General features: G+C 33.8%; 3 protein-coding genes, 1 long non-coding RNA gene and 2 pseudogenes across 10 annotated transcripts; 3 read left to right on the top strand and 3 right to left on the bottom strand.

Moving 5' to 3' along the window:
* The first annotated feature begins 1,318 nt into the window (after positions 1-1,318).
* On the top strand, positions 1,319-5,714 carry LOC127564057 (14-3-3 protein zeta/delta-like; annotated as a pseudogene).
* A 473-nt stretch (positions 5,715-6,187) lies between these two features.
* On the bottom strand, positions 6,188-55,117 carry LOC127544045 (uncharacterized). Its single transcript, XR_007949363.1, has 4 exons — positions 54,994-55,117; positions 35,478-35,584; positions 30,351-30,441; positions 6,188-7,587 (listed from the first exon to the last, which is right to left on the bottom strand). It is a non-coding gene; the product is annotated as an uncharacterized LOC127544045 (long non-coding RNA).
* A 31-nt stretch (positions 55,118-55,148) lies between these two features.
* Positions 55,149-150,113, top strand: PTPN2 (protein tyrosine phosphatase non-receptor type 2). Of its 3 annotated transcripts, XM_051970497.1 has the most exons (11): positions 55,151-55,408; positions 79,210-79,300; positions 88,592-88,692; positions 95,714-95,812; positions 97,905-98,042; positions 124,178-124,387; positions 127,715-127,876; positions 136,650-136,837; positions 140,912-141,013; positions 145,957-145,991; positions 149,741-150,113. In XM_051970497.1, exons 1-11 carry the CDS (start codon positions 55,340-55,342, stop codon positions 149,749-149,751), a joined length of 1,206 nt encoding a protein of 401 aa, XP_051826457.1. In that variant the 5' UTR covers positions 55,151-55,339; the 3' UTR covers positions 149,752-150,113. The 3 variants fall into 3 exon arrangements, with proteins under 3 accessions (XP_051826456.1, XP_051826457.1, XP_051826458.1); XM_051970498.1 differs by lacking the exon at positions 145,957-145,991 and having other exon boundaries at positions 55,153-55,408; XM_051970496.1 differs by lacking the exons at positions 145,957-145,991; positions 149,741-150,113 and having other exon boundaries at positions 55,149-55,408; positions 140,912-142,602.
* On the bottom strand, positions 99,509-99,937 carry LOC127544044 (60S ribosomal protein L26-like; annotated as a pseudogene).
* Positions 150,114-188,099: 37,986 nt separating the features above from the next.
* PSMG2 (proteasome assembly chaperone 2) lies at positions 188,100-213,190 on the bottom strand. 2 transcript variants are annotated; one of them, XM_051970495.1, is made up of 7 exons: positions 213,035-213,190; positions 201,084-201,255; positions 199,329-199,387; positions 196,514-196,632; positions 193,857-194,030; positions 190,672-190,792; positions 188,100-188,602 (listed from the first exon to the last, which is right to left on the bottom strand). In XM_051970495.1, exons 1-7 carry the CDS (start codon positions 213,089-213,091, stop codon positions 188,507-188,509), a joined length of 798 nt encoding a protein of 265 aa, XP_051826455.1. In that variant the 5' UTR covers positions 213,092-213,190; the 3' UTR covers positions 188,100-188,506. The 2 variants fall into 2 exon arrangements, with proteins under 2 accessions (XP_051826455.1, XP_051826454.1); XM_051970494.1 differs by lacking the exon at positions 213,035-213,190 and adding an exon at positions 208,488-208,609.
* Positions 208,661-239,059, top strand: CEP76 (centrosomal protein 76). 4 transcript variants are annotated; one of them, XM_051970493.1, is made up of 12 exons: positions 208,661-209,218; positions 215,134-215,286; positions 216,562-216,640; positions 217,210-217,434; positions 218,393-218,578; positions 221,804-221,901; positions 223,318-223,446; positions 227,726-227,914; positions 229,798-229,964; positions 231,480-231,813; positions 233,600-233,817; positions 236,411-239,059. In XM_051970493.1, exons 1-12 carry the CDS (start codon positions 209,156-209,158, stop codon positions 236,547-236,549), a joined length of 1,980 nt encoding a protein of 659 aa, XP_051826453.1. In that variant the 5' UTR covers positions 208,661-209,155; the 3' UTR covers positions 236,550-239,059. The 4 variants fall into 4 exon arrangements, with proteins under 4 accessions (XP_051826453.1, XP_051826452.1, XP_051826451.1 ...); XM_051970492.1 differs by lacking the exon at positions 215,134-215,286 and adding an exon at positions 210,588-210,740; XM_051970491.1 differs by lacking the exons at positions 215,134-215,286; positions 216,562-216,640 and adding exons at positions 210,588-210,740; positions 212,010-212,088.
* The last annotated feature ends 317 nt before the right edge of the window (positions 239,060-239,376 follow it).

Here is a 239,376-nt window from a genome sequence, read left to right as displayed (position 1 = left end):
TGTTAGAGGAAAGGCAAAGAGCCATGATACTCCATATTAGGTGATCTGAAAATATTCTAAAGTCCTTATTACATTCCTTTCCCCTTTTCTCATTGATATAAGCATTCAGCATCACTAATTTGCTTCTGTATACTCGGCAGCATCCTACAGAAAATGATAGATATAGCATTCTTATTTTTGATGTAATCAGTTAGTATTTTTAACTATTTTTTTTCTCCCAGGTACTAGTTAATAACTCTTGACCTATGCCATTTGCCCTTATCACTATTATCACTATTATAGTTTTATTGTCATATATAAATTTAAATTTGTTGTTCAGTCATTCAGTCAGGGTTAAATGACTTGCCTAGCATCACAGAGCTAATAAGTATCTGAGGTCAGATTTGAACTCACCAAGATAAATCTTCCTAATGCCAGACCTGGAACTAAATCCACTGTGCTATTTAGCTGTCCAGGATCATGAATACAAGATCTTAAAAGATCGAGATCAATTTTTATAAAAGTTCCTATTTCTGGGCATATAATATATGAAGGTTAAAGACAGAAAGAACGATCCCATAAACTCCAAAATTATCTTAGCAGCACTTTTTGTGGCAACAAAGAATTGGGGGGGAAATAGGTACATTTTGAATGGCTACATGAATTGTGGCATAGGCTTGTAATAGAATATTACTGTTTCATAAGAAAATATTATTATGAAGAATTCAGAGAAGTGTGGGGAAAACATAAAAACTGATGTTGAATGAAATTAGAAAAAACAGGCTAATGTTTTTACACAATGACTACAACAATGTAAATAAAAAGGACAACCATAAAAAACCTTAAATGCAGTACAATTATAATGATCAAGCTAAGTCCTAGAGAAAATTAAGAAAAATGCATTTTCTTTAATTCTTTGCAGAAATGAAGGACTTATATGTTTAGAAAACAGTTAAAGTTTCAATTAGTTGTAATTCAAATAATGAATCCCTGAGTAATCTCATTATTCAGGTCTTACTATCTCAAATTATAATTATATATAAAATGTGGTGACTGGTTCCACATTTACAATTACATTTTTAATAAGTTTTTTTTAATCTGCTAATTAACATAACAGAAGGATAAGAAAAATGTATTTTTGATTCAAGTTGATTATGAAGTAATAGGCTAGAATCTTTTTTTCTTTTTCTTTTTAAAAATGCTTTTAATTTTCAAAACATATACACAGATAAATTTTCAATATTGACCTTGCATAGCCTTGTGTTTCAGATTTTCCCCTTCTTCCCCCCTCCTCCTCCCCTAGATGGCAAGAAATAGGATAGAATCTTTTTTTAATTTTTGAAGCTTTTTATTTTCAAAACATATGCATGGATAATTTGACAAAATTGACTCTTGTATAGCTTTGTGTTCTAAATTTTCCACTCCTTCCTCCTATCAGCTCCCCTAGATGACAAGCAATCCAATATATGTTACATGTTAAAATATATGTTAAACCCAATATGTATAAACATATTTATATAATTTTCTTGTTGCACAAGAGAAATCAAATTTAAAAAAAGAAAGTAAATGAGTAAGAAAACAAAATGCAAGCAAACAACAACAAAAAGAGCAAGAATGTTATGTTGTGATTCACATTTGGTTCCCACAATCCTCTCTCTGGGTGTAGATGGTTCTCTTCATCACAAGATCATTGGAACTGGCATCAGTTATCTCATTGTTGGAAAGAGTCACATCCATCAGAATTGTTCGTCATCTAGTCTTGTTGTTGCAGTGTACAATGATCTCCTGGTTCTGCTCATTTCACTCAGCATCAGTTCATGTAAGTCTCTCCAAGCCTCTCTAAAATCATCTTGTTGATCATTTCTTACAGAATAATAACATTTCATAACATTCATATACCATGATTTATTCAGCCATTCTCCAATTGATGAGCATCCACTCAGTTTCCAGTTTCTTGCCACTATAAAAAAGGGCTGCTACAATTTTGCATATATGGGTTCCCTTCCCTCCTTTAAGATCTCTTTTGAGCTATAAGCCCAGTAGAAACACTGCTGGGTCAAAGAGTACGCACAGTTTGATACCCCTTTGGGCATAGTTCCAAACTACTGTCCAGAATGGTTGAATCAGATCACAATTTCACTAACAATGTGTACTAGTGTCCCAATTTTCCCACATCCCCCTCCAATATTCATCATTGTCCTTTCGTGTCATCTTAGTCAATCTGAGATGTGTGTGGTACTTGACTTGTCTTAATTTGCATTTCTCTGATCAATAGTGATTTGGAACACCTTTTCATATGACTAGATATAGTTTCAATTTCTTCATCTGAAAATTATCTGTTCATATCCTTTGACCATTTATCAGTTGTAGAATGGCTTGAATTCTTTTTTTAAGTTATTTATTTATTTACAAAGCATATGCATGAGTAATTTCCAACACTGACCCTTGCAAAATGTTTTGTTCCAAAATTTCCCCTCCTTCCCAGAACCCTGTCCCCTAGCTGGCAGGTAGTCCAATACATGTTAACTATGTTGAAATATATGTTAGATCCAATATATGTATACATATTTATACAGTTATCTTGTTGTACAAGAAAAGTCAGATCAAGAAAGAAGGAAAAGAAAAACTGACAAAGAAAACAAAATGCAGGCAAATAACAACAGAGAGAGAGAGAATGCTATGTTGTGTTTCCATGGTTCTCTCTCTCTGGGTATAGATGGCTTTCTTCAACATTGCGCATTTGGAACTGGTTGAATCATCTTATTCTTGAAGAGAGCCATGTCCATCAGAATTGATCATCATATAGTCTTTTTGTTGCTGTGTATAATGATCTCCTGGTTCTGCTCATTCCACTTAGCATCAGTTCATGTAAGTCTCTCCAGGGAATGGTTTGAATTCTTAAAAATTGAGCCTCTCTATGTTTTAGAAACGAGGCCTTAACAGAACCCTTGAATGTAAAAATGTTTTCCTAATTTATTGCTTCCCTTCTAATCTTGTCTGCATCAGTTTTGTTTGTACAAAAACTTTTTAACTTAATATAATCAAAATTATCTATTTTGTGTTTAATAATGAGTGCCAGTTCTTTTTTGGTCACAAATTCCTTTCTTCTCCACAGATCTGAGAGGTGAACTCTCCTATGTTTTACTAATTTGCTTATAATATCGTTCTTAATGTCTAAATCATGAACCCATTTTGACATTATCTTGGTATATGGTGTTAGGTATAGGTCAACGCCTAGTTTTTACCATACTAGTTTCCAATTTTCTCAGTAGTTTTTGTCAAATAAAGAGTTTTTATACCAAAAGCTTTGGTTTTGGCATTTGTCAAACACTGATTACTACAATTATTGACTATTTTGTCCTGTAAACCTAACCTATTCCACTGATTGACTACTCTATTTCTTAACCAGTATCAACTGGTTTTGATGCGTGCTACTTTATAATATAGTTTTAGGTCTGGCACAGCTAGGCCACCTTCATTTGCATTTTTTCATTAATTCCTTTGAAATTTGACCTTTTGTTCTTCCAGATGAACTTTGTTATTTTTTCTAGCTCTGTAAAATAATTTATTGGAAGTTTAATTAGTATTGCACTGAATAAGTAGATTAATTTAGGTAGTATTGTCATTTTTATATTACCTCAGCCTACCCATGAGCACTTGACATTTTTCCAATTGATTAGATCTGACTTTATTTGTGTGGAAAGTGTTTTGTAGTTGTGTTCATACAGTACCTGACTTTGCCTTGACAGTAGACTCCCAAATATTTTATATTATCAGCAGTTATTTTAAATGGAATTTCTTCTTGTATCTCTTGTTGTTGGACTTTGTTGGTAATATATTAAAATGCTAATGATTTAGTTGGATTTATTTTGTATCCTATTCATAGAGTTCTGTCGTATTTTTTTCTTTACAATGTTCATTATTCTTTAAATCTTTCTCTGAATTCTGCTTCCTTTCCTCTGCATCACTTCATGTAAATCTTCCCAAATTTCTCTGAAATTGTCACTTCTGAATTTCCTGTAGTACAAGAAATTATATTTATATACCATAACTTGTTCTGCCATTCTTCAATTGATTAACACCTCTTTAGTTTGCAATTCTTTTGTATAACAAAAAAAAATGCTCCTAGAAGTATTCTTGTACATATGACTACTTTTCCTCTTTCTTTGACCTCTTTTGAGAATGTGCTTAAAAGCAGTATCTATCATGGGTCAAAAAATATGCCCATTTTAATGATTTTTTGGTATGGTTTCAAATTGCTATCTAGATTGGGTAGGCTAGTTCATTAAGTCTAAACAACAGACATTTTCTGTGAGGTAAGCATAGTACTTTTAATAGAAACAAGTACATGGGGATTTTGGAAATATCTGAACTTCATGTTCCCTCAACTTTGATTTTTTAATTAGGAATGCTTGAAAATTTTCTACTCTACTAAAGGTTCATTCTTTCTCCTTTCTTCACTCCCATGATATTAAATTCACTTTTTTCCAGATAAATTATTCTTGGTTGTAAATCTATATTTTGCCTTTACAGATAACATGCCAAATTCCTCCTCCCCTCCCTGTCCCCAACTTTATAATGTAACTGCCAAATCATATGTTGGGAGGGAAGAGAAAGAGGACCTCTTTGGGATATAAGCCCAGTGGAACCACTGCTGAGTCAAAGAGTATGCACAGTTTTATAGCCCTTTGGGCATAGTTCCAAATTGCTTTCCAAAATAGGGGAATCAGTTCACAACTCCATCAACAATGTATTAGTATTCTAATTTTCCCACATCCCCTCTGATATTTGATAGGATAGAATCTTGATCTAACTACTGTCCCTACCTACTGACCTCCACCATCACTCATTATGCATACAGAATCCTCAGTTATGGAAGAAAAATGATCTGGTGCAAAAGACCAAATTTGCTGAGCAGACTTAGAGATATGATGACATGGCAGCCTACATGAAGTCTTTCCCCAAGCAAGGAGATGTATTATCTAGTAAGGAAAAGAATCTTTGTGTTTCTTGCAAAAATCCTGTAGGAACCTGAAGGTCATCTTGGAGAGTTGTTTCAAGTATTGAGCAAAAGATGGAAGATGAGAGAAAAAAAACAGCAGATAGTCCAAGAATATAGAAAGAAATTTGAGGCCAAAGTAGAAGATCTTTACAATGATATAATGCCTCTTTTGGAAAAGTTTCTGATTCCTAATGCTTGACAAGTAGAAGGCAAAGTTTTCTATTTGAAAATGAAAATATGTTACTACCATTATTTGCTTGAATTTGCTGCTGTTGATGACTGGACAGAAATATTGACTTAATCACAACAAGCATATAATAAAGCACTTGAAATTAGAAAAAAAGAAGCAATTAACATATCCTACAAGATTGCCTCTGGACCTGAATTTCTCTGTGTTCCATTATAAGATCTAGAACTCTCAGAGAAAGCTTGCTTTTTTAGAAACACTTCAGCTAAAGCCCTTGCTAAACTTGATGCATTTAGGTAAAAATTATATAAAATTTAAAAGTGCAATTACTGGGAGACCACTAGAAATCTTGGACAAAGGATATCAAAGGAAATGAAGCTGAAGAAGAAGAATTGGGGAATTAGTCATCCTTCCAACTTTTTTGTTTCATTCTAAAATTTATACAGTATACTATTTATCATCTACGCTATTGGACAAAGAGTTTTTGTTTACAACTTATGATAAGCTTATGTAACTTTTCTTTGGATTTCTATATTTTCCATGGGGGTTTAAGATATTTAAAGAGTAGACTCATTTAACATTCAAGGAATTATCTATTGTCATTTGGGGTTTATTAGTATAGACTAAATGATTTTTTTCTATAAATTTTTATACGTATGCTGGCAAGTACTGAGAGCTTTATGCATATCTTAGTGGATTTGCAAGCTCATATTCTCATGTAGTGAACCAAATATAGTTGGATGACCTAGCGCATTATCTAAAATTAGTAATGCTTTAAACTTGATATTGTTGTTTTTGCAATAATATTCAACTAAATTGGGCTAAAATAATTTGAAAATCAGTCTTCAAAAACAACTTTACTCAACCATACTTTTTTTTTTTTACCTGACTACCAAAGAACACAATGGTTTTAGCCTTTCAGAGTTCAAGGATTTCAAGATTGATAAACAATAATTGATTTAAATTTTAAAATCCCTTTTCCTATCATATCCCAGTGAAATTTTCTGGTTATCTTTGTTCTTTCTTAGAAAAGTAAGTTCTGGAAAATACTGTTTTCCAGAATAAGCCTGTTTCATTTAACTTTTTAAAAAATGTTGACCAATGTATTCACTTTCTTTGATAATTTTCAAAACATTAGGATACTTAACCAATACAGTCTCATCTTCACTAGTTGCCTCAGCTAATTCTTACATTATGTTATTGATTTTAGTTTTTATTACCAATTAATACTTGCACCAAAAATTTCTTCTCTATCCATTTAATTTTCATTTCACATTGCCATAAATAAACTTAAAACATTTATCTGACTGATTGTTTTGCTAATTGGGCTGCCTTTTTTTAAACTGCAATCTTAATCCCATACAGCTAAAAGATACTTGCATTTCTATCAACACAATATTTTTATTTCCTTGTTTTTGTTGTTGGCAAACCACAAAAAATACATGCAATTTTATCTTTTTCTTTTATTTCACCAGTGGGTTTTTTTAAAAGTAATATTCCATACCATATTATTTCCTATTTACAAGGTATATTGACATCTCAATCTATTTTATAGTTATTATGACCACATTTATAATGTTCAGTTACATAAAATTTTTGTTTTAATGTAATAAAAAGTCTCAGGAGAGGGAGCCATTGGTAGTGTTTCCACCTAAAGTGTTCTTCTTTTTGTCTATTTTATTAAGGGCTCTTTGAAAAAAATTAACACAACAGTTGGTAATTTGGTATGCAGCATCATACATATTTGCATGTAATAATAGGCAAGTATCAGACTGTCGATGGGGCAGCTTATTAAAATCCTCAAATAGTTCATACTTGTCACAATTTTGGCTTACGTTAAACAAGACCACATACCACTTTATAATTTGCACTAAATAGTGCTTTGCATTATTTGAACTTACATTATGTCCTAGCTGTACAGTATAAATATCACATACACATGTGTGTGTGTGTGTGTGTGTGTATACACATAATGTCAGACATAGTAGTTATGCTATTTGGTTTTACTAAACTTTTATTTTTTACTCTTTTATAAATGTTTTAAAAAGTGAGAACTTGTTGGGCAGAGTATAGGAAAGGAATACATTTAGAAATAAAAGTGATATAAAAAGCTGTAAATAAAAATTTTTAAGATTTTATATATTATACATAATACACACACCAAGTATTTCTCTTGTGTAGCCTTTACAGGACTCTCAAGATTTTCATACCAGCTTCTACTTTTACAGAGAAGTTGAGTCTCCCAGAGCAAGTGTGGCACTTAAAAAAGTTTGAGAGACATAATTTCTGGTAATTTAATCATTTTATCAATAATTCTACCATTTCAATAAAGAGTGATCATTTGGTCTTCTCTGTCTTAGAGCAAAGATCTTCACAGGGCAGGCTCACAATTTACATTCATCTTGAAGAGTAGGTGTTCCTGTAGATGACAATTAATTCTGGTTAACAAGTAATGAAAGAATGAATATTACAATGAGGGGGTGGACCTGAACTTTGATTATGTCATTTTCTTAAATTATTCCTAATCTTGGGCAATCTATTCAAAGGATTTATCCTCACTCAAACCTGAGTGGAACACAATGGCTGCCCCACCTTTTTGGAATCTAAATGAAAGAGAATTTTAGCTCAACCTTCAGAGACAGAGAAAAGTGAGAAAAAAATCTGTATCTCCCCCAAATCACTGGTTATTAATAATCATTTCTCTCACAAGGTTGAAGGGCTGTGGGTGACTTTCTTTAATGATATTGCTTTGAAGCCCCATTTCTGAGTGTGTTCCCTAATATCAATCAAGTGACTAGTATTCTAGTATTACTCAATCAACATCTGGTTGGTTGGTTGGACGTTGTCCTTCGTTCTCAAAATGACATCACTATGTTAGAGTTGAATTACTGTGTGTCCGACTGTGGCTGATCAGATCACTCCGAGCTCGGAATGCTCTGCCCCAGGTCGGACACAAATAGTCCCCATGAACATCTGGGATGGACTCCCTCACTCTGCCCGTCTCACATTTCTTATGAGCTAATTCAACTCTGCTTTGCTCACACACAGCCCGGCACCTTCTCTGATGAGAATGCTTTGGATAGGGTCTTTTAATTTGGCAGTATGCCTGATTGACACACTCATTGCCAGAGCTAGCCCAGGGTTTGGGAGACTGAAGGAAAGTGTGGGAGAGGACCACCCAACTGAAGGTCTACAGAGCCGCTGTGCTCATTGTTATATGTAATGGGCTGAGGCTTGAGTGGATGCACTGAGGTCCCAAGCACATGAGGCTAAATAGTAATTGGACCATACTCTATTAATATATATGCTTGGAGAAACAATAGCCCCCGCCCACTCTTTGTGCAAGTCCTGATGTGTTATATAGCAAATGACGTTTTTGGTGGGTGGAGGCAGGGGAGCGGGAAGGGAAGCAGAAGGAGAGACTGCTGGCTGGCATCTTGTCACAGCTGCTCACATTGCTGTCGTGATGGCTCTTCATCTCCGATCCCCCTCTGCTAGCTGGCTTCCTGTCTGCCCATATTGCTATTGCAATCCTTCTTCACCTCTCCTGAGAATAAAGATTGAAGATTTTTCCCTTAACCTGAATTCCTGACTCTGGCTGATTTTAAATATGCGGTCATCACAGTTGTATGCCTGGGAAACCTGGACAGTTTACCAGTGCCATGCCAGGAAACTGAATCCCTTCCTTTTGAATTGTCTCAGGAAGATTCTGAAGATCACCTGGCAGGATAAGATATCAAACTCTGAGGTCCTTTCTCAAACTAAGCTGCCAAGCATTTAACTTTACTGCAAAGAGCACAATTTTGTTAGGCTGGTCACATTGTTTGAATGCCAAATGTATACTTGCCAAAAAGATTATTTTATGAAGAACTTACATACATTAAGGGCTCACAGGATGATCAGAAAAAGCAATACAAAGACACTCTCAAGGTCTCTCTTAAGAACTTTAGAACTTTAAATATTCCGTGCATATGTTTGTTTTGTTTTTCCCTGAGGCAATTGGGGTTAAGTGACTGGCCCAGGATCACACAGCCAGGAAGTGTTAAGATCTCAGGTCCTCCTGACTTCAGGGCTTGGTGCTCTATCCACTGTGCTACCTAGCTGCCCCATGTGCATAGGTTTTGAAAATAAAAAGCTTAAAAAAAACCTTTAAAACTGATGTCCTGGGAGACACTGCAACAGGACTACCCAGCATAGTGTGCCTTCCTCAAAGAATCAAGATCTATTAGCTGTATTTCAAGTTCTTAAAATGTAATTAATGAACACATATAGGGTCTCATAACTGAATGTGGGACACAGGGAGAAGTCACAAAATTATTATTATTATTGATTTGTATACCTACTTAATAAGCCTCTAGATCTGGGATCATATAAAAATTTCTTAGGTGGAAAGGGGTCCCAAGTGGAAAAAGTTTAAAGCCCTGGTCTATATTACCTCAGTCCCTAGGGAGAGTGGGCTCCAGCATTTTCTACAAAGCATTGGCCTTCACCAAGTTTACTTTCAAATGTGGCATAGGTTAGTCCTAATCTCAGTTCACACTGAACTGTCAAACAGGTCACTCTTCAGGGACTATGCTACTTCAACTGTGCTCATTTATCTGCAAAATCTGGCACAGAATCTAGCTCCCAAACTTGGGTTGCTTGCTATTCCAGTCTTTTGAAGCTCTTAGTCAGAACTGCCAGGGTCCATAGCAGGGCAATGTGTTCATGGCTTCTTCATGTATTTTCTGTTTTGGAGACAAACCTCCCTCATTGCCCAAGAAGCTTAAAGTTTTAGTTTCTACAGTTTTCTTTTTTTTTTTTTTAAATCTCTTAATGCTTTCTGGTTTGAGTTTAAGATTATCAAATACTGTTGTATCTTTAGATTTTCTTAATGTACAATGGTACATGATAAATTTTTATACAGTATTTTAATTTAAATTTTTTTGCATTAAATGTACTGCCTAAAAACATGTTTATGTTTTTAATCCATTTTATATCCCTTTATATTTCTATAAGAATTTTAACTGATTTTATTTGTTATAAGTATGAAATTTGAACAGTCAATAGTTGATAAAAATTTATTAAATACCTACTATGTTCCAGGCAATGTGTTAAGTGTTAGGAATACAAATACAAATTAAAAAACAAACACTCCCTGCCCTCCACACAAGACTACAATTGAAACAACACACAAAAAGAGAGTAAAAACCAGAAGGGCTGGTGAAGAAGTCAGTCAAAAGTCTCAAAAGAGTGTAGCCCAGTGAGAAAAGAAAAGCTGTCTGGTCTAAGATCTCTCCTTAAGGAATATTTGCAGCTCAAAGAGTAACAAGGAGTACCAAGGCTGAGGAGATCTTACAGAATGATGAGGTTATCTGAGTAATGAGCTTTCTGGGGAGTCAGAGAAGTCAGACAAGTTCCAAAGTAATGTAACCTGGTGAAAAATTAAATATTTTCTATAGTTCTTTAATAAATGGATTATTAACTCTCAATTCAAGCAAAGTCACTTGCTCATTTCTAATGCAAAACAACGTAATAATAGTAAATAAAAATCCTATAATTTTGCTATTACATTTTAAATGTTATTACATTCCTGTAACCCAATTTCTCACTTCTTTCCCTTTTATTCTCTATTCCCATTACCCTCCTTTTTGCCCCCAAAATGCTACTGGTCAAAGATAAAACCTTTGAATTAGGATTACTATGATCTCCTCCTCATTCATACTCTGTCTCTTGACTTTTTTTTTAAACCATAATACTTTTTTATTCTATTTTCCTTATTTGGGATTTTATAGTTTTATACATATAATGTTATATGTATTTAGCTTAGTGTTTCTGTATGGAGTGTTAAATTCATCACAGAAAAATATTCTATAAAACTAAATACTATATATTTCTCCTGTATCTAAGTATCTCCCCAATCATAAAAAACTTTTCTTTGACCATAAACTTAAACGTTACAAGAAGATGAACTTATTTCCCTTCGTATGATTTCACTTTTCCTTATTAGAAGGGCAAGTTTAGAAATCTTTGGAAGTTTTAGAAAATCTAAAAACTATGGTGCATATAAAGGTTTCTAAGATTTTCATAAGATCATAGATTTAAAACTGGAGGAGACTGTAAAGACCATTTAGTCCAATACTCTCATTATATAGATGAGGATATTGAGGCTCAAAAAGATTATGTGACTTGCCCAATGTCAAACAGACATTTTATGTCAGAAGCAGAATTTGAATCCAGTCTGTCTGAGTTGCAGTCTGGTACCTCAAGCACTATTCAACACCACCACTTAACTTAGTATCATGGTTTTAGGAAAAGGAAAAAAAATTAATAAACTGCTGGATCCTTTACTAATCTTTCTCAATAACCATTTCAACTTCATTTTGTCAATTTGCTTTAGTTTGTAGCATCTTCCTATTGCCTATTATTCCAAATCACACAGCCTAATCTTCACTAATTGTCATCTATTCCAACATTTCTTTAATTCCTTATTTTTTTTAAATTTCCCCCTCAGCTTGGCTCCCCTACTCCAATCAAATTAAATTACTTATCATATTTTTTATGAAATCTTACACACCCCGTGCATGCCATTCCCACCCATTTAGAATTTTTCTCTACTAATTTATGTTCATCATTTACCTTGGCATGAAATGCCTTTCAGTAGAATTACACTAATCATCCTCTATGGGGACTGAATCAATGACCCTGACCTAATTATCACTGTTTTCTAACCAAATAGCATAAAGAGTCATACACAAATGCATACTAAATGTTTATTAACTAGGAGGAAATATGTGCCCCAGTAGAGAGTATAATAGGATTTGGAATTAGAGGATCTAGATGTGAATCCTAAGGACGTTGTTCACTACCCTGTATGAACCTGGTTAAGACACAATTTCTCTGGACTTTAGTTTCTTCCTCTGTAAAACTGAAGGTGGGAACTCTGAAATACTGAAGAATTTTGATCAATTCAGCAACCAACTATGACTCCAGAAGACCAATGATGAAGTATATTACCTATTTCCTAACAGAACAATAATAGATTTATGACACAAATACATTTTCAGACATGACCAATATGGGAATTTATTTTGCTTAACTATGCTTATTTGTACAAAAAATTTCATTTTTATTTTTTCAATAGAGAGTAAGATGAAGAGATAGGATAATGATAGAATTGCTTAAAAAAAAAAAAGAAAGAAAGAAAGAAAAGAGGGCTCATGGAAGCATTTTTAAATTGCACAGAAGAGAACTATGGGAAGGGAAACAGATAATCAAGACAGCTTTTATATATTTAATTTTTTTTAATAACTAAAAGGAAAAGCAACCTATATAGAACTAGGATTCACAGTTTTTCATATATAATCCCCTTTTTCTAATATACTTTATATATACAAATGCTCATTTTATTTGGTATTAAATTCAGAATTTTTTAAAAAATGAGATGTTTATGACCTTTAAGCTCCCAACTCCAAAACTATTAGCTTCTAAAACTATTAACTAAAAGATGTTATTGAAAATAATAATAGCCTGCCTGTCATCACTAAACTTTTATTATGATTTGTGATCATTCAGATTCCCAATATGAGGATATATTTTCTAGTTCTTTTCAATGGTCTTTTAACGAAGAAAGTTTAGCTTGAATTTCTGAAGGAATAATGAGTGATATTTTCAAAATTTCATTTCCTAGGATGTGTGTTTTTCTCAAGTTTTTTTTTTCCTAAGACAAATACCATACCACTTTACATTTGGGTAGAATTTCTTTTAAAGAAATTTCCTATATATGAAGTAATTTTCCTGGTTTGGGGTTCAAGCAAATCTTACTGAGTTATGCATTGATGTATGAGAAACAAAGAAAGCAAAAAAGAATAATATACTTATTTTTTTATTTAATTGACTTTTTAAAGATACCAATAGAGGTATAAATCTTCATGCCCAGTACAACTTTGAGGGAGATACTTATTGGCATTTTAAAATTAAACTAAGTTTAAATAAATCTAATAGTCAATATGGGATGGCATATTTACCCAAGTAGAGTACTTTAGTTCCTGTTTTCAAAGCAGTGAATAACTCCCAGAAATTATAACATAGAGTTATACACATACTGTTTAAATATTAGTTAAGAATGATTGCCTGAGAACTTTCTTTGGATATTTTCCTTCTTGGGAATGAAACTATGATTATGAATAAGGCCACTCTCTGGGCTCCAATGCAAATGGAGTTGTTAGGATAGACAGTGTCAAACCATCTGCACACATCACCTCATCTTTTTAAAGTATGTGTTATACTAGATTTAGGTAGTCATACAGATGCCTTGGACACCTATAATGGTAGCTATTGCTTGGGCAATATACCCACATGCCCACAACAGCCTGAAAGGATGTTGATATTGAGACCACAGAGGAAAAAATGTACTTCCCTTCAGTCTGTGGTCCATGCTGGCTTCATGGAGCCTTAGGCTTGTTTGATTTTGTTTTTGTTTGGCTTTACTGCTTTAGCTACTTGGCACTTTCAGTGCATGGTTTGTGGTTTGGCAGGGACTTTTTTATAGTCTTTGTTAACATTTGGTTTGGCACTATGTTTGCATATGGGCAATGGTAAGACAGGATACTTCTTGAAATTAGGGTAAGTAGGGGAAATCTTAGGAGATTTTTTTTTAAATCAAGATATATTAAATTCTATTAAATTCTATTTGTTTTAATATATTACAAAATCCTAAGTTATGGAATCTCTATTAAAGAATTAATTGTAGATTTCACAATTATATAACATAAAGTCACTGAATTCAATTATCTAATGCTAAAACTCTAAAATCATAGAAGATCAAATGAAATAGAGTGACTTTAAAGAATTCTTATGGAGCAGCTAGGTGTTGTAGTGGATTGAGCACTAGCCCTGAAGTCAGGAGGACCTGAGTTCAAATCCAGCCTCAGACATTTTATATTTCCTAGCTGTATGACCCTGGGCAAGTCACTTAACCCCAATTGCCTCAACCAAAAAAAATAAAATAAAATAATTCTTATAATAATCTACGTAAGACAGCTGATCAGAAGACGCCTGATAGGTTGGCTCCTCCCAAGCCCCACTGATGAAGTCTTGGAATATGAAGGGGCAGGTAAAATAGACAAACAAAGTGTTTAAATGAAGTGTAAAAAAAAGTCAAGTTTGATGGAATCAGAGAACAGCTAGCCACTGACCCCAAAGGATTTGACCACACCCTGGTGATGTAAAAGGTGAAATGGACTCCTTAAGTAACCAGTCAGCAGCAGAGAGTTCTGAGAAGTATGACACACACACATGAGAAGTGTATCCACCCCACCCAAATCAGAAGAGAGAGCCAGCTATGCATTCAAAGGAAAATTATCACTGGCAGTTGGGAGTCAAGATACAAAGAGGAACACTCAAGTTTATGCAGGGAATGTTTTCTGTTATTTCTACAAAATCTGAGTCTTTGCTTTGAGCTAAGAGCATCTGAGTGACAAAAAAAAAAAAAGAAGCATACTGATGGTCTCTCATGGGCACATGACCCACAAAATACTCTGAACTTGGATACCTCTGAAACTTATAGTGTGAATTATGGTATAACTTAGTGGGAATGATACAATGGGTCCGTGAGAAATAATGCTGCTGGGACTAGGAGTGAAAGGGTTAAAAATAGTTGAAAATTGTCCCTGAAAGGGACATATCTCAAAAGATGGAATTGCAGATGGGGGAATCAGATGTGAGCAGGGGAAATGGTTTGAGCAAAGGCATAGGAGGCAGAGAAGGATCAAAATAGGAGACTGATAGCAGTCAGTTTGGATGGAGCAAAAATATGGATGAAAGGAATAGCACAAAATAAAGCTAGGAAGATAGAGTAGAGCTGCATTTGGGAAGAAGGCCTTGAATGAATAAAATTTTTAATTTTAAATTTTTATTACTGTTTTTTTAAAGGAAAAATGACACATCCAGAATAAATTTGAGGGTTTGTTATAGGAATCTAAAAGGCGGATTTACAGGAGGATCAGATTGGACAGTCTTGGAAATAAGAAGCCTTTTTATTGGGCATCTTTAAAAGGAAGGTCCCATGATTTAACTGGAAAGGGGGGTTTATATTCTAATAAGGGATACAAATATATATATAGGTAGATAAGTAAATATAAGATATTTGCAAAATAAATAAGCAGAAAAGGTTTCTTGAAGGAAGTAGTCCATAAACTGAAGGGAATTAGGGATCTTGAGAGGTAAAGATAGGAGGGAGAATATTTCGAGAATGGATTGAAAAATGGAAAGACAAGTAGGCTAGTTTGACAGGTATATAGGATGCATGAAGAGAAAGAATGTGTTATCAGGCTGGAAAGATATAATGGAGTCAAACTATCACAAGTTTCAAATGCCAAAGAAAAGATTTTGTATTTTCTTCAAAGGCAATAGGGAGCCAATGGAAGTTCTTGAAAAAGAGAGTGATTATGTCTTTAGACCTGTTTTTTGAATGTTCATTTGACAATAGTATCAAAAATACTTTGGAAAGAACAGGGGTGGGAATATGTAGATAAAGACTTGAGGCTAATTGGAAGGCTGTTATATTAATCCAAGTGAAAGCAAATAAAGTTCTGAATTAGGCTTCTGTTATGTATATAAAGAAAAAGAGGTGAATTCGAGAAGTACTATAGAGGTAGAATCAAGAAAACTTGGCAACTGATCAATTGACTACTACAGACTACAAAAATATGTAGCTAGATACCATTTTTCATGAATACTTAAGAGGTCTTGGATGTCTACAAACTTAATATGAATCGAGAGAGTAATATAATTATCAACAAAGAAAATGCTGTGTGAAGCTGCATCTACAAAAGCATAGTATCTAGAAGAAAATAGATATTTGGCACTGTTCATGCTATTACTAAAGAATTGTGTTTGGTCCTGGGCATCAAATTTTATTTTTTTTCTTGGGCATTACATTGTAAAAGACACAAAATGATAACTAATATAGCAGAGTGACCAGGATGATGAGGATATTTAAAATTGTTTTTTAAAAATAATGGTAAAAAAGAATTGCTTGGTTTATTCAAGCTATTAAATAGCTGGATTTAGGAAAACTAGAAGCAGTTAGGAAGCTATTATAATTGTATAAAGAGATTTTGCAGAGAGAATATAAAGGGATGTTACAAGAGATATCATGGAGATAAACTCCCCATGTGACCACTGATAGGATACATAAAAGTTAAAAATCGTGACGACTTGGCTGCTAGGATCAACAGAAATAGAAGTTATTTTATTGGTAGACTTTGAAGGAAAAGATGGGGTCTTTTAAACATGTTATTGAAATTTCAGCTATCCAGGAATCAGTCATAAATCAGTTTAACTAAATTAAACAACCTTTTCATGAAATTTCTATATAAATGAGATTGGTTTAGTTAATATGTTCCATTCTTACTGAAGTTTCTGAATTATACTGGCATATTTCTGCTCATACCCAGTCCAAACTTTTGGGGTGTAAACTCCTGTTATTCTGATAACAGTCTTGTTATGAATGCCTCAGGGATGCTGTTGTAGAAAATATTCCTCATCAACAACTCACATTTTTCACTTACACACTGAGGTATAGAAAACATAAGAATTCATTCTGTCCATCTGTTGTTTGTTCACTTAGAACAATTTACTCTAAAAACCAAAACAACATACCAGTATATTTATTATATTATATCTATGTTTGTTCTTTTAGGGGAAAAAACCCTTCACTAGGCATTTTCCATATCTTATTTATTATGGTAGGTGTTCAGTAATGTCCAGTTTTTTGTGACCCTCTTGGACCATAGTACCACCAGGTCTTTCTATCCTATCATCTCTCAAAATCAGTCCAAATTCATATTTGTTGATTGTACAACATTATCTTCCTATCTCATACTCCGTTATCCTCTTCTTCTTTGGCTTTCACATCAGAATCTTTGTCAATGAGTCCTATTTTCTTATTATGTGACCAAAATATTTAAATTTTGGCTTCAATTATTGTCCTTCCATTAGTCTGAATTAATTTTTTAAAGTACTGACTGCTTTAATTTCTTTCTGTGCAAAGGACTCTCAAAAGTCTTCTCTAGCATCACAATTTGAAAGCATTGATTCTACATCATTCAGCTTTTCTTATTTAGGCCAACTATAATTCAGGGTTCAGACTTGATACATTAGTACGTCTTCCCTTTCTGGTGAAGAAAATGACTACTTGAAAATATTTGCCTGCATTAAAGGTAGGGCATTTAAAAATTTGGAAAGGAAAATATTTATTTTTCTGGACTACAGATACAAAAAACACTTATTTCTAGCATCTCTTCAGGGAAAGGGAGAAGAAAAAAGGGGGTGGGAACAGAAGAGACAGAGAAAGAGAAAGAAAGAGACAGAGACAAAGAAGAGACTAAAACTTAAGGAAGAAGCAAAGATGCAGAGAAGCTAGTCCTCTGACATGTCCCTGATGTTTAGCTAGCCATACCAATAACTTTGGGGATGGTCCCCCCGGGTGAGACTGGGAATTCTCTCTCAGAATTGAGATGTCTCTCTGAGCTCATTCACGTCATGGATGGCTCAGTATATTCTAATCTATAAAATTTCTCTGATTTCTATTACCTTGGAAAAATGGGCTTATTCTTTATTCACTATTGTGATGGCCTTTTGTAATTATCCTTAGCATTTGATGAGATATAGATGGATATTTCTTGGGACACTTCTTCCTGGTCAAATATTAGCAACTAGGAAATAGACTTGAATCTAAGCATAATTTCCCCTAGTTTAGCAATATTTAGGGAGCAGAAAAAATTATTTTCTAGTATGAGCAGAGTGATCCAGTTTTGTAACCCCAATCTCTTAAAATAAAAAAAAAGACAAGAAATCATTCAGATGGCTACTGTTATCAATAGAATCAAAGTGCATCTGCAGAATTAGGTCAAGATTATGAGATTAATAAATATATCATTAGCACAATTCCCAACACCTGCTGGGACTGACTGAAGAAATGAAGATTTAGCCTGGGGAAGAGAAAGTTTAGGGAGAATATGATGGTGGTTTTTCAAATATTCAAACAATTACCATGTTGAAGAGGGAATATACTTGTTTTGATTGCCTCAGAGGATAGGCTTAAGAGCAATGAGTAGAAGTTGAAAAAAAAGACAAATTTAGGCTCAGTATAAGGAAAAATTAATTGTAATTGTAATTGAGGTAAAAAAAAAACTTTTAAATCCTCACTATGTGCTAGGTACTGAGCTAAAATCCTGAAATAACTAAATACCAACAAAAACTTATTTAATAATAAAATATTTTACTTAAATTATAAAGCAGCCATAATTATATCAAAAAGGAAGTAGAAATCATTACTTCCCCAAATCAAAATTATTTTCCTTTGCCCCACTCTACCTACAAATGGCTAGAATGTCTCAAGTTAAGTTATTATCTCAGAACAACTTTCCTTATACAGGTAGAGATTCTTAATCTTTTTTGTGTTACATGGACCTCTTTGGCAGTCTGGTGAAATTGATGAATTCCTCAGAAGAAGGTTTTTAAATGTATAAAATAAAATGCAAAGAATTACAAAGAAAGTCAATTATGTTGTTTTATATTCATCCAATATATATATTTTACATCAAGTTTACAAGGATATGCAAAAAACAGTAGTGAAGAGAAACCAAGTCTGCCTATTTATATATCTAGATAATATATATCACTCATAGATAGAAGTAGTTTTTAAGAAATTTGTAATCTGTCAAAATATTTCACTTATGAAAAAGATAGCCAGTCAAATCACATTTACATATGAAATAGGAAAATGTCCTTATTTTCAAGGGTAGACTTGGAAGAATAAACAAGGCCTGATATGAATCATATTGCCATGTAAATTACTAGTTGATTTCCTTACTTTTTATCATACACTGTGTACGGAAAGAAGCTATCTGAAAGATTTAAATTAAAAAGTTAAGCTAAAAAACTACAAAACTAAAATTAAATTTCTTGGAATTTGTGATCCACAGAAACATCTTATTATTGAAGATCCATGTTACAGAAATAATTCCAATTTTGAGACTATGTACGTATTGCTAATGGCCAACAATGACTGATATTGACTTCAAAATGATGTATTTATTGTTTCTTCAATTTACTTAATGTTCAAACTAAATTTTAATTAAACTAATTCAATATTAAAAGATAATGAAAATTAGTCATTATTTCTAAAGCAAAAAATTTTGTCAATTATAATTATCAAACTAGGTAGATCTACCAATCTCTGCCTCAAATTTTAAAAATGAGTTAAATAATAGTACTAAACTTTGCACATGAAACCTAAGAAAACTTAATAGCATACTCATTCCTTTTAGCGCCTAACACCCTATACTAAGACAAGATCAAAATGGGTTCATGATTTAGGTATAAAAGGTGATACCATAAGCAAATTAGGAGAATAAGAGATAGCCTACCTCTCAGATCTGTAGAGAAGGAAGGAATTTATAGCCAAAAAAGAACTGGACAACATTATAAAATGCAAAATTGATGATTTGGATTATATTAAATTTAAAAGTTTTTGTACAAATAAAACCAATTCAGCCAAGATTGGAAAGGAAGCAGAAAACTGGAGGAAAAACTTTATATCCAAGGTTTTTTATAAAGACCTTACTTCTAAAATATATAAGAATTGACTCAAATTTATAAGAATATAAACCATTCTCCTTGATAAATGGTCAAAGGATATGAACCAATGTTTTCTGATGAAGAAATTAAGATCATTTCTAGTCATGAAAAAATGCTCTAAATCACTACTGATTAAAGAAACACAAATTAAGACTACTCTGAAGTAACACTACACACTTCTCAGATTAGCTAAGATGACAAGGTAATGATAAATATTTGAGGGGATGTGGGAAAACTAGGACACTAATACATTGTTGGTGGAGTTGTGAAGTGATCCAACCATTCTGGAAAACAATTTGGAACTATGCCCAAAGGGCTATCAAACTGTGTATACCCTTTGATCCATCCAGCAATCTCTACTGGGCCTGTGTCCCAAGATCATAAAAATAGGGAAAAGACCCACATGTGCAAAAATATTTGTGGCAGCCCTTTTTGTGGAGGCAAAAAACTGGAAACTGAGTGGATACCCAATAGAATAGCTGAACAATTAATGGTATATGAATGTTATTGAATATTATTATTCTATAAGAAATGACCAGCAGGATGATATCAGAGAGCCCTGGAGAGACTTACATGAACTGATGCTGAGTGAAATGAGCACAACCAAGAGATCATTGTACATGGCAACAACAAGACTATACGATGATCAATTCTGATGGCTCTCTTCAACAAGGAGGTGATTCAGGCTAGTTCCACCAGACTTGTTATACAGAGAGCCATCTACATCTAGAAAGAATACTGTGGGAACTGAATGTAGATCACAATATAGTATTTTCACTTTTTTGCCGTTTACTTATTTTGGTTTTTCTTTCTCATTTTTCCCCTTTTAATCTTATTTTTCTTGTATAGCATGATAAATATGGAAATATGTTTAGAAGAGTTGCACGTGTTTAACCGATATTGGATTATTTGCTTTATAGGAAAGGGAGGGAGAAAAACTTGGAACACAAGGTTTTGCAAAGGTGAATGTTGAAAAATACATTTGCATGTATTTTGAAAATAATATGCTAATATTTAAATTTTTTTAAGTTTGGTAGAGACTGATTCATTTGTGTTTAACTGGGATATTTAATAGGTAACAATTATTAACAATTAATCTTTAGAATTTCTTAATCACTTGATCTTTAAATAGGGTGTCCCAAAAGTTTAACTCCATTTTAAATCACTAAAACTTTTGGAACTTTTGTATTTAAGAACTTTGTTTAAAGTTAACTTATTAATTATTAAACTAAACTAAATTAAAATATATAATTAAACTTTGCTTAAAAGTCAATCTATTTGTCCTTGGAATTAAATTTTAAGTTTATCACCAAAGAAGGGCAACATGTTGCCACACTATTTTATGTCATAATCAATTTTAGATGAAGAGATTACCTGAATATTAGAATATATAGTTATAGAAAATGAAATATACTGAACATTTGGTCTCAAAAAGAGCAACAATTTTTTAAAAATATATTTTTCCATTTATTTAATATTTCATTTTTCCAAGTTACATGTAAAACATTTGTTTTTAAAATGCTGAATTCTAAATTTTCTCCCTTCCTCTCTCCTCACACCTTCCTCATTAAAAAAGTACAAGTGAAATGATGAAAAACATTTCCATAAAACTCATGTTGTTAAAAAAAAAAAAACAACCCATAGATCTTCCCCCCAAAAAAAACCCTCACACACAAATCCAAACAAAATAAATCTTCAAGAAAAATAAAATTAAAAAAAAGAAAAGAAAAGAAGTATACTTCAATCTGTATTCAGAGACAATCAGTTCTTTCTCTGGATATAGATAGCATTTTTCATTATATATCCTTCATATGCTTGTAATACCAAAGTCATTCACAGCTGATCATTCCACAATATTGCTATTATTTTGTACACAGTACATTTCACAGTACATTAGATCATGGAGGACTTTCCTGATTGTTCTGAGAGTATCCTGTTCATCATTTCTTATACAACAATAATATTCCATCAAAAGCATGTACCACAATTTATTCAGCCATTCTCAGATTGATGGGCATCTCTTCAGTTTCCAATTCTTTTGTTTTGCATAACTTAAGATATGCCTTCTCAATGGGAGAGAGGGAAAAGAAAGAAGGGAGGAAGAAAAAGAATCTGGAACTCAAAGTTTTAAAAACAAATGTAAAATATTGTTTTATAAATGACTGGAGAAAATAAAAAATATTAAATCAAATTTCTAATTCTTTGCCCTAAGGGCAAATTTTTGTAATTATTATTACAATATTTATAAATTTTTTATAAAAAATTTTGTAATGTAGGACCTTTTCCTTTTTTTAAATATCTTTTGAGATATATATTTAGTAGTGGTACTGTCAGGTCAAAGAATATGCATGATTTTATAGCCCTTTGAGATTAGTTCGAAACTGCTCTATAAAACAATTGAATCCATTCCACCAACATTTCCACCAACAATGCATTAATGTCTCATTTTCCCCACATTGCCTCCAACATTTGTCATTTTTCTTTTCTGGCCCATTACTCAGTCTAATAGTTATGGCAGAATATTTCAGGATTGTTTTAATTTTAGTAAGAGTATTTTTTTTCATATATGGCTATATGTAGCTTGATTAGTTCATCTGGAAATTGTTCACATCTTTTAATCATTTATTAATTGAGGAATGGCTCTTTTTTATAAATTTAACTGAACAATCTAGACATTTGAGAAATGAGATCTTCATCAGAGAAATTTACTTCAAAATTCTTTTCAGAATGACTATTGCTAACTGTTTTTTTCTCCTGTTTATTCTATCCTCTCTCTCCTTTAATCCTAACCCTCCTCAAAAGTGTTTTGCTTCTAACTATCCCCTCCCTCAATATGCCTTCTCTTCTGTCACCCTTTCCCCCTTCTCATATTCCTTCTTCTACTTTCCTGCAGGGTGAGATTTTTCTATACTGCATTGAATATATATGTTATTCCCTCTTTGAGCCAATTCTGATGAAAGTAAGGAATGAGTGAATCTTCCCCCTCACTTCCTCCTCTTCCCCTACATTGAAAAAACTTTTTCTTGCCTCTTTTTTTATAGTCAATAATGTATATCATTCCATTTCTTTCTTTTCCTTTTTCCCCTCTCTCACCCCTTAGTTTTATAATTTTTTAAAGATGTTATCCCTTCATATTCGATTTACACTTGTGCCTTCTGTCTCTATATACTCCTTTTAATTGCCCTAATAATGAGAAACAAGGATAATAATGAGCTACAAGGATCGTCCTTCCACATAGGAATATAATCAGATTAACTGTCAGTTCCTTATGATTTCTCATTTCTGATTGCTCCCCTTATGCTTCTACTGAGTTCTATATTTAAAAGTCAAATTTTCTAATCAGCTCTGGTCTTTTCATCATGAATGCTTGAAAGCCTCTATTTCATTGAATATCCACCTTTTCCCCTGAAGGATCATACTCAGTTTTGTTGGGTAGGTGATTCTTTTTTGTAATCCTAGCTCCATTACACTCTGGAATAAGACATTACAAGCCCTCCTCCGATCCTTCACTTTAGAAGCTGCTAAATCTTGTGTTACCCTGAGTATGGCTCCACTATACATGGATTGTTTCTTTCTTTATGCTTCCAACATTTTCTCTTTGATTGGGAGTTCTGGAATTTGGCTATAATATTCCCGGAAGTTTTCAGGAGGTGATCAGTGAATTCTTTCAATTTCTTTTTGTCCTTTGGTTCTAGAATAAAAGGGCTGTTTTCCTTGATAATTTCTTGAAAGATGATTTCTAGGCTCTTTTTTTTAATCATGGTTTTCAGGTAGACCAATAATTGTTGAATTCTTTCTCCTAGATCTATTTTCCAGTTTAGTTGTTTTTCTACTGAGATATTTCACATTGTTTTCTATTTTTCCACTCTTTTGGTTTTGTTTTATTGTATCTTCATTTCTCATAAAGTTATCAACTTCCCTTTACTTAATTCTAATTTTCAAAGAATTATTTTCCTCAGTGAGCTTTTGTACCTCCTTTCTCATTTGACCAGTTTTACTTTTTAAGACATTCTGCTCATTAGCTTTTTGCATTTCCTTTTGCACCACTCATTTATCTTTCCAGTTTTTTCTCTGCCTCTTTTACTTGATTTTCAAAATCCCTCTTGAACTTTTTCCATGGCCTAAGACCAATCCTTATTTTTCTCAGAGGCTTTGGATATGGGAGCTTTGATTTTTTTTAATCTTCTTCTGAGTGTGTGTTTTTATCTTCCTTGTCTATAGTATCTTCCTTGTTCCACAGTAACTTTCTATGGTCAGAATCTTTTTCTGTTGTTTGCTCATTTCCCCAGCCTATTACTCTGCTTTTAACTCTGTTAAAGTAGGTCTCTGTTTACAGGGTGAAAGGTGCAAGCCTCAAGCTTCAGGGATTTTGTGCATCTGTTTTCAGAGATCCTTCTAGGCACCTATGAGTTTTCAGTTCTTCCAAAGTGGTTTGATTCAAGGAAAAGTATATTTACTACTCTTCTGGACTATGCTTTGGTCTGTGACCACAAACATTTTTTTTTTCTGCCTGGAATTATGAGGGTCCTTTAACCACTCTGCCTGTAAGCTCTAATGGGCTACATTCTTCCTTGACCTGGGACTGTGAGCCAGAACTGTAGCCTGTCTGAGTATTAAGTCTGAGAATGTTCAAAGCAACAGAGTCTTGCCTCAGAACTAGCAAAGAGATCCACAATCTCTTTCTGACCAGCTGTTCGACCTCCTTACTGTCTGTGGGCTGACACTTCCAGAAGCCACTCCCCCTGCTGCTGCGGCTACCTCTGCATGCTCTGTGACTCCCAAGGCCCACTCCTAGTTTGCTGGGGCTCCCCTCTCATCCTAGTGTGAGGAAAGTGTGAGGAAAGTCCTGCTGACTTTCTAAGTTGTCTTTGGTATCTGTGAGCTGAGAGGTCTGGAAAAATGCCTCTACTGCCACTGATTCAGAGGACCTAGGGCCTCTGTTTATTGGGACTGAGGCTATGTTGCATTCCCTCCCTGATGCAAGACACCTTTCTCATTAACCTTACAAGTTGTGTTTGGCTGGAAAATTGTTTGACTCCCATCTTTGTATGGGTTCTGACACTCTAAAAATTATTTAGTGTCATTATTTAAAGATATTTGGAAGGATTTGGGGGTAAGCTCTGGCAAGTCCTTGCCTGTACTGTCATCTTGGCTCCACCTCAGAAATAACAATTGTAATAAAATACATTATGACTAAAATATAAAACCAGAAGAAATTTGGAGTATGCTAGTAGTTTTTTGCCGATTTGTGTTTAACAAATCTGTAGGATGTTAATCATGAGAATGAACTCCCAAATCTAAAATGGTTTTATAAAGAAATTTTTTTGATCATTTGCTAGGGAAAGAGCTGGAAACATGGTGTGGCTCCCTTTCCAATCTCTGGAAATGTGTTTATTACTATTATCATTATTACCTAGGAGGTTAAATTATTAGTAGTTCTGATAAGGTCCTAAGAACATTTGCCTAATATCTTCAGAGAACTAGTTCTTGAGAACTCTATCAACACATAAGTTAATTTAAATGGGGAACCTAAAATACAAGCTTTGAGTGGATCTAAAACAAGATCCGAGCAAACCCAAAATAAGCACTGGGTAGTATTTAAGCATTCCTTAGAGCTATTCGGCTTCCTTGGAGTATCTGTGAAGTCATCCTGACCTCCCTAGTAAGTTTTTGGGTTAGACAAATTTTCCAGCCACATAAAGCTAAGTTCAGACAGTATTAATAAATAATAAAGTAGTTTTTCATAGTATAATATTCACATTAAAGGAACTGTACTTATTAATTGTTTTAAAAATCGAGAAATATGTAAAAACAAACAAGTTCAAGAACCTCAGAATAAGAATCTCTTATTTATGGGGAAATAGACAAGATTGTCTAGGACTTGCTCAAACTCTGCCCACAGGCAAGGTTTCTCAACTCATGTCCTGAGTGTTCTTGAAGACACTGTGTTCTATGGGAATGAATGAGGTATCAGGAAATTAGGAGTCATCCAAATTCTCTAGTCCCGCAAATTAAAATAGGAGTGTTTTTTTTAATTTGGCTTCTCTGATATGTCATGGGAAAAGAAGTCATTATTACATGTATTTCAGATGGGGCTTGAAGGAGAACAGCTTTCACTGTTGAATGGCTGAAGTTTTTTTTTTTTTTTTTTGCCGCATTTCAAATACTCTTAATCTCCTTTTTTCCTCTTTCCTTTATCCTGTTTTTCATTTTCCAACTGAACAATCCATTTTCTGTCCTTTGGATGTTACACATACTTGGAGAAAAGGGCAAGTTAAACTGTACAAAAATATGAAGTTATTTTAAGGTACCAGAATGTCCATTCTTTATATTACATGAAAATATCACTTATTTCAGTTCAACAAACATTAAGTTCCTACTTATAAAAAGATTATATAAGTTAAATATAATAATATAAAAAGATTAAAAAACTGTTCCTAAAAATCTTATGTTCTGATACATCAGATATGCTGTATTACACAAATAAATACAAAATTTACATAAAGTAAGAGAAACTAAATTTAGGTAGGAAAAACAACTAGAGGGAATCAGAAAAGGCTTTGTATAGGACAAAGTATGCTTTGAAAGATATTAAGGAATCTTCCAGGCAGAAGTGAAGAATAAATGCATTTCAGACCTGGGGATATCATCTTTTATAAGAACAGGGAAGAGATAATGCAATATAGATATATAGAAACAGATAGAGAGAAAACAGTCAGTTTTACTATAACAAAGAATGTTTATCTATGAAGGAAAGTAATATGAATAAAACTGGAAACCTACAAGTTGCCAAGGGCTTTAAATTCCTAAGTGAGTTTTTATTTTATTCTAGAGGCAAGAAAGTCTCTGACATGAAAGAAAATAATATGTGTCATATATACAGGACAGTCACAAGAATGAGTATGCTCTAGGGAACAAAGATCATAAACAAATGCAGAAAACCTGACATTCTAAATATTTTAATTTTAATTTTGGTTTTTTTTTTTCAACTAAAAAATCCATTTTCCCACTCTTGAGGATTCCATTTCTTCCCATTGAAAAAGAGTGCCCAAAGGAAATGGAATATTATTGTTCTATAAGAAACAATCAGAAGGATGATTTCAGAGAGGCCTAGAGAGACCTACATGAACTGATGCTAAGTGAAATGAGCAGAATCAAGAGAACACTGTACATAGCAACAACAGGATTATGTGACGATCAACTCTGATGAACTTGGCTCTTTTCTTCTTCTTTTTTTGCTGAAGCAATTAGGGTTAAGTGACTTGCTCAGGGTCACACAGCTAGTAACTGTTAAGTGTCTGAGATCAGATTTGAACTCAGATCTTACTGACTTCAGGACTGGTGCTCTATACACTGCACCATGTAGGCTCTTTTCTACAATGAGGTGATTCAGGACAATTCCCACAGACTTGTAAGGAAGAGAGCCATCTGCACCCAGAAGGATGACTATGGGGACTGAATGTGAAGTACAACATATTTTTTTCACCTTTTTTGTTTGCTTGCTTTTTTTTTCTCATTTTTTTCCTTCTTGATCTGATTTTTCTTGTGCAGTGTGATAAATGTGGAAATATGTTTAGAAGAATTGAACATGTTTAATTTATATTAGATTATTTGCTTTATAGGGAAGGGAAGGAGAAAAATGTGGAACACACAATTTTGTAAAGGTGAATGATGAAAACTATCTTTGCATGTATTGTGAACATAAAAAGTTAGTATTAAATTTTTTTTAAAAGAAAAGAGTTCCCAGTTACATTTGATGAATTCAGGTAACTTGGCCAAGATTAACTAAATTTTCAGGAATTGAAAAAAACTGGTAGATTGCTAAATCAGTGTCAGTAATATCTGAAAAGTCATGGAGAATGGGAAAAAAAGTATAGCAGGATTGGAAATATCCCAATTTAAAAAAAAGTAGATTTTACAACAATAGCCCTGTGAAGTTCATTCTAATTCCTAGGAAAATCCTAGAATGACTTATTAAAGAGATGGTTAGTGACCATCTAGTGAAGAACAAAGTGATTACAAAAAAGCCAGTATGACTTTAGCAAAAAAAGAAAAGAAAAGAAAAAAGCCGTGCCAGATTAATACTATAAGATTTTTACAAAGAATTTTAAAAAGTATTTTATTTTGCACATATGGTGGGTAGTGTAGGCACAAGTCTTTTCCTCTCTCTAAGCATTCCCTTTCTAAGTTAACTCACTCATTACAATCTGCATTCTTGTTAGCACTTCAGAAGATCTAAAGTAGGAGCGATATACTACTGCAACTTACTCTCAGGGTGTTAATAGTAATGCTGGTGACTGGGAGTTATATGTTTTTTACTCATCACTTTAGCTCTTTAGCTCCAATTAGTATGCTTCCCATTTAACAAATTAATCAACATGAAACCAATAATTCTTAATCAAAAACATTTACCAAATAGAAAGCAAAACAAGAATAATCATAATGTAACAATCTATCCATAATTCTGGGTCACATTCTTCCACCAACCTCGTACAAAATGTCCCTGGGGAAGAATGAGTTTAAATTTACAGAAACCAAGGCAGAAAATAGGGAAAACCACAAGCCCAGGGCAAATCTGGACTACAGGCTTTGAGAGTCATGGTCTCCTTACTGACCAAAAAGTCACCTGTTAGGACCAGAAGTCACCCTTTGGACAAGTTTGGGGTTTGCAGAGCTATTCAGATCTGTTTTTTTTTGATGGGGCTTAGAGGCCTCTCAAGCTGTAAGTGGTAGTAAAATTAAAGGCAAGCTTCTGAGGAGTTTCCCTCTCTCAAGCCATAGGTATCAGTAAAAGAGAAGATAAAGTTTTAGCCTCTGCTTTCTCTAGTTATCTCTATTAAGCAGCAAGTGATTCTTCTTCCAATTAGCTTCCAGTCATAAAGATGATGATAACTAACATTTATATAGTACATTAAGTTTTCAAGCACTTTACATGTTATTTCATTTTATCCTCACAACAACTCAGTGAAATGGATACTATTATTTTCTCACTTTTGCAGAAGAAACTGAAAGAGAGTAAATGACCCACCAGAGTTATCCAACTATCAAATGTCTGAGTTAGAATTATGAACTCAACTCTTCCTGACTCCTGACTTGACTCCTGACTCTATCCACTGTGCCATTAAGCTGCCTCTGTGAAACCTTTCTTTAATCAATTTAGTTCTCAGATGCAAGAAAGATATGTCTTCCTTCAGTCAGCTAAGCAAGTGGACTCTGCAGGAGTCAGCTTGAACTATTTTTCTGTGAGTCATCAACTTATTTGGGTTTGCCTGGGCTCAGCTCCTTTCATGCAGCAGAAAAAAGTCTTAATTCCTATTGCTCCATTTTATAGTCTCAGTGTATATATTCTTTGCATTGTGTGGTCTTTGATTTCTACCTCAAAGTAGGGTTTTCTTAGGGTGAGGCCTAAATTCATATCTCTGTCACACATGTCACAAACTGGCAACATACAACTGTTGTATATTCACTAATGAAGTTCTAGCTATCAGGGTTTCTCAGCTATCAATCCTCAAAATCCTCTCTCATATAGTCATAAGAAAATTAGGTGCTAAGAAATGAGACATTGGGGTGGAGCCAATATGGCCAAAGAGGACACACACTTCTTTTTGATCTTCTCCTTGGACCCTCAACTAATTACCAAATTCAGTTTTTGAATTAATTCTAGACAGGCAGAATTCACAAATATTAGGAGTGCAGCAAGTTAATAGCAGAAGATAATTTCAAAGATCATCAGAAAAGGTCTGTTTTGGTCGGGCACAGAGGGAGGCAAGGTATAGGACACCAGCACACGCTGTGCAGACCTGGGGTGGGTCATGTCTCCACTGGATGGTACAGACTCTGTGCAGTGGAGAATCTATGGGGAGCACTCTACCACAGTGTTGGCTACTCTGCCCTGGTAGTAAGCCAGTAGATCAGCAGAGAAGTTATAAAACATCCAACAAAAAGTAAAGAGTGAACCCCAAAATGCCAGAATCTCAGGGGACCTGGCCACACCCACCCAGCATTGGGAGTGAGTCAGCATTGACCCAGCACAGGCACTGCACTTCTTGCTGCCTGTAGAGGAGGCTTGGAAAACCTCCCTTGCCCTAAAAGCAGATCCCAACTTTAAAAAAAAAAAATGAGTAAAAAGGCAAAGAGAACTCTAACTATAGACAGTTTCTATGGTGAAAGAGAAGAACAGATTTCAAACCCTGAGGAGACTAAAAGCAGATTGTTTCCAGATGAAGCCCCAAAGGGTGATATAACCTGATCCCCAACACATAAGGCTCTCCTAGAAGAAATTAAAAGAATCTTAAAAGAGAACTAGAAGAAAAATGGGAAAAGGAAAACAAATGAGACATTTTGGCCATTTTTGCCTTTAATATGTGCTTTTTCTCTGAGAGAATATTTTCTTTAAAAAAAATTCTGAATTTAAACACCCTCTGAGAAGAATATTTCCTCACACATACAGAAAGCAGAACACAAAAAAAGCCCAATTAAAAATTCAATAAATTCTACAAGTTTTTTTCTCTTTATGAACAATAATCTATTTTCTTTGCCCTCCACACCACCTCATACCTTGAAAAAGGAAGCCAAAATCCCTGTAACAAAAGGAATTCACTCAGTGGCCATATCCAAAGATGTTTTTTCAGTACCTTGTTTCTATCACCTGTGAAGAGTAAATTTCAATTAATATTAAGAGGTTTTCAAATGGTAAAAATAATTGTTATCTAGCTAACAACTTAGAGGGAGAGGAAATGCTTGTGATTACTGAGCTGTGTTTAAGATGAACTGTTTCTGCCCCCTTAATTTCAATCTTTTGAGATTAGTTTTGAAATACAGTCTGAGCACATCATTAGAACTCAATAAGAAAACCAGGTTCATACTGTGATGAGAGTTCCAATATAGTTCTGTAGAGAACAATGTGATAAATAGTTTAATGATGACAGCTAATTCTTTCTTTTTTGCCAGTGCACAACTTCTATACTTAGTAAGTTTAATTTTCCTACATTTAAAAAAATGTAGAAATGAAGATAGATTGTATGTGTCAAAGGTGTCATAATCACTTTGCTATGGACCTGATGTCCCTGCTTATTACATAGTTCCTGTAAAACAAAATAATTAGGTTTGAAGATGCATCCATAGATGGATGTTTCAATTATGTTCAAAATTCTTCAACTGAACAAAAGAAGAATCGCTAAAGCCATATACTTAAAAAAAAAAAAGTAAGGATTTAATAGAATTGCCTATATACTGTAAAAACTAATTATAGGGAATATTATCATAGTTCCTTGTTATAAATCATAGTTGACTTTAATGATGTCTCTACGTAATATGTAAAAGTTGCTACCACAAATTATTTTTCGTTTTGAAATGTCTCCCTATAAAATATGGAAACGACTCTTCTAATTGACACATTTGAAGGTGACTTAGTCATGCTTTTGGACTAGGTCTTTAAAAGTCATTGCTTAGATGGAAATGGAGAGAACAAGAGCTGAAAGATAAGAGAGGAAACTACATGCTGATATTTGAACTCATCTCTTTGGAAAAGCCTAAGTATCTGTGAATCATCTCCAGAAAATTACAGGTTCTAGAAAAGCAGGAATCACTGAGCCTCAGACATGGTAGTAAATGGAAGCAAAATCAGGGCATTCCTAGACTAAACCAGAAACTATAGGAATACAAGTTAGCAGCAGTGGAATGGCCATGGTAAGACTGTGGATTTCTTGGATATTTAGAGAAATTCTAGGACCCTAATCCAAAAGGAAAAGATTCAAAATCTAGCAGGAACTGGAATCAAACTCTTAAGACAGAATTAAATTGAGGGAAAACAATTCCAGACTTCTTTTATAAGTACTATAAGTTATCCAGACTATAAAGTTTGGGGCAGGGGTATGCTAGAGTTAGCTTCAACCCCCTAGAGAGCCATTGTAAGTATTTTTGCACATCAAAATCAGCAAATGCTACAAATTAGGGCTTGATCTATTATTTTGTCAATTTCTTAAGTGATGAAGAAAATTTTAATAATGAAACTAAATTTTAAAATATATTATGCCTACCTACACTTTCATTTTGGAAATAGTAATTAAAAACAATTCCCAGTACTCTCCTGAGTCTAGGAATGAAAAGAATCAGCTCTAGCAACTTGTTTTTTTCTTTAGAGGCCTCAAATGCAGAGTAATTTATAAAACTAGATAACTATTTGAATCTCTAGGAATATGAGGAGTTTCTCAAAGGAATAAGTGAATTTATTTTTAAATTTTTAAAAAGTTTTAACAGTATTTTTACCTTTGCAAAATCTTTTGTTTCATATTTTTTTCTTATCTTCTCTTCCCTCCCCAAGACAGCAAGCAATCTAATATAGGTTAAACATGTGTAATCCTTGACATATTCCCTTATTCATCAGGCTGCACAAGAAAAATCAGGTCAAAAGGGGAAAAAAAACAAAAACAAGCAAACAAATAACAAAAAAAGTGAAAATACTATGCTTTGATCCATTCTCAATCTCCATAATTCTCTCTCTGGTTATGGATGGCACTTTCCATATCAAGTCTATTAGAATTATTTCATTGTTGAAAAGAGCCAAATCCATCACAGTTGATCATCACACAATTTTCTTGTTATTGTGCATATTATTCTGCTGGTTCTGCTCATTTCACTTAGCATTAGTTCATGTAAATCTTTACAGGACTTTTCTGAAATCATCAAGCTCATCGTTTCTTATAGAACAATAATATTCCATAACATTCATAATATTCAGCCATTCTCCAACTGATGGGCATCCCCTCAGTTTCCAATTTCTGGCCACCAAAAAAAAGGCTGCCACAAAGCTTTTTCATATGGGGCCACAGATCTCTGTGGGATATAGGCCCAGTAGGAACACTGCTGGGTCAAAGAGTATGCACAGATTTATAGCCCTTTGGGCACAATTCCAAATTGCTCCCCAGAATTGTTGGATTAGTTCACGACTCCAGGTGAATTGATTTTGATTAAATTGATGAGTTTTCTCTGAGAGAGAGAGAGAGAGAGAGAGAGAGAGAGAGAGAGAGTGAGTGTGAGTGTGTGTGTGTGTGTGTGTGTGTGTGTGTGTGTGTGTGTGACAAACCCTTATGAAGTGTTATGGAAACTGGAGTCACTGTGGACTTATAAAGAGGCTTACCAGAGAGACGGAGACGGAGAGTTTTAGCTGTTTATGATTTCGTGTGAGGGCACTTTGTGTTTTGTATTTTCTGCTTGAATCAAACGAATTTTCTCTTTTGTTTGCTATAGAGTTAGCTTGAGGGCCATTTTGCCTCTTCTTTAGAGTTCTGAACACAAATTACTTGTTCTGCTACTACCAAGGGAGATCTCATAGAGAAAAAAAAAAGAAATATATTCTGTGTAAAGAACAGACCTCTGAATACAGAGTTAAAAAGACTTTAGTTCAAATGTTACCTTAGACATTAGTTTTGTGATCCCACTTAACCTCTGACTTCCTCAGTTTCCTCATCTGTAAAATGGGGATTATCACATCTACTCACAGAAATGTTATGGAGATCAAATGAGATAATATTTGTAAAGGACTAAGCATTGTGCCTGGTACAGATTAGCTGCTTATTTTAAAAACATTTTTGTAATATTTTCAGGGGAAATCCAAGGTAGGATCATGAGTTTAAAAGAGTGTTTTTACTAGAAGTTTTCAAGATTGAATCTAATCAACAAAAACAACAACAAAAACCAGGGCATCAATTCTGGACCATGAGTTATACAATAATAGTGAAAAAAGGGAATTGGTTTGTGTCAAAGTTTTAAAATGCAACAGATTTTCAGCAGTTCTTTTGGGAGCCAGGCTGTTGACGTCACAGCAGTGTTTAACTGGGGGATTAAATAGCTTAGCAGTGCGGGAATTACTCTTGTGATATCATCTGTGTTCTACTGCCAGTAAATGTGCTGAAAATACCCTGCTCCGGAAAAGCTATGTCTGTAAGAGACAGATCAGTTTTCCAAAAGAAAAACTAAGCCTCCCTTTGCCCCCTCAAAGAACCAAAACAAAACATACCCACATCCAATCCATGAGAGCCAAAAATCAATACACAAACAAATGCTGTGTTCATGTAAACAAGAATCCAGATCAAAAGTGCTATTTCATACATTATGTTCACTTGGTACATTAATGGAAATGTATCAGATTAGATATGACTTCCAGTATCATTCTGAATTGAGAAGGATTTATTTCTTTTTAAATTAAAAAGACTTGGGAATATAAAATTTATTTTTTAAGTACTGCTTCTTGGGATTGAACTACTCAATAAAGTATAAATTTAAACTTTGTCAAATTTAAAACTGTGTACTGAAAAATCATTTACTACTTTAGAAAGTAAAAGTAGCATAGTGTAATAGAAAGTATGTTGGCTTCATAGTTGGGAGGCTGAATTCAAATTCCCATTTTGACATAAAAACTAGGCCTTTTACTTACTAGTTGTAGGACTAAGAGTAGTGCCTTGAGTTCTCAGAGATATTATGAATTCATTTGTTAAGGGGTGATAATGATACTTGCAGTACCTACTTAAGAGGCTGTTGTGAAGCTCTCTATAAATGTTAAAAGGCTCTCAAGTGAGTTAGTTATTAATATTTTCTAATACATTTGTTTTTAATCTCTGTGAGACAACTAAACCAATTTTCTAAAAATCTAAAAATCTTCCAAAAAGTATAATTCCCATTTTTGATGAAAGAGCTACTCATTTTGTTTTTAAAACATTCCAAACAATATTAAAGGGAAATCTATGAAATATTTTTTCCCTTGAAATCTCAATTCTGAATATTTTGGTTAACAAGATTGTTGCACAATTCCTGGAACCCCTGAAAAGCACTTGTTGGTGTCTTGTTATGATCATAATTTACAAAGCATAAATCTTTTTGCACATGCTTTCACAGTCCTAATATATAATATAATATACAGTAAAAACAAGATTATATGATGATCAATTCTGATGGACATGGCTCTTTTCAACAATGAGATGATCCAGGCCAATTCCAATGATCTTGTGATGAAGAGAGCCATCTACACGCAGAGAGAGGACTGTGGGAACTGAGTATGGATTGCAATATAGCATTCTCACTGTTTTTGTGGTTGTTTGTTTGCATTTTATTTTGCTTCTTTTTTTTTAAATTGGTTTGATTGGATTTTTCTTGTACAGCACAATAATTGTATAAATATGTATCTATATATTGGATTTAACATATATTTCTACCATGCTTAACATGTATTGGACTATTTGCCATCTGGGGAGGGTGTGGGGGAAAGGGGAGGTAGTGGAATTGGAACACAAGGTTTTGCAAGTGCTAATGTTGAAGAATTGTCCACACATATGTTTTGAAAAATGAAAAGCTTTAATTTTAAAAAAATCTGATCAGTCATTATCAGAAACAGGCAAGGAAAGAACCTAAGACATCTAAGACACCTAAGGAAAGATATAACAAAAAATGCTTTTTAAAAGATAACTTTCAAATAGTTTGTGACAGAAAATTCTACTCTTTGTAAAACACATATATTTATTTTGGGATATCAATTAACATGAAATAAGTGACAGCTCAGTGTCTTTGATAGAAATAACAGGGTATCTGATTTCCAAATCTTGTTGAGGGAGGTCATCCAAATTTCTCATTTGTCCCAGCTCTCATTCTTTGATCTTCCTTCTTCCTTCTATAATATTACTGAATACTTACCAACAATTTTTTAACTAAGCACAACCTTGAGGTACCCAGTGAAAACAAGTGAAAGAATAACATTAGTTATTCCTGATGACTTTGCAGAATTCCTGATGGCATTTTGTCTACAACAAAGAGAGAATGAAAGAAAAATCATTACTCTAGAAGACTACATTGCAATAGTTATTTCAATTATTTGTGAGAGAATGGCATATATAATGGCAAATTTTTAATTCAAGGCTACTTTCTCCCTGTTATCCAATATAAAGCTGAGCCATTTTATGACAGTTAACATTTATGTAGCACTTTGTAGTTTACAAATTGTTTTCCTCATATCAACCTTGTGAGGTAAGTAGTGTATCATTTTTGCCTCCATTTTATAGAATTAAAGTTGAGAGATTACACTGAGAATTTAAGAAATAGCCAGTAAGTGTCAGACCCTAGACTCATTCCCATGTCTTTTATGAAGCTAGCAATTTTCCTACCATATATTTCCTTTCCCCTCCCCTCCACTCATCAATGAGTATGAATTTAGGAAATATAAATTAACTGAAATTACTAAGTGAAAAATAGTAATTGAGATATTTGTTAAATTCAAATATAAAATTGTTTCTTGATGAAAAGTAAATAATATATTAATGGGACAAATGTTCTAGCCACTTTTCACAAAGCATCATAAACATGAATACTTATATATTTATATATAGTATCTTTTCTCAATAGAATATAAGTTCTTTGAAGGCAGGGACTGTTTTATATTTTGTCTTTGTAGATCTGGTCAAGTGCCTTGAACATAGTAGATGCTTTTAAATTGCTTATTGGTTTGAATTGGATTGTATTGCTTGGCTCATGATGTAGGTCTATACCAAAGGCAACATAATTTGGCAGAGTTGATAACAGAACTGGACCTAAAGTTAGGAAGACCTGAGTTCAAAAATGGCTTCAGACTTTTACTGGCTATGTGATACTAGGTAAGTCACTTAACGTCTATAGTCCTCAGGTCCCTTACTATAAAATGGGGACAATAATGATAATGATAATAGCATCTAAGTTTCAAGCATAAAATGAGATGATATTTGTGAGTGCAAACCTTAAAGTACCACATAAATCCTACCTATATAAATATGTCACAGAACACCAAAATCATCTAGATTTCTTAGGTAGCTATGATTTTGCTCGGCATAGAATTGATCCAAAGATTAGGCTCTATGGATATGGAACATTGCATATAATGTCATTTTTTCTATGTGTTGGTTAGTTTTGCTGAATCTTTTTCTATTCTTTCTCTATTTCTCATTTTAGAAAATTATTTGTCTTAAGAAATAGCTCTCTGGAAGAGAGAGAAATAAACATAGAGGGAAAAATGTAGGTGATGGAAAAACAATCAATACAAATCTATTTTTAAAAAGAAAAAAATCCTCAAGAATGCCTCTGGGTTATAAACACAACTTTTATATCAATCCATCTCTGTCATCTCCATCTCCATCATCAACTTCTCTCCTGAGATCCAAACCCACATCTTAAATAAGATAATGCATGTAAAGTGATTTGTAAGCTTTATAGTGCTACTTGTCAGGATTTGGTTTGCTTATTATTGGATATATGTAGGGAACTCCCAAGAAGAAAACTCTCACTACAAATGCAAGTCAGCAATTGTTAAGCAATTTAGAGTTCTAGAAAGTTGTCAGTCAAATGACTTTCCTACTCACTACGAAAATAAGTCAGAGACAACTTGAACCCAGGTTCTCTTGACTCAGACTATCCACAACACAGGCTGCTTCTCAAGTCAGTTGTATTATTTTCATCATTATCATCGTCATTATCATAATCATTATCACTTTCTTCATGATGTGTACTCACAGGATATTTTCTTTTAGATATCTGACTGGTACTTCAAATTCAAAATATCTGCAACTAAGTTCATTACCTTTCTTTCAAAACTTTGTCCTTTTTTTGACTTCACTACTTCCATCAATGATACTGCCATTTACCTTGTGGCCTGTATTCAAGATCTTGGCAATACCTTTGACTCTTTTCTTTCTCATCTTATATTTAATCAGTTAGCAAATCCTATTGATTCTAACTTTATAATATCTTTCACAACAATTTTCTTCTATTGTTATTGCCACAGTTCTAAGTGAGTATTTCATTGCCGTCTACCTGGACCATCACTATCCTCCTAATAGATTTCTCCATTGCCATTCTCTCCTCTCAAATCCATTTTTATGCCATTGGTAGACCAATCTCAAGCAACCCAAAGTTAAGGAGTTTTGTTGTTGATTTCATATCCATAATAAAAGCTGTGGCCATGAACCAGAAGCTTTTTTAAGTTTAACTTTTATACTTCCACAAATTCATTTGCATGGCAAGATCTGCAGTTATTCTATCTCACATTCACACACTCCTGTGTGTTTTGTTGGAAGCAAGCTGTGAAATAGTTTGAAAGGCTTGTATACTGGCAATCTGAAATAAATTGAAATTAAAAGAATTTTCTAATCTTCTATCAGATGGAGGCTTGTGATAGAGATGTCTTCCTCCTCTTTGTACAAAGAGGTTGAATAAAAAGAATGGGTAATCTTTAAGAAAAGTGTTCAGCTATTGCTCTGGGTCCTTGCTTGAGGTAGGGTGCCTCTGCCATGACTAAACAACCGGGAATCCACTCTCACCAAGCTAAGGCTTTTTAGTTACTGCAGCCTAGCAGATGCAAACTGAAATGCTCAATTGGCTGCCTGAGGTTCAAAAGTTAGTTAGCAGTTCAGTTCATCTATATTGAGAACAGTTTCTACATGCAATCATCATGGAGACTTCATCCAATGGAAAGCAACCGTAATACATTGTCAGTGGGGAAACAGGCTCAATAGAGTATCATCAGAAAACATTGATAAGCCTTGAGTTCTTGCCATCTCTTCTGGAATGCTTCCTAGATACATGTTTATTTGATGTGTTCCCTTTCAAGTGGGTATCCCTTTCTGTGGATGTCCCTCTATCATGTGTGCTCTATAAGTCCATTCTTTTTAATGAGGTATGTGTATTTATTGGAGATTATGATGTAAGATTATGAAGGAGAAGTCAAGGTGTAAGTGATCTGTTAAGTTTTTTAATTTGTTCTTTTATTAAATGTTTTTGCTTTGAATTAACTTTACCCTCTTAATGAAAAGTTAAATGTAATGTTGGAGGCTCTTAAGTTATGATTTTGAGTGAATAGGGATATAGTTTCCTTGGCTCTCTGAAGTGCCTCACAGGAGAGAAGAGTTTGCACTATTTCTTTATAAAATCATCTTTCCTCATGTTATTGCAATGTTTTTCTGAAAATTAATCTTACTATCCTAATCGAATATATTCATTAAGGTTATGAATTCTCAAATGGTACCAAGACTGACTACTATTATGTTAAATATTTAATAGGCAACATCAGATCCAATTCTTTTTATACATTGATTTAAATTGTCCATTGTTTCAGATAAATGATGCTGATAAACTCCAGAACAGTGTGCTATAGCTTTATTGTCTATATTACCATTATTCATGATCAACAATTCTCTATTGTGACATACATCTTACTACTTAAATGCCAACACTGAAAGCTGGCATGAAAATTCTTTAGTATGCAGAAGGGGAAGGGATTTAAGACCAAAGTTAGAACAATTAGCCTTAGCAAGAAGTAGGTAGGTCATTTTCTCTGAGCCAAAAAAAAAAAAGAAAAAAAAAGAAAAAGAAAAAGAAAAGAAAAGAAATGCAGTGCTATTTTTGAATGGTAGAAGAGAGATACGGATAACATTCCAGTTGGATGGCTTCAGTCTCACCAAAGTAGGCTGTCATTTGCTGAAAATATAGGGAGTGAAGGTACTACTAGTACCTAGGGCTTGACAAGACAAATTTAAAGAAAGAATCAATAACAGTATTGCAAAGGATTGATAAGCAGCAATAAGGGACTAATTAGGCCATTTAACATTAAATTTAAAGTGGATAAAATCAAATTGATTTTGAGACTTCCTCAACCAATTCTCAGAAAATTGGAATTAGATGTAAGAAAAGAGGAATTAGATGGTGATGATTATCCTGGACTGAGGACAGATCAAAGAGCAAGAGTTAGTGAGTCATTAAAATGACAGCTCATGAAGTCAAGGCTTTGTTTGAAGGTAAAGTGAAGAGTGAACTAAGAGAATTGGGATAGCTTCAGAATGAAGTGGATTTATTTTCTCCTGTCAAGAAGAAGCCCATCTAGCTATTATCAGATATGGCCATTTTCCATACTATCCTGTTTGTATAGAATGATTGTGAGGCTGGAACGCTTTATTAACCTCCACTGATTATCCCCCATCCTCTGTGCATCTTTAAACAACCTTTAATATATTGATCAGCATATCTTTAGACATGTCTGAGACCTGGTCTGCCAATTGCATTCCATCTGGCTCCTTGATCCCTCCTTCTGAGCTCTGCCTTTAATTCCCTGAGAAATCCCCAGGCTGTATTTTCCCTATAAAAATATCTGCTCATGAAGATCTTTGCTAAGTCCTTTTTAGGACAAAGCCCACTATGAGGTTATTCTATCCCTCCTCATAGTGACTTCCCTTTCTTCTTACTATAGTTAATTGTGGTTTGTCTGCTAAATTCCAGTTAATAGAGTAATAAGAAGTTTTTCCTTTCTCTTGGTTAATTGTGAGTTCCCCTTAGGAACTTGTCTTTTCCTTTTCCAACTCTATTTCATATTTGCCACTTCTGGAGTACTCCTGGTGCCTATTTTACCTCTTATTTTGTCTGTAACCGCTTCCCCTAAATAAATCTATCTTTTGCCAAAGAGAATGGCTATTGTGTATTTGTCACATATTTATTTCAAACCAGGAATTGCAACCCTGACCTTATCAAGAGCACCCCAGGAAAGATCATGATTTTTGAGCTAAAAGTCAGTTTGTGAATGAAACAGGAAAGGTTTATTTTTTTAATATAATTTTATTCACTTTAAAGAACAACTTCAACTTCTCTGACCAGAAATACAAATGATTACTATATTTTTTTTTGCTTTTTTATTGAAGCTTTTTATTTTCAAAATATACAAGGATAATTTTTTACCATTGACCCGTGTAAAACCTTGTGTTCCAATTTCCCCCCATTACTCCCACTCCCTCTCCTGGATGGCAAGTAATCCAATTATGTTAAACATGGTAATGTATGTAAATCCAATATATGCATATATTTATACAATTATCTTGTTGCACAAGAAGAATCAGATCAAAAAGGGAAAAAAAAGAAAGAAAATAAAATTCAAGCAAACAACAAAAGAAGTGAAAATGCTATGCTATGATCCACATTCAATTCCTACAATCCTCTCTCTAAATTTAGATGTTATTATCACAAGATCACAAATGACTGCTTTGAAAGGTGATTATTAGAGGGCTTGACAGTAAATCCAGTCATAGGAGAATATATTGTTTTTTTTTATTATTAAAGTTTTTTATTTTCAAAGCACATGCATAGATAATTCTCAACATTCACAAATCTTATATTCCAAATTTTTTTTTCCTTCCTTTCCTCTCACCGCCTCTCATAGACAGCAAATAATCCAATATATGTTATATGTGTGCAATTCTTCTATACATATTAAAGAAAGGTTTATTAATGTGAATGGGAATTGTCTAGTTTCTGTGTAACCCTTGCCTCTTAGGCCAGCGTGCTGTAAGCACTGGTATAAAGATATCAAGTCAAGAAGCATTAATTAACTACTATATTTCGAGGCACTGTGCTAAACACTAGGAACACAAATACAGTAAAGAGAGAGAGTCTCTACCTTTGGGGAGCATCACAGAAAGTCTCATTGAGAAAGATCAACAGCACAACCAGGTGGAGAAATAAAGATATGGTTGTCCTGAGCCTAAAATGAAGGTTCTTGGAACCGGCTCTTATCAGAGGGAAAAGTTGATGTGGTAGGAGAGTACTTCCAATGAGAGAAATTATCTTGGGATGGAATGAACTTCCAGGAAGAAAAGGTTACTATGGCATTATTGAGATGACTCTATTGAAAAACTGTATAGACTTCAACCCAAAATTTACCAATTTAGTGATGCAGAAGTTGTGGTGAGATACTACTGTGAAAAAATCAGTTATGTTGTATATTACTTAATAAGGCCAGTCAAGGAATCCTAACATGGATTCCTGTTGCACAGGATGACAGCTGGGAACTGAGGAGTAACTCATTCTAAGAACTCTTTCCATATGACAAGGTATGCTGGGTGAGACTTCAAAACTTTCGGTGGAGAACCACTTCCAGCAACACCCTCCCCTTTGGGGCTAGCTAAGGGTATAGACAGACAGACACAGAGAAAGGCAAAGAGGCCGAGAAACAGAGAGAGACATGGAGAAACAGACAGAAGAGCTAAAGAGATGCCATCTTTCCTTCCAAGGTTTAGTCAAAAGGGAATTGTACTCGAACTTTCTACCTTGCTTAAAATCCTTTTAAATTTCTATGCTCTCATTTATTCTAAATTTGAAAAAAGAAAAGAAGAGAGACAAATTTGTGTGATTAATAATGGAAAACAAGATATTGGGAGAAAGGGGGAAAAGTACTTTTCTTTTTTCCTCTTTGCATGGCCCTTACAAAAGGAAGACTATAAATGTAAATGTAGTAAGTATGCTCTGCCTCATTATCTCTCAAGTCAGGATGTTACATTTCCCTTCAGGATCCTAAGGACTAACTAAAAGTTTGAAATAGGTCTTTTTATAATATCAAGTTCAAGCTCAGCTAAGAGAAACACAGAAAATCTCTAAAATTTTGCTCAAATCTATTTCCAAAACTCGAGAGAGAGAGAGAGAGAGAGAGAGAGAGAGAGAGAGAGAGAGAGAGAGAGAGAGAGAGAGAGAAAGAAAGAGAGAGAGAAAGAGTTTCTATGTGCATAAAATGCCATTTGTTGCTACCAGGAATTACGGAATTGTGAAGGGGAAACTTGCTAATCTTATATGAATAAACATTATAAGGATGTTATTTTTCATCTGTTTATACTGAATCAATCTAAACATTGTGGTATTTTAAACAACGATATAAGATACAATATATGCCAATGCTAATTCTGTACAAGTATTTTTAATTTATCAAATTTAATTTAATTTTCACTTGAAAAGCACTTAATGGCATCTTACCTGTTAATAAATTTCTGATGCGGTATTAACAGGGTGCACATTGATGACATTTGTTTAATAGAGCTTTTAAAATTCATGACCAATGTACTGTTATTTGTGTCTGGGCAACTAATTGACTGCCTTTCTCTTAGCTAGCCTACTTCACAAATAGGTAGTGTATCACTTAAACAATTGTCTATAATGATGGAACCCTCCCACCTACAACATAGAGAAGCTTCACCTAAAAGGAGGCAAAGCTGTCCCAGGACCTGATTGATCCCGGGTTCCTTCCCTCCACCTTTCTTCCAGATAATATAGGGTAGGTCCAAGACCAAACTGATTAGCTTCCCATTCTTTTAAAGGCATAAAAAAATCTCAGCTATGTGGAATTAGACTTGATGGGTACTCAGCTCACTTGCTTAAAAGCTTTAAGAAGTGAGGGAAGCCAAGTCTATATCCTTTTAACAAGTAAACCTCTTTTTGGTCAACAGGTCAATGACTTAGAAGTGCCTCATTTTGTCCTTTGAATAAAAAGTAAACTAAAAAAGTATGACCATTAGAGTCTCAACCCCTACATTTAACCTTTTTTAAACAAACAAACAAAAAAAAGCCATAAGGATGAGTATTAGCAAATCTAGGGACTCCCTTGTCTGTAAGTCACTTTACCTTCAACTCAAGGCTGCCAGTTACATTTTTTAATTGTTCTAATTCTTATAAGTTTTTTCTATACATCAAGCCTTATTGCTGCTTCACAGAATTCACTTTTTTTGACTTAGTTCAAATACCATCTTCACCTGAAATCTTTTCTGATCCCTTGAACCATTCATATTTTTCCTCCCTATCTTATATTTAATCACAATGTATTTGTTTAATTATTATATATTTTGTATTTATATTCTATAAATATGTATTTACATGTCTCCCATTCCATTTTTTCTCAGTTCTATTTCCAATATTTAGCATGGTATCCAGTATTTAGCATTCACTTTTAAACAAGTACTTAACAAATTTATATTAATTGATTTTTCTTTGCCTTAGTTTATAAAATGAGGAAGCTTACAAATAACCTCTGAGTCCCTCTGCTGAAGACTCTATTATAACTGCAAAATTTCTTCTACTATCCTAGTAGAAAAGTAGAACTCAAATGGGATTTATTTAAAAGGGAACAGTAAAGAGTTCTGCTGGTAGTAGTATCTACAATCTAGGTATCTTCTTAAAAACAGAAGGATAGGAGTAGCTAAGTGGTGCAATGGATAGAGCACCAGCCCTGAAGTCAGGAGGACTGAGTTCAAATGTGACCTCAGATACTTAATCCTAGCTGTGTGACCCTGGGCAAGTCATTTAACCCCAATTGCCTTAGCAAACAACAACAACAAAAACAGAAGGATGCCCAGGATAAATGTCACAAAATGCTGCTTGGCTAAATAGGAAGAATATGTCTTCAAATCAACTTTTTAAAACAAAGTTAGTGGGGAAAGTAGGAGGTGAGATTCTTCAATTGGCCAAAAGCTACCAATGAGGAGGCTGCAAAGAGCTGAACCAAGGAGGCAGAGAAATACTGGTAATAATCTCTCATTTTATGTATGGTCATTTTCCACAGAAAAGTTTGGAGTGGGAAAAAGACAGGATTTCTGGTAGGTTGATAAAACATTAGAGATGAAGAAAAAGGGAAAGCAAAGAGAAGTTTAAAAGTGGGGGTAAAAACTACTTCCTTTGGTTCTGGCATTTTGACTAGGTATGAACACTTTTCGATTAAATCAGAGGGTTAAAACTGACTATGAAGTGGGCCTGTCTGAATTAATCAAAAAGTATTTGTAACTAGTCAAGTCACCAGAGCCAAGTAGGGTGGTTTCTCTCCTACCCTTACAAAGACACAGACTTTGAATGAATGAGTGGATGGGAATTCCCCAGAGCCAGAGGCACGGAGGGAGGAGCCAACACCACCCTACTTTCCCAGCATCTGCATCCCCAGAGAATTCTAGAAGTGGACTCTTCAGTTGAGATCATTCTCTCCCCAGTGAAACTGAGATTTCTTTTTGCTTCTGGGACACAGAATCCCTGCCCCTCTATTATATAGTTTCTCTAAGCCACATAATCCCAGCAAAACTTTACTGTTTGACTTGGTAAATATATTTCTCAATATTGCATGATTGTCTTTTGAATAATAAGCATGTGTTGAGAAAGGGAGGCTAACGTGCTACATATTAAGCTTATTACCTTCTAGAGATGAGACAGAACTGCTCCCCTACCACCTATTCTGAGACACCAGGAAAAGTGACTTTTCTCTTGAATTCTCCCCCAAAGAAGCATATCCTTATACTGTAACTCCAAGGCCCACACTCCTCCTTGAAGTCAGAGGACCAAAGATAGGATCTCTCAGTTAGGGCTATTTTCTTAATTTCCAGGAAGATGAAACTCTTAGTAGAATCTAGCATGGCAGAACCTCTCTACATAACCCCATTCCTCAGAGCCACAGAGTCTTTAACAGAAGAAATTATTTTTACTAAGTGGGTATTAACTTTATTTTTTTTTTTAAAGCTACTGAAGTGGTGGGGGGGTGGGGGGGGAGCGGGGAGAGAGGATTCTACTCCTTTACTCTGATGTATCTGAAATTACTGAAGGAAGTGTGAAATGCTCCAGTTTGCTGCTTTCTTCTATGTTCTACTGAACAGAACCCTGGACCTAAAGCTGGGAAGATCTAATTATATATCCTGCCACTTCCCTCTTTTCAGACTCAGTTTCCTTCCCTGTAAAATTATGAAAAGAACACCTACTTTACTAGGTTATCATGAGGACCAAATGTAATAATGTATGGACAACACTCTGCAAGATCTGAAGCTGTGTATATATTTTTTTCCAATCATTAAGATTTCCTTTACAAATTTTAAACTCTATTCCTCACCAATTTCAAGATATCCTTAACTCCCTCCAGCTGTTACTAGTAATCTCTACAAAGAATTTTTCTCATTCCTTTCTTACACATGCTACTCTGTCATGAAATCCTTTCAGAATAGAGACAAAAATCAACAAAATACATGACAATATTATAGGAACAAAAAAGTTTATAAGGCAAGGAACAAATGAGAATTTCTTCAAAAAGAAATATAAAATAGTAATCTAACTGCTTCTGTATTGCTTGAAGTGTTGGGGGGAAGGCCAAATATTTTAGTAATATTCATGCATCCCCCAAATCCAATACCTGAAACTATTTTCTTTTTTTTTTAAATAACTTTTTATTGATAGAACTCATGCAGGGTAATTTTTTACAGCATTATCCCTTGCATTCACTTCTGTTCCGATTTTTCCCCTCCCTTCCTCCACCCCCTTCCCCAGATGGCAAACAATCCTTTACATGTTGTATAGGTTACAGTATATCCTGGATACAATATACATGTGCAGAACCAAACAGTTTTCTTGTTGCACAGGGAGAATTGAATTCAGACGGTATAAATAATCCAGGAAGAAAAACAAAAATGCAAGCAGTTTATATTCATCTCCCAGTGTTCTTTCTTTGGGTGTAGCTGCTTCTGCCCATCTTTGATCATTTGAAACTGAATTAGCTCTCTTTATGGAAGAGATCCACTTCCATCAGAATACATCCTCAAACAGTATCGTTGTTGAGATATATAATGATCTCCTGGTTCTGCTCATTTCACTTAGCATCAGTTCATGTAAGTCTCGCCAGTCCTCTCTGTATTCATCCTGCTGGTCATTCCTTACAGAACAATAATACTGAAACTATTTTCTTCTTTAAAAGCCAAAAAAGTGTCCAAAAAAAAAAAATCTTACTACCTATAAGAAGCATTTCAGTCACCCAGGGTATTTGAAAATGAACCTGACAAAAGTATTGTTAACAACCATAGCCCCAAACCCCCAGGAAAACTGGGTTTGAGAACTTAAAGTGACCCAAAAATCCCAAAATCCCTTTTGTACACTTTAAAAGACCTTTGTCTCCTTTCCTCCTGCCTAATATTAGGAGCAGAAATCTCATGCCCCTATCTTTGATATATCCCTTAACAAACAGTTGCAAATAGATAAGGAAGCAGGCTAACCTGTTTACTGGTTTCTTTAGAGCCTATAAAAGGCCCTGTGTCCTTTTGTTCGGGGCCACACACTTTGGATGCGAATTCTGTGTGACCAAAGTCGACTAATAAATTCTCCAATTGAAAATTAGTATTTCTCAACTCGTCTCTATATCTTGGCACAACAGTATAATTTCTACATTTATCTGTCACTATTAAGATCGCAATGAACTTTGCATTTATGATCTTCTTGAGGTAAATATTATCATCCTCATTTTTCAGATGAGAACTGAAGGGATTTGTTTATTGTCACAGTAAGTGTTAAGGTTAGTGAGATGAGAGTTTAGGTATTACTGATTCAGAGGCTAGCATTTTAAGTACCACTGCAAATAGATGCTACTATTTCAGAAGTGGAATGATTGGTTATTTACCAAAAATTAACAATTGGTTGGTACATTCTTAAATTTAGATTTTCAAGAAAACTATAATCTAGAAAGTTAAAATGTTTGAAAATGTGACATAAGAATCAAATTACAGATATCCTAAAAGCTGGAGGAAAATAATGTATTATAATTAATTGGAGTTTCAAAATGAAGAAAATTTCTCCATAACATATTGTATACTAACATCTACTAGTGATATGTGGTACTGCAATTAAATCGTAATATATAATGAAAATTTCTAAGACAAAAGAAATATGGAGTTGTTTTCATAAATTCACAGAACAGGGAGGGAAGTTATCTAATTCAATCCTTTCATTTTATAAAAGAGAAAACTCAGGCTCAGAATGGGAAAGCAACTGACCAAGTGTCATACATATAAGAAGTGGCCAAATAATGATTATGAATTCAAATTCCTTGACTGTAAATCAGTCCTTATGCCTCTGCACCATGTATGGGTAGAGAAAACTCTAGTTGAACTCAACCATGATGGTTAATTCCACTCATAAATTAATCAAATACAAAGAAAACTATTCAGGATTATTATAGCCTACGTCAAATAGAAATAAGAACTGGTGTCTTCTCTATCTTTATGATTCTATAGGTTATTTTGACAGACTCAAATCAACTTCCTTTTACAAATGGTTATTAGAATTCAATAGTGGGGCCAAAAGCCATTATAAAATTTAGAGAATGAAGATCATAAAGAGTATAATATTCTGAAAAAGTTCTAAAGTTGAGAATAGAAACAAAATATGAAAATATGAACATTTAGGAGTTGATTTAACAAAAATAACAAAAGCAATGTATCACTTTGTCAACTTAACTCCTGAATCTTTAAAAGAAAAAAAGGAAGAAAGCAGAAAAGAGAGAGAAAAAAATTTTCATTTTAATTTTTGAAATAGCCAGCATTAAAATTGTAATTTTTAAAATTAAAGAGAAAGTTAGTAATTTGCCTTTTCTAGAATTGTTTTTGAATACATATACTTATCAGAACTATCCTGTTAAATGTCTGTCATGGTTCTAGATAGAGAGTATAAAATAAAAAAAAAAAACAACAGATGTAATCCTGCTCTACCCAAGCATGGGATAGTTTCCTGAGGAAATGCCCGGTAGCACTTAGAAGGTAGCCCAGGGACATTGGACTGCCCCACAGGAATGGCCCCAGGCTTGGAAGGGAGTAGGACAACTTTTAACCCAAGAAAAGATCTAAGACGACATTTAATAAGTGTTTACTTTGAGAAAGATGCCAGGGATACAAAGATGAAAACAATAGTGAGTTCCTGCCCTGTGCCACCCAATAGTTTAAAAATGCTCAAGAACTTATCTACTATATTAGATACCATCTTTAATCACAGCAGTGGATGGGAATAGCCTAAAAGCAGTTAGCTAATATCTTTTACAATTAAAAACAAAACAAAACCAAACCACAACCTCTCCCAAATAGCTAAAGATATGGGTATGCTAGCAATAAATTAAAACTAGTCAGATCTAGCTTGAATTCTGTGTGTTCTTTTTTATTTGCTAGTACAGAAGAAAGCAAACTTCTCTGACACTGCTATCTTTGCTATGTTCTCATTTAGATCTCTTCTTTTTCCTGAAGCATACCCAGGACATTATATTCTCATTTCTAGCCTTCCTAATTCAGAAAGTCTGTTTATACTTTATAACTGCAAAAAAAAATATGTCCATTTTTAAGCAGCAAAGAAAATACACAAAGTAAAAATAATCCCCATCCAAATTTCCATTTAATTTCCTGGGAGATTAATTTGCATACAATGGCTATTGCTTAAAATGCAAATTTTCTGACATTAATTATCTTATAATATGTTCCTCAATTGTGTTGTACTGATACTCATAATATTTTTTAGTTGCTTTTAAAAAGATTTGCTTTCCAGATTGACACTTAAGTATTAGATGCGGTCTGCCTAATTTTAACAAATGAACCAGTCAATCTCTAATTTATCACTTTGTAATTTATCATAAGAGTTTACTACAGAAGAATTGTGCAATTACTGCTATGCCCTTGATATTTCCCGTAGTGTTGATGTCTTGGCATTTAATATTTAACCCTTGGCTGTGTTGAAATTCCTCTTTTGTGTCACTGATTTTGATGATTATAAAACATTTTAAAACATAAACCTCGTTTTTTGAACTGTGATTTTGAATTTATGTTGAATTGCTCCTTTCTCATATTTATACTCTTTAGGTACCCTTACATGAAAGATTGTTATTAATAATACAGTCATATTGAAATTATCATTTATATTTGCAAGTAATGATACATATTACTTATTCATGTATATTTCCTTTATCAATATAATAAAATATTTCTGAATATTGTATTTCAAAGATCACTCATATAGCTAACCTTAAGACAAAATTTGTCTTTGGGACCTTCCCCCTCCCTTAATTCACTATTTTTCTGACTTCTAGAGTTTTCTCTCTGACCTGGCTTATTCTCCTCTTCACTGAATGACTCATACTTCTGAATGCAATAGGGGTTTGTAAAACACATGCACAGATTATTTTCTGTCTGCCTTCAGTCCACCCAGTTTAGGGAAGGGGGAGGGGGTGCTACTTCTGATCCTGAATATGGTTTGAAAAGAATCTCCTAATGGACTGCTAAGACAGAAACCAGCACCAAAAAAAAGTGACATGTCCCTCTATCCCACTCCTTTCCTTTTTGGCTTCAAAGCATGAGCACTATTTTGAAATACATCCAGAGAATCTAGTAGAGGAAGGACAGCTGCCCTACCGCCCATCTGGCCCCATCTAACAGCACACACATGTCTGCCTAGGCAAGCCTATGTCTGGGATAGGGTGGAACTAAGAAGGTAACCTTGTGAATTTCAAAAAGGTTGAAAAATATCAGTTGCAGTTGTAGTGCTCTTCCTCTAGTATGATAATGGCAGCAATAGCCACAGACATAATAGCAACCATAGAATCCACCGGAATGGTACTACTGACTGACCCAAGGGGAAATAATCTGCTTTTTCAGCAGCTTTTCATCAGTCGTATATTAGGATAGTTCAAGGGAAAAGTGAAATATAAAAACATTTTATTAGCAGTCCTGAATACTGTATTATCTCCCAAGGAAGCTTGAATATTAACCTCCTAGGAGGAGATTAATTGCTGAATTCTAGCCTGGGAATGGTGGCTCAAACCAGCCCCTGCTGCTGGGAAGGCTAAGACTAATAAGTCTCTTGGGCTCAGAGACTATGTTGCAGGAAAGTAAGCAAATTGGAGATCTATTCAAATTTAACATTACCATGGGACTCTCTGAGAGCAGGTAAGGAGAGGATGGTTGTGCAGATCAGAAGTAAAGCAAATAAGATCTTCCTTGCACATCAGAGTGGCAATCTTTTAAAATAACAAAAGCTACTGATTTCTATAAAATGGTTCTATTATGGTATGATACATGATTCTTTTTATGGTTATCATTTCTTTCTAGGTAGGAATAAAATTTTTTGCCTAATTCTTATTACATACTAAAGCACCTCTTTTCTTTTTGTGCAGTCTCTGGACATGAACCAAATAAATAAATAAATACCATGGGGCAGCTATGTGGCACAGTGGATAGAGCACCAGCCTTGAAGTCAGGAGGACCCAAGTTCAAATCGGACCTCAGACACTTAATACTTCCTAGCAGTGTGATCCTGGACAAGTCACTTAACCCCAGTGGCCTCAGCCAAAATAAAAATAAAAATACCCAGTCCAGTTTCCTGAATGCTGGGATGGGGCTTTATTCAATCAATGATTATAAGAATAGAAAGCTGAATCCCCATAACTAAAGGTAAAATTTCACCAAAACTGAATCCCAGCAAACATTAGTGACTAGATGCAAAACATGGAGTAGTGCAGATCACCAGTCCCTGTTCTCCCAGCAACAATAATTTCTCCATGCTAGATTAGTTTTCCAGGTTTCTGCCTACCGACTGCTTTTGTGTGTGTGTGTTCCAAAATTATGCTTTCTCTTACCCAACCCATCAAAACTTTATTCAATCAGTGGTTAGCAGGGAAGCATGTGCAAAACTTAATTCACATTAAAGAATTACAGCACTTTAGATTGTAAAAAGGGCACTTTATTATCCTAAAGAAATAATATTCTAATGCTGGATTCAGGAGAGACATTTTAGAACATCAGAGGCCTTCCTGAAGGCTGTCAATATCAGGCCAGCTTTCTCACTCACAATGATGCCAAAGTCAAAGAAAAAAGTGGTTGTCCCTCCAAGACAGAAGCCACATGTCAAAGGCCTCGAAGACCAAGAAGGCAGCATTTTAGGATGTCCAAAGCCTCAATAAAAGAAAAATCTATCTTCTGCTATTCTGGCTTAAAAGATAGTCCAAAAAGCTTCATCACTATGAAATTTATCTTGATCACTAAAATCTTCAATAGAGAAGAGTGAGAACAATAATATTCTAATATTCATTGTGGATATGAAGGTCAATAAATATCGGATCAAGGAGCCTGTCAAGGAGCTGAATATCAATGTAGCCAAGATCAAGAGACTGACCAGTTTGACAGAGAAATGAAGGTTCTCATTGCCTATTTAAGGTGCTTTGGACATTGCCAATAAAACTGGATTCGTCGCAACTATACCCAATTAAACTATTTTATATTCAATAAAGATTTCCATTATATGTATAAAAATAAATAAACCCTTATTTCAATGACAATATTTATAAAATGATTATAATTACTCTCCTCCTTGTACTGGATTAAAGAGGTACTGGATAGGAAAGTACTTTATAAACTGAAATGCACTATACAAATTTGAGGCATTATTTTGAATATTACTGATTTTCAAGCTATCTCATTTGTGCGTACTAATTCAAACCCCAAGGTAGCTAGGTGGCTCAGTAGATAGAACACAAGGCCTAGAGTCAGGAAGACTGAGTTCAAATCCTGTCTTAGATACTTGCTAGCTGTGTGATCCTGGGCAAGCCCCTTAAACCTGTTTGCCTCTGTTTCCTCATCTGTAAAATGAGCTGGAGAAGAAAAAGGCAAACTACTCTAATATTTTTCCAAGAAAATTTCAAATTCAGTCATAAAGAATTAGATACAATTGAAACAATCCAAAATATAGGCTATGTTAAAGTTCCCGTTTTTATGTTATGTTGCTTTACATTTTTATTTTAAGTGCATATAGTTCTTCAATAATTTTTTAGAATGAATGGAAACATACATTGAAGCACAAAGAACAGATGTTCCAAGTCATACCCCCTTTTGGGCATTTAACACATATCATCTGATGCTTACAGTTCTAATGCTCAAATGCTTCAGCCATTGGCAGTTTTTCTGTTGTGCTAAGTCTTCTGATTGGATTTTGCAGTGCTCCTTCCTACTTAATTCTCTTCACTAGGGTCCTCTTAGTTTATTCTCCACTGTGTGATGTAATGGCTGCTTATTGTCCTGCTCCAGATATGTCTCATTTCTCACTGAGCTCTTTGGGCCTTCACTCCTGGGCCAATAAAATACCAATAACAGCAATGTCAAGTAGCGTCTGGGCTCTAATTCTTCGTTGTACCATTTTGTCTATTAACCTTCACTAAAGTTAGGACCTGTTGAGTCCCTGTCATTTTCTTGGCATTTCTCTATTTAGACAACTATCCCATTGGCCCCATTTCTCACTCATTACCTGCCTCAATTTTGGCATTTATGAAAATATAGGTAACCCACAGTCATACTTGATATATTTGCACAAAAGTCTTGTCATCTGTAGAGAGAACCATTAGTACTCCATACCTATGTGAATGGTGAAGCTGTCAGAGCTTAGAAATTTCTTTTTGTTTAAAAAAAAATTATCTTTTGTTATATCAACTAAATGTCTTCCAGTATCCTTCCCCTTCACTCCCCTTTCAGAGAACCACCCAATATAAAAATATTTTTAAAGAGACATGAAGCTGAAGCCTCAACATGTCCCTGATTTACAATTTGCTAATTTAGAGATTTTAGAGAATTGCCTCTAGTGAAGTTGATAAGAATTTGTTACTCCCAAAATGAGAGCACACTTTCTATATATTGTCTATTATGTTCTAATCTTCATAACTTCTGTGACTTATGTGCTATCACCTTGAATAAAGAAGTTTATTTGATAATCACTAGCTGTGATGGTCTTTATGTAACTGCATTTGATGAAAAGGGAATCAGATAGTTAAATATACTTTGGAGCACTATTTTCACATGAAGGGCTGGTAATTAGGAAAATGGCTTGAAGCTAAAAATTATTTCCTGTACAAATATTGAGGAGTGAGAGGAAGCAGAGCATTTTATATATATATATGATATGCATAAGATGTAATTGTATAACATATAACAATGACATAATTACATATGTGCACGATGAATATATAAGAAGTTTAATATATAAACATATGTATAATTCTAGTCTGATTTCTCTTCTTTCAGTAAAGAAGAAAATAAGCACTAAGAGCTTACAATGTACCAGGCATTGTAGTATGTGCTTTACAAATATCATTTCATTCACTACCCACAACAAACCTATGAGATGGACGCTATTATTATCCCTATTTGCAATTGAGAAAAATGAGGTAGAAGTGAAATGACTTGTCTACGATCACACAGTTAATAAGTGTAAGATGTTAAATTTGAATTCAGGTTCCAAGCTATCTATAAGTAATTAATCTATAACAATGGCATTTAACACACCAGAATAGATTTGTGAGACATTTGGGATAATAATAGATAGCATTTACATAATACTTTAAAGTTTGCCATTTCACTTTACAAATATTAACTCATTTTATTTTCCAACAAACCCGAGAGGTAGGTGCTATTTTTGTCTTTATTTTACAAGCTTGGAAACTAAGGCAAACATAAAATGCCTTAGTCGAAATCACATAGCTATGAAGTGTCTGAAGCTTGGTTTGAACTCAGACCTGACTCCAGATTCGGCATTTATTAACTATGCCGACCAGCTGCCTCGAATTTAGGGTTAGAAGCATTTCCGGTGACCCTCATATCACACACATCATAAATTTAGATCTGGAAGAGGTCCTAAGATCTAAGATCACACTAGTAAAAAATATATTTAGAGGCCACCTGGTTCAAAGCCCTCATTATACAGATTAAATACATTTTCCCAAAGACCTCCCTGTTATTTGTTCGATGTCACATAGGTTGTTAAGTGGCAGAGAAGATTTCAACCCCACAGCTTCTGGCTCCAAATCCAGAACTCTTTCTTCATGTTAGCTTCAGTTCAGATGCCATTTTTGCCTGGAAGACTTGATTCTGCCACCCGCCACCGAGTTAAATATAAATTGCTTTAGGGGAAAAGTTGTTTAATTTTGTCTGCCAATATCAACCACCTGCATACACCGTGCTTTTGGCTTAAGGAACGCTTCTTCAAAGAAAAATAACGGCTAGCTTCCATAAAGCACTTGCAAAGTCTGGCAAAGCACTTTACACCTCGCACTGTTCACAATTCTCCTCCACACCCCGCCCCCCCAAAAAAAACAGAAGCTAAGCATGAGAATTGGCTTTCTTTTGAGGGCTTAAGAAATGTGCTCTCTAGGCACATCAGTATGGAAAAAGATCTCTATGTTGCCACATATAAAGTGAATCAGGGCCATTCTCCCAAAACTGAGAAGTCCCAGTCCCAGTCTGGATCAATTGCAAGGGTAGAGGACATTTCCTCACCTAGAAGCTTCTAACGAAAAGAAATCCCAGGTTCTGCCCTTATCCTTATAGACAACGACTTAGAGAGGGAAAAAAAAAAAAAAAATAGTGAAAGAACACCCAACGCGAAGCTCCCATCAGTTACTTTCCCCAGAATTTCTGCCCCTAGCTCTCCTCCACCCGGGAGCGCTTAGCAGCCTAGACCCACGGCACCGGTCAAGGGGGCGGGGCCGACGAACGCTTAGCCCCGCCCTTCTCCCGCCCCCTTGGGATTCCGAGGCCGGGCTGGGTGGTCTCTCGCAGCCCCGCCCCCTCTCTACCTGGGCGCCGATTCCCCGAGGCGGGGTCCACTCCCTCAGCTCTCCCCCTACAGTAGAATCGGCGCCCCCGCCTTCTCCTCCCGTCTTCCGCGCCAACTCAGCGTGCTGACGTTCTACGCTTCAGGTACTTTCCCGGCCGCGAGCAGCTGGTGTTCGGCGTCGTCGCAGGGGGTTGGAAGAGGGGGAGCGGGAAGGAGGAGAAAGCAAGGAAAGCGGAGCGCGCATGCGTTAGGCAGCCGCCGCCGGGGAGACGAGTGCGGCTCGCACTCGGCTGTTAACAGCGAGGACGGGGCATGTGCCACTTCGGCCGCGGCGGCTTTTCTCGCGCCCGGTCTCGCCCGCCACCATGTCCATCACCATCGAACGAGAGTTTGAGGAAGTGGATGCTGAGAACCGGTGGCAGCCCATGTACTTGGTGAGTCTTAGGGGTTAATGTGGCGGCCGACGCCGCCTATTCTGAAGGGTCAGGGTTTGGACTGTCCCTCAAACCTCCCGTTACCTCCCTCTTTTCTCCCTTCGCTAGACGGAAGTGACCAAGCCGAGGCGCGCGGGCCGTCCGGGGACTGGCGTTCAGGTGCGCGCTCCGAGTGCGGGGCGACGGCGAAGCGCGCCTGCGCCCAGATTTTTCCAATAAATAAATAAATTAATTTAAAGTAGTGTACTCTTGTGCGCAGGCGCAGATGGTTGCTGAGGCCAAGAAGGGACCCTTTAGCGGCCTCTGGTGGTAGGTTAGTTTGGTTGGGCCTGGCACTAAACCCCAGGGGGCGCTTTACGGCGGGGAGGATGGCATTGCCCGTGTCAGAGCTGCGCTGCATGCACATGGCTCAGAACTCCAAACGAGGTAGCTTCTCGCTCTCGCTGCCGCTTATAGACAAGCTCTCCTCCTCTCTCCAAGACTATTAAATTACATCTCTCCACACCCTCCCTTCTGAGTGGGAGCAGCAAAGAGGGCCTGTGGAATCCGTTTTTGGTCCATATTCCCATCTTCCCCGTCGGAGCCAGAGCATATTGTTGTGTAGGCAACCCATTTAAATAAGTCTGGAAAGGAGTTTGGGTGGGTTTTTTGTTTTTGTTTTTAAATTGCATCTCTTGTGGGTATCAGACAGGGAGATGGGGCTTCCATATGGCATCTGAAGAGGCTAGGAAAAGCCAGATCAGTCTCAGTGCTTCCTTCACTTGTGAGAGGAACTTCAGTGATTCCCGGAGAGGATATTTCACCCTTAGGCTGTAAACACGGTAGCCATTTCTAAAGTGAGCTCTGGTCTAAATGGACTAGATTAAATTTATATTTGTTTTGCATTAACTATAGTGCATTTACATGTTTAAACTATATTGGAATTGTATTTGCTATCTAGGGGAGGGGGAAGGTAGGGAAGGAGAGAAAAATTTGGAACAGAGTTTTGCAAGAGAAAAGGTTGAAAACTATTTTTGTATGTATTTTGAAAAATAAAAAGCTATTATTATTTTTTAAAAAAACTATAGTGCACTTAAACAGTTTTCCAAACCTGGATTGATTGGTAGATATTGAAGGAAAGAAACAAACTTTTTTTTTTTTTTAATGAAATGAATGAAGCAGCATTCTTCATTCAGTAAGTACTTGCTATGTACAAAGTATTTTGCTAAGGGATTGGGATACCAATAGAAAAAAGCTCACATTCTAATGTGAGAGAGGACATATAGAAAGTTGAAGCTACAAGTAGTAAGATAGAAAGGTACCATATGCTTTAGGACTCAGAGGCAAAATAGATAATTCTTCATTTTTAAGATCATTTTCACTAACAAAATTATATCAGCTTATGATATTGATAGTAGTAAAAGCTGCCTTTTGGGGATCTATAGTAGCTGTGGCTGCAGTGCCAAGCAAAGCCGTTGACAGATCACAACTTTGGGGAGTGTGGATGGAGTGGGAATTGCTTCACCCGAAAATGTCTTAAGGCTGGAGCTGGAAGCAGAATATATGATCTAAAAGATATTTTTGAGGTATTCTGTACGTATGGGGGGGTTAACTTAAATAAATAATGCACAGTACCTTTTAAGTCAAGTAAAACTAAAATTGTTTATCCAAATTTCTATTCTCAACTGAACAAAGATTTATAAAATACTTACTATATGTTACTCACTGCCCTCAAGATATATGTTGGTTAATGAGGGCTGCACACAAATCATACACATTAGAAAATAATTAAATACCTTGGAAAGGGTGAACAATGGCCAACAGATTAAAGGTAAAGAGAAGGGATCTTTAAAAATGACTTTGTTTTAACCCAAGTTATGGCTTATTAAACCAAAACAAGAGATGTGAGATGTTAACCTGTAGAGGAGAATTCGATTTAAAAAAATTTTTATGTAACTAGTTGATTTTACTTTGTGATTTCACAGTTTCTAGTTGTGGGACCCTGGGCAAGTCACTTACTGAATACTGTTTGTCTGTTTCCTCATCTGTAAAATGAGCTGGAAAAGGAAATAGCAAACTACTCCAGTATCTTTACCAAGAAATGCAGTCATGTAGAGTCAGACATGATAGGAAAAATGACTGAACTTAGTAGTAAGAGTACTGTTTGAAGTCAAAGGACTTGGGTGAATTCAAATCCTGTCTCTGTTACATACTACCTTATGTAACCTAAGGCAAATCGCTTTACCCTGGGTCTCATTTTCTTATTTATAAAATGAGGAGGTTGGACTAGATAACTTCTGAGAGGTCCCTTTCAGACTAAATCTATAAATCTAAGTGAAATCAAGACTCAAGGATAACTTGCCAGTAGTCAGGTCAGAACGAAAATTTGAATAAAGGCCCTCTGTTGTCTTTTTATTATATGATGTAGGGTTTTTAATGCCCTAATTCATATAAGTGTAGTGTGTTTGGTTGGAAATAATGTCTTGTCATTTTTTTTAAAAAAATGCTTTCTGATAATAAGGAATTTTTAAATCATGCAAAGTCTTAAGTAAACTCAAGTGAATTCCAATGAGAATTCTGGTATGAGGAGCCTGGCAACTATGGCTTCTATTAGTTAAGTTTGTTCAGCAGAGACAACTGTTTCCAATATGCTTCTGACATCAGCCTGCAAATTTAAGATAGTATTTATGGGTAATGCTCAAGAATTTATCTAAATTGAGAATTAACTTAGTCAATCCGAAATAGCAGATAGTCCTTTAGATAATTTTGTGAACTTCCTCTCTGCTGAAATGTGTCATTATCATAGATCTATAAAAAGAACATCTTGTATTAGTGTCAGGAAGATGGGAAGTTAACGTAACAGTATAAGAAGGGGGAAATTAGAAATGAAGAAAGTCAAATACAGTCACAAAGTCTTAAGAGTGTCAAGAAACAGACTTATTCTAGGAGGCAGAATACTTAGATTGTTGTTCTAGTTTCACTAATAGGGAGCAAGTCATTTAATTGACATCCCCCCTCAAAAAAAAAAAAAAGATTTTTTAATCAGTTTATATCTAAGACATTGTATTAGATCCTAGGAGTAAGATTTTCCTGTGCTCATAGAACTTAGAATTTAGTAGGGAAAGATCAAACACGTTCAAGGGTTATAGTCCAAATTGTAATATGTTAATTCACGAGAGAGGTCCATGACCACAGAGTGTCTTGAGAATTTAATGATTAAGGACTGTTTTCTAGCTGAGGTGAGAGCAGAGTTCATGGAAGAACTGGTTCTTGAAGGAGGAAAAAAATTTCAAAGTAAGTGGCTTATATTGCAGGAATGTAAAAGGTGGTGGTGAGATTAAATTTTCTAAATCTATCCTTGAAAGGTACTCACTTGACTTTTGGGGAGCTCTTAAGGATAAAAATACTTTCGGAATTAAGGGAGCTAGAAAAAATTTGAAACTCAATAGAGGAACCTTGGTCTACTGTCATTTTGAACACTTGTAATTTTTTGGACACTATTTCACATTTTTTAAGGAATCAAGTAGCACTGAATCCATACCATTGAAATTTCTTTCCCAGTAACTGTTGGCATAATTTGGATTATTAGCATTATAAGGTGTACATTTTGAAAACACTAGACATGATCTTTTAAGGCCTCTTTCAAGTCTAATTATGACTGTTCTAAATCAGAGTTTTTTAATCTTTTTTTATGTGTCATAGGCCTTTGTCAGTCTAGTCAACATGTTGATCTTTTTCTCAGTGATGTTTTTAAAGAATTGAAGGAAATGGTAAATTTTAGTTACAGATTAATGAAAATAAAGGATTTTTTTTTTTTTTTTTTGGTTTGGTTGTTTGTTTTTTTACCCTTAGTTCATGGACCCCTTAGGCTAATAACTTTTTTTTTTTTTAATCATCAATCCCATTTCAATTTCTTTTCTTCTTTTTCATATTAGGCAACAGTAAAATAGTTGGTGAATCCAATTTAGTTGGCTTGACAAAATTTGTTTGGCAGTACTACTGTTAATCTTTTGAAGGCATCAGAAGAGTACTTTGGAACAATGTTCAGAGTCACTTCCTTTTTTTACCCTTCCCAGACACAGCTAACTGTATTATATTAGGTTGGGATATTAGAAGGAATGAGAATACATATGAGGTTTTGGGAGACTGAAGAGAAGAAAAGGGAAATGGGAAAAATTCAGTGGTCTAAGGTATAGAAAAATGGGTAGCTATATCTAAAATAATGAATTACAGTAATTGAGTTGTCACAAGCATTAAGGGTTTACCATATTCAAAGCATGGGAATATAAAGGTCAAAAACAATTCCTATTCTCAAGGAGGACATATTCTAGTGGGGAAGAAAACATGTAAATAATTATGCACACATAGGATATAAACAGTGTAAATTGGAGATAAGCTCCATCACTCAAGGAGAACAGAGGTTTGTTGTAGAAAATAGCATTTTAGCTTAAATTTGAGGGAAGCTTGGGAAACCAAAAGGCAGCGATTAGAAAGGAGTCCCTACTTGGGGAAAAGGTCAGTGAAAGTGCCCATAATTAGGAGATAGAATGTTATGTGAAAGGAACAACAAAGAAGCTAGTGTAATTGTATGGAAAAGTAGGTAAAAATGAGCAGTGCAGGGAACAGATATGAAGGTTTAATAACATATGAAGATATATTCTATCCTGGAAGTAACAGGGAGCAAGTGAAATTGAATGACTTGGGGGAGAGGGGGGGCGAAGAATATGTGCTGTGAGTGAGAGAGAGAAATAAAAGTCAGACTTGTACTTTATTTAGAAAGATGAATTGGAGAGACTTGAGGGCTGGGAGACTATAGACCATTGCAGTAGTAAAAGTGAAGTAACTGGGGCCTGTTTGAATATCTCAACGTAGAATTGCTAGGACTTGGGAACAGATTGATAAATGTGGTTAGGAAGAGTGACCAGGAAGGTGGTAGTGTCCTCTACAGTAACTGGGAAGTTAGGGATTTGGAAGGGAAAAAGATGAGTTAAGTAAATGCACATTTTTAATCCAATAGTGTATCTTACTGTGTGTCCCCATGAGTCCATAAAGATTGGTTGGTTGAATGAATATGAAAAAATTGATAAGTCCTCCCATCCTTACCCAAAGCATCTCCTGTGTACTTTTTGACTATTAGACATACATTTGTGTTTAAATATACCATTGTCTTCCCCTGCCCCCATTTCCCTCCCTCACATAAGCCTATTAATTCTCAATTTAGAGTCAATTACTTTTATAAGATTGCTTTCTTTCTATAAATAAGTAGTCATTGAGGTCAGTAGCACTGAAGGGTTGGGAATTTTGATTGGGAGGTATAGATTTGAAGTTTGGGATGCCTTAGTCAGAGATTTGCCTTTGCCGTGTATTTTTTAGATTGCTGTGCCCAGATAAAAACTTAGTTATAGTGTAAGGAAGCATATGGGAGTGCAGGTGACATGATTTGGAGATAATTTGAAAGTGATTCTTTTCTATTAGACACTTCAGTTACACTTCATTAGTTCCTCCTATGTCCATATAATTTTTCTCTCACCCCACATACAATGGAATGTTTCGTGCAGCTCTAACAGTAATAATGATAGACATTTATATAGTGTTTTAAAGTTTGCAAAGTATGTTGCATAATTTTAAAAATTAAGTATTTGTTGTGACTACTATGTGCCAGGTTCTGTGTTAGCCACAAGGATACAGTTACAAGGAATGAAATGTTCCTCACTTATAATAAACTTATATCTAATAAGAGGGGGAAAGTATACATAAATGCACGTTTAACATATATTGGATTAATTGTTGTCTAGAGGAGGGAATGGGGGAAAAAGGTGAATGTTGAAAACTATCTTTCCATGTATTTTGAAAATAAAAAAGCCATTGTTTAAAAAATATATAAAATATATACAGCAGATATAAAGTTAATAAAAGGAAGGGAGGACATTGACATTTGGAGGCAGTAGGAGTAGCTTTATGCAGAAGGTAAATAACTGAGCTTCATCTTAAAGAAAAGAGTCTCTGAGGTGAAGATAAGAAAGAGTGCATTCCCAGCTTGTGAATTGCATAGTGCAAAGTCATGGAGACTGATGATGGAGTGAGAGAAACAGGTCAGATCAGTGAGATTGCAAAGTGTGGGAAGATAAAATAATGTTGAGTGAGGTTGGAAACATAGGTTTGGGCCAGGTTGTAAAAGGTTTTAAAAGCTAAATTGGAAAGTTCTTATTTTATCTTAGAGGCAACAGAAAGCCTGGGGAGTTAGATGACTTATCTGAGTCACATATCAGATTTTCACTTAATGAATCATCTTGGCTATCTTTGGAGGAGATAAAGACTTGAAGCATGTAGTCCAATTAGGAGACTGTTGTTGGTGAGAGATAATGAAGGCTTCAGTAGAGGTGATAGCTATGTGAGTGAAGAGAAGGGACTGGACACTAGAAATCTAATTTAAACCTTACCAATAACCTACTGAAATAAATAATGCAGGTAGGGTTTAATCACATAGCAAGTGTCAACATCAGGATTCAAGCTTAAGTCTTATTGTTCTAGACCCACACTGATCATTAGATACTACCACCTTTATTAATCTAACTTCTTTTTATTCCTTCATTAAGTCCTCATTTTTCTTTGAATTAAATGGAGCCGTAGCTAAAATGTCAGAGTATAATGTACTTTCAGGGTCAAAAGAATCTAGCCTTCAGATTTATAGATTCAGAAACTTATTTTCCAAATAACTCTGGACCTCAGGAAATTTTTTATTAATTTTAGTACTTCAAAGTTTTGAGTTGTGTAGACTTTTCATTGATATAAATTTAAACCCTTCTATAATTTAGATGGCCTTGTTACATCTCTGAACAAAAACAAAAACAAAAAACCACCTTGTATGCATCCTTGTCCTAAGACTTGTGATTTATTATGAAAAACACTGCAAAGTAGACCAGACAATTGTGAAGAATGAACTAGCAGGATCCTTTTTCTTTGTAGGGAACTTTAATTGATGAACTAAATCAATATCATGAGACTCGGTCAAATATATAATCAGAGCAAAGGAAATTGAAAGATGGAAAAATGTAGCTGTATTGAAGGGTTGTCTTAAAGGGATACCTGACATCCTTCTTAATATAAATTGGACAGGACACTTCTGGGGAAGTGCTGACTTATGTACCCCAACTTTTTTTCTTTTTTTACAGTGTATCAGAATTATTATCTTTGTTTTACTTGTCATTGCAACATCTTTTTACTTTTCATTTGAGCATGCAGATAACATTACTTCCAAAATTAATAGGTAATTTTTTTTTTACTGGTTACATTGTAATTTAGTTGATTCTTGGTGTCACATAGCTATTGGCTACATTTTATCATCTCCAAATTTTGAGAGACATTTGGGGATATTTGAGATTCCAAATCATTTATATGGCTTCTTATATATTTCCTGAAAATAGCTAGGCTTCTTGAATTTTTGACTGAAATTTGGGAAGATGTGAGCTTGAATCCTGCCTTTGGCACTTGTTATGTGACAAGTTAATGAACTTCTAGGAAGACTAATTTTCTCCTCAATAAAATTAAGAAGATGAGAACCTGTTAGATCCTGCCTCAAGGCTGTAAATTTCAAAAATGTATATAAAGCTATTAGCAAACTTTCAAGTGCCATATAAATATCACCTGCTATTATTGTTGTTCAATCATTCATTTCATGTTTGATCTTTTGTAACTCCATATAGAGTTTTCTTGACAAAGTAAATTATTTTTATTGCCATAGTAAATTATAATTATTAGAAGTTGAACTTCTGGAAGCATTGATTAAGTGTGTATGCAAGGCACCATTCAGTGTGCTAAGTGAAATGAACAGAACCAAGAGATCATTATATACCTCAACAACGATACTGTATGAGGATATATTCTGATGGAAGTGGATTTCTTTGACAGAGCTCTAACTCAGTTCCAACTGATCAATGATGGACAGAAGCAGCTACACCCAAAGAAAGAAATGAATGCAAACTGTTTGCATTTTGGTTTTTCTTCCCGGGTTATTTCTACCTTCTGAATCCAATTCTTTCTGTGCAACAAGAGAACTGGTTCTGCACACAAATATTGTATCTAGGAAATACTGGGACATATTTAACATATATAGGACTGCTTGCCATCTAGGGAAGGAGGTGGAGGGAGGGAGGAGAAAAATCGGAACAGAAGTGAGTGCAAGGAATAATGTTGTAAAAAAAATTACCCTGGCATGAATTCTGTCAATAAAAAGTTATTATAAAAAATTTAAAAAAAGGACACCACTCAGGACATTGAAATAGATAAAAGATTAAATTAGAAATGGTCTTTATAAAGCAACTGGTAATTCTTTAGATGAATATTTTTGTCCTTTTGTTAAACTTAAACCCTGATTGTAGAGACCATTTTATGAACTTGTAACTCTCTGCCTTTTTGATTGCCTGAAGAATGGAAAACTTTGCTACTTAATGCAGAAATTGCCTGAATAATGAAATTATGCATGACCAACAGCCTGAAAGACTTGAGAAATTTTTGTTCATGAGAAGAAAAAGCATGTCAAAGAGAAGACAGTAGAAACTAGAAGAGTATATAGCTTTCTAGGAGAGGTATCAAAGGCATGACTTTTTTTAAGTCTCCCAGGTTTGTAACCTTAACATTTTCCTTGACTCCTCACTCCAACTCACTCCATATTTCTATTCAATTCAAATCTTGACATTTTTACCTTTATGAGATCTCATATATAACTCTTTTTTTTTTTTACTTATTTGGCGGCGACTTTAGTTTAGATCTTCTTCAGTTCTTGCCTAATCTGTGGTAGCAGTATCCAGATGGCTATGGCTGCCTCAAGTCTCTGCACTCCAATCCATCTTCCACAGTTGCTGCCAAAGTGATTTTCCTTAAGTACAGTTTTGATAAAAGTCCCTTCTCTATTCAGTACACTAAATTACAAAATCCACATTCAAAATCATTCAAAAATTGTGTGGTGATTGTCAGTACAGTGGAGTAGAAAAAATATTGGATATAAAGTTAAGGGACCTATATTTAAACACTTGCTCTATCACTATCAATTTGATTGAGCACATCACTTCCCACCCTCCACCCCCCCAGTTTCCTTTTTCTGCTATTTGAAGGATTGGATTAGATTAACATTTTTTTCATCTTTCTTTAGGTGGTAAGATTTTTAGCTGGGATTTGAATTAAAGTCAGGGAAACCAGAAGGTAGAGTTCCAGGAATGGGGAGGAACCCAGTGTCCCAAGATTGCAAAGTATGTGTTAGGATATAAGGTATAAGGAAGATCAATATAACAGCCAAATGCAATATTACTGGAGTGGGGAAGAAACTTGTTGCAGGCAGACTATAATCAGCAGGTTTCTACAATAGTCCAAGCATGAGGTGATGAAAACCTGCATCAGGGTGATGAAAATATCAGAGGAGAGAAAGGGAGCATATTTGAGAAATGTCATTTAAGTAAAATTGACAGGCCTGGTTAAAAGATAAGATATGGGCCTGTCAGAATGGCTAGAATGACAGAAAAGATAATGCAGAATGTTGAAGGGGATGTGAGAAAACAGGGACACTAATATATTGTTGGTGGAATTGTGAACACATCCAGCCATTCTGGAGAGCAATTTGGAACTATGCTCAAAAAGTTATCAAACTGTGCATACCTTTTGATCCAGCAGTGTTACTACTGGGCTTATATCCCAAAGAGATCTTAAAGAAGGGAAAGGGACCTGCATGTGCAAGAATGTTTGTGCCAGTCCTGTTTGTAGTGGCCAGAAACTGGAAACTGAGTGAATGCCCATCAATTGGAGAATGGCTGAATAAATTGTGGTATATGAATATTATGGAATATTATTGTTCGGTAAGAAATGACCAAGAAGATGATTTCAGAAAGGCCTGGAGAGACTTACATGAACTGATGCTGAGTGAAATGAGCAGGACCAGGAGATCATTATATACTTCAACAACAATACTATATGATGATCAATTCTGATGGACTTGGCCATCTTCAGCAATGAGATGAATCAAATCAGTTCCAATGGAGCAGTAATGAATTGAACCAGCTACACCCAGCGAAAGAACTTTGGGAGATGACTAAGAACCATTACATGGAATTCCCAATCCATCTATTTTCGTCCGCCTGCATTTTTGATTTCCTTCACAGGCTAATTGTCCACTATTTCCAGGTCCAATTCTTTTTGTACAGCAAAATAATTGTTTGGACATGTATACTTATTTTGTATTTAATTTATACTTTAACATATTTAACATGTATTGGTCAACCTGCCATCTAGGGGAGGGGGTGGGGGGAGAAGGGGAAAAAAGGTTTGGCAATTGTAAGTGCTGTAAAATTAACCATGCATATAACTTGTAAATAAAAAGCAATTAAAAAAAAAAAGATAAGATGTGGGGAGAGACAGACAAGAACTGAAGATGGGCACCTCTGAATCCAGGAGACTGGTGGTACTCTCAACAGTGATGGAAACTTTGAAGTGGAGAGGCTTGAAAGTAAAAATACTAAATTCAGTTTTGGATATGATAGGTCTAAAAAGTATGGGACCACCTGTTTACAATGTTTAATAGGCAGCTGGAAATGTGAAACTAGAGGAGAGCAAAAAGGGTAAGGTTGGAGAAATAGGTTTGGGAAACATACTATAGGGATGATAACTGAATATTTGGCTGATGAAATGACTAAATAAAACAGTACAGAAGAGAAATTAATCTTTTTGCGATTTAATTTTTATCAATAAATCATTTATTAGGTACCTACTATTACTACCACCACCTTTAAGATACATTATATACAGTTTGGTAAAGTGATAGGAATAAGTCTTAAGAGACCTTTGAAAAAAGGAAATTGTAGAGCGCTAATATGTTAATCTTTGAATGTAGGGCTGTTTAATTTTTTTCTTTTATTTTTTTCATGAGGCAATTGGGGTTAAAGTACCTTGACCAATGTCACACTGCTAGGAAGTGTTAAGTGTCTGAGGGCAATTTAGAACTCAGACCTTGCCGACTTCAAGGATCAAGCTCTACCCATTGCATTACCTAGGTGCCCCAGGGCTGGTAAATTCTTGAAAAAATGCTGTTAAGTTGAAAAATGATTTATACAATAGGAAATTTTATTCCTATTTTTGGGTGTGATCAACTATTAGTAGAAATAATTGTAAATATATTTGATCAGTATTAAATTATAGTATTGCATCATATAAAAACTCTTTAAGTGCACACATTTTTTAGGGCAGCAATGACCAATTACCAAAAAAGTCAAATGTATTATGATTCAGTACAATTAACAGTATATTCTATAGTAGTGTAATATACTATAGAGTAAGATATTATTTTGATTTCTGCCTTTTTTTAACAACTCATCAAATTTAGATAAGTGAATAAGGTAAGCATTAAAGGCAATCAATATAGGAAGCTTTTTTTTTTTTCTTCGTAAGATTTTCCAAATTCTATACTTAATGCAGCATGATATGGTGGGAAAAAACAACACTGGACTAGTAGTTAGAAGACCTGGAGTCATAGCCTGGATACTTAGTAAGTTTGTGACTTGGCCATTGTTTGCTTATTTGTAAAATGGGATTTGAAAATGGGTTGATGATATTTTCATTACCTACCTTACTAAATGGTGGTAAGGATAGAATTACATACACACACACACACACACACACACACACACACACACACACACACTGTAAAGCTTTTAATATATATAAAAGCTTTATGAAGCTTTTATAAAATATTATACTAAATACAAGTTGGCATTGACAGAATAATGGAATTCAGAAATACTTTCTCTGAAGCTTTTCATGGGCATCTTTGAAGGTAGATTGGCAGATAGTTTTTTGAGAAATGGATGAGCCAATCAACAAACATTTATTAAATATTTTCTGGATGGCAGGCACTGTGTTAGGCCTTAAGAATACAAATATTGAAGAAAAAAAAAGTACTCCCTCTTCTACCAGGGAAGAAATATATATGTATACATCTTTATATGTGAAAATATGTAAATAACATGTAAATAAACCCAAATAATTGGGAACCAAAATTCTAGGAACTGAGGGGATTAGGAAAACATGTAGGCCTAAGCTTTGATTTGTTTTTTGTTTTTTCCTCTTTTCTCAAGAATTAGAGTTGGAGAGGGAATGCATTGCAGGCATGGGGGAAAATTTGGAAAGAGCAAAGGGAAATTAAATGTCATAACAGCACAAAGGCCATTTTTTTCTTTTTGAGTCAAAACAATTCAGCAGTATTTTTTTAAGCTACTATGTGCCAGGCACTGTGCTGGATGTTGGGCATAAATAATCAAAAAAGGAAACATTTTCTGCTCTTGAGCTTAGACTCCTTTAGATGAAACAACATGTACACAGATAAGTAAATTGAAAATATGTCCAGATTGACTATTTATTATTGCCTGATTTGTTTCTTTCTATGCAGTGGTGGGATACTAAAAATGCTTGGTCATAGTTAGGTTTGGCTAAAGCTGAGGCTTTAGTTGTAATATGACTCCCAAGAGTAGAAGTTCCTGAAGGATACAATAAAAGAAAAGTTCTAGCAGGGATCATATTTTAATTAAAATTGTCTCCCTCAGTACCTGGCACAGTAGATAGAATGTTGGGTCTGGACTACATTTCAGACACTAGTTGTGTGGCATTGGGCAAATCACTCAACCTCTGTCTTCCTTAGTTTCCTCATCTGGAAAATAGGAAAAATAATAGCACCTCCATTTCATGATTGATATGAAATGAAATTTGTAACAAGCATTGCCAATATTAAAGTATTATAGTATTACAACTAGTACTGAATAAATATTTGCTCAATTGTTGAAATATACAATCTTTATTTCTGTACAAAATTATCCTATTATTCTGTACACATTATCCTAGAGAAATGACTTAATCTAGAAGAAAATATGATACTCTACTCTTCTTCTTTGGAGCCTAGAATGAGCCCTATACAGTTTTATTCTTGCCTCTTCAATCCTAAGTGCTCAAGCAAAACTCAACAAGCTTACAAGAGCTTGTCCTTGAAGTCGGGAGGATCTGAGTTTTAATTTGACCTCAGACACTTAACACTTCCTAGCAGTGTGACAGGGTAAAATAGGATTTTACCCTGTTCCTCTTCCCCTTCTTATTCCACTGGCTCTTGCTTGTTCATTGTTCGACCTTTTTACCCTCAAATCTCACTCCAGCTACTCTTTTCTTGATTTATTTCTTTTATGTACTAATATTTATTTTTTCCAATTACATGTAAGATAGTTTTCAGTATTCATTTTTGTAAGATTTTTGAGTTCCAATTTTTTTCTCCCTTCCCTCCCCTCTCTCCAAGACCATAAAAAATCTGATAGAGATTTTACATGTACAGTCTTTTCTTAATTTTATAGTCTCTTCATTCTTCCTAACAAAGTCCCAATCGTAGGACTTGTTCTTCCTTGCTTTTCCTAAAGGACCAGTGACTTGACAACATGCTGTCTTAACTTGCATGTGCATTGGTTTTAAGTGAGGGAGAATTGAACCAAGGCCAATATCTTCTTGCTGTCTTCTAGAGTCCTTGAAATCCTGTGACAAGACAAATTCAGGATTACTGGTAATAGCCTAAGATACAGTAGGTGACCTTGTTGTCTTCTTTGGTGCCTAAGTTCTAAATGTTCCACAGGATCTGCTTCATCTGTCTTCTTGGCTATTAGAAACAAATTGTTCTCATATGTCCATTCCACCTGAGGAATTCTTCACATGCTTGTGAATATGAGGCCTGGCAGTTGGTTACCCTCAATTTGGTTTGGCTGCTGTGCATGCTATAGAAGGCAGACATTTAAGGCAGATGAGCAGCCCTGAAAAAGGCTTGGCAAGCCATCACACCAGATGTGCTAGTTATATGTGTGTGTGTCTGTGTAAAAATAAACCTTGCGTGGGGTTGGTATAGATTCATGACTACTGAAGGGGGAAGAAATAAAGGTTTCTTTCCATGAGCTTTTTTTCCCTTAATGGGCTATTAATTGGCCAGTTTTCATTCTGATTGAATTTCTGTGGTTTCTTTTAGTTATTCAGCAAACATTAGGATTTACTTGTAACTTCTTGCCTCAAGACAGGGACAATAATTATGGTAGTTTACATTTACAAAGCTTACATTTAGAGATGCTTAGCTCATACTAACTCCAAGTTAGGTAGTACAAGTATTATGTTCCTTTTAGAGAGGAGGGAACTGAGGCTCTATAAATTTAGTTAAGTTTGCAATTTACTTAAAATTTATAAGTTACAAAGCTGGGACTTAAGTCAATTAGACATCTGCTTAATACCAACAGCTGTGATAGGTGATAGGAATACAAATATGTAAGTGAGACATCTCCTGACCTCAAACAGCTTAAATTATACTATCAGGGGATTATAGCCAGGGAAAAGGACCTTGATATAAGCAATTGTGAGTGGAGCTGTAGGACAGTAAATTGTCAATCTTTTTAATAGCTTTGAAAATATTTTTTTATTATTGTCCTTGAGCAAAAAAAGAGGACAAGGCTATATGGACATGGTGGTAGAGCTTGTTCTGGGTAGGTTCTGGTGGATAACTGGAAGGAATAAAGCATGGCCTTCAGGTCTGGGGCTGGTTGTAAATATAAGAATGAGGTGAATATTGACTCAATGACTATATCATCTAGACAATTCAATTTTAAAGCTGTTCAGACTGAGTAATATAACTTTCCTGGTATAGAGGTTAGAAGACAAGGTCTTTGGAGGCTCAGAATTTTTTTTTTTAAATTTTTATTTAATGATTACTTTATATTGACATTATCCCTTGCACTCGTTTCTTTTCCAATTTTTTTCCCCTCCCTCCCTCCACCCCCTCCCCTAGATGGCAAGCAGTCCTTTATATGTTGGATATGTTGCAGTATATCCTAGATACAATATATGTTTGCAGAACCGAACAGTTCTCTTGTTGCATAGGGAGAATTGGATTCAGAAGGTATAAATAACCCGGGAAGAAAAACAAAAATGCAGATAGTTCACATTCGTTTCCCAGTGTTCTTTCTTTGGGTGTAGCTGCTTTTGTCCGTCATTTATCAATTGAAACTCAGTTAGGTCTCTTTGTCAAAGAAATCCACTTCCATCAAAATATGTCCTCATACAATATTGTTGTCGAAGTGTATAATGATCTCCTGGTTCTGCTCATTTCACTTAGCATCAGTTCATGTAAGTCTCGCCAGTCCTCTCTGTATTCATCCTGCTGGTCATTTCTTACAGAACAATAATATTCCATAACATTCATATACCACAATTTACCCAGCCATTCTCCAATTGATGGGCATCCATTCATTTTCCAGTTTCTAGCCATTACAAATAGGGCTGCTACAAACATTTTGGCACATACAGGTCCCTTTCCCTTCTTTAGTATTTCTTTGGGATATAAGCCCAATAGAAACACTGCTGTATCAAAGGATATGCACAATTTGATAATTTTTTGGGCATAATTCCAGATTGCTCTCCAGAATGGTTGGATTCGTTCACAACTCCACCAACAATGCATTAGTGTCCCAGTTTTCCCACATCCCCTCCAACATTCATCATTATTTTTTCCTGTCATCTTAGCCAATCTGACAGGTGTGTAGTGGTATCTCAGAGTTGTCTTAATTTGCATTTCTCTGATCAATAATGATTTGGGAGGCTCAGAATTTAAACCTGTATTTCTGACTCTTAAATCCAGGATCCTTTTCAAAACTCTGCTAGGTTGCTTAATCTCAAGTGACATTAATGTTTAACCAACAATCAGCTAGTGAGAATTTATTAGGAGATATGCAAAATGTCTGAATATATGTTACTGGAATAATAAGTTCTGCAAAGAAAAACAGATTTAAATAATGCAAAATATTTGTGTTCTTTTGTAATGGGCTGAGACTCGAGCTGATGCACTGAGGTCCCAAGCACATGAGGGTCCAATTACTATTTAGCCTCATGTGCTTGGGACCTCAGTGCATCAGCTCGAGCCTCAGCCCATTACATTCTTTAAAAAAAATAAACAAATACTTGATACTTGCTTAGTATCAAGTAAAGAACACTGTATTTGAAATCAAAGGATGTGAGTTCTATACCAGCATTGCCAGTTACTGCTTGTGTGATTTTTGGGCAAGTAAACTCACTGGTGAAGTTTTTTTTTTTTTTTTAAACCACTCTTTTACCTGAATTTGTAGCCCCAGTCTGGATACCTAACTATTTTCAAGCCTCAGCTAAAGTCACTTTTTCTGCAAGAAATCTTTCCCAGTCCTCCTTAAAATCTTAGTGCCTTTCCTCTATAACTGTTCCTACTTTATCACATAGATAGATAATCATATAAATGTAGATAGATATGTGCATCTTGTTTCTACAAAGTTTACATACTGTCTCTCCAATTAGACCATGACCATGAGATCCTTGAGAGTGAAGATTACTTTTTCCTTTTCTTTATATATCCCAAACTTACTATAATACCTGTCATATAGTTGGTACTTAAGAAATACTTATTGATTGCCACTATGTAGCCTTCCATGAAGCCTCTACCTCTGGACTCTCCACTCTACCACTTCCCTAGCCTCCCTTGGATTTCATATACCACTAAGCAGAAGGGAAAATGCAGTCATTCCGGAAATGATAAGTAGTCTACTGTAGTTGGAATATAGAGTATGGGAATAAGGAAGTAGTATGAAATTAGAAATGTAGGTTGATTCCATATTGTTAGTGCTACTTCCTTTCTAAAATGAACTTTCATTGGAGGGTCACTAATGTCAAACTGAGGAGTTAATGATTTAAGATTTTATCCTGTAGACAGTAGCTCCTTTGAAGATTTTAATACTCTTAGGATTATGGTTGGTCATTCACGAGAATTCTTAGGTTTTTTAATAGAATACTGATATGTTCTTTATAGTTCTGCTTACTTTACATTAAATACACACAAGTTACTACAAGCCTTCCCAGGTTTCCCTGGAATAGTCCTTTTCTACAAATAGTAGAATTACGGACTAATAGTCCAATTATCTTATCCATAATTTGTCTAGGTCATTGATTTCAAAAGCAAATAGAAACAGGGGCCACAATCCATACATAAAGGATCCCTGAAGGCTGCATATTGATTTATTTTTAAAAATGTAATATTGTCTAAGTTTTTTATTTAGTTTTCTTAAATATTTCCCAATTACGTTTTAATCTGCCTTGGGTCACACTTAAGTATTGTGGATCATGTGTCCTGCAGGCATCAATCTAGCTTAGTTTCTAGTTCTTTGTTTTAACTGAAAGAGCTGACAAGAACATCTTTGTACCTATGACTCTTCCCTTTTTCTTTTATCTCTTTGGGAGTATTCATTTTGCCTGATTTATGTCCATGTTTTTCTAAAGATTCTCCACAGAGGAACCACCCAAGCTGCTGGAGATCTTCCGCTAATTCTTTTTGTATCACACCTGCAAGTGGAACATCCAGGGTGTCCATGTATTAATCCTTTTTTTTGTCACCTGATTAGCCTGTCTTCTCTTTTTTAAACCATATTTCTTCCATAATATTCCTCATACCACTTCTTGCATTTAGGTCATCATTGAAAAATGGCACTGCAATTTGGAACTATGTCCAAAGAGTTTCATAACCTTTGATCCAGCAGTGTTTCTACTGAGCTTTGTATCCTAAGGAGATCTTAAAGGAGGAAAAGGGACCCACATGTGCAAAAAATGTTTGTGGCAGCTCTTTTTGTAGTGGCAAAAAACTGGAAGCTGAGTGGATGGCCATCAGTTGGAGAATGGCTGAATAAATTATGGTACATGAATATTATGGAATATTATTGTTCTATAAGAAACAATCAGCAAGATGATTTTAGAGAGTCCTGAAGAGACTGATGCTAAGTGAAGTGAGCAGAATCAGGAAATCACTGTACACGGCAAGAGTAGAAAAATTATACAATGATCAATTCTGATGGATGTGGCTCTTTTCAACAATGAAATGATTCAGACTAGTTCCAATGATCTTGTGTTGAAGAGCACCATTTACACCCAGAAAGAAGACTGTGGGAACTGAGTATGGTTCACAACATAGCATTTTCGTTCTTTTTGTTGTTGTTTGCTTGCTATTTTTTCTCATTTTTTTCTAGTTGGATTTGATTTTTCTTGTGGAGTGAGATAATTATATAAATATGTATTCATATATTGGATTTAATAGTGGGGGGGGAGAAGAAGGGAGAAATTGGAACAGAAGGTTTTGTGTCGAAGAATATCCATGCATATGTTTTGAAATATAAAAAGCTTTAATATAAAAAAAGAAGGGAAGGAAGAAAAAAAGAAAGAAAATGGCTCTCGCTAATTTCTACTTATCTTGCATTTCCACATTATCCTTTGAGTCACCTTCATCTTTGATTTCTTATATTTTATGGTGCTGCAGGATTTACAGTCATAAAGAATCACCAGGGATGATTTTTAAAGTTCAGCCATTGTCCTAGGAAGCAGTTTTATTAAAAGTCCTGTATCATTTCATAAATGCAATCTAGCCTTCTCTCTTCTCACATTCAATTCTGGGATCGATTTAATGATCTACTACTAATTTAAAGGACTAACCATCCATCTGTGTATAAAGAGTCCAGATCAGTGGTCTTCAAACTTTTTGATCTTATGCCTCATCAGTTGAAAAAATATCATTCAGTATGTAACCCAGTATGAATTAGGTATGGGGCTTGGACCTGTACTTTTATTAGGTACGAAGAACTTTTTGTTAGGAAACTCCCTTTTGGCACCTCTGCAGTTTAAGTCTTCGAATTTCTTGAGATTGAGCACTCCTAGGTTAAGTGACTTTCCCAAGGTCACTTAGCCAGTGTGTATTAAAAGCAGGTTTGAACCCAAGTGTCTTTCCAACTCTGAGGCCAACATTCTATCTACTGTGTCTTGCTTCCTTTTGTACCCAATAAATATGTATATATATGAATAAGTAAATAAATAAAATATGTGCATAAGTTCTAACGTGTGTTAAAAAACATAAGATATGCAAACGGAGAAAATACAGATGAAATCAATAATATAAACATTTTATTTTTATGTTAATGGCATAAAACTTTTTTGTTCTTGGTAAAAATCATAATATTTTTAGTGAAAGAAATTAAATCTTTTGTGTGTCAACTAGGAGTTAAGATTTATACATGTTTGTTAGTAATTAATTATTCTGTTAATTTGATTAGTATATTAAGCCTGATAGGTGAATTTCTTTATATGCTTTTTATTGAAAGACATAATGTATAGTAATTAAATAATAGATCAGAGTAGTCAGAACAAGACAGTTTTTCAGCAAGTTTTACTTTACAAAAGTGAATTGTTTCTAATTTCAGCTTAACAGGAAGGAAGTTTATTTACACTATTAATTCTTCATTTTTTTATATGGTTTTGCTTATTTGTTTGAATTTTTTGCTGTTTTATATGATGTGAGAAGCCCAGTAATAAAGAACATTATGTCTGAACCTCATGTCAATAGGAAACTGCTGAAGTTTATTGATATGAGTATGTCATGGTCAGATTTCCTAAAAAGAAAAATCATTTTAGATACTCTCTGGAAGAATAAGTGGATTGGGCAGAGATTTGAAATAGGTATGAGAGGCAGTGAAGACCTGTGTTATGCAAAGGCTTATATGAGTAGAAAGAGTGGTCCTAAATCCAAAGCCTCTAAGAAAAATAAAAGTTGGTGTGAAGGCAGAAATGACATGATTTAGCAATTAACTATGAAATAAGAATCAGGCACACAGAGGAAGATAATATGATTGAGATTCTAAAGTGGTGGGGATGTCCTTGACATTCATAAAGAGGTTAGGAAGAGAGGTTGATTTAATTATTTGGGGGTGGGGGGAGAAAATGAGTTCTGCCTATTTCATGTTGAATTTGAGATGCCACCTATAAATCCACATAGATCCTCATCCAGATCATGCCTTCTAATTATAGGTGTCCCACAAGGTTCTCTCCTGGTTGTCTTCTCTTCTCCCTTTATTCTACTTCACTTAGTAATTTCATCACTTCCTGTGGATTCGATTACCATCTTAATGCTGAAAATCCTCAAATCTAACTATCCTGTCCTAAATTATTGGCTGATCCAGGCCGCTAGGTGGTGCAGTGGATAGAGCACCAGCCCTGAAGTCTGGAGGACCTGAGTTCACATCTGGCCTCAGACACTTAACACTTCCTAGCTGTGTGACCTTAGGCAAGTCATTTAACCCCAATTGCCCCAGCAAAAAAGAAAGAAAATCACAATGAATACAGAGGCTTGGAGAGACTTACATGAACTGATGCTAAGTGAAATGAGCAGAACCAGGAGATCATTATATACTTAAACAACAATACTATATGAGGAGAGATCATTATATACTTAAACAACAAGATTATATGAGGATCAATTCACAATGAATACAGAGGCTTGGAGAAACTTATATGAACTGATGCTAAGTGAAATGAGCAGAACCAGGAGATCATTATATACTTAAACAACAAGATTATATGAGGATCAATTCTGGTGGAAGTGGCTATCTTCAACAATGAGATAATCCAAATCAGTTCCAATTGTTCAGGAATGAAGAGAACCAGCTACACCCAGCGTAAGAACACTGAGAAATGAGTGGACCACAACATAGCATTTGCACTCTTTCTGTTGTTGTTTGCTTGCATTTTTGTTTTTCTTCCTAGGTTATTTTTACCTTCTTTCTAAAGCCAATTTTTCTTGTGCAACAAGATAATTGTATAAATATATGTACATATATTATATTTAACATAGACTTTAACATGGTTAACATGTATGAGACTGCCTGCCATCTAGGAGTGGGGTGGAGGGAAAGAATGTTGAAAAATTACTCATGAATATGTTTTATCAATAAAAAGCTATAATAATCAAAAATGAATAAATAGATAAATTGTTGACTGATCTCTAGCCCCACATCTCCATTTGCTTTTCCAATATCCAGTATGAGTCCCAAATGAAGTCATTTTCTTATCTCCTCTCTGCCCCCCACCAGCAGTTTCCTGTTGTAAAAGGCAACATCATCCTCCCAGTCCTTCAGGCTTGTAACCTAGTTGTTATTCTTTTTATCCTTGACTCCTCACTATCCATCTCCTTATCCAAATTGTTATCTCGACCTATCATTTCACCCTTGTGTATCTCCAGATATAGTCCTTCTCTCTTAACACTGCCAGCACTCTGATACAAATCCTGCTTCCCTCAAGTGTCTCCCTATTCCAATCTGTGTTCTATTTAGCCAACAAAGGAATATGCCTAAAGTGTAGGTCCAGTCATGTCACCACTTTACTCAATTATCTCTACTGATTGCTTGTCTTTTCCAGGATTAAATAGAGTCCTTTATTTGGTGTTCAAAAGTCTTTCAGAATTTAGCCCCCTCCTACCTTTCTGATCTTCTTGGACCTTATACTCCCCTTACTTCATATACTCTTTGATTCAGCTATTCCATGATACTTTTTCTCCTGGCTCTACACATTTTCTCTGGCTGTCTGCCATTCCAGGGTGGACTGTTCTTTCTCCTCATCTCTGCCTCTGGCATCCTTCAAATCCCAACTAAAATCCTATCTTCTATAAGAAGCCTTTCCCAACTGCTTAATTCTAGTACTTTCCTTCTTTTATTTTCTGTTTATCCTGTATATAGCTTCATTGGTAGATATTTATTTGGGAGTAGCTAAGTGGTACAGTGGATAGAGTGCTAAACCTAGAGTTAAGACTTAATTTCTTGAGTTTAGATCTGGTCTTAGATACTTAGATACTGAGTGACCCTGAGCAAATCACTTAACCCTGTTTGCCTCATCTGTAAAATGGGCAGGAGAAGGAAATGGCTAGCCACTTAAGTATCATTGCCAAGAAAACCCCAAATGGGGGCAATTAGGATGGCACAGTGGACAGAACACCAGCCCTAAAGTCAGGAGGATCTGAGTTCAAATTTGGTCTCAGACACGTAATACTTCCTAGCTGTGTGACCCTGGATAAGTCACTTGACCCCAAATTGCCTCTAAAAAAAAAAAAGAAAGAAAGAAAAAGAAAACCCCAAATGGGGCCACAAAGAGTCAGACACAAATGCAATAATTGAAAAACAGCAGCATATATGTTTACTTGTCTCCCTCATTAGATTGTGAGCTTCTTTTTATTATTATTATCATTATTATAGCTTTTTATTCACAAAATATATGCATGGGTAATTTTTCAGCATTGACAATTGCAAAATCTTTTGTTCCAACTTTTCCCCTACCTCCCCTCACCCTCTCCCCCAGATGGCAGGTTGACCAATACATGTTAAATATGTTAAAGTACAAGTTAAATACAATATATGTATACATATCCATACAGTTATTTTGTTGTACAAAAAGAATCGGACTTTGAAATGGTATACAGTTAACCTGTGAAGGAAATCAAAAATGCAGGCAGGCAAAAATAGAGGAATTGGGAATTCTGTGTAGTGGTTGATAGTCATATGCCAGAGTTCTTTCGCTGGGTATAGCTGGTTCAATTATTACTGCTCTATTGGAACTGATTTGGTTCATCTCTGATTGTGAACTTCTTGAGGGCAAGGTTTGTCTTTTGTCTCTTTTTGTATCCCAGAGCTTAGCTGAATGTCTGGCACATAGTAGGCAATAATAAATATATATTGACTAAGTAGAGGAAACCACTGGTCTAGACAGTATGACTTTTTATCCACTTAGTTTATTTCCTATGGATTTTTAGGCAATTTTCTTGTGAATAATATTGAAGATGTATTGTATTTCATTCAACTTTTTTTTAATTATTATTTAGAAGGGACCTTAGAGATTGTCTAGTTCAATTTCCTCATTTTACCCAATAAAAAACTGATGACAGAATTTAAACAATATCAAAAATTGTAGATGGCAGAACTGAGATTTATTTAGATCCCTGTCCTATGACTCCATATCTAGCATTCCAATACATTAACTGCCTCATTCAGCCTAATATCTTGTAAAGAAGGAGAAATTGGGTAAATATCAAGCACCTCAACCATTGTGCAGGACGTTCTCAGAAGTTTTGGAAAACACTTTTGGTGAGCTTCTCTTCCTTTATGTTTTTCAAGCATTAAATAATGAGGATCTCTGAACATATCATTATATTTATCAGGGAATTTTATTATGAGGAGCCATTAGATCTCTTTTTTGAGACTTCTGTTCTTCAGTGAGCTTTTTGCTTTATCTTTTTGTAATCAGCAACTCATAATATTGTAGGGTTTGGTTGTCTCTTAGTCTTTCAGTGAATTGTTTGACACGAAAATTGTAGTCTGCTGTGTGGAGAATTTGTTGTAAGAACCTGCCTGTTCTCTTGTTTTTATCAGTGATACCCTTATTATATGTGCTCACCATTTTATAAAGCTTTTGTAAAAACAAAAGGTAGTGTGAGTTTAATGTTCTCTTAATTATCTTTTGGGAGGGTATTAATATGAATATTAATCATGAAATGATTTTTTTTCCCACATTTTTAAAAAATTTATTTATCTGAGGTTCTAAATAAAGTAATCTCAATGCTTTCAAGATTGTATTTCTTTAGCATTGTTGTTCTTGGTGGATACTTAATATAATTCACCTATTTTTCCCAATTTTTTAAGTACTGTTTCTATTACTTTGCATAGTACATTAGAGACTGTTTCTTTTCCCTTTGGCTTGGTAGTAATTGCAATAGATCTATAATTTTATCAGTGTGGTTATTATAAAAATCAAATTGTAACTTTTGAAATATATTCCTTCATGTTTTCTAGCTCATTCTTATTGAGGATAGTTTATTTAATAACTAGCAAAATAAGTATTTTGTTATGTACAATATGAGAATTTTGATTATTAAATTATATTTTTATTATTTTAAGGAAATTCGAAATCAGTCCCATGACTACCCTCATAAAGTGGCGAAATCTCTAGAAAATAGAAATCGAAACAGATACAGAGATGTCAGCCCATGTAAGTACTTAGGGTTTGGGGGGAGGGGGTAAAAAGTACAATTGGACTTACAGTTGTGGTTGAGAAGTGGAGTTAGGACTTATAAATAGTTAAATGTAAATAAAAAATTAAAGCAACAGTGATAACGTATGTGTGATTGGAAAAAATTACCTGAAATGGATCAATGGGGTATATTGGGTATTCAGTATGCAGTAAGTAATAATCAAAGTAATCCAATGTTTGATAAGCATAAAGGTCACAACTAAGAATATCACCATTTGACAAAACTGCTGAGAAAAACTAGAAAATAGTTTGGCAGAAACTAGTTATAAACCAACATCTCATACCATATACCTAGATAAAGTCAAAATGGGTACATGATTTACACAGAAAGGATGATTAGGAGAGCATGTAATATTTTACTTGTCAGATCTATAGATAAGGGAAGAATTTATGACCAAACAAAAGATAGAAAGCATAATAGGATATAAAATGGTTAATTTTGATTACATTAAATTTAAAAGTTTTTGCACAAACAAAACAAGTATATCTAAAATTAGAAGAAAAACAAACAAGAAAAAAACTTGAGGAAATTGTTTATAGTCACTCTCTGATAGAGCTCTCATTTTTCAATTATTTTTAAAAAATGAGTCAAATTTATAAGAATACAATTCATTTCCCAATTAATAAATGGTTAGAGTTTATGAACAGGTTTTTCTTTTTTAAAACAATCTCTTTGGGATACATATCTACTAATGGTATTGTTGGATAAAAGGAAAAGGATCTGCTCGCACAAAAATACTTGTAGCAGCTTTTTTTATTGTGGCAAATCATTGAATTTTGAAGGGATTTGAAGGGATTCTCATTGGAGGAATGGCTGAACAAGTTGTGGTGTATGGTTAGAATTGTGATACTGTTGTACAATAAGAAATGATGAGCAGGATGCTTTCAGAAAAACTTAGAAAAATAACATGAACATGGAAAACATTTTACATGACTTATACATCTATGATCAGTATATGTATAACCATAACGCGTGCATGCGCGCGCGTGCACACACACACATACATATATATATATATATATATCATGGCAGCAAATGTTTACCCCTAATCAAATTGTTTACCTTCTCAATGAAGGTAGCAGGGAAGAAGGAAAAGAGAGAATTTGGAATTATAATTTTAAAAATGAATGTTTAAAATTGTTTTTACATCTAATTGGGGGGAAAATAAAATATTCAAAAATAGAAGGAAAAAAACTACTTGAAGTAACATTTAATTTTGAAGTGAATTTAGCAGATAATTAGTCTACTTCTTCCCTGAATTAGTTTATTCTGATTGAGACTGTTTCTTTTAATAGATACGCTTAGGCTTTTTGATATGCTCCCAGTTGTTTAAAGTTTTTATTGATGAAAACTCATAACATTTTCATTTGTTTAGTGTGCCATTTTTGATTTTCCTTTGTGTCCTTCATTCCAGAGCATTGTGCTTCTTAACCAGTATTAAAGATTTCATTCCAGGTGAACCAATTAGTTTTATACCTTGTTCCATGACCACCAAGAATATATAAAAAGAATAGACTAAGAAGAATGTATTATGAATCCAAGAACTTTTATTATGTACATCTTACTTTTTTTTGATTCAATTATCAAGCATTATGTCCTCTCTTCCCCTCCCCCCCCAAAAAAAAAGGGGGGGGGGAGTCCTTATAACAATACTAAAGCAAAACAAAATCCCTCACTGATTCTTTTGCAAAACCAAATTTATCTCATTCTGTATATTAATTCATCTCTCTTAGGAGATTAGATGGGCATTTTTCTTCATGGGTTCATTGGAATGATAGTGGTTAGTAATTGTATTGATTAGAGTTCTTAAGTCTTTCAAAATTGTTTATCTTTACAATGCTAACTTTATAAATTTGTTCTCTTGGTTCTGCTTCTTCATTTTGTTTCAATCCTTACAAGTCTTCGATTTCCCTGAAACTATCTTTTCATTGTTTCTTTCAGCAGAATAGAATTGAAATTATTTTTATATTATAATTTCTTCAGTCACTATCCTAGATAATTAACAGCCTGTTAGTTTCTAGTTTTTTGACACTAAAAAAAAAAAGATTTGCTATAAATATTTTTGTATACATAGGATCTTTTAAAAAATCTCTTTGAGACTGAAGGTTTAACATGGTTATTCCTAGGTCGGAGGATATGCACAATTCAGTGACTTGGGGAGGTTAATTCCAGCCTGCTTTTTAGACGTCTAGAATAATTTATAGCATAACCGAGAGCATATCCCTTTCAACATTTGTCTTTTTTTTTTCCTTCAAACTTTTTCTCATTAGTATGAAGTTGAACTTAAGAGTTGCTCTATTTTGCATTTATCTAATTAGTGATTAGGAATATTTTTCTTTTTTAAAATAAATTTTTTTCTTTTTTCTTTTTTTTTTTTTTGCATCATCAAAATTCCTTCCAGTATCTCTCTTCTTCCCAAAGTCATCCACTAAAACAATGACATTTTTAAAGAGAAAAGAAAATTTAGCAGAACTTATCAGTACCTTATATCTGAAAATATATGTAGTATATCATTGGATTCCTTTGCAAAAGGATAATTGTTTTCTCTCCCTCTCTCTCTCTTTTTGAAACCATGCTTTCTCATTGTAATGTTTCAACATTGATTTTTGATTGTTACGGTTTTTTCAATTTATATTGTTGTAGTCATTGTGTAAATTTTTTTTTTTTGTTCTGCGTCAGTGTATGTAAATCTTTCAGTGCTTATATGTATGGATCATATTCATTATTTCTTATACACTCTTACAGGAGTGTTTTTTCATGTGCCAAGAGAACTTGGATTTCTTTCTGTGAGAACTTTATCTTCATATCATTTGAAATTAGTTAAATAGCTCTTATTTTTATAAATTTGAATCAGTTCTTTATGTACCTTGAAAATGAGGATTTTATCAAAGAAATTCCTGAAAGTTTTTTTTTCTCTTCTAATTGTATTTGTAACTTTCATTTTTAAAAATACATAATGCATTTAACACATTAGTTCAAAGCTTTTTGCTTGTCTTTTCTCTCTGTTTCCTTTTGCTATTCTCCTCAGTGTAATTTTTACCTTCTTCAGTTAGTCTTTTCTTTTGTGGCACATCACAGTGAATATTTCCATTCATTCTACCCTGTCCCACTTTACCCTCCTCTCTTTAAAAAACCAAACATGCAAACAACTTTCCTCCTGTAACAAATAAGCAGTCAAGCAAAATAAATAAACGCACTGATCATGTCAAAAAATAAATATCTTATTCTGTACCTTTAGTCTACTTTGAGGAGGTGGATAGCATGCTTCATTACAGGGTCTCTAGAATTGTGGTGGGTCATTGGGTTTATCACTGTTCTTTCAGAGTTGTTCTTTTTTCAGTTAACATGTAAAAACAGTTTTCAGTACTCATTTTTATAAGATTGTGAATTTCAAATTTTTTTATGGGTACCAGTCTTTCCCAGGAAGTTCTTTCCCTAAATTGCTTGACCATGATTTTGGATTATTCTCTCAAGTGAGTGATGAAATGGCCTTTAATGGGGTATTTACAATTTTCTCTTTTTAAAATATGAACATCGAAATAGAAATATTCCAGTACTCAAAGGAAAAAAGAACATGAAACAAAGACTTAGCAACAATTTATTTGTTGAACATACTAAAAAAAGGTCTGAATATAGAGATGAAAGGCTCACATTATTAATAATATATATATTTCCTGTATTTATTCTCTGACAGGGAATTTGCATTGCTCAAAGGAAGGACGGTACAATTTATAAAAATTCTATGAAATAACTATACATATAATCATGTTATAAGAAAAGTCATAGCAACAACAAACAATGCACTATGAAATGAATTATGGCAGCCATAATTTTAAAATTTTTACAACACTTCATTCCTTTAAAAAAAAAAAAAGCCTTATTTAAATGTCTCATTTCTATATACTCTCTTGCCCTCTATCTTCATTCAGCAAGCATTTTATAAGAATCAACTACATTCTGGGCTTGCACTTGATACTAACTGAAGATAAGAAGAATTGGGGGTAAAACAGTCCTTGCCCTCAAGGATCTTAGATTTTATGGGGGGGAAACAACATAATCACATATAGGTAAACACAGAATATTGTAATGTCCAGGAGAAGAAGCTGCTCTGTTAATAGTTGAACAGGGAATCTAGAAAATAGTGGAAAATAGGGAAGAATATATTGGAAAGTGGCAGTGTTGGAAAGAGTGGTAGAGATTTGACATTGAAAAAGTGGTCCAAAATCGGGTTGGACAACATTTTAATTTTGTGCTGACAAATATTGAAAATAAAGGTACACTTCATTTCATTTTCATAACTCTGTGAGGTAGCTATTTTCATCTCCATTTACAGATGATCTCTTCCAGCTTTAAATCAATAATCCTATGAGAAACTGAACTATAGATAGTAAGACAGCCAATCATCACATAGCTAGTTGAATTTGAACCCATTTCTTCTTGACTTAAATCAAAAAAAGTTTTTGTCTTTGTATTTCTAGGTTATACAATGAAGGCACTTAATAAATAGTTATTGACTGATTCATTTATGTATATGGCTATGCTATCCCTCCACTGTAGAAGATAAAGTTTTGGAAAGAGGTACTGTTCTTTGTCTTGGGTTCTGAATCTAGAGTACTAGCTTAGTACATGCTTGTTGGGTTGCATTGCATTAGATTGAGAAGAAAGAAGTAAAAATTGAGATTATTAACCTGGTGACAGGTAAGATGATAGCAGCCTTGAAAGAAACAAGGAAGTTTGGAAGAGGGGCAGATTTATGAGAGAAGATAACTTTTTTCTTATTGGGAGTTAAAACAGAGAGATTGACTGGACACATAGATTTAGGAATCAACCACATAAAAATGATAATTGAAACCTCAGGAGCAAATCAGGAGGGAAGTATGTAAAGAGATGAGCTCAGGACAGAGTCTTAGGAATCATTTACATTAGATGAACAGGGAATAGTAATTCAGTGGAGAGTGAGAAGAAATAGATAGGAAGAGAACTTGGAGAAAATAATAGATAAATAAATAAATAAATGAAAATTAATATAGGGCAGCTAGATGGTGCAGGGGATAGAGCACCAGCCCTAGAGTCAGGAGAACCTGAGTTCCAGACAAGACACTTAACCCCAATTGCCTCATAAAGGGAGGGGGAAGGGAGGAGAGATTATAAAAAAAAGGCATTTAACGTAAGTAATGTCATAGAAACTAAAAGAAAAGCTTCCAGAAATACATTCAAATAGAGAGGGTAGTATATGATATAAATTCAATTATTGGGTCTTGAGGTTAAATTAAATTTCTTTAAAAATACTTTTAATTCCTTAAAATGGTATGTAATTTATGCAGTATTTTATTTCAATTTAACAAATATTTCTTTCTTCCAGTCTCTTTCCCATGAAAAAATCAGATTCAGAAGCTATAGCAAACAAACTCAGCCCAGTAAAACAGCTATGAAATATGAATGTTTAATCTTTATTTTATCTTGGCCTTCAAGTTTTAGTTATAAGTATAAATCTTATTTTCAACTTCTAAAAATAGAAGAGAAAATAAGTACATTTTATAATGGGCATCATACTGAGTGAAATTACCAAAGGAAGTAAAAGAACTTGATTTTGACTATTGAAAGAGGAAACTAATCTGTCTTGTCAGCTGAGTTCAAGTTTAAAACTAGTCATTTCTTGACAAAAGGAACCATTTCTCAGAAAATCTAATGTTGTGGGGGATGGGTTTCAGAAGTTTGTTTTATTTTTAAACAATCTGCAACTTGAGGGTTAGTAATATAGCATGTTTCTTTATGGTACTCACAATGAGTACTTTTAAAAACCTCAGTGACAAGAGTTTAAAGTAGTTGTCATTTAGAAAAGTTGTTACTTCTGTGACTGATGTTACTAGTTGTTGAAATCAGGCTTCCTGTGGAAGTGTGGTTTTGGTTGTTTTGTGATATGTAAAGCAATAGAGTTTGAACCACCATTTCTGTTGATTGCATTTTTCTCTGTTCACAATCTTTTTTAAAAAGAGAATTAGAGAAGTTAATATAATGATGAACAAATATTCTATTTATGTAAAATTCTATTCATTTCACAGAGAATTTGGGAGAACCTGTCTTGTTAATTCCCTGTTGAGTTGCAAAGGCCAAAGGCAGACTAAAGTGTGGAACAGAGAAAGCATTTTCTGGTTATTCTTGTTTACAAATTAAAACTTATTTTGGAATTTATTGCTAGGACAGTTGGTAGGTAGTACACTGTAGGTAGATTATTAAGAGAGGAATTGGTGTAGGCCCAGAGAGAGGACTGAGTGTGGATCACAACATAGTATTTTCATCTTTTTTGTTGTTTGTTTGTATTTTGTTTTCTTTCTCAACCTTTACTTTTTTGATCTGATTTTTATTATGCAGCATGATAATTATGGAAATATTAACAGATTGAATTACTTGCTGTCTAGGGGAGTAAGGAGATGGGGAAGGAGGGAAAAAAATTTGGAGCACAGGGTTTCACAAGGGTGAATGTTGAAAATTTTCTATGCATATGTTTTGAAAATTAAAAGCTTTAATTAAAAAAAGGAGTATAAAAAAAGGAATTGGTGTAGGAGGAATTGTAAGAATCTAGACAGACAGTTTTAAAGAAAGGAGTTGGCATTTTGGAAGTAGAATTTTTAGATACTTAAAGTGTTGCTATTATTTAATTGGAGAAGTGACATTGCCCTACTTTTATTGTTAAGTCTGTGCTGGAAATCATGAATCATACACTCATCATTTTTTCAGTGTTCATTTAAAAGACTGGTAGTTTCACTTCTTTTGAAAATGGCTGTTAAATTTTGTGGTGTTGTTTAAATAAGCCAGTCATTTTTTAAGGTAGTATGCCATTGTAGTTAATGTTCCTTCCTTCCCCCCAGAAAAAAACTCCTTCCCACTTCCACTACCAATTTGAGTCCATTTTGATTCCTTAACTTTTTGTAAATTACTCTTTTAAAGGCATTTTGCAGTATCATAATATATACACTTAAAATTTTTTTAAATGAAAGAAAAAAGTCATTTTGATCTTTAGACACATTAAATATGAAAGCTCTCTCCATCTATTTTCCCACCCCCAAATGTTCAACTAACTAGAGATTATTCCTAGAACAGATTTTCAATTAGGGAGTAGATTTTAAATAGATCATTTTTAAAGGATTTACTTTCTCTTTTAAAAATTTGTCATCTATGAAATCTTTTAAGACTGTATTTTGGATGTTCTATGAGAATACCTTTGGTAGTGTTGTGACCATGATATAAATAAATTAAGTAAAGGACTAGTTGGACGTAGTGAGATTAAGTTGAAATGTGAACATTTCATTTTTATAGTTTTAAGATGATATTAATTTAAGAGCTTTTAATTGGGGAAGAAGCATAGAAATACTTCTTTCCCCATTTCTGAAATATAGAGAGGTCCAATTGTTCACCCATTTCATTAGTATTGGTAAATTTAAGTATATATGTGCTAACTATATAATGTGACTGTAGTATCATTTATTGAATTTTTCCTATTTGGAGTCTTTTATTTTGTACCAACTGAATTGCTGTCACAGCAGCGCAGTTGATACTGCTTTACTTGTTGTGTTCATGTACTTTCTGTGCTTGACTCAAGGAAACAAAGTCCTTTGGTGCTGTATTTTAACAGAGCTTTGAAATTAGAGTTTATTTGGCATTATAAAAAGACATTTTCATATATTTCCTGTTATAGTGAGCTAACTTTCTGGGATGTGTGGTTTTTATTTTGTTAATTGTGTCTCTTTTCCAACATAATAAAGCAGTTAAAGGGTGATTAAACTGTTAAAAAAAACAATGCTTGCTGACCTCATCTTTCCGAGAACACTAGTATGTGTGATTTACTATAACAAGATCTTAGTTTTTCCTGTTGGCAAATGACATGTAATATTTACAAAGGTCTTGGGTTCAGTCCAGCAGAAACATCTCAGATAAATTGATATGTGAAAGTAAAACCCGTTAGCATTTTCTTTTCTTTGGAGGTCTTGTAACTAGAAGATTTTTAGCTTAAAAATATATATTTTAACTATAACATGGATTTATTTGAGGACAGCTTGTAAACTAGATTATAAAATTGTTGTATAAATGATTTTCTGTAGAATTAAGCCAAACCTCAATTAATTTCATTCATATTTTCACAATACCAATTTAATTGTAAGTATCTGCAATTGTATTTTCAGGATTGCAGGATATCTATTCTGTTCTTTATGTAGATATCTATAATCTGTTTTAAAGTTATCTTGAAATGACTTTGTATGTAGACTATGAATGTGTCTTTTAGAAGATGGTTTTTTAAAAGTCACTTCTCTTAAATCTTTCTCCCTTTTGTACTTAGAAATTAAATGAAGCAAAATTTTGCCCATTCTATATCTAAATTATCCTAAACCTAGAATCAGTGTAATCTGATTTTAAGGAAATTTTATTTTGCATAAAAGGGACAGCAGTTTATACTTAAACTGTAAAATATATTTATTTAAAAATTACTTTCAAAATGTCTTTTTTAATATCCATCAATATCCCTCTGTATTTCTCTTCCTGCTTTCCTTCAAACCATCCCATATGACAAATAACTTAAAAAAAAAGAAATGAGGGGCAAAGAAGAAGAAATCAAAACCATTTTTTAAAAATCTGATAATATATGAAATGTTCCAAACATATGAGACCCATTAGGCCCTTTTTCCCCACCTCTGCAGAGGAGTGAAAGGAACTATCTTCACATATTTCTTCTTTAAGGCCATACTTGTATTGAACCATATTTTACACATTGTGAAACTTCTTTTTCAGTTTGTTGAATCAAAAATAGGAATAATCTAGATTTTAGCTTGAGGACTTTTCTTTTTATGAGAAATTATTAAAGCATTTCAAAACAAAAATACATCTTTTAAAGTATGTCATAAGTAAGGACAGTTTCTCCTACAAATCAAGTCCTAACCTTCTTGTAGCCAAATTTTTTTCCAAGCATTTCAGTCATTAAGCAGAATTTATTGCTCCAAAGTAAGTATTTTGTTTCTAATAAAGTATTTTATTTTATTGTACTATAGCATTTCTTTTTTTAAAAAATTAAATTATTTTAAGTCATCATTAATGATTTATACAACAATAAAAACCATTAACTTGATTTTTGTTACCTTTCTAGTTACTAAAGAATTAATAAGAGGATAAATTCATAATAAAGTTATGGCTATTTCTGAGGAAATATAAAATATTCTGGAGTAATTTATGGTTTGTCATTTTGTTTTTATTTGTAGATGATCATAGTCGTGTTAAACTGCAAAATACTGAAAATGATTATATCAATGCCAGCTTTGTTACCATAGAAGAGGCACAAAGAAATTACATCTTAACACAGGCAAGTAATATGGTGCTGAGTAGTTCCATGCAAATGGAATTTTATAGATTCTGGGTTTTTTTTCTGTCTAGGAAAAAGTGTACTTTGAAATTAAATATAATCGTCTCCATTAAATACAAGTAGATTGTGTTATATTTTATTTATCAGCTTTGCTTTGTGGCTTGCTAGGTCTGTATTCTGCTAATAATTACTTGCTCATTTGATAACTTACATGCTTTTTGTTCTCATTTTTACATTGTTTGAAGTATAGCAAGGAAGTCCTTTGAAATCCTTGTTTCAAGGAAGGTTGGTTCATGTTCTGTATTATCAGAGAAAAGGAACTGCTTGTCCATTACAAAAATTAAGTTGCTAGGAAGAATTGAAGTAAAAGGGGAAGGATCAGATAGAAGAAAATTGGATGGTGCCTTACATTATTTTTATGAAATGAATTTTCTGTGTATCTGATATGGCTATTCACATACAAATGCATTTTTATTTTAATTCCACTATAAATCACATTGGATTACTCACCTCATTTATTCTTTGTTAGAGTAAATCAGAATTAAACTGATATTACCTTTAGTTAATGGTTAAATATTTGGTTTAAAAAATCTACAGTACTGATATTTAGAATAATTCTTCCCAAGTTATTAGTATATTGAATTAAAATTGCTGTAGTTTTAGAAATTAGTCATCAAGGAGCAGTTAGGTGGCACAGTGGATAGAGCACCAGCCCTGAAGTCAGGAGGACCTGAGGTCAAATCTGGCCTTAGACACTTAATACTAGCTGTGTGACCGTAGGCAAATCACTTAACCCTAATTGCCTCAGCAAAAAAAAAAAAAAAAAAAAGAAAGAAATTAGTCATCATTTTGTAAGAAAATGTTCTTTCTAACCTTGCTTTTGTATATAATAACCAAAATTAGAATATTTAAATTACTTAATATTCACTACACAATAAATAGGTGGTGCAGTGAATCAAGTGCTAGATTTAGATTCAAGAAGATTTGAATTTAAATATAAGCCCAATCACTTTTTTTGTTTGGTAAACCTGTCTAGTTCTTTAGTTTTTTAGCTTCAATTTTCTAATCTGCAAAGTGGAGATAATAGCATCTATATCACAAGGGTATGGTAAAGACAAAATAATATTATAAAGAATGTTTTTTTTTTTTTATAAATGCTAGTTATGGTTAATCTATATTTAGTGTTTTTTTTATTATGGTCATCTGTTGTAGATCATCTGTGTAGTGCACATCTTTGTAGAAAATGATTCATGTTCTCAAGGCAAATTGCAATGGAAAAGTTACTAAAGCATTCAGTGCTACCAACTAGTAATAGCTTATAAGTTTGTGTCTTTGGTAAGATAGATTTGCTTATGAATTAATATAGTAAAGTTTAAAAATTAAAATTTAACTTGGCATATTGAGTTTTTATTATTTTTGAAGAACTTGTTTTAATTTAACTTTTTAAGACATAATTCTTATATTATCTATTAGACTAGCCACGCTATATTATCTCAAGTCAGATTCTTCAGAACTGTATTCATTGTGAAAGTGTTGGCAATAATATTAATAGATTATGCTAATTACCTTTGTAAGCATATTTTTCTATTCAAATCTAATAGTAATCATTCATATATTACATCAGGATATGTGTATATATGATGAAATAAAAATATGTATTTAAGTAATACATTTTAATAACAAACACATCAAATAAGTTTGATAGTGTCTGTAGCATTTCATACTTAAATCCCCTCTTCTACAAAGAAGGAAAGAAATTACAATTTTTTTCAACATTTTTCCAACCATGGCTGTTATTTTAATTACATATGGTTTAATTTCCATTTGTATTATTATAATTATGTATGTATGTGCTTTCCATTCCCTCCGTAATGTCATAATATAAAGAAAATTTGAATTGGGAGTGTTCAATTTCTGACTTCGTTACTTATCACCTATGTGACTCCAAGCAAATCATTTTATTTCTTTGAGCCTCAGTTTCCTCATTTGCAAAATGAGCGAGTGTCAAAATGAACTTAGTAGTTCTTTTCAGCTCTAGATGTCCTATTTGTCATTTTGAAAAAGGAGTCCAAAGGGCATATCAATATGAACTACTAATGATGAAATTTCAAGGAATGGCAGAGACTCAAGCTTTGCCTTTCTATATCCCAAGGTCACATTAATAACTTCTTCCCCCAGGATCACACAACTAGGAAGTGTTAGGAGATCAGATTTGAACTCAGGTTCTCCTGACTTCAGGGCTGGTACTCTATCTACTGTGCCACCTTGCTGCCCCACATTAATAATATCTTTGACTACCACATCACACTGTTGAGTCACTGAGTTTGCATTCCACTAAACACTCCCATTTTTCTCAGTTCAACTTCTCTCCCTTCGTGTTTCCTCCTTTTTTTACATGAAATTTGCTCAGGTGCTAAACTTGACATTTATCACTATTAAATTTCATCTTCTTAGAATTTAGCTCAGTGCTTTTAGCCTGTCAAGCATTTTTGAATCTTGACTCCATTATCCAGTGTATTAGCTATCCTTTCCACTTTTGTATCATCTGCAAATTTGATCCATAGCATCTCTATGCCTTTATTTACATCATTGATGAAAATGTTAAATACCACAGGTTCACAACCCTGAATTACTACATATTGGAGATTTCCTGTCATTTTGACTTTGGACCATTAATAACTACAAGATGGTGCTACAACTAGTTCTAAATATTATTTTCATAGTTTAAAACAGCTTTGCTAAATCTGGGTAAATTATATTCATAGCTTTCTTCTAATTTAATAATCCTCATCAAAAAGTAAATTATAATTTGGTGTGACATGTTCTTTAATTCTAAATTTCTTAAGAAGTAGGAATGGAAGAAAGTTATACATGAAACTTGAGTACATCTTGCTTTTTCTTTAACTATATAATGAATTTGTAATTTTCCTTTTTTTCTCCCCCCTTAAGCAATTGGGGTTAAGTGACTTGCTCAGGGTCACACAGGTAGGACATATTAAGTATCTGAGGCTAGATTTAAGTTTAGATCCTCCTGACTTCAGGGCTGGTGCTCTATTCACTACACCACCTAGCTGCCTCTAGCACATAACTTTCAAAGGTGTCTGTGCTGACTTCTGACCTTCCATGTTCTATGATTTCAAATATTTCTTTTCTATTTTCTTTCTTCTTTTTTTACAACTTTATTACTGTCTCCCTTCCTTAACCCAGTGGAAAAGAAAGAAAGAAAAACAAAACCCTTGGAACAAATTTACAGAATTAAGCAAAACAAATTCCCTGGTTAGGTCTGTCTGAAAATGTCATGAGTAGATTGCTTTAGTATCTTATGACCTTCTTGATGAAACCATACTAACTTTTGTAAATCACTTCATAACCAAATTTTCACTTTTGTAACAAAAAATATTTCATAACCTTTAAAGAAAATTATTCTAAAATTTTATTTTACTGGGTTTAGTAACCTATAGTTTGCAGGATTTGTTCTTTTCCCTTTTTTGAAAATAAAAACCTTTGTTCAATCTTGTGATTACTCCCCTTTCCCATGATTTTGCAAAATCATTAACAAGAACTCATCAATTACATTTGTTAATTTTTCAGCACCAAAAGATAGTTTATATGAACCAAATGACTTGATTTCATTAAGAATGGCTAGATAATCTCTTATTGTCATCATACTATTTTGGCTATCAGCTACCTGCTCTGTATTTTTGTTCTGCCATTCCATAGTAAAGACCATTTATCCTTTGCTGAAAAAATAGAAACAAAATAAAGATTTCATTAGCCCATTCCCTACAAAGGTTTTTAACTCTTCTTTGATCTTTTTTCTTTCCACATGACTAAAAATTCATCCTTTTCTGTTTTCCTTAGCCTTTTTCATCAGCTTCAGCCAATGCTCATTATTTCTGATAACAATAATTTTGCAGGATTGTGATCAACTCTCTTTTTTTGTTTTGTTTTGTTAAAGCTTTTTATTTTTCAAAACATATGAATGGGCAATTCTTCAACATTAGTCTTTTCAAAACTCTGTGTTCTAATCCCTCCCTCCTTCCTCCACTGTAAAAGACCACAGACAATGGGGGAACTCTGGATGAGGTGTAAGACCCTTCAGCCCAAAGGAAACCTGCTAACAATGCCTGGTTTGGTTCCCCATCTCCCCTAAGGGCTCTTGGCTTCGCTGAGAAGTCAGAAGGCAGTGACAACCTGTGTTGTGATTGAAGCATAGTGATATCAGCTGGTAAACTATATATAATATCAAGTTGTTTATGTGGTCCTACGTACTGCTCAATATATACTTCGCACATGCCCAGTGTTTTGGTTACATAAGGGTATGAGGGTATAAAAAGGGGAAAGAATTGGGAATAAACGGACTCCATATTTACACCATCCTCGGGAGTTTCACCACATCACTTCTCCACTAAGCATATTGTAGTCACCCCAGCATGGGGGCTCTAGAAAGCACAGTACGTTTTGTCATTCTTAACTTGGGGACTCTAGAAAGCAGGACAGAATGCCCCACTCCCTCCCCTAGATGGCAACTAGTCCAGTGTATGTTAAACATGTTAGAAATATATGTTAAATCCAATATATTCATATATATTTATGTAATTATCATGCTGCACAAGAAAAATCAAATCAACCCAGTAAAAAAGAGAGAGAGAAGCAAAATAAAATGGAAGAAAACAGCAACAGAAAGAATTGCTCCACATTTAGTTCCACAGTCCTCTCTCTGGTGTAGATGGCTCTCTTCCTCACTGAACAATTGGAACTGGTTTGAATCATCTTGTTGAAGAGAGCCACATTGTGACCAACTCTTAAAGTTACCTTCTGTATCTGGCTTTATTTCCATTCTCTGTACATTTCTTTTTAAAATTTAAATTTTTGATGAGATCTCTGTGTGCATTTACCTATGTCTCTTCAAATAAATAACATTTTTCCTCTTCATTGAAGTTTTCTTTTGTCTTCAGAATTTTGTTTTTGAGCATCTCCATCCCATTCCTTCTGAGCTGAATTCTGCTGAAAAAATTTTTAGTCCATGGCATTTTACCTTTTTTTCTGTTACCTTTAAAATCTGTTTCTATAAATCTAGGTTGCATGTCAGATTATGCTCCACATTTTCTTCCCTCTGTCAGGAATTGTGGAATGGAGTGAATACTTCCCTCCAAAGATTCTCTTTATTTCAATCCCATCCTGTGGATCCCATAGTGAGAGCTATATTAGAATTTCTCCTCTTTTGTTCATCTATTTTTTGAAGGAAGAGGAACCTTAGTTATCATTTAGAATATTCAAGTTTATTCTGCTTCATTTTTGGTAGAAAACCAGCTCCAGATGTCTGAATAATTGAGGTCCCTCACCACTGCTATGACATTCCTGTGTACCAAACTATTACTCTCACCTATTTCCTTTTTTCTCTTTGAGACTTCTGTATTGTATTCATATGACAAAGTATCTTCAGTTTGCCCTTCCTTTAACCTTACCTAAATGTTCTCTATCTTCTTTTCTTCCCACTTAGGTTCCTGGATTTCTTCATATACATATGCCATTTTAATATATAGTACTATTCTACCTGTCTCTTTTACTTAATGCTATTTCTTTTGAATAAGATTATACAGCCATAGTTATCTATTAGCAGAAAATCTGTAGCGTACCAGATTTTTACACCGGTACTGGCTGAAAGTTTTAAGTAAGCTATAAACCTATTTCCAAAATTGATGTAATGTATAATAACATCATCTTATGTAGATTTCCATTCATTATGTAAATAATAGTTGTGGAAAGCTTAAAATCTGATGCTATAATTAAAAAGAAATTGTCTAGTTTTTTCAGGACTTGTACCAATATAGAAGCTCTTAATCTGTCCCCCTGAATTTGTTCTTTTATTGTTTTGATAACTGTATTTCAGCATAATTGATTTCATTTATAATCATGTATTTTATTTTATGCATTTAAAAACATTTTTCTGAGAAAGGATTCATACTATAACCAAACTGTCAAAGGGGCGTCCATGATACAAGTAATATTAAAAAGTCCTACACTAAAATCATAAAGACTTTGAAGCCTGGAGTATAAGGCTTTAAAGATCATTAAATTACACACTCGTGTTTTATAGAAAATTGTGACATTAGGGGACAGTTTTTGATCAAAAGTCATAGCTAAATTGTTGATACTAGAATCCAGGGGTTTTCTGAATCCAGTTTATACTATAGCATAATCCTTATTAGTTGAAAAATATACAGTAAAGTCTTACTTTACATTTGCAATTTTTGACCTTTGCTCATTTGGACAGTTATCAAGGTGGGAGAAAACAGAAGTATAAGGATTCTTAACTCTTCTCCTCTTTGAATAAATTCAGTGAGCATTTATTGAGCACTTGCTATCTGTCAGGGTACGTGCTAAAATGCATGCAGTACAAAGAAAAGCAAAAATAGACCCCGTCCCTCAAGAAGCCCACAATTTAGTGGGAAAGACAACATACAAACAATTTTGTACAAGCATGATATATATAGAATCAATTGGAGTTCATCTCAGACAGAAGACACAGATATTGAGGAGGAATGATAAAGGCTTCTTACAGAAGAAGTTCTAAAAGTTGAAGGAACACAGAAAATGGGTAAAAAGAAAGGTAATGCCACACCTGAAAGAGACAGCAGTGAAAATGTCTAGAGATGGAGTGTTTCTTTCAAGGAATGGCAAAGAGGGCAATAAATTGTAGAATATATAGAAGGAGGATAAGCTATAAGAATAATGGAAAGGCAATGTGTATTTTACAGATTAATGTTTTTTATAATAAAATTGAGAAGCTTAGAGATATTTTCATAATCTTCTCTTGTTCTGAATATCATTTGTCTTTCAATCCAGATTTAATATCTGAATTTTTTATTATCTATATAATCATAATTTTCTTTTTATGCCAGCTATATACTGAAAGTAGCAGTTATTAAGCCGAACATGATTCAAAACAAGTCTTTATATTGCATTCACTTTGTTTTACTACTTTATTTTTTATACCATTTCTTTTTTATTTCCACAGGGTCCACTTCCTAATACCTGTTGTCATTTTTGGTTAATGGTATGGCAACAGAAGTCCAAAGCAGTTGTTATGTTAAACCGAATTGTGGAGAAAGATTCAGTAAGTAACATTTATAATTTAGTATAGCTACATTTGTACATTGTCATTATAAGTGCTGTCCCAAGTTGCTTTTGGTGCATCTGCTTACTAGTTAGCTGTCTCTAATTGCTTGAGGATAGTAATTAGGATCTTTCCAATAAGAAGAACTAATATATCCTTTTCTTTTGACACCCTAAATTCTTAAGTAACAAATACAGGCCATTAATTAACCTCATAGGTTTAAATATAATATACTAAGTAATAATTAGCAGTAATGCATACTTAGCTCATAGCTTTAGAGATCTTAAAAGTCCCTGGGCTGGATTTTAGTCCTTTGTTGTCTAAGTGTTAGGAAATTTATGATTGATTTTGTAAAATGACTGTTGCTCTGTTTAAATTATTAATGGCTCTTAGCTGATGGCTTTTAAAAGTTAGGCTTTTAGATAAGTAACAAATAGATTATACTTAAATGTAATCTAATTTCATTACTATCAAATACTGGGAGCTAACAAGTTTTTTTAAAAACAAGCTACTTTTCTACATTCTTGGGTATGTGATATAATAAGGAATTGTCACTTTATTGTCAGTAAATCTATTTTTTTGGACAATCTGAAATGTACTCCAAAGACTCTTGGGTTTTATGATTTTCAGTATAAGGGGGGAAAAGTGTTCAACAAATGTTGCATAGATTTCAGGCTTTTTGTTTAGAAATTAAATGTTAAAATAACATTAACAGAGTTTAATTATTGAGGTTATGATTAGAAAGCTTGATTACATTGAACAAAAACTTAAGATAATGAATCATGTTGAAAGTCTTTTCAGGATAACCATCGATGTTTAAAATTAAGTTAACACATCTCAGTATTTTAATATGTTGGACCCTGAGCTTATACAGTTAATATATAGAGTAATTCTTTGAGAATTACTATTATATCCCATGCTATCTAATTTGGTGAACCTAATAGTAGTAGTGTTCTAAGGTTCCAGCTTATATATATAAGTGTTATTACCTCATTAAAGAGGGTTTTCTTAGACCAGAAAATGTAATATGATGCTGCCTACTTTCCAGAGCATAAGTTAGAACAAGGGGTTTTCCTCTTCAGGAAATGAGACATACAGAGCAGCACAATATTTATATTTACAAGCATTAGGTAAGAAATAGAGTAGTTCTGGGAGTGTTTAGCCATATTTTTCATTTAGAAGGCTGTGATATTATTCATTAAAAACAAATTACTAAGATAACTAGATTGTCCTTTTTTAGGACATATGAAAGCAAAAACATTTTGATTATTGAGTCAAAAGCATATTTGGATAGTTGCCAAAATCTTAGTCTGTCTGCATGAAAATAAATTGTTTTGCACATGTTTAACATGTATGGGATTACTTGCCATCTAAGGTAGGGGGTTAAGGAAAAGAAGGGAGAAAAATAAATAAATACAAGGTTTTACAAGAGCAAATCTTGAAAACTGCATATGTTTTGAAAATAAAAAGCTTTTTAAAAAATTTTTTAAAGAAAAAAATTCTATATTGTCAAAATACAGTTTCTTTTATCTCACTTCTCTTACATCTCCTTTTACTCTTGTTGCAGTTGACACACTTACAATGTAAAAATGCAAGTTAAACCAGATCAAGCACAGGGTTGATTTTTTTAATCCTAAATGATTTCTCATGAGCAGCATAAAAATCTAGAAGGATATAGAATAAAATCAGGAATAAATTTTTAGACCTATCCTAGGTACTTTAAAAATAAAGCCTTTTCAATATAGTATTATAACTACCTTCCCCATCTAGAATCTGTTAAATTTGTAAACATTAAAAGTATAAACAAATGATATTAAAAATATCAGCCATCATGATTTTATGGATCATAAATAGTTTAACTATTTATCATTATTTTGCTTTTTCAAAGTAAAATGTGAGGGTCCTTATTAAAGAAAATTTCATTGTGTTGAAAAGCAGTACATTTTAATAGCAATATTACTTGTTCTGCATGTGGCTTTCAAATGACTCCTCTTAAATGCAGTCGTGACATTGGTTTTTTGTTTGAGTCTGTATTTTGAAAAGAGGTTCTCTTCTCTTAAAATGATTTTTTTTAACATATTTTTTAATTTAGGTAAAATGTGCACAATATTGGCCAACCAAAGAAGACCAAGTGATGCTGTTTGAAGAGACAGGATTCTGTGTGAGGCTAGTGTCAGAAGATGTCAAATCATATTATACAGTACATCTACTAAAATTAGAAAATATTCACGTAAGATTCTTCACCCTTCCTCCCATAATATGTATTTATTCTGTCATAAGTTTTCATAGCAGTGTTTTTGAATTATGATTGGATATCTTCTTATACCATGTGTTATTTTTTGCTTTTGTTATTATGTATGGTATCTTCAAATTGGGTAGAAACATAAGCTAAGCTTTGAGAGTGCTGAATGGATTTTATTTTTTTTATTTTTTTTTTTGAGCTCAAAGTTTTCAGATCTGAAATATTTTTGGCAATAATAGCAACAAGCTATTCATGAATGTAACAAAACAATTGTTTATAAATAATGGAATATCCTACCATGTGATCCTTTATCATACTTAGAGATTAACTAGAATGAAGTTATAAAAATAGTGAATTTTTTCAGCATATAGTTAGGCAAGACCATAATAATGAAATTCTTACCAGAATACAAAAAATTTGTTTTCATGTTACTTCACTGTTGTGAATAGCTGGTTCATTAAACATGTGCTTTTATAAATAACTAGGATTCAAGACAACCATTTACTAAAGGATCTACTTTTTCTTTTTATCTTTCTCCTTTAATTGGTACAATCTAAGAAGAGGATGAGATGAAAATCCTTAGGAGATGATAATAAAAACTAAATAATAGTAACAGAAGGGAAATATCATTTACTATGCAGATAATATCTTTACAACTAGAATTTAAGAATGCATTTATTATTTGAAATTAAGAATTTCTGTAATATAGTATTTAAAAATAGATATTTTCAAATAAAGTAGGGTAGTTAGTGATTCCTAATCAGCATTTTATGATTAGCAAAAAAAAATTTCTCCTAAATAAAAAAAGAAAGTCACTAATCACTTATGAGGGTCTTGCTATATAGAAGATGAAATTTAAAAGCATGCATTTTAAATTTTACCCTCATTTACCAACCAGATATGAAAATGTAATATTTGGTTTTTATTCATTTGCCCATCTCTGTATATAAATTTCAACTGTATATCCAATTGAGAGTTGTTGTCAGTAACTGTAATAGTTATGTGTAGGCCACATTCGATTCATATGAAATGGGAATTCCATTCATAAGCTTGAAATATGGTACCTCATTTCATAGAACCCACAGTACCAATACCTTCCATCCCTCAACATTTTTGACTCCATGGACTTCCTTATGGCGTAATGCTCTTGAGGTTCCTGTGGTCCCCCAAAAATTGAAATATTCAATGTTTTAATTTTTTATTCATTATTTTGGAATTATAAATAATTTATATAAATTTCATTTATTTTCTAATCACCGATCACATATTTTAACCATAGTTCTTCTGTATCTATAATTAATTTCTAAGAGCATCATTGAACTGGATAGTACAGTATTGTTGCCAAAAATGCATTATAATTATCTAATACATCTCTTTAGTTTTTGTTGTTATTATTATTCTTGTTTTATATTTAACTTTCATTTATTACAACTGTACATGAGATCATTTTATTTTTACATCTTTTTAATGGTTTCTTCTTTATATTTGCCCTTCTTTCCACTTTGTTTGGATGTGACTTTATGCTCAAGAATCTTTTTGTAATCTTTGTCCAGCTTCAGACTGGTGATGACTACTTTACTAGGATGAATGTGCACACAGACAGTTGTGCCGTTAGCTTTTTCTCATAGCACATGCTCAGTGTAGATGATGTATTTCTTTCTGTAAACCTGGACTACCTTGCCAATTTGCTGATCTTTGTAGTTTCCATGAACCACCTAGACCTCATCATGCTTCCCAATGAGCATGGAACAGACATTGTATTTTTATTTCAGCTCTTTGGAAATAGGGAGGACATGGTCTTCCAGCGAATATGGAAGGGCACCTTGAAGTGTCTTTTTCGGTTCTTGCTTTCAGTCGGAAGTCATGAAGAGGTTGAACTTCATTTTGGCTAAACAAGGAAGGGAGGGAAGAGAAGGAGGGTAAATAATAACTTGTGTCTATGACTCTTCAAGGTTTATCGTGCTTACCTCCTAATTGTTCTTGGGGATAGTGCAGATATTAAGCTCCCTTTTATAAAAGACCAAACTGAAACTCAGACAGGTTTAAGATCTGACTATAAGGCAAGTTCATTCTGGAATTTACCAAGCCAGATCTTTTTCTTCCTCATCAAGCAGTGCTTTTGTGTTGTATCTCACTTAATTTGCTAGCTAGAATGTTTTTGGAAAGTTCATTTAGCAGGAGGTAGTTATAAATGGGTTGCTTTATTTTTCTGAACCTTGTTTTTTAATTTCTAAAAGAATTGTTTGCATCATATTTGAACACAAATGAAAATATCATGACTTTTGTAATTATTTGTTATTCTGAGTGCCCACCATTTGACTAAAGTGCTAATGACTACTTAAATAATTGCTATACCAGTTTTAAACTAAACTATACTGTACTGTATTATACCATACTATACTACTATGCTAATTTTACTTATATTACTAATATCCAAGAAGTGTGACTGGTTTTTATGGCAGTGAATTTTAGAAATTACATGTGTAATCAGTATATTTAGTATATTTCAACATCTTAGCTCTCTTTGAATAGGTCAAGTTTAGAGCAAAGTATTTTTCTTTAAACTTTCTCATTTTCAGTTTTTCTTTGTCCCCTCTTATTTTTTTCATAATCCTGTTGGCTGGCTTTAATTTAAGTTCCAGGAATTCTATTTTAATAGGAACAACATTGTATTTTCCTGACTTAGGAAAATACACTTTCAATGTGTTGAAAATACATTGATTTATTGAAAAGAGGAAGGGTTACTGATTTATATTAATACATTTTAGATTTTGATACAGAAATGTTCTGGCTATTCCTTTCCCCAGCAGTGCCCTTAACCTATTTTTCTATGTATTTTTCATTACTTAGTTTAGGTTTCACTTTAGTATCAATACTATATTGACATTTATAATTTTTTAGATAATTTGGCATTTTCATGTCTTCCAGTTTCCTGTGTCTTGACTGTATGCTTTATTATCCAGCACAATCTGAGGCAACATTCGTTCAGTGATTAAGACTAGGTAAGAAATGAGAGGAAAAAAATCAATCTGGGAGAGAAAGACCCTCAGGATTTTTGACCAAAACCAACAGTTTCTATTTACATTCATTCTGGTCCTGATCTATATCTTGCCACTGGACTCAGATGTTTCCTAAGAAGAAAGTGAGACGCTGGTGACTTTGCCCAATCTTCCCTCTCTTAAATACAATTCATTTGCATGTGCTGGCATCATTTCCCTGATGTCATGATCCTTTTTATGAATGAAGAATAAGCAACAGCACAGTATTTAATTTATGAAACAAATAGTAGGTGTTCATGAACTTGTTGATTAAAGTGGAATGTGAAAAGGCTTTTGGTATAAATATATTCAAGTATTTTTTTTAGTGTAGCTTTGAAGATAATTTGCAGAAAATATAAATTAAAATAATATCAATATATCAGTTCAACAAACAATTTTAAAGTACCTACTTAGCTCAAGGCACTGGGGAATACAAAGCCAAAAAATAGGATGGGTATAAAATGTAAAACTAAAGTTTTATATAATGTAAATAATATAAAGTTCTATATAAATGTTAGCTATTGTCAATATATTGTAGTATAGCTGATAAGTACTAGAAGTAGAGCTAAACTCAGATCTTATGGCTTATTTTGATAATACATAAAACTCTTTTTTGTTTTTTGTTTTTTGTTTTTCCTCCTGCCTCCAGTATACCTCTTAAATGAATTTTTATTGTCGTTAGCCTTATCTTATATAAAGTTGGCACAGTGAATAGAATGCCAAACTTGAAGTCAGGAAGACCAGATTTTGCCTAAATATTTAATGATTGAGTGACTCTGGCCAAGTCATTTAAGTCTCTCAGCCTCATTTTCCTCTTCTGTAAAATGGGAACAATAGAAAACAAAACGAAATAATCTATTAAAGATACTTACAAACCTTAAAATACCGTAAAATTGCTAGTTGTTATTTTTGTTCCTGTTAAAATTCCAGCTAATTGAAGTTTTGCTATACTTCTTAAATATGTGTATGCCTAGAAACACTGTATGTTTATTCTTTTTCCCTTTTAGAGGCCCTAGAATATAAAAGTAATTTGTGTTACATTCTGGTGTTGTTCTTTTTTTTTTTTTTTTTTTTAAATAAATGTATCAGTAATCCAAAAGTTTTTTTTATTTGGCAAGAAATTGCCTTGTTTTGAAATAAGTTTTTTAAAAAATGGATTCCCATTTTTATTATTTTTATTTAATAATTGACTAGATTTAATAACTGAATAGATCAATAATGTGACTGTTGGCTAAGAATTCAAGATTGCAACCCTTATTCACTTTTTCATCTCATGTAAGTTTTATTCATATCGTTGCATAACTAGAATAGCCTACCCAGTGAAAGACCTTTTATCCTAGTTTTTAACTTTTTTGGGATATCATTATAGCCTTGACTGCTGGCTTCTTGTCCCACCTTTTCACAATATGAGCTGCTCTATTCCCTTTCTGGTTCTCTGATTTTCTGAATAATAACTCTTATTCTTATTTTATCACCTAAGCCATTAGAGTAGCAATGTTCTGTAACCTATCTCTGCCCAAGTGTGTGTGTCTACTGCCATTAACTAAATCTGAACCTTCCATTTAACAAAAGATTATGGTCACATCATTCACAGAAATTGGCTATTACCTTTGTGACCTAATCTCTGATTCATTTTCTTCATCTGAACTAAATGGGATATAGGTGCTTTCTAGCTCTAGATGTATAATGCAAAGAATATTTCTAATAAAAAAAAGTGGTTGAGGTCTTTAAGCATAGAGTGCACAGTGCAATCCTATTAACTTCTAGCCCAGTTTGTTGTCTCTCTGCAGTGCCTGTCTTCTGTTTTTTGTTATTTCATTATAAGAATACATGACTCCTTGGAACAAAAGAGCAAAAGCGCTTTTCTAACAAGTAGTCTTCATGTAAACAAATGGACGACTCTTTAATAAATGCCATTATAGAGAGAACTCAGTTCAACTATTTGCCCATCATCAAACAATGTGAAACAGAAATATGTATCTTCAATAGAATTGTTCATTACTGTCTTGCTGTCTTACTTGCTTATTGTTGAAGTAGAAAAAGGATTTTCTATAGATAATGAAGCACTAGTTTATTTGTTTACAACTTTCATGGCTATTGTGCTTCTTCTGCAGACCTACAAATAAGATTTTCTGGGAAATTTGGGAGCACGTGGGCAGTATGTTTACAAGGCTGGTAAATATTGACTAGTTAAATAAAGCATAAAATATTTGGAAGGAAGTAATATAAGATAAAACTAAAGTGGTAACATGGTTTTCATTTGAATGATGAGAACAAAAGTCATATTGACAAGGGTTTTATTGTGTTGGGGAAGTGAAGTAGATATTAAGTAAAGATTATTTCCCAGTTGATGAGTTTCTGGTTTTTTGCCAAAACAAAAAGAGCTACCATAAATATTTTTGTACCTATGTGTCTCTTTCTACTGTTTTTGATCTCATTAAAACTGGTAAATGGTATTATGGGGTCAAAGGTTATATACAGTTTAATAACTTTTAGGGAACAGCTCCAAATTACTTTATGGAGTAATGGGATCATTTCATATCTCTGTCAACAGTTCCTGTCTTATGATAGCCTCCAGTGACTGTCATTTTTATTTTTTATAAACTTGGCCAATCTGATGCATGTCAGTTGGAACTTCCAAGAGATTTAATGAGTATTTTTTTATTGGTGATTCTGAACATTTTAAAATATTTTTCATAGCTTGAAATTCTTCCTTTGAAAACTTTTAATATCTTTTGACCATTTATCAATTGCAAATGGTTCTTTTTCATATAAATTTAAACTATATATTTGGAAATTAGACTTTTATCAGAGAAACTTGATGCAAAGATTTTCCCCCATTTACTTGTTTCCCTTCTAATCTTAGCTGCATTCAGTTTTTTGCGTGAATTTTTAAATTTAATGTAATTAACAAATTCTTCCCCTAATCATAGATCGGAAAGATAATTTCTTCCTTTAATATAACTCATTGAAATCCACTTCCTTTGCTTGTCATAGCATTACCTCCCTGATGTATTGGTCTTTGAGAACACATAACTTCTGTAGGTAGGAATAAGAGCTGCCTCACTGGAGACTGAAATGAAGCTAACCAGTTGAACAACACATCTCTTTTCCTATTCTCTTCTTATATAAAAATCTGTGTGTGTGTATACACACACACACACACACACACACACACACTTTTTTTTTAAAAACTAGGTAAAAGAAACCATTCTCTGCCACATTTGTACCTACCCCTAATCATTGATTGAGCATTGCCTAAGTCAGACTGAGATTTCTTAAAAGATTTTGGCTTAAAAAGATCAAAGTCTCCTCCCACTGCATCTATAGTCATCTCCAGTTGTTCTGATCTAAAGCCACTGGACCCATATGACTCCAGAGGAGAAGGTGAAGCTGGTGACGTTGCACAGCCCTCCCTCACTTAAATCCAGTTCACTTGATTGTCATGGCATTACCTCCTGACATCATGGTACTCTTCAAGAGCAAAGGACAAACAACAACATTTGGTTGAGAAAAGAAGGGATTGGAATACTAGTTCAGATGGGAAAGATATGAACATCTTTGTAAGTAAAGGGAAAGACGTTAGCAAAGAAGAGATTGAAGGTGCAAGGAGAAATAAATAATTGATAAAATAGTTACTTGGAAGACACAAAAATAGATGAATAGCAAAATTGAAGGTTTAGTCTTAGAAAGAAGAAATGTTTTTCCCTCATAGGCAAGAAGAAAAGGAAGATTCTGCTCTAGAGATAGAGAATAATTTTTGAAGTTGATAGGAAGAAAATTGAAGATCCTCATAAAAATGAAAAGTTTTCAGATTATTTCATTTACTTCGGAGGAAGCCTGATAGATTTTAGGTGGTTTCAACTGGTTTCTTTATTGCTGTTGAATATTATTAAAGAACTACTCTTAAAGCTCTGAAGCAAAATACTATTGCTTTTTTTGTGTTGAATTATGGCCATGAAATAACAAGTCAGAAATTCTGCCTACTGATTATGTGTGAATTAATTTGTTTCATAACTACAATTTACATATTTTATCTTTGTTATATGAAATGTGCATTTCTGTGCCAGTATAGGAGCAACTTAAAAATTAGTCCTTTATTGGAGGCTGGTTATTCTGAGAAGTCTGCATTTTGTGGGCCAAAATAATAAAATATCAGAAAATCTTATACCTAAACTTTTGAAATCTAATATTGAAAGAAGGCAAATCATCTGGAAATAATTCATTTTGTCTGTGCAGGGGCTGCAAGTTCTATTTTAAGCCTTTAAAGACCTGAATCTTAAAATATATATAATGGTAATGAATGGTATCATTCTTTCCCATCTCCACCCCCTGACTTTTCCTAAGCAATCTGAAATAATAAACCATGATGACCACATATAAATCTAATAATGCATCATATGTAACGCTCTTAGATTAGTTTATTTCAAGAAATGCATATTAGCCAACTTAATTCCTGAGTTGTTTTCATGTTAAAAACCTTGATTTCTTTTTTTAATTAAGTTTTATTAATTTTCTGATTTGCATTTTTCCCTTTCCCAATGTCCAAATTAAAATGCAAGAAAAACAAAACCCTTGTTAACAAACATTTATAGTCAAGAAAAATAAATTACTATATCCTCCAAAAAACATCTCATTCTAAACTGAATCTCTATCCAGAGGTGGTTAACATATTTCATTTGTATCTTCTGGAATTTTAGTTGGTTCATTATAGTGATTCTTAAAACTTAAAAAGTTGTTTGTCTTTGCAATATTGCTGTAATTGTTTAAATCGTTTCCTGTTTCTCATCTTCCTCTCCTTCCATTCTTACACGTCGTCCCATGTTTCTCTGAAACATATTTTTCATTGTTTCTTATAATACAGTAGTATTCCAACAGATAGATTCCAATGGAGAGACAGCCCATAACTTATTTGGCCATTTTCCTATTGATGAGTATTCCCTAAATTTCTGAATCTTTGCCACCTTAAAAAAAATAGCTGCAATAAACTTTTTGATATATAATGGATCCTTTTCCTCTATTTGTTGTTCTCTATGGAGTAGAAACCAAACATGATAGTGATATTTCTGAGTCAAAGGATATACAGTTCTAATCATAGAATTATGGACTCCCTTCTGTTTATTTTTTTTTAATATTTTTATTTTACCCAGTTAGATGCAAAACAATTTTTTACATTTCTTTTTAAAACTTTCTCTCCCTTCCCTTGCATCCCACCATTAAGAAGACATGTGAAGTTATCCATCACATTTCCATAAAAGTCATGTTGCAAAAGAAAACATATGTTGGAATCTTTATGATTGATCTGATCTTACAAAAATGTTTTGGGCCAGAACCTGAAACAAGGTACTAAGTAGAACTAATTAATACAATGCTGTGTTCACACCTTTAGAGAGCTCATATAAGCAAGAAGTATTTAAGTACTCTTTGGAGTTCACTCATATTGGAGTTGGGAAATTTAGGGGTTTAGTATGAGATATCCGAATTCACACCTCCCTTGAAGCTCTTAGGGCCAGAGAGCACTATGGGAAGAAACCCATAATCCCTCTCTCTCGCATCCCACAAACATAGATTCCCCCCTACCCCCAAAAAACCCAAACCCTCAAGAAAAATAAAGTTAAAATAAAGAATATGCTTCAACCTGTATTCAGACACAATCAATTATTTCTCTAAGTATGAATAGCATTTTTCATCATTTCAGAGTAATCTTGGATCATTATATTGCTGAGAGTGGAGTCATTTTATTTTTTATTGACAGAACCCATGCCAGGGTAATTTTTTATAACATTATCCCTTGCACTCTCTTCTGTTCCGATTTTTCCCCTCCCTCCCTTCCCCTTCTCCCCCAGATGGCAAGCAGTCCTATACATGTTAAATAGGTTACAATATATCCTAGACACAATATATGTGTGCAGAACTGAACAGTTCTCTTGTTGCAAAGTGAGAATTGGATTCAGAAGGTATAAATAACCCGGGAAGAAAAACAAAAATGCAAGCAGTTTATATTCATTTCCCAATGTCTTTTCTTTGGGTGTAACTGCTTCTGTCCATCATTGATCAATTGAAACTGAGTTAGATGTCTTTGTTGAAGAAATCTACTTCCATCAGAATACATCCTCATACAGTATCATTGTTGAAGTATATAATGATCTCCTGGTTCTGCTCATTTCACTTAGCATCAGTTCATGTAAGTCTCGCCAGTCCTCTCTGTATTCCTCCTGCTGGTCATTTCTTACAGAACGATAATATTCCATAACGTTTATATACCACAATTTATTCAACCATTCTCCAATTGATGGGCATCCATTCATTTTCCAATTTCTAGCCACTACAAATAGGGCTGCCACAAACATTTTGGCACATATAGGTCCCTTTCCCTTCTTTAGTATCTCTTTGGGGTATGAGCCCAGTAGAAACACTGCTGGATCAAAGGGTATGCACAGTTTGATAACTTTTTGAGCATAGTTCCAAATTGCTCTCCAGAATGGCTGGATGTGTTCATAGTTCCACCAACAATGTGTCAGTGTCCCTGTTTTCCCATATCCCCATCAACATTCCACATTATCTTTCCCTGTCATTCTAGCCAATCTGACAGGTGTGTAGTGGTATCTCAAAAGTTGTCTTAATTTGCATTTCTCTGATTAATAATGATTTGGAGCATATTTTCATATGGCTATAAATAGTTTTAATTTCTTCGTCTGAGAATTGTCTGTTCATATCCTTTGACCATTTATCAATTGGAGAATGGCTTGATTTCTCATAAATTAAAGTCAATTCTCTATATATTTTGGAATTAAGGCTTTTATCAGAACCTTTGACTGTAAAAATGTTTTCCCAGTTTACTGTTTCCCTTCTAATCTTGTCTGCATTAGTTTTGTTTGTACAAAAACTTTTACAAGTTTTTCTAAAAGTATATTCATCAGTTTCCCATGAAACAATAATATTCTATTACCTTCATATATCACAACTTATTCAGCCATTCCCCAGTTGGTAGGCATCCCCTCAGTTCCCAATTCTTTGCCCTGAGAAAAGAGCTGCTAGCTCAGTATTTTCATGTATATAGGTCCTTTTTCTCTTTTTAAAATCTTTTTTGGGAAAGATACCTAGTAATGTTATTGTTAGGTCAAAGAATATGCATCATCTTTTAGCCCTTTGAGAATATTTCATATCTTTTGATCATTTGTCAATTAAGGGATGAATTTTTTTAAAATAAATTTCACTCAATATTCGAGAAATGAAATCTTCATCAGAGAAACTTGCTTCCAAATTTTTTTTCCCCACAATTACTATTGCTAAAAGTGTATTTCTCCCATTTATTCTATTCTCTCTCTCCTTTCACTCTGACCCTTCTCAAAAGTGTTTTGCTTTTGACCACCTCCTATATGCCCTCTTTTCTATCACCCTCCCCACTTCTCACATACCCTTCTTCTACTTTCCTGCAGGATAAGACAGATTTCTGTATCCATATTGAATATATATGTTATTTTTTTTTTGAGCCAATTCCAATGAGAGTAAAGTTCATTCACTTCCCTCCTTTTCTTCCCCTCCATTATAAATGCTTTTTCTTGCCCTTTTATTGCAGATAATTTATGTAAGTATGGGCTCTCTTTAAAAACACACACACACACACAAATAGTTTTCTGGGAAGATTTCAGGAATAAGAATTTTATTTATTTATTTATTTATTTATTTTTTATTTTTTTATTTTTTTTTTAATTTTTTATTTAATAATTACATTATATTGACACTCGTTTCTGTTCCGATTTTTTTTTCCCCTCCCTCCCTCCACCCCCTCCCCTAGATGGCAAGCAGTCCTTTATATGTTGGATATGTTGCAGTATATCCTAGATACAATATATGTTTGCAGAACCGAACAGTTCTCTTGTTGCGTAGGGAGAATTGGATTCAGAAGGTATAAATAACCCGGGAAGAAAAACAAAAATGCAGATAGTTTACATTCGTTTCCCAGTGTTCTTTCTTTGGGTGTAGCTGCTTTTGTCCGTCATTTATCAATTGAAACTCAGGTCTCTTTGTCAAAGAAATCCACTTCCATCAAAATATGTCCTCATATAATATCGTTGTCGAAGTGTATAATGATCTCCTGGTTCTGCTCATTTCACTTAGCATCAGTTCATGTAAGTCTTGCCAGTCCTCTCTGTATTCATCCTGCTGGTCATTTCTTACAGAACAATAATATTCCATAACATTCATATACCACAATTTACCCAGCCATTCTCCAATTGATGGGCATCCATTCATTTTCCAGTTTCTAGCCACTACAAACAGGGCTGCTACAAACATTTTGGCACATACAGGTCCCTTTCCCTTCTTTAGTATTTCTTTGGGATATAAGCCCAATAGAAACACTGCTGGATCAAAGGGTATGCACAATTTGATAATTTTTTGGGCATAATCAGGAATAAGAATTTTAATTAAAACAAAATTCATTTGTGTTTCTTAGAGGCAATATAGCATAGATCAAAAGAGTTCTGTACTTAAGAGTCAAAAGATTTTAGTTCAGATTCTGTCCTTACTACTAGCTATGACCTGGGCAGTTGTGTAATTTCTGGTCTTAAATCTCCTTTGTAGAATAAGGATTATTCTCTCAGGTTTGTCAGAGAAAAAGGTTTTAAATTTTTTTTTAAAAAAAATTTATTTGGCATTCTTTTCTTTTTAAATTTTGAGTTCTAAATGCACTTTCACTGACAAGCCAAGCCAAATGGTATTAGTTAAAGAACATGAGAAAATAATAGTTAAGTTTGTACTGTGAATTCATCATTTTTCTCTCTGGAAGTAGTTATTTTTTTTTTATCCTTTGGAATTGACTTGGATCATTGATCAGAGTTATTATCACTATATCATTGCTGTTTTCTATGTTCTATCTCCCAGTTCTCATTTAACTTAGCATCAGTTCAAATAGGTCTCAATTTTTTTCTGAAACCACCCCTTCATCATTTCTTATATTGCAATAGTACTCCCAATTATAATCATATGCTTCAACTTGTTCAAACATTCCCCAATTGATGGGCATACCCTCAATTTCAAATTCTTTGCCACCCCAAAAAGAGTCAAATATTTTTGTACATATAGATCTTTTTCCTATTTCTTTGCTCTCTTTGGAATACAGAACCAGCAGTATTATTGCTGGGTCAAAGAGTATGCCTTTTTATAGACCCTTTGGTTCTCCAGGACTCCAGATTATTCCAAAATTTTCTCCAAAATTATTAGATTGACTTACAACAAGCAAATTTTGTTAGTGGACCTGCTTTTCCTCATTTCCTCTAGAGTTTGTAATTCTGATGGGTATAAATAGTGGTACTTCAGAATTGTTTCAATTTGCATTTCTTTAATCAGTTGTGATTTAGAACATTTTTCATGACTCCAGATAGCTTTGGTTTCTTCTTCTAAAAACTACTTATTTATATTTAACCATTTGTTAAGTTTGTTCTTTGCTTTTGAGAGAAGTAAATTGGATTTATGTGCAGCAGGGCTGTACAAAGTCACCATCGGCACTGTCTCCTCTAGAGCCATTTGGGTCCAGTAGTAAAATAATAGATCAGGATGACTGGTGATGGCCCTGGATGCCATGGGAGGCTTTGGCCTAAGTCTTTCCTAGATCTCAGTTTATCTTAGGTAATACCCATTCAATAATTAAGGCTTAGTAAGAAAGAAGACCAAAAAAATGGCCTCTTTTACCTAGTCCGTCTGTCTCTTCCTGTCACACACACACACACACACACACACACACACACACACACACACACGGAAAACCCTCAGGGTTTCTGACCAAAACAAAAACAATTGCTATTTGCACTCACTCTGAACCATCAGAGCACAAACAATGACCATATAGGGTTTGAAATGAGACTTGTTTTTGGCTAATGAAAGCCCAAATGCTTTGGGTTTAAAGCACAATTCTTAAAAAGGAAATCTAGCCCATAAACTCCAATATAACCTATGAGGTTTCAGTTATCAAAATTTATATTCCTTGGGGCAGAACACCTGTAGGTAAGAGTATGATTCCCTCGAGGGGGACAGAAAGGGAGGAGAGAGAAGGAAAGAAGGAGCTATGTTGTCCAATGGCAGTTGGCCAATTGGGTCCCCAGTAATGTAGCTGCTAATATTCACAGATTGTTGCTTCTTGTTTGTCCTTCCTTCTTGAAGAGGACCAAAACTTTAGAAGGGTGATGTCATGAATTGTAAATGAAGTGGATTTAAGTGAGGCAAATGCAAAGTCGCCAACTTTACTCTACTCTGGAGCTATCTGAATTCAATAGTAAGATAAGGACAACTGGAGATGGCCCCCTTTGACCAATTATCAATTGGCGAATGACTCTTATTTTTATAAACTTAATTCTGTTCCTATATATATTTGAGAATTAGTATATTTTATCAGAAATGTGCTGTTAAATTTTTTAATATTCATTGATTGTTACCTTTTATCAAAATGTAGTTCCTCCTGTTCTTTCTGTTTTTTAAATTGTCTCTTTTCCTTTTTGTTTTATCTGAGATCATAAATTTCTATTTCTGAGTTTTTAACTTTAGCTTAATCATAATAGATTCTGCTCTAGATCTTTATTTTAATTCTATGTGTGTTTCTCAAGTGTATCTCCTTTAAACAACATATATTGGTTTCTATCTTCTTTGATTTTATAGGTGATCTCTTCTCATTCACATTCACAATTATGATTACTAATTATTTCACTCCATCCTGTTTCCTTCCATTTATTGTTCTCTTTCTGTTCTGTCACTTCTCAAAAGTGTGTTTTGTTTTCTGACTATAGATTTCCTTAATCTACCCTCCTATTTGTTTTCTTCCCCTATATATCCTACTATATCTCTTATCTGCTTCCCTTCCTATTTCCCTAGATAAGGTAAATTTCTATACTTAACTGAAATTGTATGTGTATTGCTTTTACACATACACACACACACACACACACACACACACACACACCATTTTCCTCTTCACTATAAAAGTTCTTGCACACTTCCTTTGTGAGGAAATTTTTGCTAGACTCACATCCATGCTCTGTCTATGTAAGCTCCTTCTATAATAATAAAATTCTTAGGTGTTAGATGTATCATCTCCTCATATAGGAATGTAAACTTTTAAAGTTTATTGAATCCCTTAGTATTTATTGTTTCATGTTTGCTTTTTTATGCTTCTCTTGAGTCTAGTGTTTGAATGCCAGGTTTTCATTTCAGCCCTGGTATTTTCATCAAGATTGCTGGAAAGTTCTCTATTCCATCAAACATCCATTTTTCTCTCTGAGGGATTACATCCAGTTTTGCTTCATAGGTTATTCTTTGTTGTAGCTCCTTTGCTTTCTGGAACAGCTCTTAATCTTGTATGATTCTGTCTGTGGCTCATAATATTTGACTTTTTTTCTTTTTCCTTGACTTTGGAATTTGGCTCTAATATTCTAGGAATTGGCATTTGAGGATCTCTTTTGGCTGGTGATCAATGGAGTCTTTCAGTTTCTATTTTGCCCTCTGGATCCTAAGATTGGATCAATTCCTTAATTATATCTTGAAATATGATGTTAGGGGTCCATCCTTCCTTATTTTCTCTTTCCCTCTCTCCCTTCCTCCTTTTCTCCTTTCTTTTCTTTCATCTTAGTTTTTAGGTAGTATAATAATTCTTAAGTTAATCTCTCCTGGATCTGTTTTCCAGATCAGTTGTTTTTCTGATGAGGTATTTCACATTTTACATTTTTTACTTTTTTAAATTGTTTCTTGATGTTTCATGTAGCTTTTAGCTTCTAATTGCTCATTTCTTATTTTTAAGGAATTTCTCAGCAATCTTTTGTACCTCTTTTTACACTTGGCCAGTTTTGTTTTTTGATAGAGTTCAAAGATTTTTTTGTCCCCTTTTATCATTAGGCCAATTTAATTTTTTAAAGTGTTATTTTCTTTAGGTTTGTTTTTGCCTCTTTTATCAAGCTGTTAATACCCTTTTCATAATTTTCTTGTATTTTTTTTTTAATTCTGAAGAACTTTATTAAATCTTAAAAGTTCCACTTTCCATCACAGTAGTTAGTCCTAGTGTCACTGTTTGGTGTTGGATTCTAGTAGGTTTTTCACTTTGCTTATTTTGGTTGCTAAATAAGGAGATCCACCTTTATAAATCTAGGTGATTCAGAATCATGATTATGATTCTCCTGTGAGCTGTTTTAAACTTGGCCTTGCCAACAGGTGGGCTTATGCTTCCTGTAACACTAGCTTCTCGTTTAACTCTTTTTTGGCTCAATCCTCCTTTATTGTACTATGAAAGGCTAGAATCTTCTTTGCATTGTCTGTGATTACTTGTTTCAGAGGTTTCCAGATTTGAAATGCATAGCAACCTGCAAACACAAAGGCTGCAACCCCAAGCTTCAGCACCATCAGTCTTGACCAATCACTGGTCAAAAACACTGGGCTATTTGGCAGCTGGTGGAGAGCATACTTGCTCTCCCTGACCATTTCAGGAATTCTTATTGGGCTTAAGTCCAATTAGCACTTTTCCTTGAGACTTTGAGGCTGCTTTCACATTGTTATTGTCTAAATTTATGCCTTAGTCTTCCTTAACACCGTAGTAGTTCTTTATGTTCAAATTCCTTTTTGTTGTTGTTTTCTCATCTGTTCCAGCCTGTTTCTTGACTGAAGTTCATGTTAAAGTTTAGTTCTGTTTCATCGGGGGATAGGAAGCACTGTGCCACGCCTTAGGCTTTTTTGTATTTTCAGAGCTTGTTGTGGGAATCTGTAAGTTTTGGGTACTTCTGAGGTGGTCTTATCCGTGGAGAAGAGATATAGGTTACTGTTCTCTCTGGTTTTTATTCAGTAAAAGCTTCTGTTCCACTGCAGCTGCAGGTTCTAGCTCTTTTCTTGACCTTGGAACTATGACCAGGGCCTCTGCATGAGTGATCAACAAATCACACTCCTCTCCATTCCGAAACTGTGAACTAGGACTGGTATAGGAATAGAGTTATTGGCAGCTACCTTTACTTAGGACCAGCAAACAATCCTAGTTATTTGACCCCATACTGTCCTGAGTTGAGAGCTCCTGAAGCTGCTGCTGTCACTGTGGTCTCAGTTACCTCCAAAGCTCCCCACTGGTGCTCTAAATTGTCTTCAATTAGAGAAATGTTTTAGACTGAAAAATTTGTTGCTGTTCCAAAATTTGAAGTTATTTTGAGGGGAACATTGGAAGAATTCAGCTGAGTTGTTGCCCATATCCTGCCTCTGTCTTACACAACATATTTTTAATCTTAAAAGACTCTAAAAGAGTGAGCTATTATAATTGTTTCCTTTATTCCTTCTCATCTAGCTATCATTTACTGAATACTTATCGTGTTCAGGCCATATTTTGGACTTCAGATATATTCAAAACAACATCTCCGTCTTCGAAAGAATTATCTTATGGATGCATAAATTTTAAAAGATAATACAATATTACACTGTCAAGTAAAATATACAAATGCTATAGCATTTCAGAGAAAAAAGTTACTAAAGATAAGCATAATCAGATTAATCCTTGGGCACCAAGTATTTAAATAGGACAAGAGCTTATTGCATGCAGAGAAACTTGCTTGAGCAAGGCAGAAACTGGAATGTTCAGACTGGATCATTTGACTGGAAGAAATGGATTTTGGGAATGTAGCATGATGTAATAGATTAAATACTATACTGACTCAGGAAGACCTGGGTTTGAATTCTGCCTTTGGCATTTAGCTGAATAACCCTGGGTAAATCTTTCACTTGTCTTATTCTTAAAATGGGAATAGTGAGTTGTCAGTATTAAATGAGATATGATATAGAAAGCACTACATAGCTTTTAGTTGTACATTAATGTTCCTGTAAGGGAGATGAAGTTAAAGAGAGAATAGAATGCCTTGAATGCCATGCTAAAGAATTCGTAATTTATTCTATAAATATTGGAAAGTTATTGAAAGTTATTTTTGATTTGTTTTTGATAGGGAGAGAGATGCTATTTTTAGGCAATAGTATATAGAATGAATTCGGAGGGAATTTACTGAGAAACCTTGTATTATATCATCACTCCAAGAATCTGTCACGAATAGCAGGCTGGTAAAAGCCATTTCAGAAAACTAAGTAGACCAGATTGAGGGTAGGAAATTGATAGACCTTAAACCAAAAGCATTGATAAATTAGGAAAATAGACTACTCTAAACAGTAAAAACTTCTGGGGAAATGAGTAGATGAGAACAATTTATTCCAGTAGCCCTTAGCGCTTGATTACACATTTGTATATGCTAAAGTTATCTACTTCAGCCCAGACGACCATTGTCTTCACTTTGTCTACTACTGGACTTCAGTGACAGAAGAGATAGTGAAGCTGATAACTTTATATAATTCTGCCTCACTTAAATCCAGCTCACTCACAAATTAAGATATCATCTCATGATGTTATTGGTTCTTTGAAAATGAACGATAAACAATAGAATTCCATTCTAAATATGTTTTAAGTCTTAGAAAAAATAATGACATTGACAGAAATAATAAAGTCTGGAAATTGATATTGTTTTGAGGGGAAATGATGAGCTAATAAGTCAGCAAGCATTTATAAAGCACCTATTTGTGTTAGGCATTGTGCTAGGTGCTAGTTATGCTCAAAAAAAAAAAAAAGTAAAGCAATCCCCCCAAAAAGGTACTTTTTCTCAAATACCTCACAGTCTGTGATGAGTTATATTTTACCTTTGCACTATATTTCTATAACTTCTTGCAAATATTAGTAAAAATATTAGAAAAGAAAGAATGAAATTTATTCAAGTAAATATTTCTTTTAAATTATGAGAACAAACACGACTTTTATTACCTTGTGAGCTCTTTCTTAGCTCCAGGCTATCTAATTCTGTCAGGTTTTTTTGTTTGTAATAGCAGCATCTTAATTTCAATAAAATAGAGATAAATCAATCAAAATTAAATTCTTTGGTAGGGGTGGATAGAGATAAAACTTAAGTCTTTCTTCCCGGAGCGGTGGGAGGCAAGTGTACTGGCGTGGTATTTTTTGGTTTTGGGTTTTGTTTGTGTGTGTGTGAAAACTATTGGTGAGGTGGATCAGATTGAATAAACAAACATTAAAATTTCTGGGAAATGTCTTTGAGTATTCATGATAGCCTGACTTGAATTTGAAAAAAGTCAAGGAACAGTGGTTGTAAGCCAAAATTATTCAGACAGAAAATAGAACAGCCACCCAAGACTAGAGGAACAGAAGGTTGCAAGCCAGGATGTGATGCAATTGCAGAGTGTATAAAAAATTTGTGAATATTGGGTCATAGGAGAAGATGCTTCAGTCTAATAAATTTCAGGCTGAATCTAGAAGACACACTGTGACCTTTGAAGACCTGTAAAAAATGAGTCTAACTTCACACTCTCTAAAGGTATTAACCTGAATTAGTCAAATTAATAATAATATTATTTTTAAAAGAGTTTCCTAGGAGAAGAATTCTGGACTTGCAATAAGAATTTTATCATTTAAGATTTACTAAATAACAAAACCAAAAAAATTAGTTAGGAATCTACATCCAGAACTGAACTTTCCAATGATGAAAGACTACTTCTAATGCAGGAATAGAGGTTTTGGTCATTTCTGTAATAGGCTGCAAAATATTTCGTAGGGTAGTATCAATTCTACAAGGAAATTGCCTTCTAGTTTTACTGCACTCAAATAGAAATGTAAATTTAGAAGAACTCAAATATGACGTGTTCGGTTACTAAGAGATTGTTAATTCTGCTCATTATTTAATATGTGTTCTGATTTCTTTCCTTCCCTCCATATTCCGATACCATTCTCATGTTGTCTCCTTTTTCTTGTCACAGAAGCTATTTAGCTTAATTGGACTATTCCTTGACTCTTGAGTATGCCCTATTTCCCCCCTCCCAAATAATCTGACTTTGCTAAATCTGTTCATCATTGTTGGAATTTATTCCCTCTTCTTCTGCTTTTTTGAATTCCTATCTATCTTTTAAATCCTAACTCAGGTAACATATTCTTCATGACTAATCAGTTAGTCATTAACAGTGAAAAGTGTTACATATCTTTTATGATTTATATTTGTTTGTAATATTTATGTAACATAATGTTAGGTAGATAACTCAGGAGACTTGAAGAGTGTTTCAATAGAAACAAGTTCTGGCAGGCTTGACTTTGCTAAAAAAAACTTCTCATACAATAATGACAATATTAAATGGGTAATTTAATTTTAAATATTAGGCTTTTAAGAATGTTATTAAATATTTTAATATTTAATAATTATCTTTAATATTATGTTTGTTTTACTGTTAAATATTTTATTTAGTCTGCTTTTCCCGAATCATCATGGCTAAGTGTGAAAAGGCTTATCATTGGCTGCTTGACGATAATTGCAATCCTTTCTGATAAAATCTGGGGCAAAGTAAGGATTTCCAGTGTCACTACTATCAGATAGTTCTAGAAATGTTTGCTAAAAACGTAAGACAAAGAAAGAAATTGAAGAAATAAGCACAGGCAAAGAGAAAACAGTTCTTTGCAGAGGATATGAAGATTTATCTAGAGGAACAATGAACTGAAAAAATTAGAACATAGAAAAATGAAATAACCCACAGAAACTATCAACCTTTCTGTGTATTACTAACAAAACAGTGGAAGAAAAAAATTCCAGTCATAATAAATTACAAAATGTATAAAATATTAACGTACCAAACTATTGTCAAGACTTAGATGGATACATCTACCCCAAACTCTTAATTGGAGAGGTCATAATTGTTAGTAGTTGGCCTGTGCCAGTATATAAAAATAACAGTGTTACCTAAGATAATTTATAGTTTTAATGTCATGGCAACAAATTATGAAAGGATTATTTTATAGAACTAGACAAAATAATAAAATTCTTCTAGAAGAATAAAAAGTCAAGATTTTCAATGAAAAAAAAGTAGTGGTGAAGAATACATTATAATTTTCAGATATTAAACTATATAATAAGTCAATAATTAATAGTTTGCTACTGATTTAAAAAGTGGAAAAGTTAATCAGTGATTAAGTAAATATGACCCAGAAGCAACTAAACACAATTGACAAGTATTTATTAAGTACCTACAGATTTTTGCTAAGGGTTATATAGTTATTAAGTGTCTGAGGTTAGATTTGAACTGAGGAAGATGAGTGTATTTCTGACTCCAGCCAAGGTATTCTATATACTATATATGTGCCCTTATCAGAGAAGGTACTGTGCGTTATGAGTAAAACATAATTGAATTAACTCAGAAGAAATGTGAGATGAACCAAGTTAAAGAGTCCACCCCAGATGTTCATAGGGACTATTTGTGCCTGATTTGTGATAGAGCATTCTGATCTCAGGTTGGTCTGATCAGCTACAGTTGAACACACTGTTAACTCCATTCTATAATAGTGACATTGAAGGACAATAACCAAGTATCTACTATGTGATAATTTTCTGTTAGGGACTAGAGCTACAAATAGAAAAGGGAAAAAAAGATAATTCATACTTTTTTTGTCTTAAGGAAACAACATGAACATATATAAACACAAGCTAGGGAAGGAAGACACTCTCCATAAGGTAGGAGAAACAGGAAAGGCTTCATATAGAGGGTAGCATTTAAACTGAAACCTGAAGGAAGAAAGATAGAGTTGTCTCCATGACAGAGGTGAGGAAGGACTCCATTCTATGAAGAGGAGACACTCAGTACAAAAGCATAGAACATGATAGCATAGTATGTGCTAACTCAAGGATACCACCCAACTGCTAAGGAAAATTGGAAAACAATCTGGAAGACATTAGGTTTAGTTTAGGTCATATTAAAATTTAGAAAAGGGGGAAGAATTCTTTATCAGATTATAGAAGATTTTTTTTTTTAAGGGCCATTTCAATTGCACCTGTTGGAAAAGCTTTTGTAAAAGCGGTGCATTAAGAATTAGAAGAGAATATTGGGTCTGTATCTCAAAAAGATAATAAAAGATTATACAAAAATGTATATAGCACCTCTTTTTATAGTGACAAGGAACTGGAAATTGAGTGGATGTACCTCAGTTGGGTAATCTGTATAAGTTGTGGTACATGAAGGTAATGGAATATTGTTCTATAAGAAATGATGAGCAGGCTGATTTCAAAAAGTCCTGAAAAGACTTATATGAACTAGTGCTAAATGAAATGAGCAGAACCAAGAGACGTTGTACACACTAACAAGATTATGTGCTGAATCAACTATGATGAACTTGGTTCTTTTCAATAATGAGGCGATTCAAAGTAATTCCCATAGGTTTGTAATAGAGAGTGCCATCCACATCCAAAGAGACTACTATGTAGATTGAATGTGGGTCAGAGCATAATAGTATTTTCCTTTTTTTGTTGTTGTTTGCTTGTAGTTGTATTTTTTTACCTTTTAATTGATTTTTTTGCACATGATATGATATGGAAATATGTTTAGAAGAATTGCATATGTCTAACCTATTTTGGGAAGGGGAAGAAAAATTTGGAATACAGTTTTTGCACAGGTCACTGTTGAAAACTATTTTTGCATGTATTAGGGAAAATAAAATACTATTAAATTTTTTTTAAGAATTAGAAGAGAAATTACTTTACACCAAATATAGGTTTTTAACCATTCTATAAAGAGAATGGTGCAAATATATAAGAACGAGTCATTCTACAATAGAAAAGGAAAGAACTTGCCATTTTCAAATAAAAGGACTACAAATTTATTAGTAACCATATGAAAGAATGTTCCAGGTAGACCAAGAAAAAAGAACTATGAGATTTTACCTCAAATCCATTGAGATTGACAAAGCTGAGTAAAGAAAATGGTAGTTGTAGAATTTTTAGGAAAGATAGGAAAGTACTATCAGCTGAGCTACCAACTTTTCCAGCCTTTCTGGAACATAGTTTGGAACTATATTCTAAAAGTCAATAAATCATGTAAAGTCTTTGGCTTATTAATGGAATTACTTGTCCTATATCCCAAAGATGTCCAAAACTGAGGTAAAAAACCCATATGTAGCGTCCCTTCCCCCCAAAAAAAAAAAATTATAACTACTTTTTGTTCTTACAAAGAATAAATTAAATGCCATTTGTTTGGAGAATACCTGAACAAATTTTAATGTGCAAACATAATTGCATATTATTTTGCTCAAAGTAATGACTAATAGGAAAGATTTTAGCTCAGTAATTCATCATAACTACAAAAAACTGATAAAAGTGTGCCTGTCTATTGACAAAAAAGGAGACAGACTAGAAGGACAAATTTAGATACATTTTCAGATACAGCCAATCTTTTGATGTGTTTTACTCAACTGTGTTTATTGATTATTGAAAGAACTTCATTTGAGGGAAGGATGAGTTAATGGCTAGTAATAGTGATGCAAGAGAGATTGAGAGTCTCCAAGAGAAATGAAAAAAGAATGGAGCATCAGTAAAGCATTTTTAAAAGTATAGAAAAAAAATAAAAAATAAAAGTATAGAAAAAAATTTTAGAAGACAATGCAATTTTGCTGCCACAAGTAGTTATGGTTTTTCCTATTCAATTTTATATCTCATTCATTGTATATTGAAATGTTTTTGGTAAGTTTAACTCATAATCAATTTTTTAAAAAATTTAAGAACTTAATATCCTCCATATTAAATCAACAAAAAATTGTCAGTGACTTCAACCAAGAAGTAGAAATAGGTGAGGACAACAGATTTCCTAGAAAATATGGTTCAGGATTAAAGAACGAGAGAAGCCAAAAATTTGTAAGAGGTTCCCCCCCGATGCATTTTTAATACTCTAGGAAAAAATTGGAATGTGTAGTATTAAATGACATCACAAAAATAGAATTGATTATCAGACAGAAAATTGTTTTTAACAATTCATCATTCATTCCAGCACCAATTTGCTATATATATTCCAGTTCAGCAACTTATTAAAACAACATCAAAATGATTACTAATGTAGAAGGAATAAAAATGAGACTGAATTCCTTGTGCTATTAAAACAATTTAAATAAAGTGTTGAGCTGAAAAATGGGAAATGCATAAAGCAAGAAAAACAATGCTGATTATAGCAATTTCAGGTAAAAATCAACTGATATAAGTCAGTTGCCATAATGAGGAAATGAAAAGTGACCCCCAAGACTACATTAATTTAATATCTTACTTGCTAAGATGGGAAAAGATGACAGATACTAGAAACATCTTCTTCATAAAATCTTTCAAAAGTATAGTAGAAAGTTATGAGAAATACTGCCTTTTAAAACACCTCAGTTAACAGGCCCAACTAGCAAAAACATCTTAAGGGTAATTGATGATAAAATTGGATGGGAGTCAACAAAATAAAGGAAATTAGCAAAGATCTGCCAGGGTCTGCATTGAGGGCAATAGAGTGAGTGACTTTTGAATGATAATATCACAATTCTAGAGGTGCTAATAGAGGAAGCTGAGATAGCAGTAAAGCAACTAAAAATTAGAAAAACAGCTGACATGAACAAATAATATAGTATTAAGATACATTGAATCATGTCAAGAAAAGATAACTAGAAGTTTGGCGAAATCCTTCAAAAAGGCAACTAAGCACATGAATAACTGCTTATACATTTGTATACTTTTCTTGCTTTTTAAAATTTCAGAGACATTGTGAAGAGTGAGTTGAAAGTTGAATTCACATTTATAAAAAGGAGGCTTATTGTGGTTTTGACCATGTGATTTCTTAGTGTCTGAGGTAGCTCTCTAACAGATGCATAGGGAGAAGCAAATTTCCTCACTGGGAATATTCTACACGAGTCAATTTCAGACTAAAGTTAATTTTTATTAAAATAATGGGCAGCTAGGTAGCACAGTGTATAGAGTACTGCCCCTGGAGTGAGGAGCACCTTAGTTCAAATTCAGCTTTAGATACTTGATACTTAATAGCTGTGTGAAAGTCACTTGGGCAAGTCACTTAATCCTGATTGCCTCACCAAAAATATATAAATATTATTATTATTATTAGAATAGTTTCCACTGGTATTTAATAGTTACATTCTTGACTTCTCTCTAACATTTAACACTATTAATCACTATCTTCTCCCTTGTTCCTCTCTGGGGGTTGGTGACACTACTGTCTCTTTATTTTCATATTTATTTGGTCACGCTTCACTCTTTGCTTGATCATCATCTGTGTCGCCAGCATTTTGTAGAAAGCCACCTTTTTTTCCTATTTCTTGGTGATCTCATTAGCTCCAATGGGTTTTCATCTTTGTAGAGATGACTTCCAGATTTATATATTTGTCTTTTGTCTTTCTCCTGAGCTATATTTATAGTTACCAACTACATATATATTCCATAAACATTTCAAACTTAACATGTCTAAAACAACTCATTCTCTCTACAAATTCACTTCTCTTGCTAACTTCTCTATATCTTATCAAGAGTAACATCCTCCTTCAATCACCTATGTTCTCATACTCAGATTCTTTTGTCTTTGGCCCCTAACTCTGACTTGCCCCACTTTTCAAGTCTTGTCATTCATACCTCCTGCTTCACACATTCTCTACTAATGGATACGAGATAATTATAATAGTTTCCTAATTAATTTCTCTGTATCAAGTCTCTTCCGACTCCAAAATATTAAAGTACACATTAGCCAAAACAAATTTCATGAATTTCTGGTCTAGGGATAATTTTATTGTCCCAGTAAACTCTAGAGACTCAGCATTCATATTAGAATCAAATAAAACTCCCATAATATTTTAAAGTCTTTTACAAAGTGGCTCATCTCTCTTTCCAGTACCATTCTTCTTCCTGCTGTTCCTTACATGTAATATACCATCTCCTGCCTTCATTCCTTTGCTCTGAATGTCTTGCATTCTTGGAATGTACTTTCACATCTCCTCCATCTCCTAGAATCCTTTGTTACCTTCAAAATTCTGTTTGAACTATGCCTTCTACAAAAATTCTTTCTGTCTTCCAGCTGCTGACATTCTTTCCCCCAAAATTTAGCTTGTGTATGAACTTATTTGGATACATGTTGTCTCTTATGATAAAATGCAAGGTAACTATTTTTGTCCTTTTTAGCCACGCTGCTGCTACATAGTAGGTGCTTAAATAAACACGTTTCTAAATTGAAATCTTTTGACCACATTAGGCCTAAAATAGGGGAAAAGAGATTTAAAAAAATGTTTGGCTGTTATGTTGAAAGTCAGACATAAAATTAAAAAGAGGAATTTTCTATAATGAAATCCTCCATATATTTTCCATATATTTAAAGTTGATTTTGCAGAGTCTCCTAAATGATATTCATAGAACTCAAAAATTTAGACTTACCTATTGGATACACACTAAAAACCAAATGGATGAAAAACAGCTGACCAGTCTATAGTTACTTGTCTATCAGTTTTGGACTGATATTACCAGTAGACATTGAGCCAAGGTTTATAAAACTGGTGATTGGCTTGGTAAATAGTATTGATGGAAAGCAAAAAGTCACATACTCTGAGGCTCATGGGTATTTGACCAGAAAGATAATTCAGATATGTCAATTTTGCCATATATTTGAAGTTCAAGTAAAAACTGTAAAAATTTGAAATCTTTAACCAAAGTGATTTTCTTTTAGAATTTGCATGTGTATGCAAGGGAAGGGTAAAAGCATAAACTCTGATCAGAGAAACGGATTGAACGTTTCAAGGAATTTTTTTTTTTAATTAGGTTGTCAAAGGAAATTGGTTATCCTGATACTATCTTATCACTTATTAAGGAGAATCATATTTGTTATTATTGTTTTTTGAAATAGTGATAGCTATTTCCAAGTATATTTCTCAAAAGTTTTTCTCCTGCATTTAGAAAAAACAATTAGTAGATTACATCGTGAATGGGAAAATTAGGGTTCAAACAATTTAGTTATAAATATTAAAACTGGGGTATTAAGCATGGAAATCAGAATGTTAGAGTTATAGAGACCTTGAGTTATCTATTTTAGCCTCACTTTACATATGAGGAGTTTAGTCCCAGAGAAATTAATTATTTGACTAGGTCAAATCATCAATGACATAGTTGATCTTTGTTAAATAACAAATAGACAAATCAAACAAAACTAATTTAACTTCCTTCCCTCCTTCCCCTTTTAATTTTCATGTTGTAGACTGGTGAGACCAGGATAATATCTCACTTTCATTATACTACATGGCCAGATTTTGGAGTCCCCGAATCACCAGCTTCATTCCTCAACTTCTTATTTAAAGTTCGAGAATCTGGTTCCCTGAATGCTGAACATGGACCTGCAATAATTCACTGTAGTGCAGGCATTGGCCGGTCTGGCACATTTTCATTAGTTGATACCTGTCTTGTCCTGGTAAGTGCTTTTTAAATATACCGTTTGTTTCATTTTATTTGGGTTTTATCTCTATGTTTATCTGAACAACAGTGTTCATAACTGTTGAATGTAGGGGAGAAAAAGATCTTTTCTAATAGTTTTTCACTCTCTCCCTCTCCACTCATATCTTCCCTTCTCTATTTTAAAGAACAATTTTATTGATTTTTCTGTTTACATCATTTTCATTTTTCCTTCTCTTTTATACAGACTAGTCTTCTATCCTTGGGGAAAAAATGTCTCTCAATCCTTATGTTCTTTCAGATAATGTTCTGATTTCTTTTCTCACTTTCTTAACTGCTACAGTTGGTTTCTGTCTTTCACAAATAGTTTTAAGTTCACCAGTAAACATCAATTGGATAAATATCATTCATTCTTTTGTTGACCTTCTTAACTGGCCTAGGATCCTGTCTCCATCCTGGCCTTAATTAATTAAAATCATACACTGTAACCATGGCTTCTTTACCTTCCCACTGGTCAAAATTTACCATATCCTATTTGCTAAAATATTTCTTCCTCTTTTCATCATAACACTTAACTCCTGAAATTATTTTAATAGGATAATGTTACCAGCTTAGGTAACATACATTAATTGATCAATTTTATTGATCTTATACTGGTGATCTACTTTTTCTACACGATTCATTTTCCTTTTTTTTTTTTAAGGCAGTTGGAGTTAAGTGACTTGTCCAGGGTCACACAGCTAGGATGTGTTAAGTGTCTGAGGCCAGTTTTGAACTCAGAGTCTCCTGATGCTCTATCCATTGAACCATCTAGCTGTCCCCACAATTCATTTTCTCTTAAACTCTGCTTCTATTGATTTAACTCTCCTTTTTTTTCCCTAAGTTTTATTTAGGTGTTTTGGTTTTTATATTACAAATATTTACATATTTCCTGAGCTCCCTGCGAGCTCTCTTTGTAAGAGAAAACATTTAAGCAAAATTAACACTACAAGAACCTCAGAAAATGCATGTAATCTTTTATATCTATAGCACTTCCCACTTTTATTTTAAAAATATTTATTTAAAAAATTTTTAATTGACCTCTCCCTCTTCATCCCCTATCTACCATCTTCACTCATTGGGAGGAAAGAGAAGAATTAGTTCCTTTTAACTAAAAAAAAAAAAAAAAAAAAAAAAAAAAAAGGGATAGTCAAAGCAGGAAAGATTCTCTCGTAATGATTATAATTCTTACAACTTTCAAAGTTGTTTGTCTTTACAGTGTTGTTAGTCTATAAATTGCTCTCCAAGTACTGCCCAATTCACTCTTCGTTATCATAAAAGTCCTCAGAATTGTTCATTTTTATGTTTTGCATAACATATATAATGGGTATCATACTGCTTGCCTTCTCAATGAATGAGTGAAGTGTTTAAGGGAGAGAGATTGGAACCCACAATTTTTTAAAAGAATGTCAAAAACTTTAAAAGAATTGTATATTTTTATCATATTGGTGTTTTTAGTATAAATTATTGTTTATATTCTGCTCACTTCACGAGTCTTTCCATGTCTCTTTAAAAATCATCTGTTTGATCCAGAGAAAGAATTATGAAGTCTGAATGCAAATTGAAGTATTCTATTTTCACTTTTTTTTCTTTCTTGTGTTTTTTCCCTTTTGTTCTGATTCTTCTTTCACAACATGACTAATGTAGAAATGTTTAATATGATTGTACATGTGTAACATATCAGATTATTTGCTGTCTTGGGGTGGACAGGAAGGAGGAAGAAAATGAATTGGAAATCAAAACTGTAAAAGTAAATATTGAAAAATATCTTTTACATGTAAAAATTGAATACAATTAAGTGTGTGGGGAGAGAGTTGAAAAAAGAAAAGAAATCATCTGTTTGCTCATAATATCACAGTAGTATTGCAAGCTATTCATATACTGTGATTTATTCAACCATTTCTCAATTAATAGGTTATCCCTTTAATTTCCAGGATTTTTTTTAAAAGATATTTTTTACCACCACAAAAAAGGGGCTGTTATAAATATTTTTATATATATAGAACTTTTTCCTGCCTTGATTTCTTTTTTTCCCCCTGAGGCAATTGGGGTTAAGTGACTTTCCTAGGGTCACACAGCTAGGTAATATTAAGTGTCTGAGACCAGATTTTAATTCAGGGCTGGTGTTCTATTCCACTGTGCCACCTAGCTGCCCCTTGATTTCATTTTTTAAAAATAGTATTTTATTTTTCCAAATACACACAAAGATAGTTTTCAACATTCATCTTTGCAAAACCTTGAATTTGAAATTTTTCTCCCTCTCTTTCCCTAACCCCCTCTTCAAGATAGCAAGCAATGTGATTAAACATGTACAATTCTACTAAACGTATTTCCATATTTGTCATGCTACACAAGAAAAAATCAGATCAAAATGGGAAAAAACATTAAAAGGGAAAAAAAACAAGCGAACAATAGCAACAACAAAAGGTGAAAATACTATGCTTTGATTCACATTCAGTCTCCGTAGTTTTCTTTCTGGATTCGGATGGCACTTTTCATCACAAGTCTTTTGGAATTGCCTTGAATCACCTTATTGTTGAAAAGAGCCAAGTCCATCACAGTTGATTTGATCTCATTTTTTTATATACTCCTAGTAGTAATTTTAACTGGGTCAAAGGACAAATACTGTTTAATAACTTAAGCTCTCCAGATTATATTGTACTCATTCAAAAGTCTGCCCAACAGGGCATCATTGTGCCTCTTTTTACTTGCTCCTCCAATATCTATCATTTTCCATTTTTGTCATCCTCAACCACTCTGATGGGTTGTATCTCAATTGCTTTAATTTGCATTTCACTAGTAGTGACTTCTAGCATTTGTTCATGTCTCTATAGATAATTCTAGGTTTCTTTCCCTTGAGAAGTACCTGTTCACTATCTTAGACCAATTGATAAATGGCTCTTGTTTGTATACATTTGAATAACTCTTCTTGGAAATTAGAGCTGTTTCAGAGAAATTTGTTAAAAATACTTTCCCCAGTCAATTATGTACTGTTTAATTTTAGCTTTATTAGATTTGTTTGCCTAAAACCTTATGATTTTTTTTTTGTAGTCAAAATTATCTATTTTATCTTCTGTGGTCCTCTCTCTTGTTTGGCCCCAAACTTTTCTCATAAACATAGATTTGATAGGTAGTTTTTTTTTCCCCCATATTATTCCATTTACCACAAAAGGTTTATAATCACATACCCATTTGAAGCTTTTCTTTATCTAAGGAAATAATTTGAACTATGTACCTGTTCATATTACTAAGCTCCTGATCTCTAGCAATAGTAACAAAATCAAAAATATTTTAACTTTCTTTGCAGATGGAAAAAAGAGATGATCCTTTTTCAGTTGACATTAAGCAAGTATTACTGAATATGAGAAAATATCGAATGGGACTTATTCAGACTCCAGATCAACTAAGATTTTCATATATGGCTGTAATAGAAGGAGCAAAATTTATAATGGGAGATTCAAATATACAGGTAAACTTTATAAGCAGGCTTTGAAGGCAGGGCAGTACTTCATTTGATCATTAGTTATATTGGTAAATAATAGTGGTTTCACCTGAACAACATTATCACAATTCAATCAGATAACTTATTGTCAAAAGATGTTTTGTGCTATGTATCAGAATATGTGACATTAATATAAACTATTAAGCAAGTATCACTCAACAAATCCTTACATTTCTTGCCTTGAATTTTAATCTTGAACATATTCGATGTCAGACTCTAATTTAGTAAATTTCCTATAAACTGTGAAACTATAAACTGGCTTAGTATTTTTCATGATTCCCAGCCATATGTGGAATATTTATTGTAAACCCTCTTTAAAGTTTTACTACTAGATTATCTATTATGGTAAATGTTATAGTATCTAGTAACTCAGGTTATATATATCATAGGAATCATAGAAGTTAGAACTGCAAGAGATCTAAATTAACTAGTCCAACTTTTTTCTATTCACAATGAAGAAATGAGGCTGAGAAGTTAATTGATTTGCCTAAAGTCATGCAACTATCATATGACAGATTTAGGGCTAAAATCTAGGTCGTCAGGGCCTGTAATATTTCACTATGTTTCTTTTTAGTTAGAATTAGTAGAATTAAGCAAAAGTATATTTCATGTAACTTAGGGGCAAGACATTTATTGAAATGAAAGGTATTTTTCAAACAGTCATTAACACAGTGGCTAAAGTGCTGGGCCTGAAGTCAAGCATTCACTATACATGAGGCAAATTATTTATTCTTTGTCTCAATTTCTTTAACTGTAAAATGGATTTAATACTGTCTTCTTCATAGAGTTATTATGAGAATCAGATGAAATTTTTTAAGTGCTTGGCATAGTGCCTGGCATATAGAAAGTGCTATTATGTAAATACTTATTTCCTCCCTCTCTACTCTCATTTATAAATGTTTAAGTTTCTGTTTTTATGTTGGCTTTTTGATTAAGATAGACTCTCATTCTTGATTAATATATGCTATATATTAGGTGTAATATTCTTCTCTAAAATGTAATATTCTCTTTAAAATGTAATGTTCTCTGGGAGCAGGTTTCTTGGGAGGCTTCTGGGAGCAGCCATCCTTTCAGTTCAGTGATCACCACAAGTGCAGCCGGGGATTAAAGTCCAAATCCTCTATTGTCTCCTTCACTTGGGGCTCTGCTAGTTTTCTGGAAGCCTATCTCTCTCTTTGGTTTCTTGGGCTTGAGCTCCAGCCTGCCTTCTCTGGCTTCTGAATCTCCCCAACTGACTCCTGGCTGAGGCTCCAAGAGCTTCTAGTGTGCTTGTCCTTTCTGGCCCTGAGAACTTCTATGCCCCACACTGAATATACACCAATCTTTTTTTTTTTTTTTGGCAATTGGGGTTTAAGTGACTTGCCCAGGGTCACTAAGCTAGGCAGTGTTAAGTGTCTGAAATCAGATTTGAACTCAGATCCTCCTGACTTCAGGGCTGGTACTCTATCCACTGCGCCACCTAGCTGCCCCCCACCAATCATTATATCACTAGGAAACCATTATTTGTTGTAGGATTAAATTAATGCTAAACTAGATTTAACCATTGTCTCCTCAATTCCACTTAGCACTTTGTTTCAAGTTCTGGCCATAGCATCTTTAATTGTAGGATTAAATGAATCATACTGAACCATTCTAAATTAGGCAATTATTGTCTATCAATTCCACTGACTCAGTACCTTGTAAGAATCCTTTGTTTCAATTTCAGAGTTCTGGCCCATAACAATTAGGCATTTTAAAATTTCTAAAATAGTATTAAGGGAAAATGATGTCTGAAGAGAAGCATTGGGTTAACCAGTTTCACTCATCATTAATAGAGGACCATGTTTGTATAACGTGGCATTTTTATCTGGACACACAAAAAGGAAATGTTTTCCATGGGATCAGATAGCTAAAAAAATTTTTTCTAAAAATTAAATGTTTTCTTAGAATTAGAGGTTTGAAAGTGATTGACAGCTAGTAATGATTCATATAGAGAAGCATGTCTAGTATATGCCTCCCTATATATACAGTAAAATGGAAGTGGAAAAGTGGCTATATTTGAGAAAATGATTTTTTTCTCATGTGTAAAGGAATTAAATAAACGTTTTATTTTCCTTTACATCAGATATTTCTTTCTCATTGGGACTCTTAGTAAAATGGCTCTGCCACAAAGGCAAAGTGGCCTGACATTTCATTCATTGTCTTTCATTCCCTCTCTTCTATACTTGTAAACAAATTGAGGAAATATAAGAGAAAGACAAGCTTTCTTCTTTAGATAGGTGATGACCAGTAGAAGTACTGAGAGTAAGGTGGGTGGTTTTGATGTGTCCACACATTCTTACTCAATCTTTCTAAAATGACTGATCAGTTTGATACAGGGATCAGACATTCTGTCTTCATTAGCATACTTCTCTAAAAAGCTTAGCTAATGACTTTATACAAAATATCCGTTTGAAAATGTGCTGTGGTGTATAGAAAGCGAGCAGGAAGATCACCAATCTTCTTATGATTTAATTTACGCTGGTTTAGTGAGTTTCTGAAGAATGACATCTTGCAACTTTGGGGGAGAGGTGTAGTTTTCTCTGCTTTGTGATACCTCTGCAACCCTCACCTGTAATATGCTAACTTTCATCATCCTTAATTAAGATGTATACCTCAAGATCCAATCCTGGCAGATCCCCTCCTCACCCTCTATCCTTCTCTTCTTTATTTCCTTTCCTTCATTTGTAGTTTAGAAATATATATACATATATATGTGTGTGATTATATAACTGGTTTGCTCATAAAATTATCTTACTTGGAAACTCATTATTTTTCCACCTTTAAAAATCACAATTATAGAGATACCAAGGACATCCTTGGTCTATATGAATTTTTATCTTATCTTTACATTGTTACATGAAATAATAGTTTCGTTGGTAATTCCCATTCTAAGATAGTTATTTTACCTCTTCTCACAAATGGTAGCTTGGAAAAATGGACATATCTATTATTATGTGTGGTTTTATTTGGTTATCTCTGTGGAGGAAATGGAGATAAATGTTGGGTTTGAAGAATTTTACTAATCTCAGAGAATATATCCTTTTTATTGTTGCACATATAGTAATCAGTAGTCTAATTTCTCATTTGTGCTTTAAAGGGATTGTGATGATGACCTTGACCTACCTGGAGAAATCTAGGCAATTCTCAGTTGTGATATGAACTGGTAATTAGTTTCACTAATTGTAGTCCATGATTTTCAGTATACTCAGGTAAATTATTTAGATCAGCAGATCTCCAATCTCAGGACTTGAGTTTTTTGTTTATATGGGTTTTATCTACTGATAATTACCTTATTAGAAATCAGAACAGCTTGGTATTATGAAAGTACTTTTGACTATATGGAACTCACTCCCTTAAGAATCTCAGGGACCCCTTCAATCAATCCAGTCAGTCAGTAAACAATTATTAAACCTCTATTTTGTGCCACATACTTTGCTGAGCACGAGGAATACTTAGGTAAAAGATAACACTGAAAGACTCTGCCCTCCAGCCCTCTTTATAGTGGCCAGAAACTGGAAACTGAGTAGATGCCCATCAATTGGAGAATGGCTGGTATATGAAATTGTGGTATATGAATGCTATGGAATATTATTATTCTATAAGAAACAACTAGCAGGATGATTTCAGAGAGGCCTGGAGAGACTTATACGAATTCATGCTGAGTGAAATGAACAGGGCCAGGAGATCACTATATACTTTAACAACAATACTATGTGATGATCAATTCTGATGGAACTGGCCATCTTCAGCAATGACATGAACCAAATCAGTTCCAATAGAGCAGTAATGAATTGAATCAGCTACACCCAGTGAAAGAACTCTGGGAGATGACTAAGAACCATTACATTGAATTCCCAATCCCTATATTTTTGCCTGCCTGCATTTTTTATTTCCTTCACAGGCTAATTGTACAATATTTCAGAATCCGATTCTTATTGTACAGCAAAATAACAGATTGGTCATATATGCTTATTTTGTATTTAATTTATACTTTAATATATTTAACATGTATTGGTCAACCTGCCATCTAGGGGAGAGAGTGGGCGGGGGAAGGAGGGGAAAAATTGGACCGAAAGGTTTGGCAATTGTCAATACTATAAAATTACCCATGCATGTAACTTGTAAATAAAAAGCTATTAAAAAAAAAAAAAGATTCTGCCCTCAAGGAATTCAGAATCTACTAGGGAAAGTACGTGGTATGAAAATTCATGAAATCTTACAGCTGGGTAGAAAGTAATGAAGTAAAGACCCTGGGCACTCTCTTAAATGGAAGATGTTGGAGTTTTCTGATGTCTATAGCCTCTGCCATCATATAATTTAGCACTGTACCCCTACAAATACTTTCTTTGCTTTGTAAAGCTTTAGTATCTTAAACAAGCAGCATCAAAATCAAGCAAGTTTCTTTTTGGCTTAGTTGTATTCTATAGCTCCTTTTCCTTTAGATAAATAGCAGATCTTGAACTCTAGATTTTTAAAAATTCTTTCCTAAGATTAAATATTTTTTCATCATTTTCTTAGTTGATACTCCTAGATGACAGATTGAGAATTTGTTCTGTATTCTGGGAATTGGTCCATTAAGGTTTTATTTCTGGCAATTTATGCCTCTTACTGGCATTTTTTATTTTTGTCCAAGTAGGAAAGCCAGGCTTCAATGAAGGGTAAAATAATACCTTGGATTTACCCATGTATATTCTGGGAACTGTTTAGCATTCTTATTGGGTACCTGACTTTAGCCAAATGTTAATAGCTGTTTCTTTTCTTGTTCTCTTATCTCCGTGTTTTAACTACTTTCTCACTGATGAGTGATGAGGGAGAAAAAATTGTAGGAGTCAGTGAGCATTTATTGAGCTCTTACTAAATTCCAGACACTGCTAAGCATTGGAAACACACACAAAAAAGGGAAAAAAAAGTTTTATAATAAATTTCAGTTATTCAAGATATGATTATGAATAGTTTAATTGTGTAATGACCTGCACAGCAGATATTATGGTGATAGAATTTCCCATAAATGTTACTCATGGAAATATATAGCACTTTTCATCTAATGACATAAATATTGGTTGTGCTATATTTTCTATGTTAGTAAAAAATGATGCAGAGGAAACAATATTCTTGTTTTAAAAAAAGAGAAAAAAAATCATGCTGGTTGTTGCTTACATTACTTAAAACATCATTATAATTGTGTTAACAGACTGTGATTAAGTTAAATTTTTAAAAATATGGCTCATCTTCTTACTGCCAAAAAAGACAAGCTCTTTTGACATAAAGAATTATTTTCCTTTCTAAGCAAACCTGAAAAATCCTAAATTGTAAGATTAACTTCATCATTCTAAACCAAACTCTTAATTATATTGTTTAATTTATTATCCTGTTAATCTATGAGCATTTATTAAAATACCTACCGTATGACCTGCATTATTTTATCCTTTGAGGATACAAATTAAAAAGAAGAAATATTCCCTTCCTTCCAGGAACCTACATTATATAGGAATAAAAAAAAAATGCTGCAAAAAATATAAATTAAATGGGGGGAGAGGAGGAGATGGGCAGCTAGAGAAATTTCAGGCTTTGGAAAGGGTTACTTGAGGAGAATTTTGAAGGAAGTAGAATTCTAAGATGTGGGAGTGAAGTGAGAATGCATTCTAGAAGGATCCCCATTGCAAAGATACAGACTGGAATGTTGTGTGTAAGGAACAAGAAGAATGCCAGATTGACTGGAATGTAGGATATAGAAAGGGAAGTAATATTTACTGAAGTTAGCAAGTAGGATTGGAACTAGGTTATGAAGAGCTGAAATTTAAACAGAGGAGCTTTTTTGATCTTGAGGTACTATTTACAGGAGCCATTAGAGCAGGGGTCCTCAAACTTTTTAAATAGGGGGCCAGTTCACTGTCCCTCAGATTGTTGGAGGACCGGACTATAGTAAAAACAAAAACTTTGTTTTGTGGGCCTTTAAATAAAGAAACTTCATAGCCCTGGGTGAGGAGGATAATCGTCTTCAGCTGGCGCATCTGACGCATGGCTGTAGTTTGAGGACTCCTGCATTAGAGTTTCTGGAGTGGGGGGTGACATGATTAGATATATACCTTAAGAAAATCACTTGGAGATGGGAGATACTTGAGACAGATAACAAATTTGTGAATTACAGTGATTTATCACTGGAACACTTGGACCTGAGCCTTCAATATATCATTGCTCACTCTTAACTACTTCTTCTAGTCACATTTAATTCATAATTTCTCTTTAAAAATTTTATGAATGAGTCTAAAATCTAAATCTTTGACTGCTATTGTCTTACTTAGTAAATAAGTCTCTTGACAATCAATTTTATGGCTCTTTGAGCTTCCTTATTATTTTGATTTACATTGATTACAAAAATTTTTGTATCATTTAATGTCATCTTTTTCTCCATCCATTTTCCATTGATCAGGATTGATCACTTGTTTAAGAAGATCAGGTATGATTTTATCATTTTATGCCAACTTTTTTTTTTTTAATCTTTAACTAAATTGTAAGTCTTGAATATACACAGGCAGCTGATTTGGGAATGAGTCCAATATCAATAATATGTCATTTCTTCTCTCTTAAAATATAAATTTTATTTTGGGAGATAGCATTATACCCAGTGCCTTCTGACTTTTTTTTTTTCCAAAGAAGATATTCATTTCTGTATAAAAGCAAAAGCTGTGTAACCTATAGATTGTTGACCTTTCTTGTGTCTTATTCTAAAATCTTATTTCTAACATATTCCATACCATCTTTATATAATCCCACCTTTTTTCACTGAAGTCGATGTATTTATATTTGTTCATTTAGCTTTGCGGTCTTAACAGATTTTACAGATTTTATATATAAATTTATTTTTCTTTTCACTATGTACTGTAGGTGTTAATTTATATTTAAAATAATTTTCACAGTAGTATTTCTGTAGATATTTAACTTTTACAAAATAAGATGACCAAATATTCCATGAAATGTTTCTTTTTGCCTTTCAATGCACAAAACCAACTCTACCAGTTTCTTTAATTGCCTCTCTTTGAAGAGAACCTGTGATACATTTTATCAGATATCTACAATTGTATAAAGAAATTGTCAAGATTGTTACATTTCAGATCATCCAGTAATATATCTATTTATTGGTCACTTAATAAATCTATCATAACAGCCTAATTGATTAATTGATATTCAAGCAGTCTAAAATTGTGTGATTAATAGAAGCTATTTATAGAAGATCATACAGGGGTAGATGGTTATTTTATATTTTTCTTTGATGTTTGCCCTTTGCCAACCATTTTATTACCACATAGACAACCTGCTGAGGAAGACCCTTTCCATATGTAGCTAGTCTCCTTGAAAAGCAAACTAAAATCTGTTGAGAAGGCTATATATTCAAAGCTTTTCCAACATAATACAACTTGTCAAAACTTTTCATTCTTCATATCATGGCCTTCAAGAATTTTCCACTTCTGACTTCGACATAGAATTTTTACTCTCTTGTTGTTTGCTTGCATTTTGTTTTCTTCTCATTTTTTTTCTTCGTTCTTGATCTGATTTTTCTTGTGCAGCAAGATAACTATATAAATATATAACTACATAAACATATAAATATAAATAAATAAATAGTTATGGGATTTAACATATATTTTAACATCTCTAACATGTATTGGACTACCTGCCAGCTAGGGGAGGGGATGGAAAGAAGGAGGAGAAAATTTGGAACAAAAGGTTTTGCAAGGGTCAATGCTGAAAAATTACCAACATATGTGTTTGTAAATAAAAAGCTTTAATTTTTAAAAAAGTGCTTAGAAATGTTTCAATCACAAAGGAAATATTGCGTGGTTTTCCATGTAAAAGACATTGTTTTATTTTCTCAAGAAAATCTTGAGCAAATCATTTTACTTAATAAATTATTAATAAACTACTTTGGACAAGTCCAAAAAAAATCTCCATTTCCACACTATAATATGTGACAAAAGAAACCTTCATTTTAATGAATAATTTGTGATAATTTATGATAATTACTGAGCTGAAATTTCTTTAAGGAAAAAAATGGGTGGTTAAACAACGAATGAAATTTCAAGAGAAAAATTTAAAACTAAAAAATAAAAACCTGTTCTTAACATGTTATTTTCCTTTTGCTTTTTACCATGGCAGTAACCATTGTTATGATGGAAGTATTGCAGTAACAGATGATGCTGCCTGTTGTCAGCTATTGGGGCTTGGGAATTTTAAGGAAGTTTTCCCAATCCAGCAATAGGTTAGTTCTCAGGTCTTTGAGTTTGCAGTAAGACAAACCAGGCAGCACACCTAGATTAAGAAGCTGGCAGATAACCTATCACCATTTGATCATGCGAAATGTTTCATTTTCATTATCACTAGAAAGTGGGAAATTTCTTTAGTACTTCAATAACAAAATTCTCTTGGACAAGAACTAGATATATATACTTAACACTAAACACTTGTAAGTACTATTGTGAGATTTAGTATAATTTTTTTAGACAAATGACTCAAAAAGTGGGGGGGGGGTTGCTTACCCTTAGGTATAATTGGTGACGTATTCTAAATTAATAAAGTGGTTAATATTGTACTTTTTAAAACATTGATTTTTTTAGGTTCCATATTGCACTTCATTTTTCTTCCCATTTAGAAATAGCGGAATAGAAATATCTTGTAAAGAAGATGAGGTGTTTTATTAATCACCATTTTTCTCCTACTTTAGAAGCGTTGGAAAGAACTTTCCAATGAAGATGAGGCACCTAACTATGAACATTCACCACCTCATCCAATAATTACTGGAAAGTACAATGGGAATAGAATGGGGTTAGAAGAAGATGAAAAAAGTGACAAAATAAACCTTACAGAACTCTCCACCAAGATGCAGGATACTATGGAAGAGAGCACTGAAAGGTAAGTTTCATGTGCCTATTATTATCAAGGATGTAAAAGAAGTATAATAAGCACCGCCCATACTTTCAAGGAATTTAAATTTTATTTAGGAGATAACACTATAGAACAGTCTAGAATACTAGATTAAATGCAAGTAGCATCATGGGCTGACTTTTGGCTGATACCAGAATCACATATCCTAGTATGTTTGAACTGTAATTATAATGTAATTAATTAACTTTACTACTTCACTAAGGTGAATAGTTCATTTTCATTTACCTGAATTTAGAAGTTGTATACTTTTTATTTTACTGACAGAAATGTGTAAAAATTTAATACATTTTATCCATGGGTTCTGCATATGGGCTGAGAATTAAATCACTCTCGTATCTTGTATATTAATCCTGGAGTCTAATTTGAAGGGTTTTTTAACTTTAAAAATATGCAGCCTTAATGAGCCCAAAATAATATAGATACCCCTCATGTTTATCATAAGAATAGGTTGCTTATTCTTATAGATTGTTTCATATATGCAAATCTGTCTACATCTTTTGCAACTACTCAACTTAAGACATTCATAATCAGAAATGTCACATAATATGTGATTTTAGAATGGTTTTTAACTGGTCTTTCAGTATACAGGATTTCTCTCCAATCTCTCTCCCTCTTAGACTTTTCCCCCTTTCCTCATGTAGTTTTCATAAAATCTTAGAATTTCCAAATTAGAAGGGAATTCAGACACCATCTTAGCTGACCTGTATCCAAACAAGAATCTAAAAGAGAATTCCCTCTTCCCAAGGCATTCCATTTCACTTTTCCTATCTCTATTTGTTTTAGGAACTTTTTGTTTCTATTAAACATAGATTGGCTTCTCTAGCCTTCATCCCCTCCTCCTAGTTTCACAGGGCCAAGCAGAACGAACCTGCTTTCTCACATACTGCTCAAATCATAATGTTCTTTCACTCAATTACCCTCATTGGCTTTTATATTGAACTTGCAACCAAAGGGAGAATTTGATTCAAATGATAGCTCTATGACCAGGGGCAAATCACTTCTCTTAGCAGCATCAAGTATTCAGTCATCAAGCATTCTTTAAATGCTTACTGTGTCCCAGAGAACATCTTATGGGCTTGGCATATAAATTAAAAGAACATTAGTTCTTATTTTCAAGAAGCTCCCATTTTGGTAAGGGAGATGTATTGAAATAATTACATAAAAGATACATGGAATATATAGGAGTCTACGAAATATATATCATGATGATTATCTACCTCTGAGACTTGAGAAAATGACATTAAAGTGTTACACAAAGTGTGTTCACAAAGTTCAGTTACTGAGAGGCAAAGCTGGAAAAGGAATAATCACTTCTACCTTCCTTCTACTTTTGATACCAGTTACATGTGTGAACGTGAGCAAAAAAAGAGTAACCTCTTACATCTGAAGTTTCTTCATCTGTACCATGTGGATAGTTTTATTTGCATCATCTACTTTAGAGTGTTTTTTGTGAGCAAAGTTGTTTGTAAATCTTAAAGTTCTATGTGTAATACAAATATGAGGAAATGTTATTTACTCCTACTCTTTTTTTAGCACTTAATTCTTTAATTCCTTCTGTAACTTTTTCATTTCCACAAGCTTTTATTTGTATTTGTAATTTTCCTTACCCAGTATTAATTTTTCTTCAGTTATTCAAATATATCATAAGTCCATTTGAAAATATTTTGTATTATTTGTCTTTTTTTTTTCACATTCACACTATTTCTTGTACTTATGCAGTCCTGGTCTCAAGTCATCATGGTGTATTGGTGCTCTGCTTTGTTTCTTTTTCTATTCTGGTTAGTGTTTATGATCTTACTTTTTTTGGTGACTTTTATTTTAGCTGACCAATCTGTCACCATCCTTAATCTCCATGAAGAGCCATGAATGTCATGTTTTTATCTTTTTATGCATAGTGCTTTATCCTTAGTAGGCACTTTTGAAGTGAATTGAGTTTTGTGGAACTACAATATTCTGATTTTTCTCCTACTTCTTGACCTTTTTCTTTCTTTCTCAGATTTCCAGACATCTCTATTTAAATATCCCTTTAGCATATTAAGTTCACCATTATGTATACTGTATTGATCTTCTTCATCCTCTCCCTTTAAACTTATATATTGCTCTTGCCATTCTTGGATTCACCCATCCTTAAAACCATTATCCTTGCTTTTCTTCCACCTGTACCATATAATATGTGATATAAAATGGAACAAGAGAAATCAATGATTCTATGAGTCAGCAAGAAATATTAGAAAAAAATCAGGATTGATGAAATTTTTTTTAATGTAAACATCTAATCACAAATGGTTGACCTAGAGACAAAAAAAAGTAATGCATACAAAAAGATTTCATTCAAATTCTAAGGAACTATGGCTGGATTCACAGAGGATCTTACAGGTTTCATTAAGAAATGGAAAGTTATTTTGTAATACAGTATTCAAAAGGCAAACCAATAAGAATTTGCCCTCCTGAGTTGAATATAATTGTATAGAAGGGAAATGGATTTGTAATGGAAGACTTTGAAGCTTTCCCAAATGAAAGGAACATTGAAATATAAACAAGGGACTTCAGAGAAAGTTAGAAAAGGAATTCTATTTGAATAATTTGAGGGAGCTATAGCATGATGTGTAGTACAAACATTCAAATGCAGAAGAAACATTCCTTCGGAATCAAACAGTATTGAAGGAGATAAATCAGAAAAAACATATCTTGAAAGTGGATTGGTTGTGTTCTGAGGGATTTAAGAGGAGAAAGAAAAGTAAAAGGAGAAAAATATACTAGTTTAGAAATAAGGGGAAAGGAGGTGAATAAAACTTGCTACTTTTAATTTGAGAGTTTTTATAAGAAGAGTATACAAACATGGAAAAAAGAATGGGAAGTATACATTTGAGGAACTTCATTTTTATCTGAAACAGAAAAGGAGAGTTGGACACTCACATCATAGTGTGGAAATATATCAGTGTTAATAAGAAATAGACAGAAATGGATGGGGAATTAAGAGGAAAGATAATAAATACTTAAATACCAGGAAGAAAATAGACAAGCTTTGTCATTCAGAATTGACCACAACTTCAACATATAAAAATCTACATAATTTAGTGAAATTTCTCTGGGTATTTAACAATAATAATAATAAAAATAAGAACTGTTCATATGTTTGCAGTGGTGAGTTTATAAAACATTTACATTACAACACTTTTGTGACAAAGGCAGTATTTTTCCAACTTACACTTGAGGAAATAATCTCAGAGGACAGTGACTTTTTCGTGGTCATATAGCAAGCAAGGATAAAATGTAGGATTCAAAGCATTTTTTTCAGTGTACCAAAGAGTCACATTTTATCTTCAAAAGGCTACATATAATGTTTTGTCACATGAGTTAAAATTTGCATATCCCTTTCTTTACAATGTCTTTTATGGATGGTTTAGAAAAATTCTACCCTATCACTGAGTATATATGTTATACATTAGAACCAATACATTAGGCCAAGACTTACCTATGATTTGTATGTCAAACTGGGAATAGTTCTTATCTAACTGGAATCTTTAAACGATATTACTCTGATGTGTAATGATTTTGAAGAAAGAAAAGATGGTTTTTTTATTATGCCCAGCTCCTTTCATATAATGTCTCAGAATTGAGGGGCTTTCTTTAAAACAAGGTTAGAACAGAACATAAAGTTCAGAAAGCCAGAAAGATAATGAAAATCCTAAAAAGATAATCTGATGGTAAAAGAGTACTTTAAGTTCTTTTTTTTAAAACTCCTGTTCCTCTGCCAAAACAAGAAAACCATACACACTTTACAAAAGTCTCAGCAAAGGAAAGCTTTGACTTAGCTTACAATGAAATATAAAACTTTTAGAAATTGATTGCTTTTTTCACATTAAGTATAAAGGTAATTTGGAATTTCAAGGATTTGTTTTGTTTACTTCAAATGCTTTTCTCTATGGAATTAGTGTATGGGGAATGTTTTTTTTTTTCCTTAGATCTCTTTCTTTTATCTTGAGTAAGCAGTAAAATTCAACTCGACTGTTTGCTTACATATTTATTTTTTGTTTGTAGTGCTGTTCGGAAACGATACCGAGAGGACAGAAAAGCTAATACCGCTCAAAAGGTTCAACAGATGAAACAGAGGCTAAGTGAGACTGAACGAAAAAGAAAAAGGTGGTTATATTGGAAACCTATTCTCACTAAGATGGGGTTTGGTGCAGTCATTTTGGTTGGCGCTTTTGCTTGCTGGACATTGTATTCTCAGCAGCATTCTTACAAGTAAAATCTTAATTTGCACAGCAAGCTTCTGCACTAGTAGTTGATTGAGTTGCTGCTGCAGTTAATTGCTAGGGCTTTGTCTCTTAGCAGCAAGTTCCCTACTCGTACCTGAAAATGTCATAATAGAATAGACACCAACCAGATAAGTGATGGAAATCAGTCACAAATCAACATCTCAGGACTTTGACCTGCAGGTACTTCTGAAAACCAAACTGTAAACTGCTATATAAAATAAAGATGTTAATGTTTGTTTTCAAGAAGAGTTTATAATTTTTTTTTTTTTTTTTTTTTTTTTGCAAATGTGTTGATACACTTAAAAAGTTACATATCTCCAAATTAAACTGAAAAACCCTTGGCCAGAGAGATCTATCTATATAGGTTGTCTAGGTTTTAATTCATACACCTGATACAAGCAATAAACATTGTGGTTTTATCTACATTAAAACAAATGATCCTTAAAGATGTACATTATGTGTAATGTATTCTCAACATGGGCATCAACATTTTATATTCTTAGGATAAATATATTTTATAACTGCTAATTTAATCTCTCCTTTTGTAGTTAACTGTACTTTTGAAAAAAGCCCAGTTTGAAAAGATCTGTTACTGAAAAAAAAAATTATTTTAGAACTGAGTGTTCTGATTTGTGCATTAAATTAGATGTACTATAGAGTTTCATTATTACTAGAGATTTGGTATTAGTGATTAAAAGTCTGACAAAGCAATTTTTAATGTATATTTTGCATTCTATTGTGTTTTGCTATTTCCCAAACTGAAAAATAACCCAAAACCAATTCCCAAAAAAATCATTTAAAGAAAAGTGCTGCTTATTAGGGACACTGTCAGGTAACTCTTAATCCAAACTGTAAGGATCTATAAAAATTTATTTTTCTAAACTTCATTATAAAAATATTTTCATAAGAATTTCAGTGATAATACATTAAAACTCTAATTGAAGGTAATGCATACGATTGAAGAACTAAAATATAAGACACAAGCTTAATTCCAGTCCATAATTTCATTTGAACTGCATGAAATAATGAACATTTGGCTGAAATTTTTATGTTCTCAAGGGAATTTTAAAGTTTTCTGAAATATTTGAACAAAAGATTAATTTTTGCAGCCTGACCGTGTCCCTTTAAATTCTTTATGCTATTGTTGGAAAAAAAGAAAAAAGAAAACTTTGGCTTTTAAAAACACATTGTTTTAATAGAAGCTATGTTCAGAGTTTAGAATGCTCTTCAGAGTGCTAGCTTTATTAAAGTTCCAACATTCCATTCAACTTTTAGCTTGTCTGTATTTTGTTGACTTTCAATTTATATCACAAATATTTGGAATTTTCTGAGAAATATAGATAGTCTAGATAAGCATCTTAAAATGTTTTGGTTGAAATTGTTGAAAGTGTTCAATTACATCAAAAGTACTCAATATAGATTGTAGGTGATACAGCTACTTATTAAATAACTTTGTTTTTTTTTAACTTGTGCCTGTGTCCTAATTCAGTATTGTTTTCTTTAAATTTTTTAGTTAAGAGGGGCTATTTCGTATGCATTTTTATATTACATCTGTTCTGGTGCCAATGCCATACATTTGGGGCATTATCCAAACCTAAATTTATTCCCTGCATTATCCTTGCTTTCCATCTTGGTTTGTTTTTCTACTTTTGATTCAATGTTTGCAAAGTATATTTGGATCTCACATTACATGTTACATTAGATTTAGTTAACCAGCTGGAGTTGGATTTGTTGATGAAAATTTTTTATAATGTTTACATTGGTGTAGTGGAAAAAGCACTGCATTTAGAGTCAAAACCTTGAATCTTGGGCAAGTCATATCCCTCCCTCAGTTTCCTCATTTTCCTCTAAAATGGAGCGTTTAGAGGTTTCAAAGCTCTCTTCCAACTCAACCTGTATGAGCTTGTGTATATGTAGTTAGTGCTAAAAAGACAGTATCTTTTGATGTATTTGGAGTGGTTCATAATCCATTCATGTCTTCATTATTTACATTACTTCCCATTTTGGAGTAATTCATAGTTCTAAGATATTTTTGTTTCAACTTTCCTCCTCATTCTTTGTACTTACTTTGTTTAATATGTCCTTTGTGAAAACTAGTGTAGTCAAAACTCACTGGGCCCACCAGTGGGTCCTTACAAAGAGTGAAGTGATCCTAGAGGAAATTTACTTTTTTCTTGCGGAAATGCTGGAAAATATATTGAGTTAGTCATGTCCCCAAATTTGAAAAATTAATGGTAAATTTTATATGGACAACAATTACAATTTTGTCCTAGGGCAAGTAGGTGGTGCAATAGAGTGCTGGGCCCCAAATCAGGAAGACTCCTCTATTGAGTTCAAATCTGGACTCATATATTTACTAGTTCTGTGACACTGGACAAGTCACTTAACCCTGTTTGTCCTATCTTACTCTTAGACTAAAATGAACAGGAAAAGGAAGTGGAAAACCACTCCAGTATCTTTGCCAAGAAAACTCCAAATGGGCTAACAGAGTCAGACATGACTGAAAACATCTTAACAAAATACAAATTCATAAAAATTTGTGGTAATGTTTTGATATCCTTGGAAATTTGGCCATAATCGTACAGAATTATTTATTAAATTAAGAAATGCATAGATACAACCAGCATATTATAGCAGAAAGAATATTAGATTTAGACCTCGTTTTGAATCCTACTCAGATACTCTACCTCTGTAATCTTCATACCTTTCTAAGACTTAGTTTTCCTCACTGGAAAAATGAGGGTGTTGGATTTCTTGAGATTCAAAATTCCTTATAGCTCTAAATCTATGAACCATTATCATCTACAAGTTTACATTTTAAGTTAGGAGTTTACAATTTAAGATGGACATTTCATTTTTTAGAATTAACATACTTAAGACTTATTAATTTCATTAGACATTCATTACACAGAGGTCTAAGAAAGTTAATTGTATAATTATATTTTATTTAACTAGAATTTGATTCCTTCTGTTAAAGAAGAAATAAGGAGAATAAACAATAGTTTATTCTGTTTGTTTTTTAGAATGGCTATTTACTCTGTTTTTCAGTTAACATCTGGGTGCTTTCCTATCAACCCTTGGTCATAGTGTTTGGCCTAATGCACTGTGGTCAAATGGATACATGATCTCATCAGTATGGCTACTTCCTGCTTTGGTGTAGATTTCTCCCCAGTCATACCTTCTCTTGGACAGTATATTATCAATGCACAAATCTGCCACAAAGGATCAATCCAGTATAATGGAACCTTTCCTCTTACTCTTTTAATGTTTTTATGAATCCCAGTACAGTGCTCAGACCATGTGTTTACCTGCTCAGTCATGTTATCTTGTGTTCTTTCTGTATAATCATTCCACCTTCTTTTCTGGTCCTTTCAACATCACATCTCTAATGCAAATCAATGTTGATTTCTTTTGGCTAAGAAAACAAATTAAGTGATAATAAATTTTATCAAAGGCCACTTTATATCAAATGACTGTTAATTCTTTCTATTTTTTTTTTTTTGTGGAGTTTGCAACTGGTATAAAATGTTCTCCTTTCTGTTTTGGATTGCCCAATTTATTTGGGTTAAAAGCCACTTTCCAATTCTGGTGATTTATTATGAGGGTAAAGAAAATATGTCAAAGTATTCTAATAACACAGTTTACGTTCATTTCATGTTCAGAAGGTTTGGAGAATAGTCCAAATGTTTTGTCTCTTGCTTTTCTTTATGTGTGCCCTAGTTCATCCCATTGGTCTTTTAGCATTTTTATCACAGGATGGCCAGGAAAAAGGAAGGGAAATGACAATATTAGTGACATTCAGTCAACAAGTTTTTATTAAGTGATTACTTATTTTATGCCAGTCCTATGTTAGTCAAGTTATCCATTTAATAATAGCTTTGATCTCTCACACAGAGGTTATAAAACTTGCTTTATATATCTGGGATCTATTTATCCATTTCTCTTATTTATCTGTGCTCTTCTTATCCTCTGTTGTCCTAAATAACATTTGTATAAATCTGTACTGATTTTTTTTAAATAGGTTATGAAAGTAGTTAGTTTGTATTAATAGGATACTACATTTTTTTTTTTTTGCAATAATTTCTTGTTTGCTTTCAGCATCAATCGACCAGCTTGAGTGAGGCCTAGCATTTAGAGAGAAATATCCTGATTCTTCTGCAGATAGAAATGTTCCTGCTGTTAATTCCTAAAATGATATTCAAGGATTAGAGTCAAACTATTCTTAGAAAACTGAAAGAAACATTTTCATCTTTGTTAAATGTATGCTTTATAATAATCAGATTCAAGTGTGAAGTTTTGATGGGATTCAGTTATCTTATTTACTGTCCATTATACGTATTAAATTCACATTGGTGAATGCACTTCCTATGTGATCATCACTTTATAGGCGTCTATAAAGGAAACATGAACTACTATGTTATATTATTGTACACTAAACAGTAGAAATTGATATTTTCCCTTAAACTTTATTTTTGACCTTCAGAGAGATCTATGAACAAGTTTTTAAAAATACAGCAATATAAGCCAAGTATCATCATATTTTAAGACTAATATCTTCTATTATGTACTTCTAGCAGAAATTGGAATTCTATAGACTCAAGTTCACATCTTCTACATTCTGCCCAGTCCAAGACTAGAGAGAGACAGTTGAAAGAAGAATAAGATAGAAGTAGTTAAGTGGAAAATAATAGTTATTGGTTTGTCCATTCAGGGCCATAAAGAATTAGCCACATCCTTCGATCTAAGGCAGAATGAGCAGTCAAAATAATCTCATAGATTGTATCTAACTGGTTGGTGGATTCTGCTTTTTGTTCCTGACCTCAGGTGTTGCAAGTACTGCCAGTTTGGACTTAACAGAGGTGTGTATTCACAAAAAAACAGATCTATATTATTAAACATCAATCATAGTAGTATTTCATGCTTTTAGTAGCCTGTATTTTAGGGTGAATTTGTTTTTTGTTTTGGGTTGTTTTGTTATTTAAATGCTAACCAAATTAAAATACCTATTTTACCATTAGACAAAATTTTAGATTACATGCATGCAATAGGATTTTTTTTTTTTAATTTCTAGCCTGTCAAATTAGACAATAGAAAACCAAGTTTTATGATTTTAAATATCTGGTTATTTATTGGATCATCTGTTATTGTGGGGCTAAAGAAAACTTTCATTCGTGTTTTTCTACAGTTTTGTTGTTTGAGTTTGCTATTTGTTATGTGTATTTTTCTTAGGAAATAATATTTAGGATGACTTCAAAAGTTGTTCCCTTGTTAAAGACAAAGTACAAAATCAGCAGGGCTATCTCATTCAAATGTAAGAAATAGTTTAATTTGTGTACTCTATCATCAACTTTTGGTTTAATAGGATAACTCATCAATTACTTATTGAATGCTTACTATGTGTTTAGTCCTGGCATAGAAAATTAGTGCATAATTTAGGGAATATGAGTTCCTTTATTTTCATTGTTCTTTCCTAGAATGACTGTCTTGAAAATTGTAGGTATTTTGAGCCCTGATATTTCCTCCTCGGTAGTAAGATTTTCTTTAGCAGTTACGATATTCTAAGGACAACTCAGAATAATTCTTCACAGGATTTTTCCTTCTCCTAGTTTCCAGATACATAGTGTCCTCTTTGCAACTTTGGTCCTTAAGATTTTCTCCTTTGGGGAGTGTTCTGTTTTTTATAATCATTTCTGATCCTTTTTCTCTAGTGTATTTTGTTTTCCCCTAATCAGTGGCATTTTTCAGCATAGTCACTGATTAAACTAAAAAAACTTTGTCCAAAGGGCTTTGATATTATCACTCAACTCAAACTCAAATAGGAAAAAAATCTCTAAAAGTCCCTGCCCATCATCAGACTTGAAACACACAGAACTAGTAAGGATACATAATTGGAAAATGCTATTTTTAAAATTTAGTTATCCTAATCCCAAATCCCAATCCTAATCCTAATCTCAAATCAGTTGGTTTTACATTTGATATAGAATAGATTTGAAGAACTTAGTTATTAAAGCTACTTACATTACATAGTCACCTCTAATTGGTTCTAGTTACTTAATAAGTATATTATTTGAAGTTTTAAAATTTAGGACATCATTGACTTTTTTAAACTTCATGTTCTGTTTTCAAGAAAATGGTGAAGGGGCAGCCAGGTGGTGCAGTGGATAGAGTGCCAGCCTTGAAGTCAGGAGGTCCTGAGTTCAAAACTGACCTCAGACACTTAACATCTCCTGGCTGTGTGACTCTGGGCAAGTTACTTAACCCCAATTGCCTGAGCAGCAAAAACAAACAAACAAAAAAAGAAAAAAAAAAAAAAGAAAATGGTGAATATATTTTTTCCTCATTGCATCTCAAATGGCTAGCTTGTAATATTTATACAAAATATATAGTCATAATTGTGTTGATTTCTTGCCACCACCATTAAAAAAGAATAGGATACTTAGTCTTTGACTCGGGAAAGAGAGTCAGGTAATTTTTTCCTATACAAAAAAAGACTGGCAGACAAAGGTCATTTAAAAAATGTAGTTTTTTTAAGAGACTTTTGCACTTTGCCATCACTCTGGTATGAGCTTTGTATAAATGCCCAAGGGCAAAAAATTGCACCTGTGTAAGGTTTGACTTCTTATTTCAGATTTAAATCAAAAAGCAGGATTTTTCCATTAACATTAATTTGCTATGGAATTCAGAGTAAGGAAAATGGATGGTTTAATGAAATAAGTATCTTGCATAAATGCTTTATCCAAATATAAGAATCACTAACCACATTTAATTTAGTTTGATTTAATTTAACTAGCCATTTCATTTTCTCTTGTTGGGAGAAATAATTAAAATAGTAGCTTAAATTAACTAGTAATATACTTTACTTGACAATCCTAACTTTTAACTTAATCATACAGACAAATCTTATAGGCAACAGATATTTTATTGATAGAATATATCAATAGAGAAAATGGAACTAAATTTTTTTAATGACTCTGACAGACTCTGTTAAGTGTAGTAAATATGTCATGAAAACCTAACTTGAAAATTTGAATTAGATCAAGAGTAGCACAAAGGTTATAACAAATAGTACCATATGTTGAAATTCAAATAGTAATTATTTTATAAAGAACCATTGTTCTACACACTCAAAAGGGAAAAAAATTTTACCAGAATAAAACTCTGCCACCATTACCATAGTCTCTAGATCAAAAAGAATTTGTTTAAATGTTATTCCTTTATTTATCTATTTATTTAATCCTTTATTTATTTTTGATTATCAGAGCTTTTAGTGGCTGCATGGAAGATGAATACAAATTACTCTTTACAACTAATCCTTATTGTAACTGCCACCTTAGATATTGAGAATTCTTGGGAGATACATCTGTTATTGTTCCAAAGCATTACTTAGAATCATCCACTTAAAGATGAGAATTTCCATTAAATACTTGACTCTGGTCATGTTTGAACAGCAAAGCAAAAGAAGCTTTTTAAGCATGACACAAAGCTGTGATGCCTAAGTTAGAAAAAGGGTGGTGGCATTTGCAGAATGAAGTAGGTCTAAAATTTAGGAGGTTTGATTGGTCCAATTGTGAGTGTGGCGTGCTTCATGTAGTTAGAGATGCTGTAGTGGAATATTTGCATTTTTGCGGGGATAGAAAAGCATTAACCTGAATAAAAGTGAGGGGTTTACAAATCTTCAAGAACATAGTAGTAGTATTTATCTCAAAATGAGCATATTGGATACTCATGACAGCTTTTTTTATTCTCAAGGCTCAGCACAATACCTTGCATATTAGGCACTTAATAAATTTGGATTGATTGACTTTAAGTTGCACAGAAAAATGGCATCCTCTATGACAGAGGAAGATTCCTCACATGAGACTTAACTTTGCCATTGAAATCACAGCTTCAATCCTTATACCTGTTTTAAAGTTATTTCATCTATTATCTATACTATAACATGCTAGTTTGGACTCATGCTTATTTATTTTAGATTTGACATTAAACATACTAAATATCTTGACTTGTCCATGTCTATTTTTACACTAATAATTCATAAAATAAATAGAGTCATCTGTGACATTAGAAACCCATATTCTGTGGTTGTGAAATTAGTATTATTTACTACGGAAAAGGAAGATAGCTAGTAAAAGTACACATTTAAAAAAGTGTAAGCACCTTAAACTCATATTCACGGATTAACATATATTAAATCCCAAAATAATAGAAAATTGGGACAACACTAATATTGATAAACTGCTCCAGGCACCTAGTTTACATTTACAAAGCCTACCTGGCAGTATGTCATGTGAGGAGGATTATTATGGGATTTGAGAGGAAATGAAAAAGGGGGCTTCTCTAAGTTTTTTTTGTTTTGTTTTGTTTTGTTGGTGATTTGCAAAGAGGAATTTAAATTACAATGTTTTGATGTAAGCTAGATGATGAGGAATTTTACCATAGACAACTGGAACAATTTAGTCTGATGATTGAATGTAGAATGTTGGAACATTTTTTGGTTGCTTTTTTTCCTTTTAGTTCTTGTAATTCATGTGCTTGTATGTGTCCATGTGAGGGGAGGGAGTTGAATTTATACTGAATTGGTGATTTTGTTTTATATTATATGTTGTAGGCCAAGATTGACTGACACCTAAATCTTCATGATCTGTGAATGTTCTGAAGCTATAAATTTTGAACCATTGACATGCAAAGCAAGACCTGAAGCCCTCTCCGGGAATCAAAGTGAGGTTTGATAAATCTCTATAGAGTACCTCACAGTTATCTGTTTACAACGTAAACTATACATCCAGGGGACGAAGAGCACCCACCAGCAAGAAGACTTTGCAAAACTTATAAATTTGATGTATTAAGTGTTTTTTAATACTTGTAAGAACTGTAGAAAGATGTAAAAGGAACAAAATAGGAGAGAATACTTTGTAATGTACTGCCATTCTTACTGTATTTTTATACGTTTTGGGCAGCATTAAATATTTTTTTTAAACTGATGTGTTGCTCTTTGTGCATTATGTTTAAAAAAAATTGCTCCTCAATTTTTAAAATTTATTTTTGCTTCTGAACTTTTACAAATAGTGACTGGCATTAAAATGGCATTTTAATATAAACGATGGCGACAGCTTCTGTTAGTAGCTGCTGGGAGCATGTCTGCTTAATGTAGTGTTTGCATTTTGATGAAAGAAAACTCTGTCAGGGACCAGTAGTTCTAATCCTGTTTGTGAAGCGAAGAAATGAATCATATAGATTGCAGTGGTGCTGACACTATTTCCCAAGTCAGTGGGACATAAACTATTACATATTACATTTTAGTAAACATGCTAAATGTAGCAGATGACAAAACCTGGGAGAGATTATCATCTAGACAGAGATGTGGACAATAAGCTAATAAAGTAGACTAAGTAAAAATGAATGCAATGTCTTAGAGTACAATTCTCATCCACACAAGCCTAAGATGAATATGGCATGGCTAACAAAAGAGTTCATGTGAAAAAGACTAAGGTTTTAGTGGACCATACATTCAATGGAAGTCAGTCGTTGTAATGTAACCAAAGGAAGTAATTTATCTTAAGTCCATTAAGAGAGATAGTTATAACTTATAACCTGTGGTTATAAGTTTTATATATATACATAAAGTTTTATATATTTACAGTGATTGGAAGAAATCTCAAGCATTGTGTAAAATTCTGCATACCACATTTTATAAGAGATGTGGAGAAGCTAGGGGTTGACCAGAATTGTAAGAAGACTGGAGACTGGCATTCAGGAACTGAGAGAAGAAACTTAAGGATGTTTAACTTTGAGGAATGCACAAGGAAATTTTTAATTGAGATCTTTAAAGTACTTACAACTTTGATGTGAAAGAGTAATGTTGGCTCCCAATGGCAGAATTTTGAGCCAAATTTAGACTTAATTTAAAAGTAAACTTTTCTTTAGAACTGTCTAAAAATGGTATTCACTGACGGGAAATAATGAGTTCCTCATCATTTCACCTTTACACAAAAACTCAGACCTCAGGTGCCATCTGGCTCAACTCTCATCTAAGGAAAAATCACCTCTACATCATAAACTCAGATAGATATCCAGTCATGAACACCTCCAGTAAGGAAGAATCCATCTCTAGAAGGCCATCACTTTTAAATAGTTCCAAATAAAGGTTGTTCTTTGTATGAAAGCTTAAAAATTCATTTTTGTACCTTGTTCTTTAGTCATTCAGGACAAATCTTAATAAATATTCTCTTCTAAATAATAACCCTTTATATATGTGAAGATCGTTTTCTACCTGCTCCCTTACATCTCCCTGCTAAACATTTCACCTGATTCTTGTATAACCCCAAATCAAGAGAGACCTATAACCTGTCTTTTACATTTCCTTATATCCCCAACACTTAGCATGTACCTCATCTGTTAAGCGCTTAATATATGCTTAATGATTGACTAATCATATTTCTTACCCTTTGGGCATCTAGTTTATCAGTGTCTTTCCTAAAATGTGCACAGAACTGAACATACTATTCTAGATGTAGTGTTATTAGGGAATGACAAAGGACTAAATTTCTTGGTCTTGAATCATGATTCTCTATACAAAGATTACATTAATTTGCTTTGCTGACATTGTAGAATTGACTTGTTGGAATTGCAGAGTGCACTAAACCCTACAGGTCTTTTCCCAGATGAACTGTGCAATCTTGCCATATCAGGTATTTTTGATTTTGGGAATTTGTAATTTTTATAACTTAAGTAAAAGACTTTACATTTAATCCTACTTAGTTTCTTATTAGACTTGAGTTTAATGTTCTAACAAGTCAATATCTTTTTAGATTCTGTCACGTAGTGTATTGGCTAACCCTCTCTGCTTTTTAGAGACAGGTAGGTGACAGAGCCTATGCTAATTTAGAGTAAGAAAACCTTAGTTCAAATCCTAGAAACTAGTTATATGACCCTCAGCAAGAAGTTAAATACTTCATAATCTCAGTTTCATCTGTAAAATGGGAGTAATAGTAACACTTCATAGGATTGTGTGGAAGAAATGAAATTTTACATATATGTATATGTAATTATAAAGTGTTCATCTTGTAAAATTCAGAGTGCCATATAGATGTCAGCTAGTATTATTGTTAAGTTACTGATAAAATATATTAAATAGTGCAAGTATAGCTCCTTAGGGCACTCCACTAGAGACCTTTCAAGATAATATAGGGCCATTAATGAATGGTAATATTTGGATTTGGCCGTCTGACTAGATCCAAATCAGCATATTTTCTAGTCTCTATCTTTCCAACTTTTTCTTAATAATAACATGAGATTCTTTATCAAACCCTTTGCTGAAATTTAGCAAGTAAGTTCTAGCATTGCCCAGTCTACTAGTTACTAGAAATGAGGTTAATCTACTATAACCTTGCTGAAACCATGATTGCTTTTTATGATTACTTTTTTAATTTTTCACAAAAACTCTTTATGTATTTTGTTCGCTGCCCTCTTAGTAATATTTTCTAGAATGTTCCAGAAACTGAAATCACTTGACCCATAGTTTGCAGATTCCTTTTTCTTCTTTTTTAAAAAAGATCAAGACATTAGATTATTCCCAATCCTCCAACACTTCTTTCATTCACCTCAAGGATCACAGAGTAGTTCCATTAACAAATCTGTAAAATATATTTTGCTTAGAATGTAGTTCAAGTGGACTTTGTGACTTAAGCTCATTCAAAGTAGCAACTTTTGAATCTTCTTAATTAGTAGATTATCAGTTCTTTATTTTTATTCTGTCTTTTCTAGTCCCAAGATCACTCTTTAGCAGAAGTAAAAGGAAAAAAAAAGCAAAAGTTGAACAGTTTTGTCTTTTCTCCATTTCTTATCATTGTTCCATTTGACTAAATAATAGGTTCTGTTCTTTCTTTAATCCTATTTTCCTCCTCAGTGTATCAGCTTTAAGAAGGAAAGGGAACTTTGTTATCCTTAACTTTCCTTAGAAAAAGCCTTACTTACTTACTCTGGTTTTTGAATTTCCTCATAAATATATGTGTAGGTATATTTAATATACAATTATATTTACTATCCTTTTTACTTTTCATCTTTTTTTTGAATAAGATATCCTTCCAGAGATTCATTCCAAGCATAAGTCTCATTCTACCAAATCTCTGTATTATCTGTGATATCAGAGATGAATCCTTGTGTTAGGATCTTCAATGATGGAAGTTATACTTGTGCATTTGTGTATAGACATCTGAGACTGAGTTTTATTACTAGTTTCATTTCTTGACATTTGTCCACTGTTAATTCCTGAATATCGTTATCCATTGTAGCCTTTCTCTTTGGCAGCCAGATTGATTGATATACAGAAACAGTTTTCTTTCTCCCTCCCATTCCATTCTGCCTTGATTAGATTTGCAAGAATCTAGATATCTTCTCTTATCAGCACTTGTTAGTTGCATTCTATTCCTGATTTCTTGTTCCCTATATATTAAAGAAATCCAATTTCTATTCTTAAATATGATCTTAATCAACTATTGACTTCCCAAGGCTTTTTTTCTTTTCAAATACTTTCCTTTCCTTCATTAGACATTGCTAATGGACAAAGACTACTTGTTTCCCTAAGGCAGGGGTTCTTAGCCATTTTTATGGCCCTTTTGACATATTGGTAAAGTCTATGAACCCGATCTTGAAATAATGCTTGTAAATGTTTAGAACAAAAGACATAGGATTATAAAAGGAAACAATTATTTAAATAGCTTTTTTTTAAGTTCTGGGTCCCCAGGTTAAGAACTTCTGCTCTGAGGTTATAGGATCATAGATCGAAAGTAGAACTAGATCTTAGAAGCTGTCTAATAAACCCCTCATTTTACAGATGAGAAAACTGAGATTCAGAGAGATTTTTAAATGTTTTAACCCCAAATTTGATTATCTTTAGCAAAGCAAAAAATATTCTGAATAAACAATTAAGGAGGTACCATAAGGGATTCATACTTCATCCAAGGGGTTGAACTATATGACTTTTCAATTTCTAGGAAAGTAATGGTCCTCCTGTACTCTTCTCTTGTCTAGTCATTTCTGGAATTTGCCAGCTATAACAGGATTATTGTTCAAGTTACAGGTTGAATTAAATGGTTTCTTAGCTACTTTGAACTTTCTGATATCTTAAGATTTGCAATTCTTTGATTCTATGTTGAAGCTAAAATTTTATTTAAAATTTGTAAGGCATCTCAATCTCATAATCCAATCCAGATCCAAACACCTTCCAGATTGAGTAGCTGGTAGTCAGTGTACATTCATTTGCTTATTTCATCTTGGATCCTAAGAAAATTAACTATATCCTATATTTTTGAGGACTCATTCATTCACATTTGCATCAACACTTAACCAACTGCTGTTTCCAAAGTAACAGGATACCTCATAACATCAGTGGTGTCCAACTCAAATAAAAGGGAAGTCATTAAACCATACATAAGGATTCCTGTAGGACCTATATTGAAACAAAATGACATCAACTTTATTGATGTTCTGTTTTATGTTTATTTTGTGCTTCCCTCAGCAACTCCTGGTTTCTTGTTTGACATCTCTGCAATCACATCACTATTTAAATATATTGTTAAGCCTTTTCAAAATTATGTTTTGGAAACAGCTGGGACTATTACTGTCTTGTCTTGGAAATCATCAGTCTTGAGAGGCAGCATGGTGGAATGATCAAACCATAAACTTAAACTCACGAAGTCTGAGTTTGAGCATTACCTGCTTGTTAGAAGCTACAAGATCTTGGGCAAATGTTTAACCTCTCTTCATCTGCAAAATAAGGATAAAAATGATTGTTATATGGATCAAATGTGAATGCATATGAAAAAAACTGATTTTTAAAAATAATGGCTTTTTATTTTTCATAACACATGTAAAGATAATTTTCAACATTCGCCTTTGCAAAACCTTGTGTTCTAAATTTTTCTCCCTCCCTCTGGACAGCAAGTAATCAATCCAATATAGGTTAAACATGTGCAATTCTTCTGTATGTATTTCCACAATTATGCAGCACGAGAAAAATCAGATCAAAAGGGGGAAAAAGCAAGTAAACAACACAAAAAATACTATGTTGTGCTCCACATTCAGTCCCCATAGTCTTTTCTGCATGAAGATGGCACTTTCCATCACAAATCTATTGGAACTAACCTGAATCATCTCATTATTGAAAAGAGCCAAGTCCATCACAGTTGATTATCACATAATCCTGTTGCTGTATACAATATTCTCTTGATTCTACTCACTTCACTTAGTATCAATTCATGTGGGTCTCTCTAGGCCTTTCTGAAATCAACTTGCTGATATGAAATCATTTTGGAACCCTGAAATATTATAAATGTAAGTAATAGTTATTTAGCAGAATAAAAAATGAGCCTAATAGCAAGATCTAATTTCTGCCATAGATTTTCAAACATCTTTATCTGTGTCACAGCTGAAAGCTTAATAGCTTGTTTAAACATCAACAGATATTTCAGGATAGAACCAATAACTTTTCTTAAGTTTATTCTCTAGGACATTTCTTCTCAAACCAGTTTCCATGTTTTGACTATCCAGTACTTTGCCTCTGGGGTTTAGGGGTCAAAGTTTAAAGTGTAGTTTTAGACTTCACTTTGAAATAAATTCTGTATGGGTTCTCTAACTGTGAACTACAACAATCGAAGAGTAGATCTTATTTAATCAATATTTAAAGGAAAATTTTGACTCTTGCCCACAGATGACACAGAAACTGCTTAGTCGCTCAAAATTGCATAAAATAAATGTGTAGTAGTATATAATATTGACATTTATCTCTTAATACCACAAATATAATTTCTTTTTTTAAGTTAAAATATGACCAAATGTTAAACTAAATTTTATAATAAAATACTGTAAACATCCCATAAAAGAAAAAATTAAAAATCATACTTCTGATATGAAGAGAGGGCCAAAAACTTTTATGTAGATTTTTCAGATTATAGGGGGAAGAAGAAGACACATAACACCCCTAACTTCCATGGTGTAGAAAGGATAACTGTATTGTGAATTAATCAGATTAATATTTACCGGGTAGAGGGTGGGAAGACTGGAACATAGGATAACTAAGTTTTGACATACAGTGAGTCAGGAAAGATATAGAACATGGACTAGGTTTTTTTCAGGGGAAGAGGGAATACGGGAAGAGATACTGGATGTGGGTTGAGAAAACAGATTATTGAGAATTGAATGTGGAGTGTCAAAACAATGTACCAATAAAAGAGGTAATATAGAAAATAAAATAGGTAAATAGAGTGGGAGGAAAAGAGACTTTAGTACAAACTCCTAACCCCCTCAATGAGTCAAGCTAATAAATACATTTAAACATGGAAAAAGTTTTATTTACACATAAATAGAAAAGATTGTCTCCCGAGTCCATACAGGATCAAGAAAATTCTCTTCCTTTTTTCCTGCCCTGTAATTATTCTTACTTTAGAGGAAAATAGATGTTGCAACAACTCTGGTGTTTGGGTACTCTTATTCCCATATTTACAGTTGAGCAAAGTGAGGTAAGAAGTGAAGTACTTTGCCCAGGATCACACAACTATTAGTGTCTGAGTTGATATTTGCAGGTAGGTCTTCCTGACTCTAGGGATAGTGCTCTCCCACACTATTCAGCTGCCTATATTTCCCATATCTCAGAATATCCGTGAAGGACAAAGTCCATGAATTTCTTCCTTTACGTAGTGATGTTTCTTTATTGTTCCTCAGTACCAATTAGAATGTCTACTCTGGATCTCTGCCCCATTGCTCTTTCATCGACATGGCAGGGGAAGGGATTGAAAAAAGAATGGGAAAAGGGAGAGACTTGTTATGGTAGTGGGAAGAGGAGTAATGAATGTTCCTCTGGGTGAAGAAAAATGTTCTATGAAGGGAAATAGGTATTGTCTACAGAGATTGCTGCCTGAACAGATTACTTATCCCTCTTTTGGGATGGGGACTTATGAGCTCCTGAGCATTGCTGGAGCCTAAGAGTGGGAGGGCATGGACCCAGGGAGAATATGTTGAGGCATCCAGGTTAAGATGACCCAAGTTTAGGTCAATGGTGTGCTGTATATTGGGAGATATAACAAGGGGTAGAAAGGTATGCCATGGGGCAGTATCTTCTCTGTCATCTGAAGGAAATGACATTTTTCTGAGAGTATAGTAAATTCATTAGATGAGAGAGCATAGATCACATCAAAGGGGGAAGAGCCAAAGAAACAATTTAGTGTAATTACAAGAAAAAGGCTGAAAGACAGAGACAGTATATATGTCTAAATGCCTAAACAAACAAATCAACACAATCTCATAGAGAAGAATGATTTTTTTTAAAGTTTAAAAGTGTTGAATAAATATTATACTATGAAGGAAAATGAATAAAAAATTCTCAATGGTAAATTTGAAGGACTCCTCAGAAATCATGGAACGATACTTTTTTTTCACTTAATATTTTAATTTTTTCAATTACATTTAAAGATAGTTTTCATTTTTGTAAGATTTTGAGTTCCAGATTTTTCCTCCCACCTTGCTTTCCCTTCCCCTCCCCAAGACAGCTAGCAATCTGGATAGATTATACATATACAATCATTTTAAATATATTTCCATATTAGTCATGTTGTAAAAGAAAAATCAGAACAAAAAGGAAAAAAAAAACAAAAATGACAATATTGTGCTTTGATCCATATTCAGTCTCCATATATCTTCCTGGATGTAGATGACATTCTCCATCACTAATGTATTAGAATTGTCTTGGATCACCACATAGCTGAGAAGAGCTAAGTCTGTTATGGTTGATCATCTCATAACCTTGCTATTACTTGCTATTAATGTTCTTCTGATTCTGCTCACTTTACTCAGCATCAGTTTATGTGAGTCTTTCCAGGTTTTGCTGAAATCCTGCTCATTCATCATTGCTTTTTCTTTTTTTTTTTTTAATTGCAATAAATTTATTTATTTATTGCTTTTTGTTGAGACAATTGGGGTTAAGTAACTTGCCTAGGGTCACACAACTAGGAAGTGTTAAGTGTCTGAGATTACATTGGAACTCAGGTCTTCCTGACTTCAGGATTGGTGCTCTTTCCACTGCACCACCTAGCTGCCTCAAATTTATTTATTTTTAATACACATTGCTTTATGAATCATGTTGGGAGAGAAAAATCAGAGTAAAAAGGAAAAGCCATGGGAGAGATAAAAAACAGAAAAAAAAAAAAAAAGTGATCGTAGCATATGTTGATTTACATTCAGTCTCCTTAGATTTTTTTCTGGATGCCAATTGAATTTTCTGTCCAAAGTCTATTGGGATTGCTTCAGATCACTGAACTGCTGAGAAAAATCAAGCCTATTATATTTGATCATCACACATTCTTGCTGTTATTATGTACAATGTATTCCTGGTTCTGCTTGTTTCACTCAGAATCAGTTCATGTAAATTTTTCCAGACCTTTCTATAATCAGCTTGTTCATCATTTCTTAAAGAACAATACATTTTGGAATATTATTGTTCTGTAAGAAATGACCAGCAGGATGAATACAGAAAGGACTGGCGAGACTTACATGAACTGATGCTAAGTGAAATGAGCAGAACCAGGAGATCATTATATACCTCAACAACGATACTGTTTGAGGATGTATTCTGATGGAAGTAGATCTCTTCGATAAAGAGAGTTAATTCAGTTTCAATTGATCAATGATGGACAGAAGCAGCTACACCCCAAGAAAGAACACAGGGAAATGAATATAAACTGCTTGCATTTTTGTTTTTCTTCCTGGGTTATTTATACCTTCTGAATCCAATTCTCTCTGTGCAACAAGAGAACTGTTCGGTTCTGCACACATATATTGTTTCTAGAATATACTGTAACCTATTTAACATGTAAAGGACTGCTTGCCATCTGGGGGAGGGGGTGGAGGGAGAGAGAGGAAAAATCGGAACAGAAGTGAGTGCAAGGGATAATGCTGTAAAAAATAACCCTGGCATGAGTTCTGTCAATAAAAATTAAAAAAAAAAAAAAAAAAAAAGAACAATACATTCCATTACATTCATATACCCTAACTTATTCAGCCATTCCACTGATGGGCACCCATTCATTTCCAGTTCTTTGCCACCATAAAAAGGGTTGCCACAAACATTTTTGCACATGTGGGTTCTTTTCACTTTTTTATGATCTCTTTAGAATACATTCAGTAATGATACTGCTAGATCAAATTGCTCTCTAGAACGGCTGGATCAGTTCACAACTCCACCATCAAGTGCATTAGTGTCCAAGTTTTCCCACATTCCCTCCAACATCTATTATTTTATGTTTCTTTTATCTTAGCCAATCTGATAGGTGTGAGATAGTCTCTCAGAGTTGTTTTAATTTGCATTTCTCTGATCAATAGTGAGCTAGAGCTTTATTTTCATATGACTAGAAATGGCTTTAATTTCTTCATCTGAAAATTGCCTGTTTTATTGACTATTTGTAAATTGGGGAATGACTTATATTCTTATAAATTTGACTCATATCTCTATGTATTTTAGAAATAAGGCCTTTATCAGAAACATTGACTGTAAAAATTGTTTCCCAGCTTTCTAATTCCCATCTAATCTTGCCTGCATTGGCTTTGTTTGTGCAAACTTAATGTTATCAAAATTATCCATTTTGCATTGCATAATGTTCTCTGTTTATTGTTTGGTCATAAATTCCTCCCTTCTCTAAAGATCTGACAGGCAAATTATCCCTCACTCTCCTAATTTTCTTATAATATCACTCTTTATGTCTATATTACGAACCTATTTTGACCTTATCTTGGTATAGGATGTGAGATGTTGGTCTATAACTAGTTTTTGCCAGACTGTTATCCAGTTTTCCCAACAGTTTTTGTCAAATAAGGAGTTCTTATCCAAAATCTGGAGTCTTTGGGTTTATCAAACAGTAGATCACTTAGAGTCATTGACTAACTGTGTCTTGGGTACCTAACCTATTGCACTGATTCACCACTCTGTTTCTTAGTACCAAATGTTTTTGATGACTGCCACTTTATAATACAGTTTTACATCTGGTATGACTAAACCACCTTCCTTGGCATTTTTTCATTAATAACACTTGATACAGCAAAGAAATTCTAAATTTATTCAATAGAAGAAATACTCAGACTCCATAGAATAAGAAGATGGACAGATCCCTAGGAGAGTCCTCCATAGGGGCAATGGCTTGGTATTCCCTCTCCCCATGGAAGTCTAAGGGAGGGAAAGATGCTCGGCTCCAATATAAAATAGTCTATATTTGTAACTGATCAAGTTCTTCAACAAGCTACTGTTTGTTTGTTTTTCTTTATTATGAATCTCCCTTGTCACTCTGCATTCAATTAAAATAATCAAACGCATAGGGAAAGAAACAACATCCACTTGGTTTTAGTTTATTTTGATGAATTGAAAAAAATGCAAAAAAGGTGGTCTAGCCATCTTCCTGTAGCAAAAACAGTCAAAATAAAATTGATTCCCATTGATTGAGGAGATGAGTATGTAAATATAATGGAATATTAATTATGCTAACAAAAAATATGAATGTGAACAATTCAGAGAAACAGAATTTTTGTATGGAGTGATAAACTTTAAAGAAGACAGAATCAAGAGAATATTTACAATAACTATAATAATGTATTTAATATTTGCACTAAAAAGCTATTAAACACTAATGAACAATAGTAAACTATCTTAATAAGAGATTTGATCAGGACACACTCACCTTCTTCCTAAACATATGGTAGGGACTATATAGGTGGAACATGATACCACATCAGATATTGACCCAATGTGGTTTACTTTGCTTAAATATTTTCCTTTATTACAAAGGAGCCCACACCCAGCTGGTAAAACAACCAGTGTTAGATTACAGAAAGGCAAAATTCTACCCATTGTGGATCTGTTATTTCTACTGTGAATAACTCAATCAAAAAACATTTATTAAGCACTTACTATGTGTCAGGCACTGTGCTGGGTGCTAGGGATGATACCCAGATAAAGAATAAAACAATCTCTACTCCCATGTAAACTAGAAAAGTAGGTAGCCAGGACAAAGTTGGGATGAGGAATTTGAAGAAGGGAGAATGCTCCCAGGCACTGCAAATTTACTAAAATGAGTGCTGATACCTTCTTTGAACTCTCTTAGAGAAAATTCAGCTGTGAAACAATGGGCAGGAGGTAGTTTTAAATGAACCTAAAGTAAACAGGGACATAAAGAAAGAGCACAGCTTCTACTCACTGAAGGAAAATGTGTGATCCAGAATAGGGACAAAAGTAAAGTTGAAGCCCAGGATAAATTTCATTTTCTTTATCCCTCCTGTAACTTCAAATTCAACATTTCCCCTTTAGAGACATTTTTAAGTCAGAGAAGTTTGGATGACATTCAAACAGATGACAATTCATCTTAAGTCATGGTGAAAGGGGAAGCCAACAGCGAGCATTGTAAAACAAAACCGTCCCTCCTTTTCCTGAGACATTTATAGAAATGGCCTTATACCATATACTGACATTGCTGTAATAGGAATGGGCCTTTAAATAAATGCAGAACCAATGAAAACCTTCAGGAAGTGAAAAACAGATTATTGACTCAGGCACTTTTGTCTCAGAACTGTCAACACTGTGGTCATTTCTTCATATTTTCCCCTCCTCCAGCCCCCATTGCCACATATCTTGGTTAATCACACATCAATTGTGTGTTCTTCCTCTGATTTGTCTTTTTTCTTTATTGTGCAAGAGACTTCACTCAAAGATTCCATTAATTTGGTAATACAACACTGGAGACAGAACTGTTTGTGAAGTCACAGATCAAACTGGAGTCCACACCCAGCTGGTGAAACAACCAGTGTTAGATTACAGAAAGGCAAAATTCTACCCATTGTGGATCCGTTATTTCTACTGTGAAGAAAACAAGGAATATGGTTTGTGTTACCTAGCTACATTCTTGAGTGTAATGCTATTGGTCTCATAAGGGCAGACTTACTGACCCTCCAGTTTGCCAGTTCTCTCATTTTGTTATTTTTAATTACATGTGTATTTATAAAGAATATGTACATGATAGGTAAGCCAGGTACGGTATTTAAAAGAAATCAGAGCAATAAATGAGCATGGAAATCACAGCTCAGGTAAAGCTGAAAAATTGTTTTCTGATTCTAAAAACAACAAGATATCCATGATCTTTCTCATTAATGATACTAGGATATCAGTTCCTTATACCCTCCCCTTTCTGGGGGTAGGGGAGAGGAGAGACCAAACTTATTAGGTATATATTTGTATATATTTATTTATGAACATGGTATCTCTCTCCTGATAGAAGTTTCTTGAGGACAGGCAGAGATTGTTTCATTTTTGTAATTCTCTCACCAGTACTTGCCACAGGGCTGACACATAGCAAGTACTTAACCAATTCTTGTTGACTGACTGATTGATTAAAATCTGATGATCAACAGTTTTCTTATCTGTGAAATGATATGTCTAGATTCAATGCTCTCTAAGATTCCTTATAGTTTTAATGTCTTAGAAACATGGAAATAGAAATCAAGGCCAGAGACAGGAAAAAGTCAGGAATCAAATAGTGGTTTGATTTCAGAATTGAGAAAAATACTTTCAAGTAGAAGTACTCCTGAGTAGGAGGGCTTAATGTGCTGGGACAGAGGTGGAGCTTATATGTATGAAAACTACAAAGGGGCTGCACCCCAATACAATCATTCTTAGGTCTAGAGTCACCAATTCTCAGGGCAGACCTGTAGGAACAGTCCCCAAACTGATTGTCTAAGTCTTATGAGTTATTGAGCCTTGTGATCATTCAGTAGGGTACAGAACCAGAGTTAGGCAGGCTTAGTACACCATCTGGTTCAGTTCACTTGGCAGTTATAAGAACCAGATATTGTAAGCACATCAGGCATGTGACAGATGGTTTTAGGTTGCATCACTTTGGTTGTTTCTTAATCACAGGTCCCAGGAAAATAGGGAGAGCACCAAAATATCTAAGCAGTTATTGATTAATCTGAAAACCATAAATCCTTCAGTGAACAGGTTCTTGGTGCTGATCAAATGAAATACACTTTGCCAGAAGGTACATCTTGCAGAGCACAAGAATAGTTTTGCTAAGCTCAGGGCCCAGCCTGCTTCTCCTACCTTAACTATAGGAAACAGGTTATCACCTAATACCCTGACAATAGTAATTTTGAAGCACAAACTACTTTAGAGCCAAATGGGACCTTGGAGATCAGATTACCTAGGTTAAAACCTTGTTTTTAAAAGAGGAAACCAAAACCAATAAACACATGAGTTCTTCATAACTGAGTCAAATAATGGTAGATTTTATTTGGACCCTAGGAATAATCACAACTCTTATTCCAGCAATCTTTCAAAATTAAACTAAACTTTAAAAAAAAAAAAAAAAAGAAAGAAAAAACAAACTTGATGGTAGGGAAGGAGTGTGTGGAATTCTTTGTCACAGTGCGCACAACTCTGGTCTCAGACTAAAGGAAAAATATCAGAAGCTTAAAATGTCCCCTTATAACTGAATTCCTCTATGAAGTAATGAAATCAGGTTTGCTGTTTTGATAGATTCTTGTTCTTTGTGATCTAGTTAGTCAAGCAGTCCATGGTTGCCAGCCTATGTCCTTATGTTTTTGTCAATCTTGTCAAGGTTAGTTATAGAGCACCTTAGGGAAGTGAAATCACCTCATTCACATTAGTAAATATTGACTTTTCCTAATTTCTGGATAAAATGATGCTATTATTAAAATAATCTTAATTACTAAATGCTATTATTACTATTATTACTATTGCTGTTAATGCTAATGCTATTATTAAAAAAGAATATAGGTTTGGAAAGTAACGATAAGAAAGGAATGAAACAAGCATTAATTGTTTACTATGTGTTAGGCACTTTGCTAAGTAATTTATGAATATTATTTCGTTTGATCCTCATAACAACTCTAGAGGCTATTGTTATTTTTACCTTACAGTCAAGGAAACTGAGGCACACAAGTTAAGTGACTTGTCTAGAGTCACAAAGTTAGCAAATATCTGAGACTGAATTTGAACTCAGGTCTTCCCAACTCCATGCCTCAATTGGTGCTCTATTCACTGTGCCACCTTATTTGTCATAACAATATCAATATTCTTTTTCTCCTCAATTTTTTCCAGATAGTTTTCAACATTCATTTTTGTATGATTTTGTGTTCCAAGTTTTTCTCCCACCCTTCCTTACCTCTCTCCTCTCCAAAATAACAAGCAACCTGATATAAGTTAAACATGTACAATCTATATTTGCCATGTACCAGAAAAGGACCAAAGAAGGAACCAAAAAAGGAAAAGAAACACCAGAAAGAAAAAGCTATGGAATTACTATGCTTCTATCTATATTCAGTCTCTATAGTTTTCTTTGGCCGCAAATGGCATTTGACATCCCAAATCTATTGAAATTGTCTTGAATCAATGCAAGCAATAACAATATTCCTAAGAATGATGTTTTATAGTACAAGTACCTTTGTAATCTTTGGCAAATCACTTAATCTCTATGAGCCTGTTTCTTCATCTATATAATGAGTGGGGTGGGCTGTTTGGCCCCTGAGATCCCCTCCAATTCCAGATCTATGATCCTATAAATAACTGTGCCCTATTTAGAAACAGAAAAAAGAGAAAAGTTTAAAATTTAGCAAAAAATCAGATTCTTGGCAGGGGCCAGGGGGTGGAGGGAAGGGGAGAAGGGGAAGAAATGTGCAAATTAATACAAGCTCAGCAACAAGCAGCACTTGTTTTACATGATCGAAAATTGTCATACTATAATATTCCATCTGGAATATTAATATATGTGAAAGGAAAACTCAGTATTCTCCAGTTTCTCATGCACAGGTAAAACTGTTTAACCAAATTAAAACCAATCTCACCTCCTTACTGCTTGTTAGCTCATCCCCCTTACCTGAATCAAAAGATTTTTGATGCTTTTTATCTGTTCCTGGAAGCTCTTAATGTGTAGAAGATTGATTAAAATGGAAAACACTCAATGCATTTTTAAGACTACAAAAACACAAAACTGAATTATTTTCCATCAGTGATCTGGAGCAGTAAATAAGTGCCATCAGCAACTATCTGTGGTGTGTTCAATACAAACTTGGCATATTCCTGGTATGGAACTGAATCATCACCTTTAAATCTCACTTGAAATTCTGCTAGAGAAAAATTTGCTCTGCAAAACTTCTGTCAATAGAGTGTGTGATCTCCAAGGATAGTGCTAAGGAATAACCCAGCTTGGCAGATCCTGTTAAAAATGAAAAGCTCCTGAAACAATGTCTACTTTTCTTTTCTTTTTTTTTTTTAATTTAAAGAAAGAGGAAGCCTTTTTTTGCAAATATATTCAAATGCATTGCCATCAAAGAGAGAGGTCTTCTTATAGGCCAGAATATGTACAAATTCAAACCCAAATAAAGACATAAACTCCTCTAGAAGTTTTCATCCATACTAAGGGTGATAGAGCAAAAATCTCAAACAGAAATGCTGCCTATCTGTTTTCAGAAAGACCTTATCATCTATATTGGCTCATCTATATTGTGAAATCTACTTCCAGCCAAAGGGAAGGTACCAAAGGTAGCGATGGCATACCAGATGTCCTTGGGTAGGGACAACACAGACACAGATGACTATTGTATATCTTTTCATGGGTTGGCACACTAAAAATGAGGCACAGAGAAATACCCACATCAGGGAAGGTTTCTAGGGAATCCAACTATATCCTATAATTTCTGAACTTTAGAAAGTTGAGTCTAAATGAGGTGATTCAGGGAAATTCCAACAGATGGAGAGAGCCATCTGCATCTAGAGAGAAGACTGTGGGGACTGAATGTGAATCACAACATAGTATTTTCACCTTTGTTGTTGTTTGCTTGATTAGTTTTTTTCATTCTCATTTTACCTTCTTTTATCTGATTTTCCTTGTGCAGCTTGATAAACATGGAAATATGTTTAAAAGAATTGCATTTATTTAAACTATATTAGATTACTTGCTGTCTGGGGGGAGGTGGAGCAGAGAGGAAGAAAAACTTGGAACACAAAGTTTTGCAAGGAAGAATGTTGAAAATTATCTTTACATGTAATTTGAAAAATAAAAAGCTATTATTATTTTTTAAAAACCCAATTTTATCCTTATAACAACTCTGATTGCTATTATCTCTGACTGACAGATGACAATACTAAGATAAAAAGAAGTTAAATGACTTGCTCAGCATCACACAGCTAGTAAGTGATAAGGCCAGATTTGAACTCAGGTTTTTCTGACCAGAAAGAATGAAACATGAATCATGGGAACTACTTATTCAGACAATGTGACAAAGAAACTGTACAATAGCTGGCTGTGTTTTATCTTTTCTTTCTCATTAAGGATCAGCATTCATTACATTCTCTTCCTTATATGTTTACCTGTATAGAGGACTTAAAGTTTTCGGGTTGAAAATATTATATCCTACCTCTTGTTCTCTATTGCCACTGCTCTCTCTGTATAGGGAAAAGAAGTTTAAAAAAAAATAAAAAGCAAGAGAGAAGGGGAAAAAACAATATCTAAATGGCACAAGGATTATTGTCCTCATTTCAAAGATGAGAAAACTAAAACTCATCGAGGTTAAGTGACTAAGAGCGTATGACTAGTAAATGTTGCAACTGGGACTTGAGCCCAGGTCATAACTTCCAAGTCATTGTTCTTTCCATTGCATCTTGACCAGATCTTAAATTAGATTATAGCTCTTGGAGGCCTCTGGGTTTCTCTGAATATAAGTGGTCCTGCACATATTTCCATCAGATAGAGAGAAAAAGCATTTTCTCATCTGTGAAAAAAAAAAACGACCACAAGAATTCTTTGGGTTTATAGGTTTCCCTGAGACAACACATCCTCCTGTTATCAAAGGACTCCGTGGAACTCAGCAGGATTGGGGAGTAAATCCAGGCTGAGCTGCCATTACCCACTGCTTTCTAGTTGCAAGCTGGTCTAAGAGTAGTTTACAACCAGTGCTCTTTAGAGTAAGAGAAGAATCCTCTTTATTCAGCAATTCTCATGAAAATGGGTGTACACATGGATGAGACACACTGAGTACTTTGAGGGAACAAACTTTATACTGGTAGCTCAGTTCTTTATCCCTCCATTCAAAGCTTACATTGGTCAGATTTACAGTCAGGGTTACAACTGGATTACAATCAAAGTTACCATTGGTTGGATTTACTATCCGAATAGCAATTAGTTTGTATTACACTCCCTCAAAAAATCTTATGTCTTGTCACTGACCATAGCTGGTTTGGGTCGGTTTACCTCTAAGCCCCCTTTGTCAGGAACTTAGTTGTCTAACCAGTTCTCTAACTCACAGGTGACTGAAGATATCTTAACAAGATATTTCACCTTTCCTCACCCCACCCCAATCTCTTCTAACAATATCTGTGGAAACCCAACTTTTTAGATTTTGCACACCCCAGATTTTTTTAAGTAGGAGTACACGTCTGTTATCCTTGCTCTTGGGAAGACCAAGCAAGGGTGGAGGATTACTTGAATTTAAGATATTCTGAGATAGAGTAGAATTAAAACTAATTGGGTGTTTTCAGCATTAACATAAAGAGTTGCTAGGAGTGGGGAAGCACTCAGTTGCTTAAGGAAGGAAAATTTGGAGAGATCACAAAGGCCAACTAGTCCAGCCCATTTCTGAATGTGAATCTCTTTTTCAGTGACAACAAGTAGTCATCTAGCTTGTACTTAAAGACTTCTAGTGAAGGGAAAACCAATTTCTCTGTGCACAGATGATTCTCTTTGGGGCATTCTAATAGTAATTTTCTCCCTACATCTAGCCCAAGAATGACTCTCCACAACTCCTATTCATTACTCCTTGTCTACCTACTAAAACATAGAACAACTTTTCTTCCATGTAATCAACAACTTCTTTCTGTCTGTCTCTCTGGCTTTCTGTCTCATTCAAACTGGAAAGGCAGCAACCATTGAAGGGCCCAGTTCCATTATTGATCAAGCTTTGACCAGTTATGTTTATAACCTAGAAAAATCCATTTCTTAGAAAGCTTAGTGGCATTCTGCTCCTGGAGGCTCACCATAATCAGCTTTGACCGTACCAGGGTTCAAAAGTCCTGAACTCAAGCAGTCCACCAGCCTCAGATTCTACTGGTAACAGGGCTTACAGGCAGGCACCAGCACTTCCCTGACAATAGTCTCATTTCTTACAATCAATTCTCATATCTATGATCTTGAAGTTATTCCCAATCTTGGTCATCTTCTGGATGCTTTGCATCAAAACATTGACGAACACATCTTTAAATGTGGCACCTAAAGTGATCACAGTACTCTAGAGATGGTCTGGTCAAGACAAAGTACCACTAGGCCTCTCTTAATGCAATTGTAGATTTTGCTAGCTTTTTTGAGTTTAATAGATTGAGTTTATAGAACATCAAAACTTTCAGATCTTTTGCTTGTCTTTAATAAAGATAATTTTGGGAACTTAAGTGTGATATACATACATATGTATATAATGTATATATGTGTATATATATATAGTACTTGAATACACACACACACACACACACACACACACACACACACATCTATTCAAGTTCATCCTTGTTCATCAAGTTCATCCAGTGTTCTGCCCTAAACTTGGGATATTTAAGTGGCACAACAAATAGAATGCTGGTCCTGGAGTTAGGAATATTTATCTTCCTGAATTCAAATCTGGCCTCAGACACTTATTAACTTTGTGACCCTGGACAAATTATTTTACTCTGGTTGCCTCAGTTTTCTCATCTGTAAAGTGAGCTGGGGAAGGAAATGGCAAATCATTCAGTATCTTTACTAGATGGAGTCAAGTAAAATGTGAGAAAATTGGAAAATTAAGAAGGGATCATATAAAGGGCTTTAAAAGCCAGATGAAGAATCTAATATTTTATGCTTGAGATATTAAGGAAACACTGGAATTTATTGAATGATATGTGCAGGAGAGAGACATGGTCACACCTGAGCTTTAGGAATATATTGATGGCTGAGTGGAGGATAGACTAGAGTAAGGAGAGACTTGAGGCACAGAGACCAACCAGCAAGCTATTTCAATAGTCCAGGTATGAGATGACAAGAGTTTATAGAGGATGATGGCTGTGTTATTAGAGAAAAAAAAATTGTGTGAAAGCAGAATAATCTTAAAAGAGATGGAATATAGGGAAGCAGAATGAGAAACATCAGAGTTGAAGATGACATCCTGCATTCAGTTTGCAAATCTCCACGAATGGGACAATGGTGATGCTCTCAGAAGTAACAGAGGTGGAAGGTTTTGGGGGAAAAGATAATGAGGTCTGTTTTGGATATGTTGGCTTTAAGAGGTCTAATAAGCAACTAGATAAGAGAAGAAATTATTATAATGATAGGAGACAGTAGTGTTAGCCAAGGAAAGAGTTCTTCAAGGAGAATCAGCCATAGTGTCAAATGCCACCAAGTGGTCAAAGGGGATAAAAACAAAAAAAGGGGAGGAGGGTTTGAATGTGATAGCAGGAGGAGGTGATAGTGCACAGGTACTGCATATGGATTCAAAAGACCTCGTCTCAGCAAATCAGTTCATCTTGCTCCTTCAGTTTCTTCATCCACAAAATGGTGATAATAACTGTACCCACCTCAGAGGATTGTTGTAAAGAAGGCTCTTTGTAATTAGTAAGGCAGCACTCCTCAGATGTTTTGGTCTCAGGACTCCTTTACATTATCGACAATTACAAGGAACCCTCCCTCTACCCTTGTCCAAGAGCTTTTGCTTATGTGAATTATATCTATTGAAATTTACATGTTAGACTATGTTTAAAGGACTATTAAACTGTGCATACCCTTTGAGCCAGTAGTGTTTCTACTGGGATTATATCCCAAAGAGATCTTAAAGGAAGGAAAGAGACCCACGTGTGCAAAAGTGTTTGTGGCAGCCCTTTTTGTAGTGGCCAGAAACTGGAAACTGAGTAGAAGCCCATCAATTGGAGAATGGCTGAATAAATTGTGGTATATGAATGTTATGGAATATTATTGTTCTGTAAGAAACGACCATCATGATGATTTCTAAGAGGCTTGGAGAGACTTACATGAACTGATGCTGAATGAGATCAGCAGAACCAGGAGATCATTATACACAGCAATAACAAGACTATACAATGATCAAGTCTAATAGACCTGGCTCCCTTCAACAATTAGTTGATTCGACCACTTCTAATGATCTTGTGATGAACAGAGCCATCTACACACAGAGAGAAGACTGTGGGAACTGAGTATGGACCACAACATAGCATTTTCAGGTTTTTGTTGTTGTTTGCTTGCATTTTGTTTTCTTTCTCATTTTTTTCCTTTTTGATCTGATTTTTTCTGTGTGCAGCATGATATTTGTGCATATATGTATAGACATGTCTAACATAGATTACTTCCCAACTGGGGGAGGGAATGGGGGAGGGAGAAAAAAAAATTAGAACACCAAAGATTAATGTCAAAAAATTATCCATGTATATATTTTGAAAGTAAAAAGTTTTAATCTTTAATAAAAAGAAAAAATATGAGATAAAACCTGCAAACAATTTAAAATGTCTAAAAATCGAGAAAAAGAAATGCTATCCATATCCTGATAAAGAACTAATGAACTCTGAATGCAGGTTAAAGCATATTTTTTCACTTACTTTATTCTTTTACATATGTATAAATATATACATATATATTTACTTTTAATATCTTTCTTCTTTCAGAACTGTGACTAATATGAAAATAAGTTTTAAATGATTATACATGATCACATTTATAATATATATCAAATTGTCTACCATTTTAGGAAGAGGGGAGGAGGAAGAAACATTTTGAGATCAATATCTTGTAAAAATGAATGCTAAAAATTGTCTTCACATGTAATTGGGGGAAAAATAAAATGCAACTAAAACAAAAAATATTTACATGTTACAAATCAAAATCTCTTAGTATAATCATGAAAATAGTTCTGATCTGCTAAGTGGAATGGGCAGAACCAGGAGATCATTATACACTTCAACAACAATACTATGAGGATCAATTCTGATGGAAGTGGCTATCTTCAGCAATGAGAAGATCCAATTCAGTTCCAATTGATCAGTAATGAACAGAACCAGCTACGCCCAGAGAAAGAACACTTGTAAATGAATGTGGACTGCTTGCATTTTTGTTTTTCTTCCCAGGTTAATTTTACCTATCTAAATCTAATTTTTCTTGTGCAACAAAAGAATATATAAATATATACACATATGTTATATTTAAGATATACTTTAACATGTTTAACATGAATTAGACTGCCTGCCATCTAGGGAAGGGGTGGAGGGAAGGAAGGGAAAAGTTGGAACAGAAGTGATTGCAAGGGACAATGTTGAAAAATTACCCATGCATATGCTCTGTCAATAAAAAGCTGTAATAAAAAAAAAAAAGGAAATAGACCTCACAGACCCCCTAAAAGGATCCTAAAGTCACCACCCTTTGAAAACCACTGCCGTAAAGCATATAAATATGAACTATTATTTTTCTACTATACTCTGCCTTGTGGCCAAAATTCAGCAATAGTTTTCAGCCATGGAATGATGTGACCACATATTTTGGGTTTCCTCAATATAAACTGGTAAATACCCTCAGTTTTCCTCAGCTTCTAGCACTGTGCTGACTCTGCAAAGGGATTTCTAATCTCTTGAATGTTTTCCTTTGGAGATAGAGCACTGTCATTGACATCCAGTATTTCCTGGAAAGGCAGTCTCAAGGACTTTTGATGACGTTGGTAGTCTATTGCACAAGAAGAATTTCTCAGGAATTAGACTGTCTTTACAGCTTCCAGCTTCCCTTGTTATATCCTCTTGAGCACAGATATGCGAAATAGTTTGAATGAAAAGAGACATTTGGCAACCAACAATATTTTGCTGGTGACCAGGAGCTCTGATTATTCTGAGATGACCCAGTCTTGTCACTATAGAGAATCTTAGGATCTCAAGAAAAGCCTCTGTTTCATCATTACTAATAGTGGAACAGTGAAAAGGGGCCATGTCTCTGGAATCTGACAATCTGGGTTAGGATCCCAGCTTGGCCACTTACTATGATCTTTGAGAAATCAGTTTGGGTCCATTTTCTCCTCCATAAAAGGAAAAGGGTTCCAGATCCAATCTCTATGACACTATTAGGAGTATATGAGGAGTAGGAAGTGGGAGGAGGAAAGAGTGAGAGGGTGGTCGATTGGGTAAATCAAATTTCCTCACTCCAACTAACTTAGATAAAATGCTACTCTTGTAATATATTAATCAAGCAGTCAATCATGGGCTTTAATCTAAATGTGCCCCCAAAATCCTTAATCAACTGAATGCCCTTGCATGAGAAAAATGTTTAGATTGGCTGAGGAAATTTGGTCATGTCCTGAGGGGCATGTGGAAAACCAGGGAGTTAGTGAAAACTAGTTCATAACTGGAGAAATTCTAGCAAGCACAAAGGAAAAAAAATGTTCCAACTAAATCTTCACTCCTTGACTGGAAGACCTCATGAACTTCAAATGCCGAGAGGACTTCCCATCTTCCCAACCTTGTCCTAGAAACAGCCTTGTACCAATTAATGGCAATGTTAGCAATGTTAAGTACTTTATAAGTATTATTATTTGATCTTCACAAAAACCCTGGGAGTTAAGATGCTAAATAATGATTAAGGTGTTAAGTTATGATTTCCATTTTACAGATAAGGAAACTTTCACAAACAGATTAAGTGACTCACCCAGGATCACACAGTAAGTGTCTAAGATTGGATTTGAACGTGGGTATTCCTGATTCCAGGCATGGTACTCTATTGTACCACCTAGCTATCAGAATACTAATCCCTTAGAGGTATCCCTAGAATCCTCAGAAGGGATATAACCAGCTTTACTCTGGGGACCCAACTCGCCAATGTGAGTTGACATTAGGAAAATAGTTCCAAAGCATGTGCTTATTATCAACAAAGAAAATGTCAAAATCTCTTATTACAAATCAAGATCTTCTGAATACAGGGAACTCTTAAGAGGCCAGCTTTTATTTAAGGAATTAACTTTCTATTTTAGTGATATTTCAGCCTTACAATGCATAAAGTGAGTGAATAGTTTCTTTTTTTTATTAAAGCTTTTTATTTTCAAAATACATAGATGATTTTCAACATTTATTCTTGCAAAATCTCGTGTTCCAAAATTTTTTCCATCCTTCTCCCCACCTCCTTCCCTAGATGACAAGTAATTCAATATATGTTAAACATGTGCAATTCTTCTATACATATTTCCACATTTATCATGCTGCACAAGAAAAAGCAAATCAAAAAAGAAAAAATGAGAAAGAAAACAAAATGCAAGCAAACAACAATAAAAAAGTGAAAATACTATGTTGTGATCCATTCAGTCTCCAAAATCCTTTCTCTGGGTGTAAATGACACACTATCACAAGACCATTGGAATTGGTTTGAATCACCTCATCGTTGAAAAGAGCCAAGTCCATCACAGTTGATCATCACATAATCTTCTTGTTTCTATGTTCAATGATCTCCTGCTCCTGATTCTGCTTACTTTACTTAGCATCAGTTCATGTAAGTTTCTCCAGGCCTCTCTGAAATCATCCTGCTGATTGTTTCTCATAGAATAATGATATTCCATAACATTCATGTACCATAACTTACTTATTCAGCCATTCTCCAATTCATGGGTATCCACTCAGCTTCCAGTTCCTTGCCACTACAAAAAGAGCTGCTACAAACATTTTTGTACATGTAGGTCCTTTTCCCTTTTTTATGATCTCTTTGGTATTCAGGTCCAGTAAAGACACTGCTGGATCAAAGGGTATGCACAGTTTGGTAGCCCTTTGGGCATAATTACATGTAGCTCTCTAGAATGATTAGATCAATTCACAACTCCAGAAACAATGCATCAGTGTCCCAGTTTTCCAACATCCCCTCCAACATTTATCATTATCTTTTCCTGTCATCTTAGCTAATCTGAAAGATGTGTAGGAGTACCTCAAGAGTTGTTTTAATTTGCATTTCTCTAATTAATAGTGATTTAGAATAGTTTTTATATGAGTATAGATAGCTTTAATTTCATCATCTGAAAAGTGTCTGTTCAGATCATTTGACCCACCTCCATTTCTTAAAAATAATCATTTTCCTTCAGGGCTCACTAGCTCAATTGCCACTTTCACAGGTTCTATCATTCTTTGGTCTGCAACCAGTTCCTTATTGGTGAAAATTAGCCAGAAGAGCAACTGTCTTGATTACTTTTTTCTATCTTTTAAAAAAATGATATTATCAGTATTGAAAAAAAAAAGTACTAGTTAATTACTTACCATCTAGGGGAGGGCATGGGGGGAGGGAGGGAATTGGAATACAAGGTTTTGCAAGGGCTAATGTTGAAGAATTGTCCACACATATATTTTGAAAAATAAAAAGCTTCAATAAAGGGAAAAAAAAATTCAAGTTGCCTTCTTGTTTAATCAGAGACACAAGTTAATAGACATCCAGAGAACTGAAGTCCCCATTATAAATATATCCCTTTCCATTCTCTAGTAGGTAAATAAATGTCCAAAAAATAAGAATAGTTAATTCTGGAAGGAAAGAAAAACAAATTATCAATGACCATTTGAAAAAAAAAAGTTCAAATTCTCTAATAAGTAGGGAAATTTACATTAATCTCTAGATACTACAGTAGAGTAGTTATACTAGCAAAAACAATAAAATTCAGTGTTGATTATGGAGAAAAAGATACTATTACTCTTGGTGGAGCGTGAATTGATGGGTTTTGTTTGTTTTTTTAGATAACAATATGGTATCATACAATAAAAGAAATCGTTCTATAAAGTGTTCCTAAGTCAATTCAAATGGAAGCAATTCAGTTTTCTAGCATGGCACTGATAAACTGTTGAGGTTTTGATGAGGTCTAGATATGGGGTACCTAAATGAAATTATGGTTTAATTGAGGTCTAGTGGCAGGTTTGGGGTAGAGGGAGTCAAATAGAGCTCCTCTGCAACCCCCTTGGGTTTGGCGCAAGGATACGGAATTAAATGAGGTCTAGTAGCGACGTGAGAGTCCCGGGTAAGGAATTACAGACCCGAAAAGTTAGATTGTTAAAAGAGGTTTATTATGGGGTTTGGAAGTAAGGTTAAAGTCTAGTTAAGGAAATAGGTGAGGATAAAGAGAGGAAGGTATTGGAAACAGGATTCCAGTGGAGAGAGGCCCCTTGGCATGCCAGGTGTAAGACTGCCATGTTTCGACCCTCTGCAAAGAGAGGGCTCCAGCTTGACTTTTATAATAAGAGATTTAGCTAAAGGGGCCTGTGGGTAGAGTCCCAAGTTGGATTTCAGTGAGGGCTAGAGTTTGCTTGGTGAGGGTTAGGAAACCTGAGCAGATCATTAGAATAGGGGTTGGGAGAGCCCAAGTTGGCTCAGATCCAATGGGGACTGGGAATTCAAAGGGGTGCTTTTGACTAGGATTTGTGAATCAAAAGTCCTAGCTTCCTGGATTGATATTATGGGATTAAAAAGCAGAGAGGAATAAATCAATCTAGTTTCTTAAAGGGACCAGAATCTGCATCAGTTTCATAAGCATACATGGCTTATGTATGTCAGCACATACATGGTCAGCACAATGGCTCTGTAGAACTCAGTCTAGTAGGCACCTAATTTCTCTTCTCTCCCACACTTTCCTTCAGAGCTTCCCACACAATGAGTTAGCTCTGGCAATGCATGTATCAATCTCATTATCAATTTGTACAACCCTAAAAAGCATATTGACAAGGTCAGTAAACTTCTTAACAGCACTCAAAATTTCTCCATTTGATGTAATCTATGGCTTTTTCTCTCCTCTCTGACCTGCTATTGATGGGAGTCGATGAGTAATAACAACTTTCCTTACTTAGGACATTGAATGAATGAATGTCTCTAATCTCCTAGAGACTTCTGGGGAAGTCAGATTTAAGGAAGGTTTCTATGGTTTTAATCATCTTCTTCTTTTCTTTCTACTTTAGTGACCAATACAAACCTTCAAATACAAAAAGAAGAATTTTTAAATATTGACCATCAAACCATGAACTTATTACTTATACTAAGTATAATTAAGTATAATTATATATTTTTGAAATAACTTTATACTCTTAATTATACTGTATATATGTATAATATGTATTATATATATATAATATATGTATGTTATATTATATATAATAATAACATGGTAAGTATAATTAAGAGTATAAGTTATTTCAAAATGTATATCACCTTTAGGAAGCTGTAACACAATTACTTGGGGAGAGTGTCTCCTACTAAACTATTTTTTATGCATTTTTCTGGATTTTATTACTATTGTTATTTGAAAAAAGAATCACTCTTGAAACCAAATGCTAATTCAAATCTTATTTCTATATGACCCACACTGAATATGCAACACTTAGGAAAATTATTTCACTTTTTAGTGCTCTAGGCAAATTTCTAAGAATATACATTGAAGTTGCCGACTTGCATTGGTGGAAGCTATTTCCTTGCCTAGAAGTACCCAGTACCAATAAAGTTAAAGCTATAGTCCCAGTCCTTATCCCATTATCACTTTTGTGAATTGGTGTAGTGTGGCTGTCCTTGAAATCTGTAGGATCTCGGATGAAACTCTTACCTATGTAAATCTGGCCAAGCACTTCTACTTTCTTCACTTTGCATCTCTAATTTATGTCTTAGTTTTAACTTCAGCATGATTTATAGCAAAGAATGCTGAATCTGAAATCAGAGGATAGGGATTTGTATCCCTGATCTGCCATTTATTACTTACATGTCCATAGCCTCTAAGTCCTTTTTTATTGTTGAGTCATTTCAATTACGATCCCATTTGGGGTTTTTTTGGTAAAACTCTGGATTGTCATTTCCTTCTCCAATCATTTTACAAATGAGGCAATTGAGGCAAACATGGTTAAGTGACTTGCTCAGAGTCACAGAGCAAATACGCATTTAAGGCTGGATTTAAATTCAGAAAGATGAATCTTCCTGACTACAGGGCCAACAGTCTATCTATTGTCCCAGCTAACTGACCTAAGACTCTTTAGAGCCATTTAATGATCCTAAGTTCTTCATAGCTTATAGTAAAAGATGTAGCTTGTCTTTTCTGAGCGGTATCCCCCAAATCTACTGGAGTCTTTGCCTCTGGATGACATGGGGACTTAAAGAGAGGGGTCCTTTTATATCTGATATGAGACAATGGGGGTTAGAAGGAAAGAAGAAAAAAGTGGAAGGAAATTTTTACAGCCAGTGTTCCTGATAAAGACTGCATTTCTAAGATAGATAGAGAATTGACTCAAATTTATAAAAAATATAAGCCATTCCCTAATTGATAAATGGTCAAAGGACATGAACAGACAATTTTCAGATGAAGAAATTAAAGCCATTTCTAGTAAGGTGAAAAAATGCTCTAAATCACTATTGATTAAAGAAATATAAATTAAGAAAACTCTCAGACATCACTTCATAGATCTCAGATTGGCCAAGATGACCGAAAAAGATAATGACCATGAATGATGGAGGGGATGTGGAAAAATTGGGACACTAATGCATTGTTGGTAGAGTTGTGAAATGATCCAATCATTTTGGAGAACAATTTGGAACACAGCCCAAAGGGCATGCCCTATGATGTAAGCAGTGTCACTACTAGGTCTATATCACAAAGAGATTATAAAAGAAGGAAAAGGACCCACATGTGTGACAATATTTGTAGCAGCCTTTTTTGTAATGGCAAGGAACTGGTAATTAAATGGATGCTCATAAGTTGGGGAATGGCTGAATAAGTTGTGGTATATTTAACCCATACAAATGGCTGATTTCAGACTTACATGAATTGATGCTAAATAAAGTGAGCAGAACCAAGAGGACATAATACACAGTATCAACAGAATTATATGATGATAACTCTGATAGACGTAGTTCTTTTCAACAAAGAAGTGATTCAAGACAATTCGAACAGACTTGTGATGGAAAGTGCCATTTATAATCATAAAAGAATATGGAGAATGGATGTGGATGAAAGCATATATTTTTACCTTGTTTTTGTTATTTGTTTGCTTGTTTTTTTTCCTTTCTTGTGTGTTTTTTTCTTTTTGATCTGATTTTTTTTTTTTTTTGCACAACATGGTTAATATGGAAATATATTTTGAAAGATTGCACATGTTTAACCTATATCAGATTGCTTGCTGTCTTGGGGAGAAGGAAGGGGGAAAAGAGGGAGAAAAAATTGGAACAGAAAGTTTTGCAAAGGTGAATGTTGAAAACTATCTTGTTATGTATTTGGAAAAATAAAACACTATTAAAAGAAAAAAAAGAAAAAATCAGGCAGAGAATATTTAATTTTCTTTAAGTGAAATTGGTGTCTGATTTTTTCTTTAGGAAGATGTTAACAGGTTCTGACAAGGACTTTTTGGTTGGAAAAATGCTGACCACAGCAATGATGCAGACTATTAAGAGGATAGAATGCAGGGAAATGATATGACTCCAAAGGGGATGTGGAAAACCAAAGTGGGGGATGTGGATGGTTGGACTTGAGGGAAGAAACCACATTGTTGACTTCTATTTGTGAACCACTACCTTCCTCTCACCCCAAAGTTCAATGAAGAATAACTCTGCAGACTGTTGATTTAAAAAGATAATTACTGGTTATATAGTGGTTAAATATATAATAAATATGCAAAACAGCTTAAGTAAACATGCCTAACCAATGCAAAAAAGTATTTGCACTTATCTTTACATTTAAAGTTTAACTTTATGCATCAAGCAAAATATATTATTCACCCTCAGATATTATGCTACCCATATCAGTCAGGGCCAAAAGGAAATTAGTTTTCTTGGCATGGTGATGGGTTTGGGTTTATGCTGAGTTAGCCACCCTTTCTGGGTTGGTGCCCCTTTTGATGAATATCATGTATCTAAGCATGAGTGACCATAATTATAGCAAACTATGACCTCAGAACTAAACTTCTCTATGAGAAATTAATTGGTCCATTCTATGATTAACTCTCATTTAAGTTTCCTAACACTGTCAAGATTGAGCAACAACTCTGGCATCCCTGTGCAGATGGCTTCTGGAGCAGTTGATGTTTTTGTTCAATGATAATCATCTTACTATTCCATCAACTCTCTCCCAGTTTCTCCCCATTCCTAAACCTAGCTCAAGGTTCTTCACTTGCATAAATAGTCTCTACTCTCTGATCAGCACCCAGAACTATTTCTGGATTCTAAGAACATTAGACTTTTTTCTTTCTTGTTATTATAGTCAAGCATATTCTCTTCACTTCTACCATTGGCACTTTTTTAGGTGTCCCATGCAATTTAAAAACGAACAGATGTTCTATGGCAGGTGAAAAACTGGGAAAGTCTGATATAACCAGGCCAACAGTGGAAAAATTCCACATGTAGGCCAATATTATGTCTTCTATCCTATATTGGGTTCATGTAACAAAATTTTTGTATTCTAGATAGACATGCAAACTAGCTTTGAATAAGACAGTTTTCAATTTTCTTGAATGGACAAATCACTTTTGATCAAATCAGCAGGATTTATAGAAGAGAGAGAATCTTAAAAAAAAAAAAAACCCACAATATGAGTTTCATGCATGCCCACTGTGATTATGTATGAGGCATGTAAACAATTAACAAGACGCTGTCTTTGTCAACAGTTTAGTCTGGCAGAGAAGATGAGAGAAACAAAAAAATTCATTTACAAATTAGAATTTCTAGCAGCATACAGAGAGCAATTATTTGCTACCAGATACTTGAGAAGAAAGAACTTGCTTCCTGTGGAGTTTGAGAAGAGGCTTTATGTACCTAAACTGTAACTTAGAGGATTTGTAGGTTATCAATAAGTGGAGATAAAGAACAAATAATGCATTATCATTTCACTGAATGATTTGAATCAATAGGCACAAGGAAGAAGACATGAATTTGGGGAATAGTTCATAGTCCTGTTTGTCTGGAGCACAGAGCATATAAAGGAGATAATATAGTTAAGTTAGATAGTCAAGCTGGAATCAGACTATGGAAAGCCTTGAATATCAGGATAAATGATCATTAAATACATTATAAATATTTTGAGAAACAGCTATTAGTCATTCAAAATATTATCCATGTTATATTTGAAATTATTTAAAAAATACAAATATATATCTTTGTGCATTCCATGTATTCTACTTTTTGGTTATTTTCTTCTTTTGTTGCCATCCTGCCAAGTGGGATGGATTTCCAACACCATCTTGTTCCTTTGGCTACAAAGTCTTTTATTTTCTCCTCAATTGCTTTGTTATTAGTTTGATTGCCAGCTCATTGTCTGGACTGCATATTGACCTCTAGCAATGCCAGTTCCTTTTGACTCATTCAGTATCATTTCCTTATTTTGAACAGAACAATCTATACCTAAGATAAAAGTTTAGTGTTTATCCTGGTAGTGATAGGAATACAAGCAGCAACTAATTGGATAGTACCAAAGAATTGAAACTATCATAAATTTTGATTACTACCTGGGAGAAAGATTTGAAAGAAAATATTCTAAAAAAAAATTCTAGTTTGAAAAAAGCATCCTAAGTTATATATAGCAAATATTTGTAGAATACTACTCGACTTGGTCTGAGATTAATTATCTAGCACTCTTCAAATTTCCAGAATAGTCCAAAACTCTACTAAGTTTAAAGATATCTTAGTGCCTGCAATAGCTATAATCAAATCTCAGAACCAAAGCATTACCCTTTATTCTTTAGGGTCTCAGTTGGCATTCAGTTATTTCATTTAGTTCTTATTTCCTTCCTTCAACCCTTTTTAGAAATCTGACCAAAATAAATTTGTACAGAAAAATGATCAGATGTAAAATTCTATTTAATGAATACTGGCTATGTTTCTAAAGTTAGATTTCATTCAAGTAAAAAATGTGGATATACATTGACGACGAATATATGACACTCATATACAATAGATATATGATTCTATACAAGTTAGCCATTGGATTGGATTGGAACGGGGTGAGGATAGAGCTTATGTTCAAACCAATAAAAATTTTCTTATTTTACTCAGGTATATGTGATGAGGTGCAAGAATTGGGATATGAGATCCCCTCTGGTTGGTGCTGCAGGTCCCTTGAGAAAGAATTTGCAAACCCAAAGTCTATGTGTAGTAAAAAAGGGATTTATTTTGATTTGTTTTCATTAAGACAGCTTTCTTAGTGGGAAAAAAATCCCGGAAGGATATCGCTAGATATATTGGAGCTGCTGTGATCTTTAGCTCCAAGTCGGGGTGGGGATCTATCACTGGATGAATCTGGGAGACTGATTTTCAATTCAATTCAAAATTGAATAATATTATTTATCTTGGGAGCTTCCATTATAGACATGAGGGTGTGCCCCTCCTAGGGAAGAGTTTGAGACCCAGAACCACCTTTCCCCCACAGATTAAAGCGACAGTTCATATCCCGGCCTCTCCAACCCTTTTCCTCAAAAAATCTCAGTTTATATCATATACAACTATCTTTACAAAACCGACACAATTGTATTAATGTAGTTGATACAATTCTTAATGAGTTTGGCTAATCCAAAGGGTTACTACAATGGGTATAACTATTGACCCAGTGACAAAACAACAGTCCGAAGCAGGATTATGCCTTGCCAAGGGATCTCTTGGCACAGCTGCCTGCCAGGATTCTTGCCTGCTGTGAAGATTCCCTCTTTTCATTGATAACCTCTTCTTATTTCTCTGTCAGAACCTCTTGCCACCAAGGTGTCTGTCTTCCTAGAAAAGCTGGCTTCTCAGTGTCAAAAAAAAAAAATCCCTTTTCTTGCCACATTTAGATTTCTGGTTTGTGAATTCTTTCACATTGGACTTGCGCAGATCCGAGGGGATTTTCATACCCCAATTCTCTACCACTAGACCTGCACCAATATCACTTTAAAGAGATTAAAAGAAAAAGAATAAAATGACCTATATGTACAAAAATAATTATAGTTCTTTTTGTAATAGTAAAGGACTATAAACTAAGGGAATGCTCCAAAATTGAGAAATAGCTAAACAAGTTATGATCTATGGATAATTTGTGTTTGTTGTTCTTTAAATTTACATTTTTGTAGATAATTGCTTATTGCTTTCCTGGGTATGCTTATTTCATTTTGTATCAATTCATTGTCTTTCTAGGCTTGTCTATATTCATCATTTCTTTATGCACAATAACATTCCAATTCATTCATGTGTCACACTTTAATTAGCCATTCCCCAGTCATGGGCATCTAGCTTGCCTCTAGTTCTTTGCTAATACAAAAATGCTACCAAAAATATTTGCTTGTATATTTCTTTTTTCAAAGACCTTATCAGAGGATATGCCTATCAGAAGGATATTTGAGCCAAAGAACAGATTATTACAATAACATGAGATTCTAAACAACTTTTGGAGTCTTAATAAAACTCCCAAGAAATTGGCATATTGCTTCTTCCCGATTTGTCAGTAAATAGTCAGAGTTTGTTTTTGTGTTTCTAATCAGGAAACATCATTAAAGGCAAAAACTAGATGATTTTGTACATCTTGAAAAATAATCATCATGCGTTATACTACCAATGAAATGTTAAGTAAATAAATCTTTCTCTGGTCATGCAAAAAAAAAAAGTAAATAGTTCTCCACACTCAAGATGAATTTCCCTATCAAGACCAGTGAAAATGGCTGCAATTATATAAAGACTAATCACATTCTTATGTTATGCCACAGTACAATTGTCTTTTTATTATCTTAACAGTTTCCCCAATTATCCTGACTCAGTCTCCCTAAATTGTCCTGCCTCGGTTTCTAATTGTTCTGCTCAATCCTGCAAAACCAACCCTCCCTCTTAATCATCAGAATGTTTGATAAGGACAAAAAATCTTATGTTTCATAATATCAGAATGCCTCTCCCCACTCCAAGCTACCAGAATATCAGATGCCGTCTTATCAAGATCCTTCTCCCCATTTCTGGGGTGCCTTCTCTCCATTATGTCATCCGCATCTCTGGTGGCTCACCCCACTCTGTCAGAGTCTCAGCATCCTGACTCCGCCCCTGCCTCTGTCTATCCTGTGTCTGAGCCACATGTATATATGTCATTGAGAACTCACATTGTTTGCTGGATTCTTGGAGACGATAGTCTCATTCAGCCCTGGGATCAAACCATGGATCCATTCAGTCCCAGTAAATTATCTCCCTTTCAAATAAAATATTAACTATTCTCTAATCTCTATCTTGCCTCAGTTTCGTCAACATTACACTGAAAGACAAAGCTGAGCTTAATCCAGACTGATATCTACATACTATGTTTCTGAACATTCTCACTTGCTATTTTCTTTCAAAAATTTCATCATTTTACTATCTTTTACAACCTATCAGTCCTCTTGTCCCAGAATCAATGAGTGAAACCCTATGCAGTTTTGGCATGGGTCCCTCTTTAGATGCATTCAGTGAAACAGCTTTTCTAAGTTTCACATGGATCAATTCATCATTTTCATTGGGCATCTCAAATATACGCCTCAATCTAACATCCATTAATTCACTGGATTTTACTTCTTTCAACCTCCATGACTAATGTTTTATAAAGCAAAAATAATCACTCTCAATTTTGTGTTTTCTCTTGTCATTTGGATCACAGTCAAAAGCATTATAGAATTTGTCAACACTGGATCAATAATTCCACTGTTCAGCTGTAGCCTTTAATTTGGAACATACTTTTTCTGCTAATAGAATTCAAAGCCTGATTCATAGTGTTTCTATGAAAGGGTCTTTAAACCCAAAGCTTCTGGGATCTGTACATTCTTTGCCATGGTCCCCAAATAGCTGCCATCAGATAGTACAAGAGGAGGGAGCCATGTCATTTTTATAAAACCATTTTTTTATTTTCCTTTCTTCATAATGCCTTGTTTGCAATGTACTATAGCCTTTCTGAGTCTATAGTAAAGCTTCCTTTATAGGAGGCTCAAAACTCTGCAGTTAAATCTTCCATTAATGGCTTTGCTTGATTTTGACCCCACCGAACTTGCTGCTTTTCCCAGAATAAGCCGATCACCTAAAGCGTTTACTCTATGGATTCAACTTTGGATACTCAGGACCTTCTCAATCTTTAATCGCTTCTCCTTCTGATTGGAGTAATGGCAGTTAGTACATTAAATTCTTCCCAATGCCTACCTTTATAAAGAGCTTAGAATTTTCTAATTTATTCTCCATTTTCCATTCGCTGCTTGGTTCTGATTCCAGGGAACATCATTACACTTGATGGCACATTATTTCCTCCCTTCAGCTTTTCAACTTCCTTTTGTGAACTATCTTCTTCCATTAGACTGTAAGCTACTTAAAAGTAGAAACTATCTTTTTCTTCTTTATATCCCCAATGCTTAATATGGTGCCTGGCACATGTTAGACATTGAGATCTTATGAACCACTTGCCCGTCAAATGATTCTCAATTTCAATTCTTCAAAGAATGTAGTATTTCATTAGTCTCAGCTATATAAAAACACCAGGAAAAAAAAAACCCCACATCTTTAATTCAAAGAGAAACTTGGAAATCATTAAAATAAATTTTCAACTTCACAAAAGCAATCCATTCTAATTTCCTCCTGTTCAGTTCTGTGTCCAATCTATTGCCTGTTTGAAGTATCTGTCTTTGACACAGAAGCAGATGTATTCTGACAGGTGTTCATCCAACTGCTTATTGTAATGTAGACAATAAGCATTCTTCATCCACTTAGGTTCTTTCTTTTTTTGGCCGAGGAAGTGGAGGAGGAATGTCATTTCTAATTTATTTATTTTTAATACATACTGCTTTATGAATCATGTTGGGAGGAAAAAAATCAAAGCAAAAAGGAAAAATCATGGGAAAGGGAAAAACAAAACAAAACAGAAAAAAGAAGTGATTATAGTATGCGTTGATTTACATTCAATCTCCATAATTCTTTTTCTGGATGCCAATGGAATTTTCTGTCCAAAAACTACTGGGATTGTTTTGGACATCCACTTAAATTTCTGATGACACTATCCAATGTAGCATCATAGAATTTGATACAATATTTCACCGAGCTGCTCAAACTATAGCATATCCAAAAGCCAGCAAAGACTAATCACACTCAGGCTTGCCTGTGCTCTCAGCTTTGTTCAAAAGTTAAGCCTATGCCCAGGGACTATTATAGAAATATATGACTAGACTCAGAGGATGGATGCTCAAACATTTTCCTGATCTTGACTTTCTACTGATTATTTTTCTCTATTTCTGATACTATTCAAACAATTATAAAATGCTACACTAAATTATTAAAAAGCAATATATATACAATAAGACCAAATAACAACAAATTCATTTGAAGGAGATACAAGATCAATAATTGTCAGGGATGTAATGACAAAAGTAAGGAAGAGGCTCTAACATATTTCAAACTATTCTACACAGCAAGAATTATCAAAATTACCTGTTGTTGGAAAAAAGAAGTTGAATAGACTACATAAACAAGATCTAGAAACATGGGCACAAATTCCTATTGCAAAAACGATCTATATTATACAATCAGAATTTGAGAGCCAGGAGGAGACTATAGATCTAATCTCTTCCTTGCTTTCTTCATTATACATATGTGAAAACAAGTTTTTTTCTCTATAATTTAAAATGGGACTACTGCCAAGTAAACTGAAAAAAGCCTCATCCTGAGGCAAAATAAAAAGCCTATCTTACTTCATTACCTCTGATTTGTCTTCCTCTCAAGGGAGAAGTATAATTATATTCCTTCCTTTCATAAGGTTTTTTTCCCATAAATTTACATGGTAGCAGTACCTTTAAAAACAGACAAATTTAGGCTCAAATAGAACAAAGAATATCTGAAGGAAATTATCTGTAACTTAAAAAAAAAATTAGCAATCTGAGATAATTTTTAGATGTCATTCTTCCGCATAGTGCAAGGAGGCATCTAAAATAATGCTGATTTTTAATTTAGAAATTATACCAGATAAATATGGTCCAATGGATCCTTCTATTGGAAGTTGTAATGTAACTTTGAACATATTTCAATTACGTCTGAATATACTTTTTTTAGCTGAAAATGGCATCCGTTACAATGAAAATAACACTTAAAACTTTTAATAGGATATATTTTGACAACCAAATAAAATTTCATCTCATCAGGTATATTTCCTAAGAAATGAATGCTGAAAAACATGTAAATTGAAAACTGAGAAATATACTATTTTATGCTATCTATGCCAATATGGTGACAAGATCCACTGGAATATCTGAGTGATTAAATTAATATTTACCAAAAAAAGAAAAAAAAAGGAAAAAACATCACTATTAAAAAAAAATAGATTTAGGACTGAAAGGAACCTTAAGAAATCATAAGGTCTAAACCTCCCACTTTATAGAAAAGGAAACAGGACCAGAAGGGCTCAGTTATTTGCTTAAGAATTTGCTGGTCATAAGAGCCAGAATTTGAACCCAAATCTCTGACTCCAAATTCAGGATGCTTTCCATTATATTTCTCTGCCTTTCTAATTAAAAAAAAAAAAAAGAAAAAGAAAAAAAGATGAGCTAGAATATTATGGTGACTTATAGACACACATTCATTGTGTTTATGACTCAACATCTTTCACTTTACAGCTTTCCTTTTTCTTGATTTTTATGTAAAGTTTTATAATGAAATGATATTTTTTATGAAATATCACACACACACATATCAAAGAGAAGCTTACTTATGCTCTCCAGTTATGATTAGAGTTTGGGCTCACAAACAAGAATAAGAATCTTTTTTTAATAGCTTTTTGTAAGCTACATATAAGAGTAAGGAAATGAAAGGAATTTTTTCCTTTCCTAGACTTCTGGAAAGCAGAAAGAAAAATATATAATAGTTATAGCATGGTGGAATAATTTAGAGACTAATCTTAAGAGTCAAAAATTATGGCAACTACAGAGCTATTTTTGGAAGGTACCAACATGCAAAACTCTATGGACAGATGTTTCATGAAGTTTTTCTGGGATGAGGACTTTTGAAACAGAAACAACCAGTTTAATTTGGCTGCTGGAAATCTTGGAATTTTTCCCCTTACTTTTTTCCAAATCACTACATAACACACATTGCCCAAAAAAATTTGCCTGCACTTGACTCTTTTCAACAATCTAATGATTCAAGGCAATTCCAATAGTCTTGTGATGAAAAAGTGCCACCTAGAGAGAGAACTATGAAACATGGATTGAAACATATAGCACTTTCACCTTTTTAAAATTTCTTTTTTGGATTTTTTTCTTCTTTTGACCTGATTTTTCTTACACAGCATGATGGATATGGAAGGGTTTAAAAGAACTGCACATTTAACCTATATGGGATTACTTGCTGTTTTAGGGAGGAGAGAGAGGGAAAGGGAGAAAAATTTGGAATTTATGGTTTTTGCAGGGTTGAATGCTGTAAACTATCTTTGCATGTGTTTGGAAAAATAAAATGCTATTTTTAAAAATTGGTCTGTATTTCCTTAAGTCCAATAATAACTTCATGTATAGGAGAGTCTTTTCCTAAGGCAATGAAGTGCAAAGAGAAATTGCTTATTTGTCCAAGTCTGTTTATCCCATTTCTCTTCCCTGAAATGGGCTTAACTGATCTCAAGAGTATGTATCAAGCTGGAAGGAAACGAAGACCAGATTTTAAGATGAACAAGGCTAGGTGTGCCAAAACATGGAAAGCATAGATAAGTAAAGCTTTAAAGCTAAAGTTTCAGTCCCTAGGACACAAACTCTTAAATGCCCAGAATTCAGATCGAGGAAGGGATTCTGTTGGTGATCTTGGTATGCAAATGTTCAGTGTATGTGAGAAAACCATGTACAATATTTAACATAAGAGTAAAAAAAGGTCACCAATGCTAATATATTCTTTTTTTGGCCGGGAATATTTTCAGTTAAAGTCCAAAAATCACAATTCAGTCAATAATTTCTTAAGAAAAAAATTTATTCTACAAAATATATATTTGCCCAAGTTAGGATGACTATTATTCTATTTCTTTGAGATCTCCTGCCATATTGACATAATACAAACCTTTTTATAAATTATTGATAGTTGTATTTGGTAACTATATTTTGGAACACAAATGGCATCCTGAATAGAAGGCCTTAAAATCTAGGAAACTTAGGTTCAATGTCTACCCATTATTACTTGCTGTAGAAGTAACAATCTCTCACTGCTCCATTTTCTAAGACTGCAAATCCCTGAGAATCCGCCAATCTGAACAAAAAGAAGTCTCTCACTAGGAGCTCCTCACAGAACAGGCCCCTAAACCTTGGGAGCACATGCAGCAGTATTGTCAGATTATATGAGTCACTATTAGGAGTGACAAATATTCAAAAAAGTGCAGGAGGCAGGCCACTGCCAAAGAGCAATCTCCAAGAACTTGGCATTTTCCACTGGGAAACAGATGTTGTGGGGTCACTACACTCCTGGATTCAAAAACAAAAATAAATGAGACTTTTGATTATAAACATTCCATTCCATTACAATACACAGACATTACACAGTCCCACTTTCTCCCATCTCCAATCTGTTTGCTCTACCACAGGGGAAAACTGTTTTTCTTTCTTCATGTGAACCAACTCTCTTTTCAGGAGACTTTCCCCATTCCTTATCATGGGGCCAAATCACAAATTAGTGTCATGATGACTGCGGCTGGATCACGTTAAGCAGGATTCTAACTAGGAGAAAGGCTCAAAAACTGTTAGCTATGCAGCCAACCTGATGTGCTGCTGTGGAACCTAAAGCAGTCTTTGTTCTAGTCCAGAGGCAACACAAAAATAAGTTTTCAAGTATTTATAATGGGAATTTATGTTGCCCAGAAGGACATTTATAAAAATCATTTTCCATGAGGAAGCCCATTTCCTTCCTCTCTAAAGAGATGCAAATTTTTACACAATTCTACAGATTCAGTCTAGGAAGGTGTATTCCGTTCAACTGGTTTTTTTTTGGCAGGATTCAGAGAGGTATCAGGGAAGTTGAGTTATTGGCAGATAGTATTAAAAAAAAAAAAAGAGACAGTGACAGAACATTTTAAAATCTAGTATTTTCCCTCATGTTATATTTTTATGTCATAAGTTGCCTAGTCACAATCCTTTTGATAACTTTTTATTGTTGAGTCATTTTAGTTGTGTTCAAACTCTTCTTTGGGATTTTCTTGGGAAAATATATTGGAATGTGTTGCAAATTCCTTCTCCAGCTCATTTTACGGATGAGGAAACTAAGGCCAGCAGGGTTAAGCGACTTGCCCAAGATCACACAGCTACTTGAGGCCAGATTTGAACTCAGACCTTCCTGATTCCAGGCCTGGCACTCTATCCAAGATGCTTTCTTCCCAACAATCCTGGGAGGCAGGGAATATAAACATTATTCTTATTTTTACAATTTGGGGATTAAGTGATTTGCTAATGGTCACAAGGTTAGAGTTGTGATTTCACTGGAGGAGGATACTCTCTGTCACAGAAGTCAAGCATCTGGTCTAAAACCCTGCTCAGAGGGTTTGAGTCACTAAGAGGTTAAGTGATTTGCTAAAGGATACCAGCTAGTATGTGCCAGAACTCGAACCCAGATCTCTATGATTCTGACACTGTCCCTCTTCAAATCCTGCCTAAGACATTAGTTGTATGATCTTGGGTAAATCACTCAATTTCTCTGCCTCAATTTCCTAATCTGCAAAATGGAAATGATAACAATACTTATTTCACTGGGTTATTAGGAGGATCAAATGAGCATGAAGCACTTTGCAAATTTTAAAGCACCATATAAATTTTAACTATTTTTATAAAGCCAGGTAAACTTGGCAAAGGCAGCATCTCAAAAAATTCAGTTTTTCAATCATGTACCAATATTCCAAGGCTTCACAGTGACAGAAATGTCTTATAGTAACAAAGCGCTTTACCAAAAGCTACAGTATTGCTTTCTAGCTTTTTATCCATAATTCTCATAAACAATACTTCATATACTTTTTCAAACAATTCAAGTTCTTAGCCACTTGAAAGAAAACTTAGCAATTCTGTTTCTATCTCAGTGATATTAAATTAAAGATAAAAGAAGAGTGTAGCAAGTTTTACTCTAGCATTAATATTTGTAACTTTCAAGTCTTCAGTTTTGAAGTGGCTAAACCATCAAATAGAAAATCATACAGTTGACAACGCTGTATGAGGAAACAAAGTCTGGAGACCATAATTCTTTGAGAGGGTTTAAGAGAGGTGCTGGGAATATTTGGGTTTATATATCAAAACATGGTAACATTTTGATTAACTTAGAAGCATTAAACAGTAGGCAACCAAAGTAAATAGTCCTAATGTTAAATGTTCTCCATTTTCCTCCTCAACTGGACTGCACTCCTACTCTTACCCTTCTTCCCAATGAATAGAAAGAACTACTTTTTGTACTCTCATCTCAATTTAACAACAACAATTTATAATGGTTTACAAATGGTATATGAAGTAAATGATTAGGTGAGAAGACATTAGAGGACAAAGTAAGGAATACTTACTTGAGGTTTAATTATCTGAAGCCAATCATTAAGATATCTAACAAGGTCAAAGGCATCTGGGATATTATCTCCTTCTGAAACAAATTTCAGGACAACTGCCATTTCTATCTCTTTGGCACAACTACAACAAAGAGAATGAATTAATTATTTTCCAACAATTTGGGAAGCAAAATTCAGTATGTCCGCCTCCATACCTTAATAAGTGAAGAAGCTCATACATTGTTAAGTCAGATGATTTAATATGTTGTTCTATTTTCTGGTAAAAAGTTTTATTTTATGTACAAAGGACTAGGTGGTTAAAAATCATGTCACTACTCCTATTTGCTTCTGCAATCTGAGTCGGTCAACAAACATTTATTAAGTGTCTGCTATATAACAGGTAACATGCCAAGTTCTGGGGATACAAAGAAAGATAAAAGACAATTCTTCTACTCCGGGACTCTTAAGCTTAATGGTTGTGAGAGAAATAGCCAAATAAATGCCACAAATTAATATGGACATTCACATCCGACATTTGGATTACAGCGTTAAGCTAACTTTTGTTTCAAAACTTTGCCACATGACTGACCATCATATAATACTGATTTCAGAAAGGTTGTGTTTATCAGAAATATGAAGTTCAATAGCTTTTTTGAAGGGATCAATATGGTTAGAGTAAGAAAACTTGCAGTGGGGCAAATTTTTAAAAATACTCATACTAAAAAAATCCTTTTTGTCACCAATAAATAAATTTTCCCTAAAGCAAGAACTATAGGAAAATGCTCATTCAAAACTTAAATACTATAATTGATAAGCATAACAACATAGCCACAAAAGCAATCTGGATAAGCATTAGGCTTATAAAAAGTAAGAGCCACTACAAGCATGAATGCATGCATATCTCATGAGAAACACAAAGAACTAATAATCTTCAAAACTCAAGTTAGAACCATTTATGGTTGTTTTTCCCATTGCAGCCCCAAACCGTAAATTAAGCCTAATGAAGAACTGTCAAACATAAAAATGTAATGAAATATTGCTGTCATAGGAAATGATGAGATATATGATTTCAGAACTTTATGAACCCATGCCAAATGAAGTGAGCAGAACCAGAAGAAAAATGTATATACCATGAGAACTAAAAGATTTTAGAATTCTGATAAATGGGATAATAAAATTGTGAGTACAAAAAATGAAGATGAAACACACCACTCACCCCCCAAACAAAGTGATTAGAAAGAGATAGCGCTAATGTGGGAATTTATTATGCTCACTGGAGAGTGGAGGGGAAGAGGAAGCTTAGTATAAAAATTATTACATAAAAATGTGAAATAGCAATTTTTTAAAAAAACCCTCAAAACTAGCAGGCAGATATTTACATCATTCCTTAGCAAATGACATTCTCTTTATACATTTAAAGTGCTTCACAACTTAATCTTCTAATCTCACTCATTTATCACTCTACCATTTAGTCAAACTGGCTTTTTCCCTATTCCTAGGATATACTACTCCATCTCCCACCTCCATGCCTTTGCAACTGGTTATCTTGCATACCTGGAATGTACTCCCTCCTCACTTTTCACTTTTAGAATCCCTATTATTTGAAGCCTTTCCCCTTCCCTCCCAGTTGCTAACATACTCTCTAAATTTCCTTGTATCTATTTTGAGATTTTTATTTTGTATCTATGTCTATATCTATCTATCTATCTATCTATCTATCTGTGGCTTCTCCAAGAAGATGTAAGCCCCTTGGAATAATGTTGTGTCCTGTTTTCTAGAGCCCCCATGCAGGGGTGATTAAATATACTTCTTAGTGGAGAAGTGATGAGCCGGGACTCCCCAGGATGGTGGGAAAAGGGAGTCCATTTATTTCAAGGACTTTCCCCTTTTAATAATGTAACAAAAACAACACTGAGCACATGGGACCACATAAACAACTTGCTATTTATGTAGTTTGCCACCTGGTATTACTCTGCTTCAATCTCAACACAGGTTGTCATTACCTCCTGACTTATTAGGAAGGCTGAGAGCCCTTAGAGGAGATGGGGAGCTGAACCAGACAATGTTAGCAGGTTCCCTCTAGGCTGAAGGGTCTTATACGTCACCCAGAGTTTCCCCACTGACTGGGATCCTTTACAAAATAAAGGAGTACTTTTTTTTTGACTTGGTCTTTCCCCTAGCACAGTAGCTGGCACATAATAGATGCTTCATAAATGTTTGTGGATTCACTGAATAATCACTATCTTACAAAGTTAATATATTAAGGATACTAGGATTATATAAATATTTGAATAGACCACAATACAAGGAAAAAAATACAACTACAGTATAAATGAATACTATGGTAGACCAAATTCTGTACTTAAGTAAACTCTTTCTGGGTTACATTTTAATAGTCTAGCTTTTAGTTGGTGTCCAACTTGGCCTGAGTTTCTATGTCCATTCAATTTTCTCCAAAGATCTATCATACCTAACTTTTCTAAAATTCTATTTACCTTTTTAACATCTTATTTATTTTCTGGTTTGATTTCTCTAGTTCTGATAGAACAAGGTTGAGATACCCCACTAGTATAGTTTTGCTGTCGAATTCTTCTTGCAGCTCTCTTAACTTCTCTAGGAATTTGGATGTTATACTACTTGGTGCATTTATGTTTAGTACTGATATTACTTCATTATTTATGGTACCTCTTAGCAAAATGTAGTTTCTCTCCTTATCTCTTTTAAGGAGATCTATTTTTGCTTTTGCTTGATCTGAGATCAGGATCACTACCCCTGCTTTTTTTACTTTACCTGAAGTATAACAGATTTTGCTCCAGCCTGACCTTTACTCTGTATGTATCACTCTGCTTTAAAAGCCTGAGTTTCTGTGAAATGAGTAGGTAGAACAAAGGAATTAAGTTAAATAGAGCTAAGTTTTAAAAGTCTCAAAAATTCTCAGGTGATTGAAAGTATATATGTATATGTGTGTTACTGAAAAAGTAAGAGAAAAAAAATGTTTTCTCTTCCTTCAATTTCCTTACTTTAAAGCGTTGACTCCTAAGTATCTGAAGTAAGTGGAACACTTCTTGACTAATTACACCAAAATTACTATAATACTATTAAAAACTCCACAATGCTATTTTCTTGAATTAAATGCATATAGTTTCTAATACAAATGCCATTAGAATTTTTTTCAAAATTTCTATCAAGTCAACTGATACACTCACCTCTCGGTGTACAAAGCTTTTGTGATACCACCCCCAGGGATACGGATACACAATTCAGAATCTCCTATTCCAGGAAATGATTTGCTTTTTTCCATTTCCTTCCAATGAAGATTCTGTAATGCTTCACCAACACTTTTTTCCATTTTAGGTGTAAGTAAATATCGAAATGGAATGCTAGAAATAATCATTTAAAACACATTAACAACAACAACAACAACCCACAAGTACCACATACAGAAGGATTACCAGCATTTAACCTACAATTATTTAGGCTTCCATTAACTGAAAAATTAAGAGAAATCTCTTCAATCTAGGAAGAATAGAGTATTTTTAAAAGCACAACAGTTCTGTGGCTGCCAGTCATCTCCTTTATTAATAATACATAACTGAAGAGAAGAAAAAAGTCAAGACCACCTTAAAATTTTATCCATTCTTCACTGTTCTACCTTTTTCTGCTCCCACTAGTTATAAATACTATGAATTCTTTTATGTTCTAAGAATTTTAGAAATTAGCTCTAAGGATGTGTTCAGAAAAAAACATAACATAACTAGAAGATCCTCCAGGAATTCAAGTAAAGTGAAATGTATTGTATACTAAGAGATAGCAATGTTTTGGAATAACCAGTTATAAATGAATTTGCTATTCTCAGTAACAATCATGTACAACTATTCTGAAGGACTTATGAAAAATACTGTCCATATCCAGAAGGAACTGTTGTGTTTGAATACAGATTGAAACATTCTTTCTCTCTCTTTTTTAAACTTAATTTTTCTTGAGGGTTTTTATTTTCATTAGGGTGGGAGAACTGTTTTCTTTTACAATTTGACTTATAGAAATGTTTTGCATAACTTCATATGTTGGTTTCTTAACTGTGGGATAAGGGAGAGAATCTTGAACTCAAAAATTTTAAAAACAAATGTAAAAAAAAAGTTTGTTTTTAATGTAATTAAGGAAAAATATTAAATAAAAATAAAATATAAATTGTGTATAAATTCTATTTTTTTAAAAAAGAATAGAGGAAAAGGATTTGAGGTATTGCTTTAATAACAAATTCGACACAAATGTGTCCTCTCCTAGTTTATTTTGTAGCTCTTTGTAGACTAGATTGTTAAGTATATTATTACAGGAATTAATCTGATACATCTCTTCTGGAGATGTATCAAAAATTCTGGAGTAAAAGATTCTACCAGAATTTTGAATTTCATTTGACATCTTAAGCATTTTTTATTGTTAGTATTTTTAAATGAAATTAAATAATAATTAAAAAAAAAAGAAATTAACTCTAGTTATAAGATGATTATGGGGCAGCAGATGACACAGAGAATAGAGTATTGCTCCTGCACCCAGGTTGCTGCAGTTCCTCACCTGTTAAATGAGCTGGAGAAAGAAACAGCAAATCATTGCAGTATCTTTGCCAAGAAAACCCCAAATAGGGTCACAGTGATGGACATGACTAAAACAATTCAATAACAAAAAAATAAGATGAAACTTCCCTAACTGTACTTTCAAAAATAGCAAGTGAAAAAAAAGAATCCTCAGCATAAAATTTTGATCTTCAAATCTCCTTTCTTGGTAGTAGCAAATATTATTTCAAAACTATTTAACAGTTATTTAGCTTGAGTTTCACCTATTAATCACTCTCATTCCATAGGTAAAATGAAGAGATAAAATATAAAATTTCAGAATTAATATGAAATCCAAGGCAATCCTAGTAAATTTTGGATAGAAAATGCCACCTGCCTCCAGAAAAAGAACTATGGAGATTGAATGTACATTAACACATGTTCTTCTTTTTTGTGTTTTTTTTCCTCTTTTAAAAGTTTTGATTTTTTCTCCCAACATGATTCATTAAAAAAAAAAAAAAATGGTATCAAAAAATATTTTTAAAAAATGAAAAATAATGTAATCAGAATTAAAAGGCAAAAGTCATCTGCTTTTTCTCTGGTAGAAATACTTTATCATTTTAGAACATTTCTATTTCAAAATAATGACAAAATAATGAAAGGAAGTTTTAAAAAGCAACAAAATCACACACCATTTAATCCTCTTTGATTCTAAACCTCTAGTATAAAGTTTAATGAAAATATAACTTCAGAGGATATAATTGGTAATGAAAGACAGTAAGTAATAGGTCATGTTCTCTTAAGGATTTTCTTTACCCTATTTTAAAGGACTTATTCTGACACTCCAGAGGATTGTCATTAAAAGTCAAATGAACTTTCTTCTGTGATGATGGGGGGGTCATATAACAATGAAAGAAAATATCAATCCAGTCTTTCAGAAAAGCATTTACCTATATGCCTTGGAAAGTGCTCTTATTTATAATTTGTCTCCCTTTTCATTTATTAGTAAGCTCTATGATACACAGGAACAAAGCAAAGAATGAAGAGTTCTAGACATCCAGTCCTTCTGTCAAACCTCATTTGCTCTAGATCTTATGAAACACTTAACACTTCATACCATATCCCCTACCAGGCCTCCTCTTTTTAGCTTCCAGTGAGAAGAGATTAAAATATAGTAAATTCTCACTTCTACCCACTGCCTGGATACATTAACAACTTCTAAATTACTGGACTAACTTCCACACTAAAACTGCAATAGTGACAGAATTACAATGTTATATCATATATGTTATGAAAAAGACGATTCAACATACCTACGAAGCTGTTCGTCATCACAGTGATATGAATGACTGCTCGAAAGAACAATAACTTTGGCACATTTACTTCTTTTCACCCAGGAAATGAGCTTTTCACAAAATGGCTTTGATTTATACTTTAATGACCAATGAAAGGAAAAAAAAAGTCATCAAAATTAGATGTTGTTTATGCATGGCAAAAACCCACTAGTATGTGTGGGAATGCTTTTTAATGTAATATTTACATATGTAATCATATATACCACAAGTAATATTATTTGCAAGTGCATTTATTATCCTTATACTAAAGATCAAAACTGACAGAAAATTTAAGCAATATGGCCTATTATTTTATTATTCAACTTCCAAATCTATACTATGGAAAAGTTAATTATAAAAGCAAAACAAAAAATTAATATGCCATGTTTTTGATAATATATATTTAATCAGATAATAACTAACATTTTCTTAGTATGCTATTAAGCATACTAAGCAGTATTAAGTCTAGTTTCTTCTTAGTTGTCAATTTATATACCTACATCATTAACGAAAAACCAGTGGCCAAACACAGCTCTTCAACACTTAATTTCTAAATGTTTTTCTTTTTGATTTACTTACTAGTAGAAAGTACTGACAGAAAGGTCAGAAATATATTATTTTTAATGTCCTTTTCCAGCTACTACAAAAAAAAATCCTATTTCAAGGCTTCCATTTCTTTCACACCTTCCTGATCATGACCTCTGACAGAAGCACAAGTCAAAAGCATAAACTGGTAGCCTTTACAATTGTGGAAAGTTCAATCTAATTGCCATTCTTAATAGCTGAAAAGTAAATAACAAATAACAAAAGTAATAATATATAGAGTAATTTTTATATTACTAGCTGCTTGAAAAAAGCTTCTGTTTTGTAAAGATAGGTCATTAATTCTTTGTAACTGCTACAAAATTCTGAAGACTGCAGGATTTAAGATTTAGAAGGGATCTTGGAGATTTAAGATTTAAATTCCCATCTGCTATTTTGCATATTAGGAAATGGAAATCTGTAGAGAAACCCAAAGTTATTCAGGCAGGATTCATATTCAGGTTCTTTTACTAATTGAGACCTCTTTGTTTTAGCCAACACATTGTCTTTCCTCCACTTGTAGTAATATAATAATGTAACTGCAGCTGTAAGACCAGAATGTTCCAGTGCTTAAAACATAATTTTTTGGTCTGCTACTGTTGACTGATGGGAAATCATGGAAGACTCAGACATTTTGTAGATTTAGAGAACACACACTAGGTATGGGAAATATTTTCATCAATGCATACTACAAGTCTTTATGTTTTGCAGGTAGGCCCTAGAGAGCTGTCTGAAGAACACAGATTGAGGAATCACACACCTTGCAGACGTCTGAGATTGGATTTCAAAACCATTCTAATTGCAAGCTCAACACTTCATCCACTCTACCATGTCATTTTTGGAACTGATTAAGAAAACATGAAAAATCAGAAGTATGACTACACACCTCTCAGATAGACCAAGATGACAGGAAAAGATAATGATAAATATTGGAGGGGGTGTGGAAAAACTGGGATATCAATGCATTATTGATAGAGTTGTGAACTGATCCAACCGTTCTGAAGAGCAATTTGGAACTATGTCCAAAGGGCTATCAAACTGCACACCCTTTAATTCAGCAGTGGGTCTGTATCCCAAGGAATTCATAGAGGAGGGAAAAGGACCCATATATGCAAAAATGTTTATAGCAGCTCTTTTTGTAGTGGCAAGGATCTGGAAAATGAGAGGAAGCCCATCAGTTAGGGAATGGATAATATATCAATGTAATGAAACACTATTTTATAAGAAATGATGAGCAGGCTGATTTCAGAAAAGTCTGGAAAGATTTAAAAATGAACTGATGCTAAGCAAGGTGACTACAAAGAAAACATTGTACACAGCAACAAGATTGTATGATGATCAACTGTGGTGGACTTGGCTCTTTTCAACAATGAGGTGATTAAGCAAATTCCAATAGACTTGGGATGGAAAGAGAAAATTATGAAGGCTGAATGTGGATCTCAGCATAGTATTTTCACCTTTTTTGTTGTTCACTTGTTTTTTTCTTTCTCATTATTTCCCTTTTGATCTGATTTTTCTTGCATAATACGATAAATGTGGAAATATGTTTAGAAGAATTGCATGTGTTTAACCTATATTGGATTATTCACTGTCCAAGGAAGGTAGAATTTTCACCTTTTTTGTTGTTCACTTGTTTTTTTCTTTCTCATTATTTCCCTTTTGATCTGATTTTTCTTGCATAATACGATAAATGTGGAAATATGTTTAGAAGAATTGCATGTGTTTAACCTATATTGGATTATTCACTGTCCAAGGAAGGTGAAAATGGGGAGAGAGAGAGAGAGAAGAATTTGAAAAACAAGGTTTTGCAAGGGCAAATACTGAAAACGATCTTTGCATGTATTTTGAAAAGTAAAAAGATTATTTTTTAAAATTAGGGATATATTCTGTGACCAATTTTCATTTACATTCTATTAAGCAGAAGACAGGACCTTTTACTCTTTCATTCTGTTGGTTTTTCCTTTTGGATTCCAAATAAAAGTAATTAGATTTGAAAACTCGGAAGATCTTATAACATCTTAGAAAAAGAAACTTAGAAAATATTACCCTTTTCCAAAGCAAAAGCCCTGTTCCAAACTTAAGGGCTGAATATTACCTATAATAAGATATACTCAACTAATTTTTTTGAATCTTAATTTCTAGAACTATTGGATACTTTCTAATTAAGTTTTATTTTTTTAAAGAACTTTAATATAGGCAAAATAATACTAACCTTAATAAAAATTGATCTTAGTTGGAGAGCCATCAGATTCATTGAAGGCAATGAATATACTACAACAAAAGAGAAAGAAAAAAGTTAAAAAAAAATCATGACAAAAAGGAATTACAATTGGTATTCTTTAAGGTGGTAAAGCATTAAAATTAAATTCTATTAAACTTCTGTATGTCATTATTTCCCCTCAATTACTAAAATACTGGGCACACATATAAGCTTAACTATTTTATCTAAACATCAGTTATCAAAAAGTACACTAGAATATACAAGTGAATTTCATATACACTTTAATTATGCCATATTGAAAAGAAAAAGGTGCAAAAGCTAATAAAATAGCAACACTAACATTCTAGCAGGATAAAATATTACTATGTTTAATGGCCTAGGCTGTGTTCCTCAGGACTTCTGTAATGCTTATATTTTTTAGACATTAATGTGTATCTCAAATCATTTATAAATTACTTTAGCTAAAAGGAAAAATGCTTTAGAAGCAGTGATTCATTAGGCAGCAGCTAGCTATAGGAGCAAAGAGACCCTAGTTGAAATCCTGGCTCTGACACTGACAATGGCCAAAGTCACAACCTCTGAAAGCCTCAGTTTCCTTATTCATATCTTACTAAAATTTGATGGAGAAAGCACTCAGGAGACCTGTCTCTGTGACTTGCAGTTGTGTGACTAGGTAAATCATTTTATCTCCCTCTAGATCTGTTCTTTCATTTGAAAAAGGAGGGTTTTGTTAGACTAGATGTCTCTAAGCACTCTTCCAGTTTTAATCTATAATCACAAAAAAAAAAAAAAAAAAAAAAAAAAAAAAGAAAGAAAACTGAGTATGAAAAGAAAAAAGGGGGGAAAAGTGACAAGAATGTAAGGTAGCTAAATGAAAAGAAAAAAGGGGAAAAAAGTGACAAGAATGTAAGGTAGCTAAAAGAAATAATGCACAATGTAAAATTAAGGACACAAATAAAAGTATATATTTTTTTAGAGTTACCATCTTCAAAAGGTCATTAGAAGAACAACATTGTTTTTAAAAGGGCCTACATATATACATATTTAATACACACACACACACACACACACACACACACACACACACTCTTTTTTCCTTTCTTAAATTGAGGTAATTGGGGTTAAGTGACCTGACTTGGGTCACACACCTGGGTTGTACTAAATGTGTGAGGCCCAATTTGAACTCAGGTCCTCCTGACTTCAGGTTATGTGCTCTATCCACTGCACCATCTAGCTGTGTTAAAGATCAATATTTTAAAGTTACATGCCAGACATGAGGTAAGAAAACTCAGTTTATTTTAGAAAGAAAGTGCTCATACCTAATTCTCTGTTCAGTATAATTATCTGATATGGGGGGGAAGGAGGAGGGTAACATAAATGCCTCAAGAACAAGCCTATCTGTATTAGGATATTTTCTCTGGCAGTCCCCATATCTGGAACATTCTCTTTTCTCTGCTCCATCTATTGATCTTGCTGGCTTACTTGAATCCCAACTAAAATTCCACCTTCTATTGGAAGCCTTTCCCATCCTCTCTTAATTTTAGTGCTTTCTCTCTATTAGTTATTTTCTATTTATCCTGTATTTAGCTCATTTTGCCTATATTTATCTGCATGTTGTTTCCCCCATAAGATTGTAAGCTCTTTGAGGGCAAAAACTTAGCACAGTACTTGGTATATAGCAGGTATATAATAAATGTTTAATGATTGATGGCTATAATGATATAAGTCCAAATTACATGCATGTACCTTCAGCATTTATACTGAGTTCCGTTGAGTTTTCCTCTGCAGTTGCATATGGATTGTTTCCAACCATTGGAACAAGGCAGTCAGTGTAAAAATAGCCAACCTTACACATATTCAGCGTAGAAATAATCAGATCAATTGCAAGCTGGCCAACATTTCCCACAGATACTGCTGGCTGAAATCACAAAGAATAATATTAAATCTTTACTAAAATTAGCAAAATACTTTTAAAATTTAAGCTCTAAACTTGGGTATGTATAACTTACACATATTTATAACTAAAATTTCTAGCATTTTACACAAGATACACTGGAAAATCAAATAATTGTGACCTTATTTATTTGTTCTTATTTGTGGATGAATGTAAGTCTCAATTTCATTCCAATATGTGTCTTTAGTAGCTGTGCTTCCAAGTCACCAAATGTTTAGGAGAAGTCCTGTAGCAGAGGTAAGGGGACTCAATTGAAGAGTATTTAAACTAAGACCTTCAAATCTTCATATCTTAAAAATGAGCCTCATACCGAGGCTCATAAGGCTTAAGTGACTTTCGACAACATTTCATGTCTAATATTATACACAACTTTCTACTAGACTTTGCTTCCCCTCAGTAGGCACTTTTCATTCATTCATTCATTCCACAAATAGTTATTAAGAAACTATTGTACATGAAGCACCATAACAGGACCTGGGGGAGATACAAAAAAAAGCATAATGAGTTTCAATATGGTAATTTATATATTATTTCTTTGAAACAAATAGTTCCTGCTCTCACAAAATGTCTCAATAAAATATTATTTAGGATAATAACAATAAAGCTGCCAAACAAAATGTGGTGTGCGATCCAAGGGGAAAAGGAGTTACTAAGTTGGGGGACAATGCAGAGAAGATCAGGAAAGGCTTCATTGTTTTTTTTATTGTGTTTTTAAGGATGGGTATATGTCAATAGAGAAAGGGAAATTAGTCCAGGTAAAGGAACACTGAGAGCAAAGGCACAGAGTTAGAAGAGTTAGGCTATATTTGGGGAAGAAAGAGTTATGTAGTATGAATGAAGCCTAAAAAATGAAGAATGTCAATCAATAAACATTTAGTAAACACATACACACACACATATATGTGTGTGTGTGTATATATATATATGCATATGTACATATATATATATATATATACACACACACACACACACACTCACATATATATATACACACACACACAACTCTTTGTTCTAATGCTGTGATACAGAGGGGAAAAAAATGGAGCAATTCCTATCTTTAAGGAGCACAAGATTTGAAAGGCAGGGCAGTTAGCCTGGTGGAAGGGCTAATTGTGGAAGAACCTCAATGTCATATAAAGAAATATCAACCTTAAACAACAGACAATAGGAAAAGAGTGGAAATCTTTAAGCAATAATTAACCCAACTAGATCTATGCAAGAGTCTAACCATGATATAAAGACAAAATTGAAGAAGGGAAGTGGAGGAAGTAGGGCAGCCAGGTGGATAGTGTTTTGGGTCTTAAGTCAGGAACTCCTGACTTCAAATTTGGCCTCAGATACTCACTAGTTGTATGACAGTAGTTAAGTCATTTAGTCTCTAATTTTTTGTTTCCTCATCTGTAAAAGTGGGAAAATAATAGCACCTAGCTCCCAGGTTTGTGGTACTAAATGAGATAATTGTAAAGCACTTAGCAAAATTCCTGGCACACAGTGCAAATAAATGTTATTGGTTTGGTTTTGTTTTTTTTTTTTAAAGAAGTGGAAGATTGTTGTTAGGAGATTATTGTAACTGTCTATGAAGCTGGTGATGAAAATATGAACTATAGTAGTGTCAATGGGAATAGTGAATGAATTTCCATATTTTAAACTGGTCCTTCTAGACTTGTATGGTCCCAGAAAATAAGGTTGACTTTAATGTTTCTGAATTCAACTCAACAACCATTTATTAAACTCCTAATAGTAAAAGCTGTGCTTGATGGGTTATAAAATATTTTTAAAATATACTTTTTTGATCTTTGCAATATCTCTGTAAGATAGATACTACTCACTCCACAAATGAGGAAACTTAAAATAAGAGATTGATAGACTTCCTTTATGATTATCTCTGTCATGATAACAAGATCAGCATCATTCCAACTTTATGCCAAGCACTAGATATATAAAGACAAAAATAAAATAATATTTAAGGCACCTATATTATATTTAGAAGGTTATAATATGTAGAAAATATACAAGATAATTTGATGAGGAAGAAAATATTAGCAACTGACAGCATCAAGAAAGGTTGGCACCTGAGCTTAACTTTGAGGAAAAGCCATAGAATTTCAGAGTTGGAAACTCAGTGACATCCTATCCAACTAATACTTGAAAAGGAATACTCCACTAGAAGTGGTCAACCAGTGTCTACCTAAAAACTTCCAGTAAACTAGCATCTACTATCTCCTGAGGTAGCTCATTTTACTGAAAAAAGTAAACTTCATGAAGTTTTTTCTGATATCAGGCCTAAATTTGTCCCTTTGCAATCTCCACCCATTGCTCTTGGTTCCCACCTCCAACAATAGAATATGTCTAATCTAGTTCCTTATTCAAATGACAGCATCAAATAAGTGAGCACTCATCCCTGAGTTTTCTCTTCTCTAGGATAAACACCCTTGGGTCCTTCAGTCAATTCTCTTATATGGTACGGATGGATTCAAAGTCTTTCATCATCCTGGTTATTATTCTCTGAATTCTCCCAGATCATTGATGTAGTTCTTAAATTCAGGCATCTAGAACTTAGGATAAAGGAACTATCTTTTTTTTGCCTCTTAAAATATAAGCCAAGATGGCATTAGCTATTTTGGCTGCCACATCCCACTGCTAACTCACACAATTTGCAGTTCACCAAAATCCTTATTTTCAATCTTATTCAAACTATGGTCTAACAATTCCTTCAAATAGATTCTGTGAAAAAATAATGTGAAGCTTTATGTTTGTTATTAATTAATTGCTTCCTTTTCCAATCATTCCACTGTTATAGCCTATCAATATCCCTCTATATTGTGACTCTCTCAGTCAGGCTATTAGTGACTGCTCCCAGCTTTGTGTTACCTGCAAATCTGATAACTATGCAGCTCTCTAGATTATCTATACCTTTATTCAAGAAGCTATTAAAAATAGTGAACAGTTTAAGCAAATATCCTTGAGGCAATCCATTAGAAATCTCTGAGAAGCTGACATTGAACAATTAAATGGCAACTTTTTCATGTAAATCCAAATCCACTTAATTGTATTATCATTTATCTCCATTCATAAGACTAGCATAAGATATTTTTAATGCTTTGCTAAAATCTAGATAAGAGATACCTATAGCATTTCCTTGATCTACTATAACAGAATAAAATATCTACCTGGGATGACTAATTCTTGATGAAGCCATATAAGCTTACTACTATCATCACGGCTTTTTTTTTTGTACATGTCCATGAACCATCTCTTTAATGACTGAGAATTTTTCTAGAAATCAAAGTCAAACTCATTGGTCCACTATTTTCTCCCTACACTCCAAATCTTTAAAAAAAAAAAAAATATAGAATATTTGACTTTTCTAAACCAATGGCACCTTGACCATTTCCCACAATAATTTAAAAATGACTTTATTATATTTTTTCTTTCTTATAATAGTTTCTTATTTTTCCAAATATATACAGATAGTTTCCAACATTCATCTTTTTTTTTTTTTTAACAATTTTTAAATTTTTTATTTATTTTTATTATTTGATCTTTTTATTTATAAAACACATGCATGGGTAATTTTTTTCAACACCAACCCTAGCAAAACCTTCTGTTCCAAATTTTCCCTTCCTTCCCCTCACCCCCTTCCCTGGATGGCAGGCAGTCCAATACATGTTATTTATGTTAAATTATATCAGCATTCATCTTTGCAAAACCTTGTGTCCCAAATTTTTCTTCCTCCCTTCCTCTCTTCCTCCCCCTCCTAGGAGAATAGCAAGCAATTCACCAGAAGTTAAACATCCCACAATATTTTAAGTATTATTGACAGTGGCTTAGCAATTAAATCTGCCAAATTTTCAGTAAGGAAAATGTAGTTCATCCAGACCAGTGGACTCTAATTACTAAAGGGCAATTAGGTGCTCTCTTATTACTACTCATTACTTATCTGGGTCATTGGCATCATTAGCCATTTTTATTCTTTCATTTCCAGGGCAAATTTCTTTCACCTCAGAAGGAAAATTAGAAGCCAAATAGAGTAGTCCTGCCTTGTCTCATTTGTCATATTTACCATTCTATTCATTCTTATTCTGAAAATGTTTCTTGTTTGTCCTTTAGAGTCAAAGAAGACCATGACATCAGGGATTTGATGTCCTGATCTGCAAATAAATTGGATTTAAGTGAGGGAGGGCTGTGCAAAATCACCAACCTCCTAGGTCCAATAACAAGATATAGATCAGAATGATTGGAAATTGCCCTGGATTAGTGGGAGATCTTGGTCTTTTAAGCTTTCCTGTATGTCAGTTTGTCTGAGGCAATGTCCATTCGTTCAGTGATGGAAAATAAAACTAAATAAAACTATTCTGAAACACAGAAATAAGGAAGAAGTAAATTCCAGTTATGGAGTAGGCAGGGGAAGAGATGAGAGATCTTATGCAGATATAGAAGTAAAGGATGGAGTCAGAGGTGGGGAAACAGCTAGAAGTTCGCTATGATCGTAACAGAATACATGAAGGAAGATATAGCTAGAAAGGCAGGCAGAGCCTACTATTCAAAACTATTGTTTGAATATATATAAACTCAAGAGCATGTCACCTATGCTTCAGTAAGAATATTTTTCATTATCTTTCCCCCCTAAATCTTCTCATACTTCCCTATTATTATCCAGGGTTATACTATCCCCTCTCAAGCTAAATTAAGAGTCACCCCATGTCCAATCTGTTGGCCAAGGTCAATGTAACCTTTGCAACAACCCATATCTGTCTCTGTCTCAGCAATGCCATAATATAGTTTAGGACTTAATCATCTCTATTCTATTCCATCCTACATCCAGACACCAAAGTGACTTTCCTAAATTGCCAATCTATGTCAAAACTTTATTTCCCCTCCTCCCCCCAATAAACTCCAAAAGCTCCCTATCCAGGATCAAACACAAAAGTCCTCTTCATAACCTAGTTCCCATCTCAACAAGTCACACACACACACCTTTCTAGTCTTCTTACACTTTATACTTCCCCTGGACCCCAAGTACTATTCAATCCAATGATGCTGGCCTCCTTACTGTTCCCCCAGAAACTTCATGTTTCAAATCTGGGTATTATCTCTGGCTGCCTCCATATCCCAAATGTTCTCTCTCTTCATCTCTACTTCCTGGCTTCCTTGGATTCTAGCTAAAATTCTATCTTCTACAGAAATCTTTCCCAATTCCTCTTCATTCAAGTGCCATTTCTATTTCTTATTTATCCTAATTGTACCTAATTTGTACATTTTTTTTGTTGTTGTTGATTCCCACTATTAGATTGTGAGCAGGAATTGTACTTTTTTTGGGTATCTCTATCATTTAGTACAGTACCTGGCACATAGTAGGTACTTAAACAAATGCTTATTGACCAACTGACTTACTGATTGCTTTGGCAATTGTAAAGGACAAGATAGAAAGAGGGTAAAAGCCTGAATGCAAAGAGACCAATTAGAAGACTTAGTACAGGTAAGCCTGAACTATAGTGAAAAATCCAGCAACTATGAAACAAGGAAGACAAATAAATATTAGAACCAGAAAAGCTTAGTTCCCCTGTTCCCACTTTACAGATGAGAAATCTAAGGTCCTGAGAGCTTATATTTAAGGTCACTAAATTAATTCCAAAATTAAAGCTCTTTCCAACTCTATTCTCCTCTATCAAGGATTTGGGAAGCATGCCCAGGATTAGCTAAACTACTATGTTTAGGGTAATCTTTTTGTGTCTATCCAGGTGAGATTTAAATATACCACCAAGTTTCTGTAATGGAAAGACGATTAGATTTAGAATCTAAAGACTTGGGTTTGAATTCTGGTCCTAAATAAAGTCACTAAATCTGGCTTCATCTTAGTTTCCTAAAATGTAAAATGTGAAGAGTAGACTGGATAATCTTTATCATCTCTTCCAGTTTGAAATCTTATAAGCCTATGTCCTAATGTCCTTCATAAGATAGTTATTGACAGATATAGATACAGGAAAAATAACTTTTCTCTCTAGCAGTTTTCCCATCTCTGACTCCATCCTTTTCCTCTATATCTGCATAAGATCTGTCATCTCTTCTCCTATCTCACCGTACCTGGAGTTTACTTCTTCCTTATCTGTTTCAGAATAGTCTTATCTGTTATGTTATCCATAAAATAAATGGATGTTATATTCTATTGAGAAAGGGAGAGTATAGAGCAAGTGCCCCTCAAAAGTAAATACAAAAGATACAAAATAAATTCAAAGAAATTTCAAAGGAGAGAGCAACTGCAGGTAGAGATCTGAAATGACTTTTTGCAAGAGGCAATAGTTGAGATGAACTTTGAAGAAATATAGTAATTCCAAGAGGAGGGAGTGAGGAGAGTGAACACATAAAAAGAAACTTCAGCAAGTGGAGAATTTAAAAGGGCTATGACAAATAAATAAAATGATGATATTGTTATTTTCTTCTTACTCAGCGTAGTGTATCATATACGGGACTGGATTTGGGAATAAAGATCTGCGTTAAGACATTTAATAGCTTTGCTACATTGGGCAAGTTCCTTCAACTCTCTCAGACTTTTTCCTGATCTATAAAATGAGGGGTTTGAATTCCTTGACTTCTAAAAATTCTTCCAGCTCAAAATCTGTGATCTTATGATCCACAAGTGAGCTTGAGGCAAACTTGGTCCTTTTCTACCTTCTATCCTCTTCCACTCAACTCCTGCCATTTAATCTGCAATCTAATGACACTAACTACTCGGCCGTTTATCACACACGATTTACACGAGAGAGTTTTCGCTCTCCCCTAACCCTCCTTTCATGAAGGCTTTCCTAGTTTCTTTCCATTCTCAGCCAAAGCCCCACTTTGTACCAAAAAAAAAAAAAACTTTTTCAATTCTCAATTCTAGAGCCTTCCCTCTGGATTATCTCCCGCTATTCCAGTCTAAATATTTTTTGCACATAATCTTTTGCATACTGTCTCTCCTGTTTAGGCTATAAGCTCCTCGAGGGCAGAGACTTCTCTGCCTTTTCTTCTTTCCTCGTATCCCCAGCGCTTAGCACAGTCTGGCACTTAGTAGGTGTTAATAAAGGATAGCTCACGGACTAGCCCACAGCTCACTAGCGCGTGTAGGCCCGGACCAGGTCCCCGTTCCCACCACTGTACAACGCACCTGCAGAGCCTCGAAATGACAATGCGGAGAGAGGGAGTGGGGAAGGACTCACCATCAGAAGGGTGAACCCCTTGAAGTCGGGCTCCGACGTCCCGCAGGGAACAAACATCGTTAGCCCAAAAAAAGGAAGCGGAACAGGAGGAAAGATTAGGAGACTCAATAAGAAGCAAGCGATTTACAGCACGTCAGCTCAGCAGCGTGGGGATGCGACTCCGGGCTCCAGGGAAAAGGGGCGGGGCGGGGTCCTTCGTTTTCGTCGGCGCTGGCGGAGAGGCCGGACCTTCTGAACTAAAAGCCTGTTCCGCTAGTGGACTAATCTTGTTCTGGCAGGGAAAAGATCGCGTCAGGGGAGGTGGACGACGGAAGTGGGGAGACTGAAGAAAACCATGTGGGGAGGAGGGATTGGAAGAAGACGGCGAGCGCTGAAGGCAGGCAGGCAGATATCAGGCACTACGGAGGTCACCCTGGTATCCTTACTCTTCGTTTTAGTTTGAAAGCAGTTGCCGGCCCGCTGTTGTCGCCTGGGTTGCAGTCCGGGTTCCCGCTCAGAGTGGGGTGCTTACGCGGGCCGGGCGGTCTGCGCGGGGAGACTGCGCGCGGCCTGCCCGGGATCTCAGCATACCGTAATACCTAGGGGCGCAGCGGGAGGGTCGCTTGGAGCTCCCGGAGGGAGAGGAAGGAAGGAGAAGGGAAGTGGCAGTGGAACCATCGGGCTTCGCCATGTCCCTACCGCCGGAGAAAGCGACTGAGCTCAAGCAGCTCATCCATCAGCAGCTCAACAAGGTGAGAGGAGCAGCCCAGGGCGCGCTTGGCCTGTGATGGGACTGGGACCCCGGGGCTGCAGGAGGAGAGAGCGGTCTTTTCTCCCACCCCCTTCCTGGCGGGGTTCGTCCCTGGCCCGGCCTAGGGCTTTTCCCTGGCCGCCTAAGGAAAAGTCTGCGCCAGCCAGGACGTTGGGACGGTTGGCAATTGGACTTCGAGAGGAAACGGAACCCTCGAGACAACGGGAGCTGTCCAGGGCAGCACTTCTAGCAGCAGGGATGAGCACTTGAGGCTGCGGGGCCTCCCGGGGCTTAAGGCAAGCCCTGGAAGGTGCAGGACTAGCCAGGAAGTGGGTGTTTGCTCCCCCAGAATCAGAAGGGAATCCCATCACACAGACGTTTATTCAGCAGGAGTGCCCGTGTCTTTGATTAATTTCAGTAACTTTGTAAGAAACTACAGGAACAAATGTGATTGCGAACCTTCTAAATGGTAGCTTCCTGAGCCAGCATTAAAAACGTTTATATAAATTGTATGTAAACACACACTCACATATACCCACATATTCACACATGTGCATAGGGTATCCCATAAGTCAAAATGAGTTTTGGAACTCACACACACAGAATCAGTTTTTATTGGTCATGAATTTTCAGTAAATGTATAGAGATCTATTATTAATGTAGCTGTTACATATGTGTATACTTGCACATCTGAATCTATATACTTTTTTAGTTTTTGTTCTAGTCTTGATAGAGACCAATATATACTTAATGCCAGATTTATGTGAACATGCTACCGAAGTTTTCTATTTATTGGTACTTGTTGAAAGCTGGAATGAGCAGTGCAAGCCAAAGATAAGGAATTCAAGCCAGGACATAAAGTCATCTACCATGTGGTTAATGAGATTAAGAAAGAGATCACCAGTATCTGGCAGCAAGTGATAGAAACAAACATTAGAAAAAAAGTAAAGACATTACTTGAGAATGCTGCCTTGGCGTTAGAACAATAATTTTGTGTTTGAAGTACTGAATCAAGACATTGTGTTTTGATTTGCTAAATACCAGTTGGAAAATTGTGATGAAGATTCCAAATAGTAAAAACTTACATTATTTGATATTAAATTTTGGCTCTTAAAAAGTAAATGATAGAATTGCTTTTTAACATTCCAACATTTTTTACCAAATAGTTATATAGCCTTCTATTTATTGTTGATGTCAAAAAGCCAACATTCAAACTTAAGTGTTTATTCTATATTTTTTACAGTTATTTTTGCTTTACTGTGGTATATTCCTTTGTAAAAGCAAACTTGTCTTTTAAAACAATGCATAACTATCATCATACCTCTTGAAAATTTGTTGAGGGAAAATGTAATGTTAAGTTCTCTATATAGATGGATGTCCATGGCAGGATAAGAGAAGTTCTTGCTGAAACCATAAGGGAAGAATTGGCACCTGAGCAACAACTTTCAACAGAAGATTTAATAAAAGCTCTTAGACGCCGAGGAATCATAGATGATGTCATGAAAGAGCTCACTTTTGTTACTGTGAGTAATCTTTTAGGAATAACTGTATTTTTACAAATTCACTGGAATGTCACAATAACACTGGACCTAAGGTCCATGTTGTGGAGTTTTTTATAGACAAAACCATTCTAAAATAGATCTTAATATTTTTTAAAAGTAAACTTTCTTTGTTTAGTTAATGAATTACTTATAATAAATTCTGCTTTGTGGAAAATAGTATTTTAGTGTGGTTCTGCAATATTTCTATTGTGCAAAAAGTTTTCATCTTGCAAAGTGATAAAATTTTCTCTTGTTATTTATCAAATATGATTATGAAGATATCTTTAAGTCAGATTAATTTAATTATTAGTATGATATCCTGAAACAATTCTTATATTTTTTCCAATTGTTTCTTTGGTCTACTAGTTTAATAAAATTTATAACTTGATGTCTTATTAGAGACAACCCTTCCCTAAATTCTTCTATCTATAGACTTAAACCTCACAGATTTTTCAATCTAATTCTAAAATAACTTGACAAACTTTCTACACCAAGGTCAAGTTATACTCTATTTTTTAAATTAAGTTTGATTATTGACATCAAATTCCCTTTTGTGAATTTGTGAATCTTAGTAAGTAAAAATAAAGTTGTTCATTTCTTTTAAGTAAAAATTCATAAACTAATCCCGTAAAATCAATTGGCAAAAATAGGTCATTTAGTGATATAACTCCAAATGCAGTAGTGATGGTGACCAGATCTCTTTTGTAAAAATAAGTTATAAAATGAGAAACTGTGACCTAAATTACTTTGTAATATGTTGTAAGAATTGACATGATTTTGATAATACACTAGAGACTAAGTAATTTAAGATAGCTTACTTTTTTTTTGATGACTGAGACTCATAAACCCATTTGTTGTAATTAGCCTAATAACTGCTGCGTAATTATCATTACTTCATTAAAACTAGTTCATAGCAGAGAAAAATGTCAAAACTCTGTAAGATATACAAAATTTAAATTTTATTCCAGAATTTCAAAATTCATACATTATATTACTTTATGAACCAGGCTTTTAAACCCTTTACATTAGTCTTAACATGTTATTATTATAGTTTGTTTTTATATCATATAAGTATAAAATTGCTTTACTTTTTATTACAGAGGCCTTTGACACAATAAAAAATGATTTTGATAATATCTAAAGTGCTATTCTTTCTTCTTGTATAAGGAATGGAAATTGATTCCTTAAATCTCAATTGTTGTTTTCTTATATAATAGTGAGTTTTATTTCTATGTTTTTCTCCCTTTCTAGGACATAGCTGATGGAGAATTGACTTCCTCTCCAAAACCATCTAATTTTAATGATAAGCAGTCCACTCTATTGAAAAAAAGTGTGTATTTTAATCTTGATAATTAATTTAGTTGCTGTTAAATATCTGTGCATCATAGTAGACTTTTTTTTTTTGATAGTGCACATTTGAAAACATGTTAAAATTTCATTATCAACAAAAATAAATAAACTTTGTTGGGGGGGGCAGTATCCCATTTTATGAAACAAAGTAAATAAATTCTTTTTCATGTGTTATAATTTATATATTTTATATCAGGTGTGCATCCTGCTTTTAAAAGTAATATCGATACATGATTTTAAATACATTTGTCTGTCCCAAAAAATTTACATGCTTTAAGTGGACAGTTGGTGATTGGATGAACTTTAAAATGCCAAATATCTTTTTTTTTTAAATAGCTCAAAATCTGTGATCTTATGATCCACAAGTGAGCTTGATGCAAACTTGGTCCCTTTCTACCTTCTATCCTCTTCCACTCAACTCCTGCCATTTAATCTGCAATCTAATGACACTAACTACTCGGCCGTTTATCACACACGATTTACACGAGAGAGTTTTCGCTCTCCCCTAACCCTCCCTTCATGAAGGCTTTCCTAGTTTCTTTCCATTCTCAGCCAAAGCCCCACTTTGTACAAAAAAAAAAAAAAAAACTTTTTCAATTCTCAATTCTAGAGCCTTCCCTCTGGATTATCTCCCGCTATTCCAGTCTAAATATTTTTTGCACATAATCTTTTGCATACTGTCTCTCCTGTTTAGGCTATAAGCTCCTCGAGGGCAGAGACTTCTCTGCCTTTTCTTCTTTCCTTGTATCCCCAGCGCTTAGCACAGTCTGGCACTTAGTAGGTGTTAATAAAGGATAGCTCACGGACTAGCCCACAGCTCACTAGCGCGTGTAGGCCCGGACCAGGTCCCCGTTCCCACCACTGTACAACGCACCTGCAGAGCCTCGAAATGACAATGCGGAGAGAGGGAGTGGGGAAGGACTCACCATCAGAAGGGTGAACCCCTTGAAGTCGGGCTCCGACGTCCCGCAGGGAACAAACATCGTTAGCCCAAAAAAAGGAAGCGGAACAGGAGGAAAGATTAGGAGACGCAATAAGAAGCAAGCGATTTACAGCACGTCAGCTCAGCAGCGTGGGGATGCGACTCCGGGCTCCAGGGAAAAGGGGCGGGGCGGGGTCCTTCGTTTTCGTCGGCGCTGGCGGAGAGGCCGGACCTTCTGAACTAAAAGCCTGTTCCGCTAGTGGACTAATCTTGTTCTGGCAGGGAAAAGATCGCGTCAGGGGAGGTGGACGACGGAAGTGGGGAAACTGAAGAAAACCATGTGGGGAGGAGGGATTGGAAGAAGACGGCGAGCGCTGAAGGCAGGCAGGCAGATATCAGGCACTACGAAGGTCACCCTGGTATCCTTACTCTTCGTTTTAGTTTGAAAGCAGTTGCCGGCCCGCTGTTGTCGCCTGGGTTGCAGTCCGGGTTCCCGCTCAGAGTGGGGTGCTTACGCGGGCCGGGCGGTCTGCGCGGGGAGACTGCGCGCGGCCTGCCCGGGATCTCAGCATACCGTAATATCTAGGGGCGCAGCGGGAGGGTCGCTTGGAGCTCCCGGAGGGAGAGGAAGGAAGGAGAAGGGAAGTGGCAGTGGAACCATCGGGCTTCGCCATGTCCCTACCGCCGGAGAAAGCGACTGAGCTCAAGCAGCTCATCCATCAGCAGCTCAACAAGGTGAGAGGAGCAGCCCAGGGCGCGCTTGGCCTGTGATGGGACTGGGACCCGGGGCTGCAGGAGGAGAGAGCGGTCTTTTCTCCCACCCCCTTCCTGGCGGGGTTCGTCCCTGGCCCGGCCTAGGGCTTTTCCCTGGCCGCCTAAGGAAAAGTCTGCGCCAGCCAGGACGTTGGGACGGTTGGCAATTGGACTTCGAGAGGAAACGGAACCCTCGAGACAACGGGAGCTGTCCAGGGCAGCACTTCTAGCAGCAGGGATGAGCACTTGAGGCTGCGGGGCCTCCCGGGGCTTAAGGCAAGCCCTGGAAGGTGCAGGACTAGCCAGGAAGTGGGTGTTTGCTCCCCCAGAATCAGAAGGGAATCCCATCACACAGACGTTTATTCAGCAGGAGTGCCCGTGTCTTTGATTAATTTCAGTAACTTTGTAAGAAACTACAGGAACAAATGTGATTGCGAACCTTCTAAATGGTAGCTTCCTGAGCCAGCATTAAAAACGTTTATATAAATTGTATGTAAACACACACTCACATATACCCACATATTCACACATGTGCATAGGGTATCCCATAAGTCAAAATGAGTTTTGGAACTCACACACACAGAATCAGTTTTTATTGGTCATGAATTTTCAGTAAATGTATAGAGATCTATTATTAATGTAGCTGTTACATATGTGTATACTTGCACATCTGAATCTATATACTTTTTTAGTTTTTGTTCTAGTCTTGATAGAGACCAATATATACTTAATGCCAGATTTATGTGAACATGCTACCGAAGTTTTCTATTTATTGGTACTTGTTGAAAGCTGGAATGAGCAGTGCAAGCCAAAGATAAGGAATTCAAGCCAGGACATAAAATCATCTACCATGTGGTTAATGAGATTAAGAAAGAGATCACCAGTATCTGGCAGCAAGTGATAGAAACAAACATTAGAAAAAAAGTAAAGACATTACTTGAGAATGCTGCCTTGGCGTTAGAACAATAATTTTGTGTTTGAAGTACTGAATCAAGGCATTGTGTTTTGATTTGCTAAATACCAGTTGGAAAATTGTGATGAAGATTCCAAATAGTAAAAACTTACATTATTTGATATTAAATTTTGGTTCTTAAAAAGTAAATGATATAATTGCTTTTTAACATTCCAACATTTTTTACCAAATAGTTATATAGCCTTCTATTTATTGTTGATGTCAAAAAGCCAATATTCAAACTTAAGTGTTTATTCTATATTTTTTACAGTTATTTTTGCTTTACTGTGGTATATTCCTTTGTAAAAGCAAACTTGTCTTTTAAAACAATGCATAACTATCATCATACCTCTTGAAAATTTGTTGAGGGAAAATGTAATGTTAAGTTCTCTATATAGATGGATGTCCATGGCAGGATAAGAGAAGTTCTTGCTGAAACCATAAGGGAAGAATTGGCACCTGAGCAACAACTTTCAACAGAAGATTTAATAAAAGCTCTTAGACGCCGAGGAATCATAGATGATGTCATGAAAGAGCTCACTTTTGTTACTGTGAGTAATCTTTTAGGAATAACTGTATTTTTACAAATTCACTGGAATGTCACAATAACACTGGACCTAAGGTCCATGTTGTGAAGTTGTTTTATAGACAAAACCATTCTAAAATAGATCTTAATATTTTTTAAAAGTAAACTTTCTTTGTTTAGTTAATGAATTACTTATAATAAATTCTGCTTTGTGGAAAATAGTATTTTAGTGTGGTTCTGCAATATTTCTATTGTGCAAAAAGTTTTCATCTTGCAAAGTGATAAAATTTTCTCTTGTTATTTGTCAAACATGATTATGAAGATATCTTTAAGTCAGATTAATTTAATTATTAGTATGATATCCTGAAACAATTCTTATATTTTTTCCAATTGTTTCTTTGGTCTACTAGTTTAATAAAATTTATAACTTGATGTCTTATTAGAGACAACCCTTCCCTAAATTCTTCTATCTATAGACTTAAACCTCACAGATTTTTCAATCTAATTCTAAAATAACTTGACAAACTTTCTACACCAAGGTCAAGTTATACTCTATTTTTTAAATTAAGTTTGATTATTGACATCAAATTCCCTTTTGTGAATTTGTGAATCTTAGTAAGTAAAAATAAAGTTGTTCATTTCTTTTAAGTAAAAATTCATAAACTACTTTAATCCCGTAAAATCAATTGGCAAAAATAGGTCATTTAGTGATATAACTCCAAATGCAGTAGTGATGGTGACCAGATCTCTTTTGTAAAAATAAGTTATAAAATGAGAAACTGTGACCTAAATTACTTTGTAATATGTTGTAAGAATTGACATGATTTTGATAATACACTAGAGACTAAGTAATTTAAGATAGCTTACTTTTTTTTTGGTGACTGAGACTCATAAACCCATTTGTTGTAATTAGCCTAATAACTGCTGCGTAATTATCATTACTTCATTAAAACTAGTTCATAGCAGAGAAAAATGTCAAAACTCTGTAAGATATACAAAATTTAAATTTTATTCCAGAATTTCAAAATTCATACATTATATTACTTTATGAACCAGGCTTTTAAACCCTTTACATTAGTCTTAACATGTTATTATTATAGTATGTTTTTATATCATATAAGTATAAAATTGCTTTACTTTTTATTACAGAGGCCTTTGACACAATAAAAAATGATTTTGATAATATCTAAAATGCTATTCTTTCTTCTTGTATAAGGAATGGAAATTGATTCCTTAAATCTCAATTGTTGTTTTCTTATATAATAGTGAGTTTTATTTCTATGTTTTTCTCCCTTTCTAGGACATAGCTGATGGAGAATTGACTTCCTCTCCAAAACCATCTAATTTTAATGATAAGCAGTCCACTCTATTGAAAAAAAGTGTGTATTTTAATCTTGATAATTAATTTAGTTGCTGTTAAATATCTGTGCATCATAGTAGACTTTTTTTTTTGATAGTGCACATTTGAAAACATGTTAAAATTTCATTATCAACAAAAATAAATAAACTTTGTTGGGGGGGGCAGTATCCCATTTTATGAAACAAAGTAAATAAATTCTTTTTCATGTGTTATAATTTATATATTTTATATCAGGTGTGCATACTGCTTTTAAAAGTAATATCGATACATGATTTTAAATACATTTGTCTGTCCCAAAAAATTGACATGCTTTAAGTGGACAGTTGGTGATTGGATGAACTTTAAAATGCCAAATATCTTTTTTTTTTAAATAGCCCAAAATCTGATTCTAACTCCTTCTTTGAACCATAATGTTAGAAAAGATCACCGACTTCCATGTGACCTTTGCTCCTAATGAGCAAATGACTCTTAAAAATTATTTTATATGTCTTTTATTTTATTTCTATCAATTTAACATTTCCTATTGTTTTAATCACATTCCTTAAAATATGCTGGCAGTTTCCTCATATATATTGCTACACTTTACAGCTAATATTGATCCAACACGGAGGTATCTTTACCTTCAGGTTTTGGGTGGAAAAGCTTTCTTGGAACATCTACAAGAACCTGATCCTTTACCTGGACAAATTTGTTCTACCTTCACTTTATGTTTACATTTTCGAAACCAACGTTTCCGCTCTAAACCTGTCCCATGTGCCTGTGAACCAGATTTTCATGATGGCTTTTTGCTTGAAGTACACAGAGAAAGCCTAGGTAAGAAATCCATTGAATTAGCTAATTTATTTTGCATGTCAATATATGTTTATGTGTTTGATATGTATGAGAGAAAATTAAACAATTAGATTTTTGCTACAAGATAATGTTCACATCCTCCCCTCCGTTTTCTTCATTTTTGCTCATTCATTTTCTACCCCCGCTTTCCAGTTTTTGAAGTCTTTTTATATCTGAGTTTCACTTCATGATTTCTCTTTTGTGCCAGCTGTCACACACCTCCTTTCATCTTTTGTCCTCATATTTTTCTTGGCAGTTTATAGTGATTGTATTTACTCTGTAATTAATGATAGATGGCTAATTTCTACAGTCATTAAATGTGTATTTTGAGAATACTTCATAGTCTTTTTTTTCTTCTTTTTAATTTTTTAAAATTATTATAGTTTTTTATTTACAAGATATATGCATAGGTAATTTTTCAGCATTGACAGTTGCAAGTCCTTTTGTTCCAACTTTTTCCCTCCTTCCCCTACCCCTTCCCCCAGATGGAAGGTTGACCAATACATGTTAAATATGTTGAAGTATAAGTTAAATATAATATATGTATACATGTCCAAACAGATATTTTGCTGTATAAAAAGAGTTGTGTGACCTTGGGCAAGTTACTTCATCTTGATTGCCTTACCAAAAAGAAAAAAACTATAATAGAGTCCTACAATTTGTTTAATATTTAGTGTTTGCTTGTCCCAATTTGATCTAAATATCTTAGAAATAAAACTATAATCATGCTTTGCTATCTAAATAAAATTTATATAAGTATAACTGAAAAGAACTGAAGGTTAGAGATTTCCGTTTTTAGCATTGTACATATTTCCCTTTGAAAACAGTATAAAATTTTATTTGATTTTTTCTTAGTGGATATACTTTTTGATGAAATTATTAAGGCTAATAGGATGCTATATAACATTTATGTAATTTTCTCTTGGTTTAATATTGCTAGGTGATGGAACTAGAATGGCTGATGCAACAACAATGTTATCAATATGTGATCCAATCCATATGGTTCTAATAAAAACTGATATATTTGGTGAGACCTCTTTAGTAGCATCCTACTTTTTGGAATGGCGATCAGTCCTTGGCTCAGATAATGGGATGACCAATATTGCTGTGGAACTTCTGGGTGTAGGTATGACAATGAAAAATTAAGATTACATGGAGATTTTTGGATTGGTTTTTTTTTTTTTTGTTTTGTTTTGTTTTTTTGCTATTGTTATCTTTTACCACCACCTAACTTTCCCCAGTGTTTCTTTACCTTCTGTTAGTTTACTTTTAAATTTAGCCTAAATTTGGCTCAAAATTCTGCCATTGGGAGCCAAAAAGAACAATTCTAATTCTTACTCTTCCACATCAAACTTGTAAGTACTTTTAAAATCTCGATTAAACAGTTCCCGTGCATTCCTCAAAGGTTAAACATCCTTGAGTTTCTTCTCTCAGTTCCTGAATGCCAGTCTCCAGTCTTCTTACGATTCTGGTCAACCCATAGCTTCTCCACATCTCTTATAAAATGTGGTATGCAGAATTTTACACAATGCTTGAGATTTCTTCCAATCACTGTAAATATATAAAACTTTATGTATATATATATATAAAACTTATAACCATAGGTTATAAGTTATAACTACCTCTCTTAATGGACTTAAGATAAATTACTTCCTTTGGCTACATCACTATGACTGACTTCCATTGAATGTATGGTCCACTAAAACCTTAGTCTTTTTCACATGAACTCTTTTGTTAGCCATGCCATCTCCATCTTAGGCTTGTGTGGATGAGAATTGTAATCTAAGACATTGCATTCATTTTTACTTAGTCTACTTTATTAGCTTATTGTCCACATCTCTGTCTAGATGATAATCTCTCCCAGGTTTTGTCATCTGCTACATTTAGCATGTTTACTAAAATGTAATATGTAATAGTTTATGTCCCACTGACTTGGGAAATAGTGTCACCACCACTGAAATCTATAATGATTCCTTTCTTCGCTTCACAAACAGGATTAGAACTACTGGTCCCTGACAGGGTTTTCTGTTCATCAAAATGCAAACACTACATTAAGCAGCCATGCTTCCAGCAGCTACTAACAGAAGCTGTCGCCATCGTTATATTAAAATGCCATTTTAATGCATCGCTATTTGTACAAATTCAAAGGCAAAAATAAATTTTAAAAATTGAGGAGCAATTTTTTTTAACATAATGCACAAAGAGCAACACATCAGTTTAAAAAAAAATTTAATGCTGCCCAAAATGTATAAAAATACAGTAAGAATGGCAGTACATTATAAAGTATTCTCTCCTATTTTGTTCCTTTTACATCTTTCTACAGTTCTTACAAGCATTTAAAAAACACTTAATACATCAAATTTATAAGTTTTGCAAAGTCTTCTTGCTAATGGGTGCTTTTCGTCCCCTGGATGTATAGTTTACGTTGTAAACAAATAACTGTGAGGTACTCTATAGAGATTTATCACTTCTACAAAGAACCAAAGAAAAAGAAGGTTAAAAGTACAATAAGCTCAGCAAAAACAGCACATCAATTAAGTTTGATGTTCTATATATTGCTCTATACCATCATGGCTCTCACTATGGTGCTAGTACAGGTGTCTTCTCATATTTCATCTTTGGAGCTGTTTGTTTTTTCCCCCCAATTAGATTCTCATATTCTATTACTGGAAAAGATCCAGAGGGAATATAAGGTTATCTTTTCATACTCAATCTGGCTTTGTCATAAATTTTCTTTTAAAATGAACATAGAAAATTTGGTTAATTTCTTTGTTTCTTCAGCTATAGGTATACAAAAATAAATGATTAAAATTACTTTTGTCTATGTGTGAATTACAATGCTGTTTATTTCAGGATTGAACTTATTGAACTATAGCAAAATATAGCTTGGTATTTGTTAAGAAAACTTATTCTAAAAAAGCTAAGCTCTCGGTAATTTGGGAATAGAAGTTCCCAATTTGGGAATTTTTATATCAAATTAAAAGAGACAATTGCTGTACTTAAATATTTTTATTGTCTAATATAGAAATCTCAATGCTAAAATTAGTAGCATTTTAAAGGTGAATGAAACTAAACATTCACATAATATGTCTTCAAATCTGGGGTTTCTTAAATTATGTGTTAAAGAACTTTTACATTTATTATATGATGTAGGTGTATAGTAAAATTAATTTTTTAAAATGTAAGTCATATATATTACTATCATATGTATTCTTTTTGTTTATATTTGCATTCACTTTAAGAAAACTGTATTTAGACATTTTTTTTTTTTAAATTTAAGCTTTGGTACTTCAGACTAGATCCCTTACATTTATTTTAAATACATACTGCAGTACTAATCTATACATTATTGGTCAACATTAGTAAATGGTAATGTTCACTAAAATCATCTAGGTAGCAGAACCAGTAAATCATGTAAATCTCACCCATTCTTTGTCAGCAATACAATAAATTAATGAATATCCAAATTTTAAATACCTGGAAATTTTAAAAAAACTGGATTTATAGTTGGCTTTCTATTTTTAAATAAAAGTCAAATTACAAACAAGATAATGTCTGAAATGTCCTCCAAGAACATTGAGTCTGAACTTCTATATCTTGCCAAAATATAATATGTTTACTGATGGTTGATATTAATAATGGCAACCCTAAAACACTACAAAATTCAGATTTGATGCCTTCTGAGGTGACATATAAAGTTAAAAGGTCAAATGAACTTAAAGTATGTGAAAGTATTCAGTAAATTATAAAGAACAATCCAAATGGAAGTCAACATAGTTCAGTGGAGTAAACATTGGTTTTGGAGTGACTTTGGGTGAGGTATTTATTCTCTCTCAACTTTAATTTATTTTTAAGATCCCTTCCAAATCTAAATCTAGGATCGTACTAAATGTGATGATAATATTAAACTATCCTAGGAAAATGGACGTATGCTGTCCCTGCAAAATTAATAGTAAAAAAATTTTTTTTTTTTGGCTATTAGTTCAAGTGGAGATGAGAGCAATTTTTTAATTCATTTTTTTCATCATTTCACTTTTTTTAAAAGCTATACTTTAATATTTACTAGTACAATTCATTTTGTACTTATTTCCAAGATCAATATAGTACTATATGTAATTGAATACCCTATTACTTACCTGACTCTGTTTCTCAGAGTCTTAAGTTAATGAACTTAAAAATAAAAATATGGTAATATTAAATTTATTGCTTTGATGTATTATTTAATACAAATGGTAAAGTTTTTTTTTTTCCACATAAATGTTAAAGTAGTCTGAATTCTATTTGAGGGAAACATTTGTTATCTAGAACTTATATGATGTTAAAATTGCTAAAGTTCTATTTATATTTGTAGGTACAGAATCAAAAGTTTCTGTTGGAATTTTAAATGTAAAACTTGAAGTATATCCACAACTTAATCAAACATTGTCCCAAGAAATAGTTAATACACAAGTAAGTAATCCTGGATTTTTTTTTTATCTTGGTACTCCTTTTTATAAGAATATGTTTGTCTGTTTACCTTTAAATTATTAAATATATATGGAATACCATTCTATGTTAAGTACATAGAGATGTTCAGAGGGGATAGAAAAGATGTGGAACCTGCTCTAGAAGTTGTATTCTAAGGAGAATTAACAAGTGGGGGCGTGTACATATATGAAAGAAGTGAGATAAGAATTACAAGAGGTAGATGACTTTGAATACTTAAATTCTGAGGGGTTATAGAATGAAGATGTAATTAGGGTAAGGTGGAATTAGAGAAAAATTGAAAACTGTCCTTCAGTAATCACACTTTGTAAGATGTATTAGTAGTACAAAATAAAGTTAATGGATTAAAATTAGTACAAATCACATTTTGTAGAAAAGCTTTTTTAGAACTGGGGGGAAAATTAAGTGAAAGATTCTATATAGTTTTGGATTCTGTAGTGTGGGTGAAGAAAAAAATGGAGTTTCAGGTTAGAAAAGAAACCTAACTCCTTTGTTTGCATAGTGAATTAGCAATATTTTCTATCCTGTTCTTATGCTACAATTTTCTCTTATTTTTTCCTTATGTGCACTTGTGCAAAGCAGGCACTACTCATGATGTTGGGAAATTGCTATTCTCTCATGCTCTTTTCTAATTTCTGATAATGGATTTAGAGTTAGAATACCCAAATTTCAATTTAGCTACTAATTTGCTAATATCTCTGTGACCTTGTACAAGTCATTGAACTTCTAGGCTCCTAAGGTGCCTTATCAATAGAATTAGGGAGTTGGACTAGATAGTTTCTGAGGTCCTTCCCAATTCTGATTTTCATGTTTATAACACAAATGAAAAGTACAAAGTTGATCCATATTTCAGGCCAGTTAAGACAGTGCTTCACACCTATTTCATGACATTTTTCTGAAAGCTATTTTTATTTTTTAATAGTTTCAAATGAAAGACCTTTATTTTCTGATTAAGCAAAAGGTAATTTTCTCCCTAACGATAAACCATTGTGGGAGACTATGTGTGGAATATCACAAATAACATATTAATGAGTTGGTTGGTTTTATATAACTGCTTTCTTAAAAAAAAAAAAAAACTGTCAAAACAAATGGTTGTGGAAGATTATATCTGGAAATAAATACAATGTAAAAACAAAAGGCATGTGGAAAGATTGAAAATAAGTAAATTTTAATAAATATATATAAAGTTGGAAATCAATCTTGTACACATTTTTTTAAAGCCTTTAGAATATGAATTTTGATTTCTTTGGTATTGTAATTTATAACATTTAATAACCAAGTTACTTTTTTAATGTGCACATTATTTCTAGTTTGTTTGAAATGGACATAATAAAAAATTTTTTAAACTAACAAATTGGGTTATTCTTTTTATTATTAAAGCTTGCTTTGGAACGACAGAAAACAGCAGAAAGAGAGCGTTTATTTCTTGTATATGCTAAGCAGTGGTGGAGAGAATATCTGCAAATACGACCTTCCCATAATTCAAGGCTGGTAAAGATTTTTGCACAGGTTTGTGGATTGCATCAAAGTAATTTCTTAACATATATCCATTATCTGTTTTAGTATATATTTTTCATTTAGCATGGTCATGCAAGGAAAGTGAAAGTTTGTATCAAGCAAATGGGATGATAGAATGCTACTTTCATTTTCTTTTTCTATTTGAGTTTCTTCTAAGTGGAAGAATAAGCTGACCAACCTGATTTATAATTTTTGGTCACTATATTATAAAACTGGTTTGATTCTAGACTTCTCTAAACTTTTTGTAAATATTTAAAATAAATAAAAACCAGTTCATTGAATTAGAGAAATCTTCTTACTTGATCTTTGTGAACTTTACAAATACTGCTTTATTAGTTTATAAAATGAATTGATGCTTTGTGTATACAAATTAAATCTTGTTGAAACAAGTTATGTTATCTCAGTATATGTAATATAGATTTCTTTTTGACAAAATATGATTGAGGAAGGTCAAATTGTTTTTCTTTTGTTTAAGTGCTTTTTTTGGTAATTTCTAATATAGTATCTCACTCTATCTCGAAACTCTGGGACCCATTTTCCCCTCTATCTGCGTGTATGTCCTAAATTGGGGGTAAGGAAAGGAATACACTTTTCAGATTCAAGACTGGTAAAAATTTTGGTGGTAGTGGTAGAGAGAAGGGAGGGCTTGAGGGATCTGTTTACTCTTAAGTTTGGCAATAGCATTAGCTGTGTCTTAGCCTGTAAAATTAGGCAATTACCAACTTGCTTTTTCTTTATTATTATTGTTTTAATTTCAGATTTGCCCCAACTATACCGATATTACCTACCTACCTATCTATCCTAAATCACTAGAAAATCATTTTCCACATATGGAGAAGGGATTAAGAGGAGACCAGAAGGTAGACAGTGTTTTTGTGGTTCTCAATGGAGAACAAAAGAATAGAAAAAGGGGAAGGAGGCACAGAGATAAGAAAAAGAAAGTAAAAGAAAATAAACAACTAGATTCCTGTATCATTTCCACAATGTGAACAGCAGCTCATTAGGCCATGAGAGATATGTTAGAATTTATAATTGTTTTATACAAGTCTGATTTGGATGGTAGAAATAAGTGACCTATAGTTGGACCAATATGGCTAATTTGTTTGTTCTTCTGTTCTAGTTATTAGTCAGTATGATAAAGTAAAAAGGGTGCTGAACTTGGAGTTAGATCCTGACTCTGTTATTTATTTTGTTACTTCAGATCTTAGTTTCTTCATCTGTAAATGAAGGGGTTGGAACTAGAAGAATTTCTTGTCCTTTTTAGCTTTTTATATATAATTCCTTATTAATTTGCCAGTAATAAGCTAGTAACTCATATTTTGTAATTGTTTTTGGATTTCTTATAAGAAATAATTAGAATAAGTTAACAGTAATTATTTCAAGTACTTACAGTATGATAATATTGGGTAGTTTATAAGAGCTGGTTGTAAACTAGTTTCATTATTGAAGTTTCTTCAAAGTTTTTAATTTTGTGAACCACCATATTCACCATTTCAGTATCACAATTATTGCCCATACTATGTCACTTATTTGAGTCTGAGTGGGGAAAAAAATTATTAGACTAATAAGTTTTTTCTTTTGGTATTACATTGCTTTTCACAGTTGGGTATCATGACTATGACTGATACTATATTAACATTATTCATAGCCACTTTGCTTTTTAACTTAAAAAAATTTAGTTTCTTAACTCGAAGGGAGGTATTTTATATAAATTAACTGTCTAAATAATAAAAGCTTTTTCTTTACCTTAGAATGGCTGCAGCCCTAGAATTAATTAGAGGGAGTTGCTAGGGAAGAACTACTGGTTCTATTAGAAGGTATTAATTGCAGTAGAGAACATGTCTTTCTTTATATGTTGTCTTAAGTTTGTTCTGAATTTAAAAAACTAATAAGTAATTTTTATACTTTGAGGTCTCTAAAACTGAGTCAAGATCAAAGGAATCATGAGTTTTTGTTCATTGCTAAGTAACAGGATAATTGCAGAAAGATTTTTTTACCTCAGTGTACATAACATTCTCTTTAATTTATTGTTCTTTTTGTCCAACTTTTCATGACCCCATTTAGGATTTTCTTGGCAAAGATACTAGAATGGTTTGCCATTTCCTTCTCCAGTGTATTTTACTAAAGAGAAAACCTCAGTTTCAGCAAATAGAGTTAAGCCACTTGCCCAAGCTAATATCTATGGGCAGATTTGAACTCATGTTCTTCTGACTCCAGAGCCTAGCTGCCCCAGTTAAACCTAAGTAAACCCTGACATTTTAGTTGGGATTTAGAGAAACTTTTCTTTAAAAGTTTTTAAGAACTTTCTTTCCAAAACTTTCAAAGCTATTTGTCAGAAACAAATCACCATTTTCTAAAGCAAATCCAATCATTAGAATTTAATGTACATGAAATAATAGGAGCAAATAAGGAATCTATCTTAGTGCCAATAGCTGTTTTTGTGTTAGTCATATAAGGGTATTAACATTATAAAAATCTTATAATCTTTATTGTATCTGGATATTGGAATTGTAGGCTTATTTTTTTTTTCTGATTTTGCTAAATTCACTCTAGTTATGTGTCTTGCCTGGACTTTTGCAATAGCCTCCTAATTGATTTTTCATTCTCCAATTTCTCCTGTAACAAGTTCGTCTTCCACACAGCATCAAATTGATATTCCTAAATTACAGGCCCGATGATGTTACTCCCCTGCTCAAGAAGCTACTTACTCCAGGGTAAAATATAAATTCCTTTGGCTTTTTAAAGCCCTTCACAATATGGCTCCAGTCTATTTCCCCAAATTATTGCATGTTATTTTCTTTCATAAGAATAGGGATAATGACTAATATGACACTAGATTTGTGATTTCATTGGTTTATGTAATCTCCTAGATTAGAAAACTCCTTTCACCAATATAGGTACCTTCTCTGCAGTGTGTATTATTAGAGAGTTGTCTAGGGTCCTAAGGTATTAAACAACTTGCTCAGGGTCACATAGCAAGAGACAGGACTTGAACCCAGATCTTCCTACTTTCAAGGCCAGCTCTCTATCCTTATGTCGTCTACATTCCAGCCAGACTGGTTTAGTTTCCAGCATTCCCTCTCCTATCTCCTTTGTGCAGGCAGAGTGTGCTTCCTCCTCACCCTGTTATAGAATCCATAGCTTTCTTCTAAACTCAGCTGGAGTACCATATCCAACAGCAAGCTGCTTCTGATCCCTCCAGTTGTGAGTGCTCTCTCTACAGAAATTACTTTGTATATAGTTTGTGTTTATTTTCTGTGTACAGGTTGTTTCAGTAATCAATAAACCTTTACTAAATGCATACGATGTGCCAGCTATTGTGCTATATGCTGGGGATCACTACCTTTAGGGAACTCACAGTCTAGTGGGGAAGATAATATGCAAACAACTATCTACAGTCAAGCTATATATAGATTAAACTGCACATGATCAATAAAAGTAATTGGAATGAAGAAGAATTAGGAAAAACTTGCTGTAGAAGTTGGGATTTTTAGCTGGGAGTAGAATCCAGAGAGGTAGGAGGGAGAGCATTCCAAGCCAAGAGGACCACCCTAGAAAATGCTAAGTCTGATGGGATGTCTTGTTTGAAGAAGACCAAGGTCAGGATCTCTGGTTTTTAAAGTACCTGAGGAGCTTAAAGGATAAGAATACTGAAGAGGTAGGAGAAAGCCATATTGTAATGCCACAGAGTTTATTCTATATTTGTTCCTGTAAATGAAGGAGGAGGGAAGAGATATGATCACACCTAAGTTTTGGGAAGATTGCTTTGACAGCTGGGTAGAAAGTGGACTGGGTGGGGAGAGATGTGCGTCATTACATCAGTCCAGGTGTAAGGGGACTCCCGACCTGCCCCCAGGATCCAGGATAGTGTTAGGAAAAAAATATTGTGAGAGGACTTGGCAACAAATCGTATATGAGGAGTTGAGAATGATAACTATGTTGTGAGCCTAGAGAACTGGCAGGGTAGCAGTACCCTCAGGAAGAGGGACGGGGTGCCCCCTTCCTCCCATAAGGATATAAACTCCTTGAGGGCAGGGGCTATTTCATATTTATCCTTATATTCCCTGTATCTTATATGATACCTGGCATATATAGTAGGTGGCTAATAAATGCTTATTGAATTAATGAATGGAGATCTATATAAATAGCATTAAAACTTTATTTTTAAAGAAATTTAAGTTTATTTTTCTCTTATTCTAGATAGCTTATTCTTTAAAAAAAAATGATAAAGTTCAATGGAAATTAATCATAAATGGTACCTTATTTTCAGGATGAAAATGGAATAAATAGACCTGTATGCTCTTATGTCAGACCCCTTCGAGCTGGACGGCTCCTGGATACTCCAAGGCAAGCAGCAAGATTTGTTAATGTCCTTGGTTATGAAAGAGCCTCTGTTATTGGAGGAGGAGGTAAACACGAACAGTGGTGCACTCTACTGGCCTTTCTCTGTAGAAACAAGGTATAGGATTATTACAGCAGTCGATTATAGTTACTCTGAACTTTTTATTTAAATTTTTACCCCTAAAATGTTTAGATAACAATCTAAACGTTAAATCATTCAAAATTCTAACCTATTACTTTTACCATTTGGGGAGGGGAGAACACATTGAAAAGTCAAAGAAGATAAATAATGACAAGACTGAATAATAAAAGCCAGTGAGTCACAAAAAATAGTTAAGAAAAAGTAAATCGTGATGGAATCCAGAATACAACCCTAGTTTCCTTATCCTACTTGTGCTCCGTTTGCTTGGCCAGTAAATTAAAAGGAATATTTGATAGTTTTAAAATTAAATGGGGAAAATTTAAATATACTGAAATTATAACATTTAAAAATTCAAAATTTTGAGTAATTTAAAATAATTTAGGGATATTGTTGGAGATTTTTCTAAAATATCTTTTAAAATAGTAATAGAAAATAGAGATATTTTCTAGGATTCACATTATTAAAATAATGTCAGTACAAAAAAAGAGATTTTTTTTCAGCACAATCTTATTTTGATTTAACCTCTGTTGGATAGAGATTATATATAGGGTATGTATTCACATTAACTGAAGTGAAAGACAATGTTCTGGTTTATTTTTCAAGTGAGATAATATGTGTAAAAGTGTTTGGAAAAATATATCTAATCAGTCATCTAAAATTTTAAATAAGTCTGTTTTGTTGCCCTTGTTGGGTTCTAGGAATGTCAAATGTTTATATTATTTATTTGTTTGTTTATTTTTTATATTATTTATTTAATATTTTAGAGAATCGTATGGTGGCTCCTTTTACAAAGCAGGAAATCATGTTCTCCTATACTTGTTTAATAAATTTAGTAATTTACCTATTTAGATCATCTCAGTGAGGATATGTATATAGGGAGAAAGTTTGAGATTTTATATTTGAAAAGAAATTTTAGAAATAAGTTTATAATTAAATGTCATTTAATTTATGTCATATTTAAGGTGACAGATAATGTCATAATAGTCAATTCTAGAACTAAAAATTTAAATGAAATATAGATGGAAACTTTAGGATAATCGTGATAGCATTTTATTACTTATAGAAGCCTATAGATAGATTGCCAGACACAAATTCTGCTATAAATTTAAGGTTCACCAAAAAAAAAAAATACAAAACAGAGATCTATAAGCTTCTTTGGCTTCTAACTAGTCAAAAACATCAGAGTCAAGATGATAAAATGCCTATGAAGTTAAAAGGTATCATTAGTTTTAGGGTCAGATACAAATTCTGCTATAAATTTAAGGTTCACCAAATATTTAATACCACAAAATATGATTTCTCTTAATGTGCAATTCTATTTTTACAGATAATATTTTGAACTTGGAATCCAAGGAAGTGGAAATTCTGAGTCCAATGTCAGAGATTATCTCACCTCTGATATGTCACTGAGCTTCATTTTCTATCAAATAAAAAAATTGTTGTTTTCCATTTTTTTCTATTTAATGCCCAAGGCATTCACTCTTTTGACAACTACTTTATTATCTAGGTGTTATAAGGGCACTTAACTTGAACCCTAATTTGATCTCTTTATCTATTTCAAGTAAGACTATAGGTCAAAAATAAAATTATTTCTTCAAAGTTATTACAATTGAGACTAAAAGGAAAGTTGGTAGTTTTTGATAGGTCTGTGACCCTTAAACTAAAACTAAAAACTTTTACTTTTTAACTTCATAGACATTTTATCACCTTGACTCTTAATATTTTTGACTCGTTAGAAGCCAATCTCAACATTTTTGACTGATTAGAAGCCAATTTCTGTTGTAGATCTTTGTTTTGTATTTTTTATGTTGCTAGAAAATAGTTAATAAATATTTGACTTCACTTTCTTCATTCCCTAGGGTGACTGTGAAGATCATGCTAACCTTTTATGTAGTCTTCTCCTTGGATATGGATTAGAAGCCTTTGTTTGTGTAGGGACAAAAGCTAAAGGAGTCCCTCATGCCTGGGTCATGACATGTGGGACTGATGGCACCATCACTTTTTGGGAAAGTTTAACAGGACATAGGTCAGTAAACTTAATTTTTAAAAATTCATTAGACAAAGATTACATTATTTTTAAGATAACTTCAGCATGTGATTTTAAATGTTTATAGTAGAGTAAGTTTAATTTTCTAGTCTTTATATGGCCATCTAAATATTTGAATTAAGGCAGCTATATAAATGAATAACAAGAAACTTTTGATATGTAAGTTTTTTTAAAATAGATTACCATCTCTTATTTAGATATACTAATAGGAAAATTAAATCAATTATTTGACAAATTGTTGTTATGAAAAAGTTTATTACCAGCTATTACTAAGATTGGACAGAAGTAGATTTTTAAGTTACAATATGGAAGTGTGATATAAAGAAGTTCATATGAAATTCAAATACCATGTTTATCTTTAGAAAGTTTTATATTCCAATTTTGAGGTGAACGATTTTAATTGGGGCAGTTGTATGACATAGTATATAGAGCTCCATGCCTGGGGTCAGGAAAATTGACCATTCCCGCGTCATTCACTTAATATCATTGTGACCCTGGGTAAGTCACTGAAACCTATTTGTTTCAATTTCCTCATCTATCAAATGAGCTGGAGAAGAAAATGAAAAATTATTCCAGTTATTCTTGGCAAAGAAAATCCCAAATGGGGTCACAAAGAGTCAGATGCAGCTGAAAAAACAACCAAAACAACAATTTTGATTTAATGGGTGCATCTATATAATAATGTTCTGCTGTGGAAGAAAGAGTACTTACCTTGAAATTGAGTTTTCACTTTAAATCTAGCTTCTGACTAAAGTCAAGCTACAATTTCTCTGAAGCTAAGTTTCTTCATATATAAAATAGGAATAATAATATTTCTAACAATAATAATAATAATTGTGCTAATACTTACCTCAGAAAATTTTAGTTATAAGTTTAAGTGCCATATAAATGTAAGCTATTTCTATATAGAAAAAGCAGTAGTCTTAGTTGTGCTTGATAATAGCTGCTTTATTTTAGTTCTACACTGTGTGCTTAGTTTAACTTGTATACTTAATAGAATTGGTTCAACATAGGCAACTTTCCTAAAAGGAGTTCTCTGAAAAGCAAAGAAAATAAAATGTATTGCCTGCATATGTATATATATATGTGTGTGTGTGTGTATATATATATATATATATATATATGGAAATGTATGTTTGTATATGTGACAGAATCCATATCTAGAAAAAATAACTGTAATTGTATCTATGTTTCATAATAATTCATATTTAGGTCTCTACATAGACTATTATGATACTTTCTTGATACATATTGTATGTTGGCCATAAATCGCAAAATACCTTAGTTCACTAGTTATCATCAAGTAAAGTAAGTGATTGAATTATGACAAGGTACAAGAAAGAAAAACAAGTCAGTGACCAGCACTGGGGAACAGTTCTATCCCCCAGTGATAGATGAATGTTTTTAGTTTAATTAGTTTTAGTGTTAAAATGGCATATCAGTAATTTTAAAACTCTTTAATGTAAAAAGGATGTTTTGCCTTTATACCTTCAGGTATATCCATAAGCCCATCAATCCTGATGATCCTCCAGCTGTTGAACAACCCAAACCACTCTACCCTTATCGAACTATAGGGTGTGTTTTCAATCATCAGATGTTTTTGGGAAACTGCCAGTCTTCTGACTCAGTAGAACTTTGTGTATTTGATCTGAATGATGAGTCCAAATGGAAACCCATGAGTGAAGAAGCAATCAAATCAGTTTGTGCTCCTGGTGCCACAACTTCTCTTCCTCCCTTTCCCCCTCTTTGTGCTTCAGTGATTGATTCTTCAGTAACAAGTAATGAAATTGAGATGCAACTGAGATTGCTGGTATCAGAACACAGACAGGTAACTATTTTTATAACTTAAGTATCAATTTTTTTTTTATTATACCTTTTTATTTACAAGTTATATACATGGGTAAGTTTACAGCATTGACAATTGCAAAACTTTTTGTTCCAATTTTTCCCCTCCTCTCCACCCCTTCTCCCAGATGGCAAGTTAATCAATACATGTTAAATATGTTAAAGTATAAATTAAATACAAAATAAGTATACATGTCCATACAGTTATTTTGTTACACACGAAAAGTCAGACTTAGAAATAAGGTAAAAATAACCCGAGAAGGAAATCAAAAATGCAAGCGGACAAAAACAGAGGGATTAGAAATGCTATGTAGTGGTTCACACTCATTTCCCAGAGTTCTTTCGCTGGGTATAGCTGGTTCAATTCATTGCTGATCCATTGGAACTGATTTGATTCATCTCATTGCTGAAGATGGCCAGGTCCATCAGAATTGATCATCATATAGTATTGTTGTTGAAGTATATAATGATTTCCTGGTCCTGCTCATTTCACTCAGCAACAGTTCGTGTAAGTCTCTCCAGGCCTTTCTGAAATCATCCTGTTGGTCATTTCTTACAGAACAATAATATTCCATAATATTCATATATCACAATTTATTCAGCCATTCTCCAATTGATGGCATCCACTCAGTTTCCAGTTTCTGGCCACAACAAAGAGAGCTGCCACAAACATTTTGGCACATACAGATCCCTTTCCCTTCTTTAAGATCTCTTTGGGATATAAGCCCAGTAGAAACACTGCTGGATCAAAGGATATGCACAGTTTGATAACTTTTTGAGCATAGTTCCAAATTGCTCTCCAGAGTGGCTGGATGTATTCACAATTCCACCAACAATGTATCAGTGTCCCTGTTTTCTCAAATCTCTTCCAACATTCCACATTATCTTTCCCTGTCATTCTAGCCAATCTGACAGGTGTGTAGTGGCATCTCAGAGTTGTCTTAATTTGCATTTCTCTGATTAATAATGACTTGGAGCATCTTTTCATATGGTTAGAAATAGTTTCAATTTCATCATCTGAGAATTGTCTGTTTATATCCTTTGACCATTTATCAAGTGGAGAATGACTTGAAGTATCAAATTTTTTATTTTTTTTATTTTATTATTATTTTTTAATAACTTTTTATTGACAGAATCCATGCCAGGGTAATTTTTTACAGCATTATCCCTTGCACTCACTTCTGTTCCGATTTTTCCCCTCCCCCAGATGGCAAGCAGTCCTTTACATGTTGAATAGGTTACAATATATCCTAGATACAATATATGTGTGCAGAACCTAACAGTTTTCTTATTGCACCAGGAGAATTGGATTCAGAAGGTATAAATAACCCAGGAAGAAAAACAAAAATGCAAGCAGTTTATATTCATTTCCCAGTGTTCTTTCTTTGGGTGTAGCTGCTTCTGTCCATCTTTGATCAATTGAAACTGAATTAGTTCTCTTTATTGAAGAGATCCACTTCCATCAGAATACATCCTCAAACGGTATTGTTGTTGAGGTATATAATGATCTCCTGGGTCTGCTCATTTCAAAGTATCAAATTTTTAAAAAGCAACTGTTCACAAACAAAAAAATTGACACTTTTTTTTTTTTTAAGCGATTTTGTAGTCAGGTAGAAATTTTTTAAAAATTTTAAAAATAAGTTGAAATTTACTATGCTTGCCTTTTGCATATAAAAAGCTATAATAAAAAATAAAATTTTAAAAAAAGGAGGGATGGAGGTAGGGAGGAAGAGAAAGATAAGTTCTTTATGGTTTACTTTCTGTTACAGGATCTTGGCCTTACTACAATTTGGGAAGACCAGCTCTCCTATCTTTTGTCACCAGCTTTGGCATCTTATGAATTTGAACGTACAACTAGCATATCTGCAGGAAATGAAGAATTTCAAGATGCCATACGGAGAGCTGTACCTGATGGTCATACATTTAAAGGGTTCCCTATACATTTTGTATATAGAAATGCAAGACGAGCATTTGCCACATGTCTCCGGTAGGATTTTCATAGAATGAGACCTTTAGATTGAGAATAGATTATAGAGAACATTTAGCCCACACCTTTTTTTTTTGGTCCTTCATTCTTGAAGAGGACCATGACATCGGGGAGGTGCTAATGAATTGCATGACACGCAAATGAATTGGGTTTGAGGGAGAGTGGGCTGTGCAAGCTAATCAGCCTCACTTTCTCTCTAGAACCAACTGGGTCCCATGACCAGATAATGGATCTGGACTACTGGAGATGGTCCTGGATGCAATGGGAGACCTTGGCCTTTTTAAGCTAAGATCTTTAACAGTCTCACTTTGAGTGAGACAAACACCCATTCATAGATCTAAGTAATAAAAAAGTTAGGAAAGAATGGACTTTTTTACCTAGTCAGATAAACATGAAGGGAATTCCCTCCAGGTTTCTGACCAAAATAGCAATAATTATTATTTACATTCACTCTGAGGCAATCAGGGCTGAAACAAAGACCAAGTGGGCTTGACCTGGGATCTTTTGTTGGCCAATCAGTGAGAATTATAGTGATTTGCATTTAAGACATAGTCCTTAAGGAGGAAATTTAATTCATGCACCCCAAGATAATGAGGATAGGAGGAAAAAAGGAAGGTGGGTATGCAATTAGTTGTGTTGCCCATTCTTAGTGGGACAGCTCCTACTCACAGAGGTTGTTGTTTGTCCTTTGTTCTTGAAGAGGACCACAACATTAGGGAAGTGATGCCGTGACATGCAAATGAACTGGGTTTGAGGGAGGCCTGTGTAAGGTCAGGCCAACTTCACCTTCTCTTCTAGAACCATCTGGGTTCAGCAGCTTGAGTTATGTGTTGAGGGAAGAGAAGGATTATATGAAATTGAGAAGAGGAAGGAGGGCATTTCAGGGATTCAGGGTGTACAGGTGTGGAGGTAGGAGACCAGGGATAGAATGTTGTCTGTGAGGAATGAAAAGAGAAAGCCTGTCTGGTTAGGTTATAGAATGCAGAAGAGGAAGGAACATCCATTGAGGCTAAAGTGACAGATGGGATCAATTTATAAAGGGATTTAAAGGCTAAATCAAGGAGTTTATACTTTATTCCACAGGCCCTACTGAGCCACTGGAATAATTTCGTTTCGGAGAATGACACTATTAGATTAGTGTTTAAGGAAAAAACTTTTTTCAACAGCATGTAGAAGACTGGAATAGAAGGAAAATTGAAGCAGGAAGACCATTCAGCAGGCAAAGGCAAGAAGTGATGATTAAAAAAGAGTCTGAATGATTTAGCTTTTCTCAGCAATACATTGATTTAAAACAGTTCTGAAAGACTTGTGATGAAAAATGTTATCTACCTCCAGAGAAAGAAATAAGTCTTTTTTTTTTTTTGAATAGTTCTTTTTTTTTTTTCCTTGCTTAGGCATTTGAGATTAGTGATTTGCCTACGGTCACACAGCTAGGAAGTATTAAGTGTCTGAGGCAGGATTTGAACTTAGGTCCTCCTGACTTCAAAGCCGGTACTCTATCCACCGTGCCATCTAGCTGCCCCAGAACTGAGAGTCTTAATGTAGATTAACATATCACTTTTTTTAAACCTTCTTTATTATTATTCATTTTTTGGGTCTGTGACTGATATGAAAATGTTTTATATCAAATTGCTTGCTTTCTCAAGGATTGGGAAAGGGAAAGAGGAAGAAAGAGAATTTGGAATTTGATTTTTTTTTAAATGAAAAACATTTTTGTTTACATGTAATTGAGAAAAAAACAAAATTAAATGCAAGACAGAGAGATGAGGCAGGAGGGGGGCGATAAATAAGGTCTTGAACTACTGGTAGCTATGTGGGTAGAAAGAAAGGCTCTTGTGACAAATGTTGTAGAAGTAAGATTTGGTAAATGATTGGATATATGAAGCAAAGATAATGGAAAGGTCATGAACCAGGGAGACTGGAAAGGTAATGGTGTCTGAAAAAAATAGTTCAGGTTGAAAGACGGGTATTTTTTTTGGTGAAAGATCATTGATTCCATTTTGGACATATTGAGTTTCAAATGTCTGTGAAACATTCAATTTGAAATGTTTGAGATTGAAACTCAAGGAAGAGATATATAAATCTCTGAAACTGGATATATATAAATCAATGAGTCATCCACATAGACATGATATAGGATTTTATATGAGATTGCCAAGAGAATGTGGAAGGAAAAGAAATGAGGACCTAGAATAGGACTTTGTTACATGTATAATGAGTGTGATATGAATGGACCAGCAAAGAGTACTGAGAAGAAATAAGTGAAAAGATAGAAAACCAGGAGAGAATAGTGTTTTACGAAATTCTAGGTGGAGAGAGTGGTGAATAGTATCAAATCTACAGATAAATTGAAAGGGCTTAAGCCTGAGAAAAGAACATCAGATTAGGCATTTAAGGCAGACATTTGACCACAAATATGGTAGTGAGGATATTTGGCTTCATTAACAACTAAGCATATCTCTTAGCATAATATTTAAGACAATCAGGGATCTACAAATGTTTTTAAGAATTCCTATTTTAATAAATGTAGTGGGATTTATTTTTCTTGAGTATTTAACTTTGGTATTAGCATTTTTATTTTGTCTCTGTACAGGTCTCCTTTCTGTGAAGAAATCATCTGTTGCCGAGGTGACCAAGTGCGACTGGCTGTCCGTGTTCGAGTATTTACCTACCCTGAATCTGCTTGTGCTGTTTGGATCATGTTTGCTTGTAAATATCGATCTGTGCTATGAGAAGAATCAATCTTGTTTTCTTTTGATAGAAACTTGACATTATACATCATTAGCCATTCACAGGTGCTTTCTTGTAAAAATCATTATCTGGCTTATATATCACAATTTCAGTTTTGTATATAAACTTAACTAATAATGTTTGCAAATATTGGTGTGTGTATTTAAAAATTAAGGATAAAAGACTTGTGAAAACTTGTGTGGGTGTAATATAAATTAAGTGTGTATTTTATTTTAATAAATGCCATATTGTCTACAGATATTCAGTAATATAAATATAATATTTTTCAGTTTTCTGAAGTTCATAATTACTCATCCAAAAGGTATGTCTCTAAGGGTATAAGTTGTGATAAGATCAGTAGAGCTACTAAATTTTACAAATAAAATTATTTAAATTTTGTGCAGGCAAAAATAACATGTTAATATTACAACAGCAATATAGCCGAAAACAGGTAGGAAAAGTAGATTTTGATAGATTACTACAGGGTCAGCTAACCAATGGTTCTTTAGTGTTTGATTATCTTAAAGATGCTTTGAAGGAAGTGTGAAGGAAAACGATCAATAAAGCCAACATTCTTAACAAATAAAACAAAAATACTGCATAAAACAGTTGAATTATGTAAATGTCAAATTTACTTAAATGGATTAGGTATTAATTGGAGGGAAGAGAGAAGGGAATCTTTATCAAAGACACTGATCAATTCTAGTTTCTATGGCATTTCGTTAGGTTGGCCAGTCCCATATATATTAACCTCAACAAAATTCATAGTTCATCAGTACTTGGATGAGCTCAATGATTCTCACCCTATTAGCTCATTTCCTTCCCAGCTATAAACCTGTGACAGGACATGATAATTTTTTTTTTGAGACCTAGACTGAGTTTAATCACAAAATCATTTGTGAGCATGTGAAAATGAGTATAAGCATGATAGATTTAAAACATACATTAATTATAATCTTCAGGGAGTGCTATTTTACCACCAATGATAATACTACACTACATTTTACATTTTTCAAAGTATTTTCACATGTTATTTCATTTGATCCTTAAAATAATAATATTTGTTTATGCAAGACAAATATTATTTCCCTTCACTTAAATGGATGACAAAGTTAGGACTTTCTTTTAATAGAGAGTAAACTCAAGGTAATCTGTAATTAATCAAGGTAATCTGTAAATTACAGAAATCACACTAGAATCCTGATCTTCTGACTCCTAATCCAAGTTATTATACCTTGTTACTCTCAGATAATCATGATCAAGGGAGGCACTTGAGAGGGTGTGTGTATCTTTTTTTTTTTTTTAAATAGAATCAATAAGAATTTGAATGGTGCAAATGATGGGTTTGACTCTTCTTGCTTGAACACAGCATTCATTGTCCCGAACACAATTCTATTCATATTTTAATTTCATATTTTAAGCATTATGTACACTTAATGATTCATTTGAACAGAGGAAAAAGTAAGGCAAGGCTATAAAGTTTTCAAAGATGTCTGTTACTGGGGAAGTGGTACCATTAAGCTTTTCAGGTATATAGTCATTGTAAAATTATCTGGATATTTTTACAAAATTCATCAGAACATATGTAATATTGAAGGTTCTTTAATAATTGAAAGGAATTAGATTTTTTCAAACAAAAGGAAAATTGCATTTACTTTTCCTCATTTCTATAATTTCTGACTTTCTACCTACCTCTAGAGATTAATGATTTAAGTTTTTAAAGCAATAAAAACTTAGAATTATCTTATATTCTAAAATAAGCTTTTGGTTTTATTTTTAATTATAAGAATCATGACTTAATTTGTGCTTTTTAAAAAATGAAGCTTGAAAATATCTCACTGTCTTTTGCACCATTTTTACTGAAAAATTAAATTGAATGTTATTTATGAGAATTATGAATTGCAATTTTAGTAAAATGGGATTTAAGAAATTTCTACTATATTATCCATATGTGACAATTAATCTAAGAATAGAAGTGTTAAATGAAAATTGCCTATTTGCTTCACACTGAAGTCATAACAATCAAAAGATTTGTGCACAAATTTTGAAACAACTTAATGTTATCCAGTTACCACTAGTGCATGCTATCATACTAACATACTGATGCTATCATACTAATTTAAGCATGTGATGTTTAAAATTAGGTCTGCAATTTAAATTCCAGCTTAAGATATAAAAATGAATTTGGTTTTCAGTGCACTAGAATAGAATGTTAAATGAATGCTTAAGTGATTACTATTCATTGCAAAAGCTTATTTGCTTAAAACATTGTACCAAAGCATTTCTCATTCCCAACATCATTTCTGCTCTAATTCTGACTGGTCCTTTTTCTTTTTAAAAATTAAAGATAAACTCATCTATTGTTCTGATAAAATTGTTCTTCTATTAGTCAAAATATTTTTCTAATGCAATGTCTAGTAGTATTTTCCCTTGGATGATCAATGTTATTTTTTTAAAGTATGTAGGTATATCACTACATCTGTACATATACATATGTAATAAATACTTTTAAGGGGAAAAAATCAGGGAATTAGATTTTTCTTATCATTCTATCTTTAAATCGAGCCAAAAAAAAAATAAATTCTTGTTTAAAATTGTTGAAAAGTGTTCTAAAATAGAGAATAAACCACCAAATAATTCTATTCAGGAGACATTAAATTCTTACTATATTTAAGGTATTCAAAATATTTGGGGGTTTTTTCATATTATAAATGTTCTGTCATAAAAATGATAAACTATTTAATCTAGGAATGTTCAGAAGTATGCAAATTGTATTCTCTTTCAACTAAAGCTGCCCTTGAGAGAAGTAAAGGATTGTAGACTTTATAT

This window comes from Antechinus flavipes, chromosome 1 (assembly GCF_016432865.1).
Source record: "Antechinus flavipes isolate AdamAnt ecotype Samford, QLD, Australia chromosome 1, AdamAnt_v2, whole genome shotgun sequence".
Taxonomy (NCBI): Eukaryota; Metazoa; Chordata; class Mammalia; order Dasyuromorphia; family Dasyuridae; genus Antechinus; species Antechinus flavipes.
Note: the sequence above shows the minus strand (reverse complement) of the source record. Positions and strands in the feature narration are given on the sequence as shown.

Coding starts and splice junctions, on each gene's coding strand:
- PTPN2 (XM_051970496.1), top strand. CDS start 55,340: ATGTCCATCACCATCGAACGAGAGTTTGAGGAAGTGGATGCTGAGAAC. Junction 55,409..79,209: donor GGTGGCAGCCCATGTACTTG/GTGAGTCTTAGG, acceptor TATTATTTTAAG/GAAATTCGAAATCAGTCCCA. Junction 127,877..136,649: donor TGGGAGATTCAAATATACAG/GTAAACTTTATA, acceptor CTCCTACTTTAG/AAGCGTTGGAAAGAACTTTC.
- CEP76 (XM_051970493.1), top strand. CDS start 209,156: ATGTCCCTACCGCCGGAGAAAGCGACTGAGCTCAAGCAGCTCATCCAT. Junction 216,641..217,209: donor GTCCACTCTATTGAAAAAAA/GTGTGTATTTTA, acceptor TACACTTTACAG/CTAATATTGATCCAACACGG. Junction 229,965..231,479: donor GAAAGTTTAACAGGACATAG/GTCAGTAAACTT, acceptor TTATACCTTCAG/GTATATCCATAAGCCCATCA.
- PSMG2 (XM_051970495.1), bottom strand. CDS start 213,091: ATGTTTGTTCCCTGCGGGACGTCGGAGCCCGACTTCAAGGGGTTCACC. Junction 201,256..213,034: donor AGGGGTTCACCCTTCTGATG/GTGAGTCCTTCC, acceptor TTGTGATTTCAG/CCAGCAGTATCTGTGGGAAA. Junction 194,031..196,513: donor GATGACGAACAGCTTCGTAG/GTATGTTGAATC, acceptor GATTATTTCTAG/CATTCCATTTCGATATTTAC.